The 253658-nt window shown below is 44.4% G+C and overlaps 3 protein-coding genes across 3 annotated transcripts; all 3 read left to right on the top strand.

Moving 5' to 3' along the window:
- Window positions 1-8122: 8122 nt before the first annotated feature.
- Window positions 8123-33741, top strand: LOC309562518 (membrane-spanning 4-domains subfamily A member 8-like; the record flags this gene model as incomplete). The annotated part of the gene is made up of 6 exons (XM_082266758.1): window positions 8123-8365; window positions 12371-12481; window positions 18006-18062; window positions 24730-24861; window positions 28361-28480; window positions 33610-33741. The coding sequence occupies 6 exons, from the start codon at window positions 8123-8125 to the stop codon at window positions 33739-33741; spliced, it is 795 nt and encodes a 264-aa protein (XP_082122884.1).
- A 68998-nt stretch (window positions 33742-102739) lies between these two features.
- Window positions 102740-242375, top strand: LOC309563347 (membrane-spanning 4-domains subfamily A member 4A-like; the record flags this gene model as incomplete). Its single annotated transcript, XM_082267740.1, has 6 exons — window positions 102740-103015; window positions 197932-198042; window positions 200164-200220; window positions 208085-208216; window positions 215604-215723; window positions 242244-242375. 6 exons carry the CDS (start codon window positions 102740-102742, stop codon window positions 242373-242375), a joined length of 828 nt encoding a protein of 275 aa, XP_082123866.1.
- LOC309563713 (large ribosomal subunit protein eL27-like) lies at window positions 203364-203820 on the top strand. Its single transcript, XM_082268308.1, has one exon. It carries the CDS (start codon window positions 203395-203397, stop codon window positions 203803-203805), a length of 411 nt encoding a protein of 136 aa, XP_082124434.1. The 5' UTR covers window positions 203364-203394; the 3' UTR covers window positions 203806-203820.
- Window positions 242376-253658: the final 11283 nt, after the last annotated feature.

The raw sequence follows: 253658 nt of genomic DNA on the forward strand, positions 1-253658 counted from the left end.
TGCACATTTTCACTTAGGGGTGTACTCACTTTTGTTGCCAGTGGTTTAGACATTGATTATTGTGTGTTGAGTTATTTTGAGGGGACAGAAAATGTACACTGTTACACAAGCTGTACATTCACTACTTTACATTGTAGCAAAGTGTAATTTCTTCCGAAAAGATATAATAAAATATTTACAAAAATGTGAGGAGTGTACTCACTTTTGTGAGACACTGTATATAGAGCGCAGACCTTTGTGATTTTTTGATGATTGGAAGGACCCGGTTTGCTAATATTGGACAAAGAAAACAGAAGAGAGCGCACAACAGCCCTAGCATAAGGGCTCTTTCACACGGAGCGGACCGCATTGCGATCCGCTCCGGCACTTTTTTTTTTCACGGAGCGGATGACATTTGTGTCATCCGCTCCGTATGTCCGCATATCATCCCATCCGTTTGCGGATGATATACGGACATAATGTAAGTCTATGGGCATTGCGGATGTCAGCGGATGACACCGCTGACATCCGATTTTCCTTCCTTTCCGTTTTTTTGAACGGAGGAAAAATAGGGTTCTGTTCCGTTCCCAAAAATGGAACAGAACTGAAAGGAAGAAAATCGGATGTCAGCGGATGGTATTCCGCTGACATCCGCAATGCCATTGACTTACATTATGTCCGTAAATCATCCGCAAAAAAATAGGATGATTTGCGGACATACGGAGTGCCCGTGTGAAAGGGCCCTAACACTGTTTACTGTAGATAAAAACAAAGCTTTGGATAGATACAATCACATTAAAAAGTAAATCTCAGGCACATCGATGAGGAACCAGGACGTCAGTAACTCTGTCCTGTGGACAACCGCACTCCCAACCGCCATCCGCTCCCTCTCCACACACCGCAAACCGAGACTTGGATTTGGAGTTATCCTGGGATCATGAGGGTAATATAACCTCTAGAACGCATTTCAAGGAGACTGCGGGCAACTCGTATTTACATCAAAAAAGTTGCCATCTACCCAAATGGAAGGATAACATACCCTATAGCCAGTTTTGCCACTTGCGTAGGAACTGTAAAGATACTTCAGAATATCTATTACAGGCAGGAATACTCATGAAAAAGTTCCTTGAAAAAGTCTTTCAGGAAGGACATATTCATAAGGCGATAAATTGCTATAGGGATGGTTGTGGAAGTAGGAGGTTTGAGGGTAGGGATGAGGAACATCGTACTACAGTGTTCTTTACCAGGTTTAATGATCAACATTGGGCTATTAAGAAGGCTATTAAAAAACACTGGCAGATCCTAGGGCAGGATACAGTCCTGGGTCGAGTACTTCCCAAAAAACCCAAGGTGGTCTTTAAACGGGCAAATAACTTTTTCTTTGTGCAGTTGATTGCCCACCACCCAGTGGAGGGTAAGGTGAGCTGCAACGCCCCATCATTTGCATCTCCGCGTGTGCCTTTCTGAAGGGATCACCAGCCTGGACATTTAAGTTTAGGATCAGCCCATGAACTGGTAATTTGTTTTAGTGTTTGCTAATATTGGTAATATTAACATATGTTATATACACTGTACAACACTAACTTCTAACCAACTCTTCTACTATTACTCATGAATGATTGATGATAATCATCATGATAAAAAAATATTGTTCAATCTACTGCTTCTAAAACAGTTGTGCCAATGATAAAGTCATTGTTCTTCTGATTATTATTATTATTAATAATAATAATAATAATAATAGTAATAACAATAATATTATTATTATTATGTAATATTATTAACCACTTTACCACCGGAGGATTTTGCTGTCTTCCGTCCAGGCCACTTTTTGCGATTCGGCGCTGTGCGACTTCAACTGACAATTGCGCGGTCGTGCGACGCCGTACCCAAACGAAATTTACGTCCTTTTTTTCCCACAAACAGAGCTTTCTTTTGGTGGTATTTGATCACCTGTGCGATTTTTACTTTTTGCGCTATAAACAAAAAAAGAGCGTTTATTTTGAAAAAATCACAATATTTTTAACATTTTTTTATATGAAATTCCCCCCAAAAAAGATGTAAAAACCAATTTTTTAAAAAATTTTTGGCCAATTTGTTTTCTGCTACCTATGTTTGGTAAAAAAAAAATCGCAATAAGCGTATTTTGATTGGTTTGCGCAAAAGTTATTGCGTTTACTAACAAAGGGAAAGATTTCTGTCATTTTTGGTGTTTTTTTTTTTTAACGCGTAATGGCGGCGATCTGCGATTTTTTTTGTGGGACTGCGACATTGCGGCGGACAGATCGGACCCTTGACTGACATTTTTGACACTTTTGGGGGTACCAGTGACATTACTGCAGTAATCAGTGCTATATATATGCACTGTTACTGTAAAAATGACACTGGCAGGGAAGGGGTTAATTTTATTGGACAGGGAGGGGTTAATGTATGCCTGGTGCTTTCTGACGTGTAGGGGGGGAGGTGACTGAGTGAGTCATGGACAGATCGGATGTCCAGCTATGCTGAACAGTCCGATCTGTCACTCCCTGTCACTATGGAGATCCGTCCGCTTGTGTTTACACTAGATCCCCGGCGATCGGGGCAGAGCAGCGGCGATCGCCGCTGCTCCTCCCCTGGCCCGACTCCCGCTGTGAATGAAAACAGCGGGAGCGAGCCTCCGGCGGCGCGCAAGCGCCGCCCAGAAGGGGGAGTGTCTGACGGCGTTAATACTACGTCGTCAGACGATAACGAGCCACTCTGCCGCAGTAGTATTTCTGTGAGCAGACGTAAAGTGGTTAATATTATTACAAATTTCCTTTTCTTTCTTCTTCCTATTATTTTTAATAATATTACAGATAATATTACAGATTTCCTTTTCTTTCTCTGTTATCAAAGTTTCCTGTTCCTTATCTTTTGGGTGTGTAGCCTTCAGCGCTAGTTTTTTCCGCTACACGTCACTACTGTGTACTGTAAATTGCTTAACTGTGTAACTAGAGAAGGTTGTAAAATTGTGCAAAGAGTTGAGTACAAATAGTACCTGTTTAATAGGGACTGTACAAAGTGATTAATTCATCAGTGACCATTGCACAGGTACGCTACTATATTACTCTGTTGATAGAAGGAAAAGGTGTAATCTATTGATTTTATTTGTAACTTTACCAATTATGTTAACGGGATTTGTAACTTTCTTGAAAATCAGATTTTTTTTTTTTTAACGAAAATTAATTTTTTTTGTATGCAAGGGGTAATAGCTATCCCGAGATTGTCAGTTATGCTACTGAGCCACCCAAAAGCTATCTTTTAAGCTTTAGAATAACGCTAAGAATTTTTTTTTTTTTATATAAAAATAAAATTAGCCACACAATAGCATGTGATCACACGATTGAAGCATTATGCAAAGATGTGTATTTTGTTTTTTTGTTTTTTTTTTTGTGTAGATTTCATCATAATGCAACATTAGTTCTTTCAGTCATACATGTAAATTAACTTTTTTTTTCTCAGACTGTTTATAGCAAATATTTTACAAAACAACTATAATAGTTAGGAGTCAATGTATTTTTGTAGGTGCAATCCGCAAAGTTCATGCCCCATGCTAAAGTTACATGTTAGTAAAGTTAGTGAGGTCGAAAAAAGACATCAGTCCATCCAGTTCAACCTATGATGTGTGTGTGTGTTTGCTGTTAACCGTACATTGTATACCCCTGTATGTTGTACATTGTATACCCCTGTATGTTGTGGTCTTTAACCACTTAAGCCCCAGAGGATTTGGCTGCTAAAAGACCAGGGGGTTTTTTGCGATTTTTTACTGCGTGACTTTAACGGACAATTGCGCGGTCGTGCGACGCTGTACCTAAACGAATTTGACGTCCTTTTTTTCCCACAAACAGAGCTTTCTTTTGGTGGTATTTGATCACCTGTGCGATTTTTTGATCATGCGCTATAAACAAAAAAAGAGCGTCAATTTTGCAAAAATAACAATATTTTTCACATTCTTTTATATGAAATTCCCGCCCAAAAAAATGTAAAAATCTAAATTTTTTAACATTTTCGGCCAATTTGTTTTATGCTACATATGTTTGGTAAAAAAAACGCAAAAAGCGTATTTTGATTGGTTTGCGCAAAAGTTATCGCGTTTACTAACAAAGGGAAAGATTTTTGTCATTTTTGGTGTTTTTTTTTTTAACGCGTAATGGCGGCGATCTGCGATTTTTTTTTTCGGTACTGCGACATTGCGGCGGACAGATCGGACCCTTGACTGACATTTTTGACACTTTTGGGGGTACCAGTGACATTACTGCAGTAATCAGTGCTATACATATGCATTGTTACTGCAAAAATGACACTGGCAGGGAAGGGGTTAACTTTATTGGACAGGGAGGGGTTAAGTGTGTCATAGGGGCGTGTTTCTAACTGTGCAGGGACATGGCTATTGGTGTAAAAACAAAGATCAACGGTCCTACATAGTAGAACCATCTGATCTTCATTTTTACACCAGGGAGAATGTCGGGCGGCTTTTTTACATAAGCCGCTCCGCCTTTCTCCCTTCACAGGAGCGATCGTAGTGTGACCGGCGGACATCGAGTCCGCCAGTCGCATGCACTGACTTGTCTGTGAACGAGCCGCGGTGGGCGCGCGCCCGCCCGCAATTGGCTCGCAAGTCAGTGACAGGCGAGTGACGTATCCATACGTCACTCTGCCTGGCCGGGGCTGACCGCCGCAGTATATAGTCGTGCGGCGGTCGGCAACCGGTTAAGTAGTCCTGCCTTCTAAGTAGTAGTGCCCATCTAGTAGTTTTTTTTAAACTATTGATGCTTCCTGCTGATACCACTGCTTGTGGAAGAGAATTCCACATCCCCCTGCTCTGACAGTAAAGAACCCCTTACGTATTTTAAGGTTAAACCGTTTTCCCTCTAGGTTTAGTGAGTGGCCACGTGTCTTATTGTATTCCCTTTCTCTGAATAGTTTGTTCCTTATGCTCGGGTGGCCAGTACAGTATTTGTACATTGATATCATATCCCCCCTCAATCGTCTCTTCTCCAGAGAGAATAGGTTCAATGCTTGTAGCCTTTCCTCATAGCTGATGTCCTCCATTCTCCTAATTATTTTTGTTGCCCTTCTCTGGACTCTCTCCAGTTCCAGCACATCCTTCCTGAGGACCGGTGCCCAGAACTGGACAGCATACTCCAGATGTGGCCGGACCAGAGTCTTGTAGAGTGGGAGAATAATCTCTTTATTTCTGGAGTGAATCCCCTTTTTTACTCAACTTTGACTCATCATAGAGAGTGGAACTTTGCAGAGAGAAACCACTGATTTAACACAGTGAGCAAAGGTCATTTTCTACAGAATAGTGGCAGGGAACAAGCCTTTCCACTAAACAGAGATGTATAGTAACTAAGTAGAACTACTTCACTACTGTACTTAAGTACCGAAAGGCGGTATCTGTACTTTCCTAGAGTAGAATTTTTTTCTCCTACTTCCACTTTTACTTCACTACATTTTTTCAATGATTTCAATACTTCTACTCCGATATTTTTTTTTTTTTTGTGCTGCATAGTTACTCGTTACTATTATAAAAATTACCACTGCCAGAACAGTAGATTTCATGAAGCTCAAAAAAATGTGTATAATGTCATGTGTAAATCAGCGCATACGAAAATAAATGCTACTGAATGTATAAATAAAAGCTGCTATACCAAATCTTTCCACTAAAAAGAAAATATGAAACAAACAGAGTGTGATTGTCCTTTAGGTTAATCATTTGAAATAATAAAAAACAATATGATGTTCAAACTTTTGACTTCTTTAATAACTACATAACACAGTACTTGTACTTTTACTTTCAGAACTTGAGTAGCAATTTTTTTTAAAAAAAACTACTGGTACTTTTACTTTCAGTACTTGAGTAGCAAAATTAAAAAAAAAACTGCTTGCAATACTTAAGTACAACAAATGTTGAATACTTTAGTACATGGGTGTCCAACCTTTTGGCTTCTCTGGGCCACATTGAGTGTAGAGAAATTTTCCGGGCCGCATATAAAATATATACTATAGTTAAGGTATATAAGTAATAAAATGCCGCCGCGCTCTTCCCGTGCCGCCTCGCCACCCCCATCCGCACTAATTTAACACAACTAGGGGATGACCATTGAAATGGAATTGGTATACAGAGATTTACTTCTTCTAAGAGATATTAAAGGGACACTCTAACCACCATGACCCCTTCAGTGATTTGCCCATCCAATGCAGCCTAAAGAATGCGTGCCCATCCAATGCAGCCTGATCAGTGCCCATCCAATGCAGCCTCACCATGCATGCCCATCCAATGCAGCTTCACCAGTGCGTGCCCATCCAATGCAGTTGAAGCCTCTGCCTACAGTTGGTTGGAAGCCAATGTGGCCTTGCCCCCGACTCGACTTCCTTCCTCCCCAGAAAAAAAAAAAAAAATTGTCAGGGGGCAGTGGGCCGCATCGGCTGCCGTTCTGGGCCGCATGCGGCCCTCGGGCCGCAGGTTGGACATGCCTGCTTTAGTACTTCTACTCAAGTCACTTTTTGATCGAGCATTTCCACTTCTACTCAAGTCACTTTTTGATCGAGCACTTGTACTTTTACTCAAGTATGGGTTTCAAGTACTTTATACAACTCTGCCACTAAAGCAGCGACTGCTTTCTAAAGAAAACAACTATCAGACTTTGCACTTTTTTTGTTTTTGTTTTTTTGCTATTTTTAATGCACTTGGAATGTATTTAGCTGATTCAACCTAAAGTTCAGTTGGTCTTTCAATATGAAATATTTATTTGCAAAATTTCAAATAAATGACCAAAAAAAAACAACTTTGAATACATACAGTATTATCAATGTGTGGTAGTATGGTAAAAACAAGCCTTGTTTGTATGTACAGTGTATATTATATGACTTGATTTACGATGTAGATCCATATCAATCACAAAGAACTATGCCCCCTCATCTACTGAAAAACAAAAAACGCTGACCCACCAATGTCCGCTTCCCACGACTGATCAACAAATCACATGTCTATATTTGATCATGGCCTTATTTACATCTTATTAACCACTTCTGACCAGAAGATTTTCCCCCTTAATGACCAGGCCATATTTTGCGATTCGGCACTGCGTTACTTTAACGGACAATTGCAACGATGTAGCCAAGAAAAATTGATGTCCTTTTTTCCCACAAATAGAGTTTTCTTTTGGTGGTATTTGATCACCTGTGCGGTTTTTATTTTTTGGGCTATAAACAAAAAAAGAGGGACTATTCTGAAAAAAAAAAAATATATATATTTTTCACCTTCTGCTATATAACATTCTCAAAAAAAATGTAAAAATCTACATTTATTTTAACATTTTAGGCCAAATTGTTTTCTGCTAAATATTTTTGGTAAAAAAAAATCACAATAAGCGTATTTTGCTTGGTTTGCGCATAATTTATCACATCTACAAACTAGGGGAAAGATTTATGTTATTTATTTTTTTTTTTACTAGTAATGGCAGCGATCTGCGATTTTTAGTGGGGCTGCGACATTGCAGCGGACAGATCGGACCCCTAACTGACATTTTTGACACTTTTGGGGGGACCAGTGACATTACTACAGTAATCAGTGCTAAAAATATGCACTGTTACTGTAATAATGACGCTGGCAGTAAAGATGTTAACATTGTGGGTGATCAAGGGGTTAAATGTGAGCCTAGGGGAGTGTTTCTAACTGTGGGGGGGCGTGGCTTCTGAAATGACCATAGAGACCTGTGATCCTATATAGCAGGATCACAGGGGCTTTGTGATCATTCCAGGGAGAAGAACGGTCAGATGTGTTTACAACAGCTGACCGTTCTTCTCTCTCAGCGGGGAGCGATCGCGGGTGTCAGGTGGCAATTGGATCTGCCTGCCCCGTGCATCGGAGTTCCCATTGCCGAGTGGGGGCGGGAGTGCGCCTCTGCTGCTGTACGCTCACCCCTAGCTGCAGGAGCATGACCAACGTAGGTCTACGTCGGTTTGCGCAGGAGAGTCGCACTGCCTCAGTAAATAGGTGGCGGGCGGTCGGGAAACGGTTAATATTTTCATGGAATATGTACAATATTATTCACTCAGTACATCTAGGTGTTCATTTTTGTTGTTTTTTTTCCCCCTTTTCTAGTGAGATTGTAAAATGTCTTCTACCCAGTTCGGCAACGAATCGGAGAATAATAATTTTGCACAACCCAATCCTGCTGCCCCTCCACCTGCCCAGTGGAATGTTCCTCCAAGTTCCCTTGGACATAATGTATCTCCTAACCCTCAGATGTGGAATGCTCCCACTCTTCAACAATGGAACAATCCAACAACTATACCACCAATGACCCAGTCAACTATGTTTCAAGTATTTCTGCAGGGCAAACAAAAAACTCTGGGGGTAAGTGTGAGAAATAAAAAGTTTTTTTCCGTGTTTTTGCAAGAATAAGCTCCTAATGATTAGGTGAAAGTGTTTTCCTGAATTGGGTGAATGTGTTTGCCTGAACTGAACCGAGTGTCCAAGAAGATTTATAGGTCAGCCTATATTTTGGCGCTTTTCGGCACGCTTTTGTGCTTTTCCACTGCTGGTACCGCATGGTATAGGGTCGGAACAGTTCGGTACGGTACGGTATAGGTTTGCTTTTCCACTGCATGGAACCGAATGGTGCGGTACGGTACGGCTCTGAAAAAACAGTACCTACTCGATTGTGGTTCCAACAGGTACCAAACTGGTACCATATCCCACAATCCTTTGCATGCAGTCACTACTAGCCACTGATTGGTCAGAGAATCACACCCACCCCGTTGTTATCCCACCCACTTAACTTTAGTACTACTTTAGTGGAAAAGCAAACCTATACCGTACAGTACCGAACCGTTCCAACACCGTACCATGCGGTACCAGCAGTGGAAAAGCAAACCGGGCCAAGCAGGGCCGAGTAGAGCCGAGCCGGTACTTGCAGTGGAAAAGTGCCATTTGTGAATATACCTGCCAGCAAATTCAATTTACACCATCCTTAAAGACAACCTCTTTCCAATTGAATTTGTTTTGATTTTGTATGCTCGGAGTGAAGGCTACCAGGCATTACTCTCTGTTAGGCGAGTCAACATGAATATGCAGCAAAGGTATAATGTTACTTAAAGCAAAGCTCCATCCAAAAGCATAAAAACTCTTTTTTGCACCTCCACTGCCCCATTTGGCACTTTTGGGGAGGTACTTGGTTTTGACAGGTACCCACTCCCACTTCTCTGGGTAATATCTCTGATCGGTGATCTATAACATTTTAGGCCGCCCCGCACCTGAAGCAGACTGAAGAATCGGCTTAAGTTGTCAACATCACGGGATCCTTGGACAGGTAAGTGCCCCTATATTAAAAGTCAGTAACTACAGTATTTGTAGCTGCTGACTTTTAATTTTTTTTTTTAAGGAGACTGGAGCTCTGCTTTAATCAGTATCAGTCTGACTTAATGTGGCAGAATTACTTCAGAGCACATGCAACGATGACGTAATCGGCAGCGTATAAAGTAAACATCTCCTAAACGGTGCAAGTTTAGGAGATATTTACAGTACAAGCCTTATTATAGACTTACCTATAGGTACAAACAAACAAGGGAAGTTTACTTCCACTTTAAAACAATATTAAGTAATTATGATATACTTTCCTATCTATTTACCAATGCTAGGAGCATGAGGATTAAAGCAAATGTTGATTGGGAGAGTAAAGTACCTCTTCAAATTCCATACAAATTACTTAGCACCACAAAATTATACTGGGCTCTGTATTCTCTAAAAGGGTTGGTACTGGGAAGTCGGTAGGGGAAGAAACCAAGGAACGGTGCTCGGAGGTGGGTAGGGGGTGTCGACAAGAATTGACTCAGAAGGGGGTAGTTCCTGCACCTATTTTCTGAGAAAAAAGCCCTATATATATATATATATATATATATATATATATATATATATATACACAATGGGGATTGAAAGTTTGGGCACCCCAGGTAAAAATTTGTATTAATGTGCATAAAGAAGCCAAGGAAAGATGGAAAAATCTCCAAAAGGCATCAAATTACAGATTAGACATTCTTATAATATGTCAACAAAAGTTAGATTTTATTTCCATCATTGACGCTTTCAACATTACAGAAAAGAAAAAAATGGCGTCTGCAAGAGTTTGGGCACCCTGCAGAATTTATAGCTTGCGCTGCCCCCTTTGCAAGGTGGAGACCTGCCAGTCATGGATTGTTTTCAATCATCGTCTGGGAAGACCAGGTGATGTCAATCTCAAAGGTTTAAAATGCCCAGACTCATCTGACCTTGCCCCAACAATCAGCACCATGGTATCTTCTAAGCAGTTGTCTAGAAAACTGAAACTGAAAATAGTTGACACTCACAAAGCTAGAGAAGGCTATAAGAAGATAGCAAAGCGTTTTCAGATGTCAATATCCTCTGTTCGGAATGTAATTAAGAAATGGCAGTCATCAGGAACAGTGGAAGTTAAAGCAAGATCTGGAAGACCAAGAAAAATATCAGACAGAACAGCTCGCAGGATTGTGAGAAAAACAATTCAAAACCCACGTTTGACTGAACGATCCCTCCAGAAAGATCTGGCAGACACTGGATTTGTGGTACACTATTCCACTATAAAGAGGTACTTGTACAAATATGGTCTTCAAGGAAGAGTCATCAGAAGAAAACCTCTTCTACGTCCTCACCACAAAAATCAGCGTTTGAACTTTGCAAATGAACATATAGACAAGCCTGATGCATTTTGGAAACAAGTTCTGTGGACCGATGAGGTTAAAATTGAACTTTTGGCCGGAATGAGCAAAGGTACGTTTGGAGAAGAAGGGGTACAGAATTTAATGAAAAGAACCTCTGTCCAACTGTTAAGCATGGGTGTGGATCAATCATGCTTTGGGGTTGTATTGCAGCCAGTGGCACAGGGAACATCTCACGCGTAGAAGGAAAAATGGATTCAATAAAATTTCAGCAAATTATGGATGGTAACTTGATGCCATCTGTGAAAAAGCTGAAGTTAAAGAGAGGATGGCTTCTACAAATGGATAATGATCCTAAACACACCTGGAAATCCATGGGGGATTACATCAAGAGGCGTAAACTGAAGGTTTTGCCATGGCCTACACAATCTCCTGACCTCAACATAATTGAAAATCTATGGATAGACCTTAAAAGAGCAGTGCGTGACAGACAGCCCAGAAATCTCAAAGAACTGGAAGACTTTTGTAAGGAAGAATGGGCAAAGATACCTCAAACAAGAATTGAAAGACTCTTGGCTGGCTACAAAAAGCGTTTACAAGCTGTGATACTTGCCAAAGGGGGCAGCACAAGATATTAACTCTGCAGTTTGCCCAAACTTTTGCAGATGCCATTTTTTTGTTTTCTGTTATTTTGAAAGTGTAAATAATGGAAATAAAATCTAACTTTTGTTGACATATTATAAGAATGTCTAATCCGTAATTTGATGCCTTTTGGAGATTTTTCCATCTTTCCTTTGCTTCTTTATGCACATTAATACAAATTTTTACCTGGGGTGCCCAAACTTTCGATCCCCACTGTATATATATATATATGTATACTACATTTTGTTATAAAATGTTGCCCTAATAAGAAAGTTTAGTACCTCCTAAATACAAGCTAGACTGTGCTAGATCCCATTCAATCCTAAACCAGAGCCCCAAGGTTTGATTGAGTAGTAAACAACCTGCTGAAGATCAACTATTTACATTACAGGGTTTAAGCAAATCCGTCTGTAGACTGTTCTGTAGATTTTGATTTAAGTCTTTGCCTTCATTTTCTAAAACTGACAGCTAATTAGAAAGGTCTGCATACATTATGATCAGTCTCAGTTGGACATGGCTAGGGTAGGCCTTATGGGCTCCCCAGGAGGAGAGGCGAGTTGCAACTGCATTCTTTGTCCCATGCCACTGGATAAAGACACATTATCCATTGTCACCTTGTTTTATGGATGAACAAAGAGAAGAGGCGCCTCTAATTGTAGACTTTTAAAATATGTTTTAGTGTGTAATAAAACACTCACATAGGTTCAGGGTAACAGGTTCAGGGAGGCACCCTCCTGGGTGTATACCGGGTGGGGGTGTGCATCATCCAGTAAGCGCCACCATCGGAAGGAAGTTCACCGTTGCCGGCAATAGCGGTGGATGGAGCAGGAGTGGGAACCAGGCTTGAGATTCCGCCGGATGAAACCGAGGCTTGGTGAGCTGTCGTTGGTGGATGATGTCACAAGAGTGTGACGCGTTTCTGAGTGTGGGTGCTGCCGATGGACAGGCAGCGGCGCTCCTTCTTCACAGCAATTTTTAATGTATGCATTAAAAAAAAAATTAGGTGCAGTCAGCATGGAAAATAACTGTCTTGTTGTTCTGATTTTAGACTATCCTGATTGTTGTTGGCATCGCACACATTGGGATGGGTATTGGCCTCATTTATACAGCATCCTATACTGCTTTGAAAAGTGGAATCCCATTCTGGGGACCTGTTTTTGTAAGTAAAAAAATACTTTGTTTTTATGAAAATGACATTTTATGTTCTTAACTTCGAAGGTGCCAATATGTAAAATGTAGTTTAAAACAATGCAATCACTTGTCTATTTAGTTATTTCTTTACGTGGCATGGTTTTGAGAATTGTTAGGGGTTGCTGTCTAATGTAGATAATGATTATGCTTTTAGTCTTCTTAGTTTAGGCTTTTTTGGAATGATAATGTTTAGCATTTGTGATAAAAAGTGTATGGTTAGAAACCGTTCACACTGGGGCAAGCCGACTTTGCCGGGCGACCTGTGAAGTCGCGGTGCGCAGCTCACACCGTGACCTCGGAGCGGCCGGCACGGACTTCATATAATTGAAGTCAATGCAGGTCGCTCCGGGTCACCCCCAAAGAAGCTCCGGACCCTTTTTCTAAGTCGGAGCGACTTGTGTCGCTCCTATTAGAACGGGTCCATAGCTTCTCTATGGCAGGCGACCTACGGCGACCTGTCAGGCGACTAGGTCGCCTGACAGGTCGCCCCAGTGTGAACCGGCTCTTAATCAGGGGAGGGCTGGCAGCCTTAGGCCTGGGGGGCAAGTCCAGTCAAGTGGCCCATTGAACCATCGAATCAGCTTACCATCCATGCCCACCTGGTTTTGGACTTGCAGCTGTATACAGTGTCTGGCCCCCTACATTAATCCAGCCCTGAGTGAGGCCTTTTTACCAGTTTTTACCACTTTTCAGACAAGCCCGGGGGGCAATTGCCCCCCTGCCCCCCTTGCCAGTCCTCCCCTGCTCTTAATCAATACATTTTCTTGAAGAAAAGCAAAGTATGATCTGACACATTCAATGTCTATGTGCCTCCACCCTATATCTATCTATCTATCTATCTATCTATCTATCTATCTATCTATCTATCTATCTATCTATCTATCTATCTATCTATCTATCTATCTATCTATCTATCTATCTATCTATCTATCTATCTATCTATCTATCTATCTATCTATCTATCTATCTATCTATCTATCTATCTATCTATCTATCTATCTATCTATCTATCTATCTATCTATCTATCAATCTATCTGTCTATCTATCTATCTATCTATCTATCTATCTATCTATCTATCTATCTATCTATCTATCTATCTATCTATCTATCTATCTATAGATATATATGTATATATATATAAAGCAAAAAACAATAGTTTTGGGACTTTAAATGACGTTTGTGAACTATAACAAGGGGTAAATTCAAATTGCAATTTTATTGTGCGTTCCTTGATTAATGTCAAATATATATATATATACAGTGGGTACGGAAAGTATTCAGACCCCCTTAAATGTTTCACTCTTTGTTATATTGCAGCCATTTGTTAAAATCATTTAGGTTCATTCTTCTTCCTCATGAATGTACACATAGCACCCCATACTGACAGAAAAACACAGAATTGTTGACATTGTTGCAGATTTATTAAAAAAGAAAAACTGAAATATCACATGGTCCTAAGTATTCAGACCCTTTGCTCAGTATTTAGTAGAAGCCCCCTTTTGATCTAATACAGCCAGGAGTCTTTTTGGGAAAGATGCAACAAGTCTTTCACACCTGGATTTGGGGATCCTCTGCCATTCCTCCTTGCAGATCCTCTCCAGTTCTGTCATGTTGGATGGTAAACGTTGGTGGACAGCCATTTTTAGGTCTCTCCAGAGATGCTCAATTGGGTTTAAGTCAGGGCTCTGGCTGGGCCATTCAAGAACAGTCACAGAGTTGTTGTGAAGCCACTCCTTCATTATTTTAGCTGTGTGCTTAGGGTCATTGTCTTGTTGGAAGGTAAACCTTCGGCCCAGTCTGAGGTCCAGAGCACTCTGGAGAAGGTTTTTGTCCAGAATATCCCTGTACTTGGCCGCATTCATCTTTCCCTCGATTGCAACCAGTCGTCCTGTCCCTGCAGCTGAAAAACACCCCCACAGCATGATGCTGCCACCACCATGCTTCACTGTTGGGACTGTATTGGACAGGTGATGAGCAGTGCCTGGTTTTCTCCACACATACCGCTTAGAATTAAGGCCAAAAAGTTCTATTTTGGTCTCATCAGACCAGAGAATCTTATTTCTCACCATCTTGGAGTCCTTCAGGTGTTTTTTAGCAAACTCCATGCGGGCTTTCATGTGTCTTACACTGAGGAGAGGCTTCCGTCAGGCCACTCTGCCATAAAGCCCCGACTGGTGGAGGGCTGCAGTGATGGTTGACTTTCTACAACTTTCTCCCATCTCCTGACTGCATCTCTGGAGCTCAGCCACAGTGATCTTTGGGTTCTTCTTTACCTCTCTCACCAAGGCTCTTCTCCCCCGATAGCTCAGTTTGGCCGGACGGCCAGCTCTAGCAAGGGTTCTGGTCGTCCCAAATGTCTTCCATTTGAGGATTATGGAGGCCACTGTGCTCTTAGGAACCTTAAGTGCAGCAGAAATCTTTTTGTAACCTTGGCCAGATCTGTGCCTTGCCACAATTCTGTCTCTGAGCTCTTCAGGCAGTTCCTTTGACCTCATGATTCTCATTTGCTCTGACATGCATTGTGATCTGGAAGGTCTTATATAGACAGGTGTGTGGCTTTCCTAATCAAGTCCAATCAGTATAATCAAACACAGCTGGACTCAAATGAAGGTGTAGAACCATCTCAAGGATGATCAGAAGAAATGGAAAGCACCTGAGTTAAATATATGAGTGTCACAGCAAAGGGTCTGAATACTTAGGACCATGTGATATTTCAGTTTTTCTTTTTTAATAAATCTGCAACAATGTCAACAATTCTGTGTTTTTCTGACAGTATGGGGTGCTATGTGTACATTCATGAGGAAGAAGAACGAACTTAAATGATTTTAGCAAATGGCTGCAATATAACAAAGAGTGAAACATTTAAGGGGGTCTGAATACTTTCCGTACCCACTGTATATATATATATATATATTTATATATATATTTTTTTTAAATACAGTTATAATACATACATATGTACAGAAAACTGACATATGACAATTTATACACTTCATATTGATAAAATACTTTAAGGAACTGTAAATCGATCTTTAAAAAATATATAATTCAATAGTACATCTTAATATCTGTGGGCTCACAGTCTCTAAATAATACATCCAATGCAGTTATACATCTAAATTTCTTGTAATACATTTTCTTACTTTATTTGTGTTAAAATGAATGGTTAAGTGTTATAATGTGATCAAGATTTAGGTGATTAATATTTTTCTTTCTTGTTTGTTTTGACAATATACCATTCGGAAGATGATTATTAACGACTACTGAACCATCCGCCTGCATTGTACTGTGGATGGCTGGCCTGCCCGTAAAGGCACAGTGATGAACTGATACGTTGCTGCCTGTTTCCGGGTTTAGAGAGTGCCCCCCCCAGCCGACAGTCTCAGAGCAGGTCCCAGCCAATGATTTATGGCGGAGACCTGTTGATCGGCTGTGTCCAATCACAGCCCAAAGCCCTGTGTTGACTTTCAACACAGGACTCTGTACAGAAGGAACAATATCTCTGTTTCTTATACCTGCAAAGAGATTTTTAGTAAAAAGCAGCATACACAACTTAACATTTGTTAGTCACACACTTAACCTTTCGCTTACCCTCTTCCCAGCCAGTGTCATGAGTACAGTGAGAGGGTATAATATTATCACTGATCACTGCATTAGTGTCACTGTTGATGTCAGTTAGTTAGTTCCCAGCCAGTGTCAGTTAGTGTCAGATTGTCCGCTGCACTATCACAGTCCCATTCTAAAACACTGATCAACACCATTAGTAGTATAAAAAAAAAATAATTCCAGTGTGTATATTCACCATATGAGCTGTGAAAATGTAGAATAGACTCCCTCCAGAGGTGGTTCTGGCCAGCTCACTAGATTGCTTTAAAAAAGGCCTGGATTTTTTCCTGGGTGTACTTAATATAAGTGGGTACTAAAAATTTTTTTAGGTAAAGTTGTTCCAGGGAATATCCATTTGCCTCTCGGGGATCAGGAAGGAATTTTTTCCCCTGCTGTAGCAGATTGAATCATGCTTTGCTGGGGTTCTTTCGCCTTCCTCTGGATCATCTGTGGGTATAGGATTGTGTATATGGGATTGTATGGTTGGGTTTCCAAATTTTTTTTTTTACTTTTTTTTTATTGGTTTAGCCAGATGAACTTGTGTCTTTTTTCAACCTGACTAACTATGTAATATATATATATATATATATATATATATATATATATATATATATATATATATATATATATATATATACATATATATATATATATATGCAGAAATTTGATATTTTGTAAATATTTTTTATTGGATATGTTTTTTAGCAGAATGTAAAAAATATAGTTTTTTTTTTCCATATTTTTTTAATTTATGTAAAAAAAAAAAAAACAGTGGCGATCAAATACCACCAAAAGAAGGCTCTATTTTTGAGAAAAAGCAATATGTAAATTTCATTTTGGCATAGTGTTGCATGACTGCAATTACCAGTCAAAGTAACACAGTACTAAATAGCAGAAAAGGATCTGGTCATGAAGGAAGTGGATAAAATAAAATACACTTCGGTTGCTACCCCTGAGACGCTACCATACACATCAGGCATCATGCCAGAGGAGCTACCATACACACCTCCCCTGAGGAGCATCTTATCTCCAGCTGCACACCCATATAGAACATGGATGAGTGAAAAGCTATTTAAAGCAAACCCTTGCCAAACAGAGAAATAAACTCTACCTCTCCAACTATGCAGCCCAAGGAATGTCTTCTCCACAGTTGGATTCCTATCCACCAACAATTCCAGTCCAGGAAGCAAAGAAAAAAAACAAAAACGCTGGAGTCTGACTAGGATCCTTTTTGATTTTTACTAAAAAATCAGCAGCATACACTATCAAGACTTTGCAGCCTAAGGCTCCGTTCACATGTAGGCGTTTTGGGGGAGTTTTTCTGCTCTAGGATCAGCTCTCAAAACGCGCAACAAGACAAATCCTATTCATTTCAATGGCCCCTGTTCACATCTGAGCGTTTTGACGCTGTGAGCAAAACGCCCAACACTCAAAAAAGTACATGAGCTTCTTTTTGGGCAGATTACAGGCGTTTTCCATTGGTCTCTATTCAATCTAAAAACGCCTGCACAAAAAACGCCTGTAAAATCACGGTAAAAATCGCGGTAAAAAACTTGCGAAAACGCTACGCTCAGGTGTGAATGTAGCCTTAATTGTGGCTCATGCTCTTGCTATAAGTGTAGGCTCCTGACTTTTAAATAATAAAGTCAATGAGGATCATAACCAGACTCCAGCATTTTCTTGTTTCTTTATCCCATGCCGAGTGAATAAGTAAGCTGTTAATGTAAAAATGCACACAACCAGCAAAATCATGACTTTTAAATGGTATACTTTTCCAATAAGTTATGAACTCATCAAGTGAGATCTGCAATCCTACATGACAAAGTCTAAAACCACTGCTCCACCATTTTTTCAGTTAAAGTGCATTTTGCTTATATTTTTCAGAGCATCTTAGCAGGGTCTTTGTCACTGAGAGCCGTGTCCAAGCCTTCCGTTTCCCTGGTAAGTGCGTTAATATAATCGATCCTTATACACCAATTAAGTCTAATTGCTTCTATGGCAAAGAATATGCTAAAAAGTCAGCACATTAAAATTGACATTTATGGTGGCTAGACTTTGGGGATGTAGAATCACCCTCTGGTTCCTTATATCTCCCTGAATTCATCCCAATATAATCTGATATCTAAAATCCTAAAACAGGTTCTAACCCATCAACGCTCTATTCAAAGCTAAAAAAAAAGGATTTGGATTTAGATTCAATTTAGGTTTTCATGTTATATTTCTTGGTTTAAATAACAAATTCAACAGGGAGAGTGAGGCACCCTTGATAAGGTAGTAGGTGGGTAGAATAATTCCTAAACAGTTGTAGCAAGGTTTCCAGGCCTGTGGCCTGATGTGGGTCTGCTATTAGTACCGGTGTTCCGTGAGAATTACCTACCCGTGAGAAAAACCTACCCCTCGTCACTTCCGGTGCACGGCACTGTATGTAATGCGGCGGTTACATTAAAATAACTGTGCTGCAATATGACTCATCTCCGCTCCTGTCCCGGTCACTTCCCTGCTATCGGCAAGTAAATATAAAAGTGGCGGCGGGTCTATGAAAACATACATCACGGAGCCAAGAGCCGCTTTTATATTTACTTGCCGAGAGCAGGGAAGTGACCGGGACAGGAGCGGAGATGACTCATAGTGCTGCACAGCTGTTTTATGTAACCGCCGCGCGGGTAGGTTTTGTTCACGGTACACCGACATATTTCCATACTAGTGCGCATGCGCACTAGTCAGCTCCTCAGTTCTTCCATCAGGTATCCGGAGCTCTGAGCATGCGCACTGCTGCGCTGCTCAGCTGCTCCTGGCCGGAAGTGACGAGGGTAGGTTTTTCTCACGGGGTAGGTAATTCTCACGTTACACCGGAATCCTTGCCAGCCCATGTGAGCTGAGTCCCCAGGTGTGACATTTGAGACAGTGACAACTCCGGCATCTTTGTTTGTGGTTTTTATTGGAAATTAAGGGAATGTGAGAAGGGAATGAGTGGGATACTCCTTTTCGGCTTTAACTAATTACAATTGGGACTTGATCCTGGAAAAATGCCTGTTGGCACTTCCTTGGCGCTAGCCAGCACCAGCCAACGCTCACTGACTCTAAGAACACTCTGTAACTTCAAGAAAGTGATGAATCCCCGACTTATAGTCCTGTAGATCCAAGACTGAAAACTGTAGAAACTCTTGATACTGTTGTGCTGTGTAAGCCACCAAATGCTTTCCCCTGCTTGGTACAGCTTGAGGTAGTATATTGTAGAACTCTGTGTAACTGTCACTGTTTTGACACGCTCCGAACACTTCGGGACCCAAACTGCAGGTGCCCCCTTTTACCTTGAACTCTTTAGGGTCCACTGACTATGTACCCCCTTTACAACTTTAGGGTCCTCAACCTAGGTACCCCCTTTATCGCTAGCTGACACTGGATCCCAGAACCTCTCCCGGAGTGGTCCCCTCTGACACTAGGCAGACCCCCAGGGGCAATCCGCAGTAGTTACGACCTGTGTAGGCTTTCCTGGGACTGGACCCCTCTCACGCTCCGCAGGTTCTCGGCACACCGGATCCCCTCAGCTCAGCTCAGCACTCTCTGGATTCTCAGGCGACACCCCGAGACATCCACCTTCCTCAGACAGGAGGAGAGACAGCCGCACTCTCCCTCCTGGGACTCCGCTCGCGCAAAAGACAACCTGTCACGCACTTCCCCCAAACTTATACCCACTCCCAGAATCCTTTGCAGCTTAATCTGCCTCCTGGGGTAGTTACAAGCTGGGATGTGTCCCCTGATTGGGCTTCCCACACTGCCCTATGAGAAGCCTCTCACAGGAGCCAGTGGGGATACTTCTCCCCTCAGCAGGCACATCTGGAAGCCCTGACACCCTACCTAACAAATCACAGCCCTGCTGTTAGGCAGACAAGGCTCACTATATCTTTACCTAGCACCTACCTGTAGGGTGCTACACAGTAATTGCACCACTGGAGTGACCATGACATAAATTGTATTGCTCTTGTGCGGGGAACATTCTTCACCTTCTAGCTTCCATATCACAGTAATACATACACAGATAGGACATTATTGAGTGGGAGCCATTAACATTCTGTGCAATACTAAGAGCAGACCCAAACAAATATCAAGTAGATTGGGTCCTTGGTTGGGTTGAAACCGGCCTTCAAGAAGCTTCCCTAGTGCTGACCTCCTAGTAGTCACCATGCTGCCCCAAGAATATAAAAAGGAAAGGAATGTTTTCTATGCAACACTGATCATTCATAACCAAACTTTTACCAGTTTTAGAAGACCATTTACCCTTTAGATGCCACCATCCTTATACTGGAGGAACAAGATCTTTCAGGGAAATCAAACTTAACTGAGTGCCATTTTTCTCTTGATGTTTTGTTGGTCAAAGGGGGTCCGCTGAGTTCTGGAAGTATCCAAAAACATCCTGGTCTTTTCCCAAAATGAATTTAGAATCACTGGACAATAACCATCTCATTTATATATTGTTGCAACAATTTAAACATGCACAAAAGCTGTTTGCTAAAGCCTAGTGAGGGTGTAAAACAGGATGGATGAATGCATGGAAACCCAAAATAAAACGTTATTATGTTTAGCATCATGCCTCACTGTAGTTTTCTTAACCACTTGCCGACCGCCGAACGACTATCTACGTCGGCGGTCAGCCCCTCACAGGCAAACTAACGTAGGGCTACGTTGCTTGCTTGTGAGGGTCTAGGGAGCGAGAGCGGGCCCCCGGAGGCGCGCTCCCACTCCCGCGTGGTCACGGACCCCCCCGCGCGTGTGACCAGCGGACCCGATGTCCGCCGGCCACTCGGCGATCGGCGGGGGAGAGGGAGAATGTCAGGCAGCTTGTGTAAACAAGCTGCCTGTCATTCTCCTCGCTGTAAAGACACTGATCACTCAGATCTACTATGTAGATCCGTTGATCAGTGTCCTTACAGCTGAAGCCACAGCCAATCACAGTAGTAAGCACGCCCCTAGGGACACACACAGCCCCTCCCTCCCAAATAAAGTTAACCCCTTCACTACCAGTGTATTTTTACAGTAACAGTGCATATATATAGCACTGATTACTGTAGAAATGTCACTGGTATCCCCAAAAGTGTCAAAAATGTCAGTCAAGGGTCCGATCTGTCCGCCGCAATGCTGCAGTACCGCAAAAAAAATCGCAGATCGCCGCCATTACGCGTTAAAAAAAAAAAACAACAAAAATGACAAAAATCTTTCCCTTTGTTAGTAAACGCGATAACTTTTGCGCAAACCAACCAAAATACGCTTTTTGTGATTTTTTTTACCAAACATAGGTAGCATAAAACAAATTGGCCGAAAATGTTAAAAAATTTTGATTTTTACATTTTTTTTGGGGGGAATTTCATATAAAAAAATGTGAAAAATATTGCTATTTTTGCAAAATTGACGTTCTTTTTTTGTTTATAGCGCGTGATCAAAAAATCGCACAGGTGATCAAATAGCACCAAAAGAAAGCTCTGTTTGTGGGAAAAAAAGGACGTCAAATTTGTTTAGGTACAGCTTCGTACGACCGCGCAATTGTCCGTTAAAGTCACGCAGTGCCGAATCGCAAAATACCCCCTGGTCGGAATGGGGGTAAAATCTTCCGGGGCTTAAGTGGTTAAACAAAATAACTGTGATGACTGATGCAAAGCTCTTACCATTCTGGCAGCAACAGCACTTCCTGTTTCAGACTGACAACGCTAAGCCATTGCCATGCAAATAGTAGCAATGTTGTTAGCTTGAGCTTAATTACCGTGAGCCCTCAGTTGGCCCTTGGGCAACCTACTAGATCTGTAGAAGGCATGCACAGTCATTTTAGGATGCCAAAGGGCCCTTTCACATGGGCTGTCCAATCAGATCTACCTGTCAGTTTTTCCAGTGGACCTGATCAGACCCTCCAGTCTCCCCTATGGAGCGCCGGATGTCAGCAGTGACATGTCCGCTGACATCCGCCGCTATCCGATCCTGTCTGCAAAATACAAAGAGATGGTGGTCCATCTGGAAAATTTAAATTAGACGGGCAGTCTGTTTCCATCGGATTTTGCTGTAGGGGAGATCAGGACTGTGACTATCCCTTCTGAGAAAGTGGACTCCATTTCACTGGGGCCCATATGAAAGGGGCCTAAGGGTTACTTGAAGGACCATGTGCAGTAGGGTGACAATGCTTCTACCAATCTGCACCTGTCTACAAGACCCCACCTTAATCTTCAATCCAGGGAAGAGCTCCTACCATGAGAACATTTCAGCAGCTGTAGAAATTGGAGTCTCTACTATCTTAAGACAGAGACAAGGAGGCTGATTTACTAAAGGATTTGAAAATGTTTACACAATAAACTGCTTCTGAATATTAATTTCAATTATCCAAACACTTGCAGATGAAGTAAACAAGGATGTTCTTGCCACGTGATTGGACAATCAAAGTGGACCTTCTCATTTTATTGTGTGCACATTATCAACTCCTTTAGTAAATCTGCCTCACCAATCCTTAGTGTGTGCAGAGAGGTGCAATACTCTGTCAGCTTAAGATGAACCTGATGTTGCTTCTTCTAGAGTGCAGATTAGCAAAACCCAGCACGTACAAGCTAGTAAAAAAATGATTTTCTATTTCTTCAAACGCTGCCTGTGTACAACTGGTATTATGACATTATAATTAAAGTGTTACTAAACCCAGATCCTGAATTCACTATATGCGGTCTCCTACAGTACACAAAACATAGATATGCAATTATTTTAGTAAATATAAACTGATAAATGCCTTTTCTCATCAGCTGTATATAGTAGGGATCGATCGGTTATCGGCAAAGCCGATATATCAAGGGCCGATATGCACTTTTCCTGATATATATCGGAATCGGCCCAGGAGGTTACCGATATTTCGGGAAAGTGCTTGTACCGGAGTGATGCCTGCAGCTAGAGGCATCACCCCGGTACCGGCGTCCATAGCGGACAGTTGGTTGTCTTGTAATGACAACCAATGCAGCTGAGAAGCCGCTTGGCTGTCATTACAAGGAGCAGGAGAGGACGTCCCCCCTCCCGCCGCCTTCCGCGGCTCGCCCGGGTCTCCCGTCCCACTGGGAGACCCGGGCAACCAGCCTGCACGGCCGCCGAAGACCCGATCAAAGACACATTCGGCTCTGATTGGGTCTCCATGCAAAAACCCGGAACTGATGTCATGAGTGACATCACTTCCGGGTGCTGTCTGGCGCCAGATTCAAAACGATGACAGCATTCAAAACAGCCAAACTTGGCGTTTTGAATGCTTTTAAGTGCAGAGGAGGGGTTTGGGGTATTTTAGACCCCCAGATCCCTCCACAAAAAGTAATAAAAAAAAAAAAAATTAAATGTACAAAAATATCGTCCAATATCGGCTGATACCGATATGCATTGGCCAAAATATCGGTATCGGTATCAGCAACGAAAAACCAATATCAGTCGATCACTAGTATATAGCAATTAGAGCAATCTTGTGACTTGTATCAGTGAGTGCTGGTAGTTTGTAGGAGGAGTTTTCATTTCTCCCACGATTGTCCCATTAGGCTTCAAGAACCGTAATTCTCTGTCTGAACATGTCTGGACAGTGCTGATTGGCCCTGTGCTGATCACATGTACCCTCCCCCCCAAAAAAAATCATCCATCAATCAAGATGTGACATCCCACCCACTGCGTTCTTTTTTAGCTACTGGGCATGTAGAAGGAGGGAGGGACTGGGCTGTCATATAGGATCTGTATACACGCCCACATGTGTGATCTTAATACCATGAGACCTGAATAGCTCAGCTAAAACCAGGGAGTGTTATCTGAGCAATAGAGAGCAAACTGAGCACGTGCAGCTGAACTACACTTACTGTGTCTTATCTGGACTTGTCCAGAGTGACCGTCCAGGAGGGGGAGGATCTGGGCATACAGGATCACACAGCCTTTTTACACAATGCAGAGGATTCATCACTTAAGTTACACAGTGATTATAACAAGTAACAAGCATGCTATTCTGCATCTATAGACAGATTTTACTGTTGTGGGTTTAGTAACACTTGAAAAACTTACAATGCATATTGTGATCGAAAAACAAAATACATAAAGATTAAAGTGGGTTGTACAGGCTGAAGGTATTTTACCTTCATGCATTCTATGCACAAAATTAAAAAACCTTTCGTGTGCTGCCCCCCGCCTCCTCTTGATCCAGTGATGTGCATGGGAACCTCGGCTTTCCCTGGTCTCTCTCTCTTAATTGGCTGAGACACAGCAATGGGAGCCATTGACTCCCAATGCAGTCAAGCACAGCCAGCAAGGCAATGAGGGGAGAGGGGGGGGGGGGGCGCAGCTCTGGCTTACAGATGCATAGAGCCGGGCTCCGTAGCGAGCACTCACCAGTGCCCTCATAGCAAACGGCTTGCTATTGAGGGCACTGGTCAAGAGGGAGGATCTAGGAGTGGGGCGGGGGGGGGGGCAGGGGAACTGAGATGGAGAGGATCGGGGCTGCTCTGTGGAAAACCATTGCATAGAGCAGGTAAGTATGGCATGTTTATTATTAAAAAAAAACAAAAAATATATATTTATTATCACTTTAAGATGAGTTTTTAAGCAAAGTGTTTTTATTTTCTTACAGATAAAAGGCTCCCTGGGCTTATGCATTGCAATATCCATTGTCTCTCTTGTTGGACTGATACTGAACGTTGTGGATTACTTTGTTTTATATATCTGCTTTGGTATTTCTTATGATGAATGTAGTACTTTAGTTGTAAGTATCTATATGTCCTTTCGTCCATCTATCTATCTATCTATCTATCTATCTATCTATCTATCTATCTATCTATCTATCTATCTATCTATCTATCTATCTATCTATCTATCTATCTATCTATCTATCTATCTATCTATCTATCTATCTATCTATCTATCTATCTATCTATCTATCTATCTATCTATCTATCTATCTATCTATCTATCTATCTATCTATCTATCTATCTATCTATCTATCTATCTATCCTGCTAGTGAAAATAATTTATTAAAAACCTGGCAAGGGTTCTATTCTTCTACGTTTACCAAGCAAAAACATTTTGCCTAAAGTTCCATAATATTATTTAAAAGGACAAGTTGAGGATTTTTAGAAAGACTCCCCAGACCAGGCACCTAGCCCCATAAACTACCCCAAGCTGAGCCATACTCCCCTACAGGTACTTACCTCCTGCTGACTTCTGTCCAAGGCTTAGAGCAAAGCAGACTTGTTTAACTGTATTTTACATTTATAGGTTAAACAATAATATTTTAAATAATGATTCATCCCAAAAAGTGATATTTTAGTCATAGGAAGAGCCTGGTGGGTTTACCCAGCTCCTGGCTTCCTAACACTGACGTTTAGCTGAAAAAAAATTCCCTATATTTTAAGTTACATCACTTACCTGCAATGACGTATGCCCCATGTGCATTCAGCTGGATCCTGGAAAAATGAAGGGATGCCTGTCCTCTTCCTGGCTCTGAACACATGGTTCTGCAATAGTTTCCAGGTTCAAATTTTCAGGCAGAGCAGCAGTACATATGGTCTAATGGGGACATACCCCCTCCTCCTTCCTTGACAAAACCTTTTTCATTGATTACAATGCTTGTAACACAATCTGTGAAAAGAGGGGAGAATCCTGTGTACTTGTCAGACTCCAAGGGCCTCTTCCCCACAACCCTGGTCAGTGGTTGTAAGGTTCTGTGGGTAGGGGGGCTTATTGGAATCTGGAAGCTCCCTTTAATGATAAAGGGGACCCCCAGATACTGATTTCCCCCTACGTAAATGAGTATGGGGCACATAATACCCCTACTCATTCACAAAAAAGTCACCTAGAAATAAATCACGATGCCCTCTACCAGCTGGTGGCTGTGAGTTTCTGTGGGTAGGGGGGCTCATTGTAATCTGCAAGCTCCCTTTAAGGATAAAGGGGACCCCAGATACTGATTTCAACCTACGTGAATGAGTATGGGGCACATAATGCCCCTACTCATTCACAAAAAAGTCACCTAGAAATAAATCACAATGCCCTCTACAAGCCGGGGGTTGTGAGTTTCTGTGGGTAGGGGGGGCTTATTGGAATCTGGAAGCTCCCTTTAATGATAAAGGGGACCCCAGATACTGATTTCACCCTACGTGAATGAGTATGGGGCACATAATACCCCTACTCATTAACAAAAAAGTCACCTAGAAATAAATCACAATGCCCTCTACAAGCCGGTGGTTGTGAGTTTCTGTGGGTAGGTGGGCTTATTGGAATCTGGAAGCTCCCTTTAATGATAAAGGGGACCCCAGATACTGATTTCAACCTACGTGAATGAGTATGGGGCACATAATACCCCTATCCGACTTTCCAGAAAAAATAAAAAAAGACACACGACTGATCACAAAGGTAAAACTAGCCACATGACAGCTCCTTGACCTGTCAACAGCTATATAATGGAAGGGGGAGGAATAGAGGTGACATCATTGCCATGATATGGCCAGTGGCTATATGCAGTATCCTTGTCCCTTTCCTTACATGTCAGGGATTATTGGTGATGGTCTGATGGGGACATGCCCCCTCGTCCTCCTTCCTTGTCATTGATTACAATGCTTGTAACACAATCTGTGAAAAGAGGGGAGAATCCTGTGTACTGGTCAGACTCCAAGGGCCTCTTCCCAACAACCCTGGCCAGTGGTTGTGAGGTTCTGTGAGCAGGGGGGCTTTTTTAGAATCTGGAAGCTCCCTTTAATGATAAAGGGGGCCCCAGATACTGATTTCCCCCTACGTAAATGAGTATGGGGCACATAATACCCCTACTCATTCACAAAAAAGTCACCTAGAAATAAATCACGATGCCCTCTACAAGCCGGTGGTTGTGGGTTTCTGTATGTAGGGGGGATTATTGGAATATGGAAGCTCCCTTTAATGATAAAGGAGACCCCAGATACTAATTTCCCCCTACGTACATGAGTATGGGGCACATAATTCCCCTACTCATTCACAAAAAAGTCACCTGATCACAAAGGTAAAACTAGTCACATGACAGCTCCTTGACCTGTCAACAGCTATGTAAAATAAGGGGGAGGAATAGAGGTGACATCATTGCCATAATATGGCCAGTGGCTGTATGCAGTATCCTTGTCCCTTTCCTTACATGTCAGGGATTATTGGTGAAATCAGCTCTTCCGGGGGATGCTGTGAATGCGAGAACCCTCTTCTTCCTTAAGAATCAGTGACAGCGGGAAGCTGTCATATGTAGAAACAGTAGAAATACTGCTTCTAGATAAGATGTTTGACTCCAACCAAACAGGGGACTGAATGGGCAAAAGTCAGCTTATTACTACTGCTAACAATTGTAGCACCAGAAGTTTAGAGAGAGGAAGAGGACAGGCATTCCTGCAGTGAAGATTTCTCCAGGATTCAGCTGCCAACACTATGTTGAATATACTTCAATAAAGGTAACTGGTGGTACTAAGAACAGAAGCAAAACCCTCAGGGGTTTTATGGCAGCAAGAAAATGTTGAAAAATTATATAGAATATTTGGGACTACAAATTTATATAAAAAAATTATTTATTGATAAATAGGGAGAAATTGTAAAATCCCGAAGGAAGATTCGTAAGTTATGAGCTCTGGTTACAAACATAGCAACATGACATTGCAAGATTGAACAATAATCGCATAGTACAGATCATCACATGAAATGCGGAAAACCCGACGCGTTTCGACTTGTGAAGTAAGGTCTTCCTCAAGGGGTCTGAGATGTCCGGAAAGGACATGTTTTGCAATTAAAGCACATATAGTAATTGCATGATATAGCATTAATGTATACAGACATGTAGAATAACTTTACCATATTAGCTATATCAATCAAGGACCAGGGAACATATTGATGACTAAAGAGTCGTCTTCCAAAATGGAGGTGTTTCCAATCCCGTAAGGGGTGGCCGGGAAAATGCACCAGACTGCAAGGAGCCACATCTGAAGCCTACCACATGGGGGGTACTAAAGCTGTAGGGGTTTTTTTCCAGTGAACTTCAGTTGTAAATGTCTTAGGTGCTTCAACAAAGAGATGTCCTTGTCATAATTCCCAGCTCTGTCCCTGATCACCAGGTAATTTTAGGTATTACAGATATTCCAGCTAAAATGTCTATAAAGAAATAAGAGAAACTGTCAGGTGTTGTAACTCCACAACATCTAAATATCAGATTTGGGTATACTCACCCTTTAATGTGCTTTTTATGTTTCATGTACAGATTGGAGGCCATGTTATTCGTGGATTTTTCATTTTTACATATCTGCTGCAATTCTCCTTTTCTGTTAAGCTTTCTGTGTTTGGCTGTCGGGCTGTCTCAAATCCAACACCACCCACTCAGGTAAGTGCCAGAGAATTCATATCTTTTTAGGCTTGCAGAGCTTTAACACAAAGTCATAGGAGCCTGTTGTACCATGTATGCATTTGTGTGTAGCGGTGCCACTCCTTTTAAATGGCATCACAGCTCACAACCATAACACATCTACATGACCGTTCATAGCAGCGCACAAAATGCTTTGCAATGTGTTGCAAAAATATGCAGCAGGACCTTTCAATGCATTGAAGTGTGTGGCAGCCCAACCATTTTGAATAGGCTGAATAATACAGGGCGCCACATAGTGCCACAATGCACTAAAATTGCATCTTCCGTGGCGCACTGCATTCTGGGGTAAGTGGGCTCCTAAATCTTTGTACTCTGGGCTCCAATCTTTGTACTCTGATCACTGTTAGAAGCCACCACAATTTTTACTATCGGCCTTTCTTTTCTGCATTTATTATTAATTTTAAGAACATTGGAAAATAGAGTGTAAATATACACGGTTGCGCACAGGATAAAAGATGATCGAGTGAAAATGCAATAATAATATATGACAACGTGATTGATATTACAAATGATTTGAGGAGTATTAGTGTATATCTGCGTGAGTCATAGGTGTATAAATGAGTAAATAAATTAGTGGATAAATTTATAAAGTGGTTAAGAATGTAATATATCGATAGTAGTATATAATGTAATCAAGAAAAAATTGGCACAGATCCCGTGAGTTTGTCTATATTAAATCTTATTGTTGCAGTGTGAGTATTGAACTCCTGACTTAATATAAAAAAAAAAAAAAAATATGCTAAATAAATAGATCAATGTTGATCCAAAAGTGCTAATGCTTAGAAAGGTGCTTCAAAAAATAATATATGCAAAAATTGTAATAAATATTATTAAAGTGCAATAGTGTGAAGAGTTCAACTCTTTACATCAAGGGAAATGGTGAGCAGAAATATAACAATTAATAACATATTTTTTTTTAAATCCATTATTTTTTTAAAAAATGTGAATGGTAATCAACTATATTCGCCTAATAGGAAAGTGTTGATACAATGTATTTGTTAAAATTGTATGGTGAATCGGTGAATATTCAATTGATGAATAAACAATATTAATTTAAATCCATTATTTTTAAAAAAAATGTGAATGGTAATCAACTTTATTCCCCTAATGGGAAAGTGTTGATACAATGTATTTGTTAAAATTGTATGGTGAATCGGTGAATATTCAAATGATGAATAAACAATAATAATTTAAATCCATTATTTTTTAAAAAAATATGAATAGTAATCAACTATATTCCCCTAATGGGAAAGTGTTGATACAATGTATTTGTTAAAATTGTATGGTGAATCGGTGAATATTCAATTAATGGATTTAAATTAATATTGTTTATTCATCAATTGAATATTCACCGATTCACCATACAATTTTAACAAATACATTGTATCAACACTTTCCCATTAGGGGAATAAAGTTGATTACCATTCACATTTTTTTTTAAAATAATGGATTTAAATTAATATTGTTTATTCATCAATTGAATATTCACTGATTCACCATACAATTTTAACAAATGCATTGTATCAACACTTTCCCATTAGGGGAATATAGTTGATTACCATTCATATTTTTTAAAAAAATAATGGATTTAAATTATTATTGTTTATTCATCAGTTGGATATTCACCAATTCACCATACAATTTTAACAAATACATTGTATCAACACTTTCCCATTAGGGGAATATAGTTGATTACCATTCACATTTTTTTAAAAAAAATAATGGATTTAAATTAATATTGTTTATTCATCATTTTTTTTTTTAAATGTGAATGGTAATCAACTATATTCCCCTAATGGGAAAGTGTTGATACAATGTATTTGTTAAAATTGTATGGTGAATTGGTGAATATCCAACTGATGAATAAACAATAATAATTTAAATCCATTATTTAAAAAAAAAAAATGTGAATGGTAATCAACTATATTCCCCTAATGGGAAAGTGTTGATATAATGTATTTGTTAAAATTGTATGGTGAATCGGTGAATATTCAATTGATGAATAAACAATATTCCAATGTGCTGAAACAAATGTCCAACTCAAATCAAATTCCTCCACCACAATTTGATTTTAGTTGGACATTTGTTTCAGCACATTGGAATATTGTTTATTCATCAATTGAATATTCACCGATTCACCTTGTATATAAGAATGTATATTTATTGGTACATTTTCACATAATTTGTTTGGATTTGCACCAGACACATTTTTCAAGTTATAGCGCACCATACAATTTTAACATTTACAATTTTCCATATTAGGTATAAGGATCTTGGTTGCAGCTTTAACACGTATCAGCGCACCTATTACACCATTTCATTTGATACAATGTATTGTTCTATAATAACAAAAAGTGCTGGTGCAAAAATATTATGTGCACAACCTTTGCCAATAAAAAAAACAATCACTGCAATAAATAAAGTATATAAAGTTGACCAAAGAAAATAATTTAAAATTAAAAGTGTGAAAAAAAGTCCATCAAATAAAGTCCATATGCAAATATCTAGTGACAAAGTGCAGAGTGCTGGTTTCCAAAACCGAAGTGTTCTCGGTGTTCACACGTGAGGATCCTTCCAACCACAGTGCCTTATTAGTTTACCAAGATCAAACTCACCAGAAATTCTGCTGTTAAAATTATAAACCGGCAAGTAAGCAAAACCCCAACAGAGATCAGCCAGCAATCGGTTCTCCTTAATCACTTAAGCCCCGGAGTATTTGGCTGCTAAAAGACCAGGGGGTATTTTGCGATTCGGCACTGCGTGACTTTAACGGACAATTGCGAGGTCGTGCAACGCTGTACCTAAACGAATTTGACATCCTTTTTTTCCCCACAAACAGAGCTTTCTTTTGGTGGTATTTGATCACCTGTGCGATTTTTTGATCATGCGCTATAAACAAAAAAAGAGCGTCAATTTTGCAAAAATAACTATATTTTTCACATTTTTTTATATGAAATTCCCCCCCAAAAAAAAGTAAAAATCAAATTTTTTTTAACATTTTCAGCCAATTTGTTTTATGCTACATATGTTTGGTAAAAAAAAATCACAAAAAGCGTATTTTGATTGGTTTGCGCAAAAGTTATCGCGTTTACTAACAAAGGGAAATATTTTTGTAATTTTTGTTGTTTTTTTTTAACGCGTAATGGTGGCGATCTGCAATTTTTTTTTTGCGGGACTGCGACATTGGGGTGGACAGATCGGACCCTTGACTGACATTTTTGACACTTTTGGGGTTACCAGTGACATTTCTACAGTAATCAGTGCTATATATATGCACTGTTACTGTAAAATTACACTGGCAGTGAAGGGGTTAACTTTATTTGAGAGGGAGGGGCTGTGTGTGTCCCTAGGGGCATGATTCTAACTGTGATTGGCTGTGGCTTGAGCTGTAGGAACAATGATCAACGGTCCTACATAGTAGAACCGTATGATCAGTGTTTCTACACAGGGGAGAATGACAAGCGGCTTGTTTACACTAGCCGCCTACCTTTCTCCCTCTCCCCCGACGATCGCAGAGTGACCGGCGGACATCGGGTCCGCCGGTCACACGCGCGGGGGGTCCGTGACCGCGCGGGAGTGGGAGCGCGCCGCCGCCGGCGCGCGCTCGCTCCCCAGAGCCTCACAGGCTAGTGACGTACTGATACATCACTATGCCTGTGAGGGGCTGACCGCCGCAGTATATGTACTTGCGGCGGTCGGCAAGCGGTTAATATGCAGCCATTCACCCCAGGATAAATCTCAGGATGATCCATATGAGAAGACATGAAAAGTAATGCCAATCATAGCGTAAAATTGTATATACTTGTTTATTAGAGAAAAGGATTAAAAACACTCACATAGATGGTGTCTACCAGACACTAGGATTCTGCACATAAAAAAGCAATCCAATGCTAGGGACGCCGCTCAGCAAAGCCTCGAGCAGGGATACACTGTAGCAGTGTGAAGCGGTATCGTTCCAGCTTCCTTCGCCAGTAGTAGTATATACCAAGATTTGAGCCGCTTGTCCAGACAACAGTGTAGTTGATAACTAATTAATTTGACAGGGGACCGCACTCAAATAAATAAATATCAATCAAATAAGTGCAAATAAATAGAATTACAAATATAAATATAAAAATAAATAAATCAATTCCTATTTTGGTGAATCGTGAAAGTCTGTGGCGAATAAATAAATAGTATTAAATATTGTAAAGTGCTTTTGGTGTTTATATTATTAGTGATGGTGGGTAGGTATCATTCATCCAAATCCATTCAGTGGGTATGTGCTTTCCTCCACTTCCACCGCATGCACAGCCCACTTACCACATACCCCCTTGGGGTTTGGGGTTTCTATGGTGTCCCGCTGTAAACCACTCAACAATGAGCGTGGTTCAAGAATCCAGATAGCCCTTTGGGTGTCCACTATAGTCCACTCGTTAATCAGCGTGGTTTTCAGGTTTCCAGCATAAATAAATAGAATGTAGGGAAGCTTACGGTGTAGTATTTCCGAACATCGTTTTATTAAAAATTTGTAGTAACTTACATGTCAAAGTATAACAACCGGCTAGAGTTCCAGAATGCTGTTCCGCATTCCAATTGCGCCTCACAGACCGGAAGTGACGTAGTGGTGCTATACGGGACCCGACACGTTTCGTCAGTGTGCGTTTGACGTCACCAGGAGTCACGTGATTTATTTATTTTTATATTTATATTTGTAGTTCTATTAATTTGCACTTATTGGATTGATATTTATTTATTTATTTGAGTGCGGTCCCCTATCAAATTAATTATTTTAAGAATATTACTAAAATCATTTTTTAGGGGGTTAGTAACAAAACTATCTGTCTGGGTGTCAAATATGCTACAGTAGGCAAGCCTCATTACTTATTTAAAACTCTATTCAAGGGTATTGATCAAATGTATCATTCATGAGCTGTAGGTGGAATTCTTTTACTCAGGGGTTCCTCAAACATCTTAAAACTATTTTAAGGGTAAAAGGTTGAGAAATTATGTTTTAGGAAGTCCTGGTTAAGGACTGAAATGAAAAGGGTATTTTTATCTCTGGTTTTGTTGTACATCTATACATCTAATATATTATTTTTTCCCAGGTATTTGTGTTACAGAGCTGTCCCGCAGCTCCACAACCTTCAGCAGTTCCTGGATCCTATCCTGTCTACCCTTCACAACAACCACCCTCCTACATAATACAAAGCGGGATGGGTGGTGGACCAACAGCGTAACAGAATTGCCTATATTAAAGAGACATGCCTTTCTTTTATTCCTTCGTTGCACAACCCCTTCTCCCTCATATAAGCTTTAGAATTATATTTTTGGTGGCCATTTGTAAAGATTACTCTTATCTTTACCACCTGGATACTGTTATTATACTGTATCAGCATATATAGTGTCCCAAAGAGAATGACTTCAATAACTCTCAAACCTGTGTAGGCCTGGTGAGAATTAAGAGCACTTTATGCAATACTACAGAAGGAAAATAAAGGAAATGAGTGACCATGGACTTACAGAAAATACTGAAGAAAAAAACTGAGGAAACCAGGATAATTCAAATAATAAAAATACATTTTGGAGTGATTACCTTGTTCTAAGAACAGATGAAGAAAATGTGGATAAACCTCTTCTCTTCTAGCCAGAGAAGAACTGCTTTTGTCTACGTTGCATTTATTTTTGAAAATGTACATTTAATATAAGCAATAACTTTTTTAAATTTAATTTATTATGTCTTGTTATAAATGGCTCTTTGGGTGTCAGAGGCTTGTGGGCAGACTCCTACAATGGTATTGGTTATTTGGGTTAAACCTTGCCAATGTTTTATTACTTTAAAGTTGTGGCTGATGGTTATAGGGGTTGGGTCATTTGTGACATAGATTCCCCTACAAGTGTGCCACTTCCCCTTGTGAAGGGCATAAATGCAGGGGAGCTGACCTCGTGAGGAGGGGGGGGGGGGGTCCAAGGTGGGAAGCAGACAGTGAGGACCTGTGTTACTATGTAAGCTTTCCTTCAGGCCACATCCCCCCCATGGGACCTGTTCTTAAGGCCACCACTGGTAATGGACTATGTTGCTGTGGACTACTGTACTACTACAGTTAAGCACCGCAGCAAACATTGTAGCCAATGCTCCTGATGACGTCACATTCAGGTGATAAAACGTATGGGGGGGGGGCTTCAGGTGACATCACTGCTTTATTGGAATGCTGGAGAGCACGGCAGTGGTATCAGTTTCAACTTCGAGCTCTTGGTTTTTAACCACTTGCCGACCGGTCACGTTGACTGTACCGCGGCAAAGTGGCTCGATATCGTCCAGCGACGTAGACCTACGTCGCTGGACTCCTCCCCTTGTGGGCGGCGCGCGCGCGTGCCGCCGGAGGCTCGCTCCCGCTGTATTCAGTCACAGCAGGAGTCGGGCCAGGGGAGGAGCGGCGGGGATCGAGTTTGGAGATCCGCCCGCTTGTGTAAACAATGCGGGCGGATCTCCTAAGTGACAAACAGTGACAGATTGCAGGATTCAGCATAGCTGAACCTGCGATCTGTGTCTGTGTCACACAGTCCCCTCCCCCCACACACGTTAGTAAGCACCAGGCATACGTTAACCCTTCCCTCTCCAATAAAGTTAACCCCTTCCCTGCCAGTGTCATTTTTACAGTAACAGTGCATATTTATAGCACTGATTACTGTAGTAATGTCACTGGTACCCCCAAAAGTGTCAAAAATGTCAGTCAAGGGTCCGATCTGTCGGCCGCAATGTCGCAGTCCCGCAAAAAAAATCACAGATCGCCGCCATTACTAGTTAAAAAAAAACAATAAAAATGACATAAATTTCATAAATTTGACATAAATTTCCCGTAGTTAGTAGCTGTGATAACTTTTGCGCAAACCAATCAAAACATGCTTATTGCGATTTTTTTTACCAAAAATATGTAGCAGAAAACAAATTTGCCTAAAATGTTAAAAAATTTAGATTTTTACATTTTTTGGGGGGGGGGGAATTTCATATAAACAAATGTGAAAAATATTGTTATTTTTTCAAAATTGTCGCTCTTTTTTTGTTTATAGCACAAAAAGTAAAAATCGCACAGGTGATCAAATACCACCAAAAGAAAGCTCTATTTGTGGGGGAAAAAAGACGTACATTTAATTTGGGTACAGTGTCGTACGACCGCGCAATTGTCCGTTAAAGTAACACAGTGCCGAATCGCAAAATATGGCCTGGTCAGGAATGGGGTAAAATCTTCCGGTCTTAAAGCGGTTAAAAATACGCTCATTGAGAATTTTTTTGTCAAAGACATGTAGCTAAATACATTTTGGCCTAAATATATGACAAACATTGAATATACAGTATTGGATATTTTTTAACTGCCAAAGTAGAAAAATATTGTTATTTTTTCAAAATTGTCGCATTTTTTTATTAATATCGCAAAAAATGAAAATTGCACAGGTGATCAAATACCACCAAAAGAAAGCTCTGTTTGTGGGAAAAAAAGGACGTAAATTTCGTTTGAGTACGGCATTGCATGACCGCGCAATTGTCAGTTAAAGTCGCACAGTGCTGAATCGCAAAAAGTGGCCTGGACGTAGGACAGCAAAATCCTCCGGTGGTAAAGTGGTTAAAATGCATGTAAGCGCACTACAATTTTTAAAGAAGCTTGAATAAACTCATTACACCATGAGAGGATTTCTACTTTCTTTTGATGGTCCAGCTGTACATTTTTCACCACTATTGAGTATCCTAAAGGGACAATGGAGTATTGATCATACTGGTGGAGAACCACGCATATGGTACATTGGTTGCAAAGCCTTGTTTGACTTTGTTTGTGCAAAAAGTCAACATCATCTGGTGAATGTGGTGTGTGGATTAAGGGCACAGAGGAGTGGAAGACATACTGTATGTTTTTGTACAGAGCACGTGTGATTTAGGTTAACCTATTGTTTAAAAAATATATATTTTCAGGAATTTATTTAAATGTACAGGTCTGCCAATAAAATGACTTTTGTTGCAAAGAGAAGTGTCAGATGTGTACTACTGGGGAAAAAGTAATCTGAGTGTGAGAACAAGGTGTAACAATGGTGTATGGAGAAGAACTTAGAAACTGGGAGTGTAGCCATGTTAACCCTCTGGGTTGAGTAGAGACAAATACAAGTGTTAATCCATGTGGTTAAGTGTATGTAAGAGAAAAACACAATCAACCTTTATGATTCTGGAGGAAGATGTAAAGAAGGAGTAGCAGCCAGCTGGCTGTGGAAACAGATGTTGGTGGGGGGTGACAATAATCCTGGTGATCACCTAGTGGCTTGGTCTTCATCTTTGAGCCTGCTGCAGTACTGAGTTTACCCAGGTTCCTAGCCTGGGGTCGCAATGTGCAAGGCCGTGCAAATCAGAAGAGTGGTGGCCAGGGGAGGACTGGGCCAGGGGGCAGGGGGGCAATTGCCCCCTGGGCCACTCTCATGTCCTGTACAAAGGCTGCACTGCTTCTGCCACAGACATGCCTAAAGGATTCCTGGTTAAGAGAAGTAAAAAGTCCCCGCAACTGACTTACTGAGTGCACAATGAAGACAAGGACAGAGCGCAGGCCTCCCCCCCAGCATGGATGGTGTAAACCAGGAGTCTTCAAACTACGGCCCTCCAGTTGTTCCGGAACTACAATTCCCATCAAGCCTAGTCATGTCTGTGAATGTCAAAGTTTTACAATGCCTCATGGGATGTGTAGTTCCTCAACAGCTGGAGGGCTGTAGTTTGAGGATCCCTGGTGTAAACTGTGTCTGAGCAGAGGAGGGTTCCATGCCCCACTGGAGACTCTCCCCTGGCCAGCCCCAACCAAGCTGTCCTAGCTCCCCCCAACCTCCCCCCTGCAGGCTAGGTTGGGAACCCGGTTTCAGCCGGTGAGTAGAGAGTATCTGGAGCAGGGCTTCATCATGGAATGAGGGTCAGGAGGACGGGAAAGGGAGAATGGGAGGGGGACGAGTTGCTGCGCCATGGGCCTCTGGTTTGTACTTTCCCCCCTGGGCCAAAAGTGTCCAGTCTGCCCCTGGTGGTGGCTTCCCTGTGTGCCCAAGAGACTGAATCAACTAAAGATGCAAAGTATGAGTTAAGATTACAGTGCCAAGTGAAGACCTGAGAGGGCTAGCGGGGTTTAGGAAATGCTAAACATTAATTGTTTCAAATTATACAGGATCCACTGCCGGGGCTGGTAGGAACAGACGTAGCCACTGGTTGAGGAAGAGACGTGATCATTCTGCAAGTGTGTGGGGCTACTTTGTCAACTGGTTTCTGGGAATTGTGTCACTGCGTGCACCTAACAGTTAATCAGAATTCTAGTTAATGGCTTATAGGTCGTGTGGCTGGCCCCTCGAGGGCGATCAGTTGCCTTCTCTCCCTTTAGTAGCATTCCTCACTCCGCAGTTTACACACCACCTGTAAAGAAAATAATCTCTCTGCAGTGCCCCCTGAAGAGTTCATTCTCCCTCCAGAATCGGTCTCTCTGCAGTGTTCACACCACCACCATCCTCACTCTGCATGTAAAGCTAGGCAAGGCATAGGGGATGTTGTAGTGGTTTATAGTAGGCAAATTACACCACCTCCATGTGTTCCCCATTCATTTGTTGGGCGCAAAGTGTAAGAGTCACACAGGAGGCCTACCCTGGTGTAGGGTCAGTTGTTATCACAGGAATTGCACCTTGCCGGAAGGAGTGCTCATCAGTGCTGGAACCAGACAAGGGCTGCAGTCATGTGAAAGTCAAACATTAAGGCAGTCCCCCTACTCAGAGATGAACCACTTGTGTGTGGAATTCCTCCTAGATAGTGTCCCATATTCTACACACTTGTAAAGGTGCTTGTGTTGTATTAGGAGGGACACGCATAGCCTATTCCCAATTCACCAGTCAGCGTAGCTCTGCTACCTCACTCAGAGTAACAGAATGGGTTCCGACAAGCACATAGGGCAGACCTCATACATGTTCACTTAAATCATGTTCATTTGGCAACTCCTGTTCAACTGGCTGGTGTACTTCCAGCTTAGGAACTTTTATCAAAAGGGACCCTTCTTTATGAGTTTTGTATAAAACTATGGAGGAGAGAGAATTACAGTCATGGCCAAAAATATTGGGACATCGACACAATTCTAATCTTTTTGGCTATATACACCACCACAATGGATTTGAAATGAAACAAACAAGAGGTGCTTTAACTGCAGATTTTTCGCTTTAATTTGAGGGTATTTACATCCAAATCAGGTGAACGGTGTAGGAATCACAACAGTTTGTATATGTGCCTCCCACTTTTTAAGGGACCAAAAGTAATGGGACAGATTAACAATCATAAATCAAACTTTCACTTTTTAATACTTGGTTGCAAATCCTTTGCAGTCAATTACAACCTGAAGTCTGGAACGCATAGACATCACCAGACGCTGGGTTTCATCCCTGGTGATGCTCTGCCAGGCCTCTACTGCAACTGTCTTCAGTTCCTGCTTGTTCTTGGGGAATTTTCCCTTCAGTTTTGTCTTCAGCAAGTGAAATGCATGCTCAATCGGATTCAGGTCAGGTAATGGACTTGGCCATTGCATAACATTCCACTTCTTTCCCTTAAAAAAACGATTTGGTTGCTTTCGCAGTATGCTTTGGGTCATTGTCCATCTGCACTGTGAAGCACCGTCCAATGAGTTCTGAAGCATTTGGCTGAATATGAGCAGATAATATTGCCTGAAACACTTCAGAATTCATCCTGCTGCTTTTGTCAATCATCAATAAATACAAGAGAACCAGTTCCATTGGCAGCCATACATGCCCACGCCATCACACTACCACCACCATGCTTCACTGATGAGGTATGCTTTGGATCATGAGCAGTTCCTTTCCTTCTCCATATTCTTCTCTTCCCATCACTCTGGTACAAGTTGATCTTGGTCTCATCTGTCCATAGGATGCTGTTCCAGAACTGTGAAGGCTTTTTTAGATGTTGTTTGGCAAACTCTAATCTGGCCTTCCTGTTTTTAAAGCTCACCAATGGTTATATCTTGTAGTGTTCCCCCTGTATTCACTCTGGTGAAGTCTTGTCTTGATTGTTGACTTTGACACACATACACTTACCTCCTGGAGAGTGTTCTTGATCTAGCCAACTGTTGTGAAGGGTGTTTTCTTCACCAAGGAAAGAATTCTTCGGTCATCCACCACAGTTGCTTTCCATGGTCTTCCGGGTCTTTTTGTGTTGCATTTTAAGCATAATTAAAATCACTGCTCCTGAAAAAAAGAATATTTTTAATAAAAAATGTGTTTTTGATAAATGTCCCCTAGGCAGTAACTGGACCCCCATACCCCTTTTATGGACAATTACTTGCATATAAGCCTTCAAAATTGGCACTTTCAATTTTTCCTGTTCGGCTCCCATATACTTCAATAGGGTTCGCCATTAGGGTTAGAACATTTCCCCTCTTCGGGAGTTCTGCTTCAAACCTAACGGGGGGGGGGGGGGTGTTCAGCCACCCCTATTCCTAATTGTTGCCACATCAGTCCCAAGTGTCACCAGACCAATAAAACCATCAATGTTGTTCCTGATTGCTGCCACATCAGTGACAACATCACTAGACCAGAGCAGCCAGCAAGAATGTTACTGATTGCTAGCCATACCTGAGCTAATGCAGCCATCAACAGTGCCCCTGATCACTGCCCCGGTACAAGAGATGCAAAGGCTGAGGGCATGGTGCAGGAGATGCAGAGGTTGCTGACATAGTACAGGAGATGCAGAGGCTGTGGGCATGGTGCAGGAGATGCAGGGGCTGCGGGCATGGTACAGGAGATGCAGTGCTGGGGGCATGGTGCAGGAGATGCAGTGCTGCAGTGCTGCAGGCATGGTGCAGGAGCTGCGAGCATAATGCAGGAGATGCAGGTTCTGCGGGTAAGGTGCAGAAGATGCAGGGGATGCAGAGGCTGCAGGCATGATTCAGGAGATGCAGAGGCTGCGAGCATGGTACAGGAGATGTCAGAGGCTGCAGGCATGGTACAGGAGCTGCAGGCATGGTACAGGAGATGCAGAGGCTGGGGGCATGGTGCAGGAGATGCAGAGGCTGCAGACATGGTACAAGAAATGCAGAGGCTGCCAAAATGGTTCAGAAGATGCAGGGGCTGCGAGCATGGTGCAGGATATGCAGTGCTGCAGGTATGGTGCAGGAGATGCAGGGGCTGCGGGCATGGTGCAGGATATGCAGGAGCTGCGAGCATAATGTAGGAGATGCAGGTGCTGCGGGTAAGGTGCAGAAGATGCAGGGGATGCAGAGGCTGCAGGCATAATTCAGGAGATGCAGAGGCTGTGGGCATGGTACAGGAGATGTCAGAGGCTGCGGGCATGGTACAGGAGATGCAGAAGCTGTGGACATGGTACTGGAGATGCAGGGGCTGGAAACATGGTGCAGGAGATGCAGAGGCTGTGGGCATGGTGCAGGAGATGGAGGGGCTGTGGGCATGGTACAGGAGATGTAGAGGTTTCGGGCATGGTGCAGGGGATGCAGGGGCTGCAGGCATGAGCAGGAGATTCAGAGGCTCTGGGAATGGTGCAGGAGATGCAGGGGCTGCAGGCATTGTGCAGGTGATGCAGAGGCTGTGGGCATGGTACAGGAGATGTCAGAGGCTGCGGGCATGGTACAGGAGATGTCAGAGGCTGAGGGCATGGTACAGGAGATGCAGAGGCTGCGGACATTGTACAGGAGATGCAGGGGCTGCGGGCATGGTACAGGAGAGGCAGGGCTGCGGGCATGGTACAGGAGATGCAGTGCTGTGGGCATAGTACAGGAGATGCAGGGCTGTGGGCTTGATACAGGAGATGCAGTGCTACAGGCATGGTACAGGAGATGCAGAGGCTGTGGACATGGTACAGGAGATGCAGGGCTGTGGGAATGGTACAGGAGATGTAGGGGCTGTGGGCATGGTTCACGAGATACAGTGCTGCGGGTATAGTACAGGAGATCTGTAAAGAAAAGCGCACGCAACCTCGGGCAATAATGCTTTAATAAAGGACAATAAAACAGTACATCGGAATTGCACTCACACTTTTCCTTTAAGACAATCGCTTTACAGCATTCCAACAGGAGCTACTCACTCCTCCCGTCCCTCCAGATGGTGACTCTGCGGTCTCCTCATCCGCAGCTGCCACCGCTGTATCCCCGCTCTCCTTCACTTCCTGTGTTGCCTGGTCACCGGATGCCGGTTCTAGTGCGCCTGCACACTATACCGACATGATCTACGGCGCCTCAGGAGAGCCTCAGCCAAAGCCGGAGCCACAAGTTGTACGGAGCTGCGAGGTGGGGGATTCAATGGGGGATGATGTAAAAGTAATATGGGATGGTACAGCTGACAGGGCAGTAGAATTTGTGAACTACTGTAACACCAATCCGTATGGCATTAGGTTTACGCATGTACTAGATGCGAAGTCCCTTGTATTTTTGGATCTAGAATTGACCTGGAATGAAGAAGGGGCTATCATCTCCAAAACGCACTTTAAGGAAACAGCAGGTAACTCTTATTTACATTGGAAGAGCTGCCATTTGCCCAAATGGAAAGAAAACTTACCCTACAGTCAATTCTGTAGGCTGCGTAGAAATTGCACAGATACTGAGCAATATCTGTTGCAAGCAAAAATTTTAGAGAAAAAATTTATGGAGAAAGGGTATGCTGTGCAGCACATACAAAAAGCCAGAGATCGCTATATAGAAGGCTGTAGTAGCAAGGCAGCTGTGGAGAACGGTGCTCCCCGAGAGGTTATGTTTATTACAAAATTCAATAACCAACATTGGGCCATTAAGAGAGCTTTGCAGAAACATTGGCCTATTCTGCAGCAGGATGCAGCCTTAGGTAGAGTGCTCCCAAAAAAACCCAAAGTGGTGTTTAGGCGGGCTAGCAATGTAAAGAGTCTGGTTGCTCCAAGCAAAATAAAAAGTATGAAATGCCATAATAGAGCATCCACTATCCCAGTTCTCTTTAATATGGTGGGCTTCTACAAATGCAAGCAGAGCAGATGTAAGGCTTGTGCATTTATGCAACATGGCAAAAGTAGCTTTACATCAGTTGCAGGGCGCTCCTATAATATCAAACAATTCATTAGCTGTGGTACACAGTTTGTGGTCTATGGCTTGAGGTGCCCATGTGGCTTAATTTATGTTGGCAGGACAGTTAGAGCAATGCGCACACCAGGTTTGGCGAACATCGCCGGTTTATTGAGCAGAAAAAAGTCAAGCACAGCGTGCCAAGACACTTCTGTAAAGCGCATGGTGGGGATACTGCAGGCCTGGAACTATTTGGGATTGAAGCCATATCTATGACTCTCCCAGAAGGTGAAAGGTTTTCGATCCTGTGCAAGCAAGAAACATTCTGGATCTTTACGCTTGGGTCCATGTCGCCGGGTGGGCTCATTGAGGAGCTGGAAGTCAACACGATCATTTGACATATCAGCACGGGGGTGTGGGCATGGTAGAGTGGGTTCTAGCACATGCACATACACATGGTTACTAAGGGTAGGGAACATAGTCCCTGCCCGGCCATGTGTCTGTGAAGTGTGCACGGAGGCATACGCACATTCGTGTCCACACAACAATATCTGAGCAGCTGGGTATGAGAGTAGGTGTATATGTACAGATATATATTTGGGGATACTCAGGGTGTCACCACCTATGGGTATGTGTAGGTATATGTATATGTATTTCTCATGTGTGTGTATATATATATATGAGAAATATAAACAACTGCCGTGTAGTATATTTGGTTGGCCTATATGGAGTAGTATTCTCATATACTAATTGATATTTGCATATGTGCCATATGGAATTGAATCTTATCTTATTGAATTTTAATGAGACTAGTATTTTTATTTATTTATTTATTATGTGTATTATCCTGACTTATGAAATTATTTTGGTAGATGGATGAGAGATAATGTGGAATTAATATGATCTGTCGACTATTGGTATTAGGAAATGCTGATGTAGCTTAGAGTCTTATATACATATATACTTTTAGGATACGTTTATGTATTTTTAGCAGGAGACAACCATTGCTATGTAGGGAATGTGATATCCAAACATGTATCTATAATAGCTCTGGTTAATATCTGCGCTGGTATTGTACTGTTTTAAATTGTATTTTAAATTGTATCTTAAACTGTATTTTTAATATATGTTTTTTAATATATGTTTTTTAAAAGTGGATAGCCCCTTGCTTCTCCCGTCCCAGCCAAGGTGGATAAGGATTATCGGTAACTGGCCCCTTTAAGAATACACAACTAAATAATTAGGGCCGATGGTATCCCGGGTATATAGGGAGGGGCGTTAGCAGGAAGCAAGGTGGGACCTGAGGAAGGAGGCTCAGCCTCCGAAACGCGTTGTCCGTAGTAACAGCAGAGGCAGTGCACCCGTGCCTTGAATCCCCCACCTCGCAGCTCCGTACAACTTGTGGCTCCGGCTTTGGCTGAGGCTCTCCTGAGGCGCCGTAGATCATGTCGGTATAGTGTGCAGGCGCACTAGAACCGGCATCCGGTGACCAGGCAACACAGGAAGTGAAGGAGAGCGGGGATACAGCGGTGGCAGCCGCGGATGAGGAGACCGCAGAGTCACCATCTGGAGGGACGGGAGGAGTGAGTAGCTCCTGTTGGAATGCTGTAAAGCGATTGTCTTAAAGGAAAAGTGTGAGTGCAATTCCAATGTACTGTTTTATTGTCCTTTATTAAAGCGTTATTGCCCGAGGTTGCGTGCGCTTTTCTTTACAGATTTGAATTGTTTTGATCCGCCCCCCCAGTGGAGTGAGAGAGGAGCAGCAGCAACCAGGACATTTCAGCTAAAAAACATACAAACAAAGGAGGTGAACACATGGACAGCGCCATGGGCTGGTGAAGTACTCCTCTTTGTACTTGTTGTATATCAGCATGTGCAGGATCTGTCCTTTTTGATAGTACAGGAGATGCAGGGGCTGTGGAGTTGTCTTACTTACCCATCGTTGAGGTGCCTTACATTTAAAAATGGTGCCGCCCAGCACCCTCATGTCTTTGCGCATGCCCACGAATGGCAGAGCGTGTACGGGTTTTCCCTTGCGCCGGTGCATGCGCAGTATACATTTTGGGCTGGCCGCAGCTATTTTATTGTGGCTGCCGCTGACGTCTAGGCAGCCCCATGGCAGGGGGACTTGCTGGCCTACCGGAAATTTCCGGTTATCCCGGTAGGCCAGTCTGGCCCTGTCACTGCTACACCAGTGCAGTGTTGCCTCTGCCTGCCGCCTGTACTGACACTGAGTACAAAAAGAAGAAGGATTGGGGTGTATTATATATACACTCAACTCCTTAAGTCTAGCTCACCAGTCAGGTGTCTTGCCCTCTAACCAGAAGCATATAGGATATAAAAGAAACCGATTAATACTGGAGGGAGTAAAGCTCCCCCAGTTTGAAACCAAGTGGTTATTCAGGCAAGAAAATTGCACAAAAGGGTTGATGATTTTATATGAAACCGCCATCTACGTTGTGCCTGATTGTGTTCACATCAGTGACAACATCACTAGACCAGAGCAGCCAGCAAGAATGTTACTGATTGCTAGCCATACCAGAGCCGATGCAGCCATCAACAGTGCCCCTGATCACTGCCCAGGGCCGGTACAAGAGATGCAAAGGCTGAGGGCATGGTGCAGGAGATGCAGAGGTTGCTGGCATGGTACAGGAGATGCAGAGGCTGCGGGCATGGTGCAGGAGATGCAGGGGCTGCAGGCATGGTGAAGGAGATGCAGGGTCTGCGGGCATGGTAAAGGAGATGCAGTGCTGCAGGCATGGTGCAAAAGAGGCAGTGCTGTGGGCATTGTACAGGAGATGCAGTGCTGTGGGCATGGTGCAGGAGATGCAGTGCTGCAGGAGATGCAGGGGCTGAGGGCATGGTGCAGGAGAGGCAGGGGTTGCGGGCATGGTACAGGAGATGCAGAGGCTGCGGGCATGGTACTGGAGATGCAGGGGCTGCGGACATGGCACAGGAGATGCAGAGGCTGCGGAGGTGGTACAGGAGATGCAGGGGCTGCGGGCATGGTTCAGGAGATGCAGGGGCTGCTGACATGGTTCAGGAGATGCAGGGGCTGTGGGCATTGTGCAGGAGATGCAGGGGTTGCGGGCATGGTACAGGAGATGCAGAGGCTGCGGACATGGTACAGGAGATGCAGGGGCTGCGGGCATGGTGCAGGAGATGCAGGGGCTGCAGGCATGGTACAGGAGATGCAGAGGCTACGGACATGGTATAGGAGATGCAGGGGCTGTGGGCATGGTGCAGGAGATGCAGGGGCTGCGGGCATGGTACAGGAGATGCAGGGCTGTGGGCATGGTACAGGAGATGCAGTTCTGTGGGAATAGTACAGGAGATGCAGAGGCTGTGGACATGGTACAGGAGATGCAGGGCTGTGGGCATGGTACAGGAGATGCAGGGGCTGTGGGCATGGTTCACGAGATACAGTGCTGCGGGTATACTACAGGAGATGCAGGGGCTGCGGAGGTGTCTTACTTACCCATCGTTGAGGCGCCTTCCATTTAAAAATGGTGCTGCCCAGCACCCTCATGTCTTTGCGCATGCCTGAGAATGGCCGAGCGTGTACAGGTTTTCCCTTGAGGTGGTGCATGCGCAGTATACATTTTGGGCCGACCGCAGCTATTTTATTGTGGCTGCCGCTGACGTTTAGGCAACCCCTACACCAGTACAGTGTTGCCTCTGCCTGCCGCCTGTACTGACACTGAGTACAAAAAGAAGAAGCATTGGGGTGTATTTTATATACACTCAACTCCTTAAGTCTAGCTCACCAGTCAGGTGTCTTGCCCTCTAACCAGAAGCATATAGGATATAAAAGAAACCAATAACACTGGAGTGAGTAAAGCTCCCCCAGTTGGAAACCAAGTGGTTATTCAGGCAAGAAAATTGCACAAAAGGGTTGATGATTTTATATTTAATGAGGACATTTAATGATACAATGATTCAAAACACTCAAGTGATGAACTCCAAAAAAAAAAAAAACACAAAAAAAAATACCCCTAAGGGCTCTTTCACACGTGAGAGCTCCGCTGTGGTCCTTTTTTTTTTTTTTTCCACGGAGCGGATGACATTTCTGTCATCCGCTCCGTGTGTCCGCATATCATCCCATCCGTTTGCGGATGATATGCGGACCTAATGTAAGTCTATGGGGATTGCGGATGTCAGCGGATGACACCGCTGACATCCGATTTTCCTTCCTTTCCGTTTTTTCAACGGAACAAAAATAGGGTTCTGTTCCGTTCCAAAAAACGGAACAGAACTGACAGGAAGAAAATCGGATGTCAGTGAATGGTATTCCGCTGACATCCGCAATGCCATAGACTCACATTATGTCCGCAAATCATCCGCAAACGGATGGGATGATTTGCGGACAAGCGGACCGCCCGTGTGAAAGAGCCCTAAGGCTCCTTTCACACAGTCGCTCCGTGTGTCCGCAAATCATCCCATCCGTTTGCGGATGATTTGCGGACATAATGTAAGTGAATGGCACTGCGGGTGTCAGCGGAATACCACCCGCTGACACCCGATTTTCCTCCTGTCAGTTCTGTTCCGTTTTTACGAATGGAACAGAACCCCATTTTTTCTTCTGTGTAAAACACGGAAAGGAAGCAAAATCGGATGTCAGCGGTGTCATCCGCTGACATCCGCAGTGCCATATACTTACATTATGTCCGCATATCATCCGCAAACGGATGGGATGATATGCGGCCACACGGAGCGGATGACAGAAATGTCATCCGCTTCGTGGGAAAAAAAAAAAAAAAAGTCCCGCAGCGGACCTTTCACATGGAGCGGCCGTGTGAAAGGAGCCTAAAAACACCTATCTAATAAAAACAAAAATACAGTCATAATTAAGTCCGGACACATTAGCCATGCTATCCTGCCTTGATCTGTGCAATAAGTCTGCTCAGTGTATTGGGAAGAACTTTCCCCAGTGGTATCAAGCCAATGACAACTAGGGTCATTGACTAATATGCATATGCCACTATATATTGAACCAGCATAATGTCTATTGATTATCAATTTTGAAAATGGCATCTAGTCAGTCAAATGGCATCGAAATAGTCATGGTATTAGACCCTGGATGGATGATATAATTGAAATATGGATAATCTCCTCATAAACAGTCCGCTCATTGCATATCAGTCTATTGAGGTTAACACACAACCTCGTTACGTCATACATAACTTCATCAGGATAACTTGCTATCCGTCCTATTCTCCTTAAGTATAGCGTTGTCAAGTAGGAGGAGCCGTCTATGATCGTGTCCTATAGTGATATGGTTAGACCTCACATACACTTAGGAATATCTTTGTGTTTACAATTTGGTATATGTATTTTTACTCCCTCACAGATATTCTGTCACTAAGATGGGGTATTTTTAGACTGGATCCAAATAAATAATCCTATGGTTATATAGGCAACCCTCTTTTCCAAGAAGCCAAATCACACAAAACTATCTATTAATGTTTTGACTGAGAGGACAAGCAGCCAGACAAGCCACTACAGACTAATTGTTTAAAAAGACCTAACAATGTAGTTCTGTATTTAACCCTAGAGGGGTCAGAGCTCCTAATTTATATATCCACCATTTTCCTTTTTAAGGAGTAGCCTATCAAAGTCTCCTCTCCTTGGGGACAATTTGAGAGCATAAATACTTCCATTCCTACCAATGGTTTTTCAGCTTCCTTCTCCTTCACTTCCATCATATGCTCACCTATCCTCACCCGCAAACGTCTCTTCATTTTCCCAAAATAGATTTTATTGCAAGGATAAGTGAGCATATATACGACCCTACTTGTAGAGAAGTTTGTAGGATCCCTAATCCTATACTCTTGCTGATTTTCAGAGTCCGGGAAGACATCAGTTCGATCCAAAAAGGGGCACATTTGGCATTTACCACATGAAAACATTCCCTTGGATCAAGGATATGTAGTTAACCAGTTTCCATCCAGAGTTTTTACTAACTCAAAATGTATATCACCCAGATTGGATGCCCTTCGGGCAACCATTTTTGGGGAGGTACCCACACATTTTGCCATTATTGAGTTATTCATTAGAAACCCCCAATGTCTCTGCAACACTCCCCTTACCTCATCCCATTTGGTTCCAAACTAAGTGATTTTTTTAAAAAATTTGCCTATCTCCTTGATATGGTAGAGTAGAGTTTCTAGAGCGAAGTCCGACAGATTCATAACCTTTTTATCCTGTTCATGGGAGGAGCTACTTCGTTTGACTCTGAGCTCTGGTTTTACTGTCTGTGATCCCCCTGTATTTATTTTTCACTTTTACTCTCATTGGGGCTGTTCCTGTTTTTAACCCGTCCTGGGGGTCTTCCGACCCCTCTGGTTTTAAAAAAGATACTGACTTATGACTCCCTTTCTCATCTGTATGTAAGATTCTGGTACCTTCGGTACCCTTCCAGCCCATTTCTTCCGCATATAGCTACTGTCCCTTTAACTCTCATGACGTCATCACTAGGCGCCGCTCTGAGCGGCTATTTCAATCGCCGGCTTTCACTCACAAGGTGTTCGTGCAAACCGCTTGTTACACAGCCTTGTCTGACGCTGCCGAAGCCACCAGCTATTTCCTGTATCTCGCTACTGATCCTGTATCTCGCTACCTGACCCTTATCTCATTACCGGACCCCTCATCTCTCTAAACCAACTAGTGATAAGTACCCCACAGGGGATTTCTTCCTATCAACTTACACTATCTACTCTTGCATACTAAAGACTGTTGCTATCTATGCATTACTAATTCTATCATCTGCACTGTCACATAGATTTCTAGCTCTTGAGTCTACTACCATCTATATCCTTGCACTGAGTTAGCAATTCCTGTACACTTCATCTGCTGTCCCCTACCACCTGTTATTGTACATGATTGCTAACCTATCTGCATACTATCTATCACCATCTGCTAACACTCCAGAACATTACTATTGAGTGCCTATCATTGCTATCACTACTCACGCCTGTCCTTTCAGTACATCACCTCTATACTATCGTATACAACTTATCACTCCCGGAACATCTTATCTGAGTGTCTGTATATTTGCATGGTGAGACAGGCTGGGCCACAATGATGAGTCTGGAGAGTTGGATATGGTAATTCAACACTAGGGTTGAGCGGACACCTAGATGTCCGTGTTCGACGGGTTCGGCCGAACTTTAAAAAAAAGTCCGGGTCCGTGTCCCGGACTTTTACCGAACTTTTCCCGGACACCGAACCCCATTGAAGTCAATGGGGACCCGAACTTTAAGGCACTAAAATGGCTCTAAAACACCAAAGGAAAGGGCTAGAGTGCTGCAAATGGCAGCAAAACGTAATTAAGAGCATGGCAAGTGCTCTGCAAACAAATGTGGATAGGGAAATAACTTAAAACAACAAAAAAAAACAGAAAAATAAAACAATGTTCTTCTTCATCTCTGAAGGACGAGGCCCATATGGAGTAGGAGGGAGGTTGAGGTGGTGGTGGATGTGGCGGTGACATAGGCGTGCGCACAGGGTGTGCTGGGTGTGCCTGGGCACACCCTAATCACCTAGGGCACATAGCATTGCCAGTGAGGAGATGGGAAAGATCTCCCTGGGACCTGCTCTGCTCTATTTCTCCTTGCCTACAGGTACATGGCCCCGATACATTACTCTCCCTGCTGGCAAACACATGCATGTGTATTTCAACTTTGGGGTGCACACCTTAATGCAATAGGCTGCGCACACCTATGGGCGGTGTAGGTGGAAGCGGCGGTGGAGGAGGACCAGGGCCGGATTAACAGCATCATGGGCTTGGTGCTGAGGATTTTGAAGGGCCTTAAGGGCCGTGCCTTGCCATGCACCCAAAGGAGGAAGGGTGCAGCCATGCATGCCTAATTCAACATGGGATGCTGTCTCTGAAGCCCATAAACACATCCATGCATCGCCAACTGTCCCTCCTTGTCCGGCCTTCACGCTGTGTGGGGAGGTTCTGAGGGTGCTGCCTGGGGAAGCGAGCATAGAAGCCAGACTTCTGTGTTTACAAGTGACAGAAGAGCGGTAACAGTGAATATGGCCAACCCGGGGCCTATATAAAAGGTAGGGGCCTGGAGCTGCAGCTCCAATAGCCCCTACATTAATCTGGCCCTGAGGAGGAGGACGAGGTAGCCAACACTGCTTCTTTTCAAAAATTTTAAATGAGGGTACACCCCAAAAGAGTGAGAAAGAGCAAAAATGGAACAATGGGTGGGTAAGGTCGGTATCCATTGCTATTCTGCATAAGGTACGGAAAAGTCCCGTGGGATCCATGCCTGGTTCATTTTAATGAACGTGAGCTTGTCCACATTGTCTCTGGACAGGCGGCTGCGCTTGTCTGTTATAACGCCCCCAGCCGTGCTAAATACCCGTTCAGATAATACACTGGCTGCAGGGCACGCCAGCACCTCCAAGGCGTAAAGGGCAAGCTCAGGCCATGTGCCCAATTTGGAGACCCAGAAGTTGAAGGGGGCAGACCCGTCATTCACTACATGTAGGCGTGTGCACACATACTGCTCCACCATGTTGGTAAAATGCTGCCTCCTGCTAAGACGTTCCATCTGAGCTGCTGGTGCTGCTGTTTGTTGTGGCGTGCTGACAAAGCTTTTCCACATTTCGGCCATGCTAACCCTGCCTTCTGAGGTGCTGGCGGTGCCCTGGTTGCGTTGGCGACCTCCTCCTCCTCCTCCTCTGCCTTGTGCTTCCACTGTGGCCCCGCTGTCAGATGGGAATGCCAGCAGCATGGCGTCTACCAGCGTGCGCTTGTACTCGCGCATCTTGCGATCGCGCTCCAGTGAGTGAATTAAGGACGGTACGTTGTCCTTGTAACGGGGATCCAGCAGCGTGGCCACCCAGTAATCAGCACAAGTTAGAATGTGGGCAACTCGGCGGTCGTTGTGGAGACACTGCAGCATGTAATCGCTCATGTGTGCCAGGCTGCCCAGAGGCAACGAAAGGCTGTCCTCTGTGGGAGGTGTATCGTCCGTGTCCTCTGTATCCCCCCAGCCACGCACCAGTGATGGCCATGAGCTGGCCTGGGTGCCACCCTGCTGTGAACATGGTTCCATCTCCTCCTCCAGCTCCTCCTCCTCCTCATCCTCCTCATCCTCCAGAACTGTGCCCCTGCTGGACAATTGCGTCCCTGGCGTTTGCGTGTGCAGGAACCCACCCTCGGAGCCCCTTGCGAATGACTGCCCTGAAAGCCTTGCAAATGTTACCTCTTCATCCTCCTCCTCCTCCTCATCCTGTGCCACATCCTCTTCCATCATCGCCCGAATTGTTTTTTCAAGGAGGCATAGAAGTGGGATAGTTAAGCTGAGAACAGCGTCATTGCCACTGGCCATGTTGGTGGAGTACTCAAAACAGCGCAACAAGGCACACAGGTCTCGCATGGAGGCCCAGTTATTGGTGGTGAAGTGGTGCTGTTCCGCAGAGCGACTCACGCGTGCGTGCTGCAGCTGAAACTCCACTATGGCCTGCTGCTGCTCGCACAGTCTTTCCAGCATGTGCAAGGTGAAGTTCCACCTTGTGGGCACGTCACATATGAGGCGGTGAGCGGGAAGGCCGAAGTTACGCTGCAGCGCTGCCAGGCGAGCAGCAGCAGGGTGAGAACGCCGAAAGTGCGCACAAACGGCCCGCACTTTCTGCAGCAGCTCTGACATATCGGGGTAGTTTTTAAGGAACCTCTGCACCACCAAATTCAGCACATGCGCCAGGCAAGGGATGTGCGTCAAACCGGCTAGGCCCAGAGCTGCTATGAGATTTCGCCCGTTATCGCACACCACCAGGCCGGGCTTGAGGCTCGCTGGCAGCAACCACTCATTTGTCTGCTGTTCCATGCTCCTCCACAACTCCTGCGCGGTGTGTGGTTTGTCCCCCAAACAGGCAAGTTGTAAAACTGCCTGCTGTCGTTTACCCCTGGCCGTGCTGAAGTTGGTGGTGAAGGTGTTACGCTGTCCGGATGAGGAGGCGGTAGAGGATGAGGAAGCGGAGTAGGAGGAGTTAGGAACAGGAGGCAAACTGAAGCGCCCTGCAATCCTCGGTGGTGGAAGGACATGCGCCAAATTGCTATCCGCCTCAGGCCCATCCGCCACTGCATTTACCCAGTGTGCCGTTAGGGAGATATAACGCCCCTGACCGTGCTTACTGGTCCACGTATCCGTAGTTAGGTGGACCTTGGCACAGATAGCGTTGCGCAGTGCACACCTGATATTTTCCCCCACTTGGTTGTGCAGGGAAGGGATGGCTTGCCTGGAAAAGTAGTGGCGGCTGGGCACGACGTACTGTGGGACAGCCACCGACATAAGGTTTTTAAAACTGTGCGTCTCCACCAGACGGAATGACAGCATTTCAAAGGCCAATAATTTTGAAATGCTGGCATTCAGGGCCAGGGATCGCGGGTGGGTAGGGGGGTACTTCCTCTTCCTCTCAAGTGTTTGGGAGATGGAAAGCTGAACGCTTCCACGGGACATTGTGGAGATGGTTGTTGGTGACCCAGGTGGTGGTGTTGCTGACAGATCGTCTGTTTGCGGGGTGGCAGGTGCCGGTATCACTACAGATGTGGCTGGAGCGGCCGAGACTGCAGCAGAAGAGGAAGCAGGATGAGCCAGAGACGTTTCTTGGTTTTGAAGGTGTGTACTCCACTGCAGCTCGTGCTTTGCACTTAGATGCCTGATCATGCAGGTTGTGCTCAGGTTGAGAAGGTTTATGCCTCGCTTCAAGCTCTGATTGCACAGGGTGCAAACCACTCGTGTCCTGTCATCAGCACATTTTCTAAAGAACTTCCACGCTAGAGAACTCCTTTGAGCTGACTTTGGTGCGCTCGTTCCCTTGCTGCGTTGGGCAGTAGCGGGCGTAGTGTCTAGGGCACGGCCGCTCCGCTTCTGCACCCTGCTCCCTCTTCTGCTGTGCTGGTGGCTCTGTGCGACCACCGCCTCTTCCTCCAAACTACTCAGGTCACCTGCATGACGTTCATTCCATGTGGGGTCGAGGACCTCATCGTCCTCCACATCATCTTCCACCCAGTCTTCACCCCTGCCCTCCTTGTCGGTCTCCACAATGCTGAACGCCGCAGCAGTTGGCACCTGCGTTTCGTCATCATCGGAGACGTGCTGCGATGATCCTTGCATGTACTCATCTTGAGAAATAAGTGGTTGGGCATCGCTGCACTCAATCTCTTCCACTTCTGGGGCAGGGCTAGGTGGATGGCCCTGGGAAACCCTGCTGACAGAGTCCTCAAAAAGAATAAGAGACTGCTGTATGGCTTGGGGCTCAGACTGCTGGCCTGATTTGCAAGGGGGTGAGGTGAAAGACGGTTGGACATTGGCTGCAGGTGCCAACTCTGACCTTTCTGCAGTAGACTGGGTGGGAGACAATGTGAAGGAACTGGAGGCACTGTCAGCAGCAAACCAATCTACTATCGCCTCAACTTGTTCTGGCCTCATCACTTCTAGGGGCGTTTGATGCCCTACCAAATACTGATGCAGGTTCTGTCGCCTACTCACACTTGAGGAAGGTGTTTCACTTGTGCGTGTAGCTGGCACAGATCGACCACGTCCTCTCCTTGCAACAGGAGCTCTACCAGCAGCACCACGACCCAGGCCACGGCCCTTATTTGACGGTCTCCTCATATTTCTGTAATTTAAGATCTTGCCCTAGAAAGGTTTTTATTGAATAGCGGAATAGGAAATATGATCCAAAAAAGTGTATGTATCTCGCACGTACAAAACCACACTAGGCCCCAATTACTATTGTTTCTACCCCTAAAAGGATGGATGAGGAGTAGGAGGAGTATGGAACAGACAGCACCCTCAAATCTTCAGAAGTATGAGATGAACCCCAAAAACTTGGAAAGGTGGATCTCACACGTACCGACACAGACTATCCCGCAATTCAATTGATCCTCAAAGGTTTTTATTGAATAGCGGAATAGGAAATATGATCAAAAAAAGTGTATGTATCTCGCACGTACACAACCACACTAGGCCCCAATTACTATTGTTTGTACCCCTAAAAGGATGGATGAGGAGTAGGAGGAGGAGTATGGAACAGGCAGCACCCTCAAATCTTCAGAAGTATGAGATGAACCCCAAAAACTTGGAAAGGTGGATCTCACACGTACCGACACAGACTATCCCGCAATTCAATTGATCCTCAAAGGTTTTTATTGAATAGCGGAATAGGAAATATGATCAAAAAAAGTGTATGTATCTCGCACGTACACAACCACACTAGGCCCCAATTACTATTGTTTGTACCCCTAAAAGGATGGTTGAGCAGTAGGAGCAGGAGTATGGAACAGGCAGCACCCTCAAATCTTCAGAAGTATGAGATGAACCCCAACAACTTGGAAAGGTGGATCTCACACGTACCGACACAGACTATCTCGCAATTGAATTGATCCCCAAAGGTTTTAATTGAATAGCGGAATAGAAAATATGATCAAAAAGAAAGTGTATGTATCTCGCACGTACACCACCACACTAGGCCCCAACTACTATTGTTTGTACCCCTAAAAGGATGGTTGAGCAGTAGGAGGAGGAGTATGGAACAGGCAGCACCCTCAAATCTTCAGAAGTATGAGATGAACCCCAAAAACTTGGAAAGGTGGATCTCTCTCACACGTACCAACACAGACTATCCCCCAATTTAACTGATCCCCAAAGGTTTTTGATTAAATAGCGGAATAGAAAATATGATCCAAAAAAAGTGTATGTATATCACACGTACACAACCACACTAGGCCCCAATTACTATTGTTTGTACCCCTAAAAGGCTAGATGAGGAGTAGGGGGGGTATGGAACAGGCAGCACCCTCAAACCTTCAGAAGTATGAGATGAACCCCAACAACTTGGAAAGGTGGATCTCTCTCACACGTACCAACACAGACTATCCCCCAATTTAACTGATCCCCAAAGGTTTTTGATTAAATAGCGGAATAGAAAATATGATCCAAAAAAAGTGTATGTATATCACACGTACACAACCACACTGGGCCCCAATTACTATTGTTTGTACCCCTAAAAGGCTAGATGAGGAGTAGGGGGAGTATGGAACAGGCAGCACCCTCAAACCTTCAGAAGTATGAGATGAACCCCAACAACTTGGAAAGGTGGATCTCTCTCACACGTACCAACACAGACTATCCCCCAATTTAACTGATCCCCAAAGGTTTTTGATTAAATAGCGGAATAGAAAATATGATCCAAAAAAAGTGTATGTATATCACACGTACACAACCACACTAGGCCCCAATTACTATTGTTTGTACCCCTAAAAGGCTAGATGAGGAGTAGGGGGGGTATGGAACAGGCAGCACCCTCAAATCTTCAGAAGTATGAGATGAACCCCAAAAACTTGGAAAGGTGGATCTCTCTCACACGTACCAACACAGACTATCCCCCAATTTAACTGATCCCCAAAGGTTTTTGATTAAATAGCGGAATAGAAAATATGATCCAAAAAAAGTGTATGTATATCACACGTACACAACCACACTAGGCCCCAATTACTATTGTTTGTACCCCTAAAAGGCTAGATGAGGAGTAGGGGGAGTATGGAACAGGCAGCACCCTCAAACCTTCAGAAGTATGAGATGAACCCCAACAACTTGGAAAGGTGGATCTCTCTCACACGTACCAACACAGACTATCCCCCAATTTAACTGATCCCCAAAGGTTTTTGATTAAATAGCGGAATAGAAAATATGATCCAAAAAAAGTGTATGTATATCACACGTACACAACCACACTGGGCCCCAATTACTATTGTTTGTACCCCTAAAAGGCTAGATGAGGAGTAGGGGGAGTATGGAACAGGCAGCACCCTCAAACCTTCAGAAGTATGAGATGAACCCCAACAACTTGGAAAGGTGGATCTCTCTCACACGTACCAACACAGACTATCCCCCAATTTAACTGATCCCCAAAGGTTTTTGATTAAATAGCGGAATAGAAAATATGATCCAAAAAAAGTGTATGTATATCACACGTACACAACCACACTAGGCCCCAATTACTATTGTTTGTACCCCTAAAAGGCTAGATGAGGAGTAGGGGGGGTATGGAACAGGCAGCACCCTCAAATCTTCAGAAGTATGAGATGAACCCCAAAAACTTGGAAAGGTGGATCTCTCTCACACGTACCAACACAGACTATCCCCCAATTTAACTGATCCCCAAAGGTTTTTGATTAAATAGCGGAATAGAAAATATGATCCAAAAAAAGTGTATGTATATCACACGTACACAACCACACTAGGCCCCAATTACTATTGTTTGTACCCCTAAAAGGCTAGATGAGGAGTAGGGGGAGTATGGAACAGGCAGCACCCTCAAACCTTCAGAAGTATGAGATGAACCCCAACAACTTGGAAAGGTGGATCTCTCTCACACGTACCAACACAGACTATCCCCCAATTTAACTGATCCCCAAAGGTTTTTGATTAAATAGCGGAATAGAAAATATGATCCAAAAAAAGTGTATGTATATCACACGTACACAACCACACTGGGCCCCAATTACTATTGTTTGTACCCCTAAAAGGCTAGATGAGGAGTAGGGGGAGTATGGAACAGGCAGCACCCTCAAACCTTCAGAAGTATGAGATGAACCCCAACAACTTGGAAAGGTGGATCTCTCTCACACGTACCAACACAGACTATCCCCCAATTTAACTGATCCCCAAAGGTTTTTGATTAAATAGCGGAATAGAAAATATGATCCAAAAAAAGTGTATGTATATCACACGTACACAACCACACTAGGCCCCAATTACTATTGTTTGTACCCCTAAAAGGCTAGATGAGGAGTAGGGGGGGTATGGAACAGGCAGCACCCTCAAACCTTCAGAAGTATGAGATGAACCCCAACAACTTGGAAAGGTGGATCTCTCTCACACGTACCAACACAGACTATCCCCCAATTTAACTGATCCCCAAAGGTTTTTGATTAAATAGCGGAATAGAAAATATGATCCAAAAAAAGTGTATGTATATCACACGTACACAACCACACTAGGCCCCAATTACTATTGTTTGTACCCCTAAAAGGCTAGGAGTAGGGGGAGTATGGAACAGGCAGCACCCTCAAACCTTCAGAAGTATGAGATGAACCCCAACAACTTGGAAAGGTGGATCTCTCTCACACGTACCAACACAGACTATCCCCCAATTTAACTGATCCCCAAAGGTTTTTGATTAAATAGCGGAATAGAAAATATGATCCAAAAAAAGTGTATGTATATCACACGTACACAACCACACTAGGCCCCAATTACTATTGTTTGTACCCCTAAAAGGCTAGATGAGGAGTAGGGGGAGTATGGAACAGGCAGCACCCTCAAACCTTCAGAAGTATGAGATGAACCCCAACAACTTGGAAAGGTGGATCTCTCTCACACGTACCAACACAGACTATCCCCCAATTTAACTGATCCCCAAAGGTTTTTGATTAAATAGCGGAATAGAAAATATGATCCAAAAAAAGTGTATGTATATCACACGTACACAACCACACTAGGCCCCAATTACTATTGTTTGTACCCCTAAAAGGCTAGATGAGGAGTAGGGGGGGTATGGAACAGGCAGCACCCTCAAATCTTCAGAAGTATGAGATGAACCCCAAAAACTTGGAAAGGTGGATCTCTCTCACACGTACCAACACAGACTATCCCCCAATTTAACTGATCCCCAAAGGTTTTTGATTAAATAGCGGAATAGAAAATATGATCCAAAAAAAGTGTATGTATATCACACGTACACAACCACACTAGGCCCCAATTACTATTGTTTGTACCCCTAAAAGGCTAGATGAGGAGTAGGGGGAGTATGGAACAGGCAGCACCCTCAAACCTTCAGAAGTATGAGATGAACCCCAACAACTTGGAAAGGTGGATCTCTCTCACACGTACCAACACAGACTATCCCCCAATTTAACTGATCCCCAAAGGTTTTTGATTAAATAGCGGAATAGAAAATATGATCCAAAAAAAGTGTATGTATATCACACGTACACAACCACACTGGGCCCCAATTACTATTGTTTGTACCCCTAAAAGGCTAGATGAGGAGAAGGGGGAGTATGGAACAGGCAGCACCCTCAAACCTTCAGAAGTATGAGATGAACCCCAACAACTTGGAAAGGTGGATCTCTCTCACACGTACCAACACAGACTATCCCCCAATTTAACTGATCCCCAAAGGTTTTTGATTAAATAGCGGAATAGAAAATATGATCCAAAAAAAGTGTATGTATATCACACGTACACAACCACACTAGGCCCCAATTACTATTGTTTGTACCCCTAAAAGGCTAGATGAGGAGTAGGGGGGGTATGGAACAGGCAGCACCCTCAAACCTTCAGAAGTATGAGATGAACCCCAACAACTTGGAAAGGTGGATCTCTCTCACACGTACCAACACAGACTATCCCCCAATTTAACTGATCCCCAAAGGTTTTTGATTAAATAGCGGAATAGAAAATATGATCCAAAAAAAGTGTATGTATATCACACGTACACAACCACACTAGGCCCCAATTACTATTGTTTGTACCCCTAAAAGGCTAGGAGTAGGGGGAGTATGGAACAGGCAGCACCCTCAAACCTTCAGAAGTATGAGATGAACCCCAACAACTTGGAAAGGTGGATCTCTCTCACACGTACCAACACAGACTATCCCCCAATTTAACTGATCCCCAAAGGTTTTTGATTAAATAGCGGAATAGAAAATATGATCCAAAAAAAGTGTATGTATATCACACGTACACAACCACACTAGGCCCCAATTACTATTGTTTGTACCCCTAAAAGGCTAGATGAGGAGTAGGGGGAGTATGGAACAGGCAGCACCCTCAAACCTTCAGAAGTATGAGATGAACCCCAACAACTTGGAAAGGTGGATCTCTCTCACACGTACCAACACAGACTATCCCCCAATTTAACTGATCCCCAAAGGTTTTTGATTAAATAGCGGAATAGAAAATATGATCCAAAAAAAGTGTATGTATATCACACGTACACAACCACACTAGGCCCCAATTACTATTGTTTGTACCCCTAAAAGGCTAGATGAGGAGTAGGGGGGGTATGGAACAGGCAGCACCCTCAAACCTTCAGAAGTATGAGATGAACCCCAACAACTTGGAAAGGTGGATCTCTCTCACACGTACCAACACAGACTATCCCCCAATTTAACTGATCCCCAAAGGTTTTTGATTAAATAGCGGAATAGAAAATATGATCCAAAAAAAGTGTATGTATATCACACGTACACAACCACACTAGGCCCCAATTACTATTGTTTGTACCCCTAAAAGGCTAGATGAGGAGTAGGGGGGGTATGGAACAGGCAGCACCCTCAAATCTTCAGAAGTATGAGATGAACCCCAAAAACTTGGAAAGGTGGATCTCTCTCACACGTACCAACACAGACTATCCCCCAATTTAACTGATCCCCAAAGGTTTTTGATTAAATAGCGGAATAGAAAATATGATCCAAAAAAAGTGTATGTATATCACACGTACACAACCACACTAGGCCCCAATTACTATTGTTTGTACCCCTAAAAGGCTAGATGAGGAGTAGGGGGGGTATGGAACAGGCAGCACCCTCAAACCTTCAGAAGTATGAGATGAACCCCAACAACTTGGAAAGGTGGATCTCTCTCACACGTACCAACACAGACTATCCCCCAATTTAACTGATCCCCAAAGGTTTTTGATTAAATAGCGGAATAGAAAATATGATCCAAAAAAAGTGTATGTATATCACACGTACACAACCACACTGGGCCCCAATTACTATTGTTTGTACCCCTAAAAGGCTAGATGAGGAGTAGGGGGAGTATGGAACAGGCAGCACCCTCAAACCTTCAGAAGTATGAGATGAACCCCAACAACTTGGAAAGGTGGATCTCTCTCACACGTACCAACACAGACTATCCCCCAATTTAACTGATCCCCAAAGGTTTTTGATTAAATAGCGGAATAGAAAATATGATCCAAAAAAAGTGTATGTATATCACACGTACACAACCACACTGGGCCCCAATTACTATTGTTTGTACCCCTAAAAGGCTAGATGAGGAGTAGGGGGAGTATGGAACAGGCAGCACCCTCAAACCTTCAGAAGTATGAGATGAACCCCAACAACTTGGAAAGGTGGATCTCTCTCACACGTACCAACACAGACTATCCCCCAATTTAACTGATCCCCAAAGGTTTTTGATTAAATAGCGGAATAGAAAATATGATCCAAAAAAAGTGTATGTATATCACACGTACACAACCACACTGGGCCCCAATTACTATTGTTTGTACCCCTAAAAGGCTAGATGAGGAGTAGGGGGAGTATGGAACAGGCAGCACCCTCAAACCTTCAGAAGTATGAGATGAACCCCAACAACTTGGAAAGGTGGATCTCTCTCACACGTACCAACACAGACTATCCCCCAATTTAACTGATCCCCAAAGGTTTTTGATTAAATAGCGGAATAGAAAATATGATCCAAAAAAAGTGTATGTATATCACACGTACACAACCACACTGGGCCCCAATTACTATTGTTTGTACCCCTAAAAGGCTAGATGAGGAGTAGGGGGAGTATGGAACAGGCAGCACCCTCAAACCTTCAGAAGTATGAGATGAACCCCAACAACTTGGAAAGGTGGATCTCTCTCACACGTACCAACACAGACTATCCCCCAATTTAACTGATCCCCAAAGGTTTTTGATTAAATAGCGGAATAGAAAATATGATCCAAAAAAAGTGTATGTATATCACACGTACACAACCACACTAGGCCCCAATTACTATTGTTTGTACCCCTAAAAGGCTAGATGAGGAGTAGGGGGGGTATGGAACAGGCAGCACCCTCAAACCTTCAGAAGTATGAGATGAACCCCAACAACTTGGAAAGGTGGATCTCTCTCACACGTACCAACACAGACTATCCCCCAATTTAACTGATCCCCAAAGGTTTTTGATTAAATAGCGGAATAGAAAATATGATCCAAAAAAAGTGTATGTATATCACACGTACACAACCACACTAGGCCCCAATTACTATTGTTTGTACCCCTAAAAGGCTAGGAGTAGGGGGAGTATGGAACAGGCAGCACCCTCAAACCTTCAGAAGTATGAGATGAACCCCAACAACTTGGAAAGGTGGATCTCTCTCACACGTACCAACACAGACTATCCCCCAATTTAACTGATCCCCAAAGGTTTTTGATTAAATAGCGGAATAGAAAATATGATCCAAAAAAAGTGTATGTATATCACACGTACACAACCACACTAGGCCCCAATTACTATTGTTTGTACCCCTAAAAGGCTAGATGAGGAGTAGGGGGAGTATGGAACAGGCAGCACCCTCAAACCTTCAGAAGTATGAGATGAACCCCAACAACTTGGAAAGGTGGATCTCTCTCACACGTACCAACACAGACTATCCCCCAATTTAACTGATCCCCAAAGGTTTTTGATTAAATAGCGGAATAGAAAATATGATCCAAAAAAAGTGTATGTATATCACACGTACACAACCACACTAGGCCCCAATTACTATTGTTTGTACCCCTAAAAGGCTAGGAGTAGGGGGAGTATGGAACAGGCAGCACCCTCAAACCTTCAGAAGTATGAGATGAACCCCAACAACTTGGAAAGGTGGATCTCTCTCACACGTACCAACACAGACTATCCCCCAATTTAACTGATCCCCAAAGGTTTTTGATTAAATAGCGGAATAGAAAATATGATCCAAAAAAAGTGTATGTATATCACACGTACACAACCACACTAGGCCCCAATTACTATTGTTTGTACCCCTAAAAGGCTAGATGAGGAGTAGGGGGAGTATGGAACAGGCAGCACCCTCAAACCTTCAGAAGTATGAGATGAACCCCAACAACTTGGAAAGGTGGATCTCTCTCACACGTACCAACACAGACTATCCCCCAATTTAACTGATCCCCAAAGGTTTTTGATTAAATAGCGGAATAGAAAATATGATCCAAAAAAAGTGTATGTATATCACACGTACACAACCACACTAGGCCCCAATTACTATTGTTTGTACCCCTAAAAGGCTAGGAGTAGGGGGAGTATGGAACAGGCAGCACCCTCAAACCTTCAGAAGTATGAGATGAACCCCAACAACTTGGAAAGGTGGATCTCTCTCACACGTACCAACACAGACTATCCCCCAATTTAACTGATCCCCAAAGGTTTTTGATTAAATAGCGGAATAGAAAATATGATCCAAAAAAAGAGTATGTATATCACACGTACACAACCACACTAGGCCCCAATTACTATTGTTTGTACCCCTAAAAGGCTAGATGAGGAGTAGGGGGAGTATGGAACAGGCAGCACCCTCAAACCTTCAGAAGTATGAGATGAACCCCAACAACTTGGAAAGGTGGATCTCTCTCACACGTACCAACACAGACTATCCCCCAATTTAACTGATCCCCAAAGGTTTTTGATTAAATAGCGGAATAGAAAATATGATCCAAAAAAAGTGTATGTATATCACACGTACACAACCACACTAGGCCCCAATTACTATTGTTTGTACCCCTAAAAGGCTAGATGAGGAGTAGGGGGGGTATGGAACAGGCAGCACCCTCAAACCTTCAGAAGTATGAGATGAACCCCAACAACTTGGAAAGGTGGATCTCTCTCACACGTACCAACACAGACTATCCCCCAATTTAACTGATCCCCAAAGGTTTTTGATTAAATAGCGGAATAGAAAATATGATCCAAAAAAAGTGTATGTATATCACACGTACACAACCACACTAGGCCCCAATTACTATTGTTTGTACCCCTAAAAGGCTAGATGAGGAGTAGGGGGGGTATGGAACAGGCAGCACCCTCAAATCTTCAAAAGTATGAGATGAACCCCAAAAACTTGGAAAGGTGGATCTCTCTCACACGTACCAACACAGACTATCCCCCAATTTAACTGATCCCCAAAGGTTTTTGATTAAATAGCGGAATAGAAAATATGATCCAAAAAAAGTGTATGTATATCACACGTACACAACCACACTAGGCCCCAATTACTATTGTTTGTACCCCTAAAAGGCTAGATGAGGAGTAGGGGGGGTATGGAACAGGCAGCACCCTCAAACCTTCAGAAGTATGAGATGAACCCCAACAACTTGGAAAGGTGGATCTCTCTCACACGTACCAACACAGACTATCCCCCAATTTAACTGATCCCCAAAGGTTTTTGATTAAATAGCGGAATAGAAAATATGATCCAAAAAAAGTGTATGTATATCACACGTACACAACCACACTAGGCCCCAATTACTATTGTTTGTACCCCTAAAAGGCTAGATGAGGAGTAGGGGGGGTATGGAACAGGCAGCACCCTCAAACCTTCAGAAGTATGAGATGAACCCCAACAACTTGGAAAGGTGGATCTCTCTCACACGTACCAACACAGACTATCCCCCAATTTAACTGATCCCCAAAGGTTTTTGATTAAATAGCGGAATAGAAAATATGATCCAAAAAAAGTGTATGTATATCACACGTACACAACCACACTGGGCCCCAATTACTATTGTTTGTACCCCTAAAAGGCTAGATGAGGAGTAGGGGGAGTATGGAACAGGCAGCACCCTCAAACCTTCAGAAGTATGAGATGAACCCCAACAACTTGGAAAGGTGGATCTCTCTCACACGTACCAACACAGACTATCCCCCAATTTAACTGATCCCCAAAGGTTTTTGATTAAATAGCGGAATAGAAAATATGATCCAAAAAAAGTGTATGTATATCACACGTACACAACCACACTAGGCCCCAATTACTATTGTTTGTACCCCTAAAAGGCTAGATGAGGAGTAGGGGGGGTATGGAACAGGCAGCACCCTCAAACCTTCAGAAGTATGAGATGAACCCCAACAACTTGGAAAGGTGGATCTCTCTCACACGTACCAACACAGACTATCCCCCAATTTAACTGATCCCCAAAGGTTTTTGATTAAATAGCGGAATAGAAAATATGATCCAAAAAAAGTGTATGTATATCACACGTACACAACCACACTAGGCCCCAATTACTATTGTTTGTACCCCTAAAAGGCTAGATGAGGAGTAGGGGGAGTATGGAACAGGCAGCACCCTCAAATCTTCAGAAGTATGAGATTGTGTTCACTGTACCCCACAAAGATTGAGTTCACTGCACCCCACAATGATTGTGTTCACTGCACCCCACAAAGATTGTGTTCACTGCACCTCACAAAGATTGTGTTCACTGTACCCCCCAAAGATTGTGTTCACTGCACCCCACAAAGATTCTGTTCACTGTACCCCACAAAGATTGTGTTCACTGCACCCTAAAAGGATGTTGTTCACTGCACCCCACAAAGATTGTGTTCACTGCACCCTAAAAGGATGTTGTTCACTGCACCCCAAAAAGATTGTGTTCACTGTACCCCCCCAAAGATTGTGTTCACTGCACCCCACAAAGATTGTGTTCACTGCACCCCAAAAAGATTGTGTTCACTGTACCCCCCAAAGATTGTGTTCACTGCACCCCAAAAAGATTGTGTTCACTGTACCCCCCAAAGATTGTGTTCACTGCACCCCACAAAGATTCTGTTCACTGTACCCCACAAAGATTGTGTTCACTGCACCCCAAAAAGATTGTGTTCACTGTACCCCCCCAAAGATTGTGTTCACTGCACCCCACAAAGATTCTGTTCACTGCACCCCACAAAGGATTTTGTTCACTGCACCCCAAAAAGATTGTGTTCACTGCACCCCAAAAAGGATTTTGATCACTGCACCCCAAAAAGGATGTTGTTCACTGCACCCCAAAAATGATTTTGTTCACTCCACCCCAAAAAGATTGTGTTCACTGCACCCCACAAAGATTGTGTTCACTGCACCCCAAAAAGATTGTGTTCACTGTACCCCCCAAAGATTGTGTTCACTGCACCCCACAAAGATTCTGTTCACTGTACCCCACAAAGATTGTGTTCACTGCACCCCAAAAAGATTGTGTTCACTGCACCCCAAAAAGGATGTTGTTCACTGCACCCCAAAAAGGATGTTGTTCACTCCACCCCAAAAAGATTGTGTTCACTGCACCCCACAAAGATTGTGTTCACTGCACCCCAAAAATGATTTTGTTCACTGCACCCCAAAAAGGATTTTGTTCACTGCACCCCAAAAAAGATGTTGTTCACTCCACCCCAAAAAGATTGTGTTCACTGCACCCCAAAAAGATTGTGCTCACTGCACCCCACAAAGGATTTTGTTCACTGCACCCCAAAAAGATTGTGTTCACTGCACCCCAAAAAGGATGTTGTTCACTGCACCCCAAAAAGGATTTTGTTCACTGCACCCCAAAAAGATTGTGTTCACTGCACCCCACAAAGGATTTTGTTCACTGCACCCCACAAAGATTGTGTTCACTGCACACCAAAAAGGATTGTGTTCACTGCACCCCAAAAAGATTTTGTTCACTGCACCCCAAAAAGATTGTGTTCACTGCAGCCCAAAAAGATTGTGTTCACTGCAGCCCAAAAAGATTGTGTTCACTGCAGCCCAAAAAGATTGTGTTCACTGCAGCCCAAAAAGATTGTGTTCACTGCAGCTCACACACAGAAAAATGGATGTGGATCACTGACACCTGCCTATCTCCAATCCCACACCACACAGCAATATCGATTGTAGTTTGTAGAACACAGTTTCCCTAAAATTCAGCAGACTCTGTCCCTAACAGGATTGAGAAGAGATCGTAGATCAGGATTGAGTGCAGATTCACCCCACCCCCCACACAGCAATATCGATTGTAGTTTGTAGAAGACACTGACCCTATAATTCAGCAGACTCTATCCCTAAAATGCCTACAACTCGCCCTGCCTAAACACTCCGACCTGTCCCTCAATTCTATCCGGACACAAATGTTTTTTTCCTGCCTATCTTTCCCTAATCAGCAGCCAGCACATTGATGTGTGCTCTGTCCCTTAGCTAAGCAGCAGAATGACGCTGCTGCGGCGGCTGCCTCGAACTTATAAAGACTTGGTCACATGCTTCAGACGGCCAATCACAGCTACTAAGACATTTGCAGGCATGGCTGGGATGGCTTAAGGCACACCAGTTAAACGATTGTTGATTGGCTGTTGAAAGCCCGCCATGAAAAGAGCGCCAAAGCATGCAAAACCCGGAAATAAAACGACCGAACACGGATTTTTACCCGAACATACAGTAAAGTGTCCGTGTCCGTGTTCGGGTAAAAAAAATCCAATTATTCGGTACGAACACGAATAATACAGTCCGTGTTCGCTCAACACTATTCAACACATCTCTACACGACTACTGAGTGGAAATTCTGCAGCTGCAAATCCAGTTCACTAAACAAACGCCGGAGCATTACAGATTGCACGAACCTAGAAAAAAAAATGGATTCAGCAGAATTATCCACTCATGTGTTACAACTAACACAAAAAGTAGATGCATTAATCCTTTCCCTTGCTGAAGTGAAAAATGAAAATCAGACTTTGAGACAGCAGATAGCCCGTGTTTCACAGCTCACTGCTGCTCAACCTCGTGAGCCCAAAATAAACCCTCCTCTAGTGTTTACAGGTGATCGGAAAAAATTTTGTGAATTTAAAAACGCATGTCAATTGCTTTTTAATTTAAAACCTCGTACTTACACTACAGACCAAATTAAAGTCTGCACCACTATCTCATACTTGTCGGGTGATCCACGGGCTTGGGCAGACTCTCTCTTTGAGAAAAATGACCCTCTTCTTAACTCCTATCCTTTATTCTAAGCAGAACTCGCTAGCTTATATGAAGACCCAAATAGGCAGAGTACTGCTGATAGCCAATTGAGGGCTTTAAAACAAGGAAGGAGACCTGTTGAAGACTTCGTAGCAGAGTTCAAAAGATGGACCCTTGATTCAGGGTGGAATGATGCATCTTTGCGAACCCAGTTCAGACTCGGGTTATCAGAAGCCGTTAAAGACGAGCTCGCCCCAGCGGATTTACCTGGCACTTTGGATGCCTTAATACAACTCAGCATCAATATTGACAGATGACTGCGAGAAAGAAAGGCTGAGAAAATGGGAGTACCATTATCCAATCCTTCTCGGGTTTCGCCCGTTGACCCTACTCCTATGGAGGTAGGAACCATACGCCCACCATTATAGTCTACTGAACGAGCCAGGAGAAGATCTGAAAATCTCTGCATGTACTGCGCCTCCCCGGATCATTTGATAAGCGTCTGTCCCCTTGTCCGCAAAAAAGAGGGTGAGTGTTCACATGTCTTGCTGGGAGGATTAACGACTTCTTTTTCTAATCCCTATCTTTTTATTCATTTGACCTTACAGTGGGACCACAATAGGATCACCACCAAGGCTATGATCGACACAGGATCTTGTGGGAACTACATTGACACTAGTTTTGTTACTTTAAATAAAATACCTATTATTTCAAAATCTAAACCTGTCTCTGTTAGTTTTATTAACGGTATTCCGTTATCTTCTGGTCCAATTACCAATCAGACACAAGCACTCCTTGCTACTGCTAACGAGTCTCATGCTGAGACCACCACTTTTGATGTATTACCTTCACCACATTTTCCCATTATTTTGGGACTTCCTTGGTTACACATACATCAACCAATCATTGATTGGAAAAAACGGACTCTAACCTTCCCCTCTCACTACTGCGAGACCACGTGTAACCTCCAATCTCATAAAAAAATCCTGTCCATGGTGTCGGATGAAATTACACCACCATCATGCTATCAGGATCTATCTGAAGTCTTCCTTGAGAAAAATGCTCAAGCATTGCCTCCCCATAGGGACTACGATTGTTCTATTGATCTACTCCCTAATAGTAAACTACCTTTCGGTCATGTTTATCCTCTTTCTCAGGATGAACTTTCTCATCTCAAGGAATACTTGGATGAGAATTTAGCGAAAGGGTTTATTAGACCCTCTACTTCTTCCACAGCTGCAGGACATTTCTTTGTCCGCAATAAGGATTTAAGTCTCAGGCCTATTATTGACTATAGGCAATTAAATACCATTACGATAAAGGATCGCTATCCTTTACCTCTCATTCCCGAACTCATTGAACAAGTGCGTGGAGCTACCTACTTTTCAAAATTGGACCTAAAAGGGGCATACAACCTCATCCGAATCCGTAATGGGGATGACTGGAAGACGGCATTCAGAACCAGATATGGATTATTCGAATATCTAGTGATGCCTTTTGGGTTGTGTAATGCTCCCGCAGCATTTCAGTGATTCATAAATGACATCTTCAGAGACTTACTTGATGTTTGTGTTGTGGTATATCTGGATGATATACTCATTTATTCTCAGTCCTTGTCCGAACATGTAAGACTTGTGCTATCCAGATTACTCGCACACAATTTATACGTAAAATTGAAAAAATGCCTATTTCATAAGGAAGAAGTACTATTCCTAGGATACATCATATCTAAGAACGGTATCAAGATGGATATGAGCAAGATATCGTGTATACTGGATTGGCCTGTACCAACAACTCGTAAGGCATTACAACGATTCCTTGGATTTTCAAACTTCTATAGGAAGTTCATCAAGAACTTCTCTTCTATTGTGAGACCGCTCACACAACTTACAAGTGTAAAGAAACCATTCAAATGGTCTGAAGAAGCAAATAAAGCTTTCCGCTTGTTAAAATCAAGCTTCACTTCTGCTCCCATACTACGCCATCCAGACCCATCCCTCCAATACATCCTGGAGGTAGATGCGTCAAATATGGCTGTAGGAGCAGTTCTTTCCCAACGACCAACGAATACTTCACCACTCCACCCAGTTGCCTTTTTCTCTAAATCACTAAGTAGCCCAGAGGTGAATTACCCAGTGGGTGAAAAAGAGTTGCTTGTCATAAAACTGGCACTAGAAAATTGGCGACATTTACTTGAAGGTACTCGATTGCCAATACTCATATATACAGATAAGAATCTCCAATACCTTCAGACCAACAAGACTCTTTCCCACCGGCAGGTACGTTGGTCATTATTCTTCCTAAGATTCAACTTCCTAGTGACCTACACGCCTGCAGACAAAAACAAAAAAGCGGATGCGCTATCACGGCTAACTGAAGATAACTGCGCCGAAATCCCTTCACTTCCTATAATACCCCATGACCGTATTATTGGTGTTGTTCGTTCCTTGAAGGAAGAGATTCTGCACAGTATAGGACTGGATTCACCACCACCACAACTAAGTGCTGATGCAGAAGGCTTCCTCTACTTTAACGACAAACTCTACATACCTCCTGGTATGCGTACCAAGATCTTGGAATTATCACATGACGTACCTATGGCAGGACATATGGGTATGACTAAGACATTCAATTTGCTCACCAGGCAATTTTGGTGGCCTGATATGAAGACGTCTGTACAAAAATTTGTTTCCTCATGTGACATCTGTGCAAGGTCCAAAATTGACACTACAAAACCATCTGGTCTACTTTGCAGTCTACCAATACCCAAAGTTCCATGGGAAGTTGTGTCTTTAGACTTTATAGTAGAATTACCACCTTCCAAAGGATTTACTACCATTCTAGTGTCAGTGGACCATCTGACAAAGATGGCACATTTAATTTCTATTCGCAGACTACCTTCATCTAAGCAAACAGCGGAATTATTAGTGAAACATGTGTTCAAGCTACATGGAATTCCAAAGACTCTTTTATCTGACCGAGGTTCACAGTTCATCTCCAAGTTTTGGCAAGCTCTATGTCATATACTACGAATTGAGCGAAAACTTACTTCTCCCTACCACCCTCAGACCAATGGACAAACTGAAAGAGTCAACCAGTGCATTGAACAATATTTGCGTTGCTACACCTCATACCTACAGGATGATTGGCTGGACCTCCTCCCTCTGGCAGAATATGCTTACAATAACGCAACCCACAGTACTACTAAGCAAAGTCCATTCTACCTAAACTATGGGTTTCATCCCACACTTCTTCCACCACGCATCCTGCCATCAAGTAACCCAGTAGCCTCTGACTATCTTACCCAAATAAAAGACTCTCTGGGTTTACTTAACACCACCATCTCACATGCTCATAGCCAACAAAAAAGATACTACGACCTCCGTAGAAGACCTTCTCCTCAATATGCTATTGGGGATCTCGTTTGGCTATCTACGAAAAACTTAAGGTTAAAGATCCCCAGCAAAAAGCTTGGGCCTTTGTTTCTAGGACCTTTCCCAATTGAGAAGCTCATTGGGAGAGCTGCAGTTCAACTCACCTTACCGGCAGATCTTAAAATACACCCCATCTTTCACGTGTCGCTACTGAAACCACATGTTCCCAACCAAGGAATAAGACCTACCATCTCGCCTTCACCTCCAGTACAAGTTGAGGGCGGAGAAGAATTTGAGATTAAGGAGATTTTGGATTCTCGTATCCACAGAGGGAAACTTCAATATCTCATAAGATGGAAAAACTATGGACCCCAAGACGACACCTGGTTGGATACTTCTGACGTTCACGCTCCCAGGCTTATACGAAGGTTCCACTCCAAGTACCCAGAGAGACCAGTGCTATAGGCCTTCCGGAGCCGGCCTTAAGGGGGGGTACTGTAAGATTCTGGTACCTTCGGTACCCTTCCAGCCCATTTCTTCCGCATATAGCTACTGTCCCTTTAACTCTCATGACGTCATCACTAGGCGCCGCTCTGAGCGGCTATTTCAATCGGCGGCTTTCACTCACAAGGTGTTCGTGCAAACCGCTTGTTACACAGCCTTGTCTGACGCTGCCGAAGCCACCAGCTATTTCCTGTATCTCGCTACTGATCCTGTATCTCGCTACCTGATCCTTATCTCATTACCGGACCCCTCATCTCTCTAAACCAACTAGTGATAAGTACCCCACAGGGGATTTCTTCCTATCAACTTACACTATCTACTCTTGCATACTAAAGACTGTTGCTATCTATGCATTACTAATTCTATCATCTGCACTGTCACATAGATTGCTAGCTCTTGAGTCTACTACCATCTATATCCTTGCACTGAGTTAGCAATTCCTGTACACTTCATCTGCTGTCCCCTACCACCTGTTATTGTACATGATTGCTAACCTATCTGCATACTATCTATCACCATCTGCTAACACTCCAGAACATTACTATTGAGTGCCTATCATTGCTATCACTACTCACGCCTGTCCTTTCAGTACATCACCTCTATACTATCGTATACAACCTATCACTCCCGGAACATCTTATCTGAGTGTCTGTATATTTGCATGGTGAGGCAGGCCGGGCCACAATGATGAGTCTGGAGAGTTGGATATGGTAATTCAACACATCTCTACACGACTACTGAGTGGAAATTCTGCAGCTGCAAATTCAGTTCACTAAACAAACGCAGGAGCGTTACACTGTATCACTATTGGTACTGATCCCCTCCCAACTGTGATATGGATCGTGATTCCCTTTTTCTAGACCTACTCTGTCCACATTGTCTATTAAGATTGAATATTTCTCCTGTTTCCCAGTCATTTAAATCTCTCTTAAATATGGACTGCTTAGTGAATTTTAAATTCCGTTGTGTACGATCCACTTCTTTCTTTAATATTTAATTTATGAAAATTCAAAAGAAAACCAAGAAACAACAACAGGGGTCAAAAGAGGCCTCACTGGGGGGGGGGCGTGTCCTGGCCGCCGAGCAGTATGGCCGCTTGAACTACTGCTCCGTAGTCTCTGTGGAAGTTCAGCCACTTACCGAGTGACACAGCCCGACTCCGCAGCCCTGTCTTCACAGGGAGAGACAGCCGCACGATCCCGGAGTATGACCCGCCGGCGATTACCGTCCTCGGGTCCCCGCCGCCTCACGGATTTCTTCAGCATGTCGTCCCACCACTCTCCCAAAGATGGCGCCGAGGGGGTTGGGGACCCAGAAGCGGCGCCAAAGGTCCTGAATGACCAGTCCACGGATCCAGAATCTGACATGGATGAGTCTCCCCCGGCAGTTAACCCCTCTTCCTCTGCTGATAGAAGTAAGAGAGCGGCAGTATCCCCAGCCTTTTCTCCTACAAAGCCCCCCTCTGTTAAGAAACAGCACGGAGCCAGCGACAACTCACAGGCCCTGGAACTGACAGAGTCCTACATTAACCCTCTGTCTGCCTTCCCCGCAGCAGACGTACCTGCCACTGAAGCCACACTAAAGGCAATGCTCCTCTCTCTTCAATCTGGCTTTCAGAGAGAGCTTAAACTTTCTGTTCATAACCTGTCAGTAAGACTGGATGGCCTGGAGGAGAGATCACACAATCTGGAAATGCAGTTTTCAGACATGGCAGCAGCACATAATGAGGTAGTGGACATGCATGAGGTACAGGCTGAAGCGATCCAGAAATTGCAACTGAAAGTCGCAGACCTGGAGGACAGGTTGCGGCGAAACAATGTCAAATTTAGAGGTATTCCTGAGACTGTTAAGCCACAAGAAATCATCCCCTACTTGAAGCAACTCATGCAGAAACTGTCCCCTGACCTATCGCCTAGAGATCTCCTTATCGACCGCGCACACAGGATTTCAAAACCACCACATCTTCCAGATTCGGTTCCACGAGACGTTCTGGCTAGAATACATTATTATAATGTTAAAGATCAACTCATCAGAGTTGCCAGGAATGCTCAGGCGCTACCGCCCCCGTACGCTGGAGTGTCCCTCTTCCAGGATATCTCGCCTGCAACAGCTCAGAGGAGGAGAGAGTTTGGGCCTGTGACAAAAGTGCTGCAGGATAATAAAGTGATTTATCGCTGGGGTTTCCCCACTAAGCTTTTGGTCACTTATCAGGGCCACCAAGTCGCAATGACATCTCCAAAGGAGGGATACAAACAACTCCATAACTGGGGTCTAGTCCCTACTCCATCGACTCGTTCTACCCGAAAGCAGGATCAACATCCATCGAAAGACTCTCGGGGACCGCCGGACCGTGGTAAAACACACCCATCTCCTCTGGGATGATATTACTGCTGTTGCCTTCAGGGCTTCCCCACAAGGGAAATAAGCCGTTCGTATTCCTTAGAGACTCGGTCATATCATACTTTCTCTTTTTTTCACGCACCCCAAGTAAGAGGTGTGCTAAGCACACGTGTAATCGTTCTCTTTTGGTTTACTTTTTTTTTTTTTGTTTTCTATTATTATTCTCGTTGCTAACTATTGTGCACATTTGTTACTGTCAATTGCCTATACCGTTTATTGAGTACCTTGATTCTCAGTGGGTATTGCCTGTGTAGTGCTGCTGTAAGTGCAAATTTTTTTTTTTTTTTTGCCTCACAGGCAACGCCAGCTCATTTTGACATGTCCCTCAATATCACCACTATCAACGTGAAAGGGCTTAATAGCCCCTTCAAACGTTCTAGACTATGGAGGGAGGCATTGTCCCTCAAAACTGATATACTGTGCGTCCAGGAAACGCATTTCGCACAAGATAGGGCCCCATTATGTACCCATAGACTCTTCCCACACCAATTTTTTGCCAGCGCACCCAATAAGACGAAAGGTGTGATGATAGCAATACGAAATACTGTAGCCTTTCAACTTCATCACATAGAAACAGACCCTTGCGGCAGATATCTTATTCTCTCTGCCTCAATTAACAACTCTCCATTAGTGATCGCCAATCTCTATGCTCCCAACATGAGACGCAGACCTTTTTTTAACTCCGTACTATCTAAATTACAACCTTTTCCCAAGGATCAAATAATCCTCTGCGGAGATTTTAATGATGTCCCAGACAACACTTTGGACACATCCAATCCAACTAGACCTAGATCCACTGCTCTTTCCAACATGATATACTCTGAAAATCTGTATGACCCCTGGCGTTGCCTTCATGGTACCGAAAAAGATTACACTTACTTTTCAGCAGCCCAGAAGTCCTATTCCAGAATTGACCTCTTCCTGGTACACCCCCTCACTCTACAGTCTGTCTCTAAAGTGTCCATTGGTACCATCACGTGGTCTGACCACGCGCCGGTTACTTTAACCCTGGCACAGGGACACCAATCCCCCAGAAGCTCTTTGTGGCGTATGAACACCTCCATTCTATCCAATCCATTGTACCAGGAGGAGATCAAGGAGGCAATAGTGACCTACTTCGAATTGAATGCTCATTCAGTGGATAATGATTCAATTTTGTGGAATTCGCACAAAGCCTTTATCCGTGGTTTGTTTATGAAGCTGGGTGCCCAAGAGAAACGCAAGAGATCTGAAAAGATCAACAACCTCCTGGCACAAATTAGAAGTTTAGAAAGCTCTAACAAGGTCAGCCCATCTGACCTCAACATCAAGGCTTTGCGTAAACTTCGGGATGACTTAAGTTCCGTGTTATACGCAACCTTTGATCACCATATTAGAAAACTCAGACTGGACTGGTACATACATCATAACAGACCAGGAGCCCTTTTAGCAAAACAAGCCAAGCGAAAAGACGCCCTACACAGGATCTCCTATATGACTTCCCCCCATGGCCACAGACTAACTGACCCTAAAGACATAGCGGACTGCTTTAGTGACTTCTATTCTAAATTGTACAATTTGAAAGAGGACCCTGCTGAGCCCTTTCCTGATTTGGACCGCATTAATGGCTTTTTGGACTCCCTGCGCCTGCCGACGTTGACACCTGACCAGTGCTCCCAACTTAACACTCCCTTCTCGGAAGTGGAGGTCTGTGCAGCTATACGTGACCTTCCCCAACATAAGGCCCCTGGCCCAGATGGATTCTGTAATGAATATTATAGCACCTTCATCACCTCTCTCAGTCCTTATCTATGCAAAACGTATAATTATTTTGTGGCGACGGGACATATGCCCGGGGAATCCTTAGAAGCGACTATTGTTACCATACCCAAAACTGGCAAATCCCCTGACGACCCGGCAAACTACAGACCCATATCTTTGCTTAATACGGACACTAAGTTATATGCGAAAATCTTAGCTACGCGGTTGGCGTGCTATTTGGCTGATTTGGTACATCCGGATCAGGTTGGCTTTATACCGCAAAGGCAAGCTCCGGATGGTACCAGGAGATTTATAGACCTCATTCAGTGGGCTGAGCATCATCAAACGCCTTCTCTGCTCCTGTCTTTGGACGCAGAGAAGGCGTTTGACAGAGTTCATTGGGGATATCTCTCCGCAGTCCTTCACAGATTCGGTATACGGGGTAATTTTTTCACGGCAGTTATGAATCTATATTCTTGTCCTTCTGCCAGGGTTCGAACATCAGGGCTCACATCTAGACCCTTTGGTATTTCCAATGGGACTAGGCAAGGGTGTCCGTTGTCCCCCTTGATATTTGCCCTGATTATGGAACCGCTAGCAACAGCTATTAGGTCACACCCCCAGATTGAAGGGTTCACAGTTGGGGACTCCACACATAAAATAGGACTTTACGCCGACGACATCATTATAGCACTCACCAACCCGACCCACTCATTGCCGCCACTCATAGACCTACTGACCCAGTTTAGTGCGCTTTCCTTGTACAAAATTAATTGCTCTAAGTCTAATATGTTAGGCATTTGCCTATCCGATTGCCTCAAACGACAAATATCTGTGATCTCCCCCTTCCCTTGGGCCCCAGCTTCTACTTTGAGATACCTGGGAATTGACCTTACTGTACCCTCAGCCACCCAAGTAAGGCTCAATCTAGAAAGAGTACTTAAGAAACTGATGGACTTATCCCTGAGCCTTCGAAATGTCAAAGCATCCTGGGCTGGAAGAATTGCACTTGCTAAAATGTTTCTCATGCCACATATCCTTTACTTATTCAGAGCTATACCACAAACTTTTCGTAAAGACCAACTGAACAAACTCCAAAAGTCAATCAATTCCTTTATTTGGAATGGTAAACACCCGAGAGTCCGTCGTTCTACGATGTATGCCCCGTCGAGCTCAGGGGGGTTGAGTGCTCCTGACATCAGCAGGTACTATCAAGCAACTATTCTGGATCAAACCAAATATTGGTGGACTCAGTCAAAGCAACATAGATGGCTACAGATAGAGCAAGTGGTACTAGGTTGCCCTCCTACGCATATGCTTGCAGCTCTTTGGTTACAATTTCATCCTCCGAAGTTCCTGCTAAACTCAATTACCGCTACCATCCGAGTCTGGCAATCCATCTTACAAATGGCCCAGGGCATCTCCACCACGACCCTCAATCTACTACCGCTACAATCATTAAACTTATTGTGTCAAGACTTGGCAATTGACTCTTGGGTGCACATAGGTCTAATCTCGGTTGGACACTTATATGACCAAGGCCAGCTATCTGCCTTCTCTACACTACAAAACAGCTCCCATATACCCCATCAGGACTTCTATAAATACCTTCGTATTCGACATGCATTGAAAAATGGTCTATGGTCTTCTTCGCAACTTCCTCTTAAGATTGCCCAAAATTATTTGCGTCCGTCTAAATCATACAAAGGGATCTCCTTATTCTACAAACTGTTGGCAACTACACTGGAGCAGCAAAAGCTTCCTTCCATGGAACAATGGGAACGTCTTCTTCGATTCACGGAAACACCCAACGGGTGGAACCAGGCTTTGAGATACCCTCTAAAATTTTCTAAATGTTTGACCCATTGGGAATCAGTCCTAAAGGTTCTTCACTTCTGGTACTACACTCCGGATAAACTATCGCGCATCTTCCCAACACAATCGAAATATTGCTGGAGAGAATGTGGACAAATTGGCTCAGCACCACACATCTGGTGGCAATGTCCCGAGCTTACCTTATTCTGGAAGGAAATCGATTCGCTCATCATTCAACTCACAGGGCGACAGATCTCTCTAGAGCCACAAACTGCCCTGCTGGGGGTGGGGCTCTCTGCTTGGCACAATGAATTCCATGCTGTCATCACTCACATCTTGATAGCGGCACGCTTAACCATAGCCAGGAATTGGAAAAAGGGCTGTGCACCTACCTTCCGGCAGTGCATAACCATTCTAAACCACAATATGCACATGGAATACATGTTTGCCAAAGCCCATTACGGCCTGACAAAATTCTTTTCACTGTGGGAACCCTGGCTTAGAAATCCTAATAGTAACTTGGACGCTACCTGACTCTTTATCTCCTTCCCTCCCTCTACCCTTATGAGGGATTCATCTAAAAACCTCACTGATCAATTCCGATTACCGGCTTGTTACAAACAACGCCTTCTGTTCTCAGCCTATCTCTACCTACGTGAAGCAGCTTCTCCCTAACCCTGGAACATGGCACACACTGGATAACTACATCTGGAACTTTACTACGTATATGATCACACTCTATCCATGATTCCTTGCTTATGTCCCCCACTGAGAGCATCTATGTATGTCTCGTTGTTTTTGTTTTGTTCTTGTTCTTTCTGTTTTATGCTCTCTAGTTCAGAGTAACACAATTGCCATTATATGTAGCTGCCTGACTGTTGTGATTCATACTCTTAATTGGTTGTACTATATGAAGGTGGTATGTAGTCTTGCAGACTGTGTATTATGCTTATTTGTACTCTATGAATTTAACGTTGAACAAAAATAAAAAGTTTCAAGTTTAAAAAGCCAAAAAAAAAAAAAAAGAGGCCTCACTGAGTTGTTCCCCAAATCATTAGGACTTTATAGGGTGTGGAGTTTTCATAAAAAAGGTGAGCACTTGTGTAGATAAAAAAATCTACAATTTATTGAAAATACAGTATAGTAAAACATTTACATCCAAAATTGTAAATAGAAATAGAATTATCAATACAAACTACATTGACTGTAGGCAGAAGCAGAAAGTCCCGGTTCAACGCGTTTCGCAAACTGGATTTAACCAGAAAGTTGCTTTGTTAGGATCCGTAGAAAGGGCTACACTGTTTCTACAGACTTAAAGAGAAAATGCATCATAAACACATATAATATAAATATTTAATACATAGCATATACATGTTCACCATATAAAAAAAAGCAAACAACAATATTTTATTTAAGAGATCAGACCTTATATATATGCTCACCATTGAACAAAGTTTGCTTGTTTGATTGCTTGATCTGCAACGCTCCGCCAACCTGCGAGTAAGCCACCTATCCCAGCCTATTTCCACTCTAATGCAGGTGAACACCAGCAGTGAAAATATTACGATGTGTCCTGGACCATGCTCTAGGCCACATGTGTCAAACACAAGGCCCTCGGGCCGAATCAGGCCCTCAAGGCCATTTCATGTGGCTCTTGCACCTCGCCTAGAGCAGCAGTAGAGCTCCAGCCCTCCTTTGGACCTCCTCGTGACCCTGCACTTACTACTTCCCAGCTCTGCCCCCAGCTTCTTCCCAGCAGCAACACAAGGTAAGGGGTGCACTGTGATGTAAGGGAGGGGGGGGCATGATGTAAGGGAGGGGGGGACTCTTGACATCTGATGTAAGGGGGTTGGGATACTCTTGACATCTGATGTAAGGGGGTTGGGATACTCTGGACATCTAGTATTACAGATACAGTTGGCCCTTTGAGGGCAATCAAAATGCTGATGCGGCCCTCGATGAAGTTGAGTTTGACACCCCTGCTCTAGGCAATAGGACAATGTATAGCACCTCAGGCACTATAGGGCCTGAAGTAAACGGTCCTAAGTAAAGGCAAGTACCTAGAGACATAACAACGTATATGTGTAAGTAGGGGCAATCCATGTAACTATAACTTCCATCACCACATTAGTAATGGCCCAGTGTGACATGCTGAGAAACGGGATGCTGTTACAGGTAACTCAAAAGGTACCAATATATCCCTATCTGTCCACAGATATGTAGACAGCCACAGTGAGAAAGATGACATATAAGTAAAAACATGAAGGATCCCATCCCTACAAAAACCACAAAAAACATGAGGCAAGCCATAATGAACTAATTCCTCACCCAGTGTATTTAATAGGGCTATAGACCAACTAGGGCCACCAAAGTTACCTTGTCCTGGTCCCGGTGCTGAGCAAATACACCCACTTCTAAGAACCGATTGCCGGCGTTCTGGTTCCTGCAACGCTTAAAGAGCCGGTGTCACCAGATATGACAGGGCTGCGAACAACCTCCTGACGTCATATCATCATATTCACGCGCCCTAACCACCGTGGACCGCAAATGAGGAAACACATAATGCCGTGACGCCGTGCTGCCCCGATCTAGGAATGATCAGGTAGGGACATCATGTGAGGGCTGGGAGAGCCCCCCAACAAATGATTATCCCTGCTTGGTGCCCAAGTCCACATCAATCCTGATGAGAGAGGAGGCCTACCCCCAAATCGGCAGTACCCCATAGAACAGAACAATCAAACATAACAATCAAAATTACAAAATAGATACATATGAACCCAAAAATGAAAATTAATTATTAATTCATGTAAAAAAACAACAACTGTGTTATGGATCGTAATCCCATTTTTCTAGACCTACTCTGTCCATGTTGTCTATTAGGATTAAAAATTTCTCCTGTTTCCCAGTCATTTAAATCCCTCTTAAATATGGACTGCTTAGTGAATTTTAAATTCCGTTGTGTACGTCCCACTTATTTCTTTAATTATTAATTTAGTCTCTGGAATTCTTCGGTTTCCTTAAAGGGTTCTAAACCTTTTGTACTCTCTTCTATCTGTTTTACAAATTTCTGTAGTTTGATTTTTTCTTCCTCCACAGTGAGTTCCATTATTGCCACCCCATGATTAATAAAAAGTGTTTTCCATTTTGTAAGGAATCTCTCATTGTGGAGGTGTTCAGCCGGGATTACTCTCTCACGCAGTCCCCTTGGGATATTTTTTTTCTTAATATAAGTTTCTAAAAATGAAATATCCCACTTCCTGTTAAATGTTTAATCAGTAACTTTTTATGATGTTTAAATCTCTCTTTAATTTCTTCCTCATCTGTCAGGGACTGTGATATTTCCCAGTCAAAGGCTGCTTGTAGCTCTCGGTCAATATCCTCTCCAAAAGTGAAAGCCATATTCAACACTTACAGACTTTTTGCAGTGCACAACCTAATTAGAGCAATTTTTATTAGGCCCCCCCCTATTGGACAAAGGAGTCCAGCACAGTATTATGGGTACAAAAGGGGAAGGATTGGGGTGTATTATAAATACACTCAACTCCTTAAGTCTAGCTCCCCAGTCAGGTATCTTGCCCTCTAACCATAGGAATATAGGATACAAAAAAAAAAGGTTAATACTGGAGGGAGTAAAGCTCCCCCAGTTAGAAACCAAGTGATTATTTAGGCAAGGGGGTTTATGATTTTATATTTAATGAGGACATATAAAGATACAGTCAGTCAAAAGACTCAAGTGATGCACTGCAAAAAGAATACCCTTTAAAAACACTTAGCTAATAAAAATAGGATTTATCCTTCATCTTACCTGTAAAATCCTTTTCTTGGAGTACATCACGGGACACAGAGCCAGTAATAATGACTATCTGGGTTATACGCTTCCTTTAGGTAATTGGACACTAGCAACCAATAGACAGGAAGTTCCTCCCATATAACCCCTCCGATACAGGAAGAACCTCTTTTTTGAAGCAAGCAATGTAGATCCCAGAAAAGAGGGGAGGGACCTCTGTGTCCCGTGATGTACTCCAAGATAAGGATTTTACAGGCAAGTTAAAGGAAAAATCCTATTTTCTTTATCGTACATCATGGGACACAGAGACGGTAATACCAACTATCTGGGATGTCTTAAAATGCCCATGAGGGGAGGGGACAAAGTAACCCCAAAATTGCGCAAAATTGAGCAAGAAAGAGCTTGTACTGCTGCCTGAAGTATGCTACTACTGCACATGACATGGGTGGGGGGGGGGGGGGGGGCGGCGGGCTCTTACATCCACTTGGTAACATTTTGTGAATGTATGAACCGAAGACCAGGTAGCAGCTTTGCAAATCTGAGCCATAGACACCTGATAATGCACTGCCCATGAAGCACTTACCCTCCTGGTAGAGTGAGCTTTTAATCTAAAGGGTGTACCCTTTAAGCCATATGCCTGCGCAATGACCTGATGAATCCACTTGGAAATAATGGAACTAGTTGCTGCTTGGCCTTTCTTAGGGCCTTCTGGTAGCATAAAGAAAGCATCAGTACTACAAATTAGTGCTGACATTTTTAAATAGACTTTGATTGCTCGTACTACATCAAGAAAATGCAACAATTTTTCCTCCGTAGTCTGAGGACTCGGAAAAAAAGGAAGGTAGAACAATATCTTGGTTTAGATGAAACCGGAAACTACCTTAGGCAAAAAGGCCGAATGAGGGCGTAAGACCACCCTGTCCTGGTGAAGGATCAAAAATGACTCTTTGCAGGAAAGAGTCGCCAATTCCAACACCCTTCTGGCCGAGGTTATGGAAACCAAAAAGACCAATTTCCTTATGAACAGAACCAAATGAATATACCTGATAGGCTCAAAGGGTTGCCTCTGTAGCACAGAGAGTACAAGATTTAAGTCCCAAGGACATAGGGGTGGCTTGATTGGCAGAACCGTGCGAATCACACCTTGCAAAAAAGCCCACACCAAGCAGTGCATTGCTATTGGTTTCTGAAAGAAAATATACAAGGCGGAGATCTGCCCCTTAATGGTTCCTAATGCCACCTTCAAGGGTGCACTGCGCCCAGGCGCCACAAGCTGAGGCAGAGGAGGGACGCCAAAGCTGTCAGTGTTACTGCCCGGCTCCTATCACAGGATCTGTACATATAGATTCTCCTAGTCTCCGGGAGCTTCAGGCAGCTGTCTGAGGGAGGGGCACTTATGTCATCCTATTCAGCAGGAGCCCAGGAGGAAGAATATCTAGCAAGAGGTCAGCAAACAGGGAGGATTGTGCAGAAACTCATCTTTGGGGGTGCAATAATTGTACTAGGGGGCCGGCAGACTGCTGCTCCCCCCCATGTCATGTGCAGTGCAGTGCCCACCATGTCATAAACTATAACTGTGCCCACCATGTGATGTTCTGTGCCCACCATGTGATTTATTGGGCCCACTATGTCATATACTGCAACTGTGCCCACCATGTGATGTTCTGTGCCCACCATGTGATGTACTGTGCCCACCATGTGATGTACTGTGCCCACGTGTGGTGTGCCTACCATGTAATTTACCCACCATGTAATGCGCTGTGCCCACCATGTCATATGTTGTGCTGAACAGTGTCCACCATGTAATGCGGACTGCCGTGCCCACCATTTCATGTGTTGTGGTGTACACATATGTAATGTGGTGACGTGGTGTGTTGTGCTCACCGTGTAATGTGCTGTGCCCAACATGTAACGCGGAGTGTGTGCCCTCCATGTCATGTGCTGTGCCCACAATGTAATGTGCTGTACAGTACCTACCGTGTAATGTTCTGTGCCTACCGTGTAATGTGGAGTTGCGTGCCCTCTGTGTAATGTGCTGTGCCCACCATGTTATGTGCTGTGCTGTACAGTGCCCAACGTGTAATGCGTAGTGGTGTGCCCTTTGTGTAATGTGCTTTATCTAAAATACCATGTGCTGTGCTGTACAGTGCCCACCATGTAAAGTGTGATGTGCCTTCTGTGTAATGTGCTGTGCCTTCTGTGTAATGTGCTGTGCCCACCATGTCATGTGCTGTGCTGTACAGTGCCCAACGTGTAATGCGTAGTGGTGTGCCCTTTGTGTAATGTGTTTTACTTACAATATCATGTGCTGTGCTGTACAGTGCCCACAATGTAAAGCGTGATGTGCCCTCTGTGTAATGTGCTGTGCCAACCATGTCATGTGGTGTGATGTGTCCATATGTAATGTGATGTAATGTGCCCACATGTGGGTAGGTGTGCCCACTGTGTAATGTACAGTGCCCACCATGTAATGTGATGTGCCCACCATGTAATGCGGAGTGGTGTGCCCTTCGTGTAATGTGCTGTGCCCACAGTGTAATGTGCTGTGCCCACAATGTAATGCGCTGTACAGTGGCCACCGTGTAATTTGCTGTACCTACCATGTAATGCAGAGTGGTGTGCCCTCCTTGTAATATGCTGTGCCCACCATGTCATATGCTGTGCTGTACGGTTCCCACCATGTAATGCAGAGTGGTGTGCCCTCTGTGTAATGTGGGTAGTCCCCACCATGTGCTGTTCCATACCCACCATGTCATGTGCTGTGCCCACCATATCATGTGCTGTGCTGTATAATGCCCACCGTGTAATGTGCTGTGCCCACCATGTAATGCGGAGTGGTGTGCCATTTGTGCAATGTGCTGTGCCCACCATGTAATGCGGAGTGGTGTGCCATCTGTGTAATGTGCTGTACCCGCCATGTAATGCGCAGTGGAGTGCCCACAATGTAATGTACTCTCCCCCCTACACACATCAACATAATACACATAAAGTCTCCAAGGTAGCCAAGGAACCGCACTGTGTTGAATGGTATGCAGTGTGCCGCATGAGGCTGCTGTGTCTAGGCTTAGTGAGTATAATGTATACTTTTTAATATTTTTAATACATTTTTAGTGGTAATGCACTAGGTTGGTGCGCTCATTTTTTCTTCTTTTGTTGTACCAACATCTGTGACACAGACTGGGTTGAGGTCAGAAAAATAACACATGTACTGTATATGTACACACAAAAAAAAAAGTATAAATCATAATTGATCGAGCATAAGATTAGAGTGATCTTTTGTAAGAAGCAGCCTGGAATGGCAATCTCTGACAATCCCTTCACAGTCTCTGACCATCTCCTGTATCATGCCCACAGTCCCTGACCTCCTCCTGTACCATGCCCGCAGTCCCTGACCACCTCCTGTACCATGCCCGCAGTCTCTGACCACCTCCTGTAACAGCCCGGAGTCTCTGACCACCTCCTGTACCATGCCCGCAGTCTCTGACCACCTCCTGTACCATGCCCACAGTCTCTGACCATCTCCTGTACCATGCCCGCAGTCCCTGACCACCTCCTGTACCATGCCCGCAGTCTCTGACCACCTCCTGTAACAGCCCGGAGTCTCTGACCACCTCCTGTACCATGCCCGCAGTCTCTGACCACCTCCTGTACCATGCCCACAGTCTCTGACCATCTCTTGTATCATGCCTGCAGTCTCTGACCATCTCCTGTATCATTCCGGCAGTCTCTGACCATCTCCTGTATCGTTCCCACAGTCTCTGACCATCTCTTCAATCATGTCTGCAGTCTCTGGCCATCTCTTGTATCGTGTCTGCAGTCTCTGATCATCTCTTGTATCATGTCTGCAGTATCTGACCATCTCGTGTAGTGTCTGCAGTCTCTGACCATCTCTTATATCATGTCTGCAGTCTCTGACCATCTCTTGTATGATGTCCAATGTCTCTAACTATCTCTTGTATCATGTCTGCAGTCTCTGACCATCTACTGTAACATGTCTGCAGTCTCTGACCATCTCCGGTGTCATATCTGCAGTCTCCGACCATCTCTTGTATCATGTCCTCAGTCTCTAACTATCTCTTGTAGTATGTCTGCAATCTCTTGCTTAAACCTAAACACACTTCTAATAGTATTAGTGGGGGCTTTAACAGACTCTCCAATGGTCAACAAGAGGGTCCCCCTCCGGGTCCCATTATACCCCATTGTAGTTTCTAATGGTGCCTGGTGGGGACTCTTTTTAACACTCTCTAACAGAGGCCCTCTCTGTGTTCTTTAGAGAGACTCCCTTCTAGGTTATATTGGAGTACTCTGATTCTCTTCCTATATTTTGTTTATTGTTAAGAGATCGTGGGAGGATCCCAGGGCAACGAAAACTCCTTAGGGGAGAATCTCTGAGTTTGAGTCACTGCCATAGAAACATTTGTAAAGGGGAGGAGTTAGTAAGATGACCACGCCCTTGTGGGGGCACCACAAACATTTCTACACCCAGGCATCTGTGACCCTAGGATTGGCCCTGCTTCAGCTTATTCAATTAATCTTTGACAATAAAACCTGGAAGCTGATTGGTTTCTATGCAGAGCTGCACCACATTTTGAGTGCTTCAGTTTTAGTAAATAACCCCATGATTCTTTATTAAGTTAATATATAAAAGAAGAAAGAAAATTACAGTACAGCAGTACAACATTTGTACTGCAGATTACAGATAGAGTATGAAAAGTACAAACTTACGTAAGTGTTTTATTACATGCCAGAGGTTCACAAGAACCAACCTTTAGATATCAGAATCAACAAAGATCAACACCAGCTGAAGTCCAGTTATGAAGGGATAGGTCACGTATTATAAGTGCCAGCGAAAAAATTGGTAGGAGTTGCAAAAGTTGCTTTAGAATGCCCTTGTTTAGCTGTAGAACGGATCTCCATGTTCTCAAGGTTGCATTAACGGTATCTAGGAAAGAATGTACAGGTCCAAATGGAAGGAGTAGAGCACTTAGGCATGATTGTCATTTCAGTGTGTTCAATTTACAATCAGGAGGTCTGAGAACTTTGAGAAGTAGATGTCCAAAAAATGAGTTATTTTAACTTTATTCATTACATTTTCAGATTCCTTTACTAGGTGAAGTTTCCCAGGTTCTTCTGGAAAGGCTATACTGAAGGATAAAAGTATCTCACTGTATGCATGGATCCATAAATTGTTGAACTTTGGGACAACTCTACCAAATATAGACCATTGTCCCTTTTTTATCCTCTGAGGCATTTCGGGGAGGCATGTAAAGAAAATATGGGTACTCATACTGTATATCATTTTATTTGTGTATTATAAAAAATTTCTACAGCCAGTAGATGTATTGACTTTTGGATGCATGTTAACAATTTCACTCCAGTCAATCAAGGTTTTGCCACTGTCTTTTTGCCATTTTTTGCATACTGGGTAATGTAGTTTATTTTTTGGAACTGTTTGGATCAGTATACGGAGTAGAAAGGGTATATGTGCTTCAAGCAAGTTTCTATTTCACCCTATGTAATGGGAATGGCAATGGTGGAGATTTAGTAAAACGGGAGCACTCAGAATCTGGTGAAGTTGGGCAAGATAGCCAATCAGCTTCTAACTTTGGCTTGTTCAATTAAGCTTTGGCAATAAAACCTGGAAGCTGATTGGTTTATATATAGAGCTACACTAGATTTTGCGCTTTCTAGTTTTAGTAAATCCTCCCCCAGTGTGGTCGTCGCTGCGAGAGGAGGGGACCCACCATCGCCCGTTCTTTCTGTCACTGAGAGGGGAGGGTGCGGTCACTGCGAGAGAAGGGGGCCGGCCCTGCCCGTTCTGTCACTGTGAGAGGAGGGAGCCCACCCCCGCCTGCCCATTCTGTCACTGGGAGGGGAGTGGGTGGTCACTGCGAGAGGAGGGGGCCGCCCTTGCCCGCCCATTCTGTCACTATGAGGGGAGGGGGCAGTCACTACAAGAGGAGGGGGCCCACTCCCACCCGCCTGTTCTGTCACTGCGAGAGGAGGGGGCCCACCCCCGCCCGTCCGTTCTATCACTGCGAGAGGGGGCCCACCCCTGCCCACCCATTCTGTCACTGCGAGAGGAGGGGTCCACCCGTGCCTGCCCGTTCTGTCACTGCGAGAGAAGGAGGCTCACCCTCGCCCGCCCATATTGTCACTGCGAGAGGAGGGGGCCCACCCGCCTGTTCTGTCACTGAGAGAGGAGGGGGCCCACCCCCGCCCACCCGTTTTGTCACTGTGAAAGGAGGGGGCCCACCTCCACCCACCCATTCTGTCACTGCAAGAAGAGGGGGCCCCTATCCCCACCCGCCCATTCTGTCACTGCAAGAGGAGGGGGCCCACCCCCACCTGCCCGTTCTGTCACTGAGAATAGACTGGGCCAACCCCCGCCTGGCCATTCTGTCACTGAGAGAGGAGGGGGCCCACCCCCGCCTGCCCGTTCTGCCACTGCGAGTGGAGGGGGCGGTCACTGCGAGAGGAGGGGGCCACCCCTGCCCACCCGTTCTGTTACTGCAAGAGGAGGGGGCCCACCCCCGCCCACCCGTTTTTTCAATGTGAGAGGAGGGGGCCCACCCCCGCCTGCCTGTTCTGCCACTGCGAGTGGAGGGGGCGGTCACTGCGAGAGGAGGGGGCCACCCCTGCCCGCCTATTCTGTCAGTGGCTCAGAGCCTGCACTGACAGTCCATCCTCCCTCGCACGGATAGGAGACAGCTGATTTTCTCCCCCCGTCCATCTGCTGTGTGCACCATGGGGAGGGTGAATGATCACATTCAGCTGCTGAGCTCCACCCTTCCCGCTGTGCACCCAAGAGAGGGGCGGGAGGAGAAGGAGCAGTTTGGCTGTCGTCTATCTATGCGAGGGAGGAGGGACTGTCAGTACAGGCTCTAAGTCTGAGCTGTTTGAGAGAGACTCTCTCAGCACAGAGTACTGCTGATGGGCACTGATAGGCAGCATTGATGAGCACTGATAGGCAGAACTAATAAGCAGTGATAGGCGGCATTGATGAGCACTGATAAGTGGCATCGATGGGCAGCACTGGTAGGCAACACTGATGAGTACTGATAGGCAGCATTGATGAGCACTGATAGGCGGCATTAATGAGCACTGATAGGTGACACTGATAGGCAGCATTGATAAGCACTGATCGGTGGCATTGATGAGAACTGATAGGCGGCATTGATGAAGACTGATAGGTGGCACTGATAGTCAGCATTGATGAGCACTGATTGGCGGCATTGATGAGCCCTGATAGGCGACATTGATGAGCACTGATTGGCGGCTTTGAGGAGGACTGATAGGCGGCATCGATGAGCACTGATAGGTGGCACTGATAGGCATCATTGATGAGCACTGATAAGTGGCACTGATAGGTGGCATTTATGAGCACTGATAGGTGCCACTAATAGACAGCATTGATGAGCACTAATAGGTGACATTGATTAGCACTGATAAGTGGCACTGATAGGCAGCATTGATGAGCACTGATCAATGTCATTGATGAGCACTGATAGGTGGCATTGATGAGCACTGATAGGTGGCACTGATAGGTGGCATTGATGAGCACTGATAGGTGGCACTGCTAGGTGGCATTGATGAGCACTAATAGGTGGCACTGATAGGCAGCATTGGTGAGCACTGATGGGTGGCATTGATGATCACTGATAGGCAGTATTGATGAGCATTGCAAGGCAGCATTGATGAGCACTGATTGGTGGCACTGATGGGCATTGATGATCACTGATAGGCAGTATTGATGAGCACTGATAGGCAGCATTGATGAGCACTGATAGGCAACACTGATGGGCATTGATGAGCACTGATAGGTGGCACTGATAGGCGGCATTGATGAGTACTGATAGGCGGCATTGATGAGCACTGATAGGCGGCATTCATGAGCACTGATAGGCAGCACTGATGGGGGTGCACCGATAATCAGGACACTGATGATCAGAGTACTAACAGTCTTGCTGGTTAATGGCTCTCCTTTCCTCACACAGACACAGCGTGGGAAGAAAAGAGTGCAGATAACCGACAAATCTGTATACATGTGATTAGCTGATCACATGGCAAAGGGCCACTGTGATTGTCCGAAGGACACAGCAGTCACAGAGCATGCTGGATGCACGCCCCAGGTGGCACGTGGGAGGATGGATTCTGGGGGGATATCCATGGATGCCCTCCCCGGATGGAAGGGGGGGGGGTTCAGGGGGGTCCTTCATGGTTTCTTGCACCAAGGCCTTAAGGTTCTAGTTACGCCTCTGGCAATAATATTAATTGTTATATTATACAACTCTAACTTCTAATCAACTCTGCTACTATTATTCATAAATAATAATATAAAAATGTTGTTTAACCCCTTCATACCTAAGCCTTTTTCTGAGACTTGTTGCTTGTAGTCAAAATCAAATTTTTTTCTAGAAAATTACTTAGAACTCCCAAACATTATATATATATATATATATATATATATATTTTTTTTTTTTTTTTCATCAGGGACCATAGAGAATAAAATGGCGATTGCTGCAATGTTTTATGTCACACTGTATTTGCGCAACGGTCTTTGAAATGCAATTTTTTCCAACGATCGAGGCAATACCTCACGTGTGTGGTTTGAACACTGTTTATATTTGCGGGTGTCGCTTATGTATGTGTTTGCTTCTGCGCGTGAGCGCGGAGGAATGGGGTGCTTTAATTTTTTTTCCCTTATTTATTTTATTGTATTTTTTAAAATGTTTAATGTAAACATCCCTTGCGACAGTAATAGACAGGTACTCTTTATGGAGGGATCGGGGGTCTTTAAGACCCCCAATCCCTCCTTTACACTTAAAAGCACTTAAACGCTAAGTTTAGCTGTTTTGAATACTGTAATTTTTTATTAAAATCTGGCACCTTTAAGGCTTCAGTAACCAGAAGTGACGTCATGGCGTCCCAAGGGGCGTCCCCTCCTGCTGCTGCTGTTTGTGATAAAGGCTGAGCAGCTGCTTAGCCGCATTGGTTGTTATCACAAAAAAGCCAGCCGTCTGCTCTAAAAAACTGTACCAGGGTGATGCAGCTGCAGTCATTGACCCAGTACAACCCCTTGAAGCCAAAGGGCGCAAATTTGCATTAAGTTGGGGTTAAGGGGTTATAATACAGTATCTTCCCTGCTCCTAATTCCACCACCTCTACTACTTCTGCAACAGTGATAGTAGTGTTGATTATATAGACATAATTATTATTATTATTTTATTTATTATTATTATCAGTTTATTGTTTTTGTTCTTTCTCTGTTATCAATTGTTTCCTTATCTTTTGGGTGTGTAGCTTTCATCGTTAGTTTTTGCAACCTTTTTATTTTACAGGGTTGTAAAATTGTGCAGAGTTAAGTACTTATGTTAGGGCACTGTACCAAGTGACTTATTCATCAATGACCATTGGACAGGTACGGTACTCTATTACTGAATATGAATAGAAGAACAAGGTGAAATCCATTCATGTTATAAGAAATTTTACCAAATATGTTAAAGAGTTTTCTTGAAAATCTGATTTTTGCATTGAACTACATTTTATTTTTAAAATTTGTGTGTAATGGGTTTTAGCCACCCTGAGATTCTCAGTTACACTACTGAGCCACCCAAAATCATTCTTTTACGGGTTTGATTATTTCCAACAACTGGAACATTTTTATTTTATCGTGTTAAGTACACTATAAAGTTGATAAACGGTAAAGTTGATCCAGGGAATATCCGATTGCCTCTCGGGGGATCAGGAAATAATTTTTTTTCCCTGCTGTAGCAAATTGGATCATGCTTTGCTGGGGTTTTTCGCCTTTCTTTGGATGAACTGTGGGTATAGGATTGTGTATATGGGATTGTATGGTTGTTGTTTTTTTTTATTTTTTATTTTATCGGTTGAGCTAGATGGACTTGTGTTTTTATTACTATGTACTGTATATGTAACTATAGCACTTTCATCACTGTAAAGATATTTTTCAACGGACTGTATGGACATTGATGCACTTTATACAGCACTGTAGCACTTTCTTTATTTATAGTCACCTATTTATTCACAGATATATGTGCCTTGAATTTTAGGAATCAATCACCATTGTTGAATATATTTTGGATTTCATCACTTTATCATTTTAATATTGAAAGTAGGAATATTGCTATATTCTTGATAATATATTATTTTATCACTAGTCACCTTTATTTATTGATTTTTTGTGACTCATCACGTTGAGATTTATGTCAATATTTTTTACACCAACATTTTTATTGTGATCAACTCCCAGATTCTTGCTTCTTTTTAATATTCCGTGCTTTTAGATCATCTTAATTTTTTACTATTTTACTTATTTATCATCTTGGATTCATTTGTACATTCACACAGAGAAGATTTATTGATCTTGGATTGTCCCACCTTTATGCATTGGTATTATTAATATGTACATATACCCATTCCTTTGGTTCTACATAGTAAGAGTGGTTCATCACATTGAAGGAGTTGAGCGCTAATTATTCTTTATTTTATTAACTGTTGAGATATGTGGTGACACTATTTAATTGGCTGCTCTTTCCTGTGGTGTTCCACGACTGTTGGGATTTTGTTGTTTGTTGTTCTCTGGCATGTCGTATACCCTATTTTAGCGCATAAGTTTTACCTTTCATATAGCACATGACCGTGATTTCATACAAAAGGAGCATTGTATAATGACGTGATGTGTTTTTGTGTACATTTCATCATAAGGAACATTTCTTCTTTCATTCATCCGTGTAGAATATCACTTTCTTTTCCTGGACTGTTTATGGACTTTGAAAATATTTTTACAAAACCTATCATGATTAGGAATCAATGTATTTTTTTAAAGTGAAATCAGCTCAGGTTCCATGTAGATTTGAAAAAGCTGGAACTTCATCATGGAGAGTGTTGGACTTCTACATTGAGACCATTGCTTTCCCACACAGCATATTGTCAATGAACCTTCTTTCCTACTCATGTTTTGGGTGCTTTCTAAAGAAAACCAAACTGTAAGACTTTGCACATTTTTGTTGATAAATGTGAAATAAAGTTAGATGATTTAAATTTAAAGTTCAGTTGGTCTTTAAAAAATGAAATATTCATTAATGTATTATAAATATACATGACCCCCCAAAAAAAAAAATGATTTATGTTCTTTAGTACTGAACATAATAAATAAGTAAAACAAAATCTATAAAAATCTTAAACATCCTCTTCAAAGAATAAATCTGATAAATGTGTAGTAGTATTGTAAAAAACAAACCTGGAGTTTGATCCTGAATGGATTGAAAGAAAAAGTTTCTTTCTTTGCAGACGATATGATAATTTATTTAACAGATCCATAATTGTCTCTCTGGAAATTATGAACCCCCATTCGGGATTTTGGACATTTCTCAAGCTTCAATGTAAACTGGGGGGAATCTATTATTTTTCTGTTGAACTCTCTGCAGATCCCACTATCCTGTCCGTTGAAGGTGGTTGGCACTTTTGGATATTTCCGTATTATCGTGCAGCAACCCATTCGCAGTGTTGGGGTAGTTACTCAAAAAATTTAACTAGTTACTTCTGTAAATTGTAATGAGATTACTTTACTAGTTACTGCATTTGAAAAGTAACTTCACTTCTTATTACTTTACTCTCCTCTTTCTTAATTGACCGTGTAGAAGAAGATACATGACACTCTTTCTGCATAGAGTTTATTGTATAAACACAGGCTTTGGGAAACATGAGAACAAAACCTGAAAAAACAGAATAAAACATAAAGTGCAACAAAAAATCATAAACTTCATCCCTCTCTATTCTTCGAAATAACGATTGTATCGCACGGCTTGGGTAACGCAGGAAAGCGCGTTCCTATAGCCTAGTAAAGTAGTGTAGTTACCTCCTATAGCCTAGTAAAGTAGTGTAGTTACCTTCTATAGTCTAGTAAAGTAGTGTAGTTCCCTCCTATAGCCTAGTAAAGTAGTGTAGTTACCTCCTATAGCCTAGTAAAGTAGTGTAGTTACCTCCTATAGCCTAGTAAAGTAGTGTAGTTACCTTCTATAGTCTAGTAAAGTAGTGTAGTTACCTCCTATAGCCTAGTAAAGTAGTGTAGTTACCTCCTATAGCCTAGTAAAGTAGTGTAGTTACCTCCTATAGCCTAGTAAAGTAGTGTAGTTACCAATATTAGTATTGTAACTAGTTACTTTACTTAGTTACCAAAAAAAAGTAATGTAGTTACTGTAATCAGTTACTTTGTAACTAGTTACCCCCAACACTGCCCATTCGATGTATAATGAATAATTTATACCCCTTGGTTGTTAGTATTGAACATGAAAAATAAGTAATTTATTTAGCAGATACATAATTGTCTCTCTGGAAATTATGAACCCAATTCAGGATTTTGGACATTTCTCAAGCTTCAATGTGAACTGGGGGGAATCTATTATTTTTCTGTTGGACTCTCTGCAGATCCCATTATCCTGTCCGTTGAAGGTGGTTGACACTTTTGGATATTTCCGTATTATCGTGCAGCAACCCATTCGATGTATAATGAATAATTTGGACCCCTTGGTTGTTAGTATTGAACATAATAAATAAGTAAAACAAAATCTATAAAAAAAAAAATCTATAAAAATCTTAAACATCCCCTTCAAAGATTAAATCTGGTCAATGTGTAGTAGTATTGTAAAAAACAAACCTGGAGTTTGATCGTGAATGGATTGAAGGAAAAAGTTTCTTTCTTTGCAGACGATATGATAATTTATTTAGCAGATCCATAATCGTCTCTCTGAAAATTATGAACTATCATTCAGGATTTTGGACATTTCTTAAGCCTCAATGTGAACTGGGGGAACGTATTGTTTTTCTGTTGGACTCTCTGCAGATCCCATTATCCTGTCCGTTGAAGGTGGTTGACACTTTTGGATATTTCCGTATTATCGTGCAGCAACCCATTCGATGTATAATGAATAATTTGGACCCCTTGGTTGTTAGTACTGAACATAATAAATAAGTAAAACAAAATCTATAAAAATCTCAAACATCCCCTTCAAAGAATAAATCTGGTCAATGTGTAGTAGTATTGTAAAAAACAAATCTAGAGTTTGATCATAAATGGATTGAAAGAAAAAGCTTCTTTCTTTGCAGACGATATGATCATTTATTTAGCAGATCCAGAATAGTCTCTCTGGAAATTATGAACCCCCATTCGGGATTTTGGACATTTCTCAAGCTTCGGTGTGAACTAGGGGAATCTATTATTTTTCTGTTGAACTCTCTGCAGATCCCACAATCATGTCCATTGAAGGTGGTTGGCACTTTTGGATATTTCCGTAATATCGTGCAGCAACCCATTTGATGTATAATGAATAATTTGGACCCCTTGGTTGTTAGTATTGAACATAATAAATAAGTAAAACAAAATCTATAAAAAAATAAAATCTATAAAAATCTTAAACATCCCCTTCAAAGATTAAATCTGGTCAATGTGTAGCAGTATTGTAAAAAACAAACCTGGAGTTTGATCGTGAATGGATTGAAAGAAAAAGCTTCTTTCTTTGCAGACAATATGATCATTTATTTAGCAGATCCATAATCGTCTCTCTGGAAATTATGAACCCCCATTCGGGATTTTGGACATTTCTCAAGCTTCAATGTGAACTGGGAGAATCTAATATTTTTCTGTTGGACTCTCTGCAGATCCCACTATCCTGTCCGTTGAAGGTTGTTGGCACTTTTGGATATTGACGTATTATCGTGCAGCAACACATTCGTTGTACAATGAATAATTTGGACCCCTTGGTTGTTAGTACTGAACATAATAAATAGGTAAAACAAAATCTATAAAAATCTTAAACATCCCCTTCAAAGATTAAATCTGGTCAATGTGTAGCAGTATTGTAAAAAAACAAATCTAGGGTTTGATCATGAATGGATTGAAGGAAAAAGTTTCTTTCGTTGCAGACGATATGATAATTTATTTAGCAGATCAATAATCATCTCTCTGGAAATTATGAACCCCCATTCGGGATTTTGGACATTTCTCAAGCTTCAATGTGAACTGGGAGAATCTAATATTTTTCTGTTGGACTCTCTGCAGATCCCACTATCTTGTCCGTTGAAGGTGGTTGATATTTACGTATTATCGTGCAGCAACCCATTCAATGTATAATGAATAATTTTGGCCCCCTTGGTTGTTAGACTTAAAACAGCCTGAGAGTTTGGACTTATCTGGCCCTAAATTGGCTAAGCAGAATAAATATCTTCAAAATTATTTATCTGCCACGGTTCCTTTTTATCTTAGGCAATTCACCAATCTATTTTCCTAAACGCCGTTTTCAGGAAATAGAATCTCTGGTTATGTCTTTCATCTGGGAGGGTAAGCCTGCTAGGATAACTAAAAACACCCCACAACTACCATTGTCAGAAGGTGGTCTAGCTGTACCCAACCTTCAAATCTTCTACTTTGCCCCACAACTCACTAAAGGCCACTTTAGTTGTGTTATCCAGAGGCTACTAACAGTGCTGTATCTTGGCCTAGGCCGACAAGGCCCAGGCCTAGGGCGGCACTTTGCAGGGGGGCAGCAAAAAAGCTGCACACCACATGAAAAAAAGCAGCCTCCTCCCGACTCCCACGCGAAAAGGGTCCCTGCTGGCTTACGCTACACTTTTAGTTTAGTGACAGTATTATGGGATGAATTGGGCCAGAGGGCAGGGTCCATGAGGCAAATCAGTTTGGCACCCCCATAAAGCAGTCACACTGCTATCTGCTGGTATGATAGGCTGCACTAATGGGCACTGATAGGCTGCATTAATGGGCACTGATAGGCTACACTGGTGGCCACTGATGGGGCTGTACTGATAGCCACTGATGAGGGCACACTGATATGTTGCACTGATAAGGCTGCACTAATGGGCAGTAATGAGGCGGCACTGATGGGCGCTGATGAGGCTGAACTTATGGGAGCTGATAAAGCTATGCTGATGGGCACCAATAGACTGTGGTTGTGGTGTGTGGTGTACAGATGACAGGGGGGGGGTCATAAACCAGAAATGGGTGTGGCATTTACAGGAAGGGGTGGGTCATATTTAAATTTGGGTTTGCCCAAACATAGTAAGGCCTAGGGCAGCACAAAACCTAAATACACCACTGGCTACTAATACAGCCACTGCGCTAGAACCTGCTGTTCTTACATCGTATGAAACTCTGAAAAACATAGTACATAGGTAAACTACTGTTTCGAGGAATAATACAAACATTTTATCAATGACACTGTGGATATTCTGTGTGTCTCAACTGCCCACCTTTGCTGGAGAGCTAAGTTATTCACCGACTGCCCCTCTGGTTTAACCTTCAGTTGCATGAGAACAGACAGCCACTTTTGGGCATGGTATGGAGTACAACATAAAAATGTGTGTCCCATCTTTATACAAAGTTATTTTCAAATTCTTTTCTATGTTCCATATAGAAAATGGTATTCCAAATATGGCATGTTTAAGAAACTTACTAATACGCCTCATTGCGGCAGCTCAGTTTGACCAAACCAATGTAAAGTTAAAGACTACTAAAATGAAATTGCTGCTTTGTCAGGCAGGTAAATTAATATCTATATATCACTCTATACTGCTTTAATCTAAAACTCAATTGGCTAAAGCTGGCTACACATTATACATTTTTTGTCCAATTTTCTTTAGATTTACCTTCAACTATGTAGTGCCAGGGCCTGCCTGATTGCATACAATTTGGAAATGTTTAGGTTTGACCTCATAATATAGGGTTTTGGTAAATCTAAAGGAAAATTGTACAAGAAAATTATATGTGTAGCCAGCTTTACTCAACTATTACTCATTGGAGTCAAATTATATCAGATTTAGAAGACAACACCTGGCAGGAAATTGTACCTTTCCAGGTCTCCACAGTTGTATCCTCTAAGGCACAGGTGTCAAACACAAGGCCCGCGGGCCGAATGCGGTCCCCCAGGACATTTCATGTGGCCCTCGCACCTCTCCTGCAGCTGCCGCACCCCCTTGTCTCTGCCCCCACCTTGTGTCAGTAGTCGGAAGCAGAGGACAGAACTCTTTTGCCAGATCCTGTGCTTCTCTGTGCTGCTGTAGAAAGGCTTATCTTTGCCCACCCCCTTCTCAGCAGTCTGCAGCAGAGAGGAGGACAGAACTCCTCCTACAGATCCCGCACCTCTCTGTGCAGCCACAACACCACCTTTTCTCTCTGTGTTCCCTGGTCCCAGCATTCAGCAGACTCTAAGCGGACCGCAACCCTCCTCTGGTCCTCCTCCAGACCTTGCACTTTCTTCTTTCCAGATCCACCTGCATCTTCTTCCTGGCAGTAGCATCAGGTAAGGGGCCGCATTGTGATGTAAGGAAGGGTGGGTGACTCTTGACTTATGATGGTGGGGGGCTCTTGACCTCTCATGTAAGGGTGTAAGGGGGCGTGGGGTGCTCTGGACATCTAATCCTACAGGTATAACCGGCCCTTTGAGGGCAACCATAATGCTGATGCGGCCCGCAATGAAATTGAGTTTGACACCCCTGCTCTAAGGATAAAGTAATCCAAGTAAAGTTTTTACATTGCACAAATTACCCCCTATGCATTTTATCTCAAATGGATAAACTGCCTTATCCCTTTTGTCCAAAATGTCCATCCAACCACGGTACATTTTACCACATAGTCTGGGAATGCCCAATTATATGTACCTTCTGGTCCTGCAGTCACTGACTTGTTCTGTTTCCCAATTGCCCAATATTTGCAACCCTTCTAGATGCGTGTTGGGATATTTAGAGGACCCAAACTTACCGAATCTTACAAATTCCTTCTGCAAATATTATTTTTTATGCTAAAAAGCTTCTAGAAATTCAATGGAAATCGCAGGTCCCCCCCACCCAGACCCAATGGCTGGTCAACCGAACAATCCCAATGTATAAGTTGACATATAAGGCTTGTAGTTGTTTGAAACAAATTTTAAAAAATTTGGTCCCCCTGCCTGGAATTGCAGTCTACAATGCTGCTTGTTTGATATTTTCCTAATATATCAATGCACGCTGTATTGCCAAAAGTATTGGGACGCCTGCCTTTACACGCACATGAACTTTAATGGCATCCCAGTCTTAGTCCGTAGGGTTCAATATTGAGTTGGCCCACCCTTTTCAGCTATAACAGCTTCAAATCATCTGGGAAGGATGTCCACAAGGTTTAGGAGTGCGTCTATGGGAATGTTTGACCATCCTTTCAGAAGTGCATTTGTGAGGTCAGGCACTGATGTTGGAGAGAAGGCCTGGCTCGCAGTCTCTGCTCTAATTCATTCCATAGGCATTTTATCGGTTTGAGGTCAGGACTCTGTGCAGGCCAGTCAAGTTCCTCCACCACAAACTCACTCATCCATGTCTTTATGGACCTTGCTTTGTGCACTAGTGCGCAGTCATGTTGAAACTGGAAGGGACCATCTCCAAACTGTTCCCACAAAGTTGGGAGCGTGAAATTGTCCAAAATGTCTTGGTATGCTGACCCCTTAAGTGTTCTCTTCACTGGAACTAAGAAGCCAAGCCCAACCTCTGAAGAACAACCCCACACCATAATCCCCCCTCCACCAAATGATTTGGACCAGTGCGCAAAGCAAGGTCCGTAAAGACATTAAAGGAACGAGTTTGAGGTGGAGAAATTTGACTGGCCTGCACAGATTCCTGACCTCAACCCAACAGAGCACCTTTGGGATGAATTAGAGCAGAAACTACAAGCCAGGCATTCTCATCTAATAAAGTCCCATTCACTGGAACAATAGCATGATCACTATCAAATATGGTTTTTATGAACTATATTATATAGAATTCACTCTTGACAGGATATGATGAGTGCATGCTTGTGAATTAGCGTGGCTGAGTCCATGAGAAACCATGTGGCAGCCATGTTTCCATGAGAAACCATGTTGGCAGTTGGAGTCAATGCACACAGCCGTGTTATTCCATAAACATTCACGCCTCTTTTCTATTGTACTTTTGAATGTATACATGTTCTGTGATTGGTGGTCCTGAAGCCACTCCCTTGTAACCCCCTTTTGTTCTCTGGCTGTAAATAAACCTGAGCTCTGCTCTGGGGACACACAGAGGGACCCTTCAGTGGCATCGAATTGACTACAGCGAGTTTCTGCTCATTTCTTTGTCACCAAGCGCTTGGATAACCTTATACAAAAGAGCTGTACATTGTACTTTTCAGTACAAGGGATTAATGGCGTTTGACGCGTATTAATATCCACAAGTGCGCTTTTAAGCACAGCAAAGTTTTCAGCGAACCGAGTGAATTTCTATGCTCCAAGCTACATTATTTTCCATGACAAACTGTAGCTCAACTGCCTGTTTTTAATGCCCCCCTCTAACTGTGTGTAAAAGGCCTTAGGTCAATTATTAAATTAACAGTTGACCCTGCAGCAGGTGGTTTATTAAACCCCTCAACAATTTACATTCAAGTCCTGCTGATATTTGGCTAGCGAGTAAACGAACCCTTAGAATTTTGCCCAGTATAGCAACAGGGCATCAAAGACAGACCCAAAAAAAAAAAAAAAAAATGACCAATGGGATATAAAATTTTGGTTGCCCCATATACAAGGAATAAAGACACGCTTCCCTCTCTTTAGGCTAAGTTCACATGTAGGCGTTTTGGGGAGTTTTTCTGCTCTAGGATCAGCAAGACAAATCCTATTCATTTTAATGGCCCCTGTTCACATCTGAGCGTTTTGACGTTTTAAGCAAAACGCCCAACGCTCAAAAAAGTACATGAGCTTCTTTTTGGGCAGATTACAGGCGTTTTTATTTTTTTCCATTGGTCACTAGTCAACCTAAAAATGCCTGCACAAAAATGCCTGTAAAAACGCCTGTCAAACGCCTAAAAAAAAGCCCATAAAAATGCCTAAAAAACGCCAGTAATTGGCAACGCCAAGATGTGAACGTAGCCTCAGACTATATAGGAATACTGGAATTCTCCTGTCTTTAATAGTGACATAAAAATCTGCCCTTGTTTAATGCCAAAGAGTTTGGTGAATCTTTTTCCAAGTTTGGTAAACCCAAACATAGAGGCAAGTCCCATTAACCCCTTCTGGACTGGAAGGATTTGCCCCCTTAACCACTTGCCGACCGCCGCACGACTATCTACGTCGGCGGTCAGCCCCTCACAGGCAAACTAACGTAGGGCTACGTTGCTTGCTTGTGAGGGTCTAGGGAGCGAGCGCGCGCCCCCCGGGGCGCGCTCCCGCTCCCGCGTGGTCACGGACCCCCCCGCGCGTGTGACCAGCGGACCCGATGTCCGCCGGTCACTCGGCGATCGGCGGGGGAGAGGGAGAATGTCAGGCAGCTTGTGTAAACAAACTGCCTGTCATTCTCCTCGCTGCAAAGACACTGATAAAACGGATCTGGTATGTAGATCCGTTGATCAGTGTCCTTACAGCTAGAGCCACAGCCAATCACAGTAGAAACCACGCCCCTAGGGACACACACAGCCCCTCCCTTCCAAATAAAGTTAACCCCTTCACTACCAGTGTATTTTTACAGTAACAGTGCATATGTATAGCACTGATTACTGTAGAAATGTCACTGGTAACCCCAAAAGTGTCAAAAATGTCAGTCAAGGGTCCGATCTGTCCGCCGCAATGTCGCAGTACCGCAAAAAAAATCGCAGATCGCCGCCATTACGCGTTAAAAAAAAAAACAACAAAAATGACAAAAATCTTTCCCTTTGTTAGTAAACGCGATAACTTTTGCGCAAACCAATCAAAATACGCTTTTTGCGATTTTTTTTACCAAACATAGGTAGCATAAAATAAATTGGCCGAAAATTTTTAAAAATTTTGATTTTTACATTTTTTTTTGGGGGAATTTCATATAAAAAAATGTGAAAAATATTGTTATTTTTGCAAAATTGACGCTCTTTTTTTGTTTATAGCGCGTGATCAAAAAATCGCACAGGTGATCAAATACCACCAAAAGAAAGCTCTGTTTGTGGGAAAAAAAGGACGTCAAATTTGTTTAGGTACAGCGTCGCACGACCGCGCAATTGTGCGTTAAATTCACGCAGTGCCGAATCGCAAAATACCCCCTGGTCGGAATGGGGGTAAAATCTTCCGGGGCTTAAGTGGTTAATGACCAGGCCATATTTTGCGAGTCTTGTGATGCTGTACCCAAATAAAATTGATGTCCTTTTTTTCCCACAATAGAGCTTTCTTTTGGTGGTATTTGATCACCTGTGCGATTTTTATTTTTTTTTGCGCTATAAACAAAAAATGAGCGACAATTCTGAAAAACAAAAAACAAAAAAAAAACAATATTTTTCACATTCTGCTATAAAACATTCCCAAAAATAAAAAATCAAAATCAAATTTTTTTTTAACATTTTAGGCCAATTTGTTTTCTGCTACATATTTTTGGTTTAAAAAATCGCAATAAGAGTATTTCACTGGTTTGCGCAAAAGTTATCGTGTCTACTAACTACGGGAAAGATTTATGTCATTTTTATTGTTTTTTTTTTTATGCTAGTAATGCCGGCGATCTGTGATTTTTAGTGTGACTGCGACATTGTGGCGGACAGATTGGACCCCTAACTGACAATTTTGATACTTTTGGGGGAACCAGTGACATTACTACAGTAATCAGTGCTAAAAATATGCATTGTTACTGTAAAAATGACACTGGCAGGGAAGGGGTTAACACTGTGGGTGATCAAGGGGTTAAATGTGAGCCTAGGGGAGTGATTCTAACTGTTGGGGGGGGCGTGGCTTGTGAAATGATCATCGAGACCTGTGATCCTATATAGAAGGATCACAGGGGCTCTGTGATCATTCCAGGGAGAAGAACGGTCAGCTGTGCTCAGCGGGGAGCGATCATGGGTGTCAGAGTCAATCGGAGCCGCCTGACGTGTGCATCAGAGTCCCCGTTGCCGAGTGGGGGCGGGAGCGCAGGAGGGCCACACTGCCACAGTAAATCTGCGGCGGGCAGTCGGCAACCAATTAATGCCACAGAGTTTGGTGAATGTTTTTTTCAAGTTTGGTAAACCCAAACATAAAGGCAAGTCCCATTAAAGGTAACTGTGAATGTGATTGTTAATTTTTGCCCATTTTTAGGGCTATCAGACAAATTACTGTGGAAAAAAGGCACATGAAGCTTGGCACTGTAATAGGGAACATGTACCAATGCAAATTATAAAAAAAAGGACATGAGTTCCCCCCAAAATCCATACCAGACCCTTATCCTAGGGGACTCCATACATGAAAAAAAGAAAACAGCCGGGGTCCTCTCAACAATACATACCAGACTCCTAGGGTACTGTATGAATTGTAAGGGGAAACCCCACAACAACAAAAAAAGTGTGGAGATCCCCCAAAATCCACACCAAACTATTAACTGAGCATTGCAGCCTGGCTGGCTGGAAAGTGGGAGGGGAACCATATGGAGCCATGTACTCTAAACATGGGGGAGGGAACCTTACCAGGGAGGACCCCCCTTTCAATGCACTTTGTCCCCGAAGCCCTCAGATACCAACCCCCCATGTGAATTTGTAACTAGTACCCCTGATTACTCATAGTACACACAAACAAAGACATGTAGATCCATGTCAATCATGATGAACTATGGCTGCTCACCCGGCAAAAAACAAAACCCGACAACAATTCCACTTCCAACAACTTAACACAACAAATCACAGGTCCATATTTTATCATAACCATGTCTGAATTTTTTTTTTTTATATTTGCACAGTGTGTGTACAAGAACTTCAGTCCATCTGGGTGTTCATTTCTGTTATTTTTTCTTCTACTAGTGAGGCTAAAAAATGTCTTCTTCTCAGTTCGACAACAAACCACAGGATAATAACTCTGCACAATCCAATCCTGCCGCCCCCCCACCTGCCCAATGGAATGTCCCTACAGGTGTCCCTGGATATAATCTACCTCCTAACTCTCAGATGTGGAATGTCACTAATACAGTGGCGTGGAATTCCCCTGCTCCTCAGCAATGGAACAATCCAATGGTTACAGTTATACCGCAGATGACCCAGTCAACTGAATTCCATCAAGAATTTCTGAAGGGTAAACCAAAAATCTTGGGGGTAAGTGTGGGGAAAAAATGTTTTTTCTGTGTTTTGCAAGTACCTGCTCCTAAACAATGTTTAATATACTGTAATTGGGTGAATGTGTTTGCCTAAACCAAGTGCTTAGGAAGATTCATAGGTAGGCATATATTTGCGAATGATCTTCAAGGCACTTCGATTTGCACCTTTCTTGAAAACCACTTTTTTTCCAATTGACTTGATTAAATTACTATGTACTTTTACATGTAGGAGTGAGGGCTACCAGATATTGCTCTCTTATAGGGGAAACCAACAAGATTATGCTTTTTTAATGAATGTCAGCAAAGGAAACGATAATGAGCCTCTGCCTTGCTGAAATTCATTATCAGGGCTTTTTTTCTCAGAGAATAGGTGCAGGAACTCCCCCCTTCCGAGTCAACCCTTGTCTCTGCCCGGTACCCACCTCTGTTCCTTGGTTCCATCCCCACCCCACCTCCCAGCCCCACCCCTTTTAGAGAATAGAGAACCAAGTATCATTTGTGGTGCTAAGTCATTCGTATTGAATTTGTTAATTATAACAAGAAAGACAGTAAAATAGATTCCCTGTAGCCAGCAACAATGGATCCACCCCAGCAGCATTAGATCTCCAACAGCCAGCAACAATAGACCCCTCCCTCAACAATAGATTCCTCCCAGCAATGATTAACCCCCCATCAAACATAAGACCCACCCCCAGCAGCAATTGATCCTCCACCAACAGTTCATTCCCCAGCAGCCAGCATCAATAGAACCTCCAGCAGACCCCCAGCACCCCTTGCCATTACATACATTAAGCTGTAGAGGTGCCGGAACTGCGTTCCCGCTGAAAAAAAGCCCTGTTCATTATTATGTTACTTACTCGGTCTTACTTACTATGACGTAGTTGAGCAAGTCTACTCCACCAGTCATTCCTGCTTAAACTGGTAAAGGGGGTTATTTGGACCCAACTTACAGCTCTCTGGCCTATAAGCATTAGGATCCAATGGGGATCTGCAAATATTTAGTAGTAGAGGGTGCAGCGGTGATCTATACTGTCCCTTTATATAATAAGAATTCTCTACATTTTTTAAATAAAATGTTGCCGTAATAAGGAAGTATCATACTGGGCATAGTACATCACAGGGAGGAAATTCTACCCAACAGTTCCTTCCACTATTAGTAACTTAATAAAACTAGACTATGCTAGATTCCACAAAATCCTTAATGAGACTTCCAAGATTTTATTGAGTAGTAAACCAATCTGCTAAAGATCAACTATTTACATTGCCATGCCTCAGCAAATATTTCTGTAGCAGATCTTAACATCTTCTAATCTGTAAATTTTGATGTATGTCAGTAGGCAGGTGGCCTACTGTATGTTTGCATATATTAAGTCGCGCTTAATGATAAAGAACAAATCAATGTCCAAAAAGTAGGATGCTCAAGTCCTGATAATACAGTTAAGTGAAGTGAATAGATAGTCATTGAGAAAATCCAAAAGTGATGTGGGGTAATAAGATCAGCACACAAGGAATCCAGAATCCCTTAGGTAATGCGCTTACCAGATAAACGATAAGTGTATGCAGGGTATTATATCAAAAAACAACTTGATTGGAGAAATCACAGATTGAACTCACAGGATATGATGGCATGGAGTCATAGAAGAAAGAAAAAACGCCATGGCATAAAACCTCACAACAAGTTGTATGCTAAACCCCCTGAAAGTGCTGCAGGTAGGTAAAGTTGTGTATCCGTCACCAGTTGTGAAGCTGCTTACCAAATGTAAATATACATAAAAACATGAGCCAGCACACAGAGAGACTCTTCCCAATAGTTGGTGACAGAGAGAAGACAGTTATGGATTGAATAGGCCACCACCGAATTGAGAGCCCCTTACTGGACTAAAGATGAATAAAGGCAGAGTAAAGATTATTCTCAGGAGAATGACAGAGCCGCCAACAATGACAATTTGAGCCCCTTCCCGAACCGGGATTGAATGATCACCCAGAATATCAAGGAGTCAGGCAAAAAACGCTCCCACCAGCATTCAGCAGAGATATTGTAGGTATCGGGTCATCCAGATAAACGATAAGTGTATGCAGGGTATTATATCCAAAAACAACTTGATTGGAGAAATCACAGATTGAACTCAATTTCATAAGAATCAAAACGCATGTAAAGCCGCCGGCCGGACGGCAAGGCACATCCGCTCAATTGGAACGCTTCTGGGGATGACGTCAGCACGCCGTGACCTAACGACGTTTCATCCTAGAAGACGTTTTCAAAGACCGTTAGGTCACGGCGTGCTGACGTCATTCCCAGAAGCGTTCCAATTGAGCGGATGTGCCTTGCCGTCCGGCCGGCGGCTTTACATGCGTTTTAATTTGTTTTTTATCACTAAGCGCGACTTAATATATGCATTAGTTTAAGGGTGTGGTCACACTTGAAGTTGCTGCTCATCTTTCATTATTCACCTTTAGCGCGGTTATTTCCTATTTTTCTACTGTATGTTTAGTTAGTGTTCGGCTGCCCAGGTCATCGAAGGGGTAAATGTTTTGCCACCTTCCCTGAGTGTGTTTGCAGGCTTTCACTGGGGTCCAGCCTCCCTCCAGTGCAATATGAAAGGAAAGAGGTCCAGACATTAGGGGTTCAAAGGGCTTAAGAAGCATGGGACAGGCTTGTTGGTACCTGTGGTCCACTTTGGAGCTCTGATTTATCTGAACACCTCAAAAACATGAATTTCTACATTAAATTCTTCCCAAGTATGGACTTCTCCCAAAGATTCTTCACCTGTGCAGGTAGCCTGGGGCAGCTACAGTTAGGTGTAATTAGGACAAAGACATTATTGATGTCATACTGTACAGGTTGTGCCAGTTTCCCAGTAAAATTAGTTTCAATTGCTTTGAGCCTTACCTGAAGTTATTCAAAGGGTTGCATGTCAGGTTTTAGTATATTCATAAGGGACCCGGAGTCTGTACCAGCACTATAGAGTATGTGTAACATCACTGCAAGAGGTTAGCCTGCATGGCTAAAAAGAGAATGTAGTTGCCAAAGAAGAACAGCTACAGTAACTAGTCATTGTTGTGGTACCTGGTAGGTGATAGGTCCTCGGTAGCAAGGGGGTCAGTGCTCCGAATCCCTCCCTATCTGTCCAGTCACTGGAAGCAGACTAGCATTACGGAGAACTAAGGCCTGATCACTAGGTACAGAATGGAAAGGATTAATGAGCATGTATGGGGCCCCACTATGGGCTCGGCAGGGCTCCATTCTGTTACTAGGGAGTAAGGTAACAGAGGTACACTTAACTGGTGAAGTGGGCAATGGCTCTGCATGTCCCTATGAATGCAACACATACATCAGTTACAATTGTGTAGTGACATGGAATGAAACAGCTTATGGAGGAACTCTGTACACTACTGCTGCACACAAGTGGCTCATCTCTGAGTCAGGGGCTATCTTAATGTTAGATCCCTTACAAGACCGTGGCCTCCACCTGGCCCTGAGCATTGGTGAGCATGTCTTCAGGCAAAGCGTTACCCCACGAGCATGGGTGACCCCACCCACACATCTTTGCCACCATTTTTAAAATTCACAGCTAAGTAGTTAGATCTGCATACACTAATGGCGCTTTTCCACTGCATGGAACCGTAACGGTTCGGCACGGTTTTGTGCTTTTCCACTGCTGGTACCGCATGGTATAGGGTCGGAACGGTTCGGTACAGTACGGTATAGGTTTGTTTTTCCACTGCATGGAACCGAACGGTACGGTACGGCTCTGAAAAAACAGTACCTACTCGATTGTGGTTCCAACAGGTACCAAACTGGTACCATATCCCACAATCCTTTGCATGCAGTCACTACTAGCCACTGATTGGTCAGAGAATCCCACCCACCCCGTTGTTATCCCACCCACTTAACTTTAGTACTACTTTAGTGGAAAAGCAAACCTATACTCTACCGTACCGAACCGTTCCAACACAGTACCATGCGGTACCAGCAGTGGAAAAGCAAACCGGGCCAAGCAGGGCCGAGTAGAGCCGAGCCGGTACGAGCCGGTACTTGCAGTGGAAAAGTGCCATTTAAGATCACCTGGTCAGTCTCAGTTGGACATGGCTAGATAGGCTTTATGTGATCCCCAGAGGTGGAGGCGGTTTACAACTGCATTGTCTGTTCAGTGTCCCACGCTACTGGATGGAGATACATTCATTATTCATTATTGCCATTTTTTAATTTATACATTAAAAAAAAAAAAAAAGGATTAAGTGTAGTCAGCATGGAAAATAACCATTTCATTGTTCTGATTTTAGATTATGCTGATCCTTTTGGGCATCGTACACGTTGGCATGGGTATTGGCCTGTTTCAAACATTATCATTAATTTCAGCGTACAGTGGAATCCCATTCTGGGGAGCTATTTTTGTAAGTGGAAAAAAATACTTCTTATATTTGTAAGAAATCAACATTTTATGTTCTTAACTTGTAAAGGTGTCAATATATTACATGAACTTTAAAACAATACATATCAGGTGCTGTCTCTGAGGAGCTATCATACACATCAGACATCATGCCATAGGAGCTGTCATACACATCACCAGACATCATGCCATAGGGGCTATCATACACATCACCAGACATCATGCCATAGGGGCTATCATACACATCACCAGACATCATGCCATAGGGGCTATCATACACATCACCAGACATCATGCCATAGGAGCTATCATACACATCACCAGACATCATGCCATAGGGGCTATCATACACATCACCAGACATCATGCCATAGGAGCTATCATACACATCACCAGACATCATGCCATAGGGGCTATCATACACATCAGACATCATGCCATAGGGGCTATCATACACATCACCAGACATCATGCCATAGGGGCTATCATACACATCACCAGACATCATGCCATAGGGCTATCATACACATCACCAGACATCATGCCATAGGGGCTATCATACACATCACCAGACATCATGCCATAGGGGCTATCATACACATCAGACATCATGCCATAGGGGCTATCATACACATCAGACATCATGCCATAGGGGCTATCATACACATCACCAGACATCATCCCATAGGAGCTATCATACACATCACCAGACATCATGCCATAGGGGCTATCATACACATCACCAGACATCATGCCATAGGGGCTATCATACACATCACCAGACATCATGCCATAGGAGCTATCATACACATCACCAGACATCATGCCATAGGGGCTATCATACACATCACCAGACATCATGCCATAGGAGCTATCATACACATCACCAGACATCATGCCATAGGGGCTATCATACACATCACCAGACATCATGCCATAGGGGCTATCATACACATCACCAGACATCATGCCATAGGGCTATCATACACATCACCAGACATCATGCCATAGGGGCTATCATACACATCACCAGACATCATGCCATAGGGGCTATCATACACATCAGACATCATGCCATAGGGGCTATCATACACATCAGACATCATGCCATAGGGGCTATCATACACATCACCAGAAATCATCCCATAGGGGCTATCATACACATCACCAGACATCATGCCATAGGGCTATCATACACATCACCAGACATCATGCCATAGGGGCTATCATACACATCACCAGACATCATGCCATAGGGGCTATCATACACATCAGACATCATGCCATAGGGGCTATCATACACATCAGACATCATGCCATAGGGGCTATCATACACATCACCAGACATCATGCCATAGGGGCTATCATACACATCGCCAGACATCATGCCATAGGAGCTATCATACACATCACCAGACATCATGCCATAGGGGCTATCATACACATCACCAGACATCATGCCATAGGGGCTATCATACACATCAAGCACTTCCCCTGAGGAGCATCTGATCTCCAAGCATATAAATGCACACCCACATGGAATAGAGATGATTTTTGGGTGAAAAGCTATTTAAAGTAAACTATTTCAGAACAGGGAAAATTAACTCTACCTCTCCACCTATGTAGCAGAGTTGTATAAAGTACTCGAAACCCATACTTGAGTAAAAGTACAAGTGCTCGATCAAAAAGTGACTTGAGTAGAAGTGGAAGTGCTCGATCAAAAAGTGACTTGAGTAGAAGTACTAAAGTATTCAACATTTTTTGTACTTAAGTATTGCAAGTAGTTTTTTTTTTAATTTTGCTACTCAAGTACTGAAAGTAAAAGTACCAGTAGTTTTGAAAAAAAAAATTGCTACTCAAGTACTGAAAGTAAAAGTACAAGTACTGTGTTATGTAGTTATTAAAGAAAGAAGTCAAAAGTTTGAACATCATATTGTTTTTTATTATTTCAAATGCAGCTTTTATTTATACATACAGTAGCTTTTATTTTCGTATGCGCTGATAATACACATGTTTTGAGCTTCATGAAACCTGCCATCTACTGTTCTGGCAGTGGTCATTTTTATAATAGTAACGAGTAACTATGCAGCACAAAAAAATATATCAGAGTAGAAGTATTGAAATCATCGAAAAAATGTAGTGAAGTAAAAGTGGAAGTAGGAGAAAAAAATTCTACTCTAGGAAAGTACAGATACCGCCTTTCGGTACTTAAGTACAGTAGTGAAGTAGTTCTACTTAGTTACTATACATCTCTGTACAGGACACAGCTGGTGAAATCATGATGTTTGTTCAGTACACTTGTTCAATAAGTTCATTATGAACACAACAAGTGTTAAGCCACAATTCTTCTCACATGGCAAAGCCTAAAACCACAGATCCACCATGTTTTTCTAGTTAAAGTCCCTTTTGCTTATATTTTGCAGAACATCATTGCAGGGTCTTTGTCAGTGGCCGCTGTATCCAAGCCTTCCATGTGTCTGGTAAGTGGACTCTTTATACACAACGGAGTTCTGATTGCGTTTATGGTCATAGAGAATGCAAAAAAATCAACACATTTAAAACTGACATTGATGATGGCTCGGCAATGGGTGTGTTAAATCAGACTCTGGTCCCTTCTTGAAACCCCAAATCTCTAATCATCCCAATATATTTCCTGTATGTACTCCTTGCTGCAGAATCTTACCTCTATCAGCAGAAGGATTCTCATGAAAAACAAATATATTCAACCGCGCCAAGGACCAACCTCTATTAGTGAAAAAATAAAAGGTATAAGAAGTGATAAGCAGCTGCCAGGCCCCTTCCCGCTACGGAAACAAACTGAATGAAAAAAACAACAGGGGGTAGGTGAAACCACCTACCCCCACATGTCCCCACTTGCTCTATTTAACCACTTAAGCCCCGGAAGATTTTACCCCCTTCCTGACCAGGGGTTTTTTTGCGATTTTTTACTGCGTGACTTTAACGGACAATTGCGCGGTCGTGCGACGCTGTACCTAAACAAATTTCACGTCCTTTTTTTCCCACAAACAGAGCTTTCTTTTGGTGATATTTGATCACCTGTGCGATTTTTTGATCATGCGCTATAAACAAAAAAAGAGCGTAATTTTTGCAAAAATAACAATATTTTTCACTTTTTTTTTATATGAAATCTCCCCCCAAAAAAATGTAAAAATCAAAATTTTTTAACATTTTCGGCCAATTTGTTTTATGCTACATATGTTTGGTAAAAAAAAATCGCAAAAAGCGTATTTTGATTGGTTTGCGCAAAAGTTATCGCGTTTACTAACAAAGGGAAAGATTTTTGTCATTTTTGGTGTTTTTTTTTATAGTGTATAACGAGTAATGGCGGCGATCTGCCATTTTTTTGCGGTACTGCGACATTGCGGCCGACAGATCGGACCCTTGACTGACATTTTTGACACTTTTTGGGGGTACCAGTGACATTACTGCAGTAATCAGTGCTATACATATGCACTGTTACTGTAAAAATGACACTGGCAGTGAAGGGGTTAACTGTATTGGAGAGGGAGGGGTTAAGTGTGTCCTAGGGGCGTGTTTCTAACTGTAGTGGGACATGTCTCCTATTAATCCTAAATACAGAGATCAATGGTTCTACATAGTAGAACCGTCTGATCTCCATTTTTACACAGGGGAGAATGACAGACGGCTTGTTTACATAAGCCGCCCCCCGCCTTTCTCCCGCTCTACCGACGATCGTAGTGTGACCGGCAGACATCGGGTTCGCCGGTCACACGCGCGGACTCCTCTGTGAACGAGCCGAGGCGGGCGCGCGCTCGCCCGCTATTGGCTCAAAACCCGGTGACAGGCTAGCGACGTAGATCTACGTCACTCTGCCTGGCCGGGGCTGACTGCCGCAGTAAATATACTGTGCGCAGTCGGCAAGCGGTTAAACCAAGTGTAAAACCAAAAAATATGTCAGAGTATGTGCTTTTATACAGTGTGTAATGAACTGATCTATTAAATAAAAAAAACAATGGGTGTGAACAGTGTCCTCCAATATATAAAAAACCCAGTGGACAATACTATTTAAAAATATATGTTGACATACGTGCTGATATACTAAATGAAAATTAAAATGAATATACTCTGGGTGACCAAGGCACTAAGGATATAGGTATACATGACAATATGGCTATTGCACTGAAAAAAGCAGTCCAGAAAAATTATGATGAGTCCAAAACAAGGTTGGGAATTCCAAGCGGAATAATCAAAGTGTTCAACAAATCCCAGAAGAAGAAGACTGCGCTGCCACCTCATGCATGGAGCATAGACCAAGGACACCACGAGTGCTGGAGGAATATCAAAAAACTCACTAGTGTAACGCGTTCGTTCCAGATCCACTCACCTGTGCCCGCTCCGGCTCCCTCCTCCGCTCCCCGCTCACGTGGTTCCCGGCGCGTGCGCCCCTGCACCATAGGGCGCGCGTGCGCCGGTTGTTTGAAATTTAAGGGGCCTGTGCACCAGTAATTGGGGCCTGGTCCAAACCTCCCTTCTTGTTTCCTGTTTCCTGTGACCTGTTTCCTGTTTCCTGTTTCCTGTGACCTGTTTCTTGTTTCCTGTTTCCTGTGACCTGTTTCCTGTGACCTGTTTCCTGTTTCTTATATAAACCCACTCCCCCTTCCTGTCCTTGCCGGATCTTGTTGCCTTAGTGCCTTGAGAAAGCGATTTGTGCTTGCCTTGCCTGTGTATCTGACCTTCTGCCGTTGACCTCTGACTTCAAACCTTTGCCACCTGCCCTGACCTTCTGCTACGTCTGACCTTGCCTTTGCCTTGTCCTATTGTACCACGCCTGTATCAGCTGCCAGTGAGGTTGAGCCGTTTCCGGGGGACACGACCTGGTTGCTACCGCCGCAGCAAGTCCATCCCGCCTTGGTGAAAACCGGTAGTAACTTAGAACCGGTCCTCTAGTACGGTCCACGCCAATCCCTCGCTGACACAGAGGATCCACCTCTAGTGCAGTCATCTGCTGCCAGTCCGGACCCTGACAACTAGATGACGTGGATTCTTTCTTGTCTTATGACAAAGGGGATCAGCCGGGCTTAGGTTGTCTCCACCACCCTAGGGTGTTTCTGTATCTCCTCTTCTCCTCTTCCTTTACTCCTTGTTCCCAAAAAGTTCAGGCGTGAATGTAGAAAAAGGGATATAAAATCCTCATAGTGTACTCCAATAATTTTATTGAAAAAACGGGATAGGTCCAAAAATTTCTTAAAAATCCATAAAAAATCCATAAAAAATCCCCAACAGATATGTTCAATAAGATCAAGGGATTATTTGCAGCAAATTTGTGTGGGCCACGGAGAGGTGTAAACACCTATTCAGGTGTAAACCCGGTGGGGAGTGTCGGGACACCAGACAAACCGCAAGCGTTCCCCCACTACACTTCCGTCTACCGGTCACGTGGTCTGCATGCTTTCCAAAATGACAAAAAGTGCCAGAAAAGGCTTGGTCGTTTTTTTTGTTTTGCATTCAAGCAGCAGGAAGAACGGAAAAAAAAAATACCCGATTCCTGGGTGGATGGGGGAATCACTCCCACTGTACTAATGTGTTCTGACGGTGGGGAGCCCTCCCCGCCATCAGAAAACATTTGTGTGTGTTGTCGGCAGAGTTGTATAAAGTACTCAAAACCCATACTTGAGTAAAAGTACAAGTGGACTTGAGTAGAAGTGGAAGTGCTCGATCAAAAAGTGACTTGAGTAGAAGTACTAAAGTATTCAACATTTTTTGTACTTAAGTATTGCAAGTCGTTTTTTTTTTTTTTTTTTGCTTTTCAAGTACTGAAAGTAAAAGTACCAGTAGTTTTTTTTAAAAAAAATTGCTACTCAAGTACTGAAAGTAAAAGTACAAGTACTGTGTTATGTAGTTATTAAAGAAAGAGGTCAAAAGTTTGAACATCACATTGTTTTTTATTATTTCAAATGCAGCTTTTATTTATACATACAGTAGCATTTATTTTTGTATGCGCTGATAATACACATGTTTTGAGCTTCACAAAACCTGCCATCTACTGTTCTGGCAGTGGTAATTTTTATAATTGTAACGAGTAACTATGCAGCACAAAAAAAAAAATATCGGAGTAGAAGTATTGAAATCATTGAAAAAATGTAGTGAAGTAAAAGTGGAAGTAGGAGAAAAAAATTCTACTCTAGGAAAGTACAGATACCGCCTTTCGGTACTTAAGTACAGTAGTGAAGTAGTTCTACTTAGTTACTATACATCTCTGGTTGTTGGCTACAGCACACACCAAAGAGAAATCAAGAGCCCAGAAGAGGAGGTTTGGGGCTGCTCTGTGCAATACCACTACACAGAGCAGGTACGTGTAACATGTTTATTATTTTACAAAATAAAATTATCCGCAACAACTACTTTAACACTGTTTATTTTGCCTGAAACAAAATATAGGATTAAGATGAGCTTAAGCAAAGCGTCTTTATTTTCTTACAGATACAAGGCTCACTGGGTTTAAGCATTGTAATATCCATTACCTCTGTTGTTGGAGTGATACTGAACATTGTCGATTTCTTTGCATATTACTGCTATGGTTCTAGTTATGATGATTATTATTATCACTGCACTGATGTAAGTATCTATCTATCTATCTATCTATCTATCTATCTATCTATCTATCTATCTATCTATCTATCTATCTATCTATCTATCTATCTATCTATCTATCTATCTATCTATCTATCTATCTATCTATCTATCTATCTATCTATCTAAGATGTCATACAATACAACAAGTGGTTATACATATGATGCCGGAGTGGGTAAACCGAACATAAGTTGTCTAGGATGTAGAAATTGATTATGTTGTGCTCAGATATATGCTACATGATATACATAGCATGAAGTAGTACAGTTGTATAGACCTTTTGTACATATAGCCAATAGACTTTAGGAAGTTGAGCGAGCAGGATTAAAAATAGACAAACTAGACAATAGGTGAAGTAGACAAAATATGCCCCCGTTAATGTAATAAATTGGTCAGGATAGAAAACCAGAACTAAACTAACGTTAGATCCAAACAATAAACAGTGGGGTAATAGAACAGTAGGGTGGGTTGTCGGTATCCCAAATGTGGTCCGGCCAGGTTCAATAAGCAGAACCGTGTGTTATTGGCTAATGCCAAGGAAAGTACTTGGTATATCGTACATTTTACTACTCTTCCAATTTTTACCAACCGTAAAATGTTTTGGCTGAAATTCCATATTAATGTTTTAAAGGACAAGTTTTTTATAAAGACTCCCCAGCCCAGGCACCTCGCCCCTTAAACTACCCTAAGATGAACCATCCACAATACAGGTACTTATCTCCTGTCTACCTCTGTCTAAGGCTCAGATGATTGTAGCTCAGCCAGTGATTTTCTATGAGCATAATCATTTTTATGTTCAGTCCTTAATACCTAACATCTTTACATACACATCCTAAAGGAGACAATACCAGAGGCGTAACTAGAACCTTCAGGGCCCCGGTGCAAGAAACCATGAAGGGCCCCCCCGAGCCCCTCACTGGGGCCCTTCCCTTCAAGCCTGGGGCTTGTCCCACTGATCCTGGGGCCCTTTACTCTTGTTGCAGCGCCCTTTATTACGGTCCCGCAGCGGGACCCTTTCACAAGTACTGCATTGGGCCCCCTTCCTGCCATCTTGGGGACTCCCCACGGCGGTGGAATGCCAGGGCCCGGTCGCAAGTGTGACCTTTGTGATCCTGGAAGTTCACCCACTGGTGTCAGTAGTTTTTATTTTTTTGGTATTTTAATTGGATTATTTTTTATCATTTTTTTTTATTGTTTTACAATGTCACTGACTATGACTCTGTCCATTTAGAAAAGGAAGGAGCTGGTAAATTACATATTTACTGACTCCTTCCTGGTTCTCTATTGTGACACATCCCCTGCAGCAGCCAACAGGGGAGGGAGCACAGTGGGGGGGGGGGGGGGCAACACAGTAGGGGGGGGACCAGGGGAGCACACAGGGCCCAGAGACAGCAGAACACAAGTGAACTGGATAGCAGGAGTGGCGGGGGCAGCATACTGAGGAACCAATCTCCTCCATTTTCCTCCTGCAGCTACAGGAAGAAAAAGGAGGACAGTGATTCCCTACATGTTACTCCCGCCGCCCCTCCTATCCAGGTGTACAGGGGAGCCCCACAGGCCCCCTAGAGCATGGGGCCTGGTTGCAATTGCAACCTCTGCGACCCCTGTAGTTACGCCCCTGGACAATACCATCAAAAGACCCCTCATACTGTATATGCATTTTAGCTTTGGATTACTATCACCAGGAAAATAATGGATTTTTGTCAGACTAGACACATCAAAGTGGACCTGCATAGTACATTTACAGGTCAAACAATGATTTTAAATATTGAGTCATCCCAAAAAGTGATCTTTTAGTCCTCAGATGCCTGATGGATTGAACCAGCTCCTGGCTTCTCAAAGCTGAAGGTTAGCTGAAAAAAAAAAAACACATCTTTAGTCACATCACCTACCTGTAATGAAGCAAGTCCCATGTTGAGCAGGCAGCAGGATCCTGGGGAAATCTTCACTGCAGGGGTGCCTGTCCTGTTCTTGGCTTAGAATTTCCACTGCTGCGATGGTTACATCTTCAGATCTTCAGGTAGAACAGCAGTACAGATGGTCCAATGGAAACAGGCCCACTCCATCCTTTGAGAAAATGTATTTTATTGATAACACAATATGTTAATGAGGGGAGAGAATCCTGAAAATGATCAGACTCCAGGGGCCTCTTCCCCCACAACTCTGGCCGGTGGTTGTGAGGGTCTCCCGGTGGGGGGGATAACATATCCAAAGAGTGTACAAGTACACGGTACATACGGCGCTCCTAGGAAAAGTGCAAAGTCCCTTGATCCATTGGAACTTTCATCTGTATCTGTAGACCATAAACAAGATAGAGTAATGGATGAGCCAACTGTATGAATGGATGCACAGGAGAAGGGACTCAGACTGGAACCTCTGCAGCTCCTGCAGAAGATCTGGATAGGATCACCTCAATGTGGAAGAAAACAAATAGCGGGGTGCTGAGGTCAGTATCAAATAAAAAACCTTTATTAAAATAAGCAGCACACTTACATAGAGGCAGGTCCATAAATATTGGGACATGGACACAATTCTAATCTTTTTGGCTCTATACACCACCACAATGGATTTGAAATGAAACAAACAAGATTTGCTTTAACTGCTGACTTTTAGCTTTAATTTGAGGGTATTTACATCCAAATCAGGTGAAAGGTGTAGGAATTACAACAGTTTGTATATGTGCCTCCCACTTTTTAAGGGACCAAAAGTAATGGGACAGATAAACAATCATAAATCAAACTTTCACTTTTTAATACTTGGTGGCAAATCCTTTTCAGTCAATTACAGCCTGAAGTCTGGAACGCATAGACATCACCAGACGCTGGGTTTCATCCCTGGTGATGCTCTGCCAGGCCTCTACTGCAACTGTCTTCAGTTCCTGCTTGTTCTTGGGGCATTTTCCCTTCAGTTTTGTCTTCAGCAAGTAAAATGCATGCTCAATCGGATTCAGGTCAGGTGATTGACATTGCATAAAATTCCAGTTCTTTCCCTTAAAAAACTCTTTGGTTGCTTTCGCAGTATGTTTCGGGTCATTGTCCATCTGCACTGTGAAGCGCCGTCCAATGAGTTCTGAAGCATTTGGCTGAATATGAGCAGATAATATTGCCCGAAACACTTCAGAGTTCATCCTGCTGCTTATTTCAGCAGTCACATCATCAATAAATACAAGAAAACCAGTTCCATTGGTAGCCATACATGCCCACGCCATGACACTACCACCACCATGCTTCACTGATGAGGTGGTATGCTTTGGATCATGAGCAGTTCCTTTCCTTCTCCATACTCTCCTCTTCCCATCACTCTGGTACAAGTTGATCTTGGTCTCATCTGTCCATAGGATGTTGTTCCAGAACTGTGAAGGCTTTTTTATATGTTGTTTGGCAAACTCTAATCTGGCCTTCCTGTTTTTGAGGCTCACCAATGGTTTGCATCTTGTGGTGAACCCTCTGTATTCACTCTGGTGAAGTCTTCTCTTGATTGTTGACTTTGACACACATACACCTACCTCCTGGAGAGTGTTCTTGATCTGGCCAACTGTTGTGAAGGGTGTTTTCTTCACCAGGGAAAGAATTCTTCAGTCATCCACCACAGTTGTTTCCGTGGTCTTCTGGGTCTTTTGGTGTTGCTGAGCTCACCGGTGCATTCTTTCTTTTTAAGGATGTTCCAAACAGTTGATTTGGCCACACCTAATGTTTTTGCTATCTCTCTGATCTGTTTGTTTTGTTTTTTCAGCCTAATGATGGCTTGCTTCACTGATAGTGACAGCTCTTTGGATCTCATATTGAGAGTTGACAGCAACAGTTTCTAAATGCAAATCGCACACTTGAAATTAACTCTGGACCTTTAATCTGCTCCTTGTAAATGGGATAATGAGGGAATAACACACACCTGGCCATGGAACAGCTGAGCAGCCAATTGTCTCATTACCTTTGGTCCCTTAAAAAGTGGGAGGCACATATACAAACTGTTGTAATTCCTACACCTTTCACCTGATTTGGATGTAAATACCCTCAAATTAAAGCTGAAAGTCTGCAGTTAAAGCACATCTTGTTTGTTTCATTTCAAATCCATTGTGGTGGTGTATAGAGCCAAAAAGATTAGAATTGTGTCTATGTCCCAATATTTATGGACCTGACTGTAGAAGTTAGCATGAAACAGAATGGATAGGGAACACCTGGGATCAAGCAGCTGTAATAAGTGTGAGGCTGTAGGCATCATTGGGTAAACAGAGACCAAGGATGACAGGGAGTCAGCCCGCTCAAAGTATGGATATCAGCAGTGGCGTTCTAGGCTGCACATGAGGATGACAGCTGTCAAAATGCCTGGTGGATGTCGGGGCATTTCCAGGCATGGTGTTTCCAGGGACTTGCCCTCTTCTTCAAATGCCAATCGACAATGGGCAAGTCCCTAGAAACGCGTCACGCACACCCCCTCTCCCGACATCTACCAGGTCATCAGGGGGCCCCTCCTACCATAATCTGGGGATCATTGCTTCCACAATGATCATAAGAGCAGATGGTGATTTTAAAGAGGATCACACTAGAACGTCAGGGGGCGTGTCCCTAGAAGATCATCAGGGGCGCCCCCTGATGACGTTCTAGTGATGAAACGTAGGAAGGAGCTGGCTCTGCGTGTAACTCGTCTTACCCGGAAGTTCCGCTACGGTTTTATGCATATTGCGTTGTTTTATTCATCATTTGGTGAGTGCATTTTACTTTGTATAAACGCTCGTTTGAAAATTACTACACTATGAGCAGTTTTCTTTTGGAATTTTTTGGATTCCTTCTTCTTACCTGAAACATCGATCCGCTGCATTGAGTACACTGCTTGTCTGACGCCCGAGGCTTAGGGAGCCTTCTTAGGCTGTGTGATCCTCTTTAAAACCACCATCTGCTCTTATGATCATTGTAGAAGCAATGACCCCCGGATTGTGGTAAGAGGCAGTGTGTACTTGTGGTGGTGGTGCCGGATGTCAAGTCATTTTTACTGTATCTTGCACTCTGAGGTGGAAGACATTATCTCCGGACAAGCAATTGTGGGACTTTTTTAGCGCTGCATTTTGTGCTCACCCACTGATCATTTAGGCAGAGAGCCATAACGGTGACTTGCCTATGTAAACAAGGCAGATTGCCATTCTATCAGTAGGGAAGGCATTGATCCTGTGTTTATTTATTTAAAAAATAAAATCGCAGTGGTGATCAAATACCACCAAAACAAAGCTCTATTTGTAGGAAAAAAAGGACATCAATTTTTTTTGGGTGCAGCGTTGCACGACCGCGCAATTGTCTGTTAAAGTAAAGCAGTGCTTGAAGGTGATTCCTCTTTATATTCACCCTAGATACCTTAAATGTATATGTAAAGAATAAGTCCCTGACTTATTAGCAAAGTCTAGTCTGTTCTATGTAAAAGAAGGCAGAGCTCTGGAGAATGCTTTATCCTGTGAAAAAGACACATGCAAACAGTGTTCAGTCAAAAGCATTCTTAGGTTTATTCAATGTGCGGGGTAACTATTATACACAGAATTGAACAGGAAATACAGTTGGGAGGGGGGAGAGTGCTCTCAGGAAGAGTCAAGTCTCTCAAAAGTTAAACAACGGGTTAATACAGAATGTTCGTTAGAAATTGCAAAATATGCCTTGTCTAGACCCTATCGCTCAAAGTAGAATAAGAGGAAGTGAATGTGTTAGGAACGAAGGAAACAGATCTTAAAGGTGTCAAAATACTGCAAGCATGGGGTGATTTATATTTTTCATTGTTCATGTAACTAAAGCCTTAAAGTAACCTTAAATGAAATAAGTCATTATAAGTCAGAGCTGCATTTAAGAAAATGGCGTAACACAGGTCAAGCTAGAAAATGGTTGCAAGCAAATAGAAAGAGGTTCTGTCATTCCCCTTCAGTGCTGTTTTACAAAAAATTACCTGATCATGAAGGGGGGTAAATATTCCGGAGGGCAAGTGGTTAACCAACTTTAACAGCAGAAAGCTGTCACATACAGAAGCAGTAGAAATACTGATTCTATATATGATGCCCAGCTCCCGTTGAACAGAGGCCATATAGACAAAAGTCAGCTCGTCACTACTAGTAACCATTGCACCACCAGACGTTCAGAGGCAGGAAGAAGACAAACATCCCTGCTGTGAAGATTTCTTCAGGATCCAGTTGGCCAGCACAATGTTGGACAAACTTCATGAAAGATAAGGGATGTCAGGATTTGTTTTTAGCTAAACTTCAGCTGTAAAATGTGTATGTGCTCCAACAAAGAGATGTCCTTGTCATAATTTTCAACTCGGTTATACTCAACAAAGACTAAGCCAAATCACAACATCATACAAAAACTAAAGACACAATAACAAATAAAAATATAAAAAGCCAATAACAGCAAATTAAGTAAAACAATTCTGAATTGAAATAAAACAAATTAAAAACTAAATTAAATACTGCACTATATCAAAACCATACCATCCTATTAAAACACTGCATTGAATAAATAACACCGCTTGATCAAATAGGAGAAGAGTCATACTACAAAAATGCAAATATTACATCACATCCTCTAAATATTACACTAAACATTCAAAAACATAAATTTAACTAATGCTAACATAATACGTATAAATACAACATAAATATCTGGATCATAAGTCTAGACGAAAACCCCTTCATCCAGCACTCGCAGAGAGAATTATATAATTTGATTGTTACATGTAAAGTGCTCTGTGGTTGTAATAATCCTACTCCTCAGACTGACCAGCGTATTGTAGAGTGTGTGGGAGGAGTTGTCCAAGATTGAACATACCTTATACAGCATCCTCCTCTCTGACACTGTTGTTGAAGAATCCAATTCCAATGGGTCACTAGTCTTGCGGATCAGCTTATTGAGTCAGTTGATCTCAGCCTGCTTTCCCAGCTTTCCCAACATGCCACCGCATACAGGAGAGCACTGACCACCAACGCCTTATAAAACATCTTCAGCATCATCCAGTAGATCTTAAAAGACCTCAGCCTTCTCAAAAAATAAAGGTGGCTCTGGCCTTTCCTATAGAGCACGTCAGTGTTCATATTCCAGTCCAGTTTATTATCTATTTGCATCCCCAGATATTTGTACTACCTCCACACCCAATTCTCGGACGGAGACAGGGATCACCGGTGCTTTCATCCTTTTCTCCACCTCCACCTTCCCCATCCCTAATACAGCCCACTACAGCAGAGTCATCAAAAAAGTCTGAAGATGACAAGACTCTGGTAACTGAAATCAATGGTATAGACAGTTAAGAGAAACAGGTGCTCTTTAACTAGGCAAACTAGGCGGTTGCCTAAGGCCTTGCGCTCACAGGGGCCTCGCGACCGCCTAATTTGCATAATTAAAGATCTGCCCCCAGGGTATTCAAGACTGTGGCTGACAACAATGCCACTGTGGCCCTGCGCTCTGGCATGCAGAAGGTTAATACTGTGAGCTCCCTGGCCAGGCAGTGAAGAGAGAGGACATGGTCATGATTTTGTGACTGAGGGAGGAGGCGGGGTCAGCGTTGTGTTGTATGAAGGAGGAGGAGAAGGGGAGGAGACTCCTTCCAGCAGCCAGGGCACAATAATATTAATATTATTAAATATTCTCACTGTACCAGAGCCACAGATTGCCCCCTGTGACTCCCGAACTGGAGTGTTCCTTGGTGGTCCCGACACACCCAAAAGGAGGCAGCCCTTCTGGTAAGAAATGATGAGGAGGGTCCCGGGGGGGGGGGGGAGCCCTCACCATGGCTGGATGGAAATATGGATCCCACAGGGGGATGGAAGGGGGAAGTAGGAGAGAAGGGGTGTCCGGGCTGCCCCTCTCTTGGGCTATCAATTGGGCAGGGGGATCTGGGGCTTCAGCTGTGGGGAGAGATTGAGCTACTGTGCCACAACCCCCTTCTGCAGTAGGCTACCACTAGCATGAGAGAGAGAGTCAAGCCCTCATCCCTGCTCCTCCAGCATCGTTTCTCTTTATACTCTCTAATCTTCATCTTTAGGTCCCTTTGAATTGTTTCTAACTCTTCTGAATTAACTATTCAAACAAAAACATTTTCTGGGGATTATGAATATCTTCTTATATCCCTAGTTACCCATGATTTATTATTTGTATAACAATGAACAATTCTTGTTGGAACAACAGAATCTACACAAGAATGTATATAAGATGTTATGCACTTGGTAAGTCCATCAGTGTCCCTTCCATGTGGCTCACAGAGTGCGTTCCAATATATCACCTCAAAACAGCATCATTTAGGGGCAGACTGGCAACTTTCAGCCAAGGGGGCAAGTACAAACCAGAGGCCCATGGTGCAGTGACTCGGCCCCGCTCCAACTCTTCCTGTCCTCCTCCTGACCCCCACTCCAGGTACTCTCTACTCACCGGCTGAATCCCGGTTCCCGACCTGGCCAGCAGGGGGCAGTTTGGGGGAGCTGGGACAGCTTAGTTGGGGCTGGCCGGGAGAAGGAGAGACTAAAGTGGGGCATTAAACTGGCTTCTGCTCAGACACAGCTTACACCATCCACCATGCTGGGGGGGAGGCCTGCGCTCTGTCCTTGTCTTCAACCCGGATTCAGTAAGTCAGCAGCAGGGACTTTTAACTTCTCTTCACCAGGAATCCTTTAGGCATGTCTGTAGCAGAAGCACTGCAGCCTTTTTACAGGGCATCAGAGTGGCCCAGGGGGCAATTTTCCCCCTGCCCCCTGGCCCAGTCCTCCCCTGGCATCATTCCTGACCACTGGGAAGTTTTGGGCATCCAAGCTATCCCTTTTAAAATCTCTGTGATATAAGTCCTCATGGGAAAGAAGAGACTCTTAGTTGGTGTAACTCTATAGCATCTACCAATCCGTTTTGGGTGTACTTACCCTTTAATGTGTTTATTTGCATGTACAGCATGGAGGTGATGTTCTTCGTGGAATCTTCATTCTTACATATCTGCTGCAGTTCTCCATTTGCGTTAGCCTCTCTGTGTTTGGCTGTCGGGCTCAGAAGTACTCAAATCCAACAATACCCACTCAGGTAAGGGCCAGAGAAGTCATATATTTTTTTAGGTTGTCAGAGCTTTAACACAAAGTCAAGGGGGTGCAAAATCAGTAGTGCACTGTACATGAATATGTGTGTTGCGATTCCACTCATTTTAAATGGCATCTCAACTCACATCAGTAACACAGCTACGTTACAGCTCACTACAGCACACAAAATGTGTTGCAATGCGATGCAAAAATATGAAGTTCTGGATGGCAAATGAGCAAGGTACGCCACATCACTTATTTTCTTTATACAAAACTTTATTCAGCTTATTAATAACACTAATCTGCCATGAGCTGTAGGTTTTTTTTTAAATTATACTCTTTATTTTGAGAAAAACAATGAGAAAGAGCCAATGAGAAACATATACATATACAGTGCCCTTCGAAAGTATTCGCCCCCCTTGAACTTTACGCCCTTTTGCCACATTTCAGGCTTCAAACATAAAGATATAAAACTGTAATTTTTTGTGAAGAATCAACAACAAGTGGGACACAATCATGAAGAGGAATGAAATTTATTGGAGACTTCAAACGTTTTTAACAAATAAAAAACTGAAAAATTGGGCATGCAAAATTATTCAGCCCCCTTAAGTTAATACTTTGTAGTGCCACCTTTTGCTGCGATTACAGCTGTAAGTCGCTTGGGGTATGTCTCTATCAGTTTTGCACATCGAGAGACTGAAATTTTTGCCCATTCCTCCTTGCAAAACAGCTCGAGCTCAGTGAGGTTGGATGGAGAGCATTTGTGAACAGCAGTTTTTTGTTCTTTCCACAGATTCTCGATTGGATTCAGGTCTGGACTTTGACTTGGCAATTCTAACACCTGGATATGTTTATTTGTGAACCATTCCATTGTAGATTTTGCTTTATGTTTTGGATCATTGTCTTGTTGGAAGACAAATCTCCGTCCCAGTCTCAGGTCTTTTGCAGACTCCATCAGGTTTTCTTCCAGAATGGTCCTGTATTTGGCTCCATCCATCTTCCCATCAATTTTAACCATCTTCCCTGTCCCTGCTGAAGAAAAGCAGGCCCAAACCATGATGCTGCCACCACCATGTTTGACAGTGGGGATGGTGCGTTCAGGGTAATGAGCTGTGTTGCTTTTACGCCAAACATAACGTTTTGCATTGTAGCCAAAAAGTTTGATTTTGGTTTCATCTGACCAGAGCACCTTCTTCCACATGTTTGGTGTGTCTCCCAGGTGGCTTGTGGCAAACTTTAAACGACACTTTTTATGGATATCTTTAAGAAATGGCTTTCTTCTTGCCACTCTTCCATAAAGGCCAGATTTGTGCAGTATACGACTGATTGTTGTCCTATGGACAGAGTCTCCCACCTCAGCTGTAGATCTCTGCAGTTCATCCAGAGTGATCATGGGCCTCTTGGCTGCATCTCTGATCAGTCTTCTCCTTGTATGAGCTGAAAGTTTAGAGGGACGGCCAGGTCTTCGTAGATTTGCAGTGGTCTGATACTCCTTCCATTTCAATATTATCGCTTGCACAGTGCTCCTTGTGATGTTTAAAGCTTGGGAAATCTTTTTGTATCCAAATCCGGCTTTAAACTTCTCCACACCAGTATCTCGGACCTGCCGGGTGTGTGCCTTGTTCTTTATGATGCTCTCTGCGCTTTAAACGGACCTCTGAGACTATCACAGTGAAGGTGCATTTATACGGAGACTTCATTACACACAGGTGGATTCTATTTATCATCATTAGTCATTTAGGTCAACATTGGATCATTCAGAGATCATCACTGAACTTCTGGAGAGAGTTTGCTGCACTGAAAGTAAAGGGGCCGAATAATTTTGCACGCCCAATTTTTCAGTTTTTTATTTGTTAACAAAGTTTGAAATATCCAATAAATTTCGTTCCACTTCATAATTGTGTGCCACTTGTTGTTGGTTCTTCACAAAAAATGACAGTTTTATATCTTTATGTTTGAAGCCTGAAATGTGGCAAAATGTCGTAAAGTTCAAGGGGGCCGAATACTTTTGCAAGACACTGTATATATATATATATATATATATATATATATATATATATATACCACCGGCCAAAAAATGAACATGAAACAAGATGTACAACACTGAAATCTGTATATAACATCCAATGTCCGTGAAATTGCCAAGAAAGAATTTCAGAAATGGTGACCTTCAGATAAGAGACACGTTGATCAAAATAAATATCCAGGTTTCCTCGTATACCACCTAGTTCATCAAAGGCTACAAGGGCGCTGACAACCTATCTAGATCAAGAGGTCTTGAAATCAAAGACAACAAACACAGGGATACAGAGGACAGCTCGCTGGGAGGAGGGGGGGGGGTAGAGGAGAAGAAGGGCTCAAAGGATCCCTATAGCCTGTAACTAGAGGGGGAATAAAACACAAGATCACAAATGCTTATAGAGAGCCATGCTGTAATAGAGGAAGGAACTGAGAAGCCTTCATTGTAACCGATGTCCTCCTAAAGATGAGAGACATACTTCAATGTAGTGTAAAAGTCTCACCATTAGAACCAAGTGCTTTCAAATCTGTCTTCCCTTTAGCACAGAAAAGCAGTCAGGTCCTAAAATAGCATGAGTTTGTTGACCCGAGAGAACCATTGAGAAAATCAGTGGAGAGGTCTGCTTCCAAAGGCCGAATGCATGCTTTGGCCATGTTACCTAAGTGGATTAAAAGTGAGTTCTTGTATCACTTGATAGAGAGATAGTTAAAATGAATCCAAAAGGCCTCGGGAATGTTACCAATTTTTGGCATATCGGTTGGACAGCCAACCGATTTCAAGGGTTCCTCAAGAGTAAAAGCAGCATTTCGCTCACTACATCACTTCCGCTAACATCTGGTCTTTGGAATGCATGGCGTTCCGGAAGTATTGTACCCGAGACGACTCAGCTTTGCTGTGCTTCTTTTACCTTACCTTTTTTGAGTACATTGATTGTTTCAAATAAATCCTTTTTTATACAATATACAATGGAGATAGAACTTCTCATCTACTGGCAATGTGGTGTATATACTACTGGGCATACTCTATGTACAAGAGCTACCCTATTACCATTGGTGCTCGTTACCCCTGTAGGGGTCCGTTCATCTGGTGAGTGCGGTCCTGGGAGAGAGGGGGAGCACGAGTGCTTTCAAGGTCACGAATCACTACTGAAAAGTGATTTCGGAATTTGTTATTCATTTATATGGGCTAATTTTTTTGAATTTTATATTTTTTTATATTATTTATTTTTTGCACTGATGTCACTTTTTTACACTTTGTCACTTTATTGATATTCTTTTTCTTTTCAGTCGAGTTATATATACTCTTTACATTGCTATTGTCATTTATATTTATATGCATATTTTGCACTTGGTACACGTAAGCACTTTAATATTTTATAGTCACTTGATTTGAATATTGTCATTTGTGATTTTCACTAGTTTACTCCCTCTTGTACTAGGCAGCTCCAATCAACTCTCTTTTTTCTATTCACTTGTATCCCCTTGTTGGGATTATATATGAGGTAGGGTGCAGCTGGGCAGGTACACCATAGCGCAGATTTTTTACACAAAAGTTTACAGGTGTCACCAGAACAGTAAACCTCCCAAGACAGGAAGTGGAAGGAAATCTGCTCATTGGGGACACAGAGATGACAACCTGAGAGACCAGTATACAGGGTGAAAAGGAAGAGGTTCTACATTCTTTAGGAGGAGTGGTTTAACTGTTTCACTAAAACTACCAAAAATACAATCAGTGCAACCTTAACTGTGTAACTCAATATACAAATAATAAATTCCTTTACCAATCCTCATAAATAAACTTAAAACATAAACCATGAACTTGTTGAAGCTGAAACACTATATATGTGATTTCACCACACCCTCCACTATACTGAATATAACATGACTAGGTACCAAAGATGCTTTTCCCCAAACTGCATGACCATTAGGGATGATCGAACGGTTCAGGTCGACCATCGGTTCGACCCGAACATTGACTGTTCGAAATTCGGCCAGATTTCAAACTTTTGCTGAAAAAGTTCGGAATTCAGCAACCAGAACCGACCAAAATGCAATGGGACAGGAACTGGCCTTTAAAAGCCTGTGATTGGACCAGAACCATCAGTAAAAGCCAATTGAAGGGGCAGGAGTATGCTAGGAATGTGATTGGAGTGACTATGGGGCCCAGAGGCCAATCAGTAGTGACTACACCCCCCAGTATATAACATAGCACCGCCAAATCTCTAGCACTTTAATACAGGGCTGTGGAAGAGAGTGGAAGCAGTTCTGTTACTCCTGCTTCAAAGTGTCATTTAGCAATTATTAGTGTGAGGAAAGGGATATCTAGTGTAGTTAGGGTACTTTTTCCACTATAGTTAGATTTAATAATCTAGTTTATGTAGGGAAAGTGTTAAGTGTCAGGGGACTGTAGTGTAGTGTAGGGTTAACTGACTCTGACTGCTATGGCAGGGTGACCAAACTCTTCCATGTCAGGATGACCGCCATAGAAAAAAGATTGTTTCTATGAGAATTGCAATAGAGCAGGATAGTGGCTTCGCTCCTTTCACACCTGGCCGTTTTGTTTCAGGCGTTTTATTGGGCTTTTTTGTGGACGTGTTTGGAGGCAGGCATGACATCTGAACTTCTGTGTAGGGGTATATATACACACACACTTATATGTATTTATACACATACATACCTATAGGTGTGAAAGGAGCAAAGTCCTATGGCTGTTAATAATTTCATTAGCGCAGCCATAGGGTTCTGCTACTTTCACACCTATATATGTGTATGTGTATATATACATACATGTGTGTGTGTATATATACCCCTACACAGAAGTTCAGATGTCATGCCTGCCTCCAAACATGTCCACAAAAAAGCCCTATAAACGCCTGCAACAAAAAGCCGGGTGTGAAAATAGCGAAGCCACTATCCTGTTCTACTGCAATTCTGATACAAACAAACTTTTTTTTTCTGGTTCTGGACATGCTACAGAGCTGAAACTTCACAGGTACACTTTTTAGACCCCCCCCCCGCCCCCAGACACTAAATCCAAAGAAATCTCTTTTTTTTTTTTCAATAATTTCTTCAATAATTGGCTCTCTATCAAAAATGAAAATTTTTAAGAACTTTTTTTTGTGTGATTAATAGTCCCTGGGGCATGACCCAGAACCCTAGGCACTTTTTAGGGTCATTTATTGGGTTTTAGGGCTTCAAAATGGTGTTTTTTGATTACCGAAGTTTGGGTCCCATTGATTTCAATGGGGTTCTGAAATCCGGACCGAACTTTCGGGAAGTTCGGGTGTTCTGGTCGAACCAAACTTTTCAAAAGTTCGATCATCCCTAATGACCACCACTCCACTAACTTCTCTCCTAAATTAACCAGACAGGACACCAACTGGAGTTTAATAGCCATAGCAGCCTTTTATTAACCAAATATAAATAACATTAAAACATATTAACATTTTAACATATTAACACGCAGATAGTATTTCCAAGGGCCCCCCAAGGTCCTCATGTGCATACACTTCAAGTACCTGTGAAACACCATTAAAGGCCTCCAGCCGCAGAAACACCGGCTCTGAGACATACAAGTATCACGGGTACCACCATCCATAATAATGGGAGCCGTACCCAAGACGGGTCCCTACAAAACGTACCTTTTTGCACCTTATCATGACACATCCAAGGACCACGTGCCCCGCCAGCTGCCATGACAAATTGCCAAATGGAGAACTGATAACTAGCAAAGACCAAATTGTCATTAAACTGTTTACCCAAGGGAGGGAGAATGGGAAGTTTTCCCCTCAAGGCTCTCTCACGAAAAACTCATCCCAACTACTTCTTGCGCTCCCAAATCCTAAAGCCCCTCCTGCTCCTCACTTTCCACCAATCCAGTAAGTCTTCCCTTTAATTATCTATCAATCCCCCAACTCCTCCTACGTCCAAACCCCTTTCTACCCAGTCATCCCGATCCTGCGTCTAGGCTTCTCTTTTTACTCCAGGCCTAACTTGACTAGGTACCAAAGATGCTTTTCCCCAAACTGTATGACCACCACTCCACTAACTTCTCTCCTAAATTAACCAGACACAACACCAACTTGAGTTTAATGGCCATAGCTGCATAAACAAGTGCAGCGCAACCTAATGCCTCAATCGAAAAATAAAATATAGTGTAAAAAGTGACAATAACAAAAATACTGTGATCTTCTTCAGCAAATAACTTTATACACAAAGTCCCATATAACTGTGACACACACCACTGTGTGATAATTGATTCAAAATATCTTCTGTGTCCATCAAGTGACAGGACCCCCAGACAGGACCCCACTACGGGGTCACTCTCGCTTGTAATAATCTCCACTGCCATGGGAATCCGCTCTGCACTCCTCCTCTACCTGGACCTGAATGTGTAATGTTCTCTTTCTCTTTACTCCATACGCAGTCCATTACAAGACCACATAATAAAAATCCAAGAGGGAGAACCATAGTGCTCTCTATCTCAAAATGTATTTAAAATGCAAAAAATGGGGATTAAAAACACTTACAAAATTTTATAAAAAAGCAAGCATCGAATTTGCAATGTGTGCCACGGGTCACCACACATCTGAAATGGTCACCGTGTTACTCCAAGAGCTTGGAGTACGCTCTGTGATTGGGCTTCCTCGGTAGGTGGGGAGCCAACACTATCATAGCCCTTGAATAGCCTCCACCCTCATTAGCATGGGGAACCTCCCTGTATCACGATAACCAGATATGACGGTTTCCGCGGGAGTAGACATGAGTTGGGTTAATCCTGAAGGAACAGGAAGTATGTCAGATGTATCTGACAAGCAGTTTATATTATGCCCAGAAGCTGTTTAGAAGGGAATGACGCGCCCGCACCGGAAGTGACGAGCGGGGCCGGTGCAGGCGCATTGCTTCCTGGGAGCGATGACGTTCAGCTCCCAGGAATCAATGCAAAGAGGAAGTGACGGCGCGGGCCGCGGCCGCAGAGGGAGGAAGTGGAAGAAAGGTGAGTATATTTTTTTTCAATAACAAGGTAAGTAAACAAAAAACAAAATCGTAACTATCCCTACATACTGTTCCCAAGCCTTCAAGACCCATTATGTAGCTAAATGTGTAACAGTTTGTAAAATAACCATATTAGTATTTTTTCCTATTATGTATATGGCTAAACAGCCGACAAGACATTAAAATACTTTGAGTGACAGAAACACATATTAGAATTCTGGAAAAAACCATGGTATGACCTTTTCGCAAGCTACAGGATCATCTTCTATTACAGATACATTCTTTAAAACAGTAAGAATGCATAGACATAATTCATTACAACAGAGAATATACCATAACACACAATTCCTAACTAGCGAACTAACTATATTAAATAATTATCTTACAATTAGTTTTTTAAGTTAGTTAGTTATTTATTTTAACCAATGATTATTTTCATAAAAGATATATTCCTGTCTTGTTTAACTCTATTGTCTCAAATATCTCTATAGTTATTTTTGACTGAATAGCCACTGACCTTAACTGAACTTAAAGCGGAGTTCCAGCCATTTCACTCACCTGTCCAACGGTCCAGCGATGCGGCCGCCCGAAGCCTCGATCCTCTCCCTCGGCGCGGGCATCACTGCTGTGGGCACCCGGCTGTGACAGTTTGCGGCTTCACAGCCGGGTACGCACTGCGCATGCGCGAGTTGCGCTACGCGCCATGATTGGCCGGCAATCTTCTGGGACCTTTGACATGTCCCAGAAGATTGCAGGGAGGGGGAGAGGAGAACTTCCGCTCAGGGCGCCGCGGCAAGCGGAAGTGGGAGCGGGTACCTGTCAAAACTAGGTACCCGCTCCCCCCCCCCCCCCCAAAAAAATGACATGCCAAATGTGGCATGTCAGAGGGTTAGGACCACCTAAAGCGGAAGTTCCACTTTTGGGTGGAACTCCGCTTTAAGCAATAAACTTCGGACAGGAGAACAACTGGACAAAAATTACATTCACACTCCTATATCAGGATTTGACCTTATGCCAGGCTCTCAGTTACGATAATCTGTGGAAATAGCATAAGTGCAAAGTCTATGATAAAGCCGAATAATTAAAATAATTCTACAACATGCCTAGAGTTACATTTTCTTGGCATCAACATTCATTCTTGACATTTCTAAGACCAAGAGTGCACATTGTGCTTGTACTGCAGCATTTTGGCAGAAAACCAAGAAAAGTCTCTTTTACCCAAAAAAACCTCTACCTCTTAGCCTTTTTTTTAACCACCTGCCAACCACCTGTAGCATGGCCCCCATGGGGGCTGCTAAATATGTTCACTTCCTCCGCACCCCCTTGACCCTGAAGCACCTCCAACCGACTCTGCACTATTGGTTCTGACATATTGGTTCAAAAATACCAGTGACACTTGAATATCAGTTTACCGATGTAAAAGAGGAAATAAACAAATATATTTTTCAACACAACTGGAAATATAAGCAACATGCACAGTGAGATTTTGAATCTCAAGGTCCCAAAGACAAAAGTGAGGCCCGAGACCAAGAATCCAAAGCAACAATATAATGGCTTGTGAATAGATATAACGATATCCAATAAATAATGCATATATAGCTGTTATGTAACTCCTCTTAAGAACTAGTGAGAGTGACAATCAGACATTTGAACCCATGTTAACTGTATATAGTGCAGTTAGATCTAGATAACTCAGCAGAATAACTGTACAGATATAGCCGTATCTGAATAGTACGCCTTTTAACACTTAACACTTTAACACTTTTTAGCACTCTATCACCTATAGGGGGCCCCCTTTTACTATGAATCACTAGAGTCTCTTCCTAGCAAGGCCTTGTAACTCTTGGCCGGCAGCTGGAGCTCTAATCATTCACATGAATATTTGTAATCCACAGGGAAAGGGGTAATTGTAAATCCAAGTTCTGCTTGGGGTAAATTCAGTGTGTGTAATGCTTTAATGATAATTGCAGCTCTCTGGTTCACCAGGCACTGCAGAACTTCAGAAGTGTCCTATGGTCACCGCTTCAATACCTCAGGTCTCTCTCTGCTGATAAGCGCTGCGTCACATACTCCGCTGTTCCTCTGCGCTCAGGGTAGCTAGGCCTTTCTCTCCCGGCCTCTCAGCCTGCAGCTGTCAACCAGGTCTCCGCACAGGACCTGTCACCTCTCTGCAACCTCTGGAGTCCTTTCAACACGTTCTCCCCGCTTAGGCCTCAGCCTCCAGTCTCCCCGCTCTCAGCAGCGGCACCGCTCTCCTCTCTGACCTTCCGCTCCCCACAAGATCCTGAAGCAAGAGGGCATACATCCGGCTCTGCCCCGTATTTATTCTCTCCCCCACAATCCTCTGTGTCGGCTCCTTGGGAGTATAGTCCAAACACACCCACTTTACACAGTCTTCTCCCTTCTCGAGACTACATCTCCCACAATCCAACATGCTGCTCTCTCAAGAGAATCCATAATAAGCACCGGACAAAGGATCTTTGCCTTCCACTAGCACAAGCATCTCCCCCACAGTAGTAAAGCACTGGTCAGGCACACGTTTAACCCTTTGATCGCCCCTGATGTTAACCCCTCCCCAGCGACTGTCATTAGTACAATGACAGTGTACTGTATTTTTTTTAGCACTGATCACTGCATTAGTGTCACTGGTCAGTAAGGGTCTGATTTGTCTGCCACAATATCGCAGTCCCGCTAAAATTCGCTGATCACCACCATTTCTAGGAGGAAAAAAAAATCCATAAATATATCCCATAGTTTGTAGATGCGATAACTTTTGTGCAAACCAATCAATTTACACTTATTGGGATTTTTCTTTACCAAAAATATGTAGCAGAATGCATACTGGCCTAAATTGATGAACAAATTTGATTTTCTAAATTTTCTTTTTTATTGGATATGGTTTATAGCAGAAAGAAAACAATATTGTTTTTTTTTTTTTTTTTCAAACTTGTTGGTCTTTTTTTGTAAATAAAAAAAACACAGGGGTGATCAAATACTATCCAAAGAAAGCACTATTTGTGAGGAAAAAAAGTACCTCAATTTTATTTGGTATTTTATTTTGCACAATTGTTATTTAAAGTAATACAGTGCCGTTTAGCTCAAAACGGGCTGGCCATGAAGGAGGGGTAAATCTTTCGGAGGGCAAGTAGTTAACTTTAGTTTCTAAATGGCTTTTTAATTAATAGTAAGGTAAAATTCTGAAAAGTGCATTTTTTGTTACTGTTTATGGAATGGATATTATGGAAGAGCCCTGGGGCCATCATAAAAAAAAAATTGAGTTTGAAATATTTTTTTTTTTACAGAATTCTGAGTTTGAAAGTCAGAATTCTGAGATTAAAAGTCAGAATTCTGAGTTTGAAAGTAGAGGAACCACAGAGCCCAGCACTGCCCTGCTTCCCTATATATACTGTTTGCTGTAACTAGGATAGATTTACAAATCTTACAGAGCAGAAGATATGTATGTCTGCAGAAAGATGCTCCGTGGGTGTAACTACATTACTCCTCATTGGTTCTAAAATCATCATAATAGAGACTACTGTATTAATAATCTCAGAATTCTGAATTTCAAAGTCAGAATTCTGACTTTTAATCTCAGAATTCTGACTTTTAAACTCAGAATTCTGACTTTTAAACTCAGAATTCTGACTTTTAAACTCAGAATTCTGAGTTTCAAACTCAGAATTCTGACTTTTAATCTCAGAATTCTGACTTTGAAAGTCAGAATTCTGAGATTAAAAGTCAGAATTCTGAGTTTCAAACTCAGAATTCTGAGATTAAAAGTCAGAATTCTGAGTTTCAAACTCAGAATTCTGAGATTAAAAGTCAGAATTCTGAGTTTCAAACTCAGAATTCTGAGATTAAAAGTCAGAATTCTGAGTTTCAAAGTCAGAATTCTGACTTTTAATCTCAGAATTCTGAGTTTCAAAGTCAGAATTCTGACTTTTAATCTCAGAATTCTGACTTTCAAACTTAGAATTCTGTAAAAAAAAAAAAAACTTCAAACTCAAATTTTTTTTTATGATGGCCCCAGGGCTCTTCCATAGGATATAACTGCAACAAGTGGAGATTCAAATTTATTAAAATGCTGTATAACTATACATTGGGTAAAGTTGGCATAAAAAAAAAACAGGAACAAAAGTGATATTGTTACGCTACTAAAAAAATAGTTTTAATATTTTATTCCCTGAAAAAAAAATGTAAACAAAATAATCTGACAGGTTATTATGATACGTACCTTTTTGTTTTATATTTTTATTTTTTTCCATTTTTTAAAAAAGTACTGTGATTCGTTAGAGATGTATTTTAAGTGAGTGCAGCGCTGATTCTGAAGACTAGGAGGGGGACATTTTTCAGAGCACTGAGTGCCATTTCTGTTTTGGACCTACTCTGCAATACAACTGATTGCGCTTGTTGTACATCTATGAATCTAATATATCATTTTTTTTTCCTAGGTATTTGTGGTACATAACAGTGCCGCAGTTCAGCAACCATTCGGAGTTCCTGGATCCTATCCTACCTACCCTCTACAACAACCACCCGCTTACACGGCACAAAGTTAGATGGGTGCTGAACCAACGGCTCAGCATTGGAAAATGGCTCCTGCACCCAGGAGCAAGGGCATCCAATAATAAAAAAAAAAAAAAAAAAAAAAAAGGATGGGGAAAAAGGAACAAACTTGGAAAAGGGCTATGCACAAATAAATATTTGGTATCAAAAATAAAATATGCACATTTTTTTTTCACAATCATATACTGTACATAATATATGTAGGCCCTGACTATAGCTCCCGGTAGCTAGAAAAATATGTCAACATTGTTTGTACATGTTTACTGGAGCACCTCCTCCTAAAGGGAAGCCCTCCCAGCAGGAACTGTGAAGACATGGAAAAAGTCGCAAAGTCCGATACTTGAGCAGGAGGACAGCTGTCCATGATGACCCTGCAAAAACAGAAGAAAACACATCCTATCACTAATATCCTATCTTAAACAAAGCAACAACTTTTATTTTTAATTAAAGTCTCTGGTAGTAATGCAACATAACACTAGGTCTCACCCAAGGATCCTCTTTCAGAAACACCACTGGAAGTAGATTAGGGAAGTGGGCCGGCCTAGTCTGTAAGAATAATTCAAAGGGTAGCAGACCCTTTTCTGTAGCGCACTTGCTGTCCATCCCTGCTACCTCAGGCTGAACTTTTCAGCCCCTCAATATCATTAATCTCTTTAAAGTAGTACTCTAGGCCTTACTACCGCTATCTTCTCCAACATTACTTCCTCTGACAAGGGCAGGGGGTAGGGTCCGGCCTAGTCCATGACATCTTGTGCAAGATAGGAAAAAGTTATTCGGGTTCAGTCAGTGGCATAGCGTGGGGGGTGCAGGGGGGGCCAGCCGCACCGGGCGCAACATCTGGGGGGGCACATCCGCAGTGTCACTCTGTCTGTCTGACTCTGACATACACAGTTCACACACTGTCTGCGGCTGCCTCCATCTTTACGCTGGGAGATGTCCAGCGCGACCGCCCAATGGCTGAAAATGGTGGGTCGGCCTCACCTGTCCATTGGTGTAGGGTGTGGTGGCGTTGCAAGCCAAGCCCCGCCTATGCCGCCTCTCCTCACTGCTCAGTCAGTTTAGCAGCGAGTGAGTCAGCAGCCTGGCGCTGTCACAGAGTGTTTTTTTTTTTTTTTCAATCACCTGATTAGAGCCAGAGGCACGCTGGTCATTCTGCATTGAAAGGGGGCACGCTGGTCTCTCTGCATTGAAAGGGGGCACGCTGGTCATTCTGCATTGAATGGGGGCACGCTGGTCATTCTGCATTGAAAAGGGGCACGCTGGTGTCAGGGTTCAGCAGCAGCTAGGGAGACCAGACACATGTAGCTACACACCAACACTATATAGATAGCCTTAAAGTAAAATTTATTATAGTGAACCACAAAAACATACACAGCAACAGTGAACAAAGCAAATACCAGTAAACAAAAACCAACCCCAAAGACACAATAACTAAAGAACCAACTATCTACAAATATATACACTATACAGGACAAGGGGAGCAGGGTAGCAAGGAAGAGGGCAAACTAGACTGGATGACTGGATACAAGGCAGAGAGCAGGAGCAAGGGGTACAGGATAGATCAGGATCACAGACAACTGGTTCAGGCAGCAAGGAGGCATTCAAAATAGTGACGCGCCTGGGAAAGGGAGGAGCAGCCTTAAATAGCCACCTGGCAGCTGAACACAGTTTGGGTGATCATAGAAGCCTACTGGCTTCTGGGAGACACCTGCTGGTGGACAATGGAAGTGCAGCATTCAGCCCAGGGCAACACAGTGTCACCAGCAGGGAAACTCAATCCTAACATATTCCCCCCCTTAAGGAGCGGCCTCCGGACGCTCCATAAGGCTTTACCCCTGGGGTCTGCAAGCTGACTGGGTACCCCACTGCCAAGGTCTGAAGGCTGGCTGAGAACCACACCGCCGGGGTCCCAAAACTGGCTGGGTTTCCTGTTGGTCAGATCCCTAAGAAGTCGCAACACCGAAGGCTTACCATTCTTACAAGCAGCCTGTGTCCCAATGTTGAGACACTGAAAGCTACCCGAATGCTTAATGCCCAAGTCCCTGGTCCGTGCAGGTACCCTGACACAAGGGTGTCCCATCACAACTGGACCTCCTCTCACCCTGTTAGAGACTGCTCTGTATTTTACCTGCCACGCAGGTCTACCCAGGGCATAGGTTACCACACTCGGGTCCCCAGATGCACCAGGGATTGCAGAGATGACCCCTGGGTCAGGACAAAGTTCATATGGAACACTGCCTTTTCCCATAGGACCTCTACTACCGGGGCCGTAACAGCAGATGCAGTTCTCATGTTCAGAGTGGATATCTGGACATCCTGGCCTTAGCATAACAGGATCAGCTGGCTGCGAAAAGAACAAAGAACGAGCAACAGTAGAGATCTTAACCCACACAGACAACCCATTTGGGCCACATAACGCTGGAAGTTCAGGAGCCTCAGACATATTAGCAAGTGGGAGCTTAACCCGGTCAACAGAGTCCAGTTTAACAGCAAGGGGTAAATTGACAGAGTCCGGCTGGGCAGCGGCCCCGGTATCAGCAGAGTCCGGCTGGGCAGCGGCCCCGGTATCAGCAGAGTCCGGCTGGGCAGCGGCCCCGGTATCAGCAGAGTCCGGCTGGGCAGCGGGCCCCGGTATCAGCAGAGTCCGGCTGGGCAGCGGCCCCGGTATCAGCAGAGTCCGGCTGGGCAGCGGCCCCGGTATCAGCAGAGTCCGGCTGGGCAGCGGCCGGCAAGTTACCCGTGGCAGGTTTGGCAACAAACGGCAGGTCCCTATCGGCAGGCGGCAGCATGGAGGAGGTCTGGACACCATCGGCAGGCTGAAGCATGGAGGAGCACTGGATCTTATCAGTATCAGCAGGCGGCAGCATGAAGGAGGACTGGATCTCATCAGCAGGCGGCAGCATGGAGGAGGACTGGATCTCATCAGCAGGCGGCAGCATGGAGGAGGACTGGATCTCATCAGCAGGCGGCAGCATGGAGGAGGACTGGATCTCATCAGCAGGCGGCAGCATGGAGGAGGACTGGATCTCATCAGCAGGCGGCAGCATGGAGGAGGACTGGATCTCATCAGAAGGCGGCAGCATGGAGGAGGACTGGATCTCATCAGCAGGCGGCAGCATGGAGGACTGGATCTCATCGGCAGGCGGCAGCATGGAGGAGGTCTGGACACCATCGGCAGGCGGCAACATGGAGGATGGCTGGATCTCATCAGCAGTCAGCAGCATGGAGGACGGCTGGATCTCATCAGCAGTCAGCAGCATGGAGGACAGCTGGATCTCATCAGCAGTATGGAGGATGGCTGGATCTCATCAGCAGTCCGCAGCATGGAGGACGGCTGGATCTCATCAGTAGTCAGCAGCATGGAGGACGGCTGGATCTCATCAGCAGGCGGCAGCATGGAGGACGGCTGGATCTCATCAGTAGTCAGCAGCATGGAGGACGGCTGGATCTCATCAGCAGGCGGCAGCATGGAGGACGGCTGGATCTCATCAACAGGCGGCAGCATGGAGGGTGGCAGAGTTGTAAGAGCAGGAAAAAAGTTCTGTTCATTTTTAGGCTTACATACTGGAGTCCTGTGAGCATTTGCATTATGCTGACCAGAGTGTCCTGCTGATGGAAATGTAGTAACAGTACTGGGAAGAATAGAGTGAAGAGCAGCAGAAGTACAGAAAGAGGCCTGAGATGTTGCTATGTGTAACAGTATTGCAGGGGGAGCCTCCAATGGATTACATACTGAGGAAAACTGGTTACTGGCGGCAGGGTACTGATCTACAGGTGGTAAAGAACACTCAGTAGCAGCTGTGGTTGCTAAGAGTAACAGAGGAATAGATTTTTGATTTATTTCAGTAGATATAACTTTATATGGCTCATCTAGAACAGGGGATAGGATCTCTGACCAAGCTTGTAGCAGAGGGTAAACTAAAGTCAGTTTGTCTTTCCCTAGTTGCCTTTGCTCCATTAAAGACTGAACAGCAGCAATGCAATCTAACAACACCTGCTGTGAATAGGCTGAATACTGATGGAAGAAAGAACCTGCACAATATTTCAGCAACCATCCCAAAAATCCAGCCTGGAACATAGTAAATGGTGGAGTGAAAACATCCTGGCCCTGAGAGATCGACTGAAATACTAGTTCAGAACAGACGTGAATTAAAGGCTGAACTTGTCTAAGGGAGAATCTGCCCTCAACAGCTAAGGCATGCGCTGTCAGAATGTTTTCCAACAGTTCCTCCTCAGTGAGACTCAAAGCCTGCAACAATGAACAACAAAAATCTTTATCTTCTGCTGCATGCACACGACTAATAACCTGCACTCTAAGCATCTTGACAACAGGAAAATGAAGTCAAAAGCAACTGGCGTCCAGCTCCAAAGTGTAGCTGATCTGGTCGTAGTGGGCGTCACTATTATGTAAGGGTTCAGCAGCAGCTAGGGAGACCAGACACATGTAGCTACACACCAACACTATAAAGATAGCCTTAAAGTAAAATTTATTATAGTGAACCACAAAACAAACATACACAGCAACAGTGAACAAAGCAAATACCAGTAAACAAAAACCAACCCCAAAGACACAATAACTAAAGAACCAACTATCTACAAATATATACACTATACAGGACAAGGGGAGCAGGGTAGCAAGGAAGAGGGCAAACTAGACTGGATGACTGGATACAAGGCAGAGAGCAGGAGCAAGGGGTACAGGATAGATCAGGATCACAGACAACTGGTTCAAGCAGCAAGGAGGCATTCAAAATAGTGACGCGCCTGGGAAAGGGAGGAGCAGCCTTAAATAGCCACCTGGCAGCTGAACACAGTTTGGGTGATCATAGAAGCCTACTGGCTTCTGGGAGACACCTGCTGGTGGACAATGGAAGTGCAGCATTCAGCCCAGGGCAACACAGTGTCACCAGCAGGGAAACTCAATCCTAACAGCTGGTCTCTCTGCATTGAAAGGGGACACGCTGGTCATTCTGCATTGAAAGGGGGCAAGCTGGTCATTCTGCATTGAAAGGGGGCAAGCTGGTCATTCTGCATTAAAAGGGGGCACGCTGGTCCCTCTGCATTGAAAGGGGGCACGCTGGTCTTTCTGCATTGAAAGGGGGCACGCTGGTCTTTCTGCATTGAAAGGGGGCACGCTGGTCATTCTGCATTGAAAGGGGGCATGCTGGTCTCTCTGCATTGAAAGGGGGCACACTGGTCATTCAAACTTGTATTTAGATGCATTTTACTTTAATTACATCCGTATTTTCATAACAAACAATACATGTGCTTAGGGGGTAAGGGTTTCTTTAACTAATCTAGCGGAAGAGACTTGAGTGCTAAAATCCCGCGGGTTAGGGGGCATAAATTACTTGCCTTGCCCCGGGTGCTGACAGCCCACGCTATGCCACTGGGTTCAGTGTTTACCCTGGGAATTGCCAACATCCCTATGAGATATATCATGGAAGAAGTTCCCCTGAAGGGTGGGACTTTGAAGGCAATAACCAGGACTTGAGTATGCTGAGTATAGAATTTATTAGACAAATATAATACAAAATATGTATAGTACAAAACATGTGATAAATCAAGGCAAAAACAAAAACAGAAAACAGCAAATGTGTCATAAAAACATGGCCATAAATACGTCTCTGATGCTGGAGATGTCTGAGATGTCTGGACAGGACCAGACGCGTTTCGGTCAATTTGCCTTTTTCAATAGTCCAACAAGAGAGGCCAGATCTCAGACTAGGAATGTAAAATGCAAAAATCAATACTTAGTAATGACAATATAGAACAGTCCTACAAAGGAAAATATAATGTGTAAATCACAAGGTATCTATTGTGCCAAAAGACATAAGATGTATAAATCAGCAGTATGCTATGTTAATACATACCAGATGAGAGAGTCCTCTATGAGACGAGGGAGGAAAGGCCATGTGGGGAATTAAAATCTTAACGGGTTGAAGAACCTCAGTTTCCAAAAGCCGCTACTGGTATGCACCAAATTCTAGTTATCTGCTTTCACAGATCTATAGGTGTCTATAGGGTTATGCGTTTCTGAGTTGGGAAAGGAACCCCCAAAATGAGTAAGTTGTGGGGAACAGGATTAATATGGCAGCCCCACAGATGAGGGTGGCTGCACTCCTCCAATCAAGATTCCCTCAAGGATCCCAAAAACAGGTCCACACTAAAAGGCGTCTATAAAGAAAGAAAGGGGAAGGTGGAATCGGTCAAAAGTACTCCTGGAAGGCGTTATAGCAGGTAAATGACCAATGATGGTATGCATCAATGATAGTACCGTGAGTATTCTGTGAGGTTTCATGTGTCTTTGGTGGACATCTGTAAGAGGCAGGTATTGTGCCGTACTTCACCGGTACATAGTCCCTATGGACAAATAGTCTAAAAAAGTAGAGGGAAGGCAATACCTATTAATGAATGCACTCTGTACATTGAGGGCTGATGAGCTACATTTAGAGGGAAAGGAAAAATTAGAACGCCATTCCAAGAGATGTAGGAATAAAAGTGAGGCCTTCACCCCTACGAAAGCTTCAGATGGTGTGCCTGGGTAGCCATGCAAAGAAAGGATGGTGCGGGAGAACAGTAAGTAAGTAAGGATAAGTTCAGAGTATAAAAGACACCGGTGTGGAATCCTAGAGTCAGGCCAAATAAGTGTCAGAATATACACTGTAGGTCGTAGAGTATTGTGCCTCATAAGTGCCCCAGGAGGGAAAAATAGAGCGTGGTGTCCCGTCCAAAGAAAAGATCCTTACCTTAGTGACCCAGAGCGAGTGAGTAATGGCGGCGCGCTCTCTGTGGAGAGTGCCCGCCATCTAAGTACGCCAGCGCCTGCGCAGAAGCCAGAATCCGGACTCAGCCCATGACGCGTGTGCGGACCAATGGAGATCCCCCGTGTCCGGAGCGCACAGACGCCGCCCACGTGAGACGTTGGCCGCGGTGTGCGTTCCGGGCACGCCAGCGCACAATATCCGGCAACAGAGATCCATCAAATGACGGTGTCTTAGAGCCAGTACAGGGACGGGAACCGCCCCCTTCGTGCGCTGGGGGGAAGAGATTGGAGGAGCGATGATGCCACCGAAACAACCCTGCCGGGGGAACATTGTAATTAATCAAAAGGCAAAACAGACACCATGTTTACAAATACGGATACAATCATATATGTCCACAGATACATCCAGAAAGATGTCACATGGGACATCTGTTCATCCGTTTTTAATCTCTATAAATGCGCAAAAGCCAATGGAATACGTGATCCATGTAGGGGGAACATACGGAAGTCCAAATCCCATTCCACAGCAGTCCTTCTCTGCACCCCCCTCTGAAACCAGGAGAACCTGGGGAACTTTGATTTTCTGCATCCAGGTACAGGCCTGTGAGGATCAGGCAATTCAAAGTTTAAAGGGTGTGTCTCATGTTTGTAACCTGCCCGTGGTGACAGCTGGCTCTGTCCTGATCACAGATGGGGCAAGGGCACTATGGGGTTGTGTTTTTGGAGTAAGCTGTTCATCTACACAAGCTGACAAAGCAAATTCACCCTGGCCAGGACCGGATTAAGAGCATCATGGGCTTGGTGCTGAGGATTTTGAAGGGCCTTAAGGGCCGTGCCTTGGCATGCACCCAGAGGAGGAAGGGTGCAGCCATGCATGCCTAATTCAACATGGGATGCTGTCTCTGAAGCCCATAAACACATCCATGCATCGGCAACTGTCCCTCCTTGTCCGGCCTTCGTGCTGTGTGGGGAGGCTCTGAGGGAGCTGCCTGGGGAAGCGAGCATAGAAGCCAGACTTCTGTGTTTACAAGTGACAGAAGAGCGGTAACAGTGAATATGGCCAACCCGGGGCCTATATAAAAGGTAGGGGCCTGGAGCTGCAGCTCCAATAGCCCCTACGTTAATCTGGCCCTGACCCCGGCCACCCACTCCGCCTCTTCAGGGGTAACAGTCCTCCCACCATGCTCTGTCCCAGGCATCCCTACTGGCAGAGCTTCAGCTTCCTGAGCATCCCCCCAAGTCCATTTTTCCTCAGAGTCACTATCTGGAGACCACCCAGCCCCCACTTCTAGGGGCCCAAACTCAGCTTCTAGTTTGGGAGACCCCCAATCTATTTCACCACCACTGTCACTCCCCTCTGGCTCACCTGAAGACACATTGTCCTTAATTGCTGGCTTCTTCCAGGTGGGGCTGACAGGGTGAACTTTAGCAGCTGGCTTCTCCGCAGGGTCAGCTGGGCTTGGATCTCTCACCTCCTGCCATGCCTCCCTCACACTTGGGACGGCTGCTGTCTTCTGGCCACTTTCACTGGAGTAGTGCCTAACCAACTGAAGGCCTGCACACCAGTTAGCCCTGAACTCTTTTTGGCCAGCCTGGATTCTGCTCTCAGGTGCTGGGTGCTCTTGGTTGGCCTTAGGCTGTATCTCCACCTTTCTGGTGCCGGCATCTCTGATAAACAGGGCTGTTTCTGCAAACTCTGTAACTCCTTCTTGGCTGAACTGCACACTGTACAGTCACTGTACACATATTGACACTTGCAGAATTTGTTGTAACATGCCGCTCAGCACCGACTATGACTGAGCAACTGAATGCAGACAGCAACGAAAGTTCACTGTGGTTGCTATAAGCAACAGCAAAGTTTGTAACACACTGTTTTTAGCAGGATCAGGACAGTCTTAGCTTCAGCCGTGGTTGGACATCTGATAGGCTCCCTTCCGCAGGAACCCGCCAGCTCACCCTGGTTGTCACGGGCAACAGCAGACATCTCTGTGCACATTTTACTGCTTTCAGCAGGCAGTTGAAGTACACAGTCACTTTCCCTTGCTCTATGGGCACCTTGTAATCTATAGGCATGATTGCCCGCCGTGGTTGCCACGGGTAACATCATACAATACAGTTCTCACTGAATAAGCAGGTCTTGACAATAACACAAGTAGCCGTACCAGCCACAGTTAGGGCAACTACACATGCAGTATAATACTGGTTTGGCAGCAACTCCAGCTGGTTGCTTTGGGTAATGGCACTTGAATCACACAGCAGCAGTCACAGTTTGGCAATGCACATAACTCCATCTTCCTGTTTCACCCCCTTTGTGGTCTTAGTAACAAAGCGCCACCTTCTGGCTCAATGAAATTCGGTTGCTAGGGGCAATGGCCATGCAGGTTACTATGGGTGATATCCCAGACGAGCACTCCAAATATAGCACATCCCACATAGGAGCTGCTGATGAACAGGGATCCCCCTGCTCCTGCACAACCAGCCACATCGAATCTTCACAGGCACACAAAAGTCTGAAAACACTCCGTAGCTTTGATTTTGTTGTTTCATTAGGGGGTTAAAGCGGTTGTATACTGCCGGAAAAAAAAAACCCTGCAAGACAAATCCATAATGAGCTAGTATGCAGCGCATACTAGCCCATTATGAAATACTCTTAAAACGAAGCCCCGACACGGATGCCCGGACAACGCTGTGGGAGCTGTCAGGCTCCCTTGGCGTCTCTTTCGGGTTCGGCGGCTCCGGCGCTGTGAGTGGCCGGAGCCGCGATGACGTCACTCCCGCGCATGCGCGCGGGAGTCACTTTCCGGCAAGTAGCAGGCAAGGAACTCTGAAGGTAGGCTTTCCTGTAGGTAAAAGTCAAAAAATTTAGTATACTACCGCTTTAACAACTTGGATGGGGATAAGGGGTTATAGGATGACAGCCACAAGAACTTGAGGGACAAATTCCTATATACAGACTCTTCTTCAACTTTCCTCCTGCACACACTTTGTTCTATATCTTGCACCACTTTTGCTGGTTCACTCTTCAGGGAACTGGCAGAATCCTTGTTAGTTCTGTAACAGCCCTTTACAGGCAGCGACTCACAGTCCTTTAAAAGTAGCACATGTGAAGTGAAACAGCGTGTAACCTTTCCTTCTGCTTCCTCTGTTGCCAATGATCCCTGCACCACTTCTTCAGGCAAGGCTAGCCCACCTGGCTGCAGCTGCCTCCTTCCCCAGCCCTCCTGGCTGCCTCTTTGGAGGTCCTTTAGGGAAAGGTAAAAGACTTGAGCCCACTGCTGTCTTCAAGGGAGACTGGCTACATGTGGCAGTCTCCCCCCCCCTTTCTTAGTCTCCCCAGTGTTGAATTACTCACTCTGTCCTTTCTTTGCTCCTGTGCCTCCAGGACAGCCTTCTCCTTTTGTGTCTTTGGTAGGATCCTTTCAGCAGCCCCCCCCCCCCAGACTAGGGGGTACCCCTCGGGGCCACCGACAGCCTGCTCAACACTGTATCTCCATCTTCCACCTGACTCCCCAGCTGGAAATAGCTGATGTCTATTCATGAGGTTGTCTCAGCCCCCTGCCAGCCCATTTCTATTCATGGCAGCTCCTCCTAACCCCCACCCTCTAGTTCTAGATGATTCTCCAACCTTCTAGACACCAGGGGGAGGCACCAGAGAGCTGCCAGGATGAGTCATCCAGACCTGAACTCTAATAACCCTGACCCAATTAAGGCTCACAAATTTACAGCATAAATAAGAATTGTATTTTTCTACACTACTAGTAGCATACACTAATGGGTTCTACATGTTTTATTCTACAGCTGGTATGTTCATTGATTTTGGAAGCACCTTTACAAATTTCACTCCAGTCAGTGTTTCACCTGGGTCATTTTCCTATTCATGCATTAAGGCAATGCAGTTTAATTTTGGAAATAATGTGTATCAATCATTCATTACACATTAAAATTAGCATCTGTGCTCAAGAGTTTACTACCACCAAGATGGTTTCTATTTCACCCTATGTATTGAGAGTGACATAGTGTTTCAGTTATAGGTGTCTAAAGAATTACAAACTTGATGCCCCCAAATTGTTTTTGAGGAGTTGGAAGGACCTGACTCAATAATAGTAGTAATAATGATAATTGTTATATACAGACTACAACTCAAACTCTTAACCAGTTCTGCTGCTATTACTTATAAATAATAATCATCATAAAATAAAAATATTGGAGGGGGCGGAGCTGGCTAGCGAGGTGAATGGCAGCTTGAGCCTGCAGCTCCTCGCCACGCAGACAGACCGGAGCACATTACTACGGAGAGGGTCACTCCACGATACCACAACTACACTCCGGACACTTGCGAACACCAACTGGACATGTCCCACAAGAGGAAAGATCGTGGAAAGCCGGGTAAGATGCTAAACTTCTTCACCCCGAATACTAGGCCGCGCAGCCAAGATGGCGCCGGCCCGCCACGCTCATCACAGCCCCAGCACTTACCATCCCCAGGCTCCAGAGACAGTGGGAATCCCTCGGGCACACAAAACAACGAGGGGGGCCGCCTGCCACAGTCCTCTCCGACTTCACAGTCCAATAGCCCGGTGAAATCTAAACGAAAAACGGTCCATGCCGCCACAGTCCCATCACAGGGCATCACCATCAATGACACCCTGGAATTCCAGGAGACTATGGCAGCTCTCCCTGCAGGTGATCAGCCTGTGATGGCTTCTATGTTAAGGGACATGATGCTCTCACTACGCTCTGCTATACATTCAGATATGCTGCAATTAATGTCTCAGTGCAATACTGCAGTGGTTGCTGTGACTGATAGAGTGACAAAAATTGAAGACAAGATGGGGGAGTTTGCCAACACATTTAACGACATGGTAGATGCACATAACGATCACGATGACGAAATAATATGGCTTAAATCTAAAGTGGCAGACCTTGAGGATCGTTCCAGACGGAACAATATCAAAATCAGGGGCATACCCGAATCAGTTAAACCTCAAGACCTGTCTGAATACTTCACTTCCATTATGCAGGACCTGTTGCCGAATGTTGCACCCTCTGACCTGGCAATTGATAGGATCCACAGGTTACCAAAACCTAAGCACATTCCAGACAAATACCCCAGAGATGCTATCGCCAGGATACATTTCTACACTGTGAAGGAGAGGGTCATGGCACGGATGAGGAAGGCAGTGGACCTCCCGACCAGCGTGCAAGGCCTGTCACTTAATGCTGACTTATCTGCTCACACCATGAACAGGAGAAGAAATTTGTTAACCGTAACAAAACCCTTGAGAAATCACCATATCCAGTATCGCTGGAACTACCCGGCAACACTTCTAGTCACTAAAGGGGACAAGGAATTCAAAATAACGACCCTGGAATACGGCATTAACTTGCTCCGTCAGTGGGGGATACTGGACCCTGATGATCCAGACGTGCAGCGCCATTCTAGGGGCCCTGACTGTTCTCCATCCACCTGATTGAGGACTCTTGCCAGAAAGTACCCACTTGCTTCATATGGGAGTTGACCCTCCAACCATTAAATCGTCAAGTTATGAATATCCGGCAGTTCTGTTCGGCTGCTTATAGTATTGTTGTACTAATTGCCCCAAGTTAGCAGATTCCTTTCTGCTCAGATTTCCACCAGGATATCGCCCATTTTTACTTACAGGCGCCAACTGTTCCTAGCGCCTTGTGTTGTATGTGTTTATCCTTTTTACCATTTTTCGTACTTTATTTCTGTTCTTTCTTTTGACTATTTTTGTCGCTCGCAACTTGCAGTGCTCATACCGTTTCAAGCCACCATGTCTTTCAAACTGACATCGTTGAACGTTCGAGGTCTTAACAGTCCGTTTAAACGTCATATGCTATGCAGAGAACTTAAAGCGCAAAAATGCGATGTCATGCTCGTTCAGGAAACCCATTTCTGTGCAGCTACGCACCCCATGCTCAAGATCAAGCAATTCCCACATGTTTACTATGCCAATGACCCGAAGAAGAGAGGGGGAGTGGCCATCCTAGTTAAAGATTCTGTGGATTACAAATACATTTCACATCAATCTGACCCTGAAGGACGTTTCATCCTATTGAAGTGCACATTAAACAAAGTCGCATATTCCATCATCAACGTCTATGCCCCCAATGCTAACCAAAATTATTTTCTGAAGAAGCTATGGAAAAGCATTAAACCGGACCTCTCGGGATTTGTGTTGCTGGGAGGCGATCTGAACTTGGTACCCAATTGTCGCCAGGACACTTCAAGGGACCATCCAAAACATCCCCGCAGAGCGGATTTGTCCAAATTTCTGATATCCTCGGACCTGCAGGACATCTGGAGATGCCATCACTCCTCGGAAAAGGACTTTTCCTTTTTTTCCAAAGTCCATTCCTCATACTCCAGGATTGATGTAATCCTCTCTGACAAATTTTTGCTACAACAGGTAGTGGAGTCTACCATAGGCCAAATAACTTGGTCGGACCATGCACCAGTCTCAGTGACTATAGGCCCTAGGATCTGCTCCACGAGAGCCAACAGATGGAAAAACGATATCAATATCTTTTGTGACCCGAGGACTTCCTCCGAGGTCCAAGTGGCCCTGGAGGATTTCTTCCGCACAAATGACAATGGGGAAACTTGCCCATTTACATTATGGAACGCCCATAAGGCATTTATGCGAGGTTTCCTCATGTCTAAAAGTGCAGCTAAACGGAGGCAGGGGAGGCAGCAGTTGGAAGACATATTACAAAAAATACGACAGTTAGAATCCCTTAACAAACAAAACCCGCTTTCGCGTATCACTGACCAATTGACGCAGGCCCAAAATGAGTTGCGCCTGCTGTTACTTGGACAGCATCAAACTCAAATCCGTAAACTGAAAGCTAACTTTTTTGCTCACGGCAATAAGGCTGGCAAACTTTTGGCCAACCACCTGAAAGACGAACGCATCCGACAGCGTATATCCAACCTGACTCACCACTCGACTGGACAGACTTTGACAAACCCCAAAGACATCGCAGATGCCTTCAGCCACTATTATGGCTCCCTCTATAATCTGAAAGACGACATGTCCACTCCTCAACCGACCCCGGAAGACATAGACAATTTCTTAGCCTCAGTCTCCCTACCCAAACTGACTCCATCAGCATTATCGGACTTGAATCTCCCTATTTCCGCGACGGAAATATCCACTGCGATCCATTCACTACCATTGAAAAAAGCCCCTGGCCCTGATGGATTTTCATCAGAATACTATAAACAATATGTGCAGATTTTGGCACCTAGGCTTCAAGATGTGTTCCGCAAAGCTGCCTCTTCTGCCTCCTTTCCTCCAGAAATGTTGGAGGCTACTGTAATAACACTTCCTAAGCCGGGGAAACCCCCGGATTGTGCGAAGAATTTCAGACCCATATCGTTACTGAATGTGGATCTGAAGGTTTATACAAAGATTTTGGCCAACCGGTTGGCTGGGTTCCTGCCTGACCTCATTAAACAGGACCAGGTAGGTTTTGTGCTGGGCCGCCAGGCTACTGATGCTACAAGGCGCCTCCTGAATCTCATCCACCATGCCGAGTCCACACATACGCCCACAGTGTTCCTGTCCCTTGACGCCGAAAAGGCTTTTGACAGGATTCACTGGGGATATCTCTATAAAGTTTTGCAACGTTTCGGCATGGGGGGTGAGATTTTGGACGCAATTATGGCCCTCTACACTCATCCTTCGGCCTACGTCTACACGGAGGGTATGTTTTCAACTAAATTTGATATCACAAATGGGACCAGGCAGGGATGCCCACTTTCTCCATTGGTCTTCGTTCTCCTGATGGAGCCACTGGCGGAAAGGATTAGAAATCACCCGGGAATCAGGGGTTTGGACATCCACGGTATCCCAAATAAGATATCGTTGTTCGCGGACGATGTTATCTTATCCATGACAGCCCCAAAAACATCCCTAGTTGCAGCTCAGGATGTTCTTCAGGAGTTTCACTCCATTTCATACTACAAGATCAATGACACTAAGTCACACATGCTAGGGGTGGGACTCAATGATAAAATGCAAACAGAGATTAAACACCTAGTACCCTTCCAGTGGAGTCGGGGCCCCCTTCGATTACTTGGGAATTAAGCTGACGAGCAATATGAGGGATTTGTTTAAAGTTAACTTTACCCCATTTATAGACACCTTGACAGGTGACTTCGACAGATACGGTAAACATTTCCTCTCATGGTCGGGCAGGAATGCCGCATTTAAAATGATAACATTCCCGAAGCTTCTATACCTATTCAGGGCGCTCCCCATCAAGATTCCCCAAGCATTCTATCGCAAAGTACAATCTGTGGTGTCCGGGTTCCTGTGGGCCGGGAAAAAACCCCGCTGTTCCCATAATATTTTAGTCAGACATCCCATGGTGGGGGGCATGGGGGTTCCAGATGTGATGGATTACCATATAGCAGCCATCCTCTCACAATCCATTCATTGGTTGAAACCGGAGCAGGCTCCCAGCTGGATCCGGTTAGAAAGGTCTGAGGTACCACAAGGGTCCCTAGCTGACTTGATACTTAGCACCCCTCTAGCTAGACACACATTATCCACACCGCACCCGACTATAGGTGCCACGATTCCGGCCTGGCAGTACTTTTTTACCCACAGTGCCACAGCAGGCGGCGGGGTGGATATTCCTGTACCACTGACGTCCCTCTCCTTCCTCTCCCCTAATCTGAAGTTGAACCACTGGTCATCTTTTGGCTTACATACTATCCAAGACTTTAAGCAACATCAGGGTAATTCTTCCTTTGCCACCAGGTGTGAGGGATTCCCCTCCTTTGCCGGGGAGTTTCTCACGTTTCGGAGGGTAGCACAATTGATCTCTACTCTAGATAAGACTAGTATCTCTATGCCTGCACAGGTTCACTCTCTATGTCTTGGACCTGGCGCACGGCTCAAGGGTATAGGCACATTCTATACAGCTCTCCAGGACAAAGGGGCATTTATCAAAAACACCCATCATCTCAAATGGGAGGGCGAACTCAATCGAGAATTCACCACTAAGCAATGGCTAAACTCTTATAAGCTTGCTAGGGCGCACACTAGGTGCTCCAACTTCAGAGAAAGGGCTTCTAAAATTGCATCTTAGGTGGTACAAAACACCGTACACTATAGCCAAATATTCTCCAGAGACGTCTAACATGTGCTGGAGAGGGTGCGGTCAAGTGGGCACCTTGCTACATGTGATGTGGTCCTGTGTATCTCTGAGAAGTTTCTGGGCCTCTGTATCCAAACTTATTGCTTCCATAACAGGAATCCTAAACAGAGTAACGGTCGAGCAGGCCATCCTGGGTATTAATGTAGACAAGTACCCCCCCCCCCCCCCAGTTTAGGACTGTTGTTCAAAATATCCTTTTCGCTGCTAGACTATCCATAGCCCGAAAGTGGAAATGTGCAGATGTTCCCTCGCAGAGGGAGGTCATTCAACTTGTGGGAGACTCTTTTATTTATGAAAAAACCCTAGCCTACACTGAACTTAAAGTGCGACAATTTCAGGCCAAATGGTCGATCTGGAACAATTACTTCCCCAAACATAGTTTGAACTGAGCCCTACTATCAGTGGGCGGCAGTTGCAGGGTGGTCGGGGCGGAGGGATGCTAGACCCGAAATGGGGGGTGGCAGCATGTTCCCGGGATGGGGCACCTCCACTGTGCCATGAGAATTACTATTTAAGGAACAATCGTAGAAATGGGTCACGTCCCTCCGCCCTCCCCCCTCCCCCCTCCTGATCAGGTATTGTAGTAGCTTACACTCAGATGTTGGCCAACGGGTTCATTCAATACAACTATCCCTACATTTGTGTCCATTTAGGGGCGGTAGGCCTCGTATGTATGTTTCTAGATGGCATTTTATATTACTTGTTTGTTTGATGTCATTGAAGCTTTTTTTTTTCTATTGAACGCAAAGTTTTGATATGTACATTGCTTCGTTTCATCGTACATGTATGTTATTCTTGTGTTTCTTTTTATTCTCTGAAAACCAAATAAAAAGAAGTTAAAAAAAAAAAAAAAAATATTGTTCAACATACAATTTCAACTTTTAATTTTACCACCTCTACTATGAGGGGGTCTTCAAAAAGTTTAAAAAAGTGCGGAAACTTTTTGAAGGTAAGGGTAGTGAACCAACGCGCCAACCAATAAGTGAAAAAGATATTAAGTTTAAGGTGTAACTGAGTAGGAAAAAAAAAAAGGGGGATAGCAGCCAATTTATATAGTGTCACCACATACAACAGGTAATTAACCACTTAAGCCCCGGAAGATTTTACCCCCATTCCGACCAGGGGGTTTTTTGCGATTCGGCACTGCGTGACTTTAACGGACAATTGTGCAGTCGTGCGACGCTTACCTAAACAAATTTGACGTCCTTTTTTTCCCACAAACAGAGCTTTCTTTTGGTGGAATTTGATCACCTGTGTGATTTTTTGATCATGCGCTATAAACAAAAAAAGAGCGTCAATTTTGCAAAAATAACAATATTTCTCACATTTTTTTATATGAAATTCCCCCAAAAAAAATTTAAAAATCAAAATTTTTTAACATTTCTGGCCAATTTGTTTTCTGCTACATATGTTTGGTAAAAAAAAATTGCAAAAAAGCGTATTTTGATTGGTTTGCGCAAATGTTATCGCGTTTACTAACAAAGGGAAAGATTTTTTAATTTTTGTTGTTTAACGCGTAATGGCGGCGATCTGCGATTTATTTTGCGGTACTGCGACATTGCGGCGGACAGATCGGACCCTTGACTGACATTTTTGACACTTTTGGGGTTACCAGTGACATTTCTACAGTAATCAGTGCTATATATATGCACTGTTACTGTAAAATTACACTGGCAGTGAAGGGGTTAATTTTTTTGAGAGGGAGGGGCTATGTGTGTCCCTAGGGGCGTGATTCTAATTGTGATTGGCTGTGGCTTGATGTGTAGGAATAATGATCAATGGTCCTACATAGTAGAACCGTATGATCACTGTTTCTACACAGGGGAGAATGACAGGCGGCTTGTTTACATTAGCCGCCTGCCTTTCTCTCGCTGTATCGACTATCGCCAAGTGACCGACGGACATCGGGTCCGCCGGTCACACGCGCGGGGGGGTCCGTGACCTCGCCGGAGCGTGCCTCCGGCGGCGCGCGCTCGCTCCCTAGAACCTCACAAGCTAGCGACGTAGACCTACGTCGCTCTGCCTGTGGGGGGCTGACCGCCGCAGTAAATAGTCGTGCGGCAGTCGGCAAGCGGTTAAGGTATGAGAAATCGGCGCTAACATAACATGATAAAACAACATCACTTTTAAATAAATCATATATTAGGACCAATATAAATGCGCTTTAATCCAATGAGGTGCATACACATGCTAATTGTGAAAAAAAAATATAATATAAAATCCACACAAGAAGTGCAAAAAGTTCACACAAGAAGTGCAATAATTCTGTGGAGAACTAATCTCCCAAAAAAATCTTTAGTGATAGTCCATAAATAAGTGAAAAAGTGTCACACTTGCTCAAAGTCCACAATAAATAAGTGACAGTAAACAAAAATAGAACACGTGTCTTCAAGGGTTGATAAAGTCAAGTTGTTAGTGACGCAACGTGTCGAGAGGTTTGGGGTGGCGTCACTTCCAGTTTTCGGCCGAGACCGGACGTTCCACTTGTAACTTGTCCACAGTATCTGTCCGCGGTCTCGTTCCTTGTATACCTACCACCCTGATTTGTATTGTAAGTTACTTTATTCTTTAACAAATAATATTTGTGATATGCTACACCATGGAGTTATCTATTTGCCTTCCATGAGCTGATACCGGTGCGGAGAACTTACCTTCCAGCTTGGGAATTATATGAATGTAATTAATTATCCCTCATTAAGGTGAGTGGCCATTGCACTCATAGCTGGATTGGTGCATGCTGGTGCCTGGGAGTGTGCACAGAAGACACGTGTTCTATTTTTGTTTACTGTCACTTATTCATTGTGGACTTTGAGCAAGTGTGACACTTTTTCCACTTATTTACGGACTATCACTAAAGATGTTTTGGGAGATTAGTTCTCCTCGGAAGAAATTGCACTTCTTGTGTGGATTTTTTCACTTATATATATTTCTTTCACAATTAGCATGTGTGTGCACTTCATTGGATTCAAGCCCATTTATATTGGTCCTAATTAGTGTTGAGCGAACACGGACTGTATTATTCGTGTTCGTACCGAATAATTGGATTTTTTTTACCCGAACACGGACACGGACACTTTACTGTATGTTCGGGTAAAAATCCGTGTTCGGTCGTTTTATTTCCGGGTTTTGCATGCTTTGGCGCTCTTTTCATGGCGGGCTTTCAACAGCCAATCAACAATCGTTTAACTGGTGTGCCTTAAGCCATCCCAGCCATGCCTGCAAATGTCTTAGTAGCTGTGATTGGCCGTCTGAAGCATGTGACCAAGTCTTTATAAGTTCGAGGCAGCCGCCGCAGCAGCGTCATTCTGCTGCTTAGCTAAGGGACAGAGCACACATCAATGTGCTGGCTGCTGATTAGGGAAAGATAGGCAGGAAAAAACCATTTGTGTCCGGATAGAATTGAGGGACAGGTCGGAGTGTTTAGGCAGGGCGAGTTGTAGGCATTTTAGGGATAGAGTCTGCTGAATTATAGGGTCAGTGTCTTCTACAAACTACAATCGATATTGCTGTGTGGGGGGTGGGGTGAATCTGCACTCAATCCTGATCTACGATCTCTTCTCAATCCTGTTAGGGACAGAGTCTGCTGAATTTTAGGGAAACTGTGTTCTACAAACTACAATCGATATTGCTGTGTGGTGTGGGATTGGAGATAGGCAGGTGTCAGTGATCCACATCCATTTTTCTGTGTGTGAGCTGCAGTGAACACAATCTTTTTGGGCTGCAGTGAACACAATCTTTTTGGGCTGCAGTGAACACAATCTTTTTGGGCTGCAGTGAACACAATGTTTTTGGGCTGCAGTGAACACAATCTTTTTGGGGTGCAGTGAACAAAATCTTTTTGGGGTGCAGTGAACACAATCCTTTTTGGTGTGCAGTGAACACAATCTTTGTGGGGTGCAGTGAACAAAATCCTTTGTGGGGTGCAGTGAACACAATCTTTTTGGGGTGCAGTGAACAAAATCCTTTTTGGGGTGCAGTGAACAACATCCTTTTTGGGGTGCAGTGAACACAATCTTTTTGGGGTGCAGTGAACAAAATCCTTTGTGGGGTGCAGTGAACACAATCTTTTTGGGGTGCAGTGAACACAATCTTTTTGGGGTGGAGTGAACAACATCCTTTTTGGGGTGCAGTGAACAAAATCCTTTTTGGGGTGCAGTGAACAAAATCATTTTTGGGGTGCAGTGAACACAATCTTTTTGGGGTGCAGTGAACACAATCTTTGTGGGGTGCAGTGAACACAATCTTTTTGGGGTGGAGTGAACAACATCCTTTTTGGGGTGCAGTGAACAACATCCTTTTTGGGGTGCAGTGAACACAATCTTTTTGGGGTGCAGTGAACACAATCTTTGTGGGGTACAGTGAACAGAATCTTTGTGGGGTGCAGTGAACACAATCTTTGGGGGGTACAGTGAACACAATCTTTTTGGGGTGCAGTGAACACAATCTTTGTGGGGTGCAGTGAACACAATCTTTTTGGGGTGGAGTGAACAAAATCATTTTTGGGGTGCAGTGAACAACATCCTTTTTGGGGTGCAGTGATCAAAATCCTTTTTGGGGTGCAGTGAACACAATCTTTTTGGGGTGCAGTGAACAAAATCCTTTGTGGGGTGCAGTGAACAGAATCTTTGTGGGGTGCAGTGAACACAATCTTTGGGGGGGTACAGTGAACACAATCTTTTTGGGGTGCAGTGAACACAATCTTTGTGGGGTACAGTGAACAGAATCTTTGTGGGGTGCAGTGAACACAATCTTTGGGGGGTACAGTGAACACAATCTTTTTGGGGTGCAGTGAACACAATCTTTGGGGGGTACAGTGAACACAATCTTTTTGGGGTGCAGTGAACACAATCTTTGTGGGGTGCAGTGAACACAATCTTTGGGGGGGTACAGTGAACACAATCTTTTTGGGGTGCAGTGAACAACATCCTTTTAGGGTGCAGTGAACACAATCTTTGTGGGGTGCAGTGAACAACATCCTTTTAGGGTGCAGTGAACACAATCTTTGTGGGGTACAGTGAACAGAATCTTTGTGGGGTGCAGTGAACACAATCTTTGGGGGGTACAGTGAACACAATCTTTGTGAGGTGCAGTGAACACAATCTTTGTGGGGTGCAGTGAACACAATCATTGTGGGGTGCAGTGAACTCAATCTTTGTGGGGTACAGTGAACACAATCTCATACTTCTGAAGATTTGAGGGTGCTGCCTGTTCCATACTCCCCCTACTCCTCATCTAGCCTTTTAGGGGTACAAACAATAGTAATTGGGGCCTAGTGTGGTTGTGTACGTGTGATATACATACACTTTTTTTGGATCATATTTTCTATTCCGCTATTTAATCAAAAACCTTTGGGGATCAGTTAAATTGGGGGATAGTCTGTGTTGGTACGTGTGAGAGAGATCCACCTTTCCAAGTTGTTGGGGTTCATCTCATACTTCTGAAGGTTTGAGGGTGCTGCCTGTTCCATACTCCCCCTACTCCTAGCCTTTTAGGGGTACAAACAATAGTAATTGGGGCCTAGTGTGGTTGTGTACGTGTGATATACATACACTTTTTTTGGATCATATTTTCTATTCCGCTATTTAATCAAAAACCTTTGGGGATCAGTTAAATTGGGGGATAGTCTGTGTTGGTACGTGTGAGAGAGATCCACCTTTCCAAGTTGTTGGGGTTCATCTCATACTTCTGAAGGTTTGAGGGTGCTGCCTGTTCCATACCCCCCCTACTCCTCATCTAGCCTTTTAGGGGTACAAACAATAGTAATTGGGGCCTAGTGTGGTTGTGTACGTGTGATATACATACACTTTTTTTGGATCATATTTTCTATTCCGCTATTTAATCAAAAACCTTTGGGGATCAGTTAAATTGGGGGATAGTCTGTGTTGGTACGTGTGAGAGAGATCCACCTTTCCAAGTTGTTGGGGTTCATCTCATACTTCTGAAGGTTTGAGGGTGCTGCCTGTTCCATACTCCCCCTACTCCTCATCTAGCCTTTTAGGGGTACAAACAATAGTAATTGGGGCCCAGTGTGGTTGTGTACGTGTGATATACATACACTTTTTTTGGATCATATTTTCTATTCCGCTATTTAATCAAAAACCTTTGGGGATCAGTTAAATTGGGGGATAGTCTGTGTTGGTACGTGTGAGAGAGATCCACCTTTCCAAGTTGTTGGGGTTCATCTCATACTTCTGAAGGTTTGAGGGTGCTGCCTGTTCCATACTCCCCCTACTCCTCATCTAGCCTTTTAGGGGTACAAACAATAGTAATTGGGGCCCAGTGTGGTTGTGTACGTGTGATATACATACACTTTTTTTGGATCATATTTTCTATTCCGCTATTTAATCAAAAACCTTTGGGGATCAGTTAAATTGGGGGATAGTCTGTGTTGGTACGTGTGAGAGAGATCCACCTTTCCAAGTTGTTGGGGTTCATCTCATACTTCTGAAGGTTTGAGGGTGCTGCCTGTTCCATACCCCCCCTACTCCTCATCTAGCCTTTTAGGGGTACAAACAATAGTAATTGGGGCCTAGTGTGGTTGTGTACGTGTGATATACATACACTTTTTTTGGATCATATTTTCTATTCCGCTATTTAATCAAAAACCTTTGGGGATCAGTTAAATTGGGGGATAGTCTGTGTTGGTACGTGTGAGAGAGATCCACCTTTCCAAGTTGTTGGGGTTCATCTCATACTTCTGAAGGTTTGAGGGTGCTGCCTGTTCCATACCCCCCCTACTCCTCATCTAGCCTTTTAGGGGTACAAACAATAGTAATTGGGGCCTAGTGTGGTTGTGTACGTGTGATATACATACACTTTTTTTGGATCATATTTTCTATTCCGCTATTTAATCAAAAACCTTTGGGGATCAGTTAAATTGGGGGATAGTCTGTGTTGGTACGTGTGAGAGAGATCCACCTTTCCAAGTTTTTGGGGTTCATCTCATACTTCTGAAGATTTGAGGGTGCTGCCTGTTCCATACCCCCCCTACTCCTCATCTAGCCTTTTAGGGGTACAAACAATAGTAATTGGGGCCTAGTGTGGTTGTGTACGTGTGATATACATACACTTTTTTTGGATCATATTTTCTATTCCGCTATTTAATCAAAAACCTTTGGGGATCAGTTAAATTGGGGGATAGTCTGTGTTGGTACGTGTGAGAGAGATCCACCTTTCCAAGTTGTTGGGGTTCATCTCATACTTCTGAAGGTTTGAGGGTGCTGCCTGTTCCATACCCCCCCTACTCCTCATCTAGCCTTTTAGGGGTACAAACAATAGTAATTGGGGCCTAGTGTGGTTGTGTACGTGTGATATACATACACTTTTTTTGGATCATATTTTCTATTCCGCTATTTAATCAAAAACCTTTGGGGATCAGTTAAATTGGGGGATAGTCTGTGTTGGTACGTGTGAGAGAGATCCACCTTTCCAAGTTGTTGGGGTTCATCTCATACTTCTGAAGATTTGAGGGTGCTTCCTGTTCCATACTCCTGCTCCTACTGCTCAACCATCCTTTTAGGGGTACAAACAATAGTAATTGGGGCCTAGTGTGGTTGTGTACGTGCGAGATACATACACTTTTTTTGATCATATTTCCTATTCCGCTATTCAATAAAAACCTTTGAGGATCAATTGAATTGCGGGATAGTCTGTGTCGGTACGTGTGAGATCCACCTTTCCAAGTTTTTGGGGTTCATCTCATACTTCTGAAGATTTGAGGGTGCTGCCTGTTCCATACTCCTCCTCCTACTCCTCATCCATCCTTTTAGGGGTACAAACAATAGTAATTGGGGCCTAGTGTGGTTGTGTACGTGCGAGATACATACACTTTTTTTGATCATATTTCCTATTCCGCTATTCAATAAAAACCTTTGAGGATCAATTGAATTGCGGGATAGTCTGTGTCGGTACGTGTGAGATCCACCTTTCCAAGTTTTTGGGGTTCATCTCATACTTCTGAAGATTTGAGGGTGCTGTCTGTTCCATACTCCTCCTACTCCTCATCCATCCTTTTAGGGGTAGAAACAATAGTAATTGGGGCCTAGTGTGGTTTTGTACGTGCGAGATACATACACTTTTTTGGATCATATTTCCTATTCCGCTATTCAATAAAAACCTTTCTAGGGCAAGATCTTAAATTACAGAAATATGAGGAGACCGTCAAATAAGGGCCGTGGCCTGGGTCGTGGTGCTGCTGGTAGAGCTCCTGTTGCAAGGAGAGGACGTGGTCGATCTGTGCCAGCTACACGCACAAGTGAAACACCTTCCTCAAGTGTGAGTAGGCGACAGAACCTGCATCAGTATTTGGTAGGGCATCAAACGCCCCTAGAAGTGATGAGGCCAGAACAAGTTGAGGCGATAGTAGATTGGTTTGCTGCTGACAGTGCCTCCAGTTCCTTCACATTGTCTCCCACCCAGTCTACTGCAGAAAGGTCAGAGTTGGCACCTGCAGCCAATGTCCAACCGTCTTTCACCTCACCCCCTTGCAAATCAGGCCAGCAGTCTGAGCCCCAAGCCATACAGCAGTCTCTTATTCTTTTTGAGGACTCTGTCAGCAGGGTTTCCCAGGGCCATCCACCTAGCCCTGCCCCAGAAGTGGAAGAGATTGAGTGCAGCGATGCCCAACCACTTATTTCTCAAGATGAGTACATGCAAGGATCATCGCAGCACGTCTCCGATGATGACGAAACGCAGGTGCCAACTGCTGCGGCGTTCAGCATTGTGGAGACCGACAAGGAGGGCAGGGGTGAAGACTGGGTGGAAGATGATGTGGAGGACGATGAGGTCCTCGACCCCACATGGAATGAACGTCATGCAGGTGACCTGAGTAGTTTGGAGGAAGAGGCGGTGGTCGCACAGAGCCACCAGCACAGCAGAAGAGGGAGCAGGGTGCAGAAGCGGAGCGGCCGTGCCCTAGACACTACGCCCGCTACTGCCCAACGCAGCAAGGGAACGAGCGCACCAAAGTCAGCTCAAAGGAGTTCTCTAGCGTGGAAGTTCTTTAGAAAATGTGCTGATGACAGGACACGAGTGGTTTGCACCCTGTGCAATCAGAGCTTGAAGCGAGGCATAAACCTTCTCAACCTGAGCACAACCTGCATGATCAGGCATCTAAGTGCAAAGCACGAGCTGCAGTGGAGTACACACCTTCAAAACCAAGAAACGTCTCTGGCTCATCCTGCTTCCTCTTCTGCTGCAGTCTCGGCCGCTCCAGCCACATCTGTAGTGATACCGGCACCTGCCACCCCGCAAACAGACGATCTGTCAGCAACACCACCACCTGGGTCACCAACAACCATCTCCACAATGTCCCGTGGAAGCGTTCAGCTTTCCATCTCCCAAACACTTGAGAGGAAGAGGAAGTACCCCCCTACCCACCCGCGATCCCTGGCCCTGAATGCCAGCATTTTAAAATTATTGGCCTTTGAAATGCTGTCATTCCGTCTGGTGGAGACGCACAGTTTTAAAAACCTTATGTCGGTGGCTGTCCCACAGTACGTCGTGCCCAGCCGCCACTACTTTTCCAGGCAAGCCATCCCTTCCCTGCACAACCAAGTGGGGGAAAATATCAGGTGTGCACTGCGCAACGCCATCTGTGCCAAGGTCCACCTAACTACGGATACGTGGACCAGTAAGCACGGTCAGGGGCGTTATATCTCCCTAACGGCACACTGGGTAAATGCAGTGGCGGATGGGCCTGAGGCGGATAGCAATTTGGCGCATGTCCTTCCACCACCGAGGATTGCAGGGCGCTTCAGTTTGCCTCCTGTTCCTAACTCCTCCTACTCCGCTTCCTCATCCTCTACCGCCTCCTCATCCGGACAGCGTAACACCTTCACCACCAACTTCAGCACGGCCAGGGGTAAACGACAGCAGGCAGTTTTACAACTTGCCTGTTTGGGGGACAAACCACACACCGCGCAGGAGTTGTGGAGGAGCATGGAACAGCAGACAAATGAGTGGTTGCTGCCAGCGAGCCTCAAGCCCGGCCTGGTGGTGTGCGATAACGGGCGAAATCTCATAGCAGCTCTGGGCCTAGCCGGTTTGACGCACATCCCTTGCCTGGCGCATGTGCTGAATTTGGTGGTGCAGAGGTTCCTTAAAAACTACCCCGATATGTCAGAGCTGCTGCAGAAAGTGCGGGCCGTTTGTGCGCACTTTCGGCGTTCTCACCCTGCTGCTGCTCGCCTGGCAGCGCTGCAGCGTAACTTCGGCCTTCCCGCTCACCGCCTCATATGTGACGTGCCCACAAGGTGGAACTCCACCTTGCACATGCTGGAAAGACTGTGCGAGCAGCAGCAGGCCATAGTGGAGTTTCAGCTGCAGCACGCACGCGTGAGTCGCTCTGCGGAACAGCACCACTTCACCACCAATAACTGGGCCTCCATGCGAGACCTGTGTGCCTTGTTGCGCTGTTTTGAGTACTCCACCAACATGGCCAGTGGCAATGACGCCGTTCTCAGCTTAACTATCCCACTTCTATGCCTCCTTGAAAAAACAATTCGGGCGATGATGGAAGAGGATGTGGCACAGGATGAGGAGGAGGAGGAGGATGAAGAGGTAACATTTCCAAGGCTTTCAGGGCAGTCATTCGCAAGGGGCTCCGAGGGTGGGTTCCTGCACACGCAAACGCCAGGGACGCAATTGTCCAGCAGGGGCACAGTTCTGGAGGATGAGGAGGATGAGGAGGAGGAGGAGCTGGAGGAGGAGATGGAACCATGTTCACAGCAGGGTGGCACCCAGGCCAGCTCATGGCCATCACTGGTGCGTGGCTGGGGGGATACAGAGGACACGGACGATACACCTCCCACAGAGGACAGCCTTTCGTTGCCTCTGGGCAGCCTGGCACACATGAGCGATTACATGCTGCAGTGTCTCCACAACGACCGCCGAGTTGCCCACATTCTAACTTGTGCTGATTACTGGGTGGCCACGCTGCTGGATCCCCGTTACAAGGACAACGTACCGTCCTTAATTCACTCACTGGAGCGCGATCGCAAGATGCGCGAGTACAAGCGCACGCTGGTAGACGCCATGCTGCTGGCATTCCCATCTGACAGCGGGGCCACAGTGGAAGCACAAGGCAGAGGAGGAGGAGGAGGAGGTCGCCAACGCAACCAGGGCACCGCCAGCACCTCAGAAGGCAGGGTTAGCATGGCCGAAATGTGGAAAAGCTTTGTCAGCACGCCACAACAAACAGCAGCACCAGCAGCTCAGATGGAACGTCTTAGCAGGAGGCAGCATTTTACCAACATGGTGGAGCAGTATGTGTGCACACGCCTACATGTAGTGAATGACGGGTCTGCCCCCTTCAACTTCTGGGTCTCCAAATTGGGCACATGGCCTGAGCTTGCCCTTTACGCCTTGGAGGTGCTGGCGTGCCCTGCAGCCAGTGTATTATCTGAACGGGTATTTAGCACGGCTGGGGGCGTTATAACAGACAAGCGCAGCCGCCTGTCCAGAGACAATGTGGACAAGCTCACGTTCATTAAAATGAACCAGGCATGGATCCCACGGGACTTTTCCGTACCTTATGCAGAATAGCAATGGATACCGACCTTACCCACCCATTGTTCCATTTTTGCTCTTTCTCACTCTTTTGGGGTGTACCCTCATTTAAAATTTTTGAAAAGAAGCAGTGTTGGCTACCTCGTCCTCCTCCTCAGGGCCAGATTAATGTAGGGGCTATTGGAGCTGCAGCTCCAGGCCCCTACCTTTTATATAGGCCCCGGGTTGGCCATATTCACTGTTACCGCTCTTCTGTCACTTGTAAACACAGAAGTCTGGCTTCTATGCTCGCTTCCCCAGGCAGCACCCTCAGAACCTCCCCACACAGCGTGAAGGCCGGACAAGGAGGGACAGTTGGCGATGCATGGATGTGTTTATGGGCTTCAGAGACAGCATCCCATGTTGAATTAGGCATGCATGGCTGCACCCTTCCTCCTCTGGGTGCATGGCAAGGCACGGCCCTTAAGGCCCTTCAAAATCCTCAGCACCAAGCCCATGATGCTGTTAATCCGGCCCTGGTCCTCCTCCACCGCCGCTTCCACCTACACCGCCCATAGGTGTGCGCAGCCTATTGCATTAAGGTGTGCACCCCAAAGTTGAAATACACATGCATGTGTTTGCCAGCAGGGAGAGTAATGTATCGGGGCCATGTACCTGTAGGCAAGGAGAAATAGAGCAGAGCAGGTCCCAGGGAGATCTTTCCCATCTCCTCACTGGCAATGCTATGTGCCCTAGGTGATTAGGGTGTGCCCAGGCACACCCAGCACACCCTGTGCGCACGCCTATGTCACCGCCACATCCACCACCACCTCAACCTCCCTCCTACTCCATATGGGCCTCGTCCTTCAGAGATGAAGAAGAACATTGTTTTATTTTTCTGTTTTTTTTTGTTGTTTTAAGTTATTTCCCTATCCACATTTGTTTGCAGAGCACTTGCCATGCTCTTAATTACGTTTTGCTGCCATTTGCAGCACTCTAGCCCTTTCCTTTGGTGTTTTAGAGCCATTTTAGTGCCTTAAAGTTTGGGTCCCCATTGACTTCAATGGGGTTCGGTGTCCGGGAAAAGTTCGGTAAAAGTCCGGGACACGGACCCGGACTTTTTTTTAAAGTTCGGCCGAACCCGTCGAACACGGACATCTAGGTGTCCGCTCAACCCTAGTCCTAATATATGATTTATTTCATGTTGATTTTCTTTTTTGTTATGTTAGTGCCGATTTCTTATACCCTAAAAAAACTTTTTGAAGAACCCTCATACTTCTACAACAGTGATAGTTTTGTTGGTGATGAAGATATTAATATTATTATTATTATTATGTTTCCTTTTCATTCTCTGTAATCATATTTTTTGAAAGGATAGCTGTCGTTCATTTTTACATCCTTCGTTTTCAGCCACACGTCATTAGTGTACTGGAAAACAACTTTACCTTGTAACTAGGGAAGGTTGTAAAATTGTTGAGTATTTTTTTAAGGCACTGTACCAAGTGACTCATTCATCAAGTGAACATTGCACAGGTACGGTACGATATTATTGTATATGGATAGAAGGACACGGAGTTATAGTCGTTTTACCAAATATACTAAAGGGATTTATAATTTTCTTTAAATTACATTTAACTTTTACAATTTGTATGTAAAGGGTATTTGTTACCCTGAAATTGTCAGTTGTGCTCCTGAGTCACCCGAAATATTTTAAGCCTTAGGTTGATCCTAAGAATTGGAACATTTTTCATTTCCTTTTTTTTTATCATGTTCGTTAGACAACAGCATGTAATCAGGATTTCTCACCAATTGGAGCATCATGTGACGGGGTTATGTGTTTTTGTGTACATTTCATCCTAAGGACACATTTGTTCTTCCAGTCATCCATGTAGCTTAACTATTTCTTTTCTCAGACTGCTTACAGACTTTGCAATTTTTTTTTTGAAGACAACTATATTAGTTTTGGGTCAATGTATTTTTTAAGTTTAATCAGTAAAGCTCATGCTCTCTGCTGATTGAAGAGCTGTAACTTCGACTCATTATGGGGAGTTTTGGACTCCTACAGAGGTCTACCACTGCTTCCACAGACTCATTATGGGGAGTTTTGGACTTCTACAGAGATCTACCACTGCTTCCACAGACTCATTATGGGGAGTTTTGGACTTCTACAGAGGTCTACCACTGCTTCCACAGACTCATTATGGGGAGTTTTGGACTCCTACAGAGGTCTACCACTGCTTCCACAGACTCATTATGGGGAGTTTTGGACTTCTACGGAGGTCTACCACTGCTTCCACAGACTCGTTATGGGGAGTTTTGGACTTCTACAGAGGTCTACCACTGCTTCCACAGACTCATTATGGGGGGTTTTGGACTCCTACAGAGGTCTACCACTGCTCCCACAGACTCATTATGGGGAGTTTTGGACTTCTACAGAGGTCTACCACTGCTTCCACAGACTCATTATGGGGAGTTTTGGACTCCTACAGAGGTCTACCACTGCTTCCACAGACTCATTATGGGGAGTTTTGGACTTCTACGGAGGTCTACCACTGCTTCCACAGACTCGTTATGGGGAGTTTTGGACTTCTACAGAGGTCTACCACTGCTTCCACAGACTCATTATGGGGGGTTTTGGACTCCTACAGAGGTCTACCACTGCTCCCACAGACTCATTATGGGGAGTTTTGGACTTATACGGAGGTCTACCACTGCTTCCACAGACTCATTATGGGGAGTTTTGGACTCCTACAGAGGTCTACCGCTGCTTCCACAGACTCATTATGGGGAGTTTTGGACTTCTACAGAGATCTACCACTGCTCCCACAGACTCATTATGGGGAGTTTTGGACTTCTACAGAGGTCTACCACTGTTCCCACAGACTCGTTATGGGGAGTTTTGGACTTCTACAGAGGTCTACCACTGTTCCCACAGACTCGTTATGGGGAGTTTTGGACTTCTACAGAGGTCTACCACTGCTTCCACAGACTCATTATGGGGAGTTTTGGACTTCTACAGAGGTCTACCACTGCCTCCACAGACTCATTATGGGGAGTTTTGGACTTCTACAGAGGTCTACCACTGCCTCCACAGACTCATTATGGGGAGTTTTGGACTTCTACAAAGGTCTACCACTGCTTCCACAGACTCATTATGGGGAGTTTTGGACTTCTACAGAGGTCTACCACTGCTTCCACAGACTCGTTATGGGGGGTTTTGGACTTCTACAGAGGTCTACCACTGCCTCCACAGACTCATTATGGGGAGTTTTGGACTTCTACAGAGGTCTACCACTGCTTCCACTGACTCGTTATGGGGAGTTTTGGACTTCTACAGAGGTCTACCACTGCTTCCACAGACTCATTATGGGGGTTTTGGACTCCTACAGAGGTCTACCACTGCTTCCACAGACTCATTATGGGGAGTTTTGGACTTCTACAGAGGTCTACCACTGCTTCCACAGACTCATTATGGGGAGTTTTGGACTTCTACAGAGGTCTACCACTGCTTCCACAGACTCGTTATGGGGAGTTTTGGACTTCTACAGAGGTCTACCACTGCTTCCACAGACTCATTATGGGGAGTTTTGGACTTCTACAGAGGTCCACCACTGCTTTTACAACAGTCCTTCTCTACAGCATACTGGTAGGGTTTTCTACTAACGTTGTGGCTGCTTTCTAAAGAAAACAAAGTGTAAGACTTTGCACATTTTGCGGTGTTTGGTGCACCTTGAATGTATTTGGCTATTTAAACCTAAAGTTCAGTTGGTCTTTAATTATGAAAAAATAATTTGCAATATTCCATTTTGTGGTGTTTGGTTCACTTGGACATCTCGGTACTGCAAGCTATCATGTACAGCTACGGTTTTGACATATCAATATGGTGTGAATATGGCAGACTGACTCTATCTCTATTGGATGCTATAAATGTATGTATTTTATTGTATGTTTACATATATTTACATTATATTTGTAGAAAGAGACTATGCTCTACCTTCCTCCTTCCCCTTAAGAAGAAATTATTGTAAATTTCGAAACATGTTGGGATGTATGTACACTATGAACTAGGTTGGCCTTCTACTGTACAAAGCCCAATCCTATGTTCTAGAATTAGAGCATTTCTGACAATTTATACGTTATGTACTGTATTCGTAACCATATTCCTTTGATGTTTTTATAGTACCCTTGGTGAATTTTTCACCTTTTACGATTGTTGGCAATATACAATTTTCTTAATAAAATTGTTGATTTTATACTGTTGTTACTCTTCTGTCTACTATCTATCTGGTTGGCCTATACCTAAAAAATCCCTATGGGTCTCCTATCTTCTCTGGTTCACTTGGAATGTATTTGGCTGATTTTAACCTGAAGTTTAGTTGGTCTTTAAATAGGAAATATTAATTTGCAATATTACAAATTTACATGACCAAAAAATAGATTTGTGTTTTTTTTTTTTTTAGTACTGAACATAATACGGTTGTAAATAAGTAAAAAATATTATGTAAAAATCATACTTATCCCCCACAAAGAATATATCTTATCAATGTGTAGTATCATGTTAAAAACAAACTAATTTTCTATGTACAATATGTAAGTGCATAAATACATGGGACACTTAAGTTTGCTCATTACATACTCATCAGTAGAAAAAAACACTAAACTCTACTATAATATGGTAACCACTTCAGCTCCGGAAGGTTTACCACGTTCCTGACCAGACCATTTTTTGCGATTTGGCACTGCCTTGCTTTAACGGACAATTGCGTAGTTGTGCGACGTTGTACCCAAACAAAATGATGTATTTTTTTCCCCACAAATAGAACTTTCTTTTTATGGTATTTGATCACCTCTGTGGGTGTTATTTTTTGCGCTATAAACAAAAAAAAAAAACATAGTTTTGAAAAAAAAACAACAACTGTATTTTTTACTTTCTGCTATAAAACCTACCCAAAATTAAAAAAAAAAAAAAAAAAAAAAATCTATTTTTTTCATCATTTTAGGCCAATATGTATTCTGCTACATATATAACAAAAATGCTGCGCAAAAATATATGATCTCAGAGCAATTCATAAATAAATAAATATCCAATAAATAATATAGACAGTTGATAATGTTAAAAAGGTATAACAAAGCGGTGTGAAAAATAATACTGTTTAAAATTGAATATAAATTGCCCAATGTGAAACAAAATAAATTACAAATGCATAAGTGAAAAAATGTCCAATCGTGCAAAATCTGGCCGAGCTAGTGCCAGTATAGTGGTAACTAGGGATCGACTGATTATCGGCAACACCGATATGCACTTTCCCCGATATATCGGAATCGGCCCCTGAGGTTACCGACATTGCCGATATTTAGGAAAAGTGCATGTCCCGGGGTGATGCCTGCAGCTGGAGGCATCACCCCGGTACCGGTGTCCATAGCCGACGGTCGACTGTCTTATAATGACAACCGATGCGGCTGTCAAGCCACTCGGCTGTCATTGCAAGGAGCGGGAGGGGACGTCCCCCCCCCCCTCACGCCGCCTTCCGCGGCTCACCCAGGTCTCCCGTCCCACCGGGAGACCCGGGCATCCTACCTCCACCGCCGCTGCAGCCGAAGAGAAGACTCGGGTCTCCATGTATAAAACCAGGACAGCGTCATGACATCACTTCCGGGTACTCGGCGCCAAATTAAAAAAACTGACAGCATTCAAAACAGCCAAACTTGGCGTTTTAAATGCTTTTCGGTGCAGAGGATGGGACCCCAATATCCCTCCAAAAGGAGTACCTTTAGAGAAAAAAATATATATATATTTTTTTACATATCCGAAAATATCGGCAGATATCGGCCAATAGCGATATCCGATGACTAAAATATCGGCATCGGTATGGGCATTAAAAAAACGATATCGGTCGATCACTAGTGGTAACCTCTTATAAGGTGCTAACAGTGCTAAATAAAAATAATCACCAATAATAAACATGTGTAAAGTCCATATTGTGCAAAGGTGTTCTTGTCGAACCAGTGCCAAAATGAATATGTCTTCTTCCATAAAGTGCCAATAGTGCTGAGTAGTGCGGATGATAAAGTCACATAAAGTGACCAGTGCTTTCAAGGTGACACTATAAAAGAGTATTACAGCAAACTGTGCACCCTCTTATGACATGCGTCTATGCGATTAAGCTATAGTCAGACAGTGCTATATGCGATATTGCTTTAGTACTCCCAGGTAAAGATCCTTCATATACAGCAGCTTCTTCCCCAAGCCATCAAACGTGTATCATATGAAAAGGAAAAAACTCAAATAGTGCTGACATCCTTCTAAACATAATTTATTGAGGGACCAAATGTAAAGCACTCACATTTAAAAGGTGCTCAAGTGCACCACTCTATAACCGCAGCCCCGATCTGCTATGTGGCAGCCGACAGCCTCACTGACCCAATCAGTGTATTGTTTCGTCCATCCTTGCACCTCCCCTACGCGTGATGACAGAAGGGACAACGTGTCTTCATCAGGGAGATGTGATTGGACGGCGGGCTGCAAAAGATTTATATAGCCGAAGCAAGCGCCATTTTCCCGGAGACAAATGGGTGTCGCCATTTTATGTATGAAAATCCTAAGCTTAGCTGAAACACAAGATCTCGCTTTTCCTCCCTGACAGAAGGCGGCGGTGTGCCTTGTTTATGTAGGCAGACCGCCGTTCTGTCATTCCGCCAGGCGATTGGTGGGTCCCTGCAGCCATTACGGCTGCCAGACCCGCTGATTGGCTCCCGCTGTGTCCAATCACAGTGGGAGCAGCGCTCCAGCGGCACGCGCGCGTGCCCCTGACATCTCCTGCACATGTACGTGATTTTGCGCAGCCGGCATGTACGTGATTTTGCGCAGCCGGGCCACCCTGTCTGTGCGGTGGGTGGTCCGGAACTGGTTAAGGTACATGATCACAGAAAACACACATTTTTTTACATATTTACTTTTATTAAATTCCTGTATTTATTTTTGTTGCCAAACTTTGATCATGTAATAAAGAACTGTTAACTGGTTGCCGACCGCATGCCACAGTTATACGGCGGCAGGCAGCTGCTCCCAGGCAATGCGTCGTAGGTGTACGTCGCTCGCGTACATGTGGCTAGGGGGCGAGCGCGTCCCGCACCCACATCGTCAGCAGGGAAGCCGATGCACGGGGCAGGCAGCTCCGCAATCGCTCCCCGCTGAGAGAGAAGGACGGTCGGCTCTTGTAAACACAGCTGACCGCTCTTCTCCCTGCAATCATCATAGAGCCCATGTGATCCTTCTATTTTTAGAAGCCATGACCCCCCCCCCCCCACAGTTAGAATCACTCCCCTAAGCTCACATTTAACCCCTTGATCACCCATAATGTTAACCCCCTTCCCTGCCAGTGTCATCATTACAGTAACAGTGCATATTTTTAGCACTGATTACTGTAGTAATGTCACTGGTACCCCCAAAAGTGTCAAAAATGTCAGTCAGGGGTCCGATCTGTCCGCCGCAATGTCAAAAAATCGCAGATCGCCGCCATTACTAGAAAAAATTAAAAAAAACAATAAAAATGACATAAATTTTTCCTGCAGTTAGTAGGCGCAATACCTTTTGTGCAAACCAATCAAAATACGCTTATTGCGATTTTCTTCACCAAAAATATGTAGCAGAAAAATTGGCCTAAAATGTTAAAAAATTTTGATTTTTTTACATTTTTTTTGAGAATGTCATATAGCAGAATGTGAATTTTTTTTTTTTTCAAAATTGTCGCTCTTTTTTAAAATTTTTTTTTGTTTATAGCGTAAAAAATAAAAATCGCACCGGTGATCAAATACCACCAAAAGAAAGCTCTATTTGTGGGGAAAAAGAACGTCAATTTTATTTGGATACAGCGTCGCACGACCGCGCAATTGTCCGTTAAAGTAACGCAGTGCCGAATTGCAAAATAGGGCCTGGTCAGGAAGGGGGGCAAATCCTTCCGGTCATAAAGCGGTTAAATAATGTAAAAAATGTGACTAGATTGATCAACCAACAGAATTTTCCAAGTTTTAATAAAGTAAATAAAGTAAAAAAATAAACTTTGTAACAAATACAATAATGATTAATAATACACAGCACGTTATAAATGGGAAAGATAACACAATTTTATCTTGATAACTAAGATCTTTGGTGATACAAGCTCAAAGTTTGTGCTCTGCGCAAACAGCAATGAGTTACTCATTAAAAAAAAAAAAAAAAAAAATGTAAACTAGGGCACCAAATCATGGTGCGCCTCCATCCCTAAAGGTACACACGATAAGAAAATTGGACAAATAATCGTTCGTTTTTTTTTTGCATGCTAGTCTTATATAAAAAACATACAGGTCACTCAACTTCTGAAAATTCTGGTACAGCAGAATACAACTTCAGAAGTGATGTTATGTGTGTTGAATTGTTTTGTATGTATTCTTTCGTTTCTGAGCATGCGTAGTTTTGCTCTTTTTTTTTTTTAATGAAAACTTTACTAATCAACCACTTCTGGACTGCCCACTGCATAAATATTGCAACAGGGTGGCCCGGCTGTGCAAAACCATGCAACCTGTATGCAGGGCCGGTGCTACCTGTAAGGCGACCCAGGCAGTCGCCTAGGGCGCAACTCAGCAGGGGGGCGACAGCTTCCTGCTTGCTCCACTGGAATGAGTATGCTGGTGGGTGCGGACGGCTGCCCTCATGCTGTGCTAACCTAGCCTGTGTACCTGTGCCGGCGTGGTGGTGCCCTCGGCTGCCTCGGCGCTTTTGAGCTGACTGAGTCATGTCTGTGTCTCTCTCAGCCTGGGGTAGGGCTGAGCGCCGGCAATCTGTGCCGCGCATGCGCACTAGGTTTCACCTGCCGATGACATCAGCCGGCGGAGGAGACGGGCGGGGGAGTGGAGACCTAGTGCGCATGCGCGAGTCAGGAGGAACATTTGAATCAGCGCCGACTCCGCCAGCTGCCAGGCCCCAAAAGAAGGCAGTAAAAGTAGGAAAAGAGGACCTGTGCTGAAGCCTGAATGAACACATGACCACGGTTTATGGTGAGTGAAAATAGTCATTTTAAAATGGGTAGTCAGAACATTTCTATTTTCATAACAGCGATTGGTGAGAGGGGAATGAGGGAAGGGTTTAATTTATCCTGAGGATGGATTATAACTTTTTAGTGTGGACCAGAAGATTTTCCCCCTTAATGACCAGGCCCTATTTTGCGATTGGGCACTGCGTTACTTTAACTGACAATTGCGCGGTCGTGCGACGCTGTACCCAAATAAAATTGATGTCCTTTTTTTTCCCCCACAAACAGAGCTTTCTTTTGGTGGTATTTGATCACCTGTGCGATTTTTATTTTTTGCGCTATAAACAAAAAAAGAGCGACAATTCTGAAAAAATAAATATATATAACATTCTCAAAAAAAAAAAAAAAATCAAAAATTTTTAACATTTTAGGCCAATAAGCGTATTTTGATTGGTTTGCGCAAAAGTTATCGCATCTACTAACTACAGGAAAGATTGATGTAATTTTTATTGTTTTTATTTATTTATTTATTTTTACTAGTAATGGCAGGGATCAGCGATTTTTAGCGGGACTGCGACATTGCGGCGGACAGATCGGACGCCTAGCTGACGTTTTTGACACTTTTGGGGGGACCAGTGACATTACTACAGTAATAAAAATATGAGCTGTGTCAAATATGTAAAAGTAAGGGGTGATATGTGCACTTAGGTACCCAAATAAGAGGGATTCTTATAATGTATTGCAGCTGGTAAAATCCTTATAAAGCTAAGAGATTAGGATCCAGTCCTATACCACAAGCAGCCAGCTCTAGTATTTTCACTAAATACCAATGAGGATATCCAATTAAAAGATGAGTCGGCGCTAGTGGGAAAAATCTCAGCAGAGGTCTGAATGAGCTGACCCAATATCATAAACCTCAGAAAAACATCTACAGCTAGGGATAACAGGAATTACCATAAAATATCTTTGAATAGATCTGGGGTTAATACATCCACGGAACAATGCAAGTAGAATATATAAAACTGTTGTATCAAACCATATGAATCCTAAAACATAATCCGAATCCTAAAACCAAATGTGTTTTTATATTTATATTTTATACAGACGTCTTTGATATAAAGGGTTTGAGAGACAAGTAGAATATATAAAATAAGTAGAATATATAAGATTGTTGTCTAAAATCCGAATCCTAAAATTAATCCGAATCCTAAAATCCAAATATGTATCTGTCTTTGATATGAAGGGTTAAGAAGCAAAACACTCTAAAAGAACTGCTAAAATATGTATCTAACTTCCATCCAAGAATAAAAGCCACAGATTTAAAAATTCCAGAAAAAATGCCGGGTAATCGCATCAGGCTATTTCAATTGCAGGATCAAATGATTACTACAGGGAGTGCAGAATTATTAGGCAAATGAGTATTTTGACCACATCATCCTCTTTATGCATGTTGTCTTACTCCAAGCTGTATAGGCTTGAAAGCCTACTACCAATTAAGCATATTAGGTGATGTGCATCTCTGTAATGAGAAGGGGTGTGGTCTAATGACATCAACGCCCTATATCAGGTGTGCATAATTATTAGGCAACTTCCTTTCCTTGGGCAAAATGGGTCAAAAGAAGGACTTGACAGGCTCAGAAAAGTCAAAAATAGTGAGATATCTTGCAGAGGGATGCAGCACTCTTAAAATTGCAAAGCTTCTGAAGCGTGATCATCGAACAATCAAGCATTTCATTCAAAATAGTCAACAGGGTCGCAAGAAGCGTGTGGAAAAACCAAAGCGCAAAATAACAGCCCATGAACTGAGACAAGTCAAGCGTGCAGCTGCCAAGATGCCACTTGCCACCAGTTTGGCCATATTTCAGAGCTGCAACATCACTGGAGTGCCCAAAAGCACAAGGTGTGCAATACTCAGAGACATGGCCAAGGTAAGAAAGGCTGAAAGACGACCACCACTGAACAAGACACACAAGCTGAAACGTCAAGACTGGGCCAAGAAATATCTCAAGACTGATTTTTCAAAGGTTTTATGGACTGATGAAATGAGAGTGAGTCTTGATGGGCCAGATGGATGGGCCCGTGGCTGGATTGGTAAAGGGCAGAGAGCTCCAGTCCGACTCAGACGCCAGCAAGGTGGAGGTGGAGTACTGGTTTGGGCCGGTATCATCAAAGATGAGCTTGTGGGGCCTTTTTGGGTTGAGGATGGAGTCAAGCTCAACTCCCAGTCCTACTGCCAGTTTCTGGAAGACACCTTCTTCAAGCAGTGGTACAGGAAGAAGTCTGCATCCTTCAAGAAAAACATGATTTTCATACAGGACAATGCTCCATCACACGCGTCCAAGTACTCCACAGCGTGGCTGGCAAGAAAGGGTATAAAAGAAGAAAAGCTAATGACATGGCCTCCTTGTTCACCTGATCTGAACCCCATTGAGAAGCTGTGGTCCATCATCAAATGTGAGATTTACAAGGAGGGAAAACAGTACACCTCTCTGAACAGTGTCTGGGAGGCTGTGGTTGCTGCTGCACGCAATGTTGATGGTGAACAGATCAAAACACTGACAGAATCCATGGATGGCAGGCTTTTGAGTGTCCTTGCAAAGAAAGGTGGCTATATTGGTCACTGATTTGTTTTTGTTTTGTTTTTGAATATCAGAAATGTATATTTGTGAATGTTGAGATGTTAGATTGGTTTCACTGGTAAAAAAAAATAATTGAAATGGGTATACTGTATATTTGATTTTTGTTAAGTTGCCTAATAATTATGCACAGTAATAGTCACCTGCACACCCAGATATCCCCCTAAAATAGCTAAAACTAAAAACAAACTAAAAACTACTTCCAAAAATAGTCAGCTTTGATATTAATGAGTTTTTTGGGTTCATTGAGAACATGGTTGTTGTTCAATAATAAAATTAATCCTCAAAAATACTCATTTGCCTAATAATTCTGCACTCCCTGTATAAAGGCTAATCCAATGATGATAAATTCACAGATGTCTAAAATGGATATCAATAAATAGTGACTAATGTGGCAAACAATATTTCTGAATGAACTAATAATCCATATATAATGCGCAAATAGTGCAATAAATGGGTGATAATGATATATCTCTAAAATGAATAAGAAAAAAAAATATATATGATGCAACCCTGAATACATATGTAAACAATTCTATCGGTGAATAAATAAATAAATATATATATTTCTTGTGCAATTAATAGTCCATGTGCAATAAATAAAGCATGTGCGGTGATCAAGTGAAGTTCCTTTGTGCACAAATAATCAAGTGACAATTGGTGAATCTTGAAACAGCTGTGATGTGATCCGGAGTGAGCAGTGACAATATGGACGCAGTGGCCGCTCACTTCACTGCCCCATTCAAGGCGCTTTAGCTGATATCTGACCCTGGGGGCGAGATGCTGGATTTCTCCGGTGGCTTTAGAGCTTGTATTCCAGTTAGTGTACTCCAACTTCCACTACTTGCTCCATAACTATCGTTCCCAAACAGACTCTGACGGTACCAGTATACTCCAAAAAAGATATAGTGATGCCAATAGTTGTAACGCTGAGCGCTCCGGTCCCTGCTTCTGGACCGGAGCGCTCACAGCGTTCGTTCCAGATCCACTCACCTGTGCCCGCTCCGGCTCCCTCCTCCGCTCCCCGCTCACATGGTTCCCGGAGCGCGCCCCTGCACCATAGGGCGCGCGCGCGCAGGTCGTTTGAAATTTAAGGGGCCTGTGCACCAGTAATTGGTGCCTGGTCCAAACCTCCCTTCCTGTTTCCTGTGACCTGTGACCTGTTTCCTGTTTCCTGTGACCCGTTTCCTGTGACCCGTTTCCTGTGACCTGTTTCCTGTTTCCTATATAAGTGACCTGCCCCTACCAGCCATTGCCGGATCTTTGTTGCCTTGTTGCCTTAGTGAAAGCGTTATTTGTGTAATCCTTTGCCTGTTGCCGAACCCTTTGCTAACGACTATCGCCTCTGAACCTGTACTGCCTGCCCTGACCTTTGCTACGTCTGACTACGCCTCTGCCTGTCCCTTTTGTACTACGCCTATATCAGCAGTCGGTGAGGTTGTGCCGCTACCAGAGGACACGACCTGGTAGTTACCGCCGCAGCAAGCCCATCCCGCCTTGCGGCGGGCTCTGGTGAAAACCATTAACTACTTAGAACTGATCCTCCGGTACGGTCCACTCCAATCCCTCACTGACACAGCGGATCCACTCCCTGCATCGCTCCTGCTACCAGTCCGGACCCTGACAATAGTGAAGTATGTAAAAACTCACTTTATTCGTAAAAAACAGGGAAACACTCACATTTAAAATCAGCAACAATAGGCAGCCGCACTAATGCGGTATGATTCCTCTGGGTACTTCCGGCTACGGCCGTAAACCAGAAGTCGACGTCACCCGATGCCTCCCGACACGTTGCGTCACAGATCACGTGACTTTCTCAAGGAATGGGCTAAGTGTGACACTCTCCGTCTTATGTAGCACGGAGGTAACCATGAATATCATCTATACAAGATCTTTAACCCTCTATTCAATTCTCATTCATTACGTCTCATAATACATTGTGGCTATTTGTATACGAACAGTCCTCTTTGGCTCCATCTCGTGGCAAGTTTGCAAATATACTACTATATAAATAACCTATATTCCAGTATAGATAGCACATATTGGATAAATAATAAAAGGCGTATTCCTCATGTATATAATTCTAACTGCTAAGTGAACCTGAGAATTCTATATTTGATGTGAAAAATAAAAATAAAATAAATATATATTAAATTAAATTAAATTTATTAAAAGTTACTAAATATTTATAAAATCAAGTGGATTTTAAATAGAATATAAGAGCATAAAACCGATATAATCAAAGAGATGAAAAAATAGCCAGGGGATAAATTCATGTATTTCGGGATGGAAGGTGGACAACTCAAGATGGGGGTGGAAAACTCATCTACACTGATCCCAATCCTAAAATACAATAAATATAATTAAAATATTAATAATCAGATATAAAACAGTTAAGATCAAATTCAATATTTAATCCTTGAGGCGAAAGTGTCTGGATCTCAAAAATCCAACGGGATTCTGCTTGGCTAAGCGTTCTTATTTTGTGACTCCCTCTCCAATGGGGTTTGTATTTTTCAATTCCCAAAAAACGTAAGGAGGAGGGGTCTTTATTATGTACTTCCAAGAAATGTTTAGATACGCTATGTTTCGGAAAAACCTTTTTGAATATTTTGTATATGTTCCCGTAGCCTCTTCCACAGGGGTCTTTTGGTTCTGCCAATATATTGAATGGAACATGAGCATTCTAATACATAGACCACCCCTTCTGTCCTACATGTGATAAAATCACCTATCTTGTACACTTTCCCTGTACTTGATGATTTAAATTCATCTTTTTTCTTTTTATTCAGTAGTGTCCTCTTACAGGCATAACAATTTTTACACGGATAAAAACCTTTCAAGTTAAAAAAACGTAACTTTTAACTTGAAAGGTTTTTATCCGTGTAAAAATGTGTGTATAACGCTCATAAACACGGAAAAACCACAGCGCACAGATGTGAACCTATCTGTACTGTAACCTGTAATAACTAAATCAAATGTGTCTGTCATGATATGGGCAGATCATATGGGTTTGTGATGTCACATCGTGGGACGAGCATATGGGGGGGGCGTCAATTTTTATTTTGCCTAGGGCGCCAAAAATCCTTGCAGCGGCCCTGCCTGTATGTGATTATGTGCACAAAATCTGGGGCGCGTGCGCCTTCGGAGCCCCGCTACCGCTGTGAATGGACACAGCGGGAGCCAATCAGCGAGTCCAGCGACGCGAGGGCTGCGGGGACCCGCTGATTGTTCCGAGGAGAGGCAGAACGGTTATGACTAAGCAGATCTTATTCTGTGAAACGCGTTGACCTTGGTCCTGTCTCTGAATTTATTTGTCTGTCACCTTGAGCAATAAATTGTTTACAATTTCAAGTTGGAGTGCAGTCTCTTATCGTCTATGCACATATCACCACCGGAGTTACGGATCTGACGTGCACCCGGCCGCTGATTACCAGACTCTATACACCTGAGCAGCTTTCCTCTTCTGTGAACCTTCAGAACGGCAGTCTGCCTATGTACACAAGGCAGACTGCCAATCTGTCACAGAGGGAAATGGAGATCGTGCGTTTCAAACAAGGATCTCGGTTTTCCTCTAGTGCATCCATTCCCCACCCAGTTAGCACGCACTCCCTAGGAGCACACTTAACCCTTTGATCGCCCCTGATGTTAACCCCTTCCCTGCCAGTGTCATTAGTACAGTGACAGTGCATTTTTTTTTAGCACTGATCACTGTATTGGTGTCACTTGTCCCCAAAAAGTATCACTTTTAGTGTCAGATTTGTCTGCCACAATGTTGCAGTCCTGCTAAAAATCGCTGATCGCCCCCAAAGTCCATAATTCTATCCCATAGTTTGAAGACAAGATAACTTTTGCACAAACAAATCAATACACGCTTGCATGTATCAGAATACATATTGGCTAATTTGATGAAGAAATTTGATCATTTTTATTGGATATGTTTTATAGCAGAAAGTAAAAAATATTGTTTGTTTTTTCAAAATGTTTTGTTTATAGCGTAAAAAATAAAAACCGCGGAGGTGATAAAATACCACCAAAAGAAAGCTCTATTTTTGGGAAAAAAAACTGAAATGTATTTTATTTGGGTACAGCGTTGCATGACCGCCAGGGCCGGTGCTAGACTATTTTACACCCTAGGCAAGACCAGAAACTTGCGCCCCCCCGCCCCCAAAAAAATAAAAAGGGAATGGGTTAAAAACTCCTCTATGTCATACCCAGTGACCCTGATCTGATGGCTCCTCTATGTTATGCTGTCATACCCAGTGACACCCATATTCCTCCATGTCACACCTGGGGACCCTAATGTCCCTCTATGCCACACCAAGGGACCCCGATGATCCTCCATGTCACTCCAGGGGCACCTGATGTTCCTCCATGTCATACCCAGAGACCCTGATGTTTTTCCATGTCACACCTGGTGACCCCGAAACCCTGTTACACCCGGTGATCCCTATCCCCCATGGCACACGTGGTGACCCTGATTCCCTTTCACACCAGGGAACCTCCATTTCACACCTAGGGACCCTGATCCCCTGTTCTTGGGACACACACTGGGCGGTATGAAGAGAGTGGCCCGCACTCTGCCCTCCTTCACCGTGATCCTGCTGATTCCTTGTTCTAGGATGCTCCTCTTCTGGACCACAGTGCTCACCACAGCTTCAACTGGCTCCTGGTGAAGGGAGAAGCAGCAGTCCGAGAACTCCGCACGTCCTAATCCCAAACCTCCTCAGACCATTTCGGTGCCTCCTCGTTTCTGCTCCAGTAAAGGTGCCACCCTCCAGTGCCAAGCTTGGCGTCAGGTTCAGCTCTCCTCCGCTCCCTGCTTAATACCGACCCAGGAAAATGAACGGCTGCCCACCAGCTCAATGCAGAGAGTCACTTCCTGCCCAGGGTTTACACCATTCAGCTCCAGCCAAAGAGGATCATCATGCAGGCAGCACTCCTGTGGGCTACCTTCCTGCCTCTTGGCCCCCCCCCAACAGTGGTGGAAAGCCAGGGCCTGGTAGTTCAGCCATTGCCCCAGACACCTGGCATCTTCCTCTGTCCATTCTTCCTCCCCCACTGCCACCCCCTCCCCTCAGCTCAGGATCATTCATGATGGACAGAGAGTGCCAACTCATGGCTGCACCCCTAGGTTGCAATGCGCCCTAGGCGGCTGCCTAGTTTGCCTAGTGGAAGCACCGGCCCTGATGACCGCACAATTGTCAGGAAAACAACGCAGTGCCGTAATGCAAAAAATGGCCTGGTCCGGGAGGGGGTAAAACCTTCCTGAGCTGAAATGGTTAAACAAAAATCGGACGTTGCGTTCACTTATGATAATACATTTATAGACTGCACCTTCAGATTTTGTCATCTAAAAGTCAGAATCGGTTGTCGAAAGCACTATACTAACGAGCATATAATCAGCTGATCACTCGTCTTACGGAATTATACTTCCCATTTTCATGTTGTGTGTACGGGCCTTGGGGCTTCATGTGCACTACAGGATCACGCCTGAAAGTACTGTATGGTAAATACACATAATTACAGATTTATTGATAACACAATAAAATCCAGTTGAAAAAAATATATAGCGCTAATTTGTAGAATATAAAACATGAAGCCATAAATTTCTTCACAATCATAATGATATAATACACTGCCTGGCCCAAAAAAAAGTCGCCACCAAAAAAAAAAAAAAAGATCACACACTTTAATATTTAATTTGCTTTGATTACGGCACAAATTCGCGGTGGCATTGTTTCGATAAGCTTCTGTCACAAGATTTATTTCCGTCCAGTGTCCGTTCATTTTCCACCAAGATCTTGTATTGATGATGGGAGAGTCGGACCACTGGGCAAAGCCTTCTCCAGCACATCCCAAAGATTCTCAATGAGGTTAAGTTCTGGACTCTGTGGTGGCCAATTCATGTGTGACAATGATGTCTCATGCTCCTTGAACCACTCTTTCACAATTTGAGCCCAATGAATCCTGGCATTGTCCTCTTGGAATATGCCCGTGCCATCAGGGAAGTAAAATTCCATTGATGGAATAACCTGGTCATTCCGTATATTCAGGTAGTCAGCTGACCTCATTCTTTGGGTACATCCAGTAACTATCCAATAGGATAGTTACTGGATGTGCCCAAAGAATGAGGTCAGCGGACTACCTGAATATACTGAATGACCAGGTACAGGCTCGAACATCGCCTGTACGGCAAACACCCGAATTTGCAGGGTGTCCCCCCCCCCCCCGAACGCCCTGCAATGCACTGTGCGTATGGGTGCAGTAAATATCAGGTTGTTAAGGAGCAGGACTGGAAACCCGTCGTGGCATCATTACCAACAATGAGTCATCAGCTGTCAATGGGCTTCCCTACTGTGACAGCTGAATGAAAAAAAACATTGTCGGCAATAATGAAGTGAAATAAATCATGGGGGTCTACCCCTTAATCTATCCTAGGCCCTTATTCAAGCATGTAGCCCAGCAGGCCAGGGAAGGGGGGGGGGGGTGAGTGCCCCTCCCTCTCTTGAACCATACCAGGCCACATACCCTCAACATGAGGGGATGTTTTGAGGAAGAGGTGGCTCTGCCCTCCACCCCAAAGCACATTGTCCCCTTGGGACAAGGGCCTCTTCCCGAAAACCCTGGGCTATGGTTGTCAGGGTCTGAGGGTGGGGGGCTTATCCAAATCTGGAAGATCCTTTTAGTAAGGGGGCCCCCAGATCTAGGCCGCCCCCATTTGAATGAGTATGGGGTACATTGTACCCCTACCTATTCACCATAAAAGTTTCAAAAAGTAATAAAAACACAGAGATAATTTTTGAGATTTAAAAAAAAAAAAGGTATCCCCATGTAGATCCATCATCAATCATGACGGTGATGAGGGGATCCCACACCATTTTTTCATTAAAATCCGGCATGGGGTTTCCCTTAACCACTTGCCGTCTGCTTACGGTAATAGTACTGCGGCAAAGTGGCTCGTTATCGTCTGACGACATAGATCTACGTCATCAGACACTCCCCTTCCTCGGCGGCGCGCGCGCGCCACCGGAGGCTCGCTCCCGCTGTATTCAGTCACAGCGGGAGTCGGGCCAGGGGAGGAGCAGCGGTGATCACCGCTGCTCTTCCCCGATCGCCGGGGATCTAGTGTGGAGATCCGCCCGCTTGTGTAAACACAAGCGGGCGGATCTCCTAAGTGACAGGCAGGGTCAGATTGCTGAACCCTGGATCTGTCCTTGTGTCACTCAGTCACCTCCCGCCCCACACAAGTCAGTAAGCACCAGGCATACATTAACCCCTCCCTCTCCAATAAAATTAACCCCTTCACTGCCAGTGTCATTTTTACAGTAACAGTGCATATATATAGCACCCCAAAAGTGTCAAAAATGTCAAACAAGGGTCGGATCTGTCCGCCGCAATGTCGCAGTCCCGCAAAAAAAATCGCAGAGAGGCGCATGCGCGGAGCTCTCCAAGATGGCCGCTTAAGCCCGGAGCTCCGTGCCACCCCGACACTGTCTCCCGCCCCGAGCCGGTGAACGGACATCTATCCGCACCCGGAGACGCCAGCCCGATTCCCCACGATCCCTGGAACCGGTACATGCCACATAGCAGAGTCCGGAGAGACCTCAGACCGGCATACCAAGCTGCACAGTCGGAGTCCGCTCGAGCCAAGATGGCGGATCCGGCGCCTCACACAGCGGAGATGGAGGAAGGGGAATCCTCACAGGCGCATCACGACATCGGCGGTGCACAGTACCTCACCCCAAAGGGCGCAGTGAGTACTCACTTGCTTCTTACTCCGTCCCCGGCATCCACGGAATCCCTGTTGGAACGGATGGCGGCGGATTACTCACTGTCCCCAGTCTGTGATTCTCCCGCCATCATTCAGCACAGTTCTGGCCTACTGTGCTCCGCCGGGCCTGACACCTCACATTCAGATGACATCATCTCTAGGATGTCGGTCCTCCTGAACGATGGTCTCACACAAGTCGCATCTAAGATCACTTCTGATCTCAAAATGGATCTTCAGAACCTGGGATCGCGTATGGAAGCGATCGAAAATAAATTGGACATGACGATCGCAAAAACTAATCAACATTCCACCCTAATACACACCCTGCAGGAGCAAGTGGATTCTGCCTTGCTTAAAGCAGAAGATTTGGAAAATCATTCGCGCAGGGAAAACTTCAGACTGAGAGGACTTCCAGACACAGTCACAGATATCCCTGCTGCCATCCACAGTCTGATTAAGGATCTCATCCCGGAGATACCGGATCACAAACTTGAACTGGATAGAGCCCACAGGGCTTTAGGCCCTCCTAGAAAGGACGGTAACCCGAAAGACGTGGTAGTTAAACCTCACTTTTACACAGTTAAGGAGGAAATCATTAAAAGAGCACGCAATGCCCCTCAGCTCACATGTCTCGGACACCCGGTGCAAATTTTCGCTGATATTGCTCCGTCTACCATTCAACGACGAAGGGCATTGAAACCACTGCTTACCGTCTTGGCTCAAAAAGAAATTAAATATTGGTGGGCATTCCCTTTTGCATTGAAGTTTTCCCTAAAGAATAAAACATACTCCTTCTCCAGTCTTCAAGACGGCGAGAGACTGCTCCTTCACCTCAATATTCTCTCACAATCCCCGGAACAACATCACCCGTCTACCAACCCAGGATCCTCTAAACGCCCGATCCCAACGAGTCCTCTGACGCCCGTGTGGAACAAAACCAAATTCAAGCGATCCAAGGACAGTAATCCTCCGTGAACTCTCTGGTCATTTTCTATTTTTTTTTCACAATTCTCAAACTTGAGAACGTGGTTCTCTGTGGACATCTCTTTTTGTGGTCCATTTGACGTCTGATTATACCTGACTTGCTGTGACTTTAATAGATCCCTTTTTCCCTTTTTTTTTTTTTTCTTCTTCCTCTCCCCAAAGTGGGGTCTGGAGCTCTTCCCACAACGTATGGTCCATCTTAGTATGTAGCTTATCTCACCATGCCCCCATGAGGCATGCCTAGATCAACCGCATCTCATATTGGTTTACAGTTATGGCGATCTCTATGTCTGGGGGTTTTTACTCTATGTTTAGTTAACTTGGTTCACCTTTATATGCGCACTTTGATGTTTTTTTTGTTATGTTTCAGATGGGCGGGACCCTGTCGGAGTGGTCGGATGACGCCTCCACCTGTCACCAGGGAACTCTATATTCTGGTCTTCCCGGTGTGACAGACCCCTTTCCCACATCAGGGGGACGGGACATTGACTACCTACCGGTTCGGATTGATGCAGATCGCAATCCGATGCCGAATGTCCTTTTTGGACGTTGATCTGCGCCTTCTTTTTTCTCTAATCTTTCTCTTTCTTCCTTTTCTTGCAGCCGTGCTCTGGAGTGGTTCTGCCGCCTGTCGCACCACGCCAGGTACCAGCTCGTCAAGCCTCAGCATTATCTATGATTTACACACTACTAATGGGGTAAGTGGTTTATCGTTCCATGGGCTTCTCTCTTTCGGACAAAATGTCATCTTCTAAGGTCTCCGCTCCACGTCTCCGCTTAGCTACACATAATGCTCAGGGTCTCAATTCTCCCGTGAAACGTAGGAAAGCATTTCAGGAGATGCACCATAGGAAAATAGATGTTTTGCTACTTCAGGAAACTCATTTCCCGAAATCGTATAAACCCAGATTCCTACATGCCAAGTTCCCCGCCTTTTATTTAGCTAGCGCGGACACCAAAACTTGCGGAGTTGCGATTCTATTCGCCAAGTCTTGTAGATTCACTTGTACTTTGGAATTAGCGGATGAGGGAGGTAGATTTTTGCTGATTAAGGGCACGATTGATGGCCAATTATACTCCTTCGTATCCTACTACGCCCCTAACTACAATCAATTAAAATTTTTCCAAAATATGTTTAGAAAACTTCTCCCCCATTTGGAGGGCCATATAATTTTTGGAGGGGATTCCAACACAGCCTTCGATTTCAGCCTGGATAAGTCCAGACCCCCGGGAGCCCAGTCAATAAGACCCACTAAGTTCAGCCTGAAAATTGCCAAGTTGCTTCAACAAACCGGATTGATAGATTGCTGGAGGGAATTCAATCCCACAACCAGAGATTATACCCACTTCTCCCACCCACACCAGACTTACGCACGCATCGACCACATTCTCATGTCTACTACCTTGCTGCCGTATGTCCAATCCGCGTCTATTGTAGACGCGGTATGGTCGGATCACTCCATGGTTGTGACAACAATCTCCCGACCCCATCCCGCTAATGCCGCTTTCCACTGGAGGCTTAACGAATCTATGCTTAGCGAGCCCTGCAGAGTATCCGAAATCGAAAAGGCTATCTCCGAATATTTTCTTCTCAACGATAACGGGGACACGTCCTCGGAGATGTTGTGGGCGGCTCATAAATCCACCATTAGGGGCACCCTAATCCGCATGTCTTCTAACCTTAAACGGGAAAGACGGGCACATATTGATAAATTGGAACAGGACTATTCTGCCCTGCTCATTAAACATAAGGCAAAACCCTCATCTGTTCCCATACGTACGTTGGATGAGGCCAGGGCTGCACTTAACCTTGCCCTCACCAGCTCGGCGGAAAAGTATCTGAGATGGCAGGGAGCCAAGTTTTATCACCACAGAGATAAAATTGGGTCCATGTTGGCATCTAAACTGAAACCTCAAGTTCGTGTGACCCATATCCCCAAGTTCTCTCTTCCAGGGGGTCAAAAGTCACAAAACCCCAAACGCATCCTGCCGGCCTTTGCAGACTATTTCAAAAACCTGTACTCTTCGGATAGGGTAGGGGCTGATTTAGAACTGGACCTTTTTCTCTCGGATCTCGATATTCCTACGCTATCCTCTGACCATAGAGCTGAGCTTGATGCGCCCTTTACAGAGTCTGAGGTCACAGAGGTTATTAAATCGCTAAAATTGAATTCAGCACCTGGCCCGGATGGCTTTCCTAACCTATATTATAAAACTTTCCAATCATCGTTAACCCCCCACTTAGTCAGATATTTCAACGAAATACGCTCGGGCAACCCGCTAGATAGAGACAGTAACTCGGCCTTCATCTCCGTTATCCCCAAGCCCGACAAAGATCCCGGGGAAGTTAGCAATTATAGACCCATATCCCTGATAAATAACGATTTGAAAATACTAACTAAAATCCTAGCTAATAGATTATCCTCTTTTATAACTTCATATATTCATAAAGACCAGGTGGGCTTTATGCCAGGTAGGCAGGGTCCTGACCAAATTAGAAGGGCAGTGGATATTATCACGGTACTCCAATCAGGGTGGGATGGTTCGAGACGCCAGGAGGGACTGTTGCTTTCGGTTGACTTGCAGAAAGCGTTTGATTCTGTAGAATGGTCATTAGTGTTGAGCGAACACGGACTGTATTATTCGTGTTCGTACCGAATAATTGGATTTTTTTTACCCGAACACGGACACGGACACTTTACTGTATGTTCGGGTAAAAATCCGTGTTCGGTCGTTTTATTTCCGGGTTTTGCATGCTTTGGCGCTCTTTTCATGGCGGGCTTTCAACAGCCAATCAACAATCGTTTAACTGGTGTGCCTTAAGCCATCCCAGCCATGCCTGCAAATGTCTTAGTAGCTGTGATTGGCCGTCTGAAGCATGTGACCAAGTCTTTATAAGTTCGAGGCAGCCGCCGCAGCAGCGTCATTCTGCTGCTTAGCTAAGGGACAGAGCACACATCAATGTGCTGGCTGCTGATTAGGGAAAGATAGGCAGGAAAAAAACATTTGTGTCCGGATAGAATTGAGGGACAGGTCGGAGTGTTTAGGCAGGGCGAGTTGTAGGCATTTTAGGGATAGAGTCTGCTGAATTATAGGGTCAGTGTCTTCTACAAACTACAATCGATATTGCTGTGTGGGGGGTGGGGTGAATCTGCACTCAATCCTGATCTACGATCTCTTCTCAATCCTGTTAGGGACAGAGTCTGCTGAATTTTAGGGAAACTGTGTTCTACAAACTACAATCAATATTGCTGTGTGGTGTGGGATTGGAGATAGGCAGGTGTCAGTGATCCACATCCATTTTTCTGTGTGTGAGCTGCAGTGAACACAATCTTTTTGGGCTGCAGTGAACACAATCTTTTTGGGCTGCAGTGAACACAATCTTTTTGGGCTGCAGTGAACACAATCTTTTTGGGCTGCAGTGAACACAATCTTTTTGGGGTGCAGTGAACAAAATCTTTTTGGGGTGCAGTGAACACAATCCTTTTTGGTGTGCAGTGAACACAATCTTTGTGGGGTGCAGTGAACAAAATCCTTTGTGGGGTGCAGTGAACACAATCTTTTTGGGGTGCAGTGAACAAAATCCTTTTTGGGGTGCAGTGAACAACATCCTTTTTGGGGTGCAGTGAACACAATCTTTTTGGGGTGCAGTGAACAAAATCCTTTATGGGGTGCAGTGAACACAATCTTTTTGGGGTGCAGTGAACACAATCTTTTTGGGGTGGAGTGAACAACATCCTTTTTGGGGTGCAGTGAACAAAATCCTTTTTGGGGTGCAGTGAACAAAATCATTTTTGGGGTGCAGTGAACACAATCTTTTTGGGGTGCAGTGAACACAATCTTTGTGGGGTGCAGTGAACACAATCTTTTTGGGGTGGAGTGAACAACATCCTTTTTGGGGTGCAGTGAACAACATCCTTTTTGGGGTGCAGTGAACACAATCTTTTTGGGGTGCAGTGAACACAATCTTTGTGGGGTACAGTGAACAGAATCTTTGTGGGGTGCAGTGAACACAATCTTTGGGGGGTACAGTGAACACAATCTTTTTGGGGTGCAGTGAACACAATCTTTGTGGGGTGCAGTGAACACAATCTTTTTGGGGTGGAGTGAACAAAATCATTTTTGGGGTGCAGTGAACAACATCCTTTTTGGGGTGCAGTGATCAAAATCCTTTTTGGGGTGCAGTGAACACAATCTTTTTGGGGTGCAGTGAACAAAATCCTTTGTGGGGTGCAGTGAACAGAATCTTTGTGGGGTGCAGTGAACACAATCTTTGGGGGAGTACAGTGAACACAATCTTTTTGGGGTGCAGTGAACACAATCTTTGTGGGGTACAGTGAACAGAATCTTTGTGGGGTGCAGTGAACACAATCTTTGGGGGGTACAGTGAACACAATCTTTTTGGGGTGCAGTGAACACAATCTTTGGGGGGTACAGTGAACACAATCTTTTTGGGGTGCAGTGAACACAATCTTTGTGGGGTGCAGTGAACACAATCTTTGGGGGGGTACAGTGAACACAATCTTTTTGGGGTGCAGTGAACAACATCCTTTTAGGGTGCAGTGAACACAATCTTTGTGGGGTGCAGTGAACAACATCCTTTTAGGGTGCAGTGAACACAATCTTTGTGGGGTACAGTGAACAGAATCTTTGTGGGGTGCAGTGAACACAATCTTTGGGGGGTACAGTGAACACAATCTTTGTGGGGTGCAGTGAACACAATCTTTGTGGGGTGCAGTGAACACAATCATTGTGGGGTGCAGTGAACTCAATCTTTGTGGGGTACAGTGAACACAATCTCATACTTCTGAAGATTTGAGGGTGCTGCCTGTTCCATACTCCCCCTACTCCTCATCTAGCCTTTTAGGGGTACAAACAATAGTAATTGGGGCCTAGTGTGGTTGTGTACGTGTGATATACATACACTTTTTTTGGATCATATTTTCTATTCCGCTATTTAATCAAAAACCTTTGGGGATCAGTTAAATTGGGGGATAGTCTGTGTTGGTACGTGTGAGAGAGATCCACCTTTCCAAGTTGTTGGGGTTCATCTCATACTTCTGAAGGTTTGAGGGTGCTGCCTGTTCCATACTCCCCCTACTCCTAGCCTTTTAGGGGTACAAACAATAGTAATTGGGGCCTAGTGTGGTTGTGTACGTGTGATATACATACACTTTTTTTGGATCATATTTTCTATTCCGCTATTTAATCAAAAACCTTTGGGGATCAGTTAAATTGGGGGATAGTCTGTGTTGGTACGTGTGAGAGAGATCCACCTTTCCAAGTTGTTGGGGTTCATCTCATACTTCTGAAGGTTTGAGGGTGCTGCCTGTTCCATACCCCCCCTACTCCTCATCTAGCCTTTTAGGGGTACAAACAATAGTAATTGGGGCCTAGTGTGGTTGTGTACGTGTGATATACATACACTTTTTTTGGATCATATTTTCTATTCCGCTATTTAATCAAAAACCTTTGGGGATCAGTTAAATTGGGGGATAGTCTGTGTTGGTACGTGTGAGAGAGATCCACCTTTCCAAGTTGTTGGGGTTCATCTCATACTTCTGAAGGTTTGAGGGTGCTGCCTGTTCCATACCTCCCCTACTCCTCATCTAGCCTTTTAGGGGTACAAACAATAGTAATTGGGGCCCAGTGTGGTTGTGTACGTGTGATATACATACACTTTTTTTGGATCATATTTTCTATTCCGCTATTTAATCAAAAACCTTTGGGGATCAGTTAAATTGGGGGATAGTCTGTGTTGGTACGTGTGAGAGAGATCCACCTTTCCAAGTTGTTGGGGTTCATCTCATACTTCTGAAGGTTTGAGGGTGCTGCCTGTTCCATACCCCCCCTACTCCTCATCTAGCCTTTTAGGGGTACAAACAATAGTAATTGGGGCCTAGTGTGGTTGTGTACGTGTGATATACATACACTTTTTTTGGATCATATTTTCTATTCCGCTATTTAATCAAAAACCTTTGGGGATCAGTTAAATTGGGGGATAGTCTGTGTTGGTACGTGTGAGAGAGATCCACCTTTCCAAGTTTTTGGGGTTCATCTCATACTTCTGAAGATTTGAGGGTGCTGCCTGTTCCATACCCCCCCTACTCCTCATCTAGCCTTTTAGGGGTACAAACAATAGTAATTGGGGCCTAGTGTGGTTGTGTACGTGTGATATACATACACTTTTTTTGGATCATATTTTCTATTCCGCTATTTAATCAAAAACCTTTGGGGATCAGTTAAATTGGGGGATAGTCTGTGTTGGTACGTGTGAGAGAGATCCACCTTTCCAAGTTGTTGGGGTTCATCTCATACTTCTGAAGGTTTGAGGGTGCTGCCTGTTCCATACCCCCCCTACTCCTCATCTAGCCTTTTAGGGGTACAAACAATAGTAATTGGGGCCTAGTGTGGTTGTGTACGTGTGATATACATACACTTTTTTTGGATCATATTTTCTATTCCGCTATTTAATCAAAAACCTTTGGGGATCAGTTAAATTGGGGGATAGTCTGTGTTGGTACGTGTGAGAGAGATCCACCTTTCCAAGTTGTTGGGGTTCATCTCATACTTCTGAAGGTTTGAGGGTGCTGCCTGTTCCATACCCCCCCTACTCCTCATCTAGCCTTTTAGGGGTACAAACAATAGTAATTGGGGCCTAGTGTGGTTGTGTACGTGTGATATACATACACTTTTTTTGGATCATATTTTCTATTCCGCTATTTAATCAAAAACCTTTGGGGATCAGTTAAATTGGGGGATAGTCTGTGTTGGTACGTGTGAGAGAGATCCACCTTTCCAAGTTGTTGGGGTTCATCTCATACTTCTGAAGGTTTGAGGGTGCTGCCTGTTCCATACCCCCCCTACTCCTCATCTAGCCTTTTAGGGGTACAAACAATAGTAATTGGGGCCTAGTGTGGTTGTGTACGTGTGATATACATACACTTTTTTTGGATCATATTTTCTATTCCGCTATTTAATCAAAAACCTTTGGGGATCAGTTAAATTGGGGGATAGTCTGTGTTGGTACGTGTGAGAGAGATCCACCTTTCCAAGTTTTTGGGGTTCATCTCATACTTCTGAAGATTTGAGGGTGCTGCCTGTTCCATACCCCCCCTACTCCTCATCTAGCCTTTTAGGGGTACAAACAATAGTAATTGGGGCCTAGTGTGGTTGTGTACGTGTGATATACATACACTTTTTTTGGATCATATTTTCTATTCCGCTATTTAATCAAAAACCTTTGGGGATCAGTTAAATTGGGGGATAGTCTGTGTTGGTACGTGTGAGAGAGATCCACCTTTCCAAGTTGTTGGGGTTCATCTCATACTTCTGAAGGTTTGAGGGTGCTGCCTGTTCCATACTCCCCCTACTCCTCATCTAGCCTTTTAGGGGTACAAACAATAGTAATTGGGGCCCAGTGTGGTTGTGTACGTGTGATATACATACACTTTTTTTGGATCATATTTTCTATTCCGCTATTTAATTTAACTGGGCCTCCATGCGAGACCTGTGTGCCTTGTTGCGCTGTTTTGAGTACTCCACCAACATGGCCAGTGGCAATGACGCCGTTCTCAGCTTAACTATCCCACTTCTATGCCTCCTTGAAAAAACAATTCGGGCGATGATGGAAGAGGATGTGGCACAGGATGAGGAGGAGGAGGAGGATGAAGAGGTAACATTTCCAAGGCTTTCAGGGCAGTCATTCGCAAGGGGCTCCGAGGGTGGGTTCCTGCACACGCAAACGCCAGGGACGCAATTGTCCAGCAGGGGCACAGTTCTGGAGGATGAGGAGGATGAGGAGGAGGAGGAGCTGGAGGTGGAGATGGAACCATGTTCACAGCAGGGTGGCACCCAGGCCAGCTCATGGCCATCACTGGTGCGTGGCTGGGGGGATACAGAGGACACGGACGATACACCTCCCACAGAGGACAGCCTTTCGTTGCCTCTGGGCAGCCTGGCACACATGAGCGATTACATGCTGCAGTGTCTCCACAACGACCGCCGAGTTGCCCACATTCTAACTTGTGCTGATTACTGGGTGGCCACGCTGCTGGATCCCCGTTACAAGGACAACGTACCGTCCTTAATTCACTCACTGGAGCGCGATCGCAAGATGCGCGAGTACAAGCGCACGCTGGTAGACGCCATGCTGCTGGCATTCCCATCTGACAGCGGGGCCACAGTGGAAGCACAAGGCAGAGGAGGAGGAGGAGGAGGTCGCCAACGCAACCAGGGCACCGCCAGCACCTCAGAAGGCAGGGTTAGCATGGCCGAAATGTGGAAAAGCTTTGTCAGCACGCCACAACAAACAGCAGCACCAGCAGCTCAGATGGAACGTGTTAGCAGGAGGCAGCATTTTACCAACATGGTGGAGCAGTATGTGTGCACACGCCTACATGTAGTGAATGACGGGTCTGCCCCCTTCAACTTCTGGGTCTCCAAATTGGGCACATGGCCTGAGCTTGCCCTTTACGCCTTGGAGGTGCTGGCGTGCCCTGCAGCCAGTGTATTATCTGAACGGGTATTTAGCACGGCTGGGGGCGTTATAACAGACAAGCGCAGCCGCCTGTCCAGAGACAATGTGGACAAGCTCACGTTCATTAAAATGAACCAGGCATGGATCCCACGGGACTTTTCCGTACCTTATGCAGAATAGCAATGGATACCGACCTTACCCACCCATTGTTCCATTTTTGCTCTTTCTCACTCTTTTGGGGTGTACCCTCATTTAAAATTTTTGAAAAGAAGCAGTGTTGGCTACCTCGTCCTCCTCCTCAGGGCCAGATTAATGTAGGGGCTATTGGAGCTGCAGCTCCAGGCCCCTACCTTTTATATAGGCCCCGGGTTGGCCATATTCACTGTTACCGCTCTTCTGTCACTTGTAAACACAGAAGTCTGGCTTCTATGCTCGCTTCCCCAGGCAGCACCCTCAGAACCTCCCCACACAGCGTGAAGGCCGGACAAGGAGGGACAGTTGGCGATGCATGGATGTGTTTATGGGCTTCAGAGACAGCATCCCATGTTGAATTAGGCATGCATGGCTGCACCCTTCCTCCTCTGGGTGCATGGCAAGGCACGGCCCTTAAGGCCCTTCAAAATCCTCAGCACCAAGCCCATGATGCTGTTAATCCGGCCCTGGTCCTCCTCCACCGCCGCTTCCACCTACACCGCCCATAGGTGTGCGCAGCCTATTGCATTAAGGTGTGCACCCCAAAGTTGAAATACACATGCATGTGTTTGCCAGCAGGGAGAGTAATGTATCGGGGCCATGTACCTGTAGGCAAGGAGAAATAGAGCAGAGCAGGTCCCAGGGAGATCTTTCCCATCTCCTCACTGGCAATGCTATGTGCCCTAGGTGATTAGGGTGTGCCCAGGCACACCCAGCACACCCTGTGCGCACGCCTATGTCACCGCCACATCCACCACCACCTCAACCTCCCTCCTACTCCATATGGGCCTCGTCCTTCAGAGATGAAGAAGAACATTGTTTTATTTTTCTGTTTTTTTTTGTTGTTTTAAGTTATTTCCCTATCCACATTTGTTTGCAGAGCACTTGCCATGCTCTTAATTACGTTTTGCTGCCATTTGCAGCACTCTAGCCCTTTCCTTTGGTGTTTTAGAGCCATTTTAGTGCCTTAAAGTTCGGGTCCCCATTGACTTCAATGGGGTTCGGTGTCCGGGAAAAGTTCGGTAAAAGTCCGGGACACGGACCCGGACTTTTTTTTAAAGTTCGGCCGAACCCGTCGAACACGGACATCTAGGTGTCCGCTCAACCCTAATGGTCATACCTTTTCACGCTCCTAACCAGATGGGGATTTGGTGGTAAATTTATGGGTATCATGCGCTCACTGTATTCCACGCCCACAGCTAAGGTTAGGTATCAGGGGTTCTACTCAGACCCTTTCCCAATCTCAAAAGGCACAAGGCAAGGATGCCCCCTATCACCCTTGATTTTTGCAATCGCCATAGAAACCTTGGCGTTGGCCATCCGTGCGGATCCCAACATCAAAGGAGTCTTTTGCGGGCCCTCTGAACACAAATGTGCTCTATTTGCGGACGATCTTCTCTTATTTGTCTCATCCCCTACAACCACCCTACCAAACATTTGTTCAGTACTGGACAAATTTGCAAAAGTTTCGGGACTACAGGTAAATTATGACAAATCCTCCATTCTTAATGTCTCGGTCAACTCCCGGGAAGTCCTCTCTCTCCAATCCTCTTTCAAGTTCCAGTGGAGTGAGTCTCATATTAAATATTTAGGTATAAACTTATCGTCCAGAATAGAACATCTCCATAAACTGAACTACACAGCAATCTATCAATCCTTGGGGAGGGAACTGGCGGACTGGTCTTCCCATAATCTTTCTTGGCTGGGCAGAATCAACTCGATCAAGATGAACGTGCTTCCGAGACGATTATATCTTTTTAGAGCATTACCTATCCCGGTACTCAGGGATCAACTGAAAAAATTCCAAAATACAGTAATAAAATTTATCTGGGGAAAATCGGGCCACAGGCTGCACCGCAAGATACTATTTCAGCCGCGGAAACAAGGGGGACTGGGTGTCCCGAATTTCTGGGCTTATTATCAGGCTGCGAGGCTAGCGCAACTTTCAATTGTGTACTCACGGTTTGAAAAACCGGACTGGGTTCGAATGGAGAGACAGGCGGTACCAACGTATACTTTGGATTTCCTTCTGTGGATCCCCTCCAAAGTAAGACCACCTATCCTAGCCCCTACACTCTCGGCGTCTCTTGCACTTTGGGATACCTTGAAAACTCGGCCGGCCCTGATCTCCCCCATTCAACCGCTCTCCCATATATTCAATAATCCGAAATTCCCACCGGGTATGGATATCAAGGCATTTCGTTGGTGGCTAGATAAGGGCTTATACCGTATAGGGCAATTTTTCACGCCTGGGGGCCCGTACTCACTGAAACATTGCATTGACAAACTAGAGATGCCCAAGTCGGAAACCTTCAGGTTTCGCCAAATTTTTCATTTTCTACAGTCGGTTTCTGTGGGGATGGTGCCCCCTATGGCATTTACGGAGTATGAGACGTGGTGCGGAAACTCGGAGGCACAGAGGGGTGGCATATCATTGATATATTTATCTCTTATGTCTGATGGAACTAGACTACCCTACATGGACGCATGGGAAAAGGATCTAACGGAGTCATGGGAGGTAGAGGAGTGGGGACACATGTTTTTTCGCTCTTTTAAGGGCATCAGAAATATATCCTTGATTGAGGCGAACATAAAAGTTCTGACTCGCTGGTACTTGGTTCCAACGAGAATCCATAAAATGTTTCCCTCCTCCTCTCCACTCTGCTTCCGGGGATGCCAGACTCCTGGTACTATGCTCCACGTGTGGTGGGATTGTCCGCAATTGAGGGGCACATGGAATAGAGTATTCCACATGATCTCTAAAGTCATTGGATATAGAATTCCCAGACAGGCGGCCATTGCTCTGTTAAATGCTAAAGTACCTAAAACGCCCAAATATACACAACAACTGATATTCTTTATTTTTCTGGGGACCAAAATGACTATAGCGGCAGCATGGAAACAACGCACGGTGTCCATCAGGAAAATTAGAAATAAAATTACGTGGATCATGTCACAAGAGAAGATGGTAGCCACACTAACAGATACGGTAACTAAATTTGAAATGGTTTGGGGACCTTGGGCTGCCTATTCAGGAATTTCACTAGTTCCGGGCCTGGCTTAAATTACACTCTCTGGGCGTGCCTTTCCGGTTCACGGCTGCACTCTTTTTCTCCCCCCTTTTCTTCTTCTCCTTCCCTGCTCTTTACCTCTTTCTTTCTCTCCCTATTTCTTCTTATTACTGTGAACGGGGTTGTTTATTACTCACAATTTGTTTCCCTAAGCTAGGGCACACGACACCTTCCCCCCTCTTTTAAACTTGTTGGGGAAGGGAGAGTCATGAAAAGGCTGTTGCAGTCTTCTTGGGGTTTTTTGACTCATAGCCTAGACCGGACTACATGTATACTGGATGTTTCCTTCACCTATCTGTTTTCCTTTTTTGGGGAATCAGTCTGCACACTTTTGTTATTCTTCTTTATTGTGCATTTACCCTGTAACCCAGTTCACGCATACTGTGTTTGCTGTATTTCCTTTGTTCTTGTTATTATTACAACAAAATAAAAATTTTTGAAAGTAAAAAAAAAAATCGCAGATCGCCGCCATTACTCGTTAAAAAAAAAAAAACACCAAAAATGACAGAAATCTTTCCCTTATTTAGTAAACGCAATAACTTTTGCGCAAACCAATCAAAATACGCTTATTGTGAATTTTTTTAACAAACATAGGTAGCAGAAAACAAATTGGCCAAAAATGTAAAAATTTAAAAAAATTAAAAAATTTTGGTAGGTAGCAGAAAACAAATTGGCCAAAAATGTAAAAATTTAAAAAAAATTTAAAATTTTGATTTTTACATTTTTTGGGGGGGAATTTCATATAAAACAAATGTGAAAAATATTGTTGTTTTTTCAAAATTTACGCTCTTTTTTTGTTTACAGCGCAAAAAGTAAAAATCGCACAGGTGATCAAATACCACCAAAAGAAAGCTCTGTTTGTGGGAAAAAAAGGACGTAAATTTCGTTTGGGTATGGCATCGCACGACCGCGCAATTGTCAGTTAAAGTTGCACAGTGCCGAATCGCAAAAAGTGGCCTGGACGTAAGACAGCAAAATCCTCCGGTGGTAAAGTGGTTAAAATCCACATTGTCCCAAAGCCCCCAGATACTTCCCTCTATGTGAATTAGTAAGAGGTATATACAGTAGTACCCCTAATTACTCACAGTACTCACAAAAAATGTAAATAGTAAATAAACACACCGACACTGTCACAAAGTACTGTAATAAACAAAAAAAAAAGTGGTCCACATTGTAAATCCATTATTAGTCATGTTGCTTAGTAATGTAAATTGATGTCAATCACAATGAACTATGTCTGCTCACCTGCTGAAAAACGAAACATGTTGACCTCTCAACATGTCCGTTCCCAATGACTGATCACAATTAAAGACATGTCCATATTTTATCACGACCACATTTGCATTTTTTTTTAAATTTGCATGGAATGTGTACAAGAATATTTTCTCTAATAGTTCATCTGGCTATTTGTTTCTGGTATTTTCTTTTAGAAGTGAGGCTGAAAAATGTCTTCTACCCAGTTTGGCAATAAATTACAGAATAACAACTCTGCTCCCCTACCTGCCTATCCGGGTCCCCTTGGATATAATATATCTCCTAACCCTCAGATGTGGAATGCCCCTACTGCACAACAGTGGAACCCCGCTGCTCCTCAGCAATGGAACAATGTCATACCTCAGATGATCCAGTCACCTGTGTTCCATGAAAAATTTCTGAAGGGTAAACCAAAAGCCCTGGGGGTAAGTGTGAGGAATTTTTTTTTCTGTGTTTTACAAGCTATTCAAGATATGAATGTGTTATACAAGATATTCAATTGATTTTGATGAATGTGCTTGCCTAAACCGAATGTTTAGGAAGATTCAAAGGTAACCATATATTTGTGAATGATCTACTAGGCATTTCAATTTACAACTTCCTTGAAGATAACTTCTCTCCAATTTACTTTGCAGGCCTTCAAGTGTTGGGCAACCACTTGGCATGGGGTCCCCTCTCCTCAAAATCCATACCAGTCCTTTATCTGGGCATGCAGCCTGGCAGGCCAGTAACGGGTTGGGGCTGCCCCTCCTCTGTATAAGTTTCCATGTGGCCTCAGGTGGTCGACCTGAAAGTCAGAGAGGAGCTGAACCCGAAGGTCCTGCTGAGCTGGCCGGAAGGGAGACACTGGAAAGGATCTGATTCTGCATTCAGTATATGAGTACAGATCTGTGTCATGGGCAGTGCTGTATCTTGGCCTAGGCCGACAAGGCGCAGGCCTAGGGCGGCACTTTGCAGGGGGGCAGCAAAAAAGCTGCACACCACATGAAAAAAAGCAGCCTCCTCCCGTCTCCCACGCGAAAAGGGTCCCTGCTGGCTTACGCTACACTTTTAGTTTAGTGCCAGTATTATGGGACGAATTGGACCAGAGGGAAGGGTACAGGAGGCAAATCAGTCTGGTACCCCCATAAAGCAGTCACACTGCTATCTGCTGGTATGATAGGCTGCACTAATGGGCACTGATAGGCTGCATTAATGGGCACTGATAGGCTACACTGGTGGCCACTGATGGGGCTGTACTGATAGCCACTGATGAGGGCACACTGATATGTTGCACTGATAAGGCTGCACTAATGGGCAGTAATGAGGCGGCACTGATGGGCACTGATGAGGCTGAACTTATGGGAACTGATAAAGCTATGCTGATGGGCACCTGATAGACTGTGGTTGTGGTCTGTGGTGTACAGATGACAGGGCGGGTCATAAACCGGAAAGGGGTGTGGCATTTACAGGAAGGGGTGGGTCATATTTAAATTTGGGGGTGCCCAAACATAGTAAGGCCTAGGGCAGCACAAAACCTAAATACACCACTGGTCATGGGGCCTATCCCGAGAGGGCCATCCCTTCAGCTAGAAGGTCAGTGAACGGATGTCAGTCAAGGGAATGCTGGAGAGCGTCCTGAAGATAATGTAGTTGCATCAAGTTTGCTGCTGGAGAGAGAAAGAAGACTTAAATCTTCCATACAAGCAGGGGCGTAACTACAGGGGTTGCAGGGGTTGCAATCGCTACCGGGCCCCATGCTCCAGGGGGCCCGGTAGCAAACCAGTGGGTGAACTTCTAGGATCTCAAAGGTCACACTTGCGACCGGGCCCTGGCATTTCACCACTGTGGGGAGGCCCCAAGATTGCAGGAAGGGGGCCCACTGCAGAACTTGTGAAAGGATCCTGATGCGGGACCATAATAAAAGGCCATGCAATGAGAATAAAGAGCCCCAGGATTAGTGGGAAGAGCCCCGGGATTGAAGGGAAGGGCCCCGGCCAGGGGTCTGGAGGGCCCTTCATGGTTTCTTGCATCGGGGCCCTGAAGGTTCTAGTTACGCCTCTGCATACAAGTATTGTCAAAGCAGTGTAACTGCTTCCCCAATTAACCTGGTGAGGCCAAGTGAGAGTTGTCCTTATCTACTGCGAATAGCTCCAGTTGGAGTATCCCACTATTCTCTTCTCCCATCCAAGTTCCACAATAAATATAAAACAAAATCCCCTGGACTGTTTATTGAGTAACGAGCCATTGGGAGTAAGGATGGATGTGTGAACTGTCCCTAAGTAAATGTCTGCAGGTAATCAGAGGAGGCCCAAGAAGCCATCATAAAACAAGCCCTATGGGCACAGTGCTACACATGGGAGTTCACTGTCACATGCTACTGGATGAAGGTTCATTAATTAAGCATGGTTACATTTGTTATTGTATACATAAAAAGGAAGTAAGTGTAGTCAGCATGGAAAATAACTGTCTCATTGTTATGATTTTAGATTATTCTGATCATTATGGGCATCGCACACATTGGCATGGGTATTGGTCAAATCTTCACAGCATCTGCAATTGCAATGATCAGTGGAATCTCATTCTGGGGAGCTGTTTTTGTAAGTGAAAAAAGTACTTATAATGTTTGCAAGAAATCAACATTTTATGTTCTTAACTTGGGAGGTGTCAATATAATACATGCACTTTAAAAAAAATGCATATCAGGTGCTGTCTCTGAGGAACGACCATACACATCAGGCCATACACACCAAGCACCTCCCCTGAGGAGCATCTGATATCCAGTTATATAAATGCACACCCACATAGAATAGAGATGATTTTTGGGTGAAAAGCTATTTAACCACTTTACCACCGGAGGATTTTGCTGTCTTACGTTCAGGGCCACTTTTTGCGATTCGGCACTGTGAGAATTTAACTGACAATTGCGCGGTCGTGCGACGCGGTACCTAAACAAAACAAAATTTACGTCCTTTTGTTCCCACAAACAGAGCTTTCTTTTGGTGGTATTTGATCACCTGTGCGATTTTTACTTTTTGCGCTATAAACAAAAAAAAGAGCTTAAATTTTGAAAAAACAACAATATTTTTCACATTTTTTTATATGAAATTCCCCCCCAAAAAAATGTAAAAATCAAAATTTTTTTTTAACTTTTGGCCAATTTGTTTTCTGCTACCTATGTTTGGTAAAAAAAAATCACAATAAGCGTATTTTGATTGGTTTGCACAAAAGTTATTGCGTTTACTAACTAAGGGAAAGATTTCTGTCATTTTTGGTGTTTTTTTTTTTTAACGCGTAATGGCGGCGATGTGCGTTTTTTTTTGCGGGACTGCGACATTGCGGCGGACAGATCAGACCCTTGACTGACATTTTTGACACTTTTGGGGTTACCAGTGACATTACTGCAGTAATCAGTGCTATACATATGCACTGTTACTGTAAAAATGACACTGGCAGGGAAGGGGTTAATTTTATTGGAGAGGGAGGGGTTAATGTATGCCTGGTGCTTACTAACGTGTGTGGGGGGAGGTGACTGAGTGACACAGGGACAGATCGCAGGTTCAGCTATGCTGAACCCTGCAATCGGTCACTCCTTGTCACTTAGGAGATCCGCCCGCTCTGTTTACACAAGTGGGCTGATCTCCAAACTCGATTCCCCGATGATCGGGGAAGAGCAGCGGCGATCGCCGCTGCTCCTCCCCTGGCCCGACTCCCGCTGTGACTGAATACAGTGGGAGCGAGCCTCCGGCGGCGCGTGCGCCGCCCACAAGGGGAGGATTCCAGCGACGTAGGTCTACGTCGCTGGACGGGAACTATCCACTTTGCCGCAGTAGAGCTCGAGTGAGCGGTCGGCAAGTGGTTAAAGTAAACCCTTGCCAAACAGAGAAAAAGAACTCATGCAGCCCATGAAACGATGCAGCCCATGAAATGCCAACTCAACAGTTGAGTTCCTGTCCAATCCCAGTCCAAGAAATTTAAAAAAAAAAAAAAAAAACACTCTAGTCTGACTATGATCCTTTTTTACTTTGTTGTTTAAAAATCATAGCTCACATGTGTCAAACACAAGGCCCGGGGGCGAAGCCGGCCCTCTAGGCCATTTCATGTGGCCCTTGCACCTCTCCTGCAGCTGCAGCAACCCCTTCATTGTTGCCCCACATTGTTTTAGAAGTCAGCAGCAGAGAGGGGGACCTGCAGCCACAAAGAGGCTCCTATCTACCCCCACCCCCTTCCCCGTCTCAGAAGTCCGCAACAGAGAGGAAGACAGAACTTCTCCTACAGATCCTGCGCCTCTCTGTGCAGCCGCATCACCCCCTCTTTTTAAGGGGTGCACTGTGATGTAAGGGAGGGTGAGGGACTCTTGACTTCTGATGGTGGGGGGTTGCTCTTGATATCTGATGTAAGGGGGGGTGGGGTTCTCTGGACATTTAATCTTATAGATACAACCCTTTGAGGGCAACCATAATGCTGATTCGGCCTGCGATGAAATTGAGTTTCACACTCTTGACATAGCTCATGCTCCTGTTATTATTGAATGCTGCTGATTTTTTAAACAAGGTCAAAAAGGATCACACTCCCGCATTTTCTCTGACTCTTGCTGAGTGAGAAAGTGAGCTCCTATTTCTTATCATCTAAAAATGCAGTCTGTCTGTCTCCCAGCACACAGCTCAGATCACTATACTGACCACGGATCCACCATTTTCCATTATGCTTATATTTTGCAGAACATCATTGCAGGGTCTTTGTCAGTGGCCGCTGTATCCAAGCTTTCCATGTGTCTGGTAAGTGAACCAATATAATAACTCCTTATACAAAACTGAGTTCTGATTGCTTATATTGTCACAGAGCATGCTAAAATAGCGTCACATTTAAACTTGACATTGATGGTGGCTGGGCTGTGGGTGTGTCGAATCTCCCTCTGGCCTCTTATATCTCCTTGAAACCCCAAATCTGAGGGCATCCCAATATATTTCATGTATCCACCCCTATCTTGCTGTGGGATCTCACTCCACATCTATCAGAAGAAGGATTCACAAACTTCAAGCATCATTCCAGCCATATTATATTCTCCGGTAAGAATGTTCATTGTGTTTGACTGACAGCACTGTATAAAGCAGTAATGTGGTGGTTGTCTCAGAGCACTGACACCAGTACCGGGACAAGATCATCCAGTGCCCAGGGAAAAGATGCCAAATTGCGCTTTTCCTTCATTATTCATTGTGTGAGCTTATGAGGAGGAGGGCGAGAGAGAGAGCACAGCCTGCACCTTCTCCCGACTCTCTCCTTGCCGCTTCCAGTCCTGGGATAACAGAAGCAGTGATGCCACTGCCACTACTCCTGTCAGCCTTACAGAAGAAGGAACTTGTGGGGCCACCACCCCTACTATACATACTGGGCCCATGGAAGTTGTCCTTTCTGCCCACCCCTTGTTCTGGCCCTGACTGACACTCCCTCTTACAATTTGAACACTGCTGTACATGGGGATTACAAGAATCTAAAAGAAAGACAGATTTGTGGGTTTTTTTTTATTTGTATTTCAAAAATTTAACAATAACGCACAAAGTATCATGCATTTACAGAAACTCAAAACGTTGAGTGCATCAAGCAATAAACAATCAAACAATTTCCATAATTGCACTATTGAGTCAAGCGGGTAGTATGAACGTAGGGGAATGGTATTGGGGGAGGTGGGGTTGGGGGAGGAGAGGGGGAGGTGGGGAGGGGGGAGGATAGTCATATGAATGCACTAGTACATCCTTAGGATTGTCTGATTGCCAGTGAACACACCCCCTCACGGTGTGGGAGTTGGAGAGATGTTTCAGGCCTGAACCACGAAAGAGTATTAGTAGAGATAGAGGAGTCAGTCAAGGGGGGGGGGGGGAGAAGGTGGGAGAGGGAGTGGTGGTGAAAGGGGGGGGAGTCCGAGTGAGCAATGACTGAGAGAAATAAAGACAAAAAAAAAAAGAATCTTTAAATGCAAGCTGAGTACATATCATACTATAACCTATCATGGATTAGCTCGCTGTTGCTGGATGGAGTAACCAGTTAGGTGGAACTCGGAAGGGAATACTCTCCCGTCTGTGTTGTTCTATTCCCGTTTGGGCTACGGGGGAGATGGGTGTAGTAGAGTTCCGCATAGGCAGTCCATTTCCTCCAAAACTTGGCCGTGCCGGCTTTATTCAAGGCCAGGTCCAATTGCTCCTTTAGTAGGAGGGCGGTGAGGTCGGACTTGACTTCCCCCACCTTGGGCGGCGTGGGGGACACCCAATGGCGGAGGATAACCCTCCTAGATTTGTGGGTTTTAACTAAATGGCTTAATTTAAAAAAAAATCTGTTAAATGATTGTGTCTAGTTGGGGAGATTTCTCTTTACTTACTGTCCTGTAGACATCTCTCCAAAGTGAGAGAAATGCTCCCTTAGACAGCTGTCACTGGAAACAAGTGTCCCCATTAAAAGATTTTCCCTGTATTCCTGTTCTAGTGAAAACTCAAAATCTTAGATTTGCCCTCATGTTCAATCCTGGGGACAGTGGTCACTGAGATAAATAGAGAGGGGGAAACTCCCTAACTGAGCGGGTCTGGAACCCACAATCTGGGCTTACCAACTGCCATACCAGAGCAGGAGATCGTGGGCCATATCACAGGATCAGTGGATGGATACCCCAGATCTAATGTCTATATTTTGCAATAATGTAAACAGGCATGAAATCTGTCTACTAAAGCTCGGTGATGGAGTAAAACAGAATAAATGTATGGATGGATGGAAACCCAAAACTATATGTAGCGCCCTCCCCAACCTCCAGAGGCCTGGTGGTGACCTCCAGAGACAAGGAGGGCCGACATTCCTCCTCAGGGTGCAGGTTACTGGGCAATGTGAGTGGTGTACAAGGTAGAAAGATGAGAGCCAGTTACTTTTATGCTTGAACAAAGGAAAGTTTTTTCTCACAACAGGAAAAATGTGGGAGAGAGGGGTAAGGCACAGGACACCCTTAAGCCCCGTACACACGAGAAGAAATTTGGCTGGGAATTTTCATCCGAAGACCGATCTGCCGATTTTCGGCTTGTTAGTATGGTGCTTCCGACAACCGACTCCGACTTTTCGGCCGAAAAAATTCTGATGTGCAGGCTATAAAATTTTTGTCGACCATCAAAACACGTCCGATTTTCGTCTTATTAGTACAGATTTTGATGGAGAAAAATCTTATGAGCAAGACTAGGCACGCTCAGAGATGAAAGAACACATAGAAAGCAATCCAACACATGACATCACTTCTGAAGTAGAATTCTGTCGTACGGGAAAATTCGTGTGCAATCTAGAGCACATTCCAACCAACGGACACCACTCTGGACAAAAGATGAACGACCGGTCGGCGGAAATTCGTTGCATGTGTACGTGGCTTTAGTCAAAAACTACAGCAGACTTGCAGATCAGCAGACTCCTTAGACAGAAATGTAGAAAAGGTAGACAGCAGTACAGAAAAAGAGCCTTTAAGCTGGAACCAGCAATCTGTACTTTGTAGCATAAACTGTCTCCTATAGCAACAATATTCAACTCACGGAAGGTGCAGGAACTCTCTGGATGATTCCATCTTGATGCTTTATCAGGCTCTCCATGGGTCCCGGTCCATGCAAGAGTCATCTATCTACAAAACCTCACTCCCTTTTCATCTATCCAGGGACCCCCTACCATGAAAACATTTTAAGCAGCCCTATAAATTGGTGTCCTTACTGTTTATAAACAGAGACAAGTCAAAAATACATACTGTAAGGGGTCCATATAGTGAACTTGGTGTTGAGTTACTCACTTTAGGGTCATCACAGAGGACAAGGGGGCACTCTTTACGTCTAGAGGAGAAGAGATTTCATCTCCAAATTCGGAAAGGTTTCTTCACAGTAAGAGCTATGAAAATTTGGAACACCTTTTCTTTTCAGGGTGGCCATTGAGTTGAAACGAAAATGGGCAAATTCATGAAACCAGGGAAAGTTGTCCTTGTTTTAGCAGGACGCTATGCAGGCCGCAAAGCAGTCATTGTAAAGAACATTGATGATGGCACCTCTGATCGCCAGTACAGCCACGCCCTGGTTGCTGGCATTGATCGCTATCCTCGTAAGTTGACCGCCACTATGGGCAAGAAGAGAATCGCCAAGCGTTCTAAGATCAAGTCATTTGTGAAGGTGTACAACTACAACCACCTCATGCCAACCAGATACTCTGTTGATATCCCTCTTGACAAAGCTGTGGTGAACAAAGATGTTTTTAGGGACCCAGCTCTGAAACGGAAAGCCAGAAGGGAGGCCAAAATCAAATTTGAGGAAAGGTACAAGACGGGCAAAAACAAGTGGTTCTTCCAGAAGCTGCTGTTCTAAAGCACTGTTAATTTGGTATACCAATAAACTTCTTGTGAAAAAAAGTAAAAAAAAAAAAAAAAAAAAGAAAATGTGGAACAGACTGCCTCAAGAGCAAGTTCAGGCCAGCTCAGTAGATTGCTTAAAAAAGGCCTGGATTCTTTTCTGGGTGTACATAATATAAATGGGTACTAATATTTATAGGTAAAGTTGATCCAGGGAATATCTGATTGCCTCTCGGGGGATCAGGTAGGAATTTTTCCCCTGCTGTAGCAAATTGGATCATGCTTTGCTGGGGTTTTTTCACCTTCCTCTGGATCAAGTGGGGGTATAGGATTGTGTATATGGGATTGTATGGTTGGGTTTTTTTTTTTTTTTTTTTTTATTGGTTGAACTAGACTTTGGAGAAAGATCTGGGAGTCTTGGTTGATGATAGATTAGGCAATAGCATGCAATGTCAAGCGGCAGCTGCCAAAGCCGGCAGAATATTAGCATGCATAAAGAAAGGGATGTATTCCAGAGATAAGACTATAATCCTTCCACTTTATAAAACTCTGGTCCGACCGCATCTGGAGTATTCTGTCCAGTTCCGGTCGCCAGTCCTCAGGAGGGATGTGTTGGAGCTGGAGAGAGTCCAGAGAAGGGCAACTAAACTAATTAGGGGATTGGAGGACCTTAATTATGAAGAGCATCTGCAATCGCTTGATTTATTCTCCCTTGAGAAGAGACACCTGAGAGGGGACATGATAGCAATTTATAAATATCTCAATGGTGATCTCGGCATAGAAAAAAAGCTATTCAGTCAAAGTGATTGCATGAGGACTCGAGGGCATACAATGCGATTAGAGGAGAAGCGTTTTAACCTCAGGCAAAGTGGGGGGTTCTTTACTGTTAGGGCTACAAGATTGTGGAATTCTCTACCACAAGAGGTGGTTTCTGCGGGAAGTATGGTGGCTTTCAAAAGACTCTTAGATGTACATCTCAAGGATCAGAACATTCAGGGCTATGTGAGATGATTACGGCCACACACACCTACACAGGTTGAACTGGATGGACTATTGTCTTTATTCAACCTCACCTACTATGTAACTATGTAACTAGACTTGTGTCTTTTTTCAACCTGACTAACTATGTAACAAGGAGGCTGAATTACTAAAGGATTTGAAAATGTTCACACAATAAACTGTGCATGAATATTCGCTTCAATTATCCAATCACATGCAAATGAAATAAGTAAACATTTATTTGCTTGTCACATGATTGGAACATCAAAATTAAACTTTTCATTTTATTGTGTGAACATTCTCAAATCCTTAGTAAATCAGCCTCAAAATGTCTAAGACCCCTTTCACACACTCCGTCCATAGGACGGAGTCCGTTTTTCTCAGCGGGGGATCAATCCGCTGATCCCCCGCTGAGCAGAAGGATGACAGCTGTGTCTCCGCTCTGTGTGCGGAGACACAGCTGTCAGTTCCCCATGCATCTCTATGGGGGAAATCGGATGGGAACGGACCGTCGGTCCATTCTCATCTGATCCCATCCGATCCGCTGGACAGATGGAAAATAGGGTTTCCATCCGTCCAGATTTGACGGATCGGATGTCAGCGGACATGTCTCCGCTGACATCCGATGTCCCATAGGAATGTATGAGGGGACCGTTCAGATCCGCCAAAAAAAACAGGCAGGCAGATCTGAACGGTCCGCCTGTGTGAATGAGCCCTTAGTGTGTGCAGAGAAGTGCAATACTCTAGAGCAGGGGTGGGGAACCTGCGGCCCGCACGATCGTGACGTCCTGCCCTCACTATCGTTACGTCCGCTCCCCCTCCCCGCGCCGCTGTGTCAGAAGGAGCCGATGGCTCCGTTCTGACACTGAGTCCTGGAAAAGGGTGGACCCGAGGCGCAGAGCAGTGCGCCTCGAGCCTGCCCATTTGTGTGACAATAGCGAATTAAAATTTGCTATTGTCTCACGGATCCTCCTCGGTCGAAGAGACGCAGAGACTGAAGAGAGGAAGCCGCTGCTACATCAGGTAAGTCAAGTGCACTGGTCTGGGGGGCTTGGCACGCTGTTCACTCTGCATTGTAAGGGGGCACGCTGTTCACTCTGCATTGTGGTCAGTCTGCATTGAAGGGGGCATGCTTTGGTCAGTCTGCGTTGTAAGGGGGCACACTGTGGTCAGTCTGCATTGTAAGGGGGCACGCAGTGGTCAGTCTGCATTGTAAGGGGGCACGCAGTGGTCAGTCTGCATTGAAAGGGGGCATGCAGTGGTCAGTCTTCATTGTAAGGGGGCACGCTGTGGTCAGTCTGCATTGAAAGGGGGCACGCTGTGGTCAGTCTGCATTGAAAGGGGGCACGCTGTAGTCAGTCTGCATGGAAAAGGGGGCACGCTGTAGTCAGTTTTCATTGAAAGGGGGCACGCTGTGGTCTCTCTGCATTGAAAGGGGGCACGCTGTGGTCTCTCTGCATTGAAAGGGGGAACGCTGTGGTCTCTCTGCATTGAAAGGGGGCATGCTGTGGTCTCTCTGCATTGAAAGGGGGCACGTTGTGGTCTCTCTGCATTGAAAGGGGGCACGCTGTGGTCTCTCTGCATTGAAAGGGGGCATGCTGTGGTCTCTCTGCATTGAAAGGGGGCACGTTGTGGTCAGTCTGCATTGAAAGGGAGCATGCTGTGGTCTCTCTGCATTGAAAGGGGGCACGCTGTGGTCTCTCTGCATTGAAACGGGGCACGCTGTGGTCTCTCTGCATTGAAAGGGGGCACGCTGTGGTCAGTCTGCATTGAAAGGGGGCACGCTGTGGTCAGTCTGCATTGAAAGGGGGCATGCTGTGGTCTCTCTGCATTGAAAGGGGGCACGCTGTGGTCTCTCTGCATTGAAAGGGGACACTCTGTGGTCAGTCTGCATTGAAAGGGGTCACGCTGTGGTCAGTCTGCATTGAAAGGGGGCACGCTGTGGTCAGTCTGCATTGAAAGGGGGCACGCTGTGGTCTCTCTGCATTGAAAGGGGGCACGCTGTGGTCAAATATAACAGGCAAATTTTTAAGTTGATCATTTTGTATGGCCCCCGAATGATGTTACAAAAATCCAAATGGCCCTTGGCAGAAAAAAGGTTCCCCACCCCTGCTCTAGAGCAGCCTTTCAACACAGAGGAACCCTTGAAAGAAATCTCTGGTCTCGGGGAACCCCTGCAAAAAATTAAAAATCTACAACTTATGACACATTAGTGTGACAGTCAGTGGGAAGAATGCACCTTGCTCTTGCCATCATTGGGAAGAATGACCCCCTTACAGATAGCTAAAAGGAACAATGGAGTCAGTGGGAACTTTTCTCAAGGAACCCCTAGCAACCTCAGAAGTAACCCTAGGGTTCCACGGAACCCTGGCTGAGAAACCCTGCTCTAGAGCAAGGGTCTCCAAATTTTTTACACAAAGGGACATTCTTACCATCCTTCAGACTTTAGCTGGGGCTGAACTGTAACCAGTCGGAGTAGAAAATGTTCCAACGTCAGTGGGAAAAAATAATCCCTCATCTTTCTGTGGAAATAATTGTGCCCTTACTCTTGTCATCATTTGGAAGAATGACCCCCTTACAGATAGATAAAAAGAACAATGATGTCATTGGGAACTTATCTGAGAGGCAGAAATTGCCCATTTCTCAAGGAACCCCCAGCAACCTTAGAACGAACCCTGGTTGAGAAACCCTGCTCTAGAGCAAGGGTCTCCAAACTTTTTACACAAAGGGACACTTTACTGTCCTTCAGACTTTAGCTGGGACTGAACTGTGACCAGTGGGAGTAGAAAATGTTCCAACGTTATTGGGAAAAAATAATGCCTCACCATTTCTGTGGAAGTAATTGTGCCCTATTATTGGTATCAGTGGGAATAATTGTACCCTATTGTTGGTCTCATTGAGAAGAATTGTGCCCCATCGTTGGTGTCATTGGAAAGATTTGTTTCCCTTCGTTGGTGTCAGTGGGGGAAATTAAATTATGCCCCATTGTTGGTATCCGTGAATAAAATGGTGCCCCAAGAAACAAAAAGCAAAGAGCCGCAGTTCCGAGACCACTGCTCTAAAGCCAGATTCCATACTGTCTGATGGACCTGATGTTCCTGCTTCTACAGTGCAGATCAACAAAATGCAGCACATACAAGCTAGTAAAAATGATTTTGTGGTTCTTCCGAGAAGAACATTGTCTATTTACTTGGTATTATGAGAATAAAATTAGAAGTTGACAGTATGTATACAATCTAATGTACAAAAAGATTAATATGAGCTTTTAAGCAAATTGTCTTCATGTTTTCTTACAGATACAAGGCTCCCTGGGCTTAAGCATTGTAATATCCATTTTCTCTGTTCTTGGACTGATACTGAACATTGTGGATTTTTTTTATTATTCTCTCTTACATTATTGCTATGATTATGACTGTGATGGTATTATTGTAAGTATCTATTAATATATTGACATTAATATTAGTGGGGAAAGTTCAGGATTCCCCAGACCAGGAACCTAGCCCCTTACACTACCCTAAGCTGAGTACCTCCTCCCTATAGGTACTTACCTTCTGCCTACCTCTGTTCGAGGCTCAAAGGATTGTACACCAGTCAGGGCTGACCCATAACATTTTGCTGACTTAGCCCAAGATTAAAATGCTGCCCCCCCCCAAAAAAAAAAAAAAAAATAATAATAAATCAGCCCCACCGAAAGGCCCAAAAATCAGGCACCAAAAAAAAAAAATCAGACCCACCAAAAGGCCCCCACATCCATTATATTAAATAAATATAAAATGTAGAAAATATTGTATATAGTGTTATCTTCTTCCATACCTCACCACCGGACCGGTTCACCAAACACCCATTATCATCCTCCTGTCACTCCTGTGTATGCCGCGCTCACCACCCTAGAACATCCAGCCTGCCTTGTGTGAGATGAAGTGCGCTGATGTCTGACGTCATTGCGCACACTATGATCATGTGAGGGACGTTCCCCAGGGGGGATGCTCCGCCTCCTCATACTCATCAGTTTGCACTATGGGCGGCAGTATGAGGTGGTGAAATTCCCCCTGTAACGCGCCGTAAACTGATGACACACAAAGCTGCTGGAAAAAAATCTTGGGAGTCAATTTGCCGCCTCTCTCCAAGTGCCGCCTGGGTCCAATGGACCCAGTGGGACCCATATAAGGGCCGGCCCGAAGTCCAGTCATTTACATACAGTGGATTTCTGACTATATTAATTTTATGTCCAATCTGTGACACGTACAAACCTCAAAGGAGGCAATCCAGTCGAAATCCCCTTCAATTATGCCTGTTAGCCTTCCCCAGGTTTATTATCACCAGTGTAGCCCCCCCCCCCCCTCCCTTCTAGCTGCAAGCACACATGAAAGTTCACAAACCAGATCAGACTAGCAATGCCCCAATAACCAACTGCCACCCAGCTCCAAAATGACACTTTTCAGTGAGGGAGACAAAAGATCCTTCTCCAGACCAGAACTTCAGGATAGTGTCATCCAACAATAATCCTTTAGGCTAGGTTCACACTAGTGGGAATTGGATGTTCATTTTGCATGACAGGAGAGTGTGCCCGGCTCTCAAAAAAGCCGTTCACACATTTCCGGGGTGGCTGTGGAGCAGATTATACAGGGGTCCTGTGCGTCTCTGGCCCAGTTTCAGGTCTGAATTCAGGCAAAAATTCAGGCCTGATGATTCATCCCTGAAACGGAGAACAGGGACGCACCAGGCCCCTGCTGTGAGCCACAACTGTATTAGGTGTGAACTAGGGATGATCGAACTTTTGAAAAGTTCGGTTCGACCAGAACACTCGAACTTCCCGAAAGTTCGGTTCGGATTCCAGAACCCCATTGAAATCAATGGGACCCGAACTTCTGGAATCAAAAAACACAATTTTGAAGCCCTAAAACCCAATAAATGCCCCTAAAAAGTGCCTAGGGTTCTGGGTCATGCCCCATTAACTATTAATCACACAAAAAAAAGTTCTTAAAAATTGTCGTTTTTGATAGAGAGCCAATTATTGAAAAAAATTTTTAAAAAAAGAGATTTCTTTGGATTTAGTGTCTGGGGGGTCTAAAAGGTGTACATGTGAAGTTTCAGCTCTGTAGCATGTCCAGAACCAGAATTATAACATACCAAACCTTCAAAAATGACTTTTTTGCTTAACCGCACCTTTCTTTTGCTCCTAATCAATGGCACAGCCAATGTGTATGATGGGGACATAATGCAGTGCATTGGGAACAAGATTAGAGTTTTTTTTGGAAAAAGGTGCTGTCTCTTTAAATGTGCATATAATTAACGGGTGTATTTCCACAATGGGGCTATTATTACCAAATGTTTCAAGAAGTCCAAAGATGTATGCAATTGCACTTTATTTCATGTAAAATGGTGTTTGGTGCACTTTAACTTGAATTCTCACAAGAAACAGACATATATGCACGGATACATTGAGGGTTAGGGTTAGGGGTAGGGGCCACAATGTAGTGCACAGTGAACAAGATTAGAGATGTTTTGGATGAATACTGTTGTCTCTTGACTTTGAATAGAAGTAAAGGATGCTTAAAAATTGGGCCTTTGGTGGTGCGGACGATGCCTTGACACCATATCCCTATGAAAGTGCTGGTAATGAAGGCAATAATTGCCTTTGTAAGGAAAAAAATTACAATGATATGCATCTGTGTGACATGTGCGCAAAAATTGTTGTTTGGGTGTTGGCGGAGCCATACCACTGTAAGCCCAAAGAGCTGGTGTTGAAGAAGGCATAAAAATTATGAAGGTGTGCACATGTGGAACAGGTGCGCAAACATGGTAGTTTTGGTGTTGGCGGAGCCTCCCCACCGTAACCCCAAAGAGCTGGTGTTGAAGGAGGCCCAAAAATTGTAAAGGTGTGCACCTGTGGAACAGGTTCGCAAACATGGTAGTTTTTGTTTTAGCATAGCCTCCCCACCTTAACCCCAAAGAGCTGGTGTTGAAGGAGGCCCAAAAATTGTAAAGGTGTGCACCTGTGGAACAGGTTCGCAAACATGGTAGTTTTTGTTTAGCATAGCCTCCCCACCTTAACCCCAAAGAGCTGGTGTTGAAGGAGGCCCAAAAATTGTAAAGGTGTGCACCTGTGGAACAGGTGCGCAAACATGGTAGTTTTTGTTTTAGCATAGCCTCCCCACCTTAACCCCAAAGAGCTGGTGTTGAAGGAGGCCCAAAAATTGTAAAGGTGTGCACCTGTGGAACAGGTGCGCAAACATGCTAGTTTTTGTTGTAACCAAAATGAGGTTCTGTGAACGTAAAGAGAATGAGAGGAGGGTTTGAGGGTGGCACCATGGTCCAGGCTTAAACTGAGGCTCAGCTGCCACATCACAACGATAGCCTAGTCTACAAGGTCTGCATCAGGTGCATCAAAGCTTGATATCCACGACTGATTCATTTTAATGAATGTCAAACGGTCGACTGAGTCGGTGGAGAGTCTCGTTCGATGGTCTGTGACGAATCCTCCTGCTGCGCTGAATGCCCATTCCGATAGGACACTGGAAGCAGGGCAGGCCAACAACTCCATGGCATACTGGGCCAGTTCTGGCCAGTGGTCTAATCTTAAGACCCAGTATGCCAGTGGATCGGCATCGTCACATGAAAAGCCCTCTGTGTCACTTTGTGCCCTCACGTAATCGTCCACCATGTGATGCAGACGCTGTCGATGCGATGTGGCAGCTGAGAGGCCTGGGCGGTGAGGACTAAAAAAAGACCGAAAGGCATCCGTCAACCGCACGCCTTCTCCAACGCTCCTCTCGTGACCACCAGTAGAATCCATGGTAGGTTGTCCCCGCCCCTGCACCCTACGGGAGTCGGGGAACATGTTCACCAGAATCCTCTTGAGACTGTCCTCAAGGGATTTGATCCTGTGGAATCTCTGGGTGGATGGGAAAAGCTCCGAGACTTTAGACTTGTACCGGGGGTCAAGTAGGGTGGCCAACCAATAGTGGTTAGTCTCTTTAATGGCCTTGATTCTGGGGTCCTTTCGCAGGCTCTGAAGCATGATGTTTCCCATGCGTCGCAAATTAGCGAAGGCCTGAGAAGCTGACTCCTCGGGGTCACTCATAACGACATTATCTTCAACGGGCTCCTCCTCCTCCCAGCCACGCACTACTCCAAAGTGTCCCGAGGGAGTCAAACTAGGCCTTGCAGATTGCCGCATGTCTTCCTCCTCCTCCTCCTCAAACCCTGCAAAAGTTCCCGCAGAATCGTCCTCCTCCTCCTCTTCCACCCCTGGATCCTGCTCGGGCCTCTGGGAGCTAGGCATAATGGGGTCAGGATTTTCAGGATAAAGGGGGCCTTGAGAGGCAAGGAAGTCCTCCTCTTCCTTGCTGCTGCTCTGCCTCCAGTGCCCTGTCCATAATGCCACGCAGAGTGTGCTCCAACAAAAACAGTACCGGTAGGGTGTCACTGATGCATGCGCTGTCCCGGCTGACCATCCTTGTGGCCCCCTCAAATGGCGAGAGGACAGCGCATGCATCCTTAATCAAAAGCCACTGCCGAGGTGAAAAGAAGCCCAGGCGCGCAGAGCCAGTGCTGGTGCCGTACTCGCATAGATATTCATTGAGGGCCCTCTGCTGCGTGTACAGGCGCTGCAGCATAGCCAAGGTGGAGTTCCAGCGGGTGGGCATGTCACAGATGAGGCGGTGTACCGGCAGGTGAAACTCGCGCTGCACTTCGGCCAAACGTGCAGTGGCATTGTACGACCGCCTGAAGTGACTGCACACCCTTCTTGCCATCCTTAGCACATCCTGCATTCCCGGGTACGAGTTCAAAAACCGCTGTACCACGAGATTCAGGACATGCGCCAGGCATGGCACAAGGGTTAACTTTCCCTGACGAAGGGCGGCCAGGAGGTTTGACCCATTATCAGTAACCACCATCCCTGGCTGCAGCTGGCGTGGTGTCAACCACCTCTGGGCCTGTGCCTGCAGAGCCCCAAGAATCTGAGGGGCAGTGTGCTGCCTGTCCCCTAGACACACAAGCTGCAGCACTGCGTGACACCTTTTGGCCTGAGACATAGAATAGCCCTTTGAACGTTTACGTGGTACCTCATCATATTCAAAGGACCATTCTGCAGAGGAGGGTATGGAGGAGGTAGAGGAGGAGGAGCAGCAGGGGGTAGAAGTGATTGATCTACCCGGATCAGCGACACCACCAGCTGTTTGCAGACGTGGGGGCAACACTGGCTGCAGCACCGAGCCCTGGCTACAATCCCTTCCGCTGGCAAGCAGTGTCACCCAGTGAGCAGTGACAGAAATGTACCGTCCCTGCCCATGTTTGCTTGACCAAGTGTCAGCCGTCAAGTGTATCTTACGGCTGACTGACTTGGCCAGGGACGACACTACATTGCCTTCCACATGTTGGTATAGGGATGGCAGGGCCTTATGGGAAAAGTAATGCCGACTTGGCACCTGCCACTGTGGAACTGCACATTTTGCGAAGTCATGGAAGGGAGCAGACTCTACCAGGTTAAATGGTAATAGTTGCAGAGCCAGTAGTTTTGCCAAACTACTGTTTAGACGCTGGGCATGTGGGTGGCGGGGAGTATACATTTTTTTTCGTTCCAGCATGTGTGGAATCGAAATTTGGCGTCTAGATGTTACAGCTGGTGGTGTGCTGGAGGTAGATGTGACACTGCCTGCTATATCATCATCCCTGCCAGTGGAGGCTGCCAACAGGTGACGAGTGACTATAGCAGGGCCAGGAACAGACTGATGTGCAGGTGGAGCAGGTGGAGCAGATGGAGCATGAGGAGGAGCGCGAGGAGAACTAGGAGGCCGACTGACCGATCTTTGGCCCTTTTGTGGGTTCTCTAAATGCTCCTGCCAACAGGCAGAGTGGTGGGTTATCAAATGCCTGTTTAGGCAGCTTGTACCCAGGTGGTTGACATTTTTGCCACGTTTTATACCCTTCTTACAAATCTTGCAGATCGCAACTGTTTTGTCTGCATGGGATGTCTCAAAAAAGGCCCAGCAAGATGAGGTGTGTATAGTGGCCCGGGAGACAAGAGGTGCGGCCTTAGATGGAGCGGGCCGTCTGCTCTCCCCTCTTGCTTGCTCTGCCTCCTCCTCAACCTCAGACCCAACATCTGACTCCATCAAAGACTGAGCATCAGGCCTGGCCCGGGAGACAACAGGTGCGGCCTTAGATGGAGCGGGCCGTCTGCTGTCCCCTCTTGTTTGCTCTGCCTCCTCCTCAAACTCAGACCCAACATCTGACTCCATCAAAGACTGAGCATAAGGCCTGGCCCGGGAGACAACAGGTGCGGCCTTAGATGGAGCGGGCCGTCTGCTCTCCCCTCTTGTTTGCTCTGCCTCCTCCTCAAACTCAGACCCAACATCAGACTCCATAAAGGACTGAGCATCAGGCTGGAGTAGATGGCCGACACTGTGGTCAAACAGCTCAGCTGACTCCTCTGTCATGTCTGAAGTTGGGTCTAAGGGAGGACGTGAGGTGGACATGGACTCATCTGTATTTGTTCTGCCAACTGCAGAAGACTGACCACTTTTCTCTGCCTGGGTCACTGTAGTTGCAGATGATGCCGATGATGAGGGTTTGGTCATATAGTCCACCACCTCCTGTACATACTGTGGACGTATAGCTTGGCCACTGCCGGAGAACAATCCAAATGGTGGCCTGGCTGAGGACTGACCACCACGTCCACCCCTGCCTCTAGACACCCTAGAAGCTGTGCCCCTTTCCGCAGCAGGGCCACGTATGCCTTTTCTTGGTCTACCAGGCATATTTGTCACTGATGCGTTGGCAACTGTGTGCGGTGAAAAACGCACACTGCTATGCGACCCACAGTTGTCGCTGAATACAGCACAGCAGATGTGCTACGTAGCTCGCCTGTGAGGCTCTAGGGAACGAGCGCGCGCCGCTGGAGGGGCGCTCCCGCTCGCTCACGGACCCCTCCCGTGCGTGTGCCCGGCGGACCTGATGTTCCCCGGGCACTCGCGATCGTCCGTTACACCGGGAGAAAGGCAGGCGGCTAATGTAAACAAAGCCGCCTGTCATTCTCCCCTGTGTAAGAACGAAGATCATACGGTTCTGCTATGTAGGACCGTTGATCTCTGTTCTTACACGTCAAGCCACATCCAATCACAGTTAGAAACACGCCCCTAGGGTCACACTTAACCCCTCCCTCTCAAAAAAAGTTAACCCCTTCCCTGCCAGTGTCATTTTTACAGTAACAGTGCATATGTATAGCACTGATTACTGTAGTAATGTCACTGGTACCCCCAAAAGTGTAAAAAAAATGTCAGTCAAGGGTCCGATCTGTCTGCCGCAATGTCGCAGTCCCGCAAAAAAAATTGCAGATCGCCGCCATTACTCGTTAAAAAAAAAAAAATGACTAAAATCTTTCCCTTAGTTAGTAAACGCAATAACTTTTGCGCAAACCAATCAAAATGCGCTTTTTGTGATTTTTTTTACCAAACATATGTAGCATAAAAAAAATTGGCCTAAAATGTTAAAAAAAATTAGATTTTTACATTTTTTGGGGGGGAATTTCATATAAAAAATGTGAAAAATATTGTTATTTTTGCAAAATTTACGCTCTTTTTTTTGTTTATAATGCATGATAAAAAAATCGCACAGGTGATCAAATACCACCAAAAGAAAGCTCTGTTTGTGGGAAAAAAAGGACACCAAATTTGTTTAGGTACAGCGTCGCACGACCGCACAATTGTCCGTTAAAGTCACGCAGTGACGAATCGCAAAATAGGCCCTGGTCAGGAAGGGGGTAAAATCTTCCGGTGCTTAAGTGGTTAACTTGTTTATTTGCATGTACAGGTTGCAGGCCATGTTCTTCGTGGATGTTTCATTCTTACGTATCTGCTGCAGTTCTCTGTTTCCGTTAGTCTTTCTGTGTTTGGTTGTCGGGCTGTCTCAAATCCAACACCACCCACTCAGGTAAGTGCCAGAGAATGCATATCTTTTTAGGTTGGCAGAGCTTTAACACAAAGTCACAGAGGCCTGGTGCAAAAGCAGTGGTGCGTTGTGCATGTGCCACTTATTTTAACCACTGGGTCTCCCATCCCGACTGGGCATCATATGAAGTCCTGTCAGGATGTGCCAATCACGCGGCTGCTAGGGTTGCCACCTCATCCCTTTGTAGCCAGGTGAAGAAATCAATTCTGGCGTGATTAAGGCTGATGTACTATCCCTTTAATATCTGGGCTTCTGTTAAGAGACTGGTGTGTTGGATTGTGGGAAATGTAGTCCCGAAGAGGGTGAAGACTGTGAACGGCACACTGGATTGAACTCTACTCCCAGGGAGCTGTAGGTTCCGTGGGGACTGATGGGAGAGTCTATAAATTAGGGGCGGGGCCAACGGTTTGCTCTCTTGCCTTGGGGACAGCGTGCTATGCGGAAGGAGGAAAAAGAGCTGCTGCAGTGTGCAGGAGAGAGAGGCCGCGGGCCTAGCGGAAGACGCCTTGGAAAGCGGAGGAAGGTGACGGAGTGAGAGAGCAGAGACACGGGAGAGAGGTGGCGGATGTTACCCCGGGGTAACCGGCCTGGTGTGGAGGACTGCTGAACAAGGACACCAACGGATTGGGTGAGAGATATCTGATTACAGCAGACACTGTAACTCACAGATACAGAGCAAGTAAAGGCCTGTGACGCGGTACAGATACAAAGAGAGATTCACTGTGATAGAACGGTTGCCATGGGACTCTGCAATTCTGTTTTAGTGCATGGTAAACCAAAAAGGCCTCAACTGTATACACACAAACCCCTAGACTGTATACATCTTAGACAGAGCCTGGATATCAATATTTCTTTTCTGTTGGATTACAAATATTTCCCTTTCTTATTCTGGATTACAAATATCATTCATGGAATGATTGAGAGTTTCACTTCCGGCAAAGATTAGCAAGGCCTTGCCCAGGAGGAGACTCATATAATCCATAGAAAGGGGGCCCCCTATAGGTGACAGAGTGCACTCTATCAGATTGTATTGCAATATATTATTAAGGCAGCTGAGCTAATTTAAACTGATTACTTTGTTCTTTAATAGCTTAAGGACATTTGTTTATACCTCTTTGGTCACTCTCACACCATTAAAGGAGGAATGATCGATTGAAGTAGCAATTAATATATTATTCCTCATCCAAAGCAGTAATATATTTACATTTGTTTATCTTTTTGAAAATGTAGGATTCTGAGTCTTGCGCTGCCTTTATGATATTGGGGCTTTAAAGACTCAGAATCTCAAGTTGGTTCTCTTTATCTATTTTTCCTGTTGTGTTGAACTCACAATTGTTCAATTTCTTGAATAAGACAGTAAAACTGATCTTTCATTATTAAAACTTTGTTGTTGTCTATTTAATCACTATGTCAGAACCCATAGTGTCAGTTGGGTCAGAAGGGACTCAGGGTCCAGGAAGTGAGGAGGATTTGAACACACTCAGCCACCTCTGTGACGGTCGTGCTGCACCTTTAAACCAGGACCCACATTAATTACACAGGTTCTGTGTCTGATTAAGGTGGTAATTAAACTCACTTAGTGCCTTATGTGCATTATATTAGCCTCAGAACCAGTGTAATTATTATGTACTCTGGTTTAAAGGGATGATGTGGCAACCCCAGCGGCTGCGCCTTGGCACGATTTGTCACCATCCGTGTAGACGGGACATGGCCAATGACTGATCTGAGTACCAGCTCGCTACCGGTACATGTGATCACCGTTATGTACAGTATCTCACAAGATAAACGTATATAGTTCAAATGGTGTCAAGCGCCTGTGGCAGCAACCAGGTGAGGAGTACAAAGACAAGTGTGTTTTGCCTACAGTCATGCATGGTGGTGGAGTGTCATGGTCTGGGGCTTCATGAGTGCTGCCGACACTGGGGAGCTACAGTTCATTGAGGGAACCATGAATGCCAACATGTACTGTGACATACTGAAGCAGAGCATGATCCCCTCCCTTTGGAGACTGGGCCGCAGGGCAGTATTCCAACATGATAACAACCCCAAACACACCTCCAAGATGACCACCGCCTTGCTAAAGAAGATGAGGGTAAAGGCGATGGACTGGCCAAGCATGTCTCCAGACTTAAACCCTATTGAGCATCTGTGGGGCATCCTCAAACAGAAGGTGGAGGAGCGCAAGGTCTCTAACATCCACCAGCTCCGTGATGTCGTCATGGAGGAGTGGAAGAGGACTCCAGTGGCAACCTGTGAAGCTCTGGTGAACTCCATGCCCAAGAGGGTTAAGGCAGTACTGGAAACTAATTGTGGCCACACAAAATTTTGACACTTTGGGCCCAATTTGGACATTTTCAATTAGGGGTGTACTCACCTTTGTTGCCAGCGGTTTAGACATTGATGGCTGTGTGTTGAGTTATTTTGAGAGGACAGCAAATGTACACTGTTATACAAGCTGTACACTCACCACTTTACATTGTAGTGTAGCCCTGTCCCCTGGGGGGTGGCTAAGTACACACACATCCTCCTCACTTCTGTTGCCCTGAGTGTTGTCCAACCCACTTGACACTATCGGTTCTGACATTCTGAATAATTAGACAATACCAGATTGCGGTAAAGAATCAGATTTACTTATCTTTAACTTGAGGTTCGTAAAATGCACAAGCAGTTTCAATAAAACATTAAATACAAGGAGATCAATGATAAAAGAGATCCTGAATCCTCAAACTAGGACTGGATGAGATTCAGCACTCAGGATCTAAAAGAACAATCCAAACATATATATATATATATTATTATAGTATTATATTATTATATAATAGAAGATTAATATATTGGAAATCTGTCAATACAGTACTTTTCGGATGCAATGCGAGAGTGACCACAAATCAATGCTTTGCAGTGATGAAATGTAACCTGAAACTATTACTAACTTATCTCAGTGACTCTAATATACTAAAGTTAGACTATATATATACATCAGAGTGCACTCTGTATCCTATAGGGGGCCCCTTTTACGTTAGATTTACAAGAGTCTCCTGAATAAGCAAGGCCTTGCTAGTCTTCGCCGGCAAAGGTATCCTAAACCAATCCAGGGAAAGTATTTGTAATCCACGGTAAAGGTGATTAGTTAACTTTAATCCACCATAGGAATAACCGTTAACTGTAATCCAAACAGAAAAGGAGGAGAGGGGTTCCCGCACTCCACATCTGGTAGCCAATCCAGAACTGAAAAGGAGGGATAAGGCCTTCTGATCCACCAAGCACTATTCAGCACTGCAGTGTCCTGTGACGACCGTTAGAACTAGTATGGCCTTCTGCTAAACTGCTTTGCAGACCCGCTCTGGCTCATTCTAGTAGTACAGCAAATACTTTAAATCGGATCTCTCTCACTCAATGTGATGACCTCTGTGTTCCGCAGTCCACATCACCAGCGTCCCGCTCTCCTCAGGAGTACTCGCAGCCTCTGCAGGCATCCCTCCGCTCGGTCAACCACCGAGATCCATCCACACACCACTCTCTCTCTCCGGTGTCTGTTTACTAGGCCTCCGGCAGTTTATCCTTCTCTGTGCTCCACAGCAGCTCTTCCCCTTCCTCACAGCACGCTGTCCATGAGGCAAGAGAGTGAATCTTGGTCCCACCCCCCTTTATAAAGACACTCCCAACTGCCCCTGCGAGTCCCAAGGCTCCCTGGGAGAATAGTTCAGTCACACAGACGATCCAAAGTCTTGACTCCTCCCAGAACTACATCTCCCATAATTCAATGAATCATTGCTTTGTAGAAACTTTAATAACAGAACAAACAGTCTGAACAACTTCAGCTGGAACTTGTGACCAGGCTACATCAGCAAAGTGTTATTTCTTCAGTGTTTTCACATGAAAAGATAAAATAAAATATTTACAAAAATGTGACGGGTGTACTCACTTTTGTGAGATACTGTATCACAACAAACACACACCCACCTCCTAGGTTGAACTGGATGTACTGATGTCTTTTTTCAACCTCACAAACTATATAACAGCAGGTCACATGGCAGTTAAACACAATGGATGGCTTCCTTTTAAGCCATCCAATGTGTACAAATGTGTGGCTAGCTGTGACTGGTCAATTTGTTCACATGGTACAGACAGGGCCAATCACAGCCCATCTGTACCATGCGCTTAGCTTTGACCAATCCCAGCTAATTACAACAAAACAGACTGAAAAAATCAGTTTCATTCGGTAAAATGCTTGCTTAGCCCCCGTTCACACTGGGGCGACCTGGTCGCCTGATAGGTCGCCTGGCATAGAGAAGCTATGGACCCGTTCTAATAGGAGCGACACAAGTCGCTCCAACTTAGAAAAAGGGTCCGGAGTTTCTTTGGGGCGACCCGGAGCGACCTGCATTGACTTCAATGTTATGAAGTCCGTGCCGGCCGCACCGAGGTCGCGGTGCGAGCAGCGCACCGCGACCTGTGAGGTCGCCCCGGGAAGTCGGATTGCCCCAGTGTGAACGGGGCCTTATAGCAATGTAATACACTGCTATTAGGAAACATAATATGAAAAAAAAAAGAAAAATCCTAATCACTTTCCCAGAGCAGTACAATGTTGCTATGGTAACATTGTATTGCTCAGGTCACAGTGTGTTAAAATAAATCGTAAAAAAAAAATAAAAATTTGAAATAACAAAAAAATTATAACATTTTTTTTTTCATACTGTTACCAGTCAGTGTCCCTGATCATTGCCACATCAGTTATATGATTAAGCTGTACTGCCCTGGTGAAAGTATGTAAAAAAAATGAATACATATAAAATAAAAAAAATTTACTTTTTTTTTTTTTTTTTTAGTTTTTCATTTTCCAAAAAATCTAATAAAAAAATTACAACTTCAAAAAACCTGCCATGCCTCTTACTAAGTACCTTGAACTGTCTACTTTTCAGAAAGTGGTCATTAGGGGGGTATTTCTACTGTCCTGGCATTTAAGGGCCTCAAGAAATTAGATAGTCAATCACTACATCAGGATTGATCATATTTCAGATACATACCATAGTTTGTGGACTCTATAACTTTCCTATATACTAAATAATACACACTGATTTGGGTTATTTTCTCTGAAATGTAGCAGAATACATTTTGGGCTAAATTTATGTAGAACTATTATTTATTTGCAAAATTTTCGATCAGAAACAAAGAAAAACCGGCCTCTTTTTTTTAAAAATTATACTCTTTATTTCAAGAAAAGTCTTAGTTACAGAGCCAATGATAAACATGTATATACCACCGGCCAACAACTAAACATGAAACATACACAATGTACAACACTGAAATCTGTATATAGTACCCAATGTCCATGAAACTGCCAAGTATTTGAGAGGATTTCAGAAATGGTGGCCTTCAAACAAGAGATCTGATGATCAAAATATATGAACAGGTTTCCTTATATACCAAGCAGTCCATCAAAGGCTAGAACATATTAAAAAAAGAGGGTAAGGTCAATAAGGTGGTCAGGCCAACATCCCGATAATTGGAAATAAGAAGTGCACCCCCTAGTGGGACTTTAGAGGCCTGGAGTACAATAAAACATCATAGTAAGGTCTAACACACTCCTAGTTAGGTGCTAGGCAAGGGAGTAGCAGGTAAAGCATAGTCTGCTCCATCTGCTTATCAGGGGAGCCCTTATTGTTAGGTTTGCCTGTTGCATGTGTCCATGTGTGATTCATCTGGGCTGAGGGAGTGTCCCCACTGTATCCAATAGGGAAGCCAGGTCCCAAGAGGAGGGTGACGGCTGTCTCTCCTCCTGTCTGATGTGAAAGGCGGTCACAGGGAGTTGGCCTAGTGAGCCAATAGTGTGGTGCTGAGCCAGGAGGTCCAGGAAGCTGACAAGTGTTGAGGCAGAAGCAACCTTGGGAAAGACAGTGGCCGTAAGTACCGGGAAGCTTGCCAGGGGTCTGCCCAGGATGGGACCACTCCAGTGGAGTGTCAGTAGACAGGAGTTCAGCACTCACAGCAAGTGAGAAAGGGGGTGCCAAGTTAGACCCTGAAGAGTAACTTAACTTCTTCCGGCCCGCGCTATAGCTGAAAGACGGCTACAGCACGGGCTCTAATTTCTGGGAGACCGTCTTTAAACGGCCTCCCAGTGACAGGCTCCCCGTGCGCTCCCGCACGCTCCCGCGAGCGCGCATCAGGGAAGATCTGTGTAGGCCGTGTCCCTTGGACACAGCCAATCACAGCGGCCATTTACCATGTGATCGGCCCATGCCATGAGAGATGATCTCATATGTAAACATATGAGATCATCTCTCATCGCCAGCTCTCCTTCCTCACACAGAGACTGCAGTGTGAGGAAGAGGAGAGACGATCGGCGGTAAGGGGACACAGAGGAATGTAATCAGGGCACTGATCACCAGTGCCCTGATTACACAAGAGGGGAAAAAAATGCCATAAGTGCCCACAGTGCCCGCCATCAGTGCCCACATTCAGTGCCAATAGTGCTGCCAGTCAGTGCCCATCAGTGCCTGCTCATCTAGGCACTGATGGGCACTGACTAGCAGCACTATGGGCACTGAGTGTGGGCACTGATGGTGTTGCCCATCAGTGCTCATCAGTGCCGCCCATCAGTGCCACCCGTCAGTGTCCATCAGTGCCACCTATCAGTGTCCATCAGTGCCGCCTCTCAGTGCCCATCAGTGCCACCTCTCAGTGCCCAGCAGTGCCACCTATCAGTGCTCATCAGTGCTCATCAGTGCGGCATATTAGTACCTCCTCATCAGTGCCACCTCATCAGTGCCCATAAGTGCCACCTCATCAGTGCCCAAAAGTGCCACCTCATCAGTGCCCATCAGTGCAGCCTATCAGTGCCCATCAGTGCCGCCTCATCAGCGTACATCAGTGAAGGAGAAAAAATGATTTATTTTCAAAATTTACTCACAGAAAATAAGAAACGTTTTTTTTTTTTCAAAATTTTCTGTCTTTGGGTTTTTTATTTCTTACAAAAAAAAAGAAAAGAGATGATTAAATACCACCAAAAGAAAGCTCTATTTGTGTGAAAAAAAAAAGATAAAAATTTCATATGGGTGCAGTGTAGCATGACCGCGCAATTGTCATTCAAAGCGTGAGAGCGCTGAAAGCTGAAAATTGGCCTGGGCAGGAAGGGGGTAAAAGTGCCCAGTAGGCAAGTGGTTAAAAAGGATCATACTTTCTATCTTCACTTCAGTGGCAAGGTGAAGCAGCGGCCTTGCCGCACACATTGAAGCTAGTGTCCTCAGAATAATGCATAGTTCATAGTTGGAGTAACCCACTCATCCCTTCTCCAACCCCAGTTCTAAATACAATACAAAAAAACCCAACATCTCCTGGATTGATTATTGACTGAGCCAAGGACTTCAAATGCATACCTGCCAACTGTCCCGTTTTTCCTGGGACAATCCCGGCAAATAGGAGCCTGTCCCGGGTATTTTACAGTGTCCCTGTTAATCAGGGACAATGTAAATCACAAAAAAAAAAAATATATATATATATTTTTTTTTAATTTTGTGCCACACAGTGTTGCTCTCACCCCAGCTAGGAGTTGTAGTTCTGGCAGCAGGTTGTCTCTCTCTCTGTGCCCGCTCACTCTTCCCGCCTGTCGCAAATTTAACATGTCACCGAAGGCAGGGTGTCAGCATGGTGCACTTTCCAAAATCCACCAGCAGGGGGAGGCAGAGCACCTTCCGACAAGCTGGAGGCCTCACACTCCATTAATTACTACTATTAATAATGTTTTTTTATAGATATAATTTATACACCTGTTAATTGATACATATACAGTGGGTACGGAAAGTATTCAGACCCCCTTAAGTTTTTCACTCTTTGTTATATTGCAGCCATTTGCTAAAATCATTTAAGTTCATTCTTCTTCCTCATGAATGTACACATAGCACCCCATACTGACAGAAAAACACAGAATTGTTGACATTGTTGCAGATTTATTAAAAAAGAAAAACTGAAATATCACATGGCCCTAAGTATTCAGACCCTTTGCTCAGTATTTAGTAGAAGCCCCTTTTTGATCTAATACAGCCAGGAGTCTTTTTGGGAACGATGCAACAAGTCTTTCACACCTGGATTTGGGGATCCTCTGCCATTCCTCCTTGCAGATCCTCTCCTCAGATCCCCTCTTCATCCATTTGGGGTAAATATTCTCTTGTTTTAACAGTATGTGACCCTTGCTTGTCTCTACACCCTCCCCCCCCCCCTATTTCTCCCTCTCCCATATCCATCCATTCTTCCCCTCCCTCCCCCACCCAGGGGAACATGCTGGCATGCTCCCCTGTTATATCTTTTTCACTAGAGCTTCACATACAGCTACTTCCAAAATATAAGATTGTTCCTTTTCATTCGTAAAAACTTTTTGTGTTACTTATGACACTATGTAATTGCGGTTTATTAATACCTTAGTTATTATTGGATCACCGAGAATGTTGATCGGAATGATCCAACTGTTGTACACTTTTCTGATGTGTATTTTGTTCAATAAAGCTTTTTTTGAAAAAAAAAAAAAAAGAATCTATACTGGTATGGACTGGGTAATATATGTTAGGATCTATACTGGTATGGACTGGGTAATGTGTTAGGATCTATACTGGTATGGACTGGGTAATGTGTTAGGATCTATACTGGTATGGAATGGGTAATGTGTTAGGATCTATACTGGTATGGACTGGGTAATGTGTTAGGAAGGAAAGGATGCCACATTGTTTTATGTAAATTAAAATTATCACCCTACAGAGGGCTGAATTCAAAGACAGGTGAATAAAGTGTGAAATGTGCTCAGGTGTGACCATACAAAAAATGTAATATGGAAATATAAATAAAGTGCAAGGTGTAAATAAGTACAATAAAACCTAATTATACCAGATAGTATAATCATACTTATTTACACCTTGCACTTTATTTATATTTACATATTCCATTTTTGTATGGTCACACCTGAGCACATTTCACACTTTAGAATTGCAGGGAATTGTGATGAGAATTTTAAACTTTAGGCAGAAGTAGTGCAGCTGAATGGGAGAATTATTCCAACTCTGCTACTTTGGCCTTAAGTTTTCAATTTCCTGTAATTCTCTCTTTATGAAGTAGACCCTATAATCTGATAAGTAGGCGGAGATTAATTATGCGGAGTGGGCGGAGCTTCGGGGAAGTGGGTGTGGTAAGTAATTGATAGCTGTGCTGCAAAGTGTCCCTGGAAATTTTTTTCAAATGTTGGCAACTATGCAAATGCTATGTGTCTGCTATCAATTGCTAAGGGTAACCCAGGGGAATCCAGAAAGTGCAATTCTCAGCAGTCCTCTGGGAGGGGGGGGGGGGTGTTGAGGGGGGGGGGGGGAGTGCTACAAAAGTATGAATTTTCAAGAAAATTGGAAGAGATATATTAGGTACAAATCTCAAATACCAATTTTCTGATCAAAAATCATTAAAAAGCAGGTTAAGGCTGGTGTAGAGTAAAGCCAACATTGTGCAAGTCACACTATTGTTTACAGTTCTGTACTGCAAAGGCTGCCAGGATGCAGATACCTGTGGCTGAGCATACAAGGAGGTCACCTTCCTTGCTCTTCTTTTATCAAAGGCTAGAAGGTCGCTGACAGCCTACAGATCTGTTTGTCTAGAAATCAAAATCAACAAACACAGGAGTATAGATGATGCTTTGAGCATAATGATAATTGGTGAAGAGAAAAAGAAAATATAAAAAAATTGGGAGGAGGAGAATGGAGGAGAGGGGAAGAAGGGCTCATATAAACTATTTAGCCCACAGCCAGAAGGGGAATGTAACACAAGATCGCAAATACATACAAAGCCATGCTGTAAAAGAGGAAGGAACTGAGAAGACTCCATTCTAACCGATGTCCTGCTGAAGATGAGAACTTTACTCCAATGCAGTGCAGAAGTTTCACAAGTAAAGCCAAGTTTTTTCAAATCTTTATTCCCTGTAGTAGAGGGGAGCTGTCAGATCCTTGAATAGCATGAGGTTGTTGACCCGAGAGAACCATTAACGCAGTCGGTGAGAGAGGACAGTTGTGAGTCGCTGGAGAGGTCTGCCTCTAAGGGGCCAGGATGCATGCTTTTTGGTCACTAGGTGAAATAAAAGTGAGTTATTTTATCCCTTGGACAAAGAAATAAAGAAAGCCAGCACTGGTTCACCTTCAGCCACCTGTCGCCGCCACATCCCTGGACAAAAACTAGAGGAAATGGGTTGTGGGAATGTGTACGTCCACCCACAGATTCACAACAGTGAAGAGGGGTTTGTATGTAGACATAGACCCATCAAAAATTGGGACTTTGTAGGCATTGACATGAGGTAGCAAGAGATAGATAATATAGACAAAACAGTTGCATAAAAATAACATCAACTTTATTGAGATTTACATAATATAATTGTTAAAAGTAGTGTTGAGCGAACACGGACTGTATTATTTGTGTTCGTACCGAATAATTGGATTTTTGTTACTCGAACACGGACCCGAAAACTTTACTGTATGTTCCGGTTTAAAATCCGTGTTCGGTCATTTTATTTCCTGTTTTGTATGTAATGGCGCGCTTTTAATGGCGGGCTTTCAACAGCCAATCAACAAGCGTTTAACTGGTGTGCCTTAAGCCATCCCAGCCATGCCTACTAATGTATTAGTAGCTGTGATTGGCCATCTGAAGCATGTGACCATGTCTTTATAAGTTCGAGAGACCCAGCACGCTGCGTCATTCTGCTGTAGTATAGGGAGAGAGCACACATCATACGTGCTGGCTGCTGATTAGGGACAGACAGTGAAAAATTGTATTGTGTACGAAAAGAATGCAGGGACAGGTCGGAGTGTAGGCAGGGAAAGTTATTTGAGCATTTTAGGGACAGGCTGCAGAGATTAGGCAGGGACAGTCTACATCAATTTTGCTGTGTGGGGGGTGGTGCAGTGAACAAACTTTTTGAGCATTTTAGGGACAGGCTGGAGTGATTAGGCAGGGACAGTCTACATCGATTTTTCTGTGTGGGGGGTGGTGCAGTGAACAAACTTTTTGAGCATTTTAGGGACAGGCTGGAGCGATTAGGCAGGGACAGTCTACATCGATTTTGCTGTGTGGGGGGTGGTGCAGTGAACGATCTTTTTGCCCTCACTTGAGCCCACTGAGGAGGAGGAGGAGGAGGGAGAAAAAAATCTATTTTTATCAGTCAGTTGTGTGCAGCATTCATCAGCTATATTTTACTACAAGTTAAAGGGGAATTCCCCCCCCCCCCTTCATAGCCTGCTTGCTGCACACAACTGACATAAGACACTGCTGTGTTGTTCACATGTGCTATTGAGTGATTTTCAATTTTATACACTTTTTTCTATTCTACTATTCAATATACACCCTTTTGGGTTAAAAAAATTTAATTGTGGCATAGTCTGTACTAATCTATTTAAAAATTACAAACTTAAAGGGGAATTTTCTTTTTTTTTCATAGCCTGCTGCAGAACCTACCGTGACATAAAACATAAGACACTGCTGTGTTCACATGTGCTATTGAAAAATCACCAATTTGATATCATATTTTCTATTCCGCTATTCAATCTACACCCTTTGGGGTAAAAAGAATTAAATTGCGGCATAGTCTGTTTCGGTACGTGTGAGATACACCTTCCAAATTTTTGGGGCGCATCTTCCACCACCGAGGATTGCAGGGTGCTTCAGTTTGCCTCCTGCCTGTTCCGAACTCCTCCTACTCCTCATCCTGCCTTTAGGGTACAAAAAATAGTAATCAGGGCCTAGTCTGGGTCTGTACGTGTGAGATAGATACACCTTTTGATATCATGTTTTCTATTCCGCTATTCAATCTACACCCTTGGGGTAAAAAGAATTAAATTGCGGCATAGTCTGTATCGGTACGTGTGAGATACACCTTTCCAATTTTTGGTGCGCATCTTCCACCGCCGAGGATTACAGGGTGCTTCAGTTTGCCTCCTGTTCCGAACTCCTCCTACTCCTCATCCTGCCTTTAGGGTACAAAAAATAGTAATCGGGGCCTAGTCTAGGTCTGTACGTGTGAGATAGATACACCTTTTGATATCATATTTTCTATTCCGCTATCCAATCTACACCCTTGGTGTAAAAAGAATTAAATTGCGGCATAGTCTGTATCGGTACGTGTGAGATACACCTTTCCAATTTTTGGGGCGCATCTTCCACCGCCGAGGATTGCAGGGTACTTCAGTTTGCCTCCTGTCCTGAACTCCTCCTACTCCTCATCCTGCCTTTAGGGTACAAAAAATTGTAATCGGGGCCTAGTCTGGGTTTGTACGTGTGAGATACACCTTTTGATATCATATTTTCTATTCCGCTATTCAATCTACACCCTTTGGGGTAAAAAGAATTAAATTGCGGCATAGTCTGTATCGGTACGTTTGAGATACACCTTTCCAATTTTTGGAGCGCATCTTCCAACGCCGAGGATTGCAGGGCGCTTCAGTTTGCCTCCTGTTCCGAACTCCTATTCCTCATCCTCATCCTCCCTTTAGGGTAAAAAAAATTGTAATCGGGGCCTAGTCTGGGTTTGTACGTGTGAGATACACCTTTTGATATCATATTTTCTATTCCGCTATTCAATCTACACCCTTTGGGGTAAAAAGAATTAAATTGCGGCATAGTCTGTATCGGTACGTTTGAGATACACCTTTCCAATTTTTGGAGCGCATCTTCCAACGCCGAGGATTGCAGGGCGCTTCAGTTTGCCTCCTGTTCCGAACTCCTATTCCTCATCCTCATCCTCCCTTTAGGGTAAAAAAAAATTGTAATCGGGGCCTAGTCTGTGTTTGTACGTGTGAGATACACCGTTTTATAAAATTTTTCCTATTCCGCTATTCAATATACACCTTTTTGGAGTGTAAAAAATTAAATTACGGCATAGTCTGTATTGGTACGTGTGAGATACACCTTTTAAATTTGTTTGGCGCATCTCCTTTCACCGCCGAGGATTGCAGGGCGCTTCAGTTTGCCTCCTGTTCCGAACTCCTCCTACTCCTCTTCCTCATCCTCATCCTCACTTTAGGGTACAAAAAATTGTAATCTGGGCCTAGTCTGTGTTTGTACGTGTGAGATACACCATTTTATATCCTTTTTTCTATTCCGCTATTCAATATACACCCTTTTGGGTTGAAAAAATTAAATTGCGGTATACTTTGCATATTTGACTGTGAGATACACCCGTTGTATTTGTATACTGTTTTTCTATTCCGCTATTTAATAAACACCCTTTGAGGTAAAAAAAATTAAATTGCGGCATAGTTATCATATTTGACTGTGAGATACACCCGTGCGATACTGTTGTTGTTTTGTTCCGCTATTCAATAAACACCTTTCTAGGGCAAGATCATAAATTACAGAAATATGAGGAGACCGTCAAATAGGGGCCATGGCCTGGGTCGTGGTGCTGCTGGTAGAGCTCCTGTTGCAAGGAGAGGATGTGGTCGATCTGTGCCAGCTACACGCACAAGTGAAACACCTTCCTCAAGTGTGAGTAGGCGACAGAACCTGCAGCAGTATTTGGTAGGGCATCATGCGCCTCTACAAGTGTTGAGGCAAGAACAAGTAGAGGCGATAGTAGATTGGTTTGCTGCTGACAGTGCCTCCAGTTCCTTCACATTGTCTCCCACCCAGTCTACTGCAGAAAGGTCAGAGTTGGCACCTGCAGCCGATGTCCAACCGTCTTTCACCTCACCCCCTTGCAAATCAGGCAAGCAGTCTGAGCCCCAAGTCATGCAGCAGTCTCTTCTTCTTTTTGATGACTCTGTCAGCAGGGTTTCCCAGGGCCATCCACCTAGCCCTGCCCCAGAAGTGGAAGAGATTGAGTGCAGCGATGCCCAACCACTTATTTCTCAAGATGAGTACATGCAAGGACCATCGCAGCACGTCTCCGATGATGACGAAACGCAGGTGCCAACTGCTGCGGCACTCAGAATTGTGGAGACCGACAAGGAGGGCAGGGGTAAAGACTGGGTGGAAGATGATGTGGAGGACGATGAGGTCCTCGACCCCACATGGAATGATGGTCATGCAGGTGACCTGAGTAGTTTGGAGGAAGAGGCGGTGGTCGCACAGAGCCACCAGCACAGAAGAGGGAGCAGGGTGCAGAAGCGGAGCGGCCATGCACTAGACACTACGCCTGCTACTGCCCAACGCAGCAAGGGACCGAGCGCACCAAAGCCAGATCAAAGGAGTTCTCTAGCGTGGAAGTTCTTCAGAAAATGTGCTGATGACAGGACACGAGTGGTTTGCACCCTGTGCAATCGGAGCCTGAAGCGAGGCATAAACCTTCTCAACCTGAGCACAACCTGCATGATCAGGCATCTAAGTGCAAAGCATGAGCTGCAGTGGAGTAGACACCTTCTAAACCAAGAAAGGTCTCTGGCTCCTCCTGCTTCCTCTTCTGCTGCAGTCTCGGCCTCTTCATCCACCTCTGTAGTGATACCAGCACCTGCCACCCCGCAAACAGACGATCTGTCAGCAACACCACCACCTGGGTCACCAACCATCTCCACAATGTCCCGTGGAAGCGTTTAGCTTTCCATCTCCCAAACACTTCAGAGGAAGAGGAAGTACCCCCCTACCCACCCGCGATCCCTGGCCCTGAATGCCAGCATTTCAAAATTCTTGGCCTTTGAAATGCTGTCATTCCGTCTGGTGGAGACGCACAGTTTTAAAAGCCTTATGTTGGTGGCTGTCCCACAGTACGTCGTGCCCAGCCGCCACTACTTTCCAGGCAAGCCATCCCTTCCCTGCACAACCAAGTGGGGGAAAAAATCAGGTGTGCACTGCGCAACGCCATCTGTGGCAAGGTCCACCTAACTACTGATACGTGGACCAGTAAGCACGGTCAGAGGCGTTATATCTCCCTAACGGCACACTGGGTAAATGCAGTGGAGGATGGGCCTGAGGTGGATAGCAATTTGGCGCATGTCCTTCCACCACCAAGGATTGCAGGGCGCTTCAGTTTGCCTCCTGTTCCTAACTCCTCTTACTCCGCTTCCTCATCCTCTACCGCCTCCTCATCCGGTCAGCGTAACACCTTCACCACCAACTTTAGCACAGCCAGGGGTAAACGACAGCAGGCAGTTTTAAAACTTGCCTGTTTGGGGGAGAAACCACACACCGCGCAGGAGTTGTGGAGGAGCATGGAACAGCAGACAAATGAGTGGTTGCTGCCAGCGAGCCTCAAGCCCGGCCTGGTGGTGTGCGATAACGGGCGAAATCTCATATCAGCTCTGGGCCTTGCCGGTTTGACGCACATCCCTTGCCTGGCGCATGTGCTGAATTTGGTGGTGCAGAGGTTCCTTAAAAATTACCCCGATATGTCAGAGCTGCTGTAGAAAGTGCGGGCCGTCTGTGCGCACTTTCGGCGTTCTCACCCTGCTGCTGCTCGCCTGTCATCGCTGCAGCGTAACTTCGGCCTTCCCGCTCACCCCCTCATATGTGACGTGCCCACAAGGTGGAACTCCACCTTGCACATGCTGGAAAGACTGTGCGAGCAGCAGCAGGCCATAGTGGAGTTTCAGCTCCAGCACGCACGCGTGAGTCGCTCTGCGGAACAGCACCACTTCACCACCAATAACTGGGCCTCCATGCGAGACCTGTGTGCCTTGTTGCGCTGTTTTTTTGAGTACTCCACCAACATGGCCAGTGCCGATGACGCCGTTGTCAGCTTAACTATCCCACTTCTATGCCTCCTTTAAAAAACGATTCGGACGATGATGGAAGAGGATGTGGCACAGGATAAGGAGGAGGAGGATGAAGAGGTAACATTTCCAAGGCTTTCAGGGCAGTCATTCGCAAGTGGCTCCGAGGGTGGGTTCCTGCACCCACAGACGCCAGGTACACAATTGTCCAGCAGGGGCACAGTTCTGGAGGATGAGGAGGATGTTCACAGCAGGGTGGCACCCAGGCCAGCTCATGGCCATCACTGGTGCGTGGCTGGGGGGATACAGAGGACACAGATGATACACCTGCCACAGAGGACAGCCTTTCGTTGCCTCTGGGCAACCTGGCACACATGAGCGATTACATGCTGCAGTGTCTCCACAACGACCGCCGAGTTGCCCACATTCTAACTTGTGCTGATTACTGGGTGGCCACGCTGCTGGATCCCCGTTACAAGGACAACGTACCGTCCTTAATTCACTCACTGGAGCGCGATCGCAAGATGCGCGAGTACAAGCGCACGCTGGTAGACGCGATGCTGCTGGCATTCCCACCTGACAGCGGGGCCACAGTGGAAGCACAAGGCCAAGGCAGAGGAGGAGGAGAGGGAGGAGGAAGAGGTCGCCTACGCAACCAGGGCACCACCAGCTCCTCAGAAGGCAGGGTTAGCATGGCCGAAATGTGGAAAAGCTTTGTCAGCACGCCACAACAAACAGCAGCACCAGCAGCTCATATGGAACGTCTTACCAGGAGGCAGCATTTCACCAACATGGTGGAGCAGTATGTGTGCACACGCCTACATGTAGTGAATGACGGGTCTGCCCCCTTCAACTTCTGGGTCTCCAAATTGGGCACATGGCCTGAGCTTGCCCTTTACGCCTTGGAGGTGCTGGCGTGCCCTGCAGCCAGTGTATTATCTGAACGTGTATTTAGCGTTATCACAGACAAGTGCAGCCGCCTGTCCAGAGACAATGTGGACAAGCTCACGTTCATTAAAATGAACCAGGCATGGATCCCACAGGACTTTTCCGTACCTTATGCAGAATAGAGATGGATACCGACCTTACCCAGCCATTGTTATATTTTTGATCTTTCTCACTCTTTTGGGGTGTACCCTAATTTAAAATGACTGAAAAAAAGCAGTGTTGGCTACCTCGTCCCCCTCCACCGCCGCTTCCACCTACACTGCCACATCCACCGCCACCTCAACCTCCCTCCTACTCCATATGGGCCTTGTCCTTCACATATGAAGAAATTTTTCTATTTTTCTGTTTTTCTTTGTTATTTCACATTTGTTTGCAGAGCACTCGCCATGCTCTTAACTACGTTTTGCTGCCATTTTCAGCACTCTAGCCCTTTCCATTTGTGTTTTAGAGCCATTTTAGTGCCTGAAAGTTCGGGTCCCCATTGACTGCAATGGGGTTCAGTGTCCGGGTAAAGTTCAAAAAAAGTCCGGGACACGGACCCGGACTTTTTTTTTCAAGTTCGGCCGAACCCGCCGAACATGGACATCCAGGTGTCCGCTCAACTCTAGTTAAAAGTCAATGATGCAAAAGATTACATCATAACAACATACACATAGTACAATGACAATTTGTTGGTACATATGAAACAAAAATACAGTGTTGAGGGTCACCAGGGTCCTACATGTTTCGCCGACATAGGCTTCTTCAGGGGCCTATGGTAGTAGTGACCTATTTAATGGTTCAGTGATTAAAACTTAAAACATAAATCCATTATCAGCGACAGAGGTCCTGACAAGCAAACCGCCATGGGGATAACCCAACCCAGGTCACAAAATGACAAAGGGCATCATGTCTCCAGAATATGGCAGGTACTGGACCGGGCTAGGGCCAACAGCAGACAGATATAATGCCAAAAAGGAGGGCAAGGAAAACAGGGAGTCCCAGCCTCACGGCTCAGAAGGAGTCAATTTCATCCAGACCTTCAATCTTGCAGAGAGACCGCAGCGCCCGGTAGTCGGATGCGACTACCGGACGCTGCGGTCTCTCCGCAAGATTGAAGGTCTGAATGAAATTGACTCCTTTTTGGGGAAATTGGTCCCCAAAAAGCATCAAAAGTGTCAGTTATTATCAGATTTGTCCTCTGGACTTTTGCAAGCCCGCTATAAGTCGCTAATCGCATGGCCATCTTACCGAATGGGCACGCTGGGCAGTTGCCCGGGGGTCCCACCCACCCGGGGCACCCCACCTGCCCAGCAACCCAGCCCCAGCCAAGCTTTAGTCCCGATTTCCGTGTGCATCCCACCACCGAACTTAGCAGGTGGCAAGCACCTGTCGGCCCTACGCTGCTGTCAGGCCACTTGGGCCATGCAGGGGGAGCCCCCAACTGCAGGAATGCCTGTCTGCCTCCACAGTAACAGTCACACACAGGACAGTCGAGTCTGACTCCCGTCCATGTGTATGTTCACCAGACCCAGCCACCGAACTTAGAAGCTGCCTGTCACTGCTGTTCCAATAAATATAGCCTTATCGATAATTTGCATTTTTATTCTTGTGGGTGATTGTGTAGGCAGGGCCCCAGTGCATGAATTGCCCGAGGCCATTTAATGCTCTTAAGATGGCACTGGCTGATCGCCGCCGTTTCTACCAAAAACTAAAAATAAATAAAAATTCCATAAATATATCCCATAGTTTGTAGACATTGTAACTTTTGCACAAACCAATCAATATGCGCTTATTAAGATTTTTTCTACCAAAAATATGTAGCAGAATACATATTGGCATAAATTGGTGAAGAAATTTGATTTTTACATCTTTTTTATTGGATATGTTGTATAGCAGATTGTAAAAAATGTTATTTTTATTTTCCAAAATTTTTGGGATTTTTTCCTTTATAGGGCAAAAAATTAAAATTGCAAAGGTGATTAAATACCACCAAAAGAAAGCTTTATTTGTGGTAAAAAAAAGGACATCAATTTTATTTGGGTACAGTGTTGCACGATCACGCCATTGTCAATAAAACGAATGCAGTGCCGTATTACAAAAAAAGGCCTGGTCAGGAAGGGGGGTAAATCTTCCAGAAGTAGAATAAAATGGTGATATTTCCATTTTTTTTTTGTTATGTCACAATGTATAGGCATACTAGTCTAACAGTTTATCAAGCACAAATGTTCAGTAATTAAAAATACTAACGTTAATTTAGGTGCCACAAATGCAATATTTTACCCCATTGTTTTTTGTGAAATTTAAAAGAGACGGTTTGTCTAGTAAATGATACCCAATTTGCCAAGCCTTAAAACTGGGCATACCTGTGAAACACTGTCGTTTGCCACCCCAAATTTTCCATAGGCGAAACTTTAAAACTTTAAAAAGTCATCAGTTTAGATTTAACCTAGGAGTAATGGCCCTAGAATTACTGCTCTGACTTTGGTGTGCACATCAACATGTAATTTATGTAGCGCAAACAGCATTTTTTGTACATAGGCACACTATACTGTCAAAAGTATTGGGACGCCTGCCTTTACACTCACATGAACTTTAATGGCATCCCAGTCTTAGTCTGTAGGGTTCTATATTGAGTTGGCCCACCCTTTGCAGGTATAACAGCTTCAACTCTTCTGGGAAGGCTGTCCACAAGGTTTAGGAGTGTGTCTATGGGAATGTTTGACCATTCTTCCAGAAGCGCATTTGTGAGGTCAGGCACTGATGTGGTCAAGAAGGCTTGGCTTGCAGTCTCCACTCTAACTCATCCCACGGGTGTTTTATCGGGTTGAGGTCAGGCCTCTATGCAGGCCAGTCAAGTCCCTCCACCCCAAGGGCTGATAGAACACCTTTGGGGTGAATGAGAGTGCAGACTGCGAGCCAGGCCTTCTTGACCACAAAAGCTGTTATAGCTGCAAAGGGTGGGCCAACTCAAAATTGAACCCTACGGACTAAGACTAGGATTCCAGTAAAGTTCATGTGCGTGTAAAGGCAGGGGTCACAAAACTTTTGAAAAATAGTGTGTTTATTCACTAAAGCAGAGTTCAGGCCTCAAATACCTCTTTTAACTAAAAATACCCCGATAATACTAATCCATCGCCCTTTACAGAACCGCTATTCTCATACTTACAACGTGTATAGTATTGGATTTTAGTCAAAATCTTACTTTTAAAAGTGCGGTCTGAGCACGGCCATCTTGTATGTGGGCATCTGAAGCCGCAGTGTAATCTGCTGTGTCATTCTTCCTGATTCCAGGGAGTGTTCTGGGAGTTCTTCCTGATTCCAGCCTCCTGGGAGTGATGACAAACAGCTCCCAGGATGCAATGCAAAGGCGGAAGTGATGTTGGTGGCCGCGGCCACAGAGGTGGGAGAAGAAGGAAGTACAATCAAAAATGCCCTGAAAATAAGGTCACCCCCGAAAAAAAATGTAAAATGCCCAATTGTTGATCAGCATAGCGAGCTCTCCACAAATGACTAAAGTTGCAAAATAGGCCGGAACTCTGCTTTAATAGCCCCATGTGGGCATACTGTCCAGTAGGCTTATGACAGAGTAATCAATGCCAGTGCTAACAGGCCCTTTTGTTGACCAACCTAAAGAAAAGCTATTGATCTGCTTTTCCAGGAGGTGCATTTTAACCTAAATGAAAGCTATAAATATATCATTTTTATCAGTTCCAACGCTGTGGAAGTCTGGGGAAAGCATTTGCCGTACACATGAGACACCTGCACATTGTGGCAGAATTACGTCTCCATGTCACAATTCCCCTCACTGCTTCATCTACCATCACTGCCATCTTCTCTGCAGCTTCGTCTGCATCCAATTTCTTATTTTCTTTAGCCATTGGGTGGCCTCTGACGATGTAAAACCTCCGCATGCGCTCTGGAGGTACATTATCTTGGCACCAGCCTCCATTCTTGACATTTCTAAGACCAAAAGTGCACATTGTGCTTGTGCTGTAACATTTTGTCAGAAAATTAAGCAAAGTCTCTTTAAACACTTGCCGACCGCCGCACGACTATCTACGTCGGCAGTCAGCCCCTCACAGGCAAAGTGACGTAGATCTACGTCGCTAGCCTGTGAGGATCTAGGGAGCGAGCGCGCGCCCCCGGAGGCGCGCTCCCGCTCCCGCGTGGTCACGGACAGGGCCGGACTGGGTATGAAAACCAGCCCTGGAAAAATGACATACCAGCCCCATAGCATTGCGTCATTATACCAGCACAACGTCCCTCCCCCTAATACAATGCTGACCCTCCCTCCCCCTAATACAATGCTGACCCTCCCTCCCCCTAATACAATGCTGACCCTCCCTCCCCCTAATACAATGCTGACCCTCCCTACCCCTAATACAATGCTGTTCCCCCCCCTATACCTAATACAATACAGACCCCTCAGTAAGCCCTCCTCTCAGTACAGACCCCCCAGCAAGCCCCCCTCCCAGTACAGACCCCCCAGCAAGCCCCCCTCCCAGTACAGACCCCCCAGTAAGCCCCCCTCCCAGTACAGACCCCTTAGTAAACCCCCCTCCCAGTACAGACCCCTCAGCAAGCCCCCCTCCCAGTACAGACCCCCCAGCAAGCCCCCCTCCCAGTACAGACCCCCCAGTAAGCCCCCCTCCCAGTACAGACCCCTTAGTAAGCCCCCTCCCAGTACAGACAGACCCCTTAGTAAGCCCCCCTCCCAGTACAGACAGACCCCTTAGTAAACCCCCCTCCCAGTACAGACCGACCCCTTAGTAAACCCCCCTCCCAGTACAGACCCCTTAGTAAACCCCCCTCCCAGTACAGACCCCTTAGTAAGCCCCCTCCCAGTACAGACAGACCCCTTAGTAAACCCCCCTCCCAGTACAGACCCCTTAGTAAACCCCCCTCCCAGTACAGACCCCTTAGTAAGCCCCCTCCCAGTACAGACAGACCCCTTAGTAAGCCCCCTCCCAGTACAGACCCCTTAGTAAGCCCCCTCTCAGTACAGACCCCTTAGTAAACCCCCCTCCCAGTACAGACCCCCCAGTAAGCCCCCCTACCAGTACAGACCCATCAGTAAGCCCCCCTCCCAGTACAGACCCCTTAGTAAGCCCCCTCCCAGTACAGACCCCTTAGTAAGCCCCCTCCCAGTACAGACAGACCCCTTAGTAAGCCCCCTCCCAGTACAGACAGACCCCTTAGTAAGCCCCCTCCCAGTACAGACCCCTTAGTAAGCCCCCTCCCAGTACAGACAGACCCCTTAGTAAGCCCCCTCCCAGTACAGACAGACCCCTTAGTAAGGCCCCTCCCAGTAAAGACCCCTTAGTAAGCCCCCTCCCAGTACAGACCCCTTAGTAAGCCCCCTCCCAGTACAGACAGACCCCTTAGTAAGCCCCCTCCCAGTACAGACAGACCCCTTAGTAAGCCCCCTCCCAGTACAGGCCCCTTAGTAAGCCCCTTCCCAGTACAGACCCCTTAGTAAGCCCCCTCCCAGTAAAGACAGACCCCTTAGTAAGCCCCCTCCCAGTACAGACAGACCCCTTAGTAAGCCCCCTCCCAGTACAGACCCCTTAGTAAGCCCCCTCCCAGTACAGACCCCTTAGTAAGCCCCCTCCCAGTACAGACCCCTTAGTAAACCCCCCTCCCAGTACAGACCCCTTAGTAAACCCCCCTCCCAGTACAGACCCCCCAGTAAGCCCCCCTACCAGTACAGACCCATCAGTAAGCCCCCCTCCCAGTACAGACCCCTTAGTAAGCCCCCTCCCAGTACAGACAGACCCCTTAGTAAGCCCCCTCCCAGTACAGACCCCTTAGTAAGCCCCCTCCCAGTACAGACCCCTTAGTAAGCCCCCTCCCAGTACAGACAGACCCCTTAGTAAGCCCCCTCCCAGTACAGACCCCTTAGTAAGCCCCTTCCCAGTACAGACCCCTTAGTAACCCCCCTCCCAGTACAGACAGACCCCTTAGAAAGCCCCCTCCCAGTACAGACAGACCCCTTAGTAAGCCCCCTCCCAGTACAGGCCCCTTAGTAAGCCCCTTCCCAGTACAGACCCCTTAGTAAGCCCCCTCCCAGTAAAGACAGACCCCTTAGTAAGCCCCCTCCCAGTAAAGACAGACCCCTTAGTAAGCCCCCTCCCAGTACAGACCCCTTAGTAAGCCCCCTCCCAGTACAGATCCCTTAGTAAACCCCCCTCCCAGTACAGACCCCTTAGTAAGCCCCCTCCCAGTACAGACCCCTTAGTAAGCCCCCTCCCAGTACAGACAGACCCCTTAGTAAGCCCCCTCCCAGTACAGACCCCTTAGTAAGCCCCCTCCCAGTACAGACCCCTTAGTAAACCCCCCTCCCAGTACAGACCCCTTAGTAAACCCCCCTCCCAGTACAGACCCCCCAGTAAGCCCCCCTACCAATACAAACCCCCCAGTAAGCTCCCCTACCAGTACAGACCCATCAGTAAGCCCCCCTCCCAGTACAGACCCCTCAGTAAGCCCCCTCCCACTACAGACCCCTCAGTAAGCCCCCCTCCCACTACAGACCCCTCAGTAAGCCCCCCCTCCCACTACAGACCCCTTAGTAAGCCCCTCCCACTACAGACCCCTTAGTAAGCCCCCTCCCACTACAGACCCCTTAGTAAGCCCCTCCCACTACAGACCCCTTAGTAAGCCCCTCCCACTACAGACCCCTTAGTAAGCCCCTCCCACTACAGACCCCTTAGTAAGCCCCCTCCCAGTACAGACAGACCCCTTAGTAAGCCCCCCCCCCAGTACAGACAGACCCCTCAGTAAGCCCCCTCACCTGCGATCACATCACATGTGGAGCATGACGTCTTGTCTGTTTCACAGGAAGAGGGACCACCCTTGTCGGCGCCGTGACAGACATTCCTTAGCAGCCGTGTCAGCCACAGCCAGTCAGCTCGCCTCAGCTCATGCACCGCACCAGCACCGCCCGGCGATCCGCCGCGCAGGGGCAGCTGCCTCGTGACGTCATGCCGCTCACAGCGGCTGACATAGAAGAGACGGAGCCCAGCGGGGGGGCGGGGCAGTGCAGGCCTGCAGCGGCCAACCATAATCAGCGGCGACCGGCGACCGGCCCCAATCAATGCAGCGGCCGCCAATGCTTAAAGCGGCGCTGCTGGCGGCCTTGTCTCAAAGCGCCCCCAGGGCCGGCGGCCCACCGGGAGATCTCCCGCTATCCCGATAGGCCAGTCCGGCCCTGGTCACGGACCCCCCCCGTGCGTGTGACCGGCGAACCTGATGTCCGCCGGTCACTCTGCGATCGTTGATGTAGCCGCCTGTCATTCTCCCCTGTGTAGAAACAATGATCATATGGTTCTATGTAGGACCGTTGATCATTGTTCCTACAGCTCAAGCCACAGCCAATCACAGTTAGAATCACGCCCCTAGGGACACACACAGCCCCTCCCTCTCAAATAAAGTTAACCCCTTCACTGCCAGTGTAATTTTACAGTAACAATGCATATGTATAGCACTGATTACTGCAGTAATGTCACTGGTAACCCCAAAAGTGTCAAAAATGTCAGTCAAGGGTCCGATCTGTCCGCCGCAATGTCGCAGTACCGCAAAAAAAAATTGCAGATCGCCGCCATTACGCGTTAAAAAAAAACACCAAAAATCTTTCCCTTTGTTAGTAAACGCGATAACTTTTGTGCAAACCAATCAAAATACGCTTTTTGTGATTTTTTTTACCAAACATATGTAGCATAAAACAAATTGGCCAAAAATGTTAAAAAATTTAGATTTTTACAATTTTTTGGGGGGGAATTTCATATAAAAAATTGTGAAAAATATTGCTATTTTTGCAAAATTGACGCTCTTTTTTTGTTTATAGCGCATGATCAAAAAATCGCACAGGTGATCAAATACTACCAAAAGAAAGCTCTGTTTGTGGGGAAAAAATTACATCAATTTTATTTGGGTACAGCGTCGTCAGACAGCGCAATTGTCCATTAAAGTCAGTCGAATCGCAAAATAGGGCCTGGTCATTGAGCAGCCAAATCCTCCGGGGCTAAAGTGGTTAAATGTGAGTGCTTTACATTTGGTCCCTCAATAAATTATGTTTAAAAGGATGTCGGCACTATTTAGGCTCTTTCACACGGTCCGCCTCCGTAGGCGGATCCGTGCTGCTCAGCGGGGATCCATCCGCGATGACAGCTCCGTCTCCGCTTGCAGTGCGGAGAGGGAGGTGTCACAGCCCCCGCTGCTCTCTATTAGGAATTGGATGAGAGCGGACCACCTGTCCGCTCTCATTCGATCCCATCCGATCCCCAGGACGGATGGAAAATAGGTTTCCATCCGTCCGGATTTCACGGGCAGGATCAGATGCGGATGGCAGCGGGTGTCAGTTGACATGTCACCGCTGACATCCGCTGCTCCATAGGGCTGAATGGGGCATCCAATCAGATCCGCCTAAAAAACTGACAGGCGGATCTGATCGGACCGCCTGTGTGAAAGAGCCCTGTGAGTTTTTTCCTTTTCATATGATACACAGGGGAGGACTGGGCCAGGGGGCAGGGGGAAAATGCAGTAATGTCACTGGTAACCCCAAAAGTGTCAAAAATGTCAGTCAAGGGTCCAATCTGTCCGCCGCAATGTCGCAGTACCGCAAAAAAAAATTGCAGATCGCCGCCATTACGCGTTAAAAAAAAACACCAAAAATGACAGAAATCTTTCCCTTTGTTAGTAAACGCGATAACTTTTGTGCAAACCAATCAAAATACGCTTTTTGTGATTTTTTTTACCAAACATATGTAGCATAAAACAAATTGGCCGAAAATGTTAAAAAATTTAGATTTTTACAATTTTTTGGGGGGGAATTTCATATAAAAAATTGTGAAAAATATTGCTATTTTTGCAAAATTGACGCTCTTTTTTTGTTTATAGCGCATGATCAAAAAATCGCACAGGTGATCAAATACCACCAAAAGAAAGCTCTGTTTGTGGGGAAAAAAGGACGTCAAATCAGTTTAGGTACAGCGTCGCACAACCGCGCAATTGTCCGTTAAAGTCACGCAGTGCCGAATCGCAAAATAGGCCCTGGTCAGGAAGGGGGTAAAATCTTCCGGGGCTTAAGTGGTTAAAAAAAAAAAAACTTTTTTAGTTGCTAAATGGCTTTTTAATATATAGTAAATGAAACATATTGAAAAGTGTATCTTATTTCTGATTATGGATGGAGCATATTGAAACAAGCTAAGTCTTGTCAAGGTGCTGTATGGGCAGGGTTTTTTTTTTCAGATGGAACTTGGTGGAACTCAGTATCAACACCAATGGCTCAGGCCCTCTGCTCCCCGCTCACCACTATCACTTGTAAACCCAGAAGTCCAGCTTCTGGGTTTACATGTGCCGGCTTGTCTCCCAATGGCTCCCACAGATATGATCTCCCGAGCTGCTCCCACAGGATGTGCAGGATGGAGACAAGGTAGATCCAGGTGCCTGGGGTGCAGTGCAGATGCCATCATCCCCACTGGATGATCTCCCTGCAAGTGAGAGAGTCAGAGCCACCTACAGTGTGGTCATGGTTTGAGTTCCTGCACCTATTTTCTGAGAAAAAAAGCCCGGTGTATGGGTATATTTACTGAGTACAGCTGGCACAAAGAAAACTGATAACAAAAGTGATATTGTTACCTCATTGACCAATTAGATTTAATATTTTATTCTCTGGAAAAAAAAATCTAAGAAAATAATCTGACTGATTATGATAATCAATATCTTTTAAAACTTTTGTTTCTATTTTTTAAAAAATATCGTGATTCGTTAGAGATATATTTTAGATGGGGAGAATTTACTCAAAGCATTGATAGCTATTTCTATGCTGCACCTACTCTGCAATACAACTGTCTGTGCTTGTTACATCTATACATCTAATTTATTATTTTTATTATATATATTAATTTTTTCCCAGGTATTTGTGTTACAGAACAGTGCTCCAGTTTTGCAACCACCTGCCGTTCCTGGATCCTATCCTACCTACCCTCCTCAACAACCACCCCCTTACATGGCACAAAGTGAGATGGGTGGTGGACCAACAGAATAAGAGAATTCCTAATCTTAAGAGACATGACTTTCTTTTATTCCTTTGTTTCACTACCCCTTCCCTCTCATAAAAAAATATGTAATATATTTAGATGTTGCCCATTTGTAAAGATTATAAAGGAAACAAGTTGCAATGGACCTACAGAACAACTAAAAAAAAATTGGGAAACCAAGATAATTCAAAGACATAATAATCTTTTTCTAATGACAGTTGTAGAAAATGTGTAAGTCTTTTAGAGCCAGAGAAGAAATGTTTTTGCCTAAGCTGCATTTATTTTTGAAAATATACATTTAATAAAAACAGTTACTTTTTTATTTTTATTTATTGTGTCTTGTTATGAATTTCTCTTTATGGTGTCATAGGCTTGGGGAGAGAGGAGTTACTGCTCTGTAGCATCTACACCCCTTCCACAGACATTCCTCACTCTACAGGGTCCACATCCCCTCCACAGACATTCCTCACTCTACAGGGTCCACATCCCCTCCACAGACATTCCTCACTCTACAGGGTCCACATCCACTCCACAGACATTCCTCACTCTACAGTGTCCACATCCACTCCACAGACATTCCTCACTCTACAGTGTCCACATCCCCTCCACAGATATTCCTCACTCTACAGTGTCCACATCCACTCCACAGACATTCCTCACTCTACAGTGTCCACATCCACTCCACAGACATTCCTCACTCTACAGTGTCCACATCCCCTCCACAGACATTCCTCACTCTACAGTGTCCACATCCCCTCCACAGACATTCCTCACTCTACAGTGTCCACATCCCCTCCACAGACATTCCTCACTCTACAGTGTCCACATCCCCTCCACAGACATTCCTCACTCTACAGTGTCCACATCCCCTCCACAGACATTCCTCACTCTACAGGGTCCACATCCCCTCCACAGACATTCCTCACTCTACAGGGTCCACATCCCCTCCACAGACATTCCTCACTCTACAGGGTCCACATCCACTCCACAGACATTCCTCACTCTACAGTGTCCACATCCACTCCACAGACATTCCTCACTCTACAGTGTCCACATCCCCTCCACAGATATTCCTCACTCTACAGTGTCCACATCCACTCCACAGACATTCCTCACTCTACAGTGTCCACATCCACTCCACAGACATTCCTCACCCTACAGTGTCCACATCCCCTCCACAGACATTCCTCACTCTACAGGGTTCACATTCCCTCCACAGACATTCCTCACTCTACAGTGTCCACATCCCCTCCACAGACATTCCTCACTCTACAGGGTCCACATTCCCTCCACAGACATTCCTCACTCTACAGGGTCCACATTCCCTCCACAGACATTCCTCACTCTACAGTGTCCACATCCCCTCCACAGACATTCCTCACTCTACAGTGTCCACATCCCCTCCACAGACATTCCTCACTCTACAGGGTCCACATTCCCTCCACAGACATTCCTCACTCTACAGTGTCCACATCCCCTCCACAGACATTCCTCACTCTACAGGGTCCACATTCCCTCCACAGACATTCCTCACTCTACAGGGTCCACATTCCCTTCACAGACATTCCTCACTCTACAGGGTCCACATTCCCTCCACAGACATTTCTCACTCTACAGTGTCCACATCCCCTCCACAGACATTCCTCACTCTGCAGTGTCCACATCCCCTCCACAGACATTCCCCACTCTACAGTGTCCACATCCCCTCCACAGACATTCCTCACTCTGCAGTGTCCACATCCCCTCCACAGACATTCCCCACTCTACAGTGTCCACATTCCCTCCACAGACATTCCTCACTCTACAGGGTCCACATCCCCTCCACAGACATTCCTCACTCTACAGGGTCCACATTCCCTTCACAGACATTCCTCGCTCTACAGTGTCCACATCCCCTCCACAGACATTCCTCACTCTCCAGTATTCACACCCCCTCCAATGACATTCCTCACTCTACAGTGTCCACATCCCCTCCACAGACATTCCTCACTCTCCAGTATTCACACCCCCTCCAATGACATTCGTCCCTCAGCAGTATTCACACCCCCTCCACAGACATTTCTTCACTCTACAGTGTCCACATTCCCTCCACAGACATTCCTCGCACTACAGGGTCCACATCCCCTCCACAGACATTCCTCACTTTACAGTGTCCACGCCCCCTCCACAGACATTCCTCACTAGGGATGATCGAACTTTTGAAAAGTTCGGTTCGGCCAGAACATCCGAACTACCCGAAAGTTCGGCCCGGATTTCAGAACCCCATTGAAATCAATAGGACCCGAACTTCGGTAATCAAAAAACACCATTTTAAAGTCCTAAAACCCAATAAATGCCCCTAAAAAGTGCTTAGGGTTCTGGGTCATGCCCCAGGGACTATTAATCACACAAAAAAAAGTTCTTAAAAATTGTCATTTTTGATAGAGAGCCAATTATTGAAAAAAAAAAAAAAAAGAGAGATTTTTTGATTTTGAGCATGTCCAGAACCAGAAAAAAAAGAGATCGTTTGTATTTTGTCACTTTCAGAGCACTAATATGGCTCTGCTCCCGTCAGCATTTTTTTTTTGCTGCAGGCGTTGATAGTGCTTTTTTGAGGACATGTTTGGAGTCAGGCATGACATCTGAACATGTCTATAGGGGTATATATACATACACCCATGTCTGTATATATACACCTGCACATATATAGGTGTTAAAGGAGCAGAACACTATACTTTTGCTAATTAAATAATTTCCACTAATATGGCTAGGCTCCTAACACACCTATATATGTGTAAATGTAAAATACATATCAGTGTGTGTGTATATATATATATATATATATATATATATATATATACCCCTATACAGAAGTTCAGATGTTTTGCCTGCCTCCAAAGAACCCAAAAAAATGCCCAAAAAAATGCCTGCAAGAACAAACCTGGGCATTTTTTTTTTTGGCGCTGGCATTTTTTTGGGTTCCTTTGAGGCAGGCAAAACATCTGAACTTCTGTATAGGGGTGTATATATATATATACACACACACACTGATATGTATTTTACACTTACACATATATAGGTAAGTTAGGAGCCTAGCCATATTACTGCAAATTATTTCATTAGCAAAAGTATAGTGTTGTGTTTCTTTCACACCTATATATGTGTAGGTGTGTATATATACCCCTATACAGAAGTTCAGATGTCATGCCTGCCTCCAAAGAACCCCAAAAAATGCCCAAAAAAATACCTGCAAGAATAAACCTGGGCATTTTTTTTTGGCGCTGGCATTTTTTTTGGCATTTTTTTGGGGTTCTTTGGAGGCAGGCAAAACATCTGAACTTCTGTATAGGGGTATATAAAAACACACACTTATATGTACAGTATATATACCCATACACATATATAGGTGTGAAAGGAGCAGAACAGTATACTTTTGCTAATGAAATAATTTGTACTAATATGGCTCCGCTCCCAACACACCTATATATGTGTAAATGTAAAATACATATAAGTGTGTGTGTATATATATATATACCCCTATACAGAAGTTCAGATGTTTTGCCTGCCTCCAAAGAACCCCAAAAAAATGCCCAAAAAAATGCCAGCGCCAAAAAAATGCCCAGGTTTGTTCTTGCAGGCTTTTTTTGGGCATTTTTGGAGTTCTTTGGAGGCAGGCATGACATCTGAACTTCTGTATAGGGGTATATATACACACCTACACATATATAGGTGTGAAAGCAGCACAACACTATACTTTTGCTAATGAAATAATTTGCACTAATATGGCTAGGCTCCTAACACACCTATATATGTGTAAGTGTAAAATACATATCAGTATGTGTGTATATATATACCCCTATACAGAAGTTCAGATGTTTTGCCTGCCTCCAAAGAACCCCAAAAAAATGCCAGCGCCAAAAAAAAAATGCCCAGGTTTGTTCTTGCAGGCATTTTTTGGGCATTTTTTGGGTTCTTTGGAGGCAGGCAAAACATCTGAACTTCTGTATAGGGGTATATATATATATACACACACACTGATATGTATATTACACTTACACATATATAGGTGTGTTGGGAGCCTAGCCATATTTGCAAATTATTTCATTAGCAAAAGTATAGTGTTCTGCTCCTTTAACACCTATATATTTGCAGGTGTATATATACAGACATGGGTGTGTATATATACCCCTATAGACATGTTCAGATCTCATGCCTGACTCCAAACATGTTCTCAAAAAAGCACTAGCAACCCCTGCAGCATAAAGAATGCTGAAGGGAGCAAAGCCATATTCCTGCTCTGAAGTGACACAAGAGAAACTATCTTTTCTCTATAGCGGTCACCCTGCTATGGAAAGGTTTTGTCACCCTTCCATAGCAGTCACAGTCAGTTAACCCTACACTACACTACAGTCCCCTTACACTTAACACTTTCCCTACAGAAACTGAATAAATTAAAGCTAACTATAGTGAAAAATAGCACCTAACTACACTAGATATCCCTTTCCTCACACTAAAAATTGCTAAATGACACTTTGTAACACATTGTAACAGAACAGCAATCCACTCTTTTTCATGTCCCGTATAAGAATGCTAGGAATTTGGCGGGGGCGATCTTATATACTGGGGGGCGTATTCACTAATGATTGGACTATGGACCCCCTATTCACTCCAATCACATTCCTAGCATTCTCCTGCCCCCTCAATTGGCTTTTACTGATGGTTCTGGTCCAATCACTGGCTTTTAAAGCCCATTTCCTGAACCATTGCATTTTGGTCGGTTCTGGTTGCCGAATTCCGAACTTTTTGGGCAAAAAGTTTTTAAATTCGGCCGAACCTCGAACAGCCAATGTTCGGGTCGAACCGATGGTCGACCCGAACCGTTCGATCATCCCTATTCCTCACTCTACAATGTCCACAGACATTCCTTCTCTCTCTAATTTCCACAACCCTTTGAGAGACGTTAGTCACAATGGAGTGCTTAAACCTCCTCAATAGACATTCCTCACTCTGGATTGTTCCCGACTCCTTCACATGTGTGTGTATGACTACACTGGACCAGTGTATGATCTGGTATCAATAGGGGTGGTCTGGGCTGTATTATACTTCAGGGAGGTTTGTAACTAATGAAGGTGTGATGTTGGTAAAACTTGTTTAGGTCTCAGGCTGCTGCCTCTCTGAATGGAACAGAAAGATACTTTGCAGGATAATCTTAGATGGGGCATGCTCATAACAAAGGTTCAACACATTTGTGGTTACTGTTGAAGTTTATTGAAATGATTCACAGATAATAAGTAAATCAAATGCATTTCAGGGGAACTGCCTACCCTTCATCAGGACTGTGATAGTGGATGAGGTCGGAAACCATCCACCGGACATGACTGTCCTTTATTATCTGGCATTATTGAAAGGGTCATACTCGCAGGGGATTTCTGGTTCCAGGTCTGTTTCTGACCTCATCCACTTTCACAGCCCTAAAGAAGGGGGAAACAGTTCTCACAAAACGTGCTGACTTTACGTATCCACTTTGAATTAACTAGTGATGGACGAACATCGGCCGGGGCGGTTCGTGAACGCAAGCCACAAATTTTCTCAAAAGTCCACGAACCGCGAGTTCGCGGCGGGCCACATTGACTTTAATTGGAGGCGAACTTTAAAAACCTTTAGGTCATATTTGCGGCCACAACAGACGTACTAGCTGTGCACAAATAGTCCCAGCACATGGACAATGTCATAACAGAAGTATTGCAATTGAAAAAGTTGCCCTAAATTTATTTTTATTTTTTACAGCAAAAAATATATATATTTTTTATCATAAATCAGCCAGAACTGACAGCAGCCGGTAAATACATTGTTTAATACATATAGGGTCCATTCACACATCTATAAAATGGGTCCGCATCCATTCCACAATTTGGCGGAACCTTTACAGACCCATTGTTTTTCATTTCCAGTCTGAAAAATTAGGCATTCACAGGATAAAGAAGTAAGTGTTGGCCATTCCAGGCCCCAAAAATTAACCCACATGGGTTTACTTGACAGCTAAGAACGTAGTATTCTGTGGCTGAAGGTACATTAGGCATTCACAGGTAACAGAAGTAAGTGTCGGCCAGTATTGGCCCCAAAAATTAGCCCACATGGGTTTACCTGACAGCTAAGAATGTAGTATTCTGTGGCTGAAGGTACATTAGGCATTCACAGGATACAGAAGTAAGTGTTGGCCTGTATAGACCCCAAAAATTAGCCCACATGGGTTTACCTGACAGCTAAGTACGTAGTATTCTGTGTCTTAAGGTACATTAGGCATCCACACAGTATACAGAAGTGTCGGCCTGTATAGGCTGCAAAAATTAGTTCACATGGGTTGAACTGACAGCGAAGAACGTAGTATATGATGACTAGTGGTACAGTCAGCGTTCACAGTATACAGAAGTAAGTGGCGGCCTGTATAGGCTCCAAAAATTAGCTCACATGGGTTGAACTGACAGCAAAGAACTTATTTTTTGATGGCTAGAGGTACAGTAGGCGTTCACAGGATACAGAAGTAAGTGGCGGCCTGTATAGGCTGCAAAAATTAGCTCACATGGGTTGAACTGACAGCAAAGAACTTCGTTTTTGATGGCTAGAGGTACGGTAGGCGTTCACAGTACACAGAATCGTAAGTGTCGGCCTGTATAGGCTCCAAAAATGAGCTCACATGGTTTGAACTGACAGCAAAAAACGTAGTTTTTGATGGCTAGAGGTACGGTAGGCGTTCACAGTACACAGAACCGTAAGTGTCGGCCTGTATAGGCTCCAAAAATGAGCTCACATGGTTTGAACTGACAGCAAAAAACTTAGTTTTTGATGGCTAGAGGTACGGTAGGCGTTCACAGTACACAGAACCATAAGTGTCGGCCTGTATAAGCTCCAAAAATTAGCTCACATGGTTTGAACTGACTGCAAAAAACTTAGTTTTTGATGGCCAGAGGTATGGTAGGCGTTCACAATACACAGAACCGTAAGTGTTGGCCTGTATAGGCTCCAAAAATTAGCTCACATGGTTTGAACTGACAGCAAAGAACTTAGTATTTGGTGGCTGGAGGTACATTAGGCATTCACAGAAAAAATAATTGTCGGCCCTGAAAGGCCCCAAAAATTTGCCATTCAATGGACATGAAATGCCTTTTATGCCGCTGTATGTAGCGAAGCCAAGGACCAGGAATTGTTGTGAGTGGAGGAATTTCGATGAAACCTGGTCTACTGGTCACATGTGTTGAATTCCTCAGAGATCCATGCCTCATTCATTTTTATAAATGTGAGGTAGTCTACACTGTCATGAGCTAGGTGAGTGCGCTTATCGGTCACGATCCCCCCTGCTGCGCTGAACGTCCTTTCAGACAGGACACTGGACGGGGGGCAAGCCAACAGTTCCATTGCAAATTGTGCAAGCTCTGGCCAGAGGTCAAGCCTGCCCACCTAGTAGTCCAGGGGTTCATCACTCCTCAGAGCATCCACATCGGCCGTTAACCCGATGTAGTCGGACACCTGTCGGACACATTTTTTTACTCTCCAACATTTGAGCCACAGAAGCCTGCCTTTTTCCAGAACAACGTGACGACGGCATCATGGAAGGTGGAGTGTTGGACAACTGTGAGGAGACAGGAGAAGCAGAAGGGGGAGGAGAAGGAGAAGAGGCTGGACGGTGAGAGCATGGAGTCTGGCTTTGTGCGTTCTGACAGTTTTGCTCCCACTGGGCTTGGTGATGGGATTTCAGGTGCCTTCTTAAGGCGGTTGTCCCTAGGTGAGTGTTGGGCTTACCACGACTTATGCGTTGACTGCACAGGCTGCAGATGGCAACACTGGTGTCAGTAACGGGCACATTAAAAAAAGCCCACACTGCGGAGCCATGTTTCGGCGTCCTGGGAGCGCCAGATGTGACTGTACATGGTTGATGGCTCGCTCAGCAACACAGCAAAAGAGGCCAAATGTTTGCAGGACTAAAATACAATCTTAGAAAATTATACTGTTAAATAACACCCACTTCAATATGTGGCATGGGGGGGGGGGGGTCACAGGTTTATTACACCAGTTCTACAAATAATTGGCCAGTAACTGTTGTCACTGTGTGCAGCACTGTTTACACAGCAAGATGCCAAATTTTTGGAGGACTAAAGTACACTCTTAGAAATCTATACTGTTAAATAACACCCCACTTCAATATGTGGAAATTGGGGGGGGGGCATTGGTGTAGCACACCAGTTCAAAAAATTGGCCAGTGAGTTTGGCGCTGTGTGTACCAGACTTCACTCAGCAAACTAGGCAATATTGTTGCATGACACAAAGTTTACTCAGATAACACCCCACTTTAATATGTGGCATTGAGGGGGGCAATTGGTCTATCACACCAGTTATAATACATTATAAGTGCTTTTGTCACTGTGTGTAGTGTTGCTGCGGAAACGCTCAGTCTCACCACCAAACCTGTCACAATGCTGCACAGTGCACAATAATAGAAACATAGAAACATAGAATGTGTCGGCAGATAAGAACCATTTGGCCCATCTAGTCTGCCCAATATATCTGAATCCTATGAATAGTCCCTGGCCCTATCTTGTATGAAGGATAGCCTTATGCCTATCCCATGCATGCTTAAACTCCTTCACTGTATTTGCAGCTACCACTTCTGCAGGAAGGTTATTCCATGCATCCACTACTCTCTCAGTAAAGTAATACTTCCTCATATTACTTTTAAACCTTTGCCCCTCTAATTTAAAACAGTGTCCTCTTGTGGTAGTTTTTCTTCTTTTAAATATGCTCTCCTCCTTTACCGAGTTGATTCCCTTTATGTATTTAAAAGTTTCTATCATATCCCCTCTGTCTCTTCTTTCTTCCAAGCTATACATGTTAAGGTCCTTTAACCTTTCCTGGTAAGTTTTTTCCTGCAATCCATGTACTAGTTTAGTAGCTCTTCTCTGGACTCTCTCTAGAGTATCTATATCCTTCTGGAGATATGGCCTCAAGTACTGCGCACAATACTCCAAGTGAGGTCTCACCAGTGTTCTATACAGCGGCATAAGCACTTCTCTCTTTCTACTGCTTATACCTCTCCCTATACATCCAAGCATTCTGCTGGCATTTCGTGCTGCTCTATTACATTGTCTTCCCACCTTTAAGTCTTCTGAAATAATTACTCCTAAATCCCTTTCCTCAGATACTGAGGTCAGGACTGTGTCAAATATTCTATATTCTGCCCTTGGGTTTTTACGCCCCAGGTGCATTATCTTGCACTTATCCACATTAAATTTCAGTTGCCAAAGTTCTGACCATTCTTCTAGTTTTCCTAAATCCTTTTCCATTTGGCGTTTCCCTCCAGGAACATCAACCCTGTTACATATCTTTGTGTCATCAGCAAAAAGACAAACCTTACCATCGAGGCCTTTTGCAATATCACTTATGAAGATATTAAACAAAATTGGTCCCAGTACAGATCCCTGAGGTACCCCACTGGTAACATGACCTTGTTCTGAATGTTCTCCATTGACTACAACCCTCTGTTGTCTGTCACTCAGCCACTGCCTAATCCACTCAACAATATGGGAGTCCATGCTCAATGACTGCAGTTTATTGATAAGTCTTCTATGTGGGACAGTGTCAAAAGCCTTACTAAAATCTAGATATGCAATGTCTACTGCACCTCCACCGTCTATTATTTTAGTAACCCAGTCAAAAAAATCTATAAGATTTGTTTGACATGATCTCCCTGAAGTAAACCCATGTTGTTTTTCATCTTGCAATCCATGGGATTTAAGATGTTCCACAATCCTATCCTTTAATAGGGTTTCCATTAATTTGCCTACTATTGATGTCAGACTCACTGGTCTATAGTTGCTCGATTCCTCCCTACTACCTTTCTTGTGAATGGGCACGACATTTGCCAATTTCCAATCTTCCGGGACGACTCCTGTTACTAATGATTGGTTAAATAAATCTGTTAATGGTTTTGCCAGCTCACCACTAAGCTCTTTTAATAATTTTGGGTGTATCTCATCAGGACCCTGTGACTTATTTGTCTTCACTTTAGACAGCAATCTTAGAACCTCTTCCTCTGTAAAGACACATGCATCAAATGATTCATTAGTCATCCTTTTGAGTGGAGGTCCTTCTCCTTCTTTTTCTTCTGTAAAAACTGAACAGAAGTATTCATTAAGGCAGTCGGCTAGCCCTTTATTCTCTTCTACATACCTTCCGTCCTTTGTTTTTAATTTAGTTATTCCTTGTTTTAATTTCCTTTTTTCATTTATATATCTGAAGAATGTCTTATCCCCCTTTTTCATAGACTGAGCTAGTTTTTCTTCTGCCTGCGCTTTAGAAGTTCTTATAACTTGCTTGGCCTCTTTCTGCCTAATCTTGTAGATTTCCTTATCTTCATTGCTCTGGGTTTTTTTATAATTACAAAATGCTAGCTTTTTATTTTTAATGATTTGGGCCACTTCTGTTGAGTACCACAGTGGTCTCTTCCTTTTTTTGCTTTTACTGACAAGTCTAATGCAATTTTCTGTTGCCTTCAATAATGCACCTTTTAAGTAGTCCCATTTCTCCTGGACTCCATGTAATCCGTTCCAGTCTGATAAGGACTCATTTATGACTAATTTCATTTTTGAAAAGTCTGTTTTTCTAAAATCTAAAACTTTTGTTTTTGTGTGGTGTGACTCTTTCACAGTTCTTATATTAAACCACACTGACTGGTGATCACTAGATCCCAAGGTTTCGCCTACAATGACATCATATACCGAATCCCCATTTGTGAATACCAAATCCAAAATGGCCTCCCTCCGGGTTGGCTCCTCAACCACTTGTTGCAGAGACAACCCCAGTAGGGAATTTAGAATATCTGTACTCCTGGTAGAACTTGCTATTTTGGTTTTCCAGTTTATATCTGGAAGATTGAAATCTCCCATAATGATAACTTCTCCTTTCATTGTCGTAATAGTAATTATCAACTATAATATGCTTTCTACAAAGTATATTATACTGTTGATTGTCCCCCCCCCCCCCCCCGTTAGTGCACTGCACAGCAATACCAAAATATATGCAGCCCTTTACATGACTTTTGTGGACATTAACAGAGCAATTTGTGTGTGACTGCAGCCGATCTCTAACTGCTCCTAAAGCAACCACTGGATACCTGCCCCTATAGTAAAGAGACTGTAATAGACCCTATAACAACATTGGAGCATTTTAAATTACTTTTGTGGACATTGACAGAGCGATTTGTGTGTGACTGCAGCCGATCTCTAACTGCTCCTAAAGCAACCACTGGATACCTGCCCCTA

The sequence above is a fragment of the Pelophylax lessonae genome (genome assembly GCF_965119305.1).
Source record: "Pelophylax lessonae genome assembly, chromosome: 9".
Taxonomy (NCBI): Eukaryota; Metazoa; Chordata; class Amphibia; order Anura; family Ranidae; genus Pelophylax; species Pelophylax lessonae.

Excerpts from the sequence above, each read along its gene's own strand:
- LOC309563713 (XM_082268308.1), top strand. The coding sequence starts at position 203,395 with ATGGGCAAATTCATGAAACCAGGGAAAGTTGTCCTTGTTTTAGCAGGA.